The sequence below is a fragment of the Balaenoptera musculus genome, chromosome 1 (assembly GCF_009873245.2).
Source record: "Balaenoptera musculus isolate JJ_BM4_2016_0621 chromosome 1, mBalMus1.pri.v3, whole genome shotgun sequence".
Classification (NCBI taxonomy): Eukaryota; Metazoa; Chordata; class Mammalia; order Artiodactyla; family Balaenopteridae; genus Balaenoptera; species Balaenoptera musculus.
In genome coordinates, this window is record NC_045785.1 from 135,787,218 (window position 1) to 135,999,628 (window position 212,411).

Below are 212,411 nucleotides of genomic sequence, written 5' to 3' on the forward strand. Positions count from 1 at the left end.
TCATAGTCTGAGGCAAATTATTATTGACAATACAGTGAGGAGAGTGCACCAGGGGGATGCGGGAGCCAGAATGCGTAAGGGAGGTAAGGGGATGGGGACAGTTTCTTTGAGGCAGGGACATTTAGCTGCCTTAAAGGATATTCTGGTCAGACAACTTCTTGCCATTCTCTAACAGCCCTGAATTCTCTTTGCTTTTTGCCTTTGAGATCTTTGGAGGTGTCTTTCTCCCTGTCAGATAGTTGTTTAAGACTGTATTTGAGGACTTCCCTGGTGGCGCAGTGGTTCAGAATCTGCCTGCCAATGCAGGGGACACGGGTTCGAGCCCTGGTCTCGGAAGATCCCACATGCCGCAGAGCAGCTAGGCCCATGAGCCACAATTACTGAGCCTGCGCGTCTGGAGCCTGTGCTCCGCAACAAGAGAAGCCGTGATAGTGAGAGGCCCGCGCATTGCGATGAAGAGTGGCCCCACTTGCCGCAACTGGAGAAAGCCCTCGCACAGAAACGAAGACCCAGCACAGCCATATATAAATAAATAAATAAAAATAAATAATTAAAAAAAAAAAAAAAAAAGACTGTATTTGAAAGCCACTTTTTCTGGGATACCCTCCTTCCCTTCCTAGTCGACTGAATGTGTCCTTGTAGATACCTCAGTTACAGTGCACATCACATTGTAATCTAGATATTGGCCTATCTGCCTGTCTATCTGACTGGATTTTGATGTCCTCCAAGGAAAAGACAGAGTCTTATTTATTTATTTATTTTTATAAATTTCTTTATTTACTTATTTATTTTTGGCTGCGTTGGGTCTTCGTTCCTGCACGCGGGCTTTCTCTAGTTGCGGTGAGCAGGGGCTACTATTGGTTGTGGTGCGCAGGCTCAGTAGTTGTGGCTCACGGGCTTAGTTGCTCCGTGGCATGTGGGATCTTCCCGGACCAGGGCTCGAACCCGTGTCCCCTGCATTGGCTGGTGGATTCTTAACCACCGCGTCACCAGGGAAGCCCTATTTTTGAACTGTCCTTCATTCCCAAAGTGGCATGGCTGGCATATCATAGTGTTCAGTAAAATTTTGATGAAGAGTTATTTGCCTATTTACAAAAGAAAGTGTAAGAGTTACTTCTGATTCAGACTAAAACTGTTCAGATTATCATTCTTAGTACCTTAGCACAGTACTCTGTAGAAAGTAGGTTTTCAATAAATACTAAGTATTTGATTGTTCTGTCAGTGAACTATCTGAACTAATGCTAGGAATAGGAAACTTATTATTAAATTTAATTCTGTAGATAAACTAAGATTTTCAGGTCCAACTGAGTCTTGGGGCTCTGGATCCAGCATAAGAAAAATTAAGAATTACTGGTTATAGTATTGAGGATTTCCTGTCTTCTCTGGGTTGAGTCATGGTTCCAGAATCTTGGGCACAGTTAAGGTACCAAGGTATGGGAGCCGGATGCCACGGTCTACAGGAGTTGCTGCCAAGAGTCTACCATTCTTCCATCATCAAAAAGTCTACAAATAATAAATGCTGGAGAGGGTGTGGAGTAAAGAGAACCCTCCTACACTGTTGGTAGGAATGTAAATTGGTGCAGCCACTATGGAGAACAGTATGGAGGTTCCTTAAAAAACTAAAAATAGAGCTACCATATGATCCTGTTATCCCACTTCCCACTCCTGGGCATATATCTGGAGAAAACCATAATTTGAAAAGATACATGCACCCCAATGTTCCCAGCAGCATTATTTACAATAGTTGAGACATGGAAGCAACCTAAATGTCCATCAACAGATGAATAAAGATGTGGTGTGTGCGTATATATGTATATATATATATATATATATATATATATATATATATATATATATATATATATATATATATATATATATATATATAAAATGGAATATTACTCAGCCATAAAAAAGAATGAAATAATGCTATTTGCAGCAACATGGATGGAGCTAGAGATTATCATACGAAGTGAAGTAAGTCAGACACAGAAAGACAAATACCATATGATATCACTTATATGCAGAATCTAAAAAAATGATACAAAGGAACTTATTTACAAAACAGAAATAGACTCACAGACGTAGAAAACAAACTTATATAAGCAAAGGGGAAAGGGGGGGAGGGATAAATTAGGGATTTGGGATTAACAGATACACACTACTATACATAAAATAGATAAACAAGGACCTACTGTATAGCACAGGGAACTATATTCAATAGCTTACTATAACCTATAATGGAAAAGAATCTGAAAAAGAAGAGATATCTATCTATCTATCTATCTATCTGTCTATCTATATCTGAATCACTTTGCTGTACACTTGAAACATTGTGAATCAACTCTACTTCAATTAAAAAAAAAAGTCTACCATTCTAGTCTATACTTGGTAAAGGCCCAGCGATCTCTTTTGCAGCTGCTCCTGGTTCTGTCTTCCTAGGCACACCATGCAATTATTTCCTCTCTGTGGTTGTGCCTCCTTCCTGGGAGCATAGCCCTCTCTTACTGTCTTTTTTCTCCTGACAACATTTACCTCCAGTAGAGGGGAATTGTTATGGAGGGCAGCAGGGTATAGTGCTGAGCTGAGAGGAGTCCTCACTCCTTCTCCTATTCTTCTTCTTTTTTTGACCCTGATTACCCTTTCACCCAAGGTTGAGGCTTTTTTGTACAATAAAAGTCAGAAAGACTCATAGCCTATGCCTGTTTTCCATCATGCATCACCCCTGTCCTGAGGAAATAATTGCAGAATCCCTACTGGCATGAATTAAGAGGAAGGGAAAAGGGGAAAAAACACATGGAAAAAAAAAAAAAGCCAACAGTAGATGTTGATAACTAAGAATACTGTCTCGGTCATGGTAGTTCCCTAGTCTCTGGGCATCATCAAAATTGTGAGAATTAAAGGACAAGGTACTGTACGTGTAAGGGGTTTAGAATAGTGTTTGTTACATGGACAGTGAGTGCTTAACAAATGTTAGTTATTATTATCCAGGGCTCCTCTACTCAGGGAAGGACCTTGGTTACTGTCCAAAATCAGGTCCTCCAGGACAATCACTCTCACACTCAAAGCAGTGCCAAGCTGTGTGTGTGATCTATTCTCCATTCTCCTCGAGGACAGTCAGCCTGGATGCTGGATCCATGTCTGGTCTCCCTGAGGGTAGGGATCCAACCGTATCTCTAGAAGATTCTCTTTCCTCCCAACATTGGTTACCCTCTCAACCCCACTCCTAAACTCCAGGAAGCTCAGTCACAAGTCCAGCTGGTACCCACAGTCCTGGTTTGGGCCCAGGTGTTGTTGCTGGCCTTTCTGGTAGCCCCAGGACTAGATAATTACATTGAAATTCAGAAGCAGCATGCAATTCTTGGCACTGACGTCTTTAATTAAATTCAACAAGCATTTATTGAGCACCTAGAGCATGTAAAATAGGGTTCGTTTAAATACATGTGGCCCTTAACTATTTAGTCTGTTTTAGTTACTCAATTTGGATTAATGTTGATCCATCATTAAGGGTTTTATGAAGAACAAATATCAAAATGGAAAAACGTTTGCACAAATCTTTTTTTTTTTAAATAAAGTTATTTATTTTATTTATTTTTGGTTGCCTTGGGTCTTTGTTGCTGCGCGTGGGCTTTCTCTATTTGTGGCGAGCGGGTGCTACTCTTCGTTGTGGCGTGTGGGCTTCTCATTGTGGTGGCTTCTCTTGTTGCAGAGCACAGGCTGTAGGTGCGTAGGCTTCAGTAGTTGTGGCACGCGGGCTCAGTAGTTGTGGCACGCGGGCTCTAGAGCGCAGGCTCAGTAGTTGCCGCCCACGGGCTTAGTTGCTCTGAGGCTTGGGGAATCTTCCTGGCCCAGGGCTCGAACCTGTGTCTCCTGCATTGGCAGCCAGATTCTTAACCACTGCGCCACCACGGAAGCCCTGCACAAATCTTTGAAAATATAAACGTCTTGTGTGGATTATTGTTGCTACAGTATTAATATTAATTGCAATAACAACACTGTTGCTTCCCAGGCTGGCAGTAAAGAACAGCTGTAAGGCCCACAGGAGCCAGACGTAAGAGGTCATGGGAGGTGCCTTCAGCACGTCCGGCCCAGAAGGGGCGGAGCCTTAAGGAATGTACGCAAATCCCGCCCCTTACTCCGCCCCTTTCGTCGGTGCGCGTAGGCGGTTACCATGGCGATGACGTATAGAGGGCGGGGCGGGGCTATGGAGAGGAGGAGGAAGATGGCGGGAGGGCGGCTCTGAGGAGACCTCGGCGGCGGCGGAGGAGGAGAGAAGCGCATCGCCGCGCCGCGCCGGGGCCCATGTGGGGAGGAGTCGGAGTCGCTGTTGCCGCCGCCGCCGCCGCCGCCGCCGCCGCCGCCGCCGCCTGTAACTGCTGGATCCGAGTGGGAGTGAGGGGGAGACGGCAGGATGAAGTTCGCCGAGCACCTCTCCGCGCACATCACTCCCGAGTGGAGGAAGCAATACATCCAGTATGAGGTACCGGCAGCGGCCGGGTAGTGGGAGGACTCGGAGGGGCCACCATCTCGCCAGTCCCGACCTCCACCGCCGCCTTCCGCTCCTGCTGCTTCCCCGCGGCCGGGCGGACTTTGACCCGGTGCGGCGGGGAGCCACTGCGGCATCCCCGCCGCGGCCGGCCCCCTCCGGGCCCCGCTGACCTTCCCCTCCCCCGCAGCCCCGCTGCCGCCGGGGTAACGGATATGCGGGCGGCGGACCGGGAGGGACTGCACAGCCGGTCGGGGCTGGGGAATGGTGGTGGGAGGGCGAGCCGCAGGTGGGGGAGTCGGGGTGTGAGGGTAGCCCGGGGTCGCGGCGGTTCCGCGGTAATCCCCTCCTCCCGCTCACCCTGACCTCTGGTCCCCACCCTGGGCGAGCGCCCCCTCGCCAAGGTTAGGTCTTGTTTCTGTCTGCTCACCTCTCACCAAGGAATCCTTCTCTTCCCAGATAAGCCCCTCCAGTGATTTCCTTCATTCCACAGAGCCCTTCAGCTTTCCCCCACTTGCACACTGTTGACAAAGGCTTTGTAACAGGGTTGAAACTTGATTTAAATGTGTATCACACATGCGGTGGTTACAGTATGCAAACGTATCGTAATCAACTATCTTGTTTTGATAAAAAGACGGTGACTCGTTTTTTCACTAATTTAATGAAGTATATAAAGTAATCATATCTTTGGTTTTGGCTCTTCTGTTGTTTTGGAATGGAGTGAAGGGGAAGAGGAAGGAAGAAAGAGAAGGGAATTATTAAAATTTTCAGGTTTTCTTTCCTAAAATTTTGTTAGCTAGGGAGAAAAGTACTATCTTGTAAACAATGTACTTTGAAAACATACCTGTGTTATTACAGAAATCATGGCCCTCCTGACCCTTAATTTCTGTGATAACAGCTCCTGAAGGGTGTTTAATAGATAGTGATAAGGAACCTTACATTAATAAAAAGAAAAGTGAAGATAATGAGCTCATTTATATTTTCAGAAGCCAAGATACCTGAAGGGCTTTAAGCATTGCAATAGGTTATTCTCAGTGGCTGGCAGTTCAGCTCCTGGATAGAGAAAGACTTAATCTGTTAACCTCCAGGAATTCACGTCTATGTTATGTGCAGGAACAAAGAGTATAAAATCAATATGAACACAAATATTCTAGCTAGATTTTATAAATTGAGATATTTCGATTTTCTATTTAATTTCTGTTCTAAGTTCATTGATAGGATGTTTAGGCAACAGCGCGGGTTTATTTATTCGTATAACAGTTGTAATAATTGAAGAAAAGGAAAGGGATGTAAGTAGGTTAAACAACCTTGAAGATTGTAAAATAAATTCACCTTGTAACATACAGTATTTGAGTATTGCCAGAAATGAAAGGCCTAAAATTATGAATGCTTTCTTTTCACTTAATTTTCTTGTAGTGTTTTGTGGCTACGTTTTGTAAGAATGAAATAAGGGATTAGCTTTTCAGCCTGTAGAGTTTTTGATTTATTGTTTCTAATAACATTTGGTCAGTTTTAAAACCTTGGCTAGAGTCCAGATGATGGTTTTTATTGAAAGGAAGGTATTGGTCTTTCATCTTTCTAGTAGTAATTTTCAGCACCACTGCTAGTTCTTCATAGAACACAGCATGCTGAGGCAACATCTTATACTTGTTATATAGTATGGAATGCTTCATTTGGGGAGAAGTAATAGTGGCTGATTGTATGCTATGATTCATTTTAAGTATTACAGCACTTAACTGTTTCATAGAATTGTATTAATCTGAAATACAGTTTCTGGGGCTGGAAGGAGAAGCATAAGATTTAGTTGGAAGATGAAATTACCTCTTGATTTATAATGTCAGCTTTGTGGCTGGAGTCATTCTGGGACTCTTCATTCACATACTCCATTTGGACATTAGTCCTAAATGGTTACTTTAGGTTGGTCAGAGAGGAGAGGAACACATTTCATATGTGTGACTGCATTATCTTTCCTAGGCCAATTAGAAATTATTTTTTGAAAAATTCATTAATTGTTGAAATTTTATTCTGCAGAGGGTCCCTACTGTGTGACTCCTGTCGTGGAAAAGCTCATTGTTTGGTAGGCAAAATTAATAAGGAGCACTTTTCTTTGTGAATTGGAGCCATTAAAGACATTTTTTATAGGGTTGGGATCCGTGTGTTGTATACTATTTCTCAAGAGCTGGTGCTGTTCCTTTAAAAATAGTTAAAGGGGCATAAATAAGAGTCTTCAGAGTCTAGGAATTTTGGCAGCTTAAAACTTTGGGGGGTTCCCTGGTGGCGCAGTGGTTGAGAATCTGCCTGCCAATGCAGGGGACACGGGTTCGAGCCCTGGTCTGGGAGTATCCCACATGCCGCGGAGCAACTAGGCCCGTGAGCCACAACTACTGAGCCTGCGCGTCTGGAGCCTGTGCTCCGCAACAAGAGAGGCCGCGATAGTGAGGGGCCCGCGCACCGCGATGAAGAGTGACCTCCGCTTGCCGCAACTAGAGAAAGCCCTTGCACAGAAACGAAGAACCAGCACAGCCAAAAATAAATAAATAAATAAATTTAAAAAAAAAAAAAAAAAAAAAGAAACTTTGGGGAAAAAAGGACATCATAAAAGATGTTAGCATTTGCTAGAGAAAAGAACCTTCTCATAATGCAGTAACATGTAGTTTCTCATATATGAAGATGATGCTCTTGAAACACTTAGTAGAACAGACACTTGAATTTATTTTTCAAGTACTGGTGATGAAATTTGGGTGTATTACTCCTGATTTCTTGTGTAGGCTGCTTTCTAGTGCTGTGAACGACTATGAACTGTTCAGCTTCTTTGGTTTTATGTCATTTTGCTATATTAAATTTTACTTGAAATAAGCAGAGAATTAGATTGAAGCTACAAATGTTTTACATCTCTGATTATATGTATTATTGTGTACACACGGTCATACAATAAGTGCTAGTTCTTGTATATGTTCGTCATGAGGCCATGGGGACAGTCTTTTTGCCTTTCCAGGGTTCTTTCCTCTTTCATAAAATAAGAATATAGAGCCAGAGCTTTTCAAGTTCTGTTGTAGTTCATAGGTTTTTTATATTTTTAAAAATTAATTAATTAATTAATTGGCTGCGTTGGGTCTTCACCTCTGTGTGCGGGCTTTTTCTAGTTGCGAGGTGCAGGGGCCACTCTTCGTTGCGGTGCATGAGCCTTTCATTGTGGTGGCTTCTCTTGTTGCGGAGCACGGGCTCCAGGCACGTGGCCTCAGTAGTTGTGGCTTGCGGGCTCCAGAGAGCAGACTCCGCGGTTGCGGCGCACGGCCTCAGTTGTTCCGCGGCATGTGGGATCTTCCCAGACCAGGGCTCAAACCTGTGTCCCCTGCATTGGCAGGCGGATTCTTAACCACTGCACCACCAGGGAAGTACCAGTTCATAGGTTTTTGATTTAACTTGTAGTGGATTTCATTTTTTGGATTGTTAAAATTATTGTTAGTGGTCCATCAATATCCTGAAAATTATCAGTTTCTAATTTAAAAATGAATTGTGGCGTTCACAGACTTGGTCTTCAGAAGCAGAATAATAGAGCATAAAAGAATAGAGCAACATGGAGAAACCATATAAAGAAAATCAGTTTGATCCATTTGTGAATAGTTTTTACAAACAACAAACACAAATGGGAAGAGACTATCCCTGTTTCCAGTAATCTATTTGAGTGTAAATCTTGGCATATAATATAAAACATCAATAAAGCTTTATAAGAGTACTTTTTAAAATTTAGTATCAGTGATTGTATATTTTAGAGTTCTGTAATTGATTAATCAAAATTAATTTAGACCAGTTTCAACCAAATAGGCTAGTATGACCATGTTAATATTTTACAGAATATTAGCAAAAGAAGCAAATATATTTGGTGCCTTAGGCTGCTGACTTGTGTTTTCTTCCCTAGGGTCCTGTGCTGCTTTGGTTTCTCAGGAACCAGGAATGGTTTTTTCAGTGTACGCTGTAGTTTTGTAAGGTACTAAAATAATGAGGTATCTAAATTTCAGGACTTTAGAGTTAAAAGGGAATTGAGAGATTATCTGTCTCCTTGTTTTTTTTCAGGCAAGGGAACTAAGGTCCAGAAAGGTTAAGTTATTTATTTGTCCAGGATCATATATAGATAGCTAGTCTCTTGAGCACAGATGTGTAAGCATTGGGAGTCAGGTCACCCAGACTGTGTGACCCTGACGAAATCACTTCCTCTTTCTGGGCTTTAGGTTCTTCATCTGTAAAGTGAGAGAACTGGACTTGATGGTTTCTAAGCTCACAGCCCTCTATTTTCTAAGGACCCATATAGCTCCAAATTTCTGTACATTTTTATGGTTTCATTATGTTTTACATATGAAGAGGACAGAACTTAAAGCATTACTATTAATAGCATCCTTTTAAATTAATAGTCTCCTTTCAAATAATTTTAATGATATTTTAATCTGTGACTGGAAAGCTGACCCAGTGAAGCTTTTATTTAACTTAAGTAAAAAGTGATGGTCATAGTTTAATTTTTTGTTGCAAGATTTGGGAAGGGATTTTCCATAAACTGCATATCCCTTATTTTCAAGTGTAAGGAAACATTGCCATAACATTATTGTGATTTTCATTTATAGAACTCTCCCATGAGAACACTTTTGTTGCAGGCTTCAATTTCCCAAAGGTATTATGTTGATTAGTTACGGTTAACTTGCCTTGCTGGAACTTGTTTGAAATTTCCAGTTTGGCCACCCGATGGGGCACAAACCACACTTTTTCTTTTAGGCACTTCGGCAAATGAAAAGTACAGTATAACATATTTAAAATAACATTTGTAAATGAGTATGGCAGTAAGATGCCTGGCATTTACAAATGTTTCTTAAGTGAATGAATGAATGTTGTATAAAACAGGAAGTTATTACTGTTCTTTATTATCTTTGTATAATAAAGTGTGTTAGGTTAACTTGTCCTGGAAAGATTATACTTGTCCATCCATCCCTGAAGGTTGCTTTTGGATCAGTTTTTGAGTGAAGGTCCAGATCATAAGAACATAAGACTCTTATTTGACCCGAGGTGACCATGGAAAATCAGTCCTGGCTTCAAATCCAGTCCTAATCTGAAAAGCATTTGAGACTGATTGAGTTGTGCCGGCTAGGTGTTGCAAGTATATTTGCATCATAGCCCCCAAGGAGAGTACCCAACACTCCCATGGAGTAAGAGAAGGTAGTTTTAGAAGTCTTAATTATATTCATTTTTATGCATAAGACAGGAAGAAATGAAATTTTACTAATATTGAATAAATGGATTGATGCAATGACCTTGTTTAGGAGGTAGTCTGATGGAAAGAGAGACAAGAATTGCTAATAGTTTTCTCACTTGTTTGTTCACTTTCAGCAAATAGCAATTAATCCAGTTTATGGGTGCATAGTTAAGATGAGTTTATGGATATTATTTAGTTTTGACTAAACTAACCCTTATAAAATGGATGTGACTTAAAAAGACTCTTGTAAAGAAGCCTCAACAGCAGTACCAGCCTTAACAGCATAATGCAAACACATGTGAACAACAAGGAAATGGCAGAGCTGACAATTCTACTTCTAGTACTAGCTTTTTGTCAGCCAAATTGCAGAAAAAACAATGGTACTCTAATAGACCTGACAAGACGTTTGCCAAAAAGTTTCAAAATAATTAAGATAATTCTTTGAAATAAGATTTTACATCCGTTGTCATCCACAGTGAACACCCTAAATATATGTTATGTATTAGAGTATTCTGCCTTTGTGAGATCTGTTTTCCAGCTTATAGCCATCATAATCAAGTTTCAAAATTAACTGAATCCTGAACTTTGAACTAGGCCTTTGAAATACTAAAAACTAAGATTTTAAAAAGTAATGAACTTTTTCTGTTAGGTTGTTCTTTAGAAGTATTGCTATTGATAATTTCTTAAGAGCGATTAAAAATATTTTCACATTATTCACAAATGAAAGTTTAAATTGTTTATTTTATTATTGTCTCATCTTTTAAAACTTCCACTTAAAAAAATTCTGTGTTTTATAATGTACACAGTTGTAGAAGGAGATAATTTATAAACAAAGGTACATATATTGGAGGTGCATAGTAAACTTTTTTTTTTTAATAGTGATATGACATAAAAAAAGTTTGGAAGATTTTGCTCAAGTTGTGTAGCTTAACTGCAGGTGGTTTGTGGGTTGCTTGGTATTTAATTGGCCTTTGGGATTGAGAGATTGTCAGAATTCACTAGGATTCTTGCCCAGTTGTATTTTCCTTTTTCAGGTCTTCCCCTTACCTAGTAAATGCTAAAAGAAGCCAAGTAGGGCCTTCCCTTGCGGTCCAGTGGTTGAGACTTCACCTTCCAGTGCAGGGGGTGTGGGTTCCATCCCTGGTCAGGGAGCTAAGGTCCCACATGCCTCGCGGCCAAAAAACCAAAACATAAAACAGAAGCAATATTGTAACAAATTCAATAAAGACTTTTAAAAAAATGGTCCACATTAAAAAAAAAAATCTTTAAAAGAAGCCAAGTAGACAATGCTCATGAACAAATGCCTTAAAAAATTATTCATTCATTCAACAAATATTTATAGGGGCTCTATTATGTCCTATAGGCTGATAGATTCGTCATTAAATTCTAGCTCTTTTGTTATCTTAAAAATAGAAAAAAACAAAAAGCAGTATTTTATTTTTTATAAGTTTATTTATTTTTGGCTGCATTGGGTCTTCATTGCTGCACGCGATTTCTCTAGTTGCGGTGAGCGGGGGCTACTCTTCGTTGCGGTGTGCGGGCTTCTCATTGCGGTGGCTTCTCTTGTTGTGGAGCGTGGGCTCTAGGTGTGCGGGCTTCAGTAGTTGTGGCACACGGGCTCAGTAGTTGTGGCTTGCGGGCTCTAGAGTGCAGACTCAGTAGTTGTGGTGCACGGGCTTACTTGTTCCGTGGCATGTGGGATCTTCCTGGACCAGGGATCGAACTCGTGTCCCTTGCATTGGCAGGCAGATTCTTATCCACTGCGCCACCAGGGAAGTCCCAAAAAACAGTATTCCTGTGTGTGTGTGTGCGTGTGTGTGTTTGGTTTTATATTTTAGTCAGCATAGTGCTTTCAAAATTAAAAATGTTGTAGAAAGGGAAAATTGTAGATTGAGGACTTGGAACATGGTTATAAATTTGGATCACTTGTGTAAATAATATGGATGAATTCTCCCTGGCTTTTCAAACTTTTTATGTTATACGCCTTTAAATTTAATTTGTTTATAGGAAGAAATTTGGTTACCTGTTTCTTCCCATCACTAGGCAGGTGTGGTATCTATGGGGACTGATCAGAAAATCCTTAAAAAGTTGTTTATTTATTATAGGTCAGAGGAAAGTTTAATTAGCCTGCTGTAAGCATAACTTACAATTTTCATATTCTCTGTAACAAGAGGGACAGTATGTTGATTAAGAAAACATAGTCATTCCTTATTGAAGATGACCTGCAGTATTTGGAAAGACTGTAGACCATGAATAAGGAGATGTAAGTCCTTAGACCCAGTTCTTTCACTGAATAGTCATAAATTTAGTGAACAAGTGATTTTTTTGAAGATTGAAGGGTGAAATGTAATCATACAGGAAAATGAGAAGCTTTTAGATTATTGTGTGAATTACTTATTTAAGCTAAATTGGTAAAGTTGTAATTCACAGTAATCCAAGTGCTTTGTGAGCTTTTTCTATACCTAAGAGAAGTCCTTTAACTTTTTGGTCTTGGGACCATTTGAAACTCTTAAAAATTATTGAGGATTTCAATGTCTATTGATAATATGCTATATTAGAAATTAAAACTAAGAAATGTCTGAAACACAAGAGTATACAAGCACACCTCTACTAGCCATCAGAGACATGACATCACATTTCATCTAGCCTCTGGAAAACTCCACTGTGTACTCATGAAAGAATGAGAGTGAAAAAAGCACATGAAGTTGTAGTATTATTATGAAAATAGTTTTGACCTTTTGGGTTCCCTGAAAGGGTTTCTGAGAGTTGCTGCCTTAGAGCACAGGACTCCTTTCAGAACGTTTGGAGATGGCCTGAGAAAAAACTCTCTAGTCTTAGGAAGCACATAAGAGGATAAAGGAAATCCCATGAGTGAGGATTCTCTGGTATATCCCCCCTGCACAGGATGATAGAGAAAAGAAAGTTGTCTTTCCTGGGATTCCCACTTCCATTCTCTCTTCGTTGAATTGAGTTAGTGGAAATGTGGTCATTTTGTCATTAAAGAGAAAGGAATTAACATTTATTGACCAGTTAGGAACCAGGTGTCATCAGTATGTTACTTCATTTAATCTTCACAACAGTTTTGTGAGATAGATGATTTATTATCTCCATTTTACTGATGAGGAAACCCAGGCTTAGAGAGACTAGTCAGTTTGTTCATGCCACACATCTAGTAAGTAGTAGAGCCAGAATTTGAAATCAAATTTGTCACACTTTGGAACTCTTGCTTTTATATGCGAATTGTAAATAACAGTGGTGGCAGTAACAGTGCCAGTAACAGTAGCAGTAGCAGGAACAACAGCTGTTATTTTTTGAGTGCTTACTTTGTCAGTCACTGTGACATTACTTTAAAAACATTTTCTCTTTATAGCAAGCTGTTTAGGTAGGGTGTTATGTTAGTTCTGTTTGTAGATGGGGAACCTGAGTCTTAGAGCCATTAAGTAACTGATTATGTTGAAACTGCTAATTGTGGTTAGCAGAGATGAGACTGAAAGAGCCCCTGCTTTTAATTCCTACATCATACTGCTTTATGAAAAATAAATAAATCCATCCATTTATATATAAGTACATTTAGGCGTAGTCTGACCTGTTCTCCAGCACCTGCTGAAGTAATGGCTGGTCTATTTTTAGTCCCAGGTCTCAGTATGCATGGTTTGGAGGTAGTAGAGTATGGTCTGGAGGTCAGAGTTCACCTGGGTTAATTTATTTTTTCCTCAAGATTATCAGTGTAATTGTTATGAGGTAGGCAGCTGTTAAATAGAGGACCTTATAAAGATGAGCCATAAGAAAAAAATAATGAGATATAATGATAAGTGTAAGAAGAGGAAGATAAAGAACAGTGGATATAGCTGTTGCTATGCCACAGTCGTGGCTTTTGTCTTTTAGATCATTCCATAGATCATGGAACGTTAGACCTGTAAGGAATTTCAGATATTAATTAAGTCCAATTCCCTTTTTCACTTGAGTGGGAAATGAGGTCCAGAGAGGTTGTGATTCAAGGACACATGGCTTGGTTAGTGGCTGAGTGAACACAATCACCCTGATTCATTTTATTGTTTAACTATTTTGCATCATATGCTTATACGTCAATAACGCACACAGAGAACAATCTCTGAAGCCAGACTGCCTAGGTTCATATTCCATCTGGACAGTTTACTAGCTGAGTGACCTCAGGCAAGTCATTCTACCTCTCTGTGCTTCAGTTTCCTCATTTGTATAATCGGGACAGTAATAGTAGTTACAGGACTTTTTTTTAAACATCTTTATTGGAGTATAATTGCTTTACAATGGTGTGTTAGTTTCTGCTGTATAACAAAGTGAATCAGCTATACGTATACATATATCCCCATATCCCCTCCCTCTTGCGTCTCCCTCCCACCCTCCCTATCCCACCCCTCTAGGTGGTCACAAAGCACCAAGCTGATCTCCCTGTGCTATGCGGCTGCTTCCCACTAGCTATCTGTTTTACATTTGGTAGAGTATATATGTCCATGCCACTCTCTCACTTTGTCCCAGCTTCCCCTTCCCCCTCCCCGTGTCCTCAAGTCCATTCTCTGCATCTGCGTCTTTATTCCTGTCCTGCCCCTACGTTCTTCAGAACCATTTTTTTTAGATTCCATATATATGTGTTAGGATACGGTATTTGTTTTTCTCTTTCTGACTTACTTCACTCTAGTTACAGGACTTTTGTGAGGATTATATGAGTTAAAATATGAAAAGTGCTTAGACAATGCCTTTATTTGCTATTAAAATTATTTAGTTAATGCTAGGTTAACAGTATCTTTGTGAGGGAAACCGAGCCTCAAATTTTGTCCCTCTGGGCTTGTCCAGTTCAGATTTTCTTGGAAAATGGCTTTGTTGAGTTTAGGTATTACTCCTGTTATCTGTGATATTTTTATTAATAAATTGTCCTTTTTTATATACAGTAAGAAATTCAGGTGGGAACAATTATATGGTTTTGAAATAAATTAGTTCTCCTTGTTTACTTGTAACTTGCATTCATTTCAGTTATAGACTGTGCCTTCATATTCTTTTCTTTTTTTAAAAATTGGGGTGAAATTCACATGTGCATTCCTAAGTATGTCTGAATAGCTTAAGTGAATCCTTTGAGTTTTCAGAGACAATCTAGTTTTATTAGTTCTTTCCAATTCTGTAATGGAATTTTAATTTTTAATACTAGAATTAGTTTTAGAGTTGAAAAAGACCTTCTCAAGCCCTCTGTTTCACAGATGAATAAATCGAGGACAGAAAGGCCAAGATATGTGGTCAGTCTCACAACTAGCTGATAGGAGAGCCTGGAATAAAAGTATTGACCTCCTGCTCACTGCTATACCTTGCTGAGGCTTATCACTGCCATATAAACATTTCTTTACTTTTAATTTTAAGAATAAATTTTCTTTGTAAGAGCCCATATGAATTTAAATGTTCTTGTTAATGATTACTTAAATACTCAGTGTTAATAACATTTATCTGAACCTAATCTATTAGTTCACATTAACGACCTCAAATAGTTCATGTGTGTGTCAATTAAAAGACTACGTAAGTTAAGAGACTCAAACCTTAAAAATGTTGTTTACTCAACTACAGAAAATTAGCCATTGCCCCATCTAGGTAGAAACCTATTGTAGGTGAGGAGACAGGACTGAGGAATTATGGTAAGGCTTGAGTTAGGTAAGGATGAGAGCAAGACTCAGGAAAGTTGAAAAATCATTTGGGCATTTCTCTGTAACATATCTGTTTGAATGTTAACACAGGTTACATGTACATGAAGAGCACCTCCCCTGCCCCCCGCCCGCCATCTCTTATAACATGCTGCCAAGCCAAAGTCAGGGCACATCTGACTAGAGGAGATTAGAATATGTATTAAACCAATTCGTTAAGTATTCATGAGTGTCTCCTTCCTTTTTTTAAAAAAAATAATAAAACAATGATGATGATAATAACAGCTAATGTTTATTGAGTGTTTCCATTGTGCCAGGCATTTTACATTTAATCCTTACCCTCTAAGGTAGGTTTTGTTATCCCTGTTTTAAGAAATCGCTGAGTTTTAGATTGAGTAGATTGCCCAAGGTCACATAGCTAGTGAATGGTTAAAACCAGAATTCAGACACAGGTTTGTCTTATTTCAGAACCTGGATTCTTTTTTTTTTTTTTTTTTTAGTAAGTTTATTTATTTATTTTTGGCTGCGTTGGGTCTTCGTTGCTGCGTGCGGGCTTTCTCTAGTTTCAGTGAGCAGGGGCTACTCTTCGATGAGGTGCGCGGGGTTCTCATTGCAGCGGCTTCTCTTGTTGTGGAGCACGGGCTCTAGGTGTGTGGGCTTCCGTAGTTGTGGCTCGCGGGTTCTAGAGCGCAGGCTCAGTCGTTGTGGTGCACGGGCTTATTTGCTCCGCAGCATGTGGGATCTTCCAGACAAGGGCTCGAACCTTTGTCCCCTGCATTGGCAGGCAGATTCTTTTTTTTTTTTTTTAGAAGAAGGATATTTATTTTACTTTTTTTTTTTTTTAAAGGAATTCCTTTATTTTTATTATTTATTTATTTATTTATTTTTGGCTGTGTTGGGTCTTCGTTTCTGTGCGAGGGCTTTCTCTAGTTGCGGCAAGCGGGGGCCACTCTTCATCGCGGTGCGCGGGCCTCTCACTATCGCGGCCTCTCTTGTTGGGGAGCACAGGCTCCAGACGCGCAGGCTCAGTAGTTGTGGCTCATGGGCCTAGTTGCTCCGCGGCATGTGGGATCTTCCGAGACCAGGGCTCGAACCCGTGTCCCCTGCATTGGCAGGCAGATTCTCAACCACTGCGCCACCAGGGAAGCCCCAGAACCTGGATTCTTAACATGGTGTTACATGGTCAGGATCACGCAAGGGGCTGGTGAGGTAAAAATAGGTAAGCCCCTGTCCTAGAGGAGCTCATAACTTGGGTGGTCTCCTAATCGTAGTATATTGTGATTATGTTGCAGAGGAATGGCCAATTGATTTTGCTCTGGAGATCAAAGGTATTTATCTTAAAAACTTTCACAGAGGTAGTGTTTGTACTTAGAGATTGAGTAGGGTTTGATGACATGGTGAAGAGGGGACAGGGCACTGGCGTCATTCTAGGCAGATAGGATAATATTGAACAAAGGCATAGATGGGTGGAAGTATCCAAGCATATTAGTGAAATCTGGTTTAGTGGGTATGTTGGAGAGGTGATAGTGTGATTTGGAAAGGTGGACTGGGAGGGATCCAGGGGTGAAGGGCCTCAAATACCATGCTGAGGTGTTTAAATGTTTCTTGTTGTGAACCATTAAGGATTTTAAAGAAGAGACTGGGGAGAAGGATCAGTGCAAAGTGAGAGTGTAGTTTAGATCCTAGAGGATGCATTGGAGAGACCAAGACCAAAGACAGGAAAACCAAATAGTATAGCCAAAAATAGTGAGAGCTTGAATTAATACCTTACTTAATCAATTTTCCCACACTTTAATGTCTGAAATCAGGATATGTCTCATAATTAATTGTCATAGATTAATTGGCGGACTTTTTTTTCATTCTTAGAAGCACATAAAATAATGGTGTATATTACTGTTAGTGGCATCTTAGATTTGATTGATTGATCATCTTAGATTTATTGAAAGCCTACTGTGTGTCAGGCAGAGTCATAGATAACCTGTTAGTATCCAGCATCTGGCAGTGTCTGGCATATTTAGAAACTTTAAAAGCAAGAACAAAACAAAATGTAACTGAAAGGCTATGGGATCTGCCTGAGATGTCATTAAGGGTTAAAAAAGAGAGATTCAGAGGAGCATGATTGACGGCAGTGAACGGAGAAAATAAGAAAAGTTCATGTTTATCCCTTCAGAGTGTGGCTAAAGCTCTGGAAATGAATTACTTTGGTATCAGTTGAGAGAAGTTGGTCTTATTCTTTTAGTTTTGTTTATTCAGTGAATGCAGAGTTAGGCCTTTTACTTAGTTTTATGTAATACGCTCAAATGTGATCATTGATGACAAAATTGAGATGATATTCTTTCTCCTGTCTTTCCAGTATTTGTATAATAGCAGGTAACAAAACTGTTGATAAGCAAGTGAGTCACCATCTCTCATCACAGAGTTCAAACATTTTTTGATTAAGCCTTTCTTTTTGAGTAGAATAAGCTTGTTTGAAATATGAGTAATTTCAAATTATGCTGCCATTAGTTATTTGCTAAAAAGGATTGCAAAATCTTTTTTCTAAGATTTGTTTGCTTAGTATCATGGACTTTCAAAAATTCAGTTCCTGATAGATTCAGAAATTAGAAAATGGATTGATTCAGAGACCACTGAAATTGAAATTGTAATAATCCCGTGAGTTTGGGCAAGTCATTTAGCCTTTCTGTGCCACAATTCTCTTATCCTTAAACTGGGGATAATGATAATTTTTACTTTGGAGGATCATGTGAAATGAAATGAGTCCATCATTGGAAAACAGGACAGGAGGTGTAATAGTTACTACACATAGTAAGTATTATATAAGTATTAGCCATTATTACCTAGCTGTCCCTAGGGGTTTGAAACTAACAGTTGAGCAGCATCTTACTTGATTTATTTACTCTTGACACAGGTGGGGGGAAGGGGTCAGTGAAACTGTAACTAGGAAAGACAACTTAGACTATTTATTCAATTACTGGACAAATGGAAGTTGAAAGAATTTTACCTTTTTAAAAAAGGCTAGGGGCTTCCCTAGTGGCGCAGTGGTTGGGAATCCGCCTGCCAATGCAGGGCACACGGGTTCGTGCCCCGGTCCGGGAAGATCCCACATGCCGCGGAGCGGCTGGGCCCGTGAGCCACAACTACTGAGCCTGCGCGTCTGGAGCCTGTGCTCCGCAGCGGGAGAGGCCGCGACAGTGAGAGGCCCGCGCACTGCGATGAAGAGTGGCCCCCTCTCGCCACAACTAGAGAAAGCCCTCGCACAGAAACGAAGACCCAACACAGCCAAAAATAAATAAATAAATCTATAAAAAAAAAAAAAGGCTAGTATTTCATAGAACAGAAAGTTTATGTTACTACTTGTTAATGGTTATTGATGAAAGAAAAAAAAGTTAATGTATACATTTTTGAAAGTTTCTTTGGTTTTGGTAGAGATGAAAAACTGGGAAGAAAATTGGTAACTTTTTCCTTTTTCTTTTGCACTTTTGTTGTAGAGCCTTATTAGAATTTCTGAATTGATTTGTAAGCATAATGTATTAGAGAAGAAAATGTTTTAGGGAAAGAAATTACTATCAAATGCAGAAATTTGAAATTCCTCCTTGACCTTTCTTACTTCCATTTTAGAGACAATGTTATTTAATGTGATAGGTTTTATGTAAGGAAAATTTATTAAACCATTGTTTTTTGTTTTTTTTTAATAAATATATTTATTTTATTTATTTATTTTTGGCTGCACTGGGTCTTTGTTGCTGCGCGCGGGCTTTCTCTAGTTGTGGCGAGTGGGGGCTACTCTTCGTTGTGGTGTGTGGGCTTCTCATTGCGGTGGCTTCTCTTGTTGTGGAGCACGGGCTCTAGGCGTGCAGGCTTCAGTAGTTGTGGCACGCGGGCTCAGTAGTTGTGGCTCGTGAGCTCTAGAGTACAGGCTCAGTAGTTGTGGCGCATGGGCTTAGTTGCTCTGCGGCATGTGGGATCTTCCCGGACCAGGGCTCGAACCCGTGTCCCCTGCATTGCCAGGTGGATTCTTAACCACTGTGCCACCAGGGAAGCCCTAAACCATTGTTTAACCAACTTCATGTTTAAAAAATTTTAACAATGATATCAATAATTAATAATAATAATTTAATGCATATTTTGTGAACCTGCCCTGTTAAACACAAAGTATCCTATTAAAGTAACATCTCTCTTCTTGGAATTGACCTATATACACTAATATGTATAAAATGGATAACTAATAAGAACCTGCTGTATAAAAAAATCAATAAAATAAAATTCAAAAATTCAAAAAAAAAAGTAACACCTCCCTTCCAAGTTGTGTAATTGCAAGCATACACAATATTTTAGTAGTTAGATCTTTTTTTTTCTCATTAGTATTTGAAATTAAATAAAGATATTATTGGTAAAGGTAAAGTAATACCATTAAACTTTTTTTGTTGTTGTTGGCTGCGCTGTGCGGCATGTGGGATCTTAGTTCCCTGACCAGGGATCAAACCTGTGCCCCCTGCATTGGGAGTACGGAGTCTTAACCGCTGGACCACCAGGGAAGTCCCTATTAAACATGTTTTAACGTATCACTTTTTATTGCTTAGCACAGTGTTTTATGTAGGTGCTTTGATATTTATACTTTAAATAACAGAAGTTGGATGAATAGCCAGATATAGGGGTTGAAGGAGGGAAGAATTTAATATTGATATAATGGTTTAAACCTAGGGAAACTGGTAGAGGATAGCTACTTATGGGGATGGTAAATTCATGAAATTAGATCTTAAGTATGCTGATTTCATACACAAAATGTCTATATGTAGAGATAAGTACTAGCTGGAATTTGAAAAATTGTATCAAAGATAAGATTTATTATAATTGAGATAGTAATTAAAGAATTAATTCACTAAGGGAAAGTATGTAATGCAGAAAAATAGAGACATAGAGGAAATCTTGGAAAAAACGTTGTTATAGGAGTTAAGGGTCTTAAGGGTAAATGGAGTATCAGCAGTGACATACTTTGTAGACAGGTTCATGAGAATGAGGATTAAGTATAGGCCTTTGGATTTGACAAAAGTTGCTCATTAGTGAATTCTGAACATAAATTGTCTTCTGCTAACTTTATTCCAGGTTTTAAGAGGTTAAAGTCATTGAGACAACCTATGTGTACTTTTCATTTGAGAAATTTGTCTGTTAACAGAGTGAGGAAAATAGGATAGAACCTTTAGGAATGAGTAGGATAAAGTAAGATTCTTTGAAGGATATATGGGATCCATTCATCTTGAAGGCAGTAGAGGAAGTAGCTTTAATTTTATCTAAATTTTTTGCTTTAATTGCATTTCCCTCATTTATTGGCTGTGGACTTATAAACAGTTATTTTATTTCTCTGAACCTCAGTTTTCTTGCGTGCAAAATGGGGATAATATTTACCTTTCGAGATTATTATGAGTATTAGCTATAATAATATATGAAAGTGCCAGCAAGGGCCTGACCTATAGAAGATACTTTTCAATAAAGTATAGCTGTTAATTTTTGTCTTCATTAAAAATAAGCCATAGGAGTAACTTTTATTCATTTATTCAGCAGACATTTATTTTAGGGTGTTGGTACTCAATCTTTTAGTATAACAAGACTCTTTCAATGTCATGAAATTTCTTGGAAACCAAATGATGGTAGCTGGACTTCTAGAATCCATTGCTTGAGAAACTACATTTTGACCAAATGAACTACTGCATTTTATAGATTCTAAGATGCACATTCCTTGTTCCACATTCCTACACCTTTGAAATTGAGATTCATTTTACAGATGTCACATAGTTAATTGGTAATGTTTTTCTTTCTTAATGGTATGTAAAATAATGGTGCAGTGATACATAAATTAATGGTGTGTCTTAACAATGGATGGTATCTTAGACTCGATGAAATATGGTAGTATTTTATTAAGTACAAATACCTTCATATATTTTGACAAGTAGTAATATATTTGTGGGAAACATTATTTAGCCTACAGAGAATACCTAGTTCATAAGGTTTTACAGTATTGAAATTGGAGCTATGAAGTGGTCTGAGACTGATGGATTAGAAACCATTTTTGTAAGTGTATATGTGTATTGCAGAACCTTTGGGTTCCTTTTTTTGTTTTCTTTCAGATAAACGGACAAACTAAGAACAGAGTGAGAATTTTATGTTGCCATACTATTATATTTGGTCAAAATTCGACATGTTTTACCAACCTGTATAAACCTTATATATTAAAGAGGGCTGGAAGCGAAACACACTAAGAACTTTTCTTGTGGCTAGTAAATGAAAGAGGTTTGAATCTTGTGTAGAAATAAAAGATAATGAAAATTAGAAAAAATAAGAAATGACTTTGCATTTTGATATTTCATGAAACTGGAAATGCTATAAAATAATTCAATAAAAATAACATAGTTAACACTTAAAAAATTAACTGATGTGCTGATTTTGGATATTTAGGCTTTGTGTTACAAAGTCTGTGCAATTGACAAATGTATTTTGAACTTGTACTGTGCAAGATGCTGTGGCCCATAAGAATTGAAGTGAGACTGCTCTCTGCCCTCAGAGAATTTACAGTTATTACCACAGTAAATGTAAGAATGAGCCATACAGATATAATTAGTTATAAAAGAGCATTTGTTATCAGCTTTATTTTATTGTCAGAATAGGATCCTTAGACAAGGAGGATGCTGATTTAATCTGTCAGATTTATTCCGTCCCAGCTCAGAAGTGCAGCTATGTGACTTCTCAAGGGCATTCAAGGGTATAAGTTAAATTACAGTATTGGTGGCTGTGACTTATGGGGATGCAGTTTTGCTTATTATTGCTAAATAAATCACTTACTTGAAATTGTCATAGTTTTCCTTTCCATAGTTTTTGTATCTTTATAGGAATAAAAATTTTGGGTACTTTGATCAAGACAAGCCAAAGATGTTGGTTATGATCTAATAACATTACATTCTGTGATATAAAAATGTGTTTCAAATCTAGCTTCATATATTAATTCTCTATTGCTCTATAACAAGCTACCTAAAACTACTGAAACAATAAGAAACATTTATTGTCTTACAATCTTGCTGTGTGTAAAGAGTTTGGAAGCAGCTTAACTGGGTGATTCTGGCTAAGGATATTTTGTGAGGTTGTCATCAAGATGCCAGTCAAGGCTGCAGACATCTCAAGGCTTGCCTGGGGTTGGATCCGATTCTAGAATGGCACACTCGAGTGGTTGACAAATTTGTGCTGGCTTTTTTCAGGAGGCCTCAGTTCCTTACCACTTGGACCTCTCCATAGGGCTGCTTCAGTTTTTTCATGGCTGGCTTTCCCCAGAGTGGGGAATCCAAGAGAGAATAAGATGAAAACCACAGTGCCTTTTATGACCTAGCCTTGGAAGTGTAGTACTCTGTCATTTATGCAATATTCTATTGGTTATAGAGGTCAGTCCTATTTAGTATGGGAGGGGATTGCACAAGAGCATTACTACCAGGAGTTAAGAATCATTGGGGGTTATTTCAGAGGCTAGTTACCACACCTGATATAAAAATCTAATGGTTTAGAAAAGTTTTGGAAATGAAAGGAAGAGTATCAGAAAATTGAGAGGCCAAAATTAGAGGTAAATCTTAGAAAATAAGATTTCACTCCAAATAGTGGGCTATGTGTCTTTTTCTCAAAGAAGCGTGGATTACAGAATGAGCAATACTTGGGCAAGATAATACTTTAATAACCTTTCTGAATTTCAGATCTTCAGTGGTAAAATGAAAATCATATTTACATTAAAGAGTTGTGGGCCTCTGTTAAAGTAGTGTGTTTAAAATACTCAAAACGATATCTGATAGTAGGCATTCAGTAAAGGTAACTATAATTACTTTTATTATCGATCAGTATTTGTGGTCATCATATCCTCAGCTCTCGTGTACTCAAAGCAATCTAATCTAGTTTCTGCCCCATTACTCTACTGAAACCATTTTTTGAAGGTCACCAGAGAGCTCCTGATCCTCAGACCTAATTATATCTCTTCTTAGTCTCTTCCTTCTTCTTTTTTTTTTTTAATTAATTAATTAATTTATTTATTTATTTATTTTTGGCTGTGTTGGGTCTTCGTTTCTGTGTGAGGGCTTTCTCCAGTTGCGGCGAGCGGGGGCCTCTCTTCATCGCGGTGCGCGGGCCTCTCACTATCGCGGCCTCTCCCGTTGCGGAGCACAAGCTCCAGACGCGCAGGCTCAGTAGTTGTGGCTCACGGGCTTAGTTGCTCCGCGGCATGTGGGATCTTCCCAGACCAGGGCTCGAACCCGCGTCCTCTGCATTGGCAGGCAGATTCTTAACCACTGCGCCACCAGGGAAGCCCAGTCTCTTCCTTCTTGATCTCTAAGCAGCTTTTAATTTTTCTTTCCTTTAACTTAAAGATATATTTTATTAATCTTACATATGAATAGTTTAAGTTATAGGCTCTAAAGTCAGAGTCTAGGCATTCTAATGTTAGCTATTTTTCTTTCTTTATAATTCAGTTGCAGCATTCCAATTAGATAGATAGATAGATAGACAGACAGACAGACAGATAGGTAGGTAAATAGGCATCTGTATTCACCTTCCAGCTGAAGAAATAGAATGATTGTTAGTATACTGAACCCTTCCTTGATAGGTGTTTTATTTAACTCAAATGTTCTCAGTTTTCTTTAAAATTTTTCTTCCAGTTTTAGTGAGATATAATTGACATATGGTGTAAATTTAAGGTGTGCAGTGTGTTGATATGATACATTTATAGATTGCAGATGATTACCACTATAGCACTAGCTAACGCCTCCATTCCATCACATAATTACCATTTCATTTTTTTGGTGAAAACATTTAAGATCCATTGTCTTTGCAATTTTCAAGTATATAATACAGTATTATTAGCTATAATCACCATGCTGTACATTAGATGCTCAGAACTTGTTAATCTTATAACAGGAAGTTTGTACCCTTTTACCAGTATCTTCCCATTTCCCCCACCACCCCCAGCCCTGGGTAACCATCATTCTACTCTTTGTTTCTTTGAGTTGGGCATTTTTCAATTCCACATTTCAGTGATATCATATAGTATTTGTCTTTCTCTGACTTCACTTAGCATAATGCCCTCAAGGTTTATGCAAGTTATTGAAAATGGCTGGATTTCCTTCTTTCTCATGGCTGGATAATATTCCATTGTGTGTTTGTGTGTGTGTGTGTATCTCACATCTTCTTTACCCATTCATCTGTTGACAGACACTTAGGTTGTTTCCATGTCTTGGCTATTGTGAATAATGCTGCAGAAAACATGGAGGTGCAGATATGTCTTCTCTAAGCAGCTTTTGATAATTTTTAATATATCTTCCTTCTTGAAATGCCCCTTTAATTCCTGTGGCACTCTATACATCTGGTGTTTTCCTTATTGTCTTCTCTGTTGCTTTGTATTCCAAAAGATTCTGTCCTTGGTCCACTTACTTTCTGAAAAATTTCATTTACTTAGGGCATAGGCAGTTTCAAATCACCTTATACAGATAATTTCCAACTCTTAACCACTAGCTCTGACCTGTCTTCCAAATTGTAGATCTCTGTTTTCATCTGTCTGTTGACCATCTCAGTTGTCCTGTGGATACCTGAAGTGGTTTGTTAACCCAAACTCCTGTCTTTTCTTTGCCCAAGTTTTTTCTTTGGTGTTTTTACAGCTTGGTTAATAGTATCACTAAGCATCCTTCTCTTTACCTAGGCTCAAAATCTTAGAGATCTTTAATTCCCTTAGTTCGTGTTTAGTTGTTTGTCTAATCTTCCTATTTTGCTTCTTGGTATCCCCCCTCTTTCCCATATATCACCTCCTTTTTTTTAATTGCTACTATGTTAGGCCTTCAATATGCTTTGATCATTTTTTAAAGTATTTAACATATTGTATTAAAATGTATCTATTTATTTGACTGTCTTTTCCTTGCTTGATCCACCATTATTTCTTTAGAGCCTGGCATAGTGCACAGAGTAGGCATCCAGTAATGTTCATTTAATGACTAAAACTTAGTAACTTCTTTAACGATGATATTAAGTACTCTAGAAATATTTATGATGAGCCTTTCTTATATAAGTACAAGCAAGGTGGCTAAAACCCTGACTTTACAGTCAAATGGGGAACAAGTGGCACAGATAAATTATTTTATTTTATTTTATTTATTTTTTTTACAGATAAATAATTAAAACATAAGGTGGAAATATTAAGTGCTATAAATGGTTTCAAATAGAGTACTACAGGATTTCAGAGGAATGAGTAAAGACTTCCAGCTGGAGGAATCAGGACAAAACATAAAAGAGGTTAAATTTGATCTGGACCTTGAAGGATGGTTAAGATTTGGAAATTAGATTGAAAAGATGGGAGTAGGGGTAGGGGATTCCAGGTAGAGGTAATAGTTGTAAACAAAAGGCAAAGATGGAGGAAATATTGAAATAGGTAATTCATTTTGACTTGAGGGTCAGGTTGTGAAAATGAAATTGGCTTTCTTCAGTTTGGAAGATAAGCCTAGAAACATAGATTGGATCATTCTGGGTGCCTTATAGGCCAGCAGAGGAATATGGGCTTATTTTGTGGCCATTGGGAAATCCTTGTAAGTTTGTAAGAGGAGAGTCAGACTGGTGCTTTGGAAAGATTGATATGGCAGTTTGTGAGATGTGTTAGAGAGATGAAAACCTAAAGGTTGGTAAATCAGTGAAGAGGCCGTTGAAATAGTTCAGGTGAATGGATAGGAGACAATGAATGTAAAAGAGGTTGTGGTGGTGGCATTGACGAGTCAGATCACTAAACTTAGGAGTGGAAAGGAGGAGAATATAAGAATGTTAATTCAGCTAGGACAGGGATTTTTATTTTCCTTGTGATGTATCCCAGGTGCCTAGAACAGCCCTGGCACATAGCAGATACGCAAATATTTGTTGAATGAGTGAGACAATGGCTGAGATTGTGAATCTGTGTGATGTGGATACTGGCAGTGACATTAACAGAAATAAAGACATGAGAAGAGTAGGCTTTGGGAAGAAAATGAATTTTGGACATTTTGAGTATGTGTTAGCAGACGTGTGGCTGAGGACACAGATTTGGGAGATATCCACATAGAAATAGTAAAAGCCACGTCAGTGGATATCGAGTATGTTAGTGAGGAAATTTATAAATGTGAATATAACGGGACGTATTCCAATTTAGTTCTTCCTATTATAAATTATATACATTTTATACATTTAACAAATTCAATAATAATTTAATGTTGGAACAACTTCTGTATATTGAATTGCCTTTGCTGATGGGGTACATTTAAATTCTATGAAAATTTTGAGTCATGCATAATGCTTCTAATATACTACAGCCTTTGGATTGTTAAGTATGTACGAGAATACATTAATTTTAAATTTTAACATATTAGATTTTAAAAATTTGTATAAGAGTTTCTCTTTACAGATCATTTCTATCATCAAAAACAGAGCTAGGTTAGTTTATTTGGGGATAGAAATGAAGATTAATTAGATGGTCATTCTTTGTACAGGACACATGAGAATGCTCAGTGCCCTCTTTTGAGGTTTATAATTTGATTTACAGAACTGTTCTTAGCACTTTAGTATCAGGAAAACATGACTGATTTCTAGATGACGAGACAAAGAAACCAGGTCAGATATAACTCACTTGCACATTATTCACAGACTACTCAATATTTCTGATGAAAAAATTAAAAAGGGAATACAAAAAGAAGAAGAAAAGAGATAATTGGAGAATTGTCCCAAACAGTTGTCCCTGTTTCTGGGGTATGTAGATCAGGCATAGTGTACATATTTTTAAGTATATATCAAAATTATAATAGTACCATTTGGAAAAGCCTTCAGAATAAAAAAGTCTGATGTAAATCTTATCGAATTATTAAACACTGTTAACAGGGATTATGATTCCTTTAAAGGTTTATAATAAATATTCCTTGTCCTTCCTCTTCAAATGCCTGTGTTTATATTATTGTTCATTAATCCAATAATTAGATTGTAATATGCTGACTTTGAATGAATATTGAAGCAGATGAGAACAACATAGATTAGATATTTTGTTGATGGAGATGGTAATATTTATAGTATGTTATATGTGCGGCTAATAGTGAGTTGATAGGAAGTAGGAATCTTTCTAGCTTCTGATCCTTGTTCTGTGAAATGGTCTGTGAAACCCATGTGTTTGGAAAGGAGATTAGAGATGATCTACTGTGGGTTATTAAAAATTAACAGCATAAGAAATTTTTACTGGTGGTATTATTGAACATACATGTTAAGTTTGAACTATACCCTATTTTATACACTAGATATGTTGTAGAAAGTTTAAGTAATAAAATTAGGAGTCTTTGTTATTTAATGCGTACGCAGATTGGGACTGCCTATATTTTCTTGGGAATCTATAGGTTTCTTACAAGAATTAAAAACTGTGTGTGCTCATGTCAGCTATCATCAGAAAATATAATAGCATATTCTAAATCATCTAGTTGACCATCTTTTAAACTGGTAATACCAGGAGATTGCAGTGCCTCTATTTATGTTTGTTCGGTCATGTTGGCTCCAGGTAGTATTGTACTACTTTGTGAAGAGTTAGTTAAGAACTGAGGCATACCTAATGCATAAATGATGTATTCATGTCTAGTAGACCACCAAATGATGCTACAGCCCACTGCATGACTTAAGTTTTTTGGTAGTTCACATTCTATTAGCTAACATTCTTTGAGCATCTTCTATGTTCTAGGCACTGTTCAAAGTACTCTTCATGTATAATAATGAATCAATTAATATAAGGATTTGTGTTTTAAGTTTTTAATTCATACAGTAGACCTGTGAGGTATGTGTAATTACTATTCCTGTTTTACAGATGAAGGTACTGAAGTATAGAGAAGTTAATTTTCCTAAGGTTACACAGCTAATAAGTGGTAGAGTTGGTTTTCATACACGTTGTCTGACTCCATAGCTTCTAGCCACTGACTGTACTGCCTTACAGTAGATCCCATCTGAGGCAGAGTTATCTGGGCATTCCAAACTCAGAACAGGTAAATTGGCATTGTATTCGTGTTACCAATTGAGATTTTGTTTCAGCAAACATCTTGTTTTCTGTCATGTTAATGTTGATTGAATAATACTGGTTTTATGGTTGTATTTGGATTTAATTTGTAAGATTTTACTGTCATATGCATTGTTATAAACACTAAGAGTTTTGTCCTAGTTTATATATATTTCAATAACATTATAACAAAAATAACTTAATTTTTGTAACTCAGAGATTACAGTAGAGATGCTGATGTAAGAATTGCTTTGAATCTTTGTTTGTTTGTTTGGTTTTTGTTTTTTGCTTTTTTTGGCTGTGCCATGTGGCTTGTGGGATCTTAGTTCCCTGACCGGGGATTGAACCCTGGGCCCTTGGCAGTGATCAAAGAAATCTTTTGTAATGCACATGAATACATATTGATTTTATTTATTATACAAATTCAGAGTTTTATGTAGAGTATTGGATTTTCTTGAAGTAAAACAGCATGAATTGAGGAAACTTTGAATTTGTTGTTTTGTGCATTTGGAGGTACTGCTCCCAACCCAGGTGACTCCTATTACAGACAAACAATCCATAGGTATTAATATAGACAATACTTTGTAGAATTTTCCCCCACTGGTTCCCAGTTGGGGGCTATTCTCTAGTCACAGACAGGGAATGGCAGGTATCCTATAGAGTTCTTATAGAGCTCTCTAGGGTCTATTACTATCAAAAACATAGAGGTTCTCTTACTCAGAGGAAAACTGAAGTACTAAGAAGCAAAAAAAGAGTTGTCCCTGATTTTACTGAGAGTTATCTTGACTTAAATGAAATTATGATTTAGCTTTATAATCAAAATGAAGACTATCATAATTTTTCTCTTTATAAAATTTAAATCACTTTTTAAACCTTAATTTGATAAGCTTTCCTTTTGCAAATTTAATTCATTTTTATTATGTGCCAGAGATTCTACTTAGTGTGCTTTTTTCAGTGTGCTGAGAAACCCTTTTGAATTCAAGAACTATTTGTTGAGCTCCTACTGCATACAAGCTACTCTGCTAGTCATTGGTGGTTTATTTGGTTACTGATAACTTCATTTGATTTTGGTACACATGCCTATCATACTTCAGAAGTAGAAAAACTTCATTCAGATGTTTGAGTCTCTGATATTACCTGCTTCCATGATAGCTTTATTTCCTTAAGTATTCTCTGGCTGGATTTTTTTGTTCCTTTCTTCTTATATTTTTCTATTTCTAGAGATTTACTCTGCTCTAAGCAATCTATCCATTTACCCTCTTAAAATATTCTGTGGAAGAACCATAACATAACTACTACTCGGCACTTGTTTTTTTTTAATTTATGTATGTATGTATGTATGTATGTATGTATGTATGTATTGGCTGCGTTGGGTCTTCATTGCTGCCCATGGGCTTTCTCTAGTTTCGGACACCGGGGGCTACTCTTCGTTGCGGTGCGCGGGCTTGTCAGAGCGCAGGCTCAGTAGTTGTGGCACACGGGCCCAGTTGCTCCGTGGCATGTGGGATCTTTCTGGACCAGGGATTGAACCTGTGTCCCCTGCATTGGCAGGCGGATTCTTAACCACTGTGCCACCAGGGAAGCCCCCCTACTCTGCACTTGTATAGGACTTTAATATAAAATTCCAGTCTGTGAACTGAAATAAAGACTTTATGATGTTTGATAAGATCTGAGCTAATTTCTTTTTTTAGACTGGACGTTAGTGGTTCCTGAGACGTCTGAAATTGTAAAGAAAATAGTGAGCGTATATATATTTTTTCTTAAAAGAAGTTCTAGATCTTTGTCTTATTCACTTAGGGCTTTTGTATATTATCAGACTGGTTAGGGTTAGTCATAGAACTGACAGGTTGGTCACTAATTTAAAGTAAATGGTAAATTCATTTGGGAAGAATATAATTTACTAGACTTGAATACACAGTGGGTTACCTTGTAGGTTTATTTCTTCTTTTTTGGTTTTTATATGCTTGAATGACTCTAGGCCGGTGGTTCTGGGGAGGGGTGATTTTTGTTCTCTAGGGGCATTTGGTAGTGTCTGGAGACATTTTTGGTTGGTTGCTGCTGGTATCTAGTGAATCTCTAGATACCAGGGATAGTGCCAAAAATCCTAATATGCACAGAACAGCCCCCCACAACAAAGAATTATCTGGCCCCAAATGTCAGTTGTACCGAGGCTGAGGAATGCTGGAGGCCAATTTGGGAATCACCAATGGTTGGTTAGATGGTATTTGAAGCTATGGGATAGGTAAAGTCACCTAAGCTTATGACCAGCTCTTCTGCTCTGGAGCTTATCCACTTAATTGATTCTACCATTTTGGTAGGTATGAAGAAATACTTTTCATTCCTGTCCCAAAACCACTTATCAAGAGACCAAACTGCAACCATCTAAATTACCTAAATATGATTGTTAGTTAACTTAGTGGTTTGGAAAAAATAATAAAACCTCTACTATCTTTATAGTCCTGAACTCTTTTAACGGAGGACTTTCCAGACCTCCACTGAAAAGTATTTGTATCCAAGGTGAAAAGAATTCTGGAGATTGTCTACACAACAGTGTAACTTTACTTAACACTATGAACTGTACACTTAAAACTGATTAAGATAGTGAATTTTATGTTCAGGTATATGATACCACGATTTAAAAAAATTTGTATCCAGCGTTTTATATCTTCTTATGCAGTGTTCCATTGTATTCCTCTAGGACTGTTCTCAGTTTCTATCACTATTTTTTTTTTTTTTAGTCAAGAGATTTTATGATCTCTCAGGTGATTTTTCATTCTTTTCCAAATGCCCCTTAATTTTTAAAGTATACACATTAGCCCTCATCTTAAAGATGGGACAATACTGGGTTGATAGGAAAGTATAGTATTTGGGTTTTAGCTTATTAAAGTATTTCACTAAATTCTCAATTTAGGGAACCATATGTAGTCATTGTCTGGATATTGAAAAAGAAGTAATTGTTTAGCTCAAAATGCTTTTAATGTAAAGATTACTCATGATTCCATGTATGTCTTTTCTTTCTTTCTAATAGGCTTTTAAGGATATGCTGTACTCAGCTCAGGACCAGGCACCTTCTGTGGAAGGTAAGATGCATTAATCTCTACATTTAGCCATATAAAACTTTTTAAGAAAAGATATTTTAAACTGAACAGTATAAAACTAATATAACCTGCCCTACTATATAAATCTTTTTTGTTTTTTGTAATATATATTATGATTACTTTATGTTTCAATGAAACTTTTTTTGTTGTTTAGCTCACATTTACTTTATGATGGATCTCTTATAATGTCCTCAAATCACCTTAGCATTGTGAATCACAGATACTGGTTTAGGGTTAAAGTTCTTATCTGTGTCATGCTCCCTCCCCCAAACAATGTATTTTTATATTTGTCTCTATTGTCTATTCATCCATCCATCCATCATTCAGTGAATCCTTAGTTCATAATTAGTCTGGGCAACACAGCTTTTTCTTTCTATTTATGTCATGTCTTTAGACTGGGACTAGTAAAACAACGAAACATATTTGTGTGTGTGTGTGTGTGTGTTTACAAGCATGTATATGTATGCCTGTGCACAGTTTGGCAGTCATAAAATGACTGACCTAAGGGTAGTGGTTATCTTTCCAATTATCTTTATTGATCCTTTCTTTTCTGTTACCTCAGCTTCTACTCACCAGCTCATTCTTTATGGGTTTAACCTTTGATAGGTTTGGAGAGTTGTAAGTTAAAGTTGTAGTTCTTGTGTCAGTAAATAATTAGCTAATTCAACAACTATTTCTTGAGGGAGTGTTCCTTCTGAGGCTGGATAGTCTTTTAAAATTTTGCATCACATATTTTCAGGAGAGATGAATATGAAGTTGTTTATTAAAACTACAGATCTGTAATTAAAAATCTCATTGTCTTTAATGACACAGAAGTGTATATCTTTCACCTCTAACTGTTCTGAGTTCAAAATGTGTTTCCTTCAGCATCTCAAAATCTTTGCTAGGGTATTGGCACCTGGGTATTAGTTTTATAATATGTCACTAAATTTTGGATTATATTTAATATATTATATTTAATATAGTTAATATAATTCTCTAATATTTAACTTAAGACAAATCTTTAGTTCTTTATTAGGTTATTATCTCTTATTTTATGTGTCTTAAAGAGTACCTCCTCAAAATATTTTAAGAATGTAAGAAAAATGAAATTACATGGAAGTTAAGCTGATTTCCTCACCCTGTGTAACTTGCTTTAATATTGGTTCTTTTAATTTTATTCTCAAAGTTGGACTGCTTATCCTTACCTTTTTTTTAAAGTTTTACCATCTGGTTTGTAACAAAGATATTCTGAGATATGTTGAAAGTTATGATCTTTATTCTTCCCTCCATGCTGGATCATGTTGCTAGTAATTCTCATATACTTTTAGCTGTTATGGGAGAAAAACTGAATTCTGTCAAAGTATGCTAAAATGACAAATATTTATAGTTAATAACTTTTTCTTTATCTCACTGCCCAGAGACATTAACTTCTTTGGACCCTGTTATAAAGGGAGTACTCTAGGCTGATCATGCAGATATATGTGCTGCTTTCATAAGGGAAATATTCTGCACTTGTTCATTCTTTCCATTCTCAGATAAACAAACTAAACCCACCTAGTTTTTGTCTTCTTAAAATGAATTTTTCTCTTTAGAGACACTGGGGAATTGAAGGTATCGGAAAGTAGATTAAGGAAACGTTATTCTGTGTAGTATTGAGGTTAGAAAAAGTTATTTAAAGGGACTATAATTTTGTGTCTCATTTGCACTGTGATACTATATTAATTTACTCTCTTTTATATGGTTTTAAATTTATATGATAATCATTTCTGTCATTCCTTTATTCTTGCTATTGGGTTTGTATTTCTAGATTTTTATTTAGCAGTTATCTATAAAATAATGCAACGTCAGCAGATTTATCACAAAGTCCAAGATAGGACTTTCAACTTTTAACAATTTTTTAAAAAAATATAAATTTATTTATTTTTTTATTTATTGCTGCATTGGGTGTTCGTTGCTGTGCACGGGCTTTCTCTAGTTGCGGCGAGCGGGGGCCACTCCTCGTTGCGGTGCATGGGCCTCTCATTGCGGTGGCTTCTCCTGCCGTGGAGCAGGGCTCTAGGCGCGTGGGCTTCCGTAGTTGTGGCACGTGGGCTCAGTAGTTGTGGCGCACAGGCCCAGCTGCTCTGTGGCATGTGGGATCTTCCCAGACCAGGGCTCGAACCCGTGTTCCCTGCATTGGCAGGCAGACTCACAACCACTGCACCACCAGGGAAGTCCCAACTTTTAACATTTTTAAAGGAAAAAAATGTTTGATTGGCCTTGATTATTTTTTTGAATATTGTCTTTCTCTCTTTTCTTCATTCTCCTCTTTTTCTATACCTTAAGTTTTAGTAGACTTAAGACTTTTGGTGCCAGTAAGCAAGTTTTTTTTTTTTAATCTTAAAACTGGAGTATACCATAAATTGGTGATTTTCAAATCTGTTGCACAATTAACTCAATTTACTTGTGTTTTGTTTGTATGTTTGTTTTACAAATACTGATACTTAGTACCCTTCTCAGGCCAATTAAAATAGGATATGGGGAGTGGAGCCCAGGCATTGATAGTTTTATAGTCTCTCTAGGTGATTCTAATAAATAGCCAAAGTTGAGAACCCTTGCCATAAATAATCTTTTTTAAATTTTATTTATTTATTTATTTATGGCTGCGTTGGGTCTTTTGCAGTCAAATGCTCTACCACTGAGCTATACCCCCCTGCGTTGGGTCTTTTGTTGCTGCATGCGGGCTTTCTCTAGTTGGCGGTGAGCAGGGGCCACTCTTCGTAGCGGTGCACGGGCTTCTCATTGCGGTGGCTTCTCTTGTTGCAGAGCACGGCTCTAGGTGCACAGGCTTCAGTAGTTGTGGCACACGGGCTCAGTAGTTGTGGCTTGCGGGCTCTAGAGTGCACGCTCAGTAGTTGTCGCACACGGGCTTAGTTGCTCCGTGGCATGTGGCATTTTCCCGGACCAGGGCTCGGACCTGTGTCCCCTGCGTTGGCAGGCGGATTCTTAACCACTGCGCCACTAGGGAAGTCCCCAGCCATAAATAATCTTAAAGAATTTTAGACCAGTATTGTTAATGCTAAGGTTTTTAGGCAATAACTAGCCAGTAGGTTTATAGGCTTCTTAAGTTCATCTATAGTCTGATTATTCTATTAGCATTTATAGGATGTTTTTTTTTTTAATGTTTATTGCATTGAATTGAATATAAGTAATAGCTGTACTGATTATTTACATATATTAAATGGTTATAACTTAACATTGTTGTTAGAATTAAAAAACATTTTTGTTGAATTATTACTTAAGATTAGTTATAGTAAAATAAGTAGCTTCGTATTTTCACAGTACTTTTATTTAAGATGGAATGGATTTCTGATTATAGTGAAAGAAAGGTAACTTGAAATGGATTCTTAAAGAGTGAAGTGGTTTATTTGATAAAAGTATATTAGATGAAAAAGCACAGTATATGAAAGTTTTTATTGATAAGAAGTTGACTACTATTTTTTACACTAGTGGATTATTTTCTTCTAATTTCAAGATAGTGCCTTTATTCTTCATATATAAGGTGGCTTTTTTTCCCATTTAAAAGTAAGCCAACCAAACAAAATAATTTCAGTGTATTAAGATATCAAGGAGCATTTACTTAAAGTTGCTTTTATTATTCAAATAAATAAACATTCAGATTCTTGGTTATTTTGCTTGGTTATTTTGCTTCATTCATCCTTTGAGAGTGAATTTCATGAATCATTCATACATTGATTCATGAAAAATAAAGGGTCTCTACTTTTATTTAAAATAAATGTCTTATGGTTATAACTAGGAAATGCTCATATTCTGAAGTGATATATTTAAAATGCTAACACGCATTCCTTATCAGTTTATATCTAATCTCCTTTGATATATATCATTGCCTACTCTTCTGTGTAATCTTTGTTATTTTTGGTAGGCATTTACATTTAGAAATATGACTGAGAAGGTGACTTAAAATTCTATGTTAAAACTAACATAATGCATTGATTTTTAAATAATGGCATAGATAATTAAGAATTTTACTGTTTATTTTATCTTTTTCTGCAGAAAGAATTGTAGAGCATATGTGACAGTAGAATAAGGGTATTAAAGTGACTAAAATTGTGGATATATATTTTTTTATGTGGAGGAGCAGACACACTTAGGACCCTTAGAGTCAGTCTTTAATGGAATAATGTTTTGAGGAATTTTTGGAAATAGATGCTAAAAACCTTTAAACTATATTGTGTTTTTACAATTCCTACTGTCAATGTGGTATTTGGTATTTGGGTATTTGGGGCAGATTAAATTAAGCTGCAAACTGAAAGTCCCAGCATCAGTGAATCAGTCACATCTTGACAATCAGAATTGTTTCGAGGCAAGACAATTTATTATAGATATGACAACAGAACTCCTAACTGTGGTACCCATTTGACGTAGTCAAATTCTGTCAAATTTACTTGGGTAAATATTCACACCTGTTTTTGGGGAAACTTCCTCCTTCCTCAGGATACTTTTGATACATATGATTTTCATATATATATATATATATATATATATATATATATATATGTATATATAAACTTATACACTTCATATAATTTATATACTAAATTTATTTTAGTTTGTACTCTGAATTATTTTCAAGTAAAACTTAAAACTTTATTTTGCCATCTTCTTTTTAAAATGTAGTATCTTTTGTTTAGAAGCATTAATGTTTTCCACTCTTGTGATAGAAAAATATGAGAATCTGACAGTCAGCCTAGGTCACAGAATTAAGAAATCGACACGTCTAATTGAAAGGGACATTAAAAGATCATTTTGCTTCACCCTTGTACAGTCAGAGACCATGTTAAGGTTGCATGGATCAGTAAGAACAATCAGGATTACTAATGCTATATGTGACAACAAAAGGAGAGAGAATTCGAGAGATTAGACTAATACTGAAACATAAAAATACTTTTTTTATATTGACTTTATATTTTTATCCAAACGATATCTTTGAGTAACATTTTTAATTGGACATTTCCTTGAGTCTCTGTATTTTTAAAAGATTTATAAAGCATTACCTACTTTGAATAATTCTGAACTATTTGATTTGTTGGGCAAAAGCTAATTGTGTCTTTCTAGAAATCTCTTTCTACTAATTTTTTTATTACTCCACATAATTCCTAGAAGTTTTGGGAAAGGTTTATAGAATTAGATAAAATAATTAGATAACAGTAGTTATAGAGGTTAGAATAAGGGGAAAATAAAGATAAAATAGTGATATAAAGCTCCAGTAAATTTAATATATAGAATAGATACCATAAAGATCCTGGAAGAAAAAGCACATCAGGTAAAAATTAAGGAAATCTGAGTAAAATATGGACTTTAGTTAATAATAATGTATCATTATTGGCTCATTAATTGTGAAAAATATACCATACTCATCATGTAAGATGTTAATGACAGAGGAAACCGGGGGGTCGGGGGGAGTATATGGGAATCCTCTGTACTACTTTTGTAACTTTTCTGTAAATATAAAACTATTCTAAAATAAAAAGTTTATTAAAAAAATAGATGCCATAAGATTTATACAGTTGCCAGAAGCTAATTGTAAATTCAACCCTGACTTTGCTGGAGTTCAGAGGATAGAGGAGAGCATGATTAATTTCAGAATTCACATAAGGTAAATGTATACCAGTTACTCAGAAAAAGATCAGCTCTTACTGAACATGAGATTTGAGAGAAATTCTTCCTTTGCACCTTTGTGAAGAGTATTTTGTTTGGTGTGGTGGATAGTATCCCCAACAGCTATTTTACAAAAAGCATGACAGTAAGTTTCATGAGGCTGCTTCTTACAGTCCAAGGGTATAATGTAAAAATTTATTACTCTGACCTACAAGGCCCTAAATAATCTGGTCCTATGTCTGTGACCTCACCTTCTGCCATTTTCCCCCTTCTTTACTAGACTCCAGTCACATTGCCTTTTTTTTTTTTTTTTAACGTCTTTATTGGAGTATAATTGCTTTACAATGGTGTGTTAGTTTCTGCTTTATAACAAAGTGAATCAGTTATACATATACATGTGTTCCCATATCTCTTCCCTCTTGCGTCTCCCTCCCTCCCACCCTCCCTAAATCAGCCCAAGCTTGCTGTTACAATAGGGCCTAAGCTCTTGCCTTTTGTTTCGTTAGATCGTTCTATAGTTGTGTCCTTCAAGAGGCCTTCTGAATACCCAATCTTGTGTAGCCATGCAGTCACTTTGTATTACATCACCCTGTTTTATTTATTTATTTTTGCATACAGTTTTTTGATATCTTGTGTTTTTCATTGATTTATTAATTTTGAGATGATGTAAGTCCCTTGAGACCAGAGATTTTGTCTTTTTTTTAACCATTTTATACTTAGTATCTAAAATAGGCACATACCTTACATATTTACTGAGCACATCAATGAGTAGGAATAAAAATGAATCCTTTCTCTCAATCTTCCTTAAAGCCAAAGTACCATTTATTTTAAAATTCACCTAGTTTGCTCCTTTGTTTTTATTTTTGTTTTTTAATTTTAACTTCTCTTGATTTTTAGATGCAGAATTTTACCTGCTGGTTAGATGGCTAAGCATACTGTTTGTTGTCTTATAATGCTGACTGTAATTTCATAAGATATAGTCTGAGGTGACGCACATAGCATTTCTTTAAAACCGGGCGAGAAGCAGATGATATAAGATCTTAGTTTATAAAGATTTTTTGGCATTGAGTTGTCTTGATGCCAAGCGTAGAGTTTCCTTTGATTGCTGAGAAATCATATTTTATAAGTTACTGGGTGACTGTATATTTTTTGTAAGACACTAAACCACTTCTTTTTGTTTTGGTATGTTTCCTTTCAAAGGTACATGAAATAGGCATAGATTTGAAAAATACATATATGAATTGTTGGAGAATTTTTTCCATATGTCTCCTTAGTGGAATATATGTTTTAGATTATTTGAATTAAAATGGAAAGACCTAGAGGTGCTTTGGTTGTTTTCCTTTCACATTTTGCCTCTTTTGTTATTTTATAAAGTATTCCTTTTGATGGGGAGTATATAGCTAATGTTAGCCTAATAAAGCTCTCTGATTCAGTTAGCTTAATACAGCTATCTGACTTTCTAAAATGGAATGAATAAGATATAGTTAAGGATATAAGTCACTGACCACTGCTGCATTAGTCTCTGGTTTTCTGCCAGTTCTTTTTAGTCCCCCATCCCCTTCCCCAATCTTATTAACAGGTTTGTTGGATCATTTTTGCTTAGGTCTCCTCTGCATATTCAACTTGGTTCGCAGATGTGGTACAGTCTCCCTAAGCTCCTTAGAATTCAGCTCTTAGTGGCACTGAAGATGAAAGTATGCTTGTAAATTATTCATTCTGATTATACGCTTGAATGGACCGAGTCCACTTCAGGCATCTTCTTCCACCTCACCTCTCTCCACAGGTCTTTGTTGTTTTAACAGATGTGAGCTTCAAGAGGATGGAAGACCAAATTGCATTTCTAAAATACATGAAGTAGTTTTTGCATGTATAGGATTACTGTTAAATCTATGCATTCATAATGCATTACTTTTCTTATGTTGTTTTTAATCTTGTGTCTCCCCTCCCCCCAAGTTTTCCTTTTTGCTATCCTGTATCACTGTCTCTTTAAAAAAATTTTTTCTGACCTAGAAATAAAACCTTTTGATATTTGTAATAGGGAGAACTATATCTAATTTGTTACATTTTCAGCTGGGCAGTGGCAGGAGAGTATCTTTTCTAAGTTCCAGTTTTCTATTAGTGTTGTTTTGTTTAGTCATTTATTGTCAACTTTCAGAAGTCCTTCTGCTAGTAGTAGGTTTATATTGCATGAGAAGACTATAGATGAGTAGAGAGTTTAACCTCCAGAATGAAATGCTGGATTCATTTGTAGCCACTGCAACCTTGTTTTGAAATAAAGAAATACAGATGGCTAAGGAGTGGAAGTTGAGACAGGAGCCAAGCCAAAAAAATAATTGTCATCTCTTTAAGAATGATATATTTTCTATTCCCCATTAACTTCTTTTAGAAAGGATCAAAAGACCTGATTGATATTCAGAGACATATAATGGAGTTTTTGCTTCTGAAGGATGTGCTTATTTCATGTTTACATTGGAAAAGGATTGCATATTCATTTGTACTGTGGAAATGACAACTTCTAGGTAAAAAATATTATCACCTTCAAAAATATACTTGTGTATTCTTTAAAGATGTCCCTAACCTCAAACTAGCTCATGCATAGGAAAGATGTGCTTCTGGATAATAAATAGCATTACTATTCGAGTTGACAAAATATCTACTTCTCTTTCACAGAGAATTAAACATAATTTAATGCTCACTGTTAGGATATAAGATGACGATATAAATAGGTAGTAAATTATGTGATTAAAAATATGTATCAACTTTGAGTAGCATATAGGTAGGAAGCTAGAAGAAATGAAGAAGTGCTTTGAACAGGCTTTTAATCCTTTCTTTGTGACACTGCAGAGTATTTAAAATATTTTCAGTGTTTAAAATTTTCCTTTGCGTATAAAAGTCAATAACACATAAGGGCACTGTGTCATTTGTCACATAGTGCTATTTCTTTTTTTATTGGTAAGTTTGAGGGAAGGTCATAAAGTAGAGAAGGAATAAATATAAAACATTAAGTCATGAAACAGAAATGTTCTGGGAATTATTGGTGTATACTCTACATTGTATATGAAAGGGTACTATAACACAGGAGTATTGAATATGATGATTTCAGATAGAATTTTCTAAACTAGTGTTAGAAAACTGGAACAATTGTTAAGGCTTAAAGTTGGCAGAATTTAAAGTTAAGGGAAGTTTTTCTTTATGCTCTTTTTTCTTTAGGTAGGACCACCTTAGGTGTTCAGTGAAAGAACACCAATGAGAAAGGTAGAAAGAAGCATAAAATGTTATGATCAGAGAGTAGTTTTCCAGCACTAGGTTACATCATTGAATAAAAGAAACAAAAATTCTTGACCTCAAAATGGAAAAGATGCTCTAAAAATCATTTAGATTCTCAATAATATTTAATTATTGAGGCAATATGAAGAAGGAATAAGGTATTCAATGGTTGAGAGAGTAGATAATCCCCTTTGTTAGTTTTCTGTGTCTGCTGTAACAATTTATCACAATCTTGGTGGCTTAAAGTAAGAGAAATTTGTTCTCTCACAGTTCTGGAGGCCACACTGTGAATCAAGGTATTGGCAGGGCTGCACTTCTGGAATTTTGGGGGGATAATCTACCTTTTCCAGCCTCTGGTGGTTGCTGGCTTCCTTGGCTTGTGGCCACTTCAGTCCAATCTCTGCCTCGTCACTTTGTTTTCTCCTCCATCTATTCTCTGTGTATCTAAGGACATTTCTCATTGGATTTAAGGCCATCTAGGTAATTCAGGATGATTTCATCTCATGATCCTTAATTACATTGCAAAGACCCTTTTTCCAAATAAGATAACATCACAGGTTCCAGAGGTTTGACAAGGATAGCTTTTGCCTCCGGTGGGGGTGGTTGTGGTCAGTTTTGGCCTACCATATCCCTAATCCAAATTGAAAAAAAAATACATTGTAATTAATGTTCTTCCTTCAAATTTTGTGCTAGAGCTAGAGCTACAACTGAGGCATTTGCGTTCACATTCTGATCTACCCATGTTGAAAGGAGCAGTCAAATGATGTCAAAGAAGAATTGAAGTATGGTACCCAAAAAGTGAAAAGCTGTCCAATAGATAGTCAGGCTTGAGTGTATAAAATATAGTATAGGACAGTTTATCTGCCTTAACCAAACTATCTTTCTTAAGAATTTCTTTTATATTTCTGGTATCCTCTCCTGGGGGAAACAAAAAGGCAAACCACTTCCTAGCATGCAGGTTAAGTGTCCTCTCCTCCCCCCAAAATTTTTATTATGGAAAATTTCAAAGATATACAAAAGCAGAGAGAATGTATACAGAATCCCATTTATCCATCACCCAGCTTCAGTCCTTATCAATTCAATGCCTAGTCTTGTTTTATCCCTCTTGATTATTTTGAAGCAAATTCCAGAAATTATATCATTTCTCTGTAAATATTTCTTTCTTTTTTTAAGGTACATTTAAAAAAATTGAAGTATAGTTGATTTACAATCTTGTGTTTCAGGTGTACAGCAAAGTGATTCAGATATACATATATGTATGTACATATATATATATTCTTTTTCAGATTCTTTTCCCTTATAGGTTATTACAAAATATTGAGTATAGTTCCCTGTGCTCTACAGTAGGTCCTTCTTAGTTATCTATTTTATACATAGTTGTGTGTATATGTTAATCCCAAACTCCTAATTTATCCCCCCGCTTCCCTGTTGGTAATCATCAGTTTGTTTTCTATGTCTGTGGGTCTATCTTTGTTTTGTGTGTAAGTTCATTTGTATCATTTTTTTTTTTAGATTCCACATATAAGTGATATCTGACTTATTTCACTCAGTATATTAATCTCTAGGTCCATCCATGTTGCTGCAAATGGCCTTGTTTCATTCTTTTTTATGGCTGAGTAATATTCCATTGTGCATATATGTGTGTGTGTATGTACGTATGTATGTGTGTGTGTGAATATACACACACACACACACACACACACACACATATACACAGCACCTCTTCATCTATTCATCTGTTGATGAACATTTAGGTTGCCTCCATGTCTTGGCTATTGTAAATAGTGCTGCTATGAACATTGGAGTGCGTGTATCTTTTCAAATTATGGTTTTCTCTGGTGTAAATATTTCTAAAGGATAGTTTCTGCCCTAATTACCAAAATACAGTTATCACATAAAAAATATTAATAGTAATTTCTTAGTATTATTAAGAATATCAGGCAGATATTTAATACTATTAAGAAATTTCTATTAATATATATTTTAAAAGATTTATTACTTTGACTAGAGACACAAATAAGATCAATCATATGATATACTGTGATTGATTAATAAGTCTCTTAATTCTCCATTGATCAATAGTGGTACCATCCAATATGGTAGCCACTAGTCACAAGTAGCTATTTAAATTTAAATTAATTACAATTAAAATGAAATAGTCTGATCTTCAGTCACACTGCCTACATATCAAGTGCTCAGGAGCCACATGAGGTTAGGGGCTACCATACTGGACAGCATAGAGCAATTCACTCATTGAAGAATGTTTTATTGGTTAGAGCTGATCTATAGGTTTCCCCTCCAACTCTTTTATTTTTCTTGTGTTTTCTGTTTTCTTTAAAAAATGTTTATTGTCATTATTACTTGATGGAACAAACTGGCTTGCTTGGTTTTTTTGGTCTCCCAGAGTCTGGATTTTACTGATTGTTCTGTGGTATACCTTAACATGGTGTCTGTTCTCTGTATTTCCTGTAAATTTGTAGTTAAATCTAGAGACTTGATCTAAATCAGGTTAAATATTATGTATATATACTTTTTCCCAAGAACACTTTATAGGTGCTGGTGTGTACCTCTTTTAGGAGGGATATATAATACCAGATTGTTTCTCTTTGTAATCTTATTAGCTATTGATGATCATTGCCTAGCCCTAGATCCATGAATTTGTTAAGATTTACAAAATGGTGATATATATATTTTTAAATTTTATTATTATTTATTTTATTTATGTATTTTTGTCTGCATTGGGTCTTTGTTGCTGTGCGCAGGCTTTCTCTAGTTGCTGTGAGCGGGGACTACTCTTCGTTGTGGTGCACGGGCTTCTCATTACGGTGGCTTCTCTTGTTGCAGAGCATGGGCTCCAGGAGTTGTGGCTCGCAGGCTCTGGAGCGCAGGCTCAGTAGTTGTGGCGCACGGGCTTAGTTGCTCCGCGGCATGTGGGATCTTCCCGGACCAGGGCTCAAACCCGTGTCCCCTGCATTGGCAGGCGGATTCTTAACCGCTGGCCACCAGGGAAGCCCAGTGGTGATATTTTAATGCTCTTGTGTTTATTAGCCAGCCTTCTATAAAGAGAAACTTACCTTTGTTAATTCTTTGCATAGGAAAGGTAGGATGATGGCCTAATTCTTTTATTTTATAGTTTGCAAAATAATATTGCTGCTCTAACATTTTCCAAAGATGACCAATGAAATGTTTTTAAGTGTTTTAATGAATTAATATGTTTAAACCTGTTTAGTATGTTTTGGTCCATTGTAGTTTTTATCCATATTAATGATCTGATTTTTAACTTTGACCCAGTAGGAGCCTTTTCAAGTGGCTTCCTCCTTCCTTTTGATATGACCCTCATAGTCTTTGATAGCTTCCTTTCTGTCTGATATGACAAAACTTTCCAGAGTCATCTAACATATTTCCAGCCTGGGAGCTGGAATCAGCCATTTTGCCAAGGAGTCTTGATTCTTTTCGTGATAACCAAGGAGTCTTAATTCCTTTAGAAGCCACATACTAGCACTTCTTTCAAAGTATCATTGCTACTGAGTTATTCATTGTTTTAGACTTTGTTTTTCAGTGGGGAGAAATATATACATACATACCCACATATGCATAAATACATACATGTATGTATATATTTATATTTTAAGATAAAATACCTCATTCATTAAAGCTTAGATTCTTAGTATACTTTAGACTTGAAAGTGTCTGCTACAGCTGAAAAGGTGAACTGTGATGAATTTTAGGATTGAGTAATACTCTTTAGGCATGGTAACCACAAGTACACTTCTTTGGGATTAGAGTGTTGGGGGTAGGGAATCTGCCTATACAGATTAAATTTTCATTTTCTTTATTGAAGTTTGAGAGGGAAAACATAGTTTATCACTACGAGACTGAGTGCCAATTTGTGGTTCCTGATGAGAAATTGATCAGCTATGTTCTTGTTACAAAAGGTGCAATCAGTGAGATTGGAAAAGGAAATTGAATTTATATTGGTGTGTTATCACATGCAATTAACTTTGCATATACTCCCGAGGCACATGAATCTTGAGGTTGAAATATCTATACTTTGAATCAGGGCATTGCAAATCTAGTGTGATTAAATATATTTAAGAGTTTCTATTGTTCCACAATTGGTGTGCAATTCTAAAATATGTTCTTATTAGGCTATTCAAAAAGGAATCTTTTGGTCATTATAATGGGAAAGTGAAATAGCTGAATTTGTGCATTTCTTTTATAAAGGATGGAACAGAATAACGTAATTTATATTGTAAGATTTATTATTTTTATACTCTTATTTTTTCTATATGACATCTGTGTCATCTTAGTAGAACGAGGTTGTTATCCTTTTAGAAGACTACGACTAGTCTTTCTACTTAAGGAAAAATATGATCCCACTCACTCATGACGTGGTAAATAAGTTGGGGTATTTATAGCAGAGAGGAACTTTAAACAATACAAGAATAGCACAGCATATTAGGTAGATATCCTCAGGACCAGTTTACCTACAATGTACACAAAATAATCTTCATAAATGAAGTAGTAAGAGAATGATTAATGGAGGAGTTGAGATTTGATTTGGGTCTTGAAGCATAGTTATAAGCTGTAGGAGAGGGCTTTCTAGGCACAGAGAAGCAACAGGACAAAACCGAAGGGGTGCAAGTATATAAGACATTCAGGGGGATTCAGTAGAACACTTTAAATGAAGCTGAGGGTTATTACAGGAGAATAGTGAACTCTAAGGATGAGGCCAAATTTCCAAGGGGCTTAAATTTTTTAAAAAGTTGGACTTTATTTGGGAGACCAGTATACCTTAACATTTGGGGCTGTTAGTCTAATGCAGATGAAAATTTAGAGATCATTGTGAATGCTTTGTTCTAGTTTAGCAGTATCCAAAAATAGATAGTTAGAAGTCCAGAGGAATGCAGGCTTTAGGTATGGTACCATCCAGTCTTCAGCTCTGCTAAATAATTTTATGATTCCTGTAATTGTGTCCTCTTCCATGTTGGGAGTCTTCCAGCTGTCTGCCATCAACAATTAGGGTCAGGCTTCCCTGATGGCTCAGTGGTTAGGAATCCGCCTGCCAATGCAGGGGACACAGGTTCGAGCCCTAGTCCAGGAAGATCCCACATGCCGCGGAGCAACTAAGCCCATGCACCACAACTGCTGAGCCCACGTGCCACAACTACTGAAGCCCGCATGCCTAGAGCCCGTGCTCTGCAACAAGAGAAGCCATGGCAATGAGAAGCCTGTGCACCGCAATGAAGAGTAGCCCCCCCTCACCACAACTAGAGAAAGCCCACGTGCAGCAGTGAAGACCCAAGGCGGCCAAAAATAAGTAATAAAATAAAATAAATAAATTTATAAAAACAAAAACAAAAAACAGTTAGGGTCACATGCTCCCTTCAAGATATTGGAAAAAGCAGATTCATAATTTAAAAAAAATTATTATTGAAATATAGTGGTTTACAATATTGTTAGTTTCAGGTGTACAGCATAGTGATTCAGTATTTTTGCAGATTATATTCTGTTATACATTATTACAAGGTAATGGGTATAATTCCCCATGCTATATAGTATATCCTTGTTGCTTGTCTATTTTGTATATAGTAGTTTGTATCTGTTAATCCCATACCCTAATTTGTCCCTCCCCGTTCCCTCTCCCCTTTGGTAACCACAGGTTTGTTTTCTATAGCAGATTCATAATTTTTAATTAGCTACATGACCCAGAATATGCACAGAAGCATTCTTTTTTTCCTGAGATAAATTGACATAAGATAAAATTAACCATTTTAAAGTGTACTGTCATCCAGTGGCATTTAATACGTTCACAGTGTTGTTCAACCATCACCTTTATCAAGACACAGAGCATTTTTTTTTTTTTAATATTTTATTTATTTATTTATTTATTTATGGCTGTGTTGGGTCTTCGTTTCTGTGTGAGGGCTTTCTCCAGTTGCGGCAAGTGGGGGCCATTCTTCATCGCGGTGCGCGGGCCTCTCACTATCGCGGCCTCTCTTGTTGCGGAGCACAGGCTCCAGACGCGCAGGCTCAGTAGTTGTGGCTCACGGGCTTAGTTGCTCCGCGGCATGTGGGATCTTCCCAGACCAGGGCTCGAACCCGTGTCCCTTGCATTGGCAGGCAGATTCTCAACCACTGCGCCACGAGGGAAGCCCCACAGAGCATTTTAAAATGGAATTTACTTAAACTGAAAACGAGGTTTACTACAAAGTAATTTTTGGCATATGTTTTTGCTTGCTAGTTCTTCAGTCAGTCTATATTACTTGTAGAAATATATTTCTTTTTAAATTCTCCCTTGCATTCATATTTAAGATTATAATTTGGGGGAATCAAAGAATTAACTGTAAGGATAGAATTTTTCTTGTTTTGAGAGTAGTTGGAAAATAAAGAAGGTCAGAAAACCTGAATAGAATTTTTGTTCACTTTTGAATAGAACGAAGTAGTTTAACTTAGACTTGTTTTTTCAAATTAGAACTATGCAGAGAGGCATTTAGAACATCCCAGTAGAAGCAGTGTGTTGATTGTTGCAAACATAAATTCTGGGCATTTATGCAAAATATTTTAGATTTTAACTTTTATTTCTTAGAAGAGATCTTTCGGGGTTCTCATTTTGCTCATGAATGTCTTTAATCTGTATACTAATTTTTTCTCATGGTCACTTGTTCCTTCTGTGGAGGTGGTAGTGTTGGTGCTAAAGCAGTAACATGAGGAGGATGGCAGTGATATTTCTAATTAGTGTTTCTTAGTTAGTTCTTTTAGAACCCCTAGTGAGAAACAATTAGGTCAAATTAATTTAGAAAAGCTAAGAAGACTATTTAAGGCACTATATTCAGTCAATATGATACTATGCAGCTTAATTGAACATGTATTACAAATATGAATTTTCAGAATTATCAGATGGGTTTAATAATTAGCCAATAGTTTTTGCCTGCTGTTCCTATAAACAGTAGCATCTCAGTTGCACATCTTTTATGATTTAAAAGACTGAGTCTAAAGAAGTATCTTTAATTTCCTGCTTTTGTTTCACTTAACAAACACTTAGTGATTATGTACTGTGTTCATTTGAGGTAGTGCAAAGGATTGGAAATAGATATCGGTGATGGTTGCACAACATTGTAAATATACTTAATACCACTGAATTGTACACTTAATATTGGTTAGAATGGTAAATTTTATGTTACCATATAAAGAAAAGAAAGAAAAATCTCATCAGTAAATATATATTTCTGGAATGATTTCTTTGTAGTTATGAAATTTTTTAGTGAAGATTTTGTTACAAGATTATTTTTAATCCTATACTCCTGGTGTAACTGATTCCTACTTTTAGCCATAAATATTTAGAAGAAGAACAGGAAAATATAACCTCGTTATGACTTTTCTTAGTTTTGAAAGTCCTAGCCATGGCAATCAGAGAAGAAAAAGAAAGAAAAGGAATCCAAATTGGAAAGAAGAAGTAAAACTGTCACTGTTTGCAGATGACATGATACTATACGTAGAAAACCCTAAAGATGCCACCAGAAAACTACTACAGCTAATCAATGAATTTAGTAAAGTCACAGTATACAAAATTAATACACAGAAATCTCTTGCATTCCTATACACTAACAATGAAAAATCAGAAAGAGAAATTAAGGAAACAATCCCATTTACCACTGCAACAAAAAAAATAAAATACCTAGGAATAAACCTACCTAAGGAGGCAAAAGACACTGATGAAAGAAATCAAAGATGACACAAACAGATGGAGAGATATACCATGTTCTTGGATTGGAAGAATCAACATTGTGAAAATGATGATACTACCCAAAGCAATCTACAGATTCAATGCAATCCCTATCAAACTACCACAGGCATTTTTCACAGCACTAGAACAAAAAGTTTTACAATTTGTATGGAAACACAAAAGACCCCAAAGAACCAAAACAATCTTGAGAAAGAAAAATGGAGCTGGAGGAATCAGGCTCCCAGACTTCAGACTATTTTACAAAGCTACAGTAATCAAGGCAGAATGGTACTGGCACAAAAACAGAACTATAGATCAGTGGAACAGGATAGAAAGCCTAGAGATAAACCCACACACCTACGGTCACCTTATCTTTGACAAAGGAGGCAAGAATATACAATGGAGAAAAGACAGCCTCTTCAGTAAGTGGTGCTGGGAAAACTGGACAGCTACACGTAAAAGAATGAAATTAGAACACTTCCTAACACCATACACAAAAACAAACTCAAAATGGATTAAAGACCTAAATGTAAGGCCAGACACTATAAAACTCTTAGAAGAAAACATAGGCAGAACACTCTTTGACATAAATCACAGCAAGATCCTATTTGACCCACCTCCTAGAGTAATGAAAATAAAAATAAATAAATGGGACCTAATGAAACTTAAAAGCTTTTGCACAGCAAAGGAAACCATAAACAAGACAAAAAGACAACCCTCAGAATGGGAGAAAATATTTGCAAAGGAAGCAACTGATAAAGGATTAATCCCCCAAATATACAAGCAGCTCATGCAGCTCAATATCAAAGAAAACAAACAACCCAATCAAAAAATGGGTGGAAGACCTAAATAGACATTTCTCCAGGGAAGACACACAGATTGGCAACAAACACATGAAAAGATGCTCAGCATCACTAATTATTAGAGAAAAGGAAATCAAAACCACAATGAGGTATCACCTCACACCAGTCAGAATGGCCATCATCAAAAAATCTACAAACAATAAATGCTGGAGAGGGCATGGAGAAAAGGGAACCCTTTTGCCCTGTTGGGAATGTAAATTGATACAGCCACTATGGAGAACAATATGGAGGTTCCTTAAAAAACAAAAAATAGAACTACCATATGACCCAGCAGTCCCACTACTGGGCATATACCCTGAGAAAAACATAGTTCAAAAAGATACATGTACCCCCCAGTGTTCATTGCAGCACTATTTACAATAGCCAGGACATGGAAGCAACCTCAGTGTTTGACAGATGAATGGATAAAGAAGATGTGGTACATATATACAGTGGAATATTAGCCATAAAAAGGAACGAAATTGGGTCATTTGTAGTGATGTGGATGAACCTAGAGTCTGTCATACAGAGTGAAGTAAGTCAGAAAGAGAACAACAAATATTGTACATTAACGCGTATATATGGAATCTAGAAAAATGGTACTGATGAACTTATTTGCAGGGCAGGAAAAGAGACACAGAAGTAGAGAACGGACTTGTGGACACAGGGTGGGAAGGGGAGGGTGGGACGAATTGAGAGAGTAGCATTGACATATATACACTACCATGTGTAAAACAGATAGCTAGTGGGTAGCTTCTGTATAGCACAGGGAGCTCAGCTCCGTGCTCTGTGATGATCTAGAGGGGTGGGATGGGGGCTGGGAAGGAGGCTCAAGAGGGAGGGGATATATGTATACATACAGCTGATTCACTTTGTTCTACAGCAGAAACTAACACAACATTGTAAAGCAATTATACTCCAATAAAGAAAAAAAGATTATTGAGAAGTATAAAAAATTTTTTTAAATGAATGTATTATTTAAAATATCATGCCATTAAAAATTACAAACTATTTCATAAAGATAACATTTAATTTTCTAAGCGTAAAATTAAACATTTTGATTTTATACAAAAAGTTTCCCCCCAAATGAAATGAAGTCTAATTTGCATTTACAAGAAATCTTCAAATACCTGTAGTCTTACCAGCATGTAAAGTGACAAGAAAAGCAGTTTTTCTCTTTTTTTCCCCCTGGTTAATATATGTTTTTAAAAGCTTTATTGTGGTATAATTGATATTCAAGAAACTGTACATATTTAAAGTGTAGAGTTGATGTAATGATATTTGTATACACTGATGAAACCACCACTTAATCAAGATAGTGAACTATTACTCCCAAAAGTTTCCTCATACCTTTTTATAATCCCTCTTTCCCACTCCACCCCATCCTACCCCTCCTCAATCAGTGATCTGCTTTTTTCCACTATCAATCATTTGCATTTTCTAAAGTTTAATGTAATTGTATTTATTTATATAGCATGTACCCTTGTTTGGCTTTTTTCATTCAGCCTAATTATTTTGAGATCTACAGTGATTGTTCCATCTTACATTCCCTCTTACAGTGTATAAACATTCTGTTTTTCCTGTGTCCTCACCAATACTTGGTATAGTCAGTCTAATGTTAACTATTTTAATAGGAACATAGCGGTATTTCATTGCAGTTTAATTTACATTTCTCTAATGACTAACGATATTGAACATTTTCCTTGTGCTTATTTGCCATTTGTATATCTTCTTTGATGAAGTGTCTGTTCAAATCTTTTGCCCATTTTTAAAATTAGGTTGTTCGTTTTCTTATTCGTTAGTTTTGAGAATTCTTTTTATATTCTGGATACCAGATCTTTATCAGATGTAACCTTTGCAGAGGTTATCTCCCAGTCTGTAGCTTGTCTTTTCATTCTCTTAAAAGTGTCTTCTCCAGAGTGGAAGTTTTAAAATTTTGATGTAGTCTAATTCATCAGCTTGTTCTTATATGGATCAGGCTTTTGGTCAACTCTAAGAATTCTTTGTTTAATTCAAGGTACTGTGGACCGAATGTTTGTATTCCTCCCAATTCTTATGTTTAAGCCTAATCCTTAGTGTGATGACATTTGGGGTGAGGCCTTTGGGAGGTAATAGGTCTTGAGAGAAGAGCCCTCATGAGTTAGATTATTGCCTTTATAAGAAGAGACATGAGAGAGCTTGCTTCCTTTCTCTACTCTCTGCTTTGTGAAGATGCAACAAGAAGGCACCCTACTGCAAGCCAGAAATAGTCTCACCAGAATCTGAGCATGCTGGCACCAAGATCTGAGACTTCCCAGCTTCCAGAACTGTAAGAAATAAATTTCTGCTGTTTAAGCCACCCATTCTATGGCACTTTGTTATAGTAGTCCAAACTGAGACACAAGGTCACAAATATTTTCTTCTATCTTTTCATAACTAAAAGCGTTATAATTTTAGGCTTTGCATTTAGGTCTGTGGTCCATTTTGAATTAATATTTTGTATATGATATGATTTATGGGAAAAAAATTAACTTTTGCATACTGCTGTCAATTATTCCAATACCATTTGTTGAAAAAGCTATCCTTTTCTTCAGTATATTGTCTTTGCATGTTTGTCAGAAATGTGTGGGTCCATTTCTTGATTACCAAAGCTTTAATAAGTCTTGAAATCAGATCGTGTTAGTCCTCCAGTTTGTTCTTTTCCAAAGTTGTTTTGGTTATTCTAGGTCTTTTGCAATTCCATGTGAATTTTATAACAAGGTGTACATTTCTATTAAAAAAAAAAAGCCTGCTGGGATTTGTGAATATGTTGAATCTTTAAATTTGGGGAAAATTGACATCTTAACTATATGCTGTCAATTCTGTTTAATCTTCCATATGATGAATAAAGTATATCTCTTCATTTAGGTGTTCTTTAATTTCTTCCAGCAGTGTTTTGTAGTTTTCAGTGCACAGGTTTTTTACATCTTCAGTCAGATTTATCCCTAAGTATTTAACATTTTTTGATGCTACTGTAATGCTTTCGTCTTTCCATTTCAGTTTCTAATTATTTGCTTTTAGTATACAGAAGTACAGTTGATTTGTATATATTGATCTTGTATCCTGCAACTTGGCTAAACCCACTTCTTAGTTCTGGTAGCTTTTTTGTAGATTCCATCAGATTTTCTATACAGACCATCATGCCATCTGCTAGTAAAAACAGTTTTACCTCTACCTTGCCAATCTGGATGTCTTTTGTTTCTTTTTCTTGACTGATTACACCGGGCAGAATCACTAATATAATGTTGGATAGAAGTGGTGAGATTGGACATCTCTTCTACTGCTGATTTGCTGAGAGTTTTTATCAAGAGTAAGTAATGTTACTATTGGTGGGAATGTAAGTTGGTGCAGCCACTATGGAAAACAGTATGGAAGTTCCTCAAAAAAAATAAAAATAGAGTTGCCATATGATCCAACAATCCCACCCCTGGGCATATATCCAGACAGAACTATAATTCAAAAAGATACATGCACCCGTATGTTCATAGTAACACTATTCACAATAGCCAAGTCATGGAAACAACCTAAAGGTCCATCGACAGATGAATGGATAAAGAAGTTGTGGTACATATATACAATGGAATACTACTCAGCCATAAAAAAGAATGAGGGGCTTCCCTGGTGGCGCAGTGGTTAAGAATCCGCCTGCCAATGCAGGGAACACAGGTTCAAGCCCTGGTCTGGGAAGATCCCACATGCCACGGAGCAACTAAGCCTGTGCGCCACAACTACTGAGCCTGCACTCTAGAGCCCGTGAGCCACAACTACTGAGCCCACATGCCACAACTACTGAAGCCTATGTGCCTGGAGCCCATGCTCTGCAACAAGAGAAACCACTGCAATGAGAAGCCTGCGCACTGCAACGAAGAGTAACCCCCGCTCGCCACAGCTAGAGAAAGCCTGCACACAGCAACAAAGACCCAACACGGCCAAAAATAAAAACAAGTAAAAAAAAAAAAAAAAAGAACGAAACAATGTCTTTTGCAGCAACATGGATGGAACTAGAGATTATCATACTAGGTGGAGAAAGTCAGACAGAAAGACAAATGCCATGATATCACTTATATCTGGAATCTAAAATATGACACAAATGAACTTATCTATGAAATGGAAACAGATTCACAGACATAGAGAACAGACTTGTGGTTGCCAAGCGGGAGGGGAAATGGGGGAGAGATGGACTGGGAGTTTGGGATTAGCAGATGCAAACTATTATATATAGAATGGATAAACAACAAGGTCCTACTATATAGCACAGGGAACATATTCAATATCCAGTGATAAACCATAACGGAAAAAGAATATAAAAAAGAATATGTATATGTATAACTGGAACACTTTTCTGTACAGCAGAAATTAACACAACATTGTAAATCAACTATACTTCAATAAAACTTTTTAAAAGAGAGTAAGTAGTGTTAGACTTCATCAAGTGCTTTTTCCACATCTGTTGAGATGATCATATAACTTTTGTTTTTTTAGTTTGTTAATATGGTGAATTAAATTGCTTGATTTTCAAATGTTAAATCAACCACTCATTCCCAGGATAAACCCCATGTCTTAGTCTGTTTAGGCTGCTGTACCAAAATATTATAAACTGAGTGGCTTCTAAACAACAATTTTTCACAGTTCTGGGGCCTGGGAAGTCCAAAATCAGTGAGCTGACAGATTTGGTGTCTGTTGAAGACCCACTTCCTCTTTGACAGTCATTTTCTTACCATAACCTCATGTGGTGGAAGGGATGAGGGATCTCTGTGGGATCTCTTTTATAAGAGCACTGATCCCATTCATGAGGGCTCAACCGTTAGGACCTAAGCACTCCCCAAAGACCCCACCTCCTAATATCATCACATTGGGCATTAGGAATCATATGAATTTGGGGGGGGACACAAATATTCAGTCTATAGCACCCCACTTTGTCACCACATACCTTTTTTATATATTGCTGAATTAGATTCACTAAAATTTCATTTGAACTGTTACATCTGGGACTTCCCTGGTGGTCCAGTAGTAAAGAATCTGCCTTCCAATGCAGGGAACGCAGTTTTGATCCCCGGTCTGGGAACTAAGATCCCACATGCCGCGGGGCAGCTAAGCCCACGTGCCACAACTACTGAGCTTGCGTGCCTCAACAGAGAGCCCACGTGCTGCAAACTACAGAGCCCATGCATCCTGGACCCCACACGCTGCAACTAGGGAGAGAAAATCCACGCATCACAGCGGAGAGCCCCGCACGCCGCAACAAAGAAAAACATCTCGCATGCCTCAACGAAGATCCCACGTGCTGCAACTAAGACCTGACTCAGCCAAAAATAAATAAATAAATAAATAAATAAATAAATAAATAAATAAAAGTAGAATTTTTACATCTATATTCATATAGGATATTTGTCTATAGATATCTTTTCTGGTAATGTCTTTGTCATGTTTTGGCATCAGGGTAATGTTGGCATCATAGAATGAGTTGGGAAAAATTCTTTCCTCTTTAATTTTCTGGAAGGGTTTGTATTGAATTGGGATTATTCTTCCTTAAATGTTTGATAAAATTCAGCAATGAAGTCATTTGGGCCTGCAGTTTTCTCTGTGCAAAGGTTTAAATAAGGATATTTAGATTATCCATTCTTCTTGAGTGAACTTTGGTAGTTGATGTCTTTTAAGGAATTAGCATATTTAAATTGTTGAACTTATAGGTATGAAGTTACTCATAATATTTCCATATTATTATTTTACTAGCTGTAGAATCTGTAGCTGTGTTACCTTGTTCATTCCTGTTATTGGCAATTTGTGTCCTCTTTTTTATTAACTTAACAGTCTGGCTAGAGGTTTATCAATTTTATTGTTCTCCTCAAAGAACCAGCCTTCGGTTTCATTGATTTTTCTCGCTCTGTTTTGTTTTGGTTTTTTTTTTTTGGTTTTCTATTTCATTGCTTTCCTCGTTGATCTTTATTATTTCCTTTTTTTCTGTTTACTTTGAGTTTAATTTGCTCTTCTTTTTCTAGTTTTTTAAGGTGGAAGCTTTATTTCCAGTGTTACCCTTTTCTGTTGATCAGCCCTTCTAATCAGCATTTTAATCAGTGTCTCTGTTGATAATGCTGGTAATAGTATTTCAACCACTTCTTGAGTTGGAAAGAATAGCTAATATTCTGAAGTATCAATCTGAACCCATCTTAGGCTAAGATGGTGGCCTAAACAAATCAAGATGCAGGCTAATTAAGAAAAATCTCAAATCTTATATTCAGTGCCAAAAAATCAATTTGGAAAGTATGGGATAAGGGAGATCAACTTTATGCAGTATTGGTTAAGCATAGTCAGTAGGATCACAGTGCTGGATAACCAGGTATAGTTATCTGAATGTAATGTGGCCACAGAAAATCTAATTTGATCAAAGTCTTTATTAATGTAAATACAGTGTTAGGAAAAAGAAGGTAATAAACCCACTCTTCTTTACTGAATTGACCATTTCTAGAATCTCGTATTTAATTCTGAGCACCACACTAAAGGATTTAGACACATTAGAACTCTTGGCCAGAGTAAGCAGATTTGTAAGTGGACAAACCATGCCATAATGAGTCTTGGAATCATAAGATGTTAAGAGTGTTTATGGATCTTGGAGACTGCTTTATTTTTCAGTTTAAGAAATCAAAGCTAGGAGCTGTCTTTTGGTTAACTCAATGTCACACACATAATCAGTACCAAGTGTTGGATTTTCAGTTTCCAGAGATCATTTCAGCATTCTTTCCACTGACCCATCTTGTCATCAAAATATGGTCAGAAGAGGTGTGTGGGAGGTTTTGAAATGAGGAAAGATCAATGATCAACAATAAAATGTTGTAATAAAATTGTTTTAATCTTAACAAAAAAGATTGAGCTATCTGTGTGGTTCCCGGTTCCTGTAGGTAGTCAGTGGGAGACTGGACTGGGCATCCCTAGTGTGAAATATTGTAGATGGATTCATGTGTCAGGTAAACTATAGGCCATATCAGCTGCAGAATTCTTTCTGAGTCCATTTCTTCTTTTGGTAGCTGCCATAGTCACTCTTTTTTTTTTTTTTTTTTAATTTTTTTATAGCTACTTTATTTATTTATTTATTATTTATTTTTGGCTGTGTTGGGTCTTCGGTTCGTGCGAGGGCTTTCTCTAGTTGCGGCAAGCGGGGGCCACTCTTCATCGCGGTGCGGGGACCGCTCTTCATCGCGGTGCGCGGGCCTTTCACTATCGCGGCCCCTCCCGTTGCGGGGCACAGACTCCAGACGCGCAGGCTCAGTAGTTGTGGCTCACGGGCCCAGCCGCTCCGCGGCATGTGGGATCTTCCCAGACCAGGACTCGAACCCGTGTCCCCTGCATTAACAGGCAGACTCTCAACCACTGTGCCACCAGGGAAGCCCCATAGTCACTCTTATGAGCATTCTCATACTGCTGCCATTTCCCCCAATACTAAAGTAGTGCTGCCACCAGCTTGGAATTCCTACGGGTGACTTGTGAAAGACAGGCACTTTTTTCAGTTCTAAGGCAGGCTTATCTCTTCCTGTCCATATTAGGGCCATTTTCTTTTCCTTTTTTTTTTTTTTTGGATGTCAGGCATGATCTTTGGGAAGTTTCGTTACTTCTACTTTATACGAAGAAACAGGTTTTTCTCTCTGCTTTGTTCAGAAGATGACTTCCTTTCTTCCAGAGCATTTGTGCTTCTACCCTAGCCCTGTTTCCCAAGTTGGAGTCTCAATTTCATTGCTCTTTATATGTATTTGAGTGCTAAAATCAGTACTTTCTAATAGTGACATTTAGCGGCATATATGATAAATATAAACCAACTCATAGATGTAAGTAATGACATTTTAGATGTTTCATAAAGAGTGTTCTCTGATCTGTTGAATTATTTTACGACTTATGAGCAGAAAGTGTTTTGTGGCCAAATAAGGTTGTAAAACATTTAATAAAACAAAAATAGAATTTTCTACTATTCTTTATTAATATTATTATTATTTTTAATTCTAGGGCATTTTAGGGCTTTTCTTACTTACTATTTAGTTTACATTGTGACCATCAAAGAGGAAGAGATATAGTATTTAATGTTTCACAAATTTATTTGACCATGAAACCCTTTTTTCTTTTTAGGGACTAAAGTTCTGTGAGGCACTTTGGGAAAAGTTGACCTTGTCTGTTCCCCTTAATTTAGAAGATGAGGTTACTAGGACCTAGAGAGATGAACCAAATTTCAAATTTCCAGGGTCACTAGTTAGTGATTAAGAAATTACAGTTCTTCTGATCAATTTTAGGACTCTTGCAACTAAAAGGTAATGTACCATCTTTTTATATTTGATATATTTCTCATTGTTATTTTTTCCACTACCTCTTACCTATTCTTTTTCCTTCTTCCTTACTTTTTTGCTCTCTTGTCAGTCCTCTCTCATTCCCTTACATGGTCAAGACATTTGAAATTGTGGTTTTATATGGCTTTGCAAATCATTCTTTTTCTCTTAGAATTAAGCTTTCCTTTTTGTTGGTTGAAACCTAAATATATTGTTTTTCAAAAGCAACCTCCATTGTGCAATTTTTAAAAAGTATCCTCAGAATTGTAGAAATCTTCAAATGTATATGAATAATTTTAATTTCTGTAACTTCTAACTGTGCAAAGTGTGACTCTAAGGTTACTTTCATTCTAACATTTAATGTAGGGGCTAAATATGGAAGTTTTCATTGGTTGCTAAGGTAAGTAGGTATATGAAGTAATTTGGGAGCATGAGTTGCTTTGAGGAGTGTAAGTCTGAGTGAAGGGTGGATCTTATTGACATTTAAAATTAGTTAACTTACTTACTTACTTACTTACTGTCTTTTCTCCTTGCCATTTACAATGAGAAAAATGAAATAAAATGTACTTTGTTTTACGAAAATAGTAATGCTGATGTATGTAAAAATATTTTTAATGTGAATAATTTTTATTTTCTGGGTATTATAAATTACACTTGTTTAGTTTTTTTATGGTGAAATATAAGTATCTATATACCTCCTCAAGGTACAGTTCCAACTTTATAACTGTGGAACACTGAGTAGGCTCAAATGCTTATTGTGGTTACTTTTTAATTTAATGAAGTCTTTGACAAGTAATTAAAATTCGGGGTGCACTGGATGTTGCTTGTCAATACTTGTTTCTTGGTATCTTTGGCCTGTAGACACTGTCCAACTTGTCGGTTTTTATGAGAATTTAAGTTACAGTAAACATGAGTTAGTTAATTTAGTGGATGGTGACAAATTCATAGGATATTGGGGAATAGTGAGCCAGTGTTTGGAAGAAAACGAGTTGAGATTAATTTCAGTTCAGAGGCACAATTGTTAGTGCCATTAATGGGTTAAAAACTATTAAAGAGGGGCTTCCCTGGTGGCGCAGTGGTTGAGAATCTGCCTGCTAATGCAGGGGACACGGGTTCGAGCCCTGGTCTGGGAAGATCCCACATGCCGTGGAGCAACTAGGCCCGTGAGCCACAACTACTGAGCCTGCGCGTCTGGAGCCTGTGCTCCGCAATAAGAGAGGCCGCGATAGTGAGAGGCCCGCGCACCGCGATGAAGAGTGGCCTCCGCTTGCCACAACTAGAGAAAGCCCTCGCACAGAAACGAAGACCCAACACAGCCAAAAATAAATAAATAAATTAATTAATTTTAAAAAATTTTAAAAAGTCATGTATTAAAAAAAATTTTTTTAAAACTATTAAAGAATAAAATACTTTGTTCCATAGGTATAAATAAAAGCTGTCTATTGATAAATGTAATGAAGTGAATTTGTAACTTTTTGCAGAACTTGTTAACTTGTTTTGTTACCTTACAAATTCAGTTCTGTGAGTTGTGCTTTTTTATACCTTGTTAAAGTATGTTTGTGTTTATTTAATAATAATTGCACAGGGAGCTCAGCTCAGTGCTCTGTGATGACCTAGATGAGCAGGATGGGGCGGGGGGGGTGGTGTCGGAGGGAGGTTCAAGAGCGAGGGAATATATGTATGCATATAGCTGATTCACTTCGTGTACATCAGAAACTAACACAACATTGTAAAGCGATTATAGTCCAATTAAAAAAAAATGTATAGGACAACCTAAAAAAAAAAAAATTGTGCTTTTAGCATAGTTACTCCAATCCTTGGCTTCTATTCTGCTGTCGTATAGATTGTGAATGTAGTCGACACTTTAAAGATTATAGAGTAGGATTCCAGATTATTTTAGGTGAATTGATAAAGTACTTATCGTGAATATTTCTCAAATTTTATTTCTGTTATGGTCAATAGTTACAGATGTTAATCATATAAACTGAGCTTTGTGTGGGTCTTTAATAATTTTGAAGAGTGTGTAAGAGATTGTGAGACTAAAACAGTTTTTAAATTATTGGTCTAGGCCACTGTTTGATTTAGGAATGAGCTTGTGACCATTTTGCCAAATAAAACCTGAGGTGAGGATTTCTACAATATGGATTTTGTGTAGGTTTCCTTGCTTTTATAAAAAGAGATAGAAGAGAAGTAGTAAATTCTTTTCCACCTAGATATTTGTTGTGTGGTGATATTATGCCTGAAACTGCTGCAGCCATCTTCTGTTTATGAGGGGAACAGCTGACATGCTGAGGGTGGCTGAGCAAAAAGATGGAAAGAATCTGAATCCTTGATGATGTGATGATGTTGACCTGAAATTAATCCTGGAATTGCCCTACTTCCAGACTTCTTGTTATGTGAGATAATGAATTTCTTTCTTGTTTAAGCCATTTCTTCTTTAAGTCTTATTTGCAGTTAAAAGCATTTATCTGAAATAGCTTCATTCTGACCCAACAAATTCACTAGTATTTCTGTTTATAGCATGTATGTTTTTACCTGAGACATATTTCTGTGTCAGAAACTTTATTTTCAGAGAGAGGAATAGGGATGCGGATATCTGGACAACCAGTTACTTTTGCCTTTTTGATTTTGTGCATCCTAGTTCTATGGTTTTGGAATGCCTTTTGTCTTGAAATGTAACCAAAAAACTCCTACTCCCAGCTAAATGTCATGTCTTTTTCTGATCTTTCTTCATTTGTCTTCTCATGAAACTTTTATGCATAATTTTCTTATAGTACTGATAATATCATTATAATTATTTTTGTACTTTCTTCTAATAATTCAAGAATTCCTCAAAGGTAGGGCTTTATTTTATTCAGCTTCATATTATGGTTTCCGATACATAGTAGATAGACCATTATAGAAAATGTTTTAATAAAATTGTGGGGTACTGTTGGGCAACTGGCTTGGCCACATCTCACTGAACCAATTAGATTAATCCTTAAATAAAGTGACAAAGGCCAGAGAGTTTGAAACCATTGCCTGAATTTTTGTATTGGATTATCTCAGAAAAATCCTGAGGGATATACTCACATGTATGTCCTTAAACACGTAGAAGGAGATATGAGTGGTCAGTCATGGGTAGACAAACATTATAGAGGAAGATGTAGGGAGATTTGAGCATATGTGAGAATACAGAATTTATAAACATAATCAACATTACGAAAAAGGGTAAAATAATAGTATGGAGAAAATTTGTAGACTGGTAGATAAGAGAGTAGGAGGCATCGAGTGATATAGGCTGTGTGGTATAAGCAATTTTGTCTAAGAAATAGGAATAAAGAGAGTGAGCCATGTTTGAAATAAGTCAAATAATAAATTTGGCTTTGTGTAACACGTATGTAACTGATTAAGATGAACTTTTGATAGTTCTTTATTTGTTGTTAAAGTTTAAAATAGTTTAAAGTTTAAAACCTCATGTTTATGTAAATGTTTATATTTGTCTCTCTAAATAGATTATTAGCTTATTGAGACTGGCAGCATTGCAACTTAAACTTCATTATGTCTCCTTTGCTTTGCTTTGAGGATTTAGTGAATGCCAACTGATTAATTTTGTTGATCAGCAAAACACCTGATAGATTTAGAAGACCTTTCACTCAGAGGCTAATAAGTACGCTTGGCCTCCCAAACATCTTGTTAAGAGTGGAATCAGACTCAGTTTAGTTTCAGAATCTCAGAACGTTTTTAAAAAGAGGTGTGAGCCAATAAGAAGGAAAAGAAGAAATTTATGAGGAGGCTTACCTGTTATCAAGCCCTTATAATGAGCTTGCTCCACAAGTAAGGTAATGATACAGTTTGCAAAGTAAAACAGTATAATTCTAATTTATTGTTATAGTTACTACTGTTGCTGTTACACCCATTTTTAGATCTGTTGTAAACCTCCTGAATATCACTCTGAAGAAGTAATTCTTTTCTTTTTTTTTTTTTCCAGAAAATCTTGAATTATTTTGTGTGTGTCCTCATGAAATGTGTAATACTTTGCTGTATGTTTTTTATAATTGAATTTATTTTATTTTTTTATTATTGGGGTATAGTTGTTTTACAATGTTGTGTTAGTTTCTACTGTACAGCGAAGTGGAGTTCCCTGTGCTATACAGCAGGTTCTTATTAATTATCTGTTTTATACATATTAGTGTATATATGTCAATCCCAACCTCCCAATTCATCCCACTGACACCCCCCCCACCCCCAGCTTTCAATAAGTTTTCTTTTCTTTTCAATAAGTTTTAGAAGTAAGTATGGAGACAGTGGTGGAATGGGTTGCTGTAGATGTTTGTTGATATTCTAGTGTACTGAGAAAGTAGCCTTCCATTCCTAATTTACTGAGTGATTTTTATCAGCAATGAGTGTTGGAGTTTGTCAAATTTTTTTTCTGCATCAATTGAGATAATTGTACTTTTTTTCTTTTTTCTTTTGTTAATATGGTGAACTACATTGATTTATTTTTAAATGTTAAACCCAACCTTGCATTCCTGGGATAATCCTACTTTGTCATGGCATTATTTTTTAATATATTGCTGAATTAGATTTGCTAATATTTAGTGAAAGATTTTTGTGTCTGTGTTCATGAGGTATGTTGGTCTATAGTTTTCTTTTTTTGTAATATCTTTGGTTTGGGGATCAGATAATGTTGGCCTCATAGAATGAATTGAGACTTGTTTCCTCCTCTTTTATGTTGTAGAAGAGTTTGTATAGAATTGTTTTTTGTTGTTTTTTTTTTTTTCCTTAAATGTTTGGTAAAATTTACCAATGAAACTATCTAGCCCTATAGTGTTCTGTATGAGAAAATTTTTTCTTTTTTACTATAAGTTCAATTTTTTGCATAGGTATTATAGATATATTTCTTCTTGAGTGAGCTTTGGTAGTTTTTGTCTTTCAAGGAATTTGATCATTGCCTCTAAGTGGTCAGATTTATTTACAAAAGGTGTTCACAGTATTCCCCTTAGTAACATTTTAATGTTTCCAGGATCTGTAGTTACAACTCCTCTTTAATTTTGATATTGGAAATTTGTATATTATCTTTTTTCCTGATCAGTATGAATAAAGGTTTATCAATTTTATTGATGTCTTCAAAGTAACACATTTTGGTTTTCATTGATTGTCTTTATTGTTTGCCTGATTGTATTTTGTTGATTTCTGCTCTTTATTTTCTTCCTTCTTCCCTGTTTGGGTTTAATGTATTCTTCTTTTCTTAGTTTCTTGAAGTGTAAGCTTTTGTCTGCTAAAAACTTTGTTGCTTTATTTGGCTCCCAGAAGCAGTCCTCTGCATGTGTGAAGTCCAGGTTCTTGGCTTCATGCATGGAACATCAAATAACAAATGTACAAGGCTCAGCGGCTACAGAAGGTAAACTCACCTCTCTAAGGTTCTTCCCTCTCTGGAATTAGGTCCTTTTCCTTTAGTTTTTGCTTTTTCAGCAGCTGTTTTCTCCCTTGATAGTGATTACTTATGTATATTATTCAGTTTACCAGTTTAATGTGAGGGTGCTAGTTGGCCTCCAGCTACTCTTCCAGCCCAGAAGTGGACCTTCCTTAAGTGGATTATGTTTGAGTGTTCAGTAATTTGGTCATCTTCTAGGAGTGCATATTGGTTCACAAAAGCAAGTTATTCCAAGCTCACCTAATTTTCTTTTGAAGTTAGTTCTCATAATTGAATAGCAGAATGCCATAGGCATACAATCTCAGGAAGACAGTTTTTTAAACCTTTTATGCTATGCCTGTGGACAGGATGGAAAAATATAAGATGAATGATAATATATTTAGGGGGATTTGTAGCTGATTGAAATACTTATAATAAAGAGTATTGGCAGATTTGTGCCAGTTGTAAGGGAAAGTTTTAGTTTAATATTTTTAGTAATTATTTTAATGAAAACAAGGCATGGTTTAAAATTTTTGTTTTGTGAAGGAATTAAAAAAGTCTGTTTCTCTTGATGGAAGACACCTAAAAAAAGATCTTGATGAGTTAAAAAGATCTTGATTGTTTTTACCTGACTGTGTACTTCAGAACTACCTGAAGATTGTTTAAAACAGGGGTCCCCAACCCCCGGGCCGCGGACCGGTACCAGTCCACACAGCAGGAGGTGAGTGGCTGGTGAGTGAGTGAAGCTTCATCTGCCTTTCCGCATGGCTCGCATTACCGCCTGCACCATCCACCCCACCTCCACCCCCACCCCCCCCCGTGGAAAAAATGTCTTCCAAGAAACTGACGAAACTGGTCCCTGGTGCCAAAAAGGTTGGGGACCGCTGGTTTAAAATATAGAAATACCTGGATTCCAGTCTGTATACATACTGCATCAAAATGTTAAGGATGGACTGGGTTGGGAAAAAGTTTTTCAAAACAGGATTCTAAAGATTGTGATGGAGGGACTTCCCTGGTGGTCCAGTGGTTAAGAATCCTCCTTCCAATGCAGGGGACGCGGGTTCAATCCCTGGTCTGGGAACTAAGATCCCACATGCTGTGGGGCAACTAAGCCCGTGTGCCACAACTGCAGAGCCCATGCACTCTGGACCTGAGTGCCACAACTAGAGAGAAGACTGCGTGCCACAACAAGAGATCCTGTGTGCCACAACTAAGACCCGATGCAGCCATAAATAAATAAATATTTAAAAATGAACAAAAAATAATATTGTTTTTCCATTGTTACTTTTAATAATTTTTCTTTGTCTTTAATTTTTGTCAATTTGATTACTATGTGTCTTGGCGTGTTTCTCCTTGGGTTTATCCTGCCTGGGACTCTCTGTGCTTCCTGGACTTGGGTGGCTATTTCCTTTCCCATGTTAGGAAAGTTTTTGACTGTTATAATCTCTTCAAACATTTTCTTGGGTCCTTTCTCTCTCTCTTCTCCTTCTGGGACCCCTATAATGTGAATGTTTTTGCGTTTAGTGTTGTCCCAGAGGTCTCTTAGGCTGTCTTCATTTATTTTCATTCTTTTTTCTTTATTTTGTTCCACGGCAGTGAAATCATTCTGTCTTCCAGGTCACTTATCCGTTCTTCTGCCTCAGTTATTCTGCTATTGATTCCTTCTCGTGTATTTTTCATTTCAGTTATTGTATTGTTCATCTCTGATTGTTCTTTTATTCTCCTAGGTGTTTGTTCTTTAATTCTTCTAGGTCTTTGTCAGACATTTCTTGCATCTTCTTGATCTTTCCCCCCATTCTTTTTCCGAGGTCCTGGATCATCTTCACTATCATTATTCTGAATTCTTCTTCTGGAAGGTTGTCTGTCTTCACTTCATTTAGTTGTTTTTCTGGGGTTTTATCTTGTTCCTTCATCTGGTATATAGTCCTCTGCCTTTTCATTTTGTCTATCTTTCTGTGAATGTGGTTTTTGTTCCACAGGCTGCAGGATTGTAGTTCTTCTTGCTTCTGCTGTCTGCCCTCTGGTGGATGAGGCTATCTCAAAAAAATAATAAAGATTGTGATGGAAACTTCCAGTTAAGAATTATGAGTTATATTTAGTGGTATGCTGAAGCTGTCTCACATAGGCTTGTGACGATTATCTGCATCTCTTCCCAATCCTGTGTTCAGTGTTGGTAGCTTGAAATTGGCCATGATGGGAGTATTTACATTATAGAAATTGGCAAATGCTACAGATTAGTCCCATCAAATTGGAGAACATTTACCAACACACTACTAGTTAAATGTAATAGAATGGGTTAGATGTGAAGTTTAAAAAACCTGTAGGATGGAAGAATGGGAGCATAATTACAGTTAATATAAAAAAAAAAACCCTAGGGATTTACCTGTTTCTTTGATTTGAGCCAGGAGTAAGATATAACTTTCAAAAAACGTTAATGCTCTGTATTAAGTTGTGTAGAACAAAAAAAAGTGATAATACTACTATGCAAAGCCCTAATCAGATCATCCTTTTCCTGGAGTATGAGGAATGATTATAGGTGCTATGTTTTTAAAAGGATATTGAACTTTTCTAGAAATGAACCACTAGTATATGGAAATGAGTTTGAAAACTGTTGTAGGGGTAAGTGAATGAAGAAAAGTTGAGCATAGAGTACTTAGAGTAGCTCTGATGATGAACAAGAATAAGAGTTATTTTATATGACCTAGATAAGTTAGAACTTGGATTGGTGGGTATGGAGTGGCATATTTTGCTTGTTAGAACTTTCAGATAATTAAAATTACCCTAAAGTTAAACTGATTGAGATATAGTGGGTTGGGAATTGGTTGTCAGGTGGTTACTACACACAGTTATTGGAGGGAATTTTTGCATTTGGTAGGAAGCTGGACTAGATCAGTAATTTTTAACCATGGTTGCATATTAGAATCACCTGGGGAACATTAAAAACAGAACAAAAAAACCCTCAGTATACAGGCTATATCCCAAATTGACTAAATCAGAATCTTGGGACTTGGGCATCTGTATATTTTAAAGCTCTTCAGGTCATTATGATGTGAAGCCAAGTGTGAGAATCCCTGGATTAGGCAAACTGTAATATATTTTCCAACTTAATTTTCCAACATAATTTTGACCAGTGGATGGTAACACTTTGTTTTCCTGGACTAGATTGTGAATAATCTACGTTTATAAAATACTTAGAAGACCTGGGATATATAGGTATCCGGGAAATGTGTAGACATAGACTTATTGAATCTAAGAACAGAGGGTCTAATTCTGGAAACACTAGTGAAACATTTGTATGATAATTTCATAATGATTAGTATTAAAATAATTGATTTAAAGTCCAACATGTTTAAGTCAAAATGCATTTAAAAATTATGGAACAATAAAGAAAAAAGTTGAATATATCTAGAGTTTTATTTCCTATTTCACATTTTTAAATGTGAAGACAATATTAGCAAGATGTTAATCATTGTTGAAGCTGGGCTTTGGGCATGTTGGGGCTTATATTATTCTCTACTTTCTGCTTTATTAATTTTGAAATTTCAATAAATAGTTTTTAAAAACCCAGACTAATGCTAGTCTTATAATACATTGAAAGAGTATGCATAGCTGGTTTGTCCTGAAAACATAACACATTAGAATTCAGTAGTTTCCTCTTTTAAAATTGCTTCCTATGTAATTTTATGCTGTTACAGTCTTTCTAGGAAAAACGAATTATTGGTACATTAGATTGGTTGATTGGAGCAGAGACCCTTGGAAGCTCACAAAGCTCCATGAAATTCTGTCAATGAGAATATTAATATCTGAAGTAAGAGAGTGTAGATTATATTAGCTAATAATATGCAGAGAGAGAATGTTTCCCCTATGGCCAGAAAAACCTCTGGAGTGCAGAGCTCAGCGTTAAGAATGGTTGTGCTAATTCCTGCTTCTTTTTTATGCACTAGTAGACTGTAGGGATCATGCTTAAAGTAATGAATGAACTGATGAATAAAATCCCTGTTCCCCTGGGTGGGGGTGGTGTGAGAGGAAGCCTCTTTTTCCTTCCCCTTCCACCCTCTCTGAGTTCCTTTCTTGGTTTCCTTTTTCCTCTACTTCTGTGGCCACTGCCTCTCTGTATCTCTCTTTCTTAGTCTTTTTCCCTTTTACCTGCTCCTTCTCTGTCCTGATATCTGGGTCTATCCTTGCCTGTCTTTCTCTTTCTTCCTGACAGTTTCTCCTTGTCTCTCTGACTCACTCTTTCCTCCTTTCTCTCTCCCTTTCTTTCTAATGCTGTCGTACCCTTTCTGATCCTCTCTTCTGTGTTTACCCCCATCTGTCCATCTATTTCTGTCTGTTTCTCTCTCCCTCCATCAGTATCTCCCTGTCCTTGACTGTTCATCAGTCTGTTTCTCTGTCTGTCTGCCTTTTGTTCTTTCTCTTCATTTGACAGTTTGTCTCTTGTTCATCATTTTGTCTCTCCTTATTTGTCTTTCTCTCTTTGTGCATCTGTCTTCCTCTCACCATCTGTCTCTGTCTCTTCCTGTCTTTGTGGTTTTCTTTTTATTGTTCTCTCTGCTGTGTTCTGTTCTAAGCTCTCCTTGTTGCTCATGCTCGCTCTCCCAAACCTCCTGTCTGTACCTCACTCTCTTTCTCTCCATTGCTCATTATCTGTTACTTGTTCACTCTCTATTAATAACTTTTTACTCATTCTTTTATAGAGTAGTCATTGTTAATATTTTATGTACCTGGGGTGCCCAAACTGTGCACAGAGATATTTTACATTTCTGAGGGAAATACAGCATTACTTGACATCTTTTGGAAACTGCTCAAACTACTAGCACTAAGTAGTTCACAATTTCATTGTTAGATCTCACTGCCTTCCTTTTGATGTTATATATGTGTGAAGATGAATTTTCAGTGGCTTCTGAGATAAAATGCAAGTACTGTACGAAAACTACTGAAATCAGGGAATGAAGATGGTGGTGTCCAATGTGATATCAGTGTTTGAGAAGGTAGGTAGTGCCCAACACGACACAAATACTTATTAACTTATTTTGACCTAACTATTTAGTAAATGGAAAGTATTAGGTGTTTTCCTGGGTCTGAGGTCACCACGATAAAATTACTGGGACAGATTCTGGTGTGATTCAAGTAGATTCTGAAACTGTTTCCAAAGTGGATACAAACCGAGGTATATTATGTGACCCATGGTTATAATGGGGGACTTGATAAAAGCACAGATTCCTTGTATGGAACACACTTCAAGTTAGAGGTGAGTGTAATTCCTGAATATAGTTCCTGAGTAGGAAAAACTCACTTCTCCTGTGTGTCTCTCCTTTACTACTTACCCAGAACACTTCATTTCTGACGCTTCTGGTCACCAAATGTATGCCCCCCACCCCCCAGCAGTTCTCTGTGATACCAGCTAGTTGTCCTATAATTCCATTCAATTCTGGCACTACCTATTTGGAGTTAGTGTCAGATCCCACAAGTTAAGGACTCAGTCCCATGAGACTGGCCCAACATTCCCCCCACTTCAGACGCCAATCCCAGTTTGTCATCTGTACTTCTGACTGAATGGCTATAAATCAGGGTTCCCACAACCCCCTCCTTGGGTGCTATAATTTGCTAGAGTAGCTCACAGAACTCAGGGAAACACTTACTTAATGTTTACTGTTTATTATAAAAGGATATGATAAAGGATACAGATGAACATCTAGATGGAAGAGATACATAGGGCAAGGTATGTGAGGAGTGCAGAGCTTCCATGCCCTCTCCAAGCACACCAGTCTCCTAGCAACCTGGAAGCTTTCTGAACCTTGTACCTTTGGGATTTTTATACAGACTTCATATCATGTAGTCATGATCCATCACTGACTCAATTTCCAGCACTTCTCCCTTTCCTGAAGGGGAGGGAATGGGGCTGAAAATTCCAAGCTTCTAATCACAGCTTGGTCTTTCTGGTGATCAGTTGCCATCCAGGAGCCCACAAAACATTTCATCATCGGCAGAAAAGATGTTCCCATCACCCAGGAAATTCCAAGGGATTTAGGAGCTCTGTGTCAGGAACCAGGATCAAAGACCAAACATTAGAACAGAAGATGCTCCTAATGCTCTTATCACTTAAGAGATTGCAAGGGTTTTAGGAGCTCTGTGCTAAGAACCAGGGAAAGATCTGTGTGTGTGTGTGTGTATGTATGTATGTATATATATTTTTTCTATTATTTCACAGTTCCCAAAATGTATCATCTTAAAATTTTCCTATTGACTTAGAGTAGAACTTTGGTAATTCTGTGACTCTAATCACTCTTAGTTCTTAGAGTACATCTCTTTTTTTGGTTCTGTGTGCAATTTACTACCCTCTATGCCCAAAGACTTACAGCCACTTTTCTCCAGTAATTGTCCTGGTATACTAACCATCAGCTGTAGGTCTCCTTGGATCAGCTGTAATCAGAGACCAAATTTAGGGATGTCACAGTGCCTGTGTGACTGTGGAATAAATATGTCTTACCACCATCCTTTCCTCTTGATTATAGTGTTAGACTGTCTTTGTTCAGGTGACCCTGCCAATTTATGTTCTATCTTTTTATGGCTGTCAGCCTGAGTACATCTATGTTGTATTTATAGCAGTTCTTTAGTTTTACATCTGAAATCTTTCTCTCAGGATAAAAGGTTTCTACTGGACTTTTACTCCATCAAATTTTGTTAATTTTTGCAAGTTCACACCAACAATCATTTGTTTGGCTTTGAGATTATGCCTTATGTATTATAATTAACTCTGAGATGCTTTCCAGTTATATAATTTATGGTTTTATGAAGGCAGATCTATAACGTTTGCATTTTTCTAGAAACTGATGCATATTCTTTTAACACTGGCAATTATAAAATGCATTCTTGAATTATTAACGCTATTACAAAGTATTACTTTTATTCCCCAGTAGAACCTTAGGACCTTTATCTTTCACCCTCCACTTTTTATATGGTTGTTGCACATTTTGGTTCTACACATATTTTATAAATTTATTTATTTATTTATTTATTATTTTTGGCTGCATTGGGTCTTCTTTGCTGTGCACGGGCTTTCTCTAGTTACGGTGAGTGGGGGCTACTCTTGGTTGTGGTGCGTGAGCTTCTCATTGTGGTGGCTTCTCTTGTTGCGGAGCATGGGCTCTAGGCACACGGGCTTCAGTAGTTGTGGCTCGTGGGCTCTAGAGCGCAGACTCAGTAGTTGTGGCGCACGGGCTTACTTGCTCCACGGCATGTGGGATCATCCCGGACCAGGGCTCGAACCTGTGTCCCCTGCATTGGCAGGCGGATTCTTAACCACTATGCCACCAGGGAACTCCCACCTTGATATTCTTAAAACGGTATTTAAAAGTCAAAATAATCCTTCTGAATACTTACTGTTTCATTTTCAATTCAAAAATGAAAGGATCTTTAAAATAGATTATAAAGTCCTTGACTTATAAATCCAATATCTGAATGATCAGTGAGTCTGCTTTATGGTTTGTTTTTTTTCTCTTGGTTATCATGTTTTCTTGCCTATTTCATTATATGCAGAACATTGTATTGATATATATAAAAGAAGCTTAGAGAATTCAGATGATATCATCCTTGACTAGAGAGGATTCTCCCTTTTCTCTGTTAGGCAGATAGGTGAGTGGCTGAGTACCTCAATCCAGTCGGGATTGAGCCAGGTTTGGGCTTCGGTGCACTTTTCATAGTTTCACTAAAACTATAGTTGGTCTTTTTCCTAAGCCCTGGTGATTTTGATTGAGAACGTGGCTTATCTCTGTCCCCTCGGCCCTGAAATGCTGTAGGAAGTCAGCTCTGCTTTTCAGAGATTCTCAGCCCTCCTGCCACCCATGTACCTTTAAAACCTGGCAGTTGTCTTGAGGAGCAAGCGTACTGATGAGTTATGTACTTGAGGCAAGACCCCTCCCTCTGTCAGGCTTTTGCGTCCTAAACTACTATACCCTCAAGTTTTATGATCCCATATAACTACTGGAAGCTTTGTGAGTTTCTTTTTCCCCCATCACAGATTCCCTGTCTGGGTCAAACCCAATCCATAGCCCATGCCTAAGTCAGAAATTAGTGAGTTTGGAAACAAAAAGCAACTGGTGATCATCAGCTCTACTCTGAACAGTTCTCCTTGGTCTATAAGTCTTTATGGCTCCCACAGCTCTCTGTTACTTCTACAAATAAGATTTTAAAACTTATCCAGCCTTTTCTAGTTGTTGCATTGTAAGTGTTTGTTTTGACCTACTACATTCTTATTGAAAGTAGGAGTTTGTAATTATTTTTTTGAATTAAAAGGATGCTATAGTGAGTCATTTTTTAAAATGTGAGCTTATTTCTCACATATAATATGATTTAGATGAATCATTTATCTGTCCTCACATACATTTTTTGACCTTTACTCTAGTAAAATCAGTCATTTTTGTTCCTCAAGATACAGAATATATTAATGATGGCAGAGGTGACTTCGGTAGGGAAAGGTAGCAGCAGATGTAACATAAATTTTGCAAAGGAGCTGTTGGACAGATATGATGAGAAAAGACAAGTAAGAGGGAATTGAAGATTGTGGTCACTGTAAAGTAAGCATTTTTGAAGGTTTTTGAAGTCAGAATATTCTAAAGAATCAAAAGTTCCAGTAAGGCATAGTTTCTCTCCTCCAGATGCTTTATTCTAATTGGGAGATTTGAGTTTAGGACTGAGTATATTTTAAGTGCCATTTGAAAAAAGAACATGCAACAGGTAAGTTTATTGATAAGAAGATGGTAGGGAGAAACAGTATATATAATTGGTCTGGCTGAAAGGTCAAAAAATTATATTTTCTTACACTAGTTCTTTCTTAGTAGTTAAATCATTTTATTAGTCTTTCATTCTTTTAGCAGTATTTATTGAGTACTTGTCCTATGCGAGGAGATAAAATTGTAAGCAAGACAGATACCATCCCTGTAATTGTGGAGTTTATAGTCTAGTAGAGAAGCATCAGACTGGTACTCAACTTTGTTTGTAATAAGGAATCTGAGAAAGTACAGGGTTCTTTGTGAGTGTATGGTGGGAAATTTGATGAATTGGGGGGTGGATAATTTGAGAGGGTTTCTTTGAGGAAGTGGCCTTTGAATTGAGGGATGTAGAGGAATTAACTGGCAAGGGGTATAATTAAGGAGTTTTTATACATTGTAGGACTGGGTTCAAAGATATATCCCAAATGTGAGAATACCTAAAAATGCAGTCTAAACTAATAAGAACCTGCTGTATAAAAAAAAAAAAAAAATGCAGTCTAGACATCTCTCACAAAAGTCTCTGCTATGGAATTTAATCAAATAATTGATTTACATTATTCTTGCATACTACAAAAATGTATACATTTCTTAAGTAGAGTATGTCACATGATTTTCATTGCAGCAGGCAATCTTGTGGGACATACACCTCTTTTTAGGTGTTTAACAAATTTCTTAGTAACTGGAAAAACAATGTAAAAATTTGACTTTAGCAATTTACTCATTTATCAAATACATAATGCATATTATAAATTTGATACCATCTATTGCAAAAGTTAAAATTTATTAGTATCTACACAGGTAGGCCTTAATATTGGCAGCCATCAGTTAATTAGTCATCAAAATAAACATAGATTCCACTGGAGTTTTGGAAATTTATTTTGGTTCTAGCTCTACCTTGTAGAAACTTTCCCATATTAGGAAAAGTTTAGATTGTTAAATTTACTTTTTTTTGGTTTTGTTTTATTTGGCTCAGCAAAGGAAGCAGCTATAAACTTTTCTGCAGAAATAATTAAATAAACCTTTAGAAATCAAGATTAACCTGTTCAGTAGGCATTCTAGTACAAATTCTGTTGACTTTTATACCAACTTTGTTTCTGCCACCCTTGTAAATCACCTCGAATTGTATCCTGTTGGAGGTCGTGGGTTCCTTTGTTTTTTTAGTTGATATTGGCTACGTGTAAGCTTAATAGCATTGATGCTCTATGTGATTTTTATGACTGCTTAAGAATTGTATAATGAATTGATATTTTATAGATAGTCAACTAATATGCCCAGAAGAGACAAGAGAAATATACAAATGATAGACATAAGATTAACTGATGTACAGTAGAAGCCTTATGCATCATTAACAGATAGATGGTACTGTTTAAATATTAATCAAAAATATTTGTTGAGTGCCAGACATTTGGATGTTAGTTCTCCCTTCAAGGATCTGTTTATTTCTTCAGAGAGATAAGGCTGTGTAATTAGATGATTACTTGGGCACTCCATGTTTTTGTAGTTCTCTGCCCCGAATGACCTATCAACATGGATATACAAATAGTAGTATTAAATCAGATTGAATACAGTGACTTATTTTCTTGAACTCTAATTTTTCCTTTTTATTCTGCTACATTCTTTCATTGTGCAGAAAAATTTGAAATATTCCTCGTTTCATAACTTGACTCTTCCCCTCTGTGAGCACCCCAGAATTTATCTTCTAATTGCCATGTCTACCTTTACCACAACATTGTATTATAATTAGGTTTGATCATGTAAGATAATTCTATAAGATATCTCTGTGTAAGATAATTTTGGATGTATTTTGCTTCTTTTATCTATAACACAATAATATAATATTAATGATCGATTAATTTGATCAGATGCCTTTTCAGTATCTATTATTATCATATGGGTTTTCTATTTTAATTTGTTAGTATAATTGATTATTGATAGATTTATTGATGTTTTACTTGCCCCCCTTTACATTTCTAGAATAAACCATGCCTGGTAACAGTATATTAATTACTCTTTTGAACGTCTCTAGTTTTATTTTATGTGGGTTTTTCTACCTATATATGTACGCAGCACACACGTTACTTAGGCTCTCTGTGCCTCAGTTTCTTCACCTATAAAATATAGATTATAGTAGTTACTATTTCTAGTTTTGTATGAAGATTAATTGAGGTAACACATGAAAGTCCTTAGAACAGTGCCATGCCGATAACATGCTCAGATAAGTTTCAGCTATCATAACTATCATTTTTTCCCTAAGTGGGGGGTGAATGAGATGGTGAAGCCATCTGATCTTGAATGGTAACTTTCCAGAGTCATCTTTTCAATCATTTCTATAGTAATTTGACGATTCAAATTTACTACTTATTATTGAATCATTTTGGTGATTCATATTTTGTTGGAAAATTATTCATATGGTTTAAGTTGACAAATAATGCCATACAGTCACTTGGGGTATATGTTTTATGTCTTTTAAACTCTCCTCTATCTGTGCTTATGTGTCCTTTCTCCTTCTTCGTCTGTTTTGCTATCCCTGTTTTCCTAATAAGTCTTTTGGATCTATTTAACACACCCTACACCTTTTTTTTGTTTTTTTACTGGATTAATTTTACCTTTTATCTTTATTGTTTAGGCTTAATAGGTTTTGGTCCAAATTAGTCTCTTTTGCTTTTTATTGCTTTCTACATTCTTTGAAATTTCCTTTTGATACCTTCTTTTAACCAGGGGTTACCCAAGAGTATGTTTCTTTTTTTTAAAAAAGATTTAATTTTATTTATTTTTGGCTTTGTTGGGTCTTTGTTGCTGCACACGGGCTTTCTCTGGTTGCGGCGAGCGGGGGCTACTCTTTGTTGTGGTGCGCCAGCTTCTCACTGCGGTGGCTTCTCTTGTTGTGAAGCATGGGCTCTAGATGTGCGGGCTTCAGTAGTTGTGGTGCCAGGGCTCAGTAGTTGTGGCACGCGGGCTCTAGAGCGCAGGCTCAGTAGTTGTGGTGCACGGGCTTAGTTGCTCTGTGGCATGTGGGGTCTTCCCAGACCAGGGATTGAACCCATGTCCCCTGCATTGACAGGCGGATGCTTAACCACTGTGCCATCAGGGAAGTCCGAAGAGTATGTTTCTTAATTTCTAAGTAGTTAGGATTTTTAAAAAAATCACTTTGCTTTCAAGTATGTTTTTTATTTCTTTTAAGCCTTTTTTTTTGTCTATTTCTTTTATTTGTTTGTCTTTTGCTCTATTAGCTCCTGATGTAGAGAGCAGGAATTTTACAGGATATGTTCATGTGTGGGATTTTTTTCTCGTTAATAGTGAGTCCTTTCAGTCTGGACATCTAGGTCTTTATATAATTTGTTTAAATTTGTTTATATATATATGTGTGTGTGTATATATATATATATATACACATATATATGTGTTTAGATCTGTTTAAATTGTCTCTCCCTTTAGACACCTACCATTTGCATTTTAGGTTTCCTGGATATGTCCTTAAAGTGTCATGTTTTTACTCATGTTTTCTGCTTCAAACTTTTTGTTCTGGGCTTAGAGATATTTTTTCCACTGTCTCTTCCAGGATACAAGTTTGGGTTTGAGTGGTGAACATCAACTGAATCATTAATTAGGAAATCATGGGTTTTTTTTTTTTTACAGATTGAAAGAATTTATTATTCCTTATACAGAATTTAGTTGTCTAATTGTGTTATTCATTGTTTTATCTTTCTCCTCCAGCATTTTATTTCACTGAGTCTTCTTATTATTCTATATGCTGATTATTCTACTTGTTATTTGCTCTACTGGATCCCTTTGTCTTTGTTGGACCTTTTGAATTTGGGTCTAGTGGTTAGACAGTATGAATTGGTGGGAATCCTGTGGGTGGTTGAAAGCAAATGAGTTCCTACCCCCATGGATCTATAGAGGTATAGACAGGCAAGTTATTGTCAGTTTTCTTCTGATGCAACTAGAGGAATACTTCTATTTGCTGTTCTCTCTGTATTCTCTGTAGGGATACTCAATCCACCCATTTATTTTTATGAGGTTAAGGAGGTGTGGACCACTAATACTAGGCTGATGTTGATCTTCTCTTAGGTTTCCACAGTGTTCTAAATGCTGAGGGCCTCCCAGAGCGGCCTAATTTTTCTTCCTCTTCCTAAACTCCAGTGCTCTTCAACAATTGCATATCCAGCCCATGAGGGAGAAGACCACACCAGTTATCTCTGCAAGGATCTCAACAGTTATCAAGTCCTCAGTTACACTCAATTGCCCATGGGTGACAACAGTCATATGTTTCAGGAAGGTCAAATTACTTGGAGTTAGTAGGGAGCAGAAGGAAGCCTGCATTCAGGTTATCCCTGTTCCCAGAATCAAATTGGCTAAAGTCTTGATTGCTGAAATCATCACTATCCATTCAGCTTCCCCACTCCCCACCTACCAAGGAGAAAATGACTTAACAGTGACCATAATACAAGTTTGGAAAGTTGAAAGTATCTTTCTTGAAAAGTATTTTATGTTTTCCAAAAGGTATGGCCTTGGATTGTCCAACTTACAAATACTTTTTTGATGTTCTTCCATCTTACTTAAAGTACCGATATATTGATAGTTACCATATTTTCTCAGTGACAGGCCTACATATATGTAGTTATGTGTATGTTTTTACTCACAGGAACTGACAGGCAGACTATGGCCTGTCTGTTAAATGTTTAATGTCTTTAACATTAAACATACTTTAAAGTATCCACCATACTTTAATAGACATTTTCTCAAAAATGAACAGAGTATCACTTCAAGAAAAGCAACTGACAATATTAGTTACCAATAAAAAATTTTGAGCTTTTAAGTGAAAATTAGAATTTGGAAAAACTTTTATCTGCCAGTGTAAGCTTGACAGCTTCCCACTACTTAACACTTTTCTTTTGAGACCAGATGTAATATTAACTGATGTCATTTTAAAATGAAATGTGTCAACTTTTGGAAGATCTGTATAACTCAGTGAACTAATATTTTCCAAATGACCAGTGCATGTTATTATACAATTATGATTGGATATAAGATCTATTCAAAGTATAGGGTAGATAAATGGATTTTAATGTTAACAGTATGAAAAAAGATACTTACACATTGCAACTAACCTTTAAGACAAGTTACTACTTGCTGACTTTTGGTGTGGTGTCAAAAAAGAATATACACAATTATCTGAAAAGGATATTAAGATACTTTTCCAACTACATATGTGAGAGACTTAATTTTCTTTAATCATAACATATTGCAACAGACTGCATGCAGAAGCAGATAGGAGCATCCAGCTCTCTTATATTAAGCCAGGCATTGCCTTTATTTTCTTGTCCTTAACCTCTTAAATCACGAGTTTAACATTATCTGTCTCAGCTTTGAGACTTATAAGTCACGTTATATGTGACTTTAACGTGCAACAGAAAAAATAAAACCAGCACATCATGAATTCATCAAGAGTTGTGTATTTTTTTTACAAACATGTTCCAGAAATTATTAATAGTTTTAATCTGGCTTATCCTTTTTTGGCATAATGAGGCTAAAGAAATTATGGCAAACAAATAAGTATTTTATGATTATCATATTTTCCTTAGCATATCAGACACTTTAAAAAGTATAATGCATTGATATGAAATAATGCAAACAAGGAAGAAATATTACCCTTTGTTTTAAAATGCTTGCTTATTATTATCATTATCATCCCTCTTTTATAGATCAGGGAAACTGAAGGCAAAAAATGACATACTTCTCACAGTTTTACTCTTTCTTACCTGTATCAAGTACTTTGCTCTGTAAAACTCATTTCAACTTTTATTACCAAAGTATCAAATAGGACAGACATGGTTTTTTTTCAGCTCAGTGACTACAACACTTTCTTTATGATGTGTAATGCATTCAGTAACATACCAGAAATTGTTTCTTTAGTTTCTTTAATTCTTTACTAATGTGATTTAATTATCACTTTTTGCTCCATGAGTTACAGACAATGTTCCTATATGGACTACAGGGAACAGGTTAAACTTGTATCAGAAATAAGTGTATTAGCTCTGTTTTGTAACTTGATGCATTCCCATGTTCATTCTCTGGTCTTAATAGGTGACGGGAGTTTTACTCTCACCTCCTAAATGTCGTAAAAACTTAAGTATGTATCAGCTATTACTCTTACTAGCTTTTCATGTTGAAGATGCTGTCATTCTTCTTTTATTTTGTAAGGGGTTTTGTAACTAAAGGGGTTTAGTTAGGTTTAGCTAGTTTGAAGACAATAAATCAAGAATTACATTATGGTCAAAAAGAATCCTTAGTTTAATCTCAGCTTTGCCTTGAACTAGCTATATGATTATCCGTGGGCCTCAGTTGCTTCATCTGTAAAATGAGAGAAATGGATTCGATGCTTGATAAAGTCCATTCTAGATTCAAAATCTTATGTTTTGACTGTTCCACCAGAAGAGTTGTGAGGGTTGTGAATGTGTAGTTCTAGACGTAAGCCTTGAAACTCTCAATCCGTAATAATTATAATGAGGACCCTTATTAAGACTGATTAGCTGTCTGCTAGCAGTGCACTGGCAAATACACACGTGGGCATAACATCTTATAATGGCCCGTATAAATTAGCCATAATTTAAAGAAAATGATAAGATAATAATAGTAGTAATCCTAGCTTATATATTTAGTCATTCCATCACTTTGAGTTATTATAAATATTCTTCTCTGATGAGATAAAATAGGAGGTTTATAAAAGACTGACAGGTCTATAAAAATTTGTTAAAGTTATTGTTTTTTATCCCCTTCCCATATACATATTTTTTTTGAATTTTAGAATTGTATTTATTTTTTTATATAGCAGGTTCTTATTAGTTATCCATTTTATACATATTAGTGCATATACATATTTCTTTCTCCTAAATTTATTTTAAAAATAGTTTTCTCTTAGCCCTTAGATGACTTATCTGCCATGTACACCCTTAAATCAGTCATCCAAAATTAACTGAAGTACAGTATCACAAATTTTGCTCTAAGGCTATTTCTTAGGTTTTAGTTAGCCACTAGATGGTAGGACTTAACAAGTTTCCTGAATACATTCTGGATTTCTTCACCAACACTAATGTAATGGTTTTCATTAAAGTCTTTAACCATTATTTTCACTATTAGTATTAACTAACTGTTATGTAATAGATTATGGGGGTAAAAGTTTTGGGGAGATGAAGCCCATTTTGAGACATGCTCTACCTATTTAATAGAGCTTTATAGTTTTCTTTGCAGTAGGAAGTGACCTGTTAATTTTTAATTTCTTTACCTTCAGAAAGGCACATTTTGTTAGGAACATTTTATCTTGGTGATAACATTTATAAGGCCAGGCAGCTAATAAAACTGAGGGCTGTAACAAAAAAGGAAAGACACAAAAGTAGGGAAAAATTTTTTTCTTTTAAATTAAAAAATAGATGCACTCACTGAGCAGAAAGTAACACAGGGAAAAATTTGGACTTTACATAAGATGCTGTGTTAGGATATCTTCCTGGTTTCCTTGCTGATACTTATACATCTTAAATAGTGTTTTAATTTTTTTACTCCAGGTAGTTTGTATATTTGAAAGTATTTTCCCTTTGGGGGAAGTTTTTTTTTAAACCAAGAGATTAAATAATTTTGATGGTTTGAATTAGAATTCAATTGGAATTGTTCTTAGTTCAGTTTTTCTGTTATCTGTAACAAATGGTATGTATGTGTGTTTGTGTGTGTGTGTTAGTGTAATATAATTTTCAACAGTGGTACTCAGATGACTATTAAAGTGTTTTGACTATTACTTTATTTTGGATCAGGATAGTATGATGGAACATGGTGACACAGGTAAATGTGGCTTAAAAGTTAAGACTTGTTCTCTGCTAAATGGAATCAACCTATTCTGGTCACAGTATTAGTTGTTTTTGTCACTTTTATAATTGAAAAATTTACTTTGTCTGCATAGATCTTAAAAGTAAAGCCCTCATGAGGGGTTCAGATATAGTGTAGTTCTGTTTCTAAGATGAATGAAATATTGTAAGTGCTCTCTCTAGTAATAAATATTGTGTAAGAAATGATTTCCAAATAAATTTTAAATGTCACAACATATCATCTACTTCGTTATACTGTACATATCTACTGTAATATTGAATATAGTGAAGGAACATTGATGAATGAATAAAGGCTATTAATACTTTCATGTTGTACTTAGGACAATGTACAGTTTAGTTAAATTGCTGGGAAATTGTAAAAAAGGATTTCTTTAATTTCCTAAACATTATTGTCCATGTTAATATCAGTAGTGCTAGTTTTGTATCAAATCAGTCCAAATTTCAGTATAACATAATGAAGGTTAATTCTCATTCACACAAAATCTAATGTGGGTATGCCTGATCAGGACATTCTCCTAGATAAGTTTTTTCCAAAAAGTGATTTAAGGATCCAGGCTTCTTCATACGTATTTCTACCATTTTCAGTCTATGATTTCAGATGTCACCACAGAAACAGAGAGTGTAGGATATTGTGTGGGAGATTTTAATTGCCCAGGCCTAGAGGTAGAATATATCACTCTCACCTGCATTCTGCTGACCAGAACTCTGTTAAGTGGCCCTACCTAATTGCAGAGGAACTCAAAAATATTGTTTATTTGTGTGCCAGGCAGAAGAGAAGATAGTTTATTGGGAAGCACTAACATTCTCTTCCACACTGATATTTAGTAAACTTGTTTATTTGTCAAAGTTGTGGTATTTAGTAAGCATTTATTGCATGCCATCTTATATGGAATATAGTTTTCTTTAAATGAAGGAATCAAAAGAAATCAAAGAACTTCACAGTTTTTTGGGAACAAGAAAATACACACTGAATGATTAGAAAAAGCAGTTTTTTGAAAGGCACAAAACAATATAGTTCAAACATAATGTGTGTTTGCCGATCAAAAATGATTAGAATGAATTGAATGCAGTCAGGGAAAAATGAATTAATACCTGATTCACACTGGTTTTAAAGGTGATGTGAATTGAAAGAGGAGAACATAGAGCTTTACAGTTGAGAAGGATGAAATCTGGTGGAAAGTTAACAGATAGACTTGCAAAAACAGGGATTGTGTAAGAGAATCTGAGTTGGAGAGGTATGTTAGGGTCTTGTCTAGTGGATCACAATGTTTGATTTTGATATTTAATAAATATTGATGTGTTTTAGCATCTTTCTAACAGTTTTATTTCTTAGAAGTCAATAGAGCCAATGTATGGTTTATGAAATGATAAGTGGTTCTGACAGAGAGGAGAGAGTGCTAGGAGATAGGAGAGAGGCTGCTTTTTTATATGGTAATAAAGTTTATTAGATTATCTTTCAAGAAATATTAAAAGGAAAACAAATTTAGTTATCTAAAGCAAACCAAAGCATAGTGTCTTAGAGAATAAACCTGATTAATGACGAATGGCAAATATAATTATGCAGTGACATAGGACAGAATTTCTGAAGCCTTTCAAGTTCCATTGTATTAAAGCAGTAGGTAGTACGATAGCCCTTTAGCCTTCTTGGAAGCTTTTCTTTTTTGATAGATGTAAAACATAAAAAAGACTTGAGGAAATAGGCCACCATGGTGATTATTTATCATCTAATAAAAGAAATTTGAAAACTGTTCACATAAAGTAACTTTTAAAAATTAATGAATTAGAGCAATCTGAGGTATGATTTTGTGTGTAGGATATGAAAATGCATATTATAATTTAACATTATTAGATCAGTGATTTTCAAGTGTGGTTCCTGGGCTAATAGCATCAGTATCACCTAGGCACTTGTTAGAAATGTATATTCTTGGACCTCACCTCAGACCTATTGAATCAGGAGGTGGGGCCTGGCCATCTGTGTTTTAATAAGCTCTTCATGGGATTCTGATGCATGCTAAAGTTTAAAAACCACACACTTAGAATGTTATTGTCCTTTTTTGTACTAGCCAGTGAGCAAAATTGTATACATGTTATTCTGTTCAAGAGTTGTACCCTTCTAGAGTGCCTTATTAATCAGTTATACTATCCATTTCAGAATATTTGAAAGGTGGAATTGATCAGAGAGTAAAACCAGAGCATGTGGTAGTTGGATGTCATTAGAATTTAGAAGGAAATTACTCCATTTCAGTGCTGACACTGGAGAAATCTAGGTTGTAAGATTTCTTTGTTTTCTGTGTTTTTTCTTTTTGGTACCATTTGTTGACATTTAACCAACAAGTATGAGAGTGTTGAGTTTGCCAGACTGAGGGTAGACTTAGGTAGTTGTTAGTAATTGGTCTGGAATGTTACTTAGGACAGTATCAAAGTGGGTCTTTGAGAAGTTAGGAAAGAAGTTGTGCCTGTCTTGAGTTTGAGCAGGGATTGGAACAGTCATTTTGCTATTGGTTATGTATGTCATAGTTTGAAAGTCATTGTCTTAATAAATTATGTCTTTCTAAGACACATTATTAGGGCTTAGGTTTTTTTTTTTTGTTTTTTTGTTTTATTTTTTTTAATATACAATGAGCATTTGAATAGAAACATTTAGAGAAGAGAGTTAAGCCTTAAACTAGAAACATTTAAATTAAATTTATACATTCAGTTATATGTTTCAAATTATTTTAGAACTCTCATTGTAAGAAAGGACTAAAAAAAATTGTAGAAATTAGTTGGGAAATTGGCCAATGGTGAAAATGATCTGATGTATAATGTAACTTAATTGAACAAAAATGTAATTTTATTGTTTCTGACTGATAAATTCATTTATGCTTATTAATCTGGGATTTAACTGTTCTTTGAAAAATCCTGCCTGAGAAAGCAAAAAGTTTGACCATCAGAACACTGGTCCCAAAATAGAGTTCAGACTGTTTTTCAACTTGACACAGTTGTCTCTCTTGCTTTGCTTTCCTCCTGAAATGATGTTTCCATTTTGGGGATGGGAAGAGCTATGATTATTTATAGACTAGTGTGTTTTGGACAGGTGGTGTGCTTACACACATCAGTGGAATTATCAAGTATCCCCCAAGGCCTTTAATGTGAATACCTTTCATTTTATCATCACTCTTTGTATTTTTAAGAACAAAATAATTATGTTGGGTGGGGAGAACATTCTCTTAATTTTATATTTTAACACAGCAGTTGTCCTCTATATATTAGGGATTTTTCAGTTTTGGAATGATAAAGTTTCTGGTAAACCATAAAGCTTTGTCATTGAAAAATTTTAAAGGCTGCTTTGTATTTTCTTAAAGAGCATATAAATTATAAACATCTTTCCCCCTTTTCCAGTTTCTGCTATTTGACAGGAGTTTTTTAGGGAGTCAGACCCTGTAGGAACCTAAAGCATTAATAAATTATTGAAGCTTTTCATATCATGTAATTCCAAAATTATAATAAAGTATCTGTTGGCAATACTACATAACAAAAATGTTACAACTTAAAAAACTGAAGTTTAGCATGTGGACATATTTTTCATCTCTAAAACCATCGTTATATCAATTAAGTAACCGTAGAGTCAATATTCCAATTATTGTACTAGGGCTATTTTGCCACAAAAGCACCAAAGAAAATTCTTTCAGTCAATGTGTATATGATAGCTGTCTTCTCTAGTAAGAGTGCACATAAGGAACTGCTTTCACTTCCTCCTTGTAGTAGGCCAGGACTACTTTCATTTTATTCCTTTTTGAGAGTCCCTGCCTCTTGAGAACCTACTCCTATCTGCTTAGGGACTGGATGGTATAATATAGTCCCGTTCAGAAAACTACTGATAGTAAAATAGTCTCCTCTTTTCTTCCCCTTACCTGTCTTCAGCTCCTTTCTGGAATCTCTTTGTTCTCTATCCTTTAAGCCCTGGTCATTTAAAACCATGTTTAAATGCAGTTTTCTGCATTCTTCATTATACTGAATTAACAACTCATTGTAGGATCATCCAGATACTTTGACTAGAGGTATTTAGCATGCCTCATGAGACATTTGGCTATTTCATGATTTGCATCACATGGTTAAAAACCTCTTTCTATCTGGATATTGTATGTGACCATAGTGTTTAACAGTCTTTTCTGTTCTTACAGTTCCTATTTTACCCTTCTTTCTACAAACAAAAGTGGAAAGAAGAGTGGATTCTTTCCTGAGTATGTTAACACTTAGTTTAATAAAAAACCAGAATTGTCTGCTAAATTTGGTGGTGTGGAGTGGTGGTGAAAAAAAATGAGTAAGCCATGGTAGGTGAGAAGATTCTTAAATGTCTAATTTAATAAGATAAATATTATAAGAGAAAAGAGAACCAAGTGCTGTGAGAGTAAGAAGGTGACATTCTGCCTTGAGCCAAGTTTGAGAGGAGATCAAAGAATATCTAGAAGAGGTGACGTTGGAGCAGGGCCTTGAAACAAGGCTGATTTATCCATTAAGCACTGTAAGTACAGTGCCTAGGGCCCACAGTTCTCTTAGGAGCCCACAAAAAAGTGTTTCCATTTTAATTTACTTTAAAATCAGAAGAAAAAACAGTATAAGAATAATGAGGAACTTCCCTGGTGGCTCAGGGGTTAAGAATCCACCTGCCAATGCAGGGGACACAGGTTCGAGCCCTGGTCCGGGAAGATCCCACATGCCGTGGAGCAGCTAAGCCTGTGCGCCACAACTACTGAGCCTACGCTCTAGAGCCCGCGAGCCACAACTGCTGAAGCCTGCATGCCCTAGAGCCCGCACGCTGCAACTACTGAGCCCACGCGCCATGACTACTGAGCCCACATGCTGCAACTACTGAAGGCCACGTGCATAGAGCCCATGCTCCACAACTAGAGAAGCCACCGCAATGAGAAGCCCGCACACTGCAACAGAGTAGCCCCCACTCACTGCAACTAGAGAAAGCCCGTTCGCAGCAACGAAGACCCAATGCAGACAAAAATAAACTAAAAAAAAAAGAATAATGAATATGTAATAATAAATCCAGCCTGGATTATATTCCTCTTTATACTAATGCAATTGTAAAATATAATTTTCAATATTTTTTTAAATAGAGGTAGTGGCTTACCAAGGCAGAAGTGCCTGGGTGGGATTTGGAAAAATTAAAATGCGGCCTGCCTTGAAGGATAAGTAAGGGTTTGTGGGTGCTAGAGGCTGAGATTAGCAAAATCCTGAGTAAGAAGTTGAATTAGCCACAGATTCACTTTAAGGAACTTTAATAAATATGGTATCTCTTACACATGCTGCTACTAGTTGAAGTGCAGTGATGACTAGAGAAATAAACAGTACTTAGCTAGAATAAACACCACTTGGTATGCTAAACCCCAAATAAAGATGCCATTAATTAGTCAAAGAAATAATCATTATGTTGAGGGCAATATCTGCTTTAATATTTCCTTAGTTATCAATTTAATGTCAGTTTTTCAAAAAAAATATTTTAAGATGTACACATCATTGGTAACAGAAATGTGGTTAAAATGTGGTGGTATGGAAAATACATCTTTGATTCTAAGAAGCACTGTAGTTTTTTGGTTTCACAAACACATTGTCATGAAACTCACATCTCAACATAACATGAACCTCCATGGTGAAACAAGGATTGACCGTTTCAGACCTTGATTTTATTCACTGTCATAAACTATAACCTGTCGGTGTGGGATAGTTTTAATTATTATTTCTATTTTACAGATGAGAGAAACAGTCAAAGAAAGATTGGAGTATCTTTTCCAGGGTCAGACATTTAATAAGAAAGAGGCAGGGCCAGGATTTCAACCCAGGTAGTCTTCATTCCAGAACATTTGGCTCCTAACCATTATACTTCCAAGTTGCTAAATTCAGTTTTGGACATGTTGAGTTCAAGGTGTTTGTGGGAGGGCCAATGGCAGATATTCAGTATGGTGTATAAGTTTGGAGCTCAATAAGTAGTGAAATTGTTGTCGAACCCAAGTTCGTGTGCCCAACCCACAGTGAGGCCAAACAAACCAAAACGTGGAATTGGGAGCGGAGAAAGGTTTATTGCAAGGGCCATGCAAGGAGAACAGGGCAGCTCGTGCTCAAAAGACCTGAACTCCCCAAAGGGTCTCAGGGAAGAGTTTTTAAGGGGAAGGTGAAGGAGGGGAGTTGCAGGGTGTGTGATCAGCTTGTGCACAGTTCTCTGATTGGTTGATGGTGAGGTAACAGGGCAGCGTCACAGGGGTTAACATTATTAATTCTCAGACTCCAGTAGGTCTGCTGTGTGCTCATGGTCATCAAGTAGTTAACTTCTTCCATTTGGTGGAGGTTTTAGCATCTGTAAAACAACAGTTCTCCTGGCCCAACTGCTATTTTTTGTCACTACATGTTCATATCCTTTCAATCAATTCTTGAGCCAGGCTTATGTGACTCAGGGAAGGCCTGAGAGACTACAGCTTTTCTACAAACAAGAGGCAGGCAGAGGATATGCGAGACAGGGGTCTGTTGCAGGAAGGCCCCACAGGGTCCTGCTGGGTGACAATATGGGCCAGAGATGAAGATTTTGGTGTCTTAATCACATAGGTGGTGGACTTTTAGTAGGAAGAACCAACCATGAAGATTAGTATCTTGGAAACCAAGATGGAGGGATAGGGTGTCAAGAACTATGAGTGGTCAGTATTGTGAAATGCAGTGGAGGGGGTCTCATAAGATAAGGACTGAAAAGTCTATTGCCTTAGCAGCAACAAGGATATCATTGGTGTCTGTGGAAAAAGTTAACATTTTATTTAATCAGCACTACCTCTTTCATATTAGAGGGGAAGTTGGAGCACAAAAAGATTAACTTCAGAGTGTGACCTTATTTGAAAATAGGGTCTTTGCAGATGTAATTAGTTAAGGATCTCGAGAATCTTGTCTATAGTGAGCCAGTGAGGAATGACAGAGATGCAGCTTAGTTCCCTTGACTACTCATAAGGGAGAGCTGATCTTTAATGTGTTTTTATTGTGGCTTCATTGAATAATGCCTGTTGAAGTGCAGAAACACACTTAAATTTGGAAGTACATGTTGTCAGACAGAATGTGTCTGTTCTGTATTTAATAGTCCAAGTCTGTTTGAAAACTAATCAAATAGTGTCTTTTTAAATGGTTTTAAACAGATTTCGGTATTGCATTATGGCTCTCTCTAGACATTAACTTGTTGAAACTTAAGAAAAATTGATTTCCAATTAACACCAGATTTCATAAGAAAGAAAATATTAGCTAAATAATTAATTCCATGAAATGACATGTATTCCAAACAAAAACAGGCAACATCTGTTAATTCAGTTGGGAGGACAAGATTGAGTTTGGTCCTTTAATTTTTAAGTTAAGTATTGTTCAGAATTTTTATTTCAAGCATCTTTTCAGGACATTTAGTGATCAATACTGTGTCACACCAGAACTTGAATAGTATAGAATAGATTATGCTCAGAATAGTTCAATTGTATTCTAATTATTTGAAATTTTGTAATTCACAAATATTTCAGAGGATTTTGAAGGTCCTCTAGTTTCAACTCCCATCCTTTGTGTGAATCTCTTTTACATTATTACTGAGAGGGTCCTATAACCTTCTTTCTACACCTCCAGGGATAGGGAGATTATTACCTCTGAGAGGCATACAGCAACCAGTCATGTGTGTCTACCATATACTAGACGCCAGAGATATGATATGGCAGTGAACAAAATAGACACTTGCCCTGTCTTCATGGAGTCTGTAACCTAGCAGTGATTTCAAATAAGTCATTAGAAGTACATAAGCGCTGCAAAGAAGAAATACAGAGTGCTAGAAGAATTTAACATAATCTGGGAGGGTCAGAGGATGTTGCCTTAAGTTATTAATGTTTTAGCTGACACTTGTAGGATGAATTAGCTAGGAAAAAGTTGGGGAAGTTTTTCAAGTTGAGGAAACAGCATGCACCAAGATCTTGAGTTGAGAACATGGCACAGTCAAGGAACCTGAAATAATTACGAGAGGGCATTCTCCTCATCTCTGCAAGAACCTAGCATGCCTCTTATGTGTTGAGGACTAAAGGAATTCTTTAAGGATTTGCAGCTTTGGAAGGTCAGCATGAGCAATGGTGAAGCGCTTCTGTTAAATGAATTTGTAAGAGTCAGACCTCAACAAAATAGAGACAGGATGTGGAGAACATAAGAACACCTGTGAGACATCTGTGGCCTCCCATAAATAACTGGGGTTGGGGATGGGGTGGGGAGTGGAGGCCAAAAGGAGATATGAGACATTATGCAAGTGAGGGCAACAAGCAGTAAATAGTGGAGTTAACACTAATACACTTCAAGCTGGTAAGGCTGGAGAAAATTTAGGTTATATATTACCTAACATAGCATTTTCTAAAACAAACGATTTGATTTAAGCTATTTTCTTTGTCTTTGTTTCATTTCCCTCTTGCAGTAGTGATAATATAAATTGATATTATTTGATTGCTTAACATTTTTTTTAAAAAATTTATTTATTTATTTATTTATTTTGGACCGTGTCAGGTCTTTGCTGCTGTGCACGGGCTTCTCGTTGTGGTGGCTTCTCTTGTTGCAGAGCACAGGCTCTAGGCGCGCGGGCTTTAGTAGTTGTGGCGCACGGGCTTAGTTGCTCTGTGGCATGTGGGATCTTCCTGGACCAGGGATCGATCCCGTGTCCCCTGCATTGGCAGGCGGATTCTTAACCACTGCGCCACCAGGGAAGCCCTGATTGCTTAACATTTTAAATTTATTTTTTAAGTTAACATACATAAGGGTGTATGTATGTTTTGGGGGTGTACAGTTCTATGAATTTTAACACATGTATAAATCCATGTAACTACCACCACAATCAGGGTACAGAACAGCTCCATCACCCCTAAAAAACTCCTTGAGCTATACCTTTGTAGTCACACTCTCCTCCTACACATTACCCTCATCAACCACTGATCTGTTTCCATCACTATATTTTTGTCTTTTTGAGGATGTCATATAAATAGAATAATACAGTATATAATTTTTGATACTGGCTCCTTTCATACAGCGTAATTCCTTTGAGATTCATGCAAGTTGTCACTTGTATCAACAATTCATTCCTTTTTATTGCTGAATAGTATTCCACTGTAATGGATATACTACAGCTTGTTTCCATTCACCTGCTGAAGGAAGTTAGGGTTGTTTCCAGTTTTTGGTGACTATGGAAAAAAGCTGCTTTAAACATTTGTGTACAGGTTTTTGTGTGGATGTAAGTTTTTATTTCTCTAGATACTCAGGAGTGGGTTTGCTGGGTCATTTGGTAAGTCTGCATTTAATTTTATAAGAAACTGTGAAGCTGTTTTCCAGAGTGGCTGCACCATTCTACATTCCTGCCAGCAGCACATGAGGTCGAATTGTTCTGCATCGTCACCAACGCTTGACATTGTTAGTATTTTTTATTTTTACATTTGAATACGTATGTAAATGGTATCTCGTGGTTTTATTTTTTAGTGTCTTTATTATAATTTATATAACATAAAATTTACTCATGTAAAGTGTATAATTTAGTGGTTTTTAGTATATTCATAGAGTTGTGCAACCATTACCGTAGTCTTAAGTTTAGAACATTTTCATCACTGTGGTTTTATTTTGCATTTCTCTAATGGCTAATGGTGTTGAACATCTTTTTATGTGTTGTTTGCCATCTTTTCCTAGTCTTTTGCCCATTTTTTATTTGTATTGTTTATATTCTTACTATTGAGTTTTGAGAGTTCCTTATACGTGTATTCTGGATACAAGTCCTTTGTTGATTATGTGACTTGCAAATATTCTCTCCCAGTCTATAGCTTGTCTCTTTTTTAAATTCTCTTAACAGTATCCTTTGCACGGTAAAAGTTTTTAATTTTGTTGAAGTTCATTTTATCAGTTTTTTCATTTTTGGTATCGTGCCTAATATCTTTTTGCCAAACCTCTGGTCACAAATATTTCCTCCTTTGTTTTCTTCTGAAAGATTTATACTTTTATATTTAGTTCTGTTATCCTTTTGAGTTTATTTTTGTAGAAAGTGTGAGGTTTAGGCCAGTTCATTTTCTTATGTATGGATGTCCAATTGTTCTAATATGATTTGTTGGAAAGACTCTCTTTTCTCTTTCGAATTGCCTTTGTACCTTTGTCAAGAAATCAATTGGCCATATTTGTTTGGGTCAATTTCTGGACTCTATTCTGTTTCCTTGTTCTGTGTGTGTATCCTTTTGCCAGTACCACACTGTCAACATTGTATTGATTATGTCGTAAAATTAGATAATGTGATTTCTCTGACTTTGTTATTCTTTTTCAAAAATTTAATGCTTGTTTCAATCCTTTGACCTTTCCATATAAATTTTAGACTCAATTTATCTGTATTTATCTATCTACCAAGAAAGTCTCCTGGCATATTGATTGGAAGTGTGTTAAATCTATGGGTCAATTTAGGGAGAGTTGACATCTTTACTGTTTAGTCTTTCAATCCATGATCAATGGTAAGTCTCTCCATTTAGGTCTTCTTTTACATATTTTATCAGTGGTTTATAGTTGTCAGGATACAGATCCTATACATACTTTGTTATGTTTATGCCTAATTATTTCCTTTTGTTAAAGCTATTGTAAATGGTATTGGTTTTTTAATTTAATTTTACAGTTCATTGCTGGTGTATAAAGATATGCTTGATTTTTAAAAAGTGTTGACCTTGTATCTTGTGTCCTTGAAAACTCATTCTCTAGGGGTTTTGGTAGATTCTTTGGCATTGTCTATATAAGCAGTTATGTTATCTGAGAAGTAGTAGTAGTAGGGGTAGTTTTATGTCTTCCTTTCCAATTTGTATGCCTCTTTTTTTTTTTTTTTTTTTTTTACATTATTACATTGATCAGGACTTCTAATATGATGTCAAATAAGTGTGAGAGTGACCATCCTTTTTCCTTGTTCCCATCTTAGTCTTCACCATTAAGTATACTGGTATAATGTTAGCTGCAGTTCACCTCTGCTCCACACCCCTCTGCCCCCCAGATGCCTTTTATTAGGTTGTGGAAGTTCCCTTCCATTTCTAGTTTGCTAGGAATTTTATTGTTGAAGGACATGAAATTTTGTCAGTTGCTTCTTCTGAATAAAATTATATGATCGTGTGGTTTTTATTTTTTATATTGTTAATATGGTGGACTACATTGCTTGATTTTCAGATGTTGAGCTAGTTTTGCATTCTTGGTATCTACCCTACTTGGTCATGGTCTTTCTGTATATTGCTAGATTCAATTATCTAATATTTTGTTGAGGGTTTTTTATATCTCTATCCAATAGAGAGATTGATCTGTAGTTTTCTTTGCTAAATGTTTTGTAGAATCCACCATTGAAACTATTTGGGTATAGAGATTTCTTTTTTGGAAGGTTTTTAGTGATGATTCAATTTCTTTAGACGTTAGAAGAGTCTTTAGGTTATCTAATTCCTTTAGGGTGAATTTTGGTAGTTTGTGATTTTTCAGGAATTGGTCCATTTCATATAAGTTGTTGAATTTACGTGCATGTAGTTATTTGTATTATTCCTCTGTTAGCTTTTTAATGTTTGGGGTCTTTAGTTATATCCTCCATTTTATTTTAAATCTTGGTAATTTATCTTCTTTTTTCTGTTAGTCTTGCTTGAGGTGTTTTTGTTTTTTAATCGGTTTTATTACTCTTTACAAAGAGCTAGCTTTTGATTTTACTCAGTATTTCTGTTGAGTTTTTTGTTTTCAGTTTCAGTGACTTCTGCTTTTCTTTTTTCTGATTGCTTTGGGTTTATTTTGTTCATTTTTAAAGTTACTTAATGTGGAAGTTTAGATTATTGATTTGAGACCTTTCTTCTTTTCTCATATAAACATTTTATACCATAAATTTCCCTCTAAGCACTACTTTGCTGTATCCCAGAAACTTTGATATGTTGTATTTTCATTTTCATTCACTTCAAAATATTTTCTAATTTCCCTTGATACTCCTTTTAGACCTGTGAGTTATCTAGAAATATGTTTAATTTCTAAGTGTTTGGAGATTTTACTGTTATCTTTTTATTATTGATTTCTAATTCTTTTACAGTTTAGAGGAACATATGTCATATAATTTCATTTCTTTTAAATTTGCTAAGGCTTATTTTATAACCCAGGATATGATCTATCTTGGTGAATGTTCCATGTGCATTTTGAAAAGAATAAAAATGTATATTTTGATGTTGTTGGGTAGAGTGTTCTTTAAATTTCAAAGACCCAGTTGGTTGATGCTATTGTTCATTTCTTCCATATTCTTTTTTTTTTTTTTTATAAATTTATTTATTTTATGTATTTTTATTTTTGGCTGCATTGGGTCTTCGTTGCTGTGTGTGGGCTTTCTCTGGTTGCAGCGAGCGGGGGCTACTCTTCGTTGCAGCGTGCGGGCTTTTCATTGCAGTGGCTTCTGTTATTGCGGAGCACAGGCTCTAGGCGCGCAGGCTTCAGTAGTTGTGGCGCGCGGGCTCAGTAGTTGTGGCACACAGGCTTAGTTGCTCTGTGGCATGTGAGATCTTCCCAGGCCAGGGCTCGAACCCATGTCCCCTGCATTGGCAGGTGGATTCTCAACCACTGTGCCACCAGGGAAGCCCAGTTCTTCCATATTCTTGCTGATTTTCTATCTGCTTATTTTATTGATTACTGAAAGAGATCTGTTGAAGCCTCCAACTATAATTGTGGATTTGTCTATTTCTCCTTTCAGTTCTGTAAGTGTTTGCTTCATGTATTTTGAAGCTCTCTTGTTAGGTGTGTACACATTTAGGAATTGATGAATTGACTCATTTTTCTTTATATGGTGTCTCTTTTTGTCCCTGGTAATTTTCTTTGCTCTGAATTTTACTTTGATATGGAAACTTAATCTTCCTTTTGATTAGTGTTTGCATGGTGTATCTTTTTCTATCCTTTTACTTTAAAACTATATCATTATATTTAAGGTGAGTTTCTTGTAGACAGCATATAGTTGGGTCACTTTTCAAAACCCATTTTGACAATCTGTCTTTTTAACTGATGTGTTTTAGATAGGTCATTTACACTTAATGGGATCATTGTTATGTTTGGATTTTGATCTCCCATTTTATTGTTTGATTTTTGGTTTTTCCCTATGCTTTTCATTCATTTTCCCTTTGCTGTTTTTTTTGGGGGGGGGTGGTGGGTAAGGGGCAGGTTATTTGAATATTTTTAGTATTTTATTTTAATTTATCTATTGTATTTTGTACTATATATTTCTACAGTTTTGGTTTTTTAAAAATGATTGCTCTATGAATTACAATATATAAACTTCACTTTTCACAGTCTACTTAGAATCAGTATTTTATAATTTTATTTGGAATGTAGAAACCTCAACACCAAATAAGTCTCTTTCCCTTTTCCCCTTTATGCTGTAGTTGTTTTATTTATTACATCAACATGCATTGAAAACTCCTTCTGACAAGGTTATAATTTTTTCTTTCAACTATCAAACATTTTAAGGAACTCAAGAGAAGAATAGTTCATTACGTGTATCCAGATACTTATCACGTCTGTCCCTTTTTCTACATTCCTGAGTTTCCCATTTTCCTGATGGTATTATTTATCTTCTATCCAAAGAACTCTCTTTAGCAATTTTTTTAAGAGTAGTCTGCTGCTGACAAATTCTCTTAGGTTTTCTCCTGTTGATATTACTTTTATTCCACCTTCATTCCTAAAGGATATATTTGCTAGATATATTTTCTGAGTTGACAGATCTCTTCTTGGTGTATTTGAAAATATTACTCCCTCTCCATGGCTGGTCTCTCTGATTTCTGATAAGAAATCTGCAGTCATTAAAATTATTGTTACACTCTAAGTAATAAGTTGTTTTTTCTCTTGCTACTTTCAGGAGTTTATTTTAATCTTTAGTTTTCTGCAGTTTGATTATGGTCTGTCTGGGCATGAATTTGTTTGGATTTATCCCATTTGGGGTTAAAGGAAAACTTTTTCTACTCATAACTCTTCTGACACCAAATGTTTGGGTTTTCCACATCAAGCAATTTTCTAATTCTTTGTGAACACCAACTGGTTTCCTACAGTTGAATTAAGTTCTAACACTACCTTCGTGGAGTTAGCACAAAACCCATACATTGGTTAAGGCCTTAGTCCCACAAGACTGTCCCACTTTAGATATCAATAGCAAGTAGTGGGTCCCCAGGTTACCCACACTTCTGTCTGATTTGACTACAAATCAGGGGTCTCCACAATCCCCTCCTCAAGTTCAATTATTTGCTATAACAGCTTACAGAACTCAGGGAAACACTACTTACTACCACCAGTTTATTATAAAGGGTACAGATGAACAGCCAGATGAAGTGGTATATATAAGCAAGGTCTGGAAGCATCCTGAGCACAGGAATTCCCATGGGATAGGGGTGCACCACTCTCTTGGCATGTGGATGCACTCACCAATCTGAAGCTTGCTGAACCCCTTCATTTGGGTTTTTTTAAGGAGGTTCCATTATGATGACATGTTTAATTAAATCATTGGCCGTTGGTGATGAGTACCCAGTCTCTTCCCATCTTGGGGGTTGGGGGTGGGGTGGAGTGTGACTGAAAGTTATAACCCTCTAATCACATGGTTGGTTCCTTTGGCAACCAGCCCTAATCCTTAAGCTATCTGGGGTCTTCCAGCCACCAGTCATTTAAAGTGGTTTGTTATATATATACACTAATATGTTTAAAATAGATAGCTAATAAGAACCTGCTGTATAGCACAGGGACCTCTACTTCACTTTGCTGTACAGTAGAAACTAACACAACATTGTAAAACAAGTATACCCCAATTAAAAAAAAATAAATTAAAAGAGAGATGGGGGACATGGTGGGGAGCTGGGGGTGTGTTCCCAGGAAGGCCCCACAGGGTTCTGCTCAGTTTCAATATCACCCCTCTCTAGCCATGGGACTCTCCTTACTGATGCTTCTTTCATTAACCACAACATAAAGGAAAACTTACAATCCTTATTGTCAAGAAAAACTCAATTCATCTGGACTCTTGATATTATTTTAATATGTCTGTGGTGTTATTTTATAATGATTTCTGAAGATATTTTCTCTTGATTATATATTTTTGTTTTGTTATCCAACTTTATTAGTTTATCTACACAGTTTTACCATTGAATGAGAAAATAAGCTGACATTGTTAAATGCACACCCAGGGAAATTCTCTATGCTAGATGTTCATATTGTATTCCTTTTAATCCTCTAAACAACCCTGTGAGGTCAATATTATTATCTCTGAATTGTATCTGAAGAAACTTATATCTATAGATTAATAAATTGCCTAGGTTCACACAGGGAATGTACTGTGGCACTGAAATTTTATATAGACCTATATGACTTCATAGTCTGAAGTGGAAAAGACAAAGAATTCACCTTGGATATCAGGAGAAATGATGGGACAAGGTCAATATTGGATTTTATAGGGGTAAAAGACTTATTTGGGCAGCAAAAATGGAGGCACTGAGGCAAGATATATATTACCAAATCTATAGGAAAAGTGGGTCATGACTATATCACAAAAAACATTTAATTTCACATACAATATTAACACTAGACTACTTACTAAAATAGGAAAGTGACTACATAGGGGATAGACAACAAAAGTAATAACACTGTGGCAAAGAAAATAAGATGTAGCTATCCATTCCCCCCCAACCCCGGCCCCCCGCGCCCCAAGTATCCTACCCCAGAGGCTTACGTGGACAAAGAGAAGAGGTTGGGGCTATCAAAAAATAAAGTGGTTTGTTATAAATTACAAAAGATGCTCCTCTCACCCCTATCACTCAGGAAATTACAAGGGTTTTAGGAGCTCTGTGCCAGGAACGAGGAAGGAAGACTAAATATATTTTTCTTAGTTATATCACAACATCATATATTTGTTTTTGTAACATAATTTCAACATCTGTGTCATCTTGGAGTTGATGTCTGTTGTCTTTCTTATGAGTATTGAGATTTTCCTGGTTATTTATATGCAAGGTAATTTTGGATTGTTTCTTCGGCATTTTGAATATTATGTTATAAGATGCAGGATCATGCTTACATCCTGTGTGCGTGCGTGTGTGTGTGTGTATTTTTAAGATTACTCGTCATCTTAACAATTTATTCTCATGGGGTTATTGTTGTAGCCTATAAAGAGCTTTTATCTTAGTTTTTGTCTTCACTGACTATTAGGATATGCACTGATTTTTACGAGATGTTAAGAGTATAGGGAAAAAAAGGAAACTGATTTTAAGGCTCTTATTGTTCAAAGCTCTTATCTGTTAATTTGTTAATGAATTGCTTTTTTGTACTTTTTAGCCCATAAAAGTTCACAGGTGAATCCACTGTTTAGTTTGTAATTTACTTTGCTTTAATTGTTGTATTTTTAATGTTCTTAAATATAGGGATTATTTGCTGTTTCTTCAGTATTGATACATACTATTTCACACTCAGTAAATACTCAGTGAATAAGTTATCTAGAATTTGGGTAGTGAAGGGGTTTTTTTAAAAGGTAATAGGGGAAGCTTTATTACTAATTAAATATGATGCAATACAGAAATACTCTGATTTTAATTGAACTCTACAAGGCAGAAACAATGAGCAGATGTACCCAGAAAAATAAAGACCATATAGCCATAAGAGATAAGAAAACTGGCCAGTCCCTCAGTTGCCATGACTTTCCAATTCCCATGAGGCACACCTCTATCAAGATTTTTATGGGTGGGTCCCTAGCTTTTCAACCCAAATCCTTATGTCCATGCAGCAAACCTTCCCTTATTTAAAGTTATGAGACTCTCTGTTCTTTCAAATCAGAAGAGCATACCAAAACCAGGTTTCCACTTAAAATTTGCAAAGAAAAACATCCTTGTTTGAATTTTAATATTAAAGTTTGATATAAAGTGTATCTCTGATAACCTAGTATAATAGAGCACAGGTTTAGAGTCAGTCATACCCCAGCTTGGAACACAGTATTACCATTTACCAACTGTGGGATCTTTTTTTTTTTTTTAATTTTTTTCAAATTTGTTTATTTTCTTTTTGGCTGCATCAGGTCTTAGTTGCGGCATGTGAGATCTTTCGTTGCGGCACAGGGGCTCCTCTCTAGTTGTGGTGCATGGGCTCCAGAGTGCGTGGGCTCTGTAGTTTGCAGCATGTGAGCTCTCTAGTTGAGGCGCACGTGCTCAGTAGTTGTGGCACGTGGGCTTAGTTGCCCCACAGCATGTGAAATATTAGTTCACTGACCAGGGATTGAACCCACATCCCCTGCATTGGAAGGCGGATTCCCAACCACTGGACCACCAGGGAAGTCCCTAACTGTGGGATCTTGAATGAACCACTGCTGAATTTCAGTTCCTTTGTCTGTGAAACATTTATATGGTGTCCAGCCAATACTCTACTGGAGCTGGCTTGTACCAGCTCATAAGAGCTGATTAAGTTTTTAAAAATCTTATGAGCTGATTGTTAAATACAATCATCATTGAAAATTAAATTATGTAAACTTATAATTAAATAACTTATGTTAAAAGCAATGTCATATAAATGTTCAAAACTCATCACTTCCTAATTATTTTGCTACACTGTGCTATTATTTATGTCTGCTGTATCGGTATGGTGAAATATATAATGATGTGCTATTGCATATCTCTTCCCAGCTTTGTGTTTGGTGCTTTCACATTGGTAGCTTGACAGAAATCTGTCACGGTAGTATTTATACCATGGAAATTGGTAAATACTATAAATCAGAGCTTGGTTTATTGTTTTGTTGATTGTCTGGATTTAAGAAAGTGACAGAGAAAATGCCAGTAAAGCAGATTAAACTTAAACAGTCTGTTGCCTGTTGTTGTGAGTAGCACAAAAAGAAATTAAGGAAATATTCTAAATTACTATCTAATTCAGCAAAGAAGTTGCTCATTTCATTGATGAACAAGTGTGAGGTTATGACATACGTCTTTGTTGTTTTACTTTCCTCTTATTCTTTCACATAAATGAAAATATGAAACAACATTAAGGTTGGAACTACACTCATTCATAAGTTGCAACCCTAGGTTGGCTTCTCATGACATTTGCAAAAATCAACAAGAGCATTTTGTCAGAATCACTTGGCTCCATGGAATTTATAATAAAGAGTATTACATATTTTATTGATATTATAATTGTAAATTGTGTCCTATACATCCTTTATATTGGTTAAGTTTATAGTAAACACATATACATTTCACACACATACACGCACACATTGAGAACTGATTATTAGACATTTATTAGTGAAACGCTGTGTCTGGCACAGAGCAGACATTCATAAAATACTTTCCCCTTTCCTTTTCTCCCCTTTGGCCTTTTCAAACAAAATACCTGCCATAATTAGAGTAAACAGGGTTGGTGAAAGAAAATCTTAACACTGGCTTTAACTTCAAGGTTAGTATATCCTCCGGTATTTTCACTTTCACCATTATTAAAAACATACTTTAGTTTGAAGGAAAAATGAGGGGTGAGGGAGTATGGTTTTCTTTTGAATTCCATATCCTGGGAGCTTTCAGGTCTAAAAATAGCAATACTTCATTTTATTTCAAAGAGGGACATTAGAAGCTTAAAGAATGTAATATTTACTGAATATTGAAAAACAACTATGAATTGTAGCACTTATCAACATTTGCTTGAAAATGTTTTCCCAAGAAATGGGAATAATTTAAATTTTGGTTTTAATTTTGAAACTTTTCATTCTTTTTCATCCTTTGTCCCCCTTCCAGTATTAATAAGGAAATGATTTTATAAAAAGCATTTCAGCATTGGGTACAGCACAGACTGATTCTCATTTTCAATCACTCCAAAGATATATTATGGATTCTTTGACAACATTACATTTTCCATCATTATGATGGCTTTTCTTCCCATTTTTAATCTGGAATAAAACATTTTTTTAAGGCTCCTTTTTTTTTTTTTTTTGTATGCATTCAGAATATATTCTAAGAGTCATGTAATCAGTGTTCTCACTTCTGTCACTTCATCTAGTTTAAATAAGAGAAAAGCAGCTGTATTTCTGTAGTGCATAGCTGATTGTGTTCCAGCTCCCAAAGGAGAGGAACTAATTGCTGAACATAGAGAAGATAAAACATTGAGATACCTTTCTGTGTGTATTTAATATGCTACTAATCAGGGAAAAGTAAGCTTTTACACCTTTTAATCCCATTATTTCCAAAAGAATAACATGGAGTAATAGTGTTTCCTCCTCACGTATGTTTGAAAATATATACAGGAAGGGTTGAATTATATTGGTATCTTTATGGAAAACCAATTAACCATGCATATGTGGGTCTGTTTCTGGGCTCTCTATTGTATTCCATAGGGTTTATCCTTATGCCAGTGTAACACTTGTTTTCATGATTATAGCTTCATAGTAAGTCCTCAGAAGTGGACAGTATAGGGCTTCCCTGGTGGTGCAGTGGTTAAGAATCTGCCTGCCAATGCAGGGGACACAGGTTTGATCCCTGGTCCGGGAAGATCCCACATGCCACGGAGCAACTAAGCCCGAGTGCCACAGCTACTGAGCCTGCGCTCTAAAGCCTGTGAGCCACAACTACTGAAGCCCGTGTGCCTAGAGCCTGTGCTCCGCAATAAGAGAAGCCACCACAATGAGAAGCCCGCACACCGCAACAAAGAGTAGCCCCTGCTCGCCACAACTAGAGAAAGCCCACGCACAGCAACAAAGACCCAACACAGCCAAAAATAAATAAATGAATAAATAAATAAAAATTTTAAAAATTAAAAAAAAATTGGACAGTATAAATCTTCCAGCTTTTTTCTTCATTTTCAAAATTGTTTGGCTATTCTAGGTTTTTTGGCACTCCCAAATAAATTTTAAAACCTACTTGTCAAGTTTTGCAAAACAGCCTGCAGGGATTTTGTTTGGGATTGCATTGAATCTGTAAGTCATTTTGGTGAGAATTGACATATTAACAGTGTTGAATATTGTAATCAATGAACATGATACAGTTCTCCACTTACTTAGGTCTTCTTAGTCTTTGCGGTGTTTTTAGTTTTCCATGTAGTTTTAGTTTTCCATATTTGTATGTGCAGGTCTTGCACGTATTTCACTAAATTTATCCCTAAGTATTTCATGTTTTTGATGCTATCATAGAGAGTAATGTTTTAAAATTTTATTTTCTAATCATTTGTTGCTAGTATATAGAGATATAGTTAAATTTTGTATATTGTCCTTATAATCTGAAACCTAGTTCAGTGCAGTTATTAGTTCTAGCAGTGCTTTTGTAGATTTCTTAGGATGTGGTACATACACATTGTGTTGTCTGTGAATAAGAACAGTTTTAAGTTTTTTCATTTCTGATCCATATGCTTTATATTTTTAAATTGTTAACCCACAGTTACAAGGCATATCTTACTCATTTATGTATCTTTTGTCTAATCATTGGTAACTTCCTTAATTTGAAAGCATATGACCAAATTTTCTTGATGTTAGTAACTAGAGGAACTCTGGTATAGCTTTTCTAATGAGACCAATCATTCAAAACATGCCTTTCATATCAGTACCTAATAAATAATACTTGGAATGAATTTATTAGAAAATGAGAGTTTCTAATTTTTACAGAAAACTGAGGCTCTTTTAAGCTATATCTTTTACCTGCTACTGTTTAAAAAATTAAGACATTTTATATTAGATTTACTTTGTGAGCATTAACATTAGTTTTATATATAAAATAGCAATAAAAGGGAAGCCAAATCTGCTGATAGCATTTAAAAATTTTGTGTGTTCTTCCATGGTATTATAGTTGTCAGAATGCATTACATTTTATACATTCCCTAGAAATTTAAATATAGGTCACTTTCAGAGGTAGAATAATTTAAATGAACCAGTAGTTCAATTTGTAGTGGCAGACCCTCTTTCCTGTAGAATAGAAAGAGCAGATGGCAATAATCATTGAAATAAATCTCACCAACATGTCTATAATTTTAAGTGTGTAAGGGATGGTGAGCTCATCTTTCACATAGACCGTTGAAAATTGTTTCCATCAAGAGGAAGAAGAAAGGAAGAGTTAATGGCTAAAGGGAATAAATGTGTCGCCCATAAGTCTGGGGATATGAGCTTGGACGCTTATAAATACAGAAAGCAATGTAATGATAGCATCATCTATGACACTTAGTAATGGAAAAAGAGGAAGGAGATAGTATGAGTGAAAATAAAATTGAAGCTTCAAGTGAAAGTTGAATGTTTATGACATTAATTAATATTTACTTGCAGATTCAATTGCTAACTGTGGATGGCAGAAGATACAATGGATTGGAAAAGGAACTTTGGTTATAAATAAGAACAGAATAAATGTGACAAAATAAAGGGTAGTAGTTAGCTTAGAAGATGACAAAATTTTTTAAAGGATTATTTATTCTTTTCTCTTTGGAATTATATGGCTAAATTTGTTGTTCTCTTTGGTATACTTCTATTGTAGATGCTAAAATTATTTGGATATTGAAACTTTACCATAAAACATTAGACGATATTGGTATTTCCCTATTCTTACCTTGATCTTTTCGGAGGGTTTTAGAAATAACAGTTTTTACCAAAGTCTTATGTGCTTGATTTTTGGCATTTGAAACTTGCCTGATTTTCATCTTCTGTAGTAACTATTACTGTCATTTTTCTTTGAAGACTTTAGGAATTTCCCCATTGCTTGACCATACACCTTGGTTAAACAACTAGATTGTGGTGAAGACGCTTGATTGACTATAATTTTAACTGAAGATTAACCAATTTTGATTTAACAGATCCCAGAGGAAGAGTGTTCTTCCACAGACTGCCTCTGAAATGTCTGATTGTGTAGGAGAATTGAACATTCAGTAATTAAATTTTTTAGAAATATAACAATTTCCAAATCACAGATCTTCTGGCTTGTCACTGGATCATCATAGACAGTATCAATGTACTTTTAAAGAGTACTCGAATATGTAAAGATAAGGTTACTGATAATGATCTTAAATAGGCACAGTGAATCATATAACTAAAAATTAGTTCTCCAATTTGGTATTGAAACACTAAGTTTTAGAAGTTGATAGACGTACCTCATAGAAAAGAAGTAGCAGGTATCTAAACGTTGCTTTTAATGATTTAAAAAACAAAAGTAGGAGATAGTTTAGCTGTGCCTTACTTAGAAAGAATACTGTGGTTAGCAGCAGAATCTGAGTTTGAATCCAAACTCTGCTACTTAGTTGACTTTTGGCAGATCTCTTTGAACCTAACTTTGCTCTGTACAAAATAGTAATTGGAGTTCTGACAGTTCAAGATTGCTGTGTGCACAGGACCTAGCAAATTGTAGACACTGGAAAATTATAGTTGAGTCTCTCCTGAAAAAAAGTAGAACAATTAGAAAGAACATGTAAAGGTAATCAACTTTAAAGAGGCAGTACTGAAAATGTTAGAACTGTCACTTCAGTTGTACTACTAATAAATAAGCTCAGAGGAAAACTAATTTTCTTCTTTATTTTGTAGTAACGTAGTATTCATTTCATCACTTAATTTTTTTTTTTCATCACTTAATTTTATATCATCTTGTATTGTTATCAATTTGATACATCTATAAAATCAACATAACCGTATTTTGGCTGAGAGAAAGTAATGTCTTCTTCTTTTAGTTTAGTTCTAGCTAGCACAGTCCTAAGTGTATGTTCATATGTGTGGTTAACAAATGGGTGAATATGTATTTGAAATTGCACTATTATTTCCTCAAATTGCACGTTATTTCCTCAACTTTTATTGTGGTTCCTGTAGATGTCTTACAGTACTATTTCCCACCACTGAAATCTGTCTGTCCTCAAATCTGTCTGCCACTCTTGCTTTAGAGCCTTTGTCTTTTCTATTCCCTTTGTTCTCACATCTTTGCAAGGTTAACTCCTTTTGTCATTCAGGTCTCAACTCAAATGCCACCTCTTCAGAAAGGTATTCTCTCACCATCCATTGTAAAGTCATTCTCCCTGCATGTGTTACACTATCATATTACTCAGTTTCATTTTCCTCATAACCATTATAGTATTCTGAAAGTATCTTTTTAAATTTAATTACTTATTTATCCTTTGTATAGAATATGAGTTCCATAAGAGCAGGGCCGTAGTATGTCTTACACTATGTCAGTGACCCCTTGTGGAAAAGTTAATATCATTTATTTTGACTATTAGTTTCTTTATGTCCAATATACTTGTATTCCTGTTAATTGATAGGTCTATAAGGGCTTGTTTTATATACTGTTCTCTCTTGTTTTGTATACATTTGTTTTGTATACAGTATAAAGTGTTATAAAGGATCAAGCATATTTATATTACAGAAAAATACTTAATGTTATGGAACCCAAGTTTGTCCTTTACTCTTCTCCTTTCTTAATATTTTAAAATAACTTTGTAAGAGTAGGCTCTTCTCCCTCAAAATTTTTCAGGGCTCTTTTTTCTTTAAAAAGTCTTTTGTTTTCTCCTCCTCTCCCATACTCCCCGTCTCCCCAATATTTTAGTCCAAAAGTCCAGTGCCTGGTATTGGAGCCTGAATGGGATGAGGAGGACACCTGCATGGACAGGAGTGGATTGCTGTAGCCGTAGAATACTGGTTACACACAGGGGATTGATCAGATAATATGTTGAAGGTAATAGGAGCCAGGTATCTAACTTATAGGGAAGGAAATTTCAGATATGGAGAAGAATGAAACTAGAATGAACCTTATGGTTTTGGGTTGGCGTTGGCGATATTATGATGAACTCATGGTTTTCAGCATATATAGATAGACATGGTATGTGGATGTGTATACATATATACCTTAGTTCTGTCTACTGAGAGGGCCTGGAAATCAATCAACACCCCAATAACAATGAGCACACTGAGCATCCAGATGTTATTTTCCAAGTATAATTAGTTCTACTCTAACACTTGTTTTGAAATTATGCATTTGTTCCAATGCAGTTAATGTATTAGGGAACAGGTAGAAAACAAAGTGAATTTTGTGTTTATTTATGTATGATTTTGCCTTAGGTGAACTCAGAATACTACACACAGCTGAACCAAGCTGTGTAGAGATACACAAGATGCACGCATGTTGCACACCTCAAACATTTACCAGCTATCTCATTTTACCACTTGTGTTATCCACCACACCAGTCCACATCTGTTATAAACTTTCCCTGATTTCATGCAGCTAGCCCTCTTCACCAGTTCACAATAATTCAAAAACTATAGCCCTTCAGACAACCACTTCCACGAGCAAATTTGAGATCTTTTTTTCTAGGTAAAATGCCACGTTTACTGCGGCATTTATGTATTTCTTAGCCATTTAACATATATAAAACTGTGATACTACTTTTATTAGGTTCCTGTTTTTTAAATGTGCCCTGATGAAGGTTTTCAGTTTTGTGCTCCTAATCCCACTTTATCCATCAGCCTTGTGGTTGTTACTGAACAACTTTGCATAGTGTAGTGATTTTGGGGAACTTGTATATCACCCTGCAGAAGTGACTGAACCTTTCTTCACTAAGACAAACCAGAATTCCTTGGAGAAGTGGTTGATTCCAAGGCTGGGAGAGAGAGTGTACAAGATGAGCCTAGAATACCTTGTTGTGCCAGAAAGTAAGGAAGTGCTTGAAGAATGATGGGGACATGTCAAAGTGACAGAGAAGCCTGGTCCAAGAGGTTTCCACTGGCCAAATCTAGGACATTTTAGGCATCAAAGTGAATAACGATAGTAACAAATAGAGATCCATAAGTGCATACTGATATAAATTTTAGATTGAATACATTTAATTCTGATGAAGAATAGGATATTTACACGGTCTCAAACTACCACTCTATAAAATACTTATTGATTACAAAGGGGGAAAATGAAAATAAATCAGTAAATTTAAATTTTGATTAGGAATAGGATATTAATATAGTCTCAAAGTACGTGCTTCACAAAATGCTTATTAATTACAAAGGGGAAAAAGAATTCATTTACAATGGAGAAGCCTACCACTTAAGGCACCACCTTAAGTAATCAACATTACCCGTAATTGGACAAACCTAAGTCATGTGCCATCTGATCAAATGCAATAAGAAGAACACAGCATCAGTTCTGTGAGGTTCCTGCTGAAGATGCATAACTTGAATCTAATCATGAGGAATTACCAGATAAACCCAAATTGAGAGACATTTTATAAAATAACTGCCTGCAATCTTCTAAAATGTAAAGGTCATTGAAGTCCAGGAAAGAGTGAAGAGTTGTTTCAGATCAAAGGAATCTTAAGAGACATGGCAACTAAATGTAATTCTGGACTGGATCTTTGGAGAAACTTGAATAGGATCTGAGGATTAAATGGTAGTATGTATCAGTATTAACTTTCTGATTTTGTTGTTTACATTGTGGTTATGCAGGCAATGGTATTGTTAATAGAAATACATTCTAAATTATTTGAGGATGATATCATCATTTTGAAACTTATTCTCAGATGGTTCAGGGAAATAAATCATTTTTCTATTTGTTTGTTTTTTTTAGTATATTCACAGAGTTGTACAGCCAGCACCATAGTCAATTTTGGAACATTTTCATCACTCCCCCCAAATCCCTGTACCATTAGCAGTCACTCTTCCCTCCTCTTCATCTCTGTCAATCCTAGATAACACTAATCTGCTTTCTGTCTCTGGATTTGCCCGTTCTGGACATTTAATATAAATGCAGTCATACACTATGTGGTCTTTTGTGACTAGCTTCTTTCACTTAGCAAAACGTTTTCCTACTTCATCCATGTTGTAGCATGTATCAATACTTCATTCCTTTTAATTGCCAAATAATATTCTATCAGTTGATGGACATTTGGGTTGCTTCCACCTTTTGACCATTATAAATAATGCTGCTATGAACATTTGCATACAAATTTTTGTATGCCTTTAAGTTTTCAGTTCTCTTGCATATATGCCTAGATGTGGAATATTTCTGGGTCATAAGGTAACTCTGTGTTTAAGCAGCTGTAACATTCTACATTCCCATCAGCAGCATATGAGGGTTCCAATTTCTCATATCCTTGCCACTTGTTGTTTTCCAAATTTTTGATTATCACCATCCTAGAGATGTGAAGTAGTATATGTCATTGTGGGGTGTTTTCTGTACAGGTCGGTGCTGATGGGAAGGATTGAAATTTAAATTAGCAAGAATGAGATAGTTTTGGTAAATCACATTACTTTTCTGATACACACAGTATAATATGATATCATTAAGGAAAGGAACACTGAACCTGGTGTGTAATAAACATGCACTAGTTGGGTATGTTTAGTTGTCAAATATAATTCTAAGTAGGAGATAAACTTTTGTGCTTCTGGTCCAGGTTTGGGACGTAAACTTAAACGAAATGAAATATACTTAAAAAAAATTTTTTTAAAGAAATTACACTCAGAAGTGAGTTGTTGTAAAGTATTTCCAGCAGTTAAAAAAAAAACTTTAGTGAAATTGTTATCTGAAAATAAGTTGTGGTAAATAGGTTTACAGTGCTGGTGGCTTAAAACTAAGAACACATTTGTTCTGGAGGGAGGAAGTGATTTCAGGGGGAAAAATGTAAGTAAAAATTACCAGTAAGTTTTCATTTTGTATCCCCAAATTAACATGTTTATATCTTATGCCTTTTATTTCTTATTTTGGGGTGAAAAAATGAAGGAATGAACAATGATCTACAAATTTATTGGCTACTTTTATTTCCTGATAGACTTTAACAAAAGTTTTATTTGTAGCCCTGTTCAATATAGGTTTTATTTGTTATCAAATAAATTTGTCCCCTATACATGGTGGCCCAAGAGTCATGACGCTCTATATAGTTTCTAATAGTTTCTATGTTCTAAGGAAATTGTGTATATTATCTCCCTTAACATTTACAAACACAGGGCAGGTCATATTTTTATTCCCAGTTTAAAAATGGGGAAACAAGCCTAAAGAAGTTAGGAAATTTGTACGTGGGCACAAGGCTAACAAGGGGCAGAGCTAGGATTAGAGCCTAGGTCTTGAGCCCAAACTTTTAACTGCTACAATAACCTGTTTCTCAGTGTTCTTAATGAGTTGATGAATGTAAAAGCATTTTTTATCACAAGAAACTTAAAAAAATTTTTTTTCATCTAAACTGAGTGTGTAGAGGTTTGGCCTAAGACTCAGGTTTACCTATGAAGTTTTATTTAATTTGAGTACTGCATAAACACTAGAGATTGTACATTATGTTTTGTTCATAGCTTTCTAGGAGGATCTGCTTCATTCATAGAAGATTCATAGGTCTGTTTCTGGATTCTATGTGCCAAAAATAAATGGTCAGAATTGATGTTTCTTTATGAAACCCTCAAGCCCTATAATTCTGTTACAACCTTCTTTTGGGGAATGCCACCTGAGTTTAGATTGGAAACATGACCAAGATTATATTTGTGCAATTCCTTGTGACTCTGAGGACAAAAGATGAAGAGGATATTGCACAATTAAATCATAATCAGGTATTTACCTCTGCAGGATTTATGCACATTACCCTTTAACAGAATTAAACAGAAAATATTAAATGTAAGTCTGAAGCGCATATAAACTTTGCTACAAGAATTAAAGGCTTCTCATTTCACTGAATATATTCCAGCCTATTAGACATTTCAGATTCCTTCCTTTAGTAACTAGAGCCATTTCTCACTGTCCTTAAGGCTCTACGCTGTTATTGTTCATAATGATTCTCAGAATATTGCCCAGTAAAAGAACTTTATTTCCCTCTGTGTGAATAAAAATTCTATGACTAAAGATTTCAGTAAGTTCAGAAAAAAGCAGTGCTTTTCACTGTCTAACATTCAGTAAGCTCAGTCAACTGCAGTCTACTTGGACTAATTTGTTCCAAGCATCCTGGGACAGGGACGAATTGCTGCTGTATTCTCTTCTCTTCTTTATAAAATGTTAGTGTATACATGTCAATCCCAATCTCCCAGTTCATCCCACCACCCCACCCCCCGCCACTTTCCCCGCTTGGCATCCATACGTTTGTTCTTTACATCTGTATCTCTGTTTCTGCCCTGCAAACCGGATACACAACATTTAAATTTGCTGCCTTATATGGGTGCGGTTCATAGTGCCCCAAAACAATTACAACAGTAGCATCAAACATCACAGATCACCATAACAAATATAATAATACTGAAAAAGTTTGAAATATTGTGAGAATTACCAAAATGTGACACAGAAACATGAAGTGAGCAAATGCTGTTGGAAAAATGGCGCCAATAGACTTGCTCAATGCAAGGTTGCCACAAACTTTCAATCTGTAAAAATGAACTATCTGCAAAGTGCAGTAAAGCTAAAATGAGGTATGCCTGTATTCTGCTGCTGTTGGATGGGATGTTCTGTAAGTCTGGTTTGACTTGTTCAAATCCAGTGTTTCCTTCTTGATGTTGTCTGGATGACCTGTGCATTGTTGGAAGTGAGTTATTGAAGTACCCTACTGTTATTGTATTGCTTTCTAGTTCTCCCTTAGATGTGGGGTCCAACCCCTTCTCTCCTCTGGGTGAAGCTGGGAATTGGAGTTGGGAGTTCCCTCCCCATTGTCTGGTGCTTGACCAGGGGTGGGGTTTATGGCAAGAGTGTGTCTCAGCCTTTCCTAACGATTTCAAGTGGGTGATGTGGGCGTTTTCTCCTTCACTTGGTATGTAAGAGTCACTCAACTAGTTTCTGGATTTCTTTCAGAGGAAATTGCTCTGTGAGTAGCTATAGATTCAGTGTGTCTGTGGGAGGAGGTGAATTCAAGAGTTGCCTATGTTGCCGTCTTGGACTAGAACCCTCAATCCATGTTTTCTTTTAAGACAGATGCAGCTATAAAGTATGCTTTAGTTGTTTAGGTGGTAAATTTGTCTATATGTAATTAAGAGCCCAAACTGTGATTTTTGGATCACAAATTAGTTAAGCGATGTTTCTTTAATTGAATTGAATATGTTCTTTTCTCCTCAAGAAAATAGAAACTTTACCACCTTCTATTACCAAGTCTTCTATGTAAACATATAAAATCACTAAGCTTTTTAAAAAATTGATTTTAGTAGCCAGTTTATTTCCTTAATTTATTGCTTTATATACTTTTCCTTTGTTATCTCATCTTTCTCAGTGTGATTCTGGGGTGCATTTTAAAAAAATTTTCTATCAGTCATTGGAAGAGTCTTTATCAGTGGCTATTTTTCTGTTCTAATTTGAAGAATACTAAACAGTCTCAGAATATAGAGGAGGAGGGAAGCATATAAAATTCTGGCTTTGAGTTAATTGGAGCTAAGAATTTAATTTTTTTTAGTTGATATGTTGCTATGAAATCAGAATAAAATTTGGGAATATTAGGGAAGTTTTTCAACAAAGATGTAGTTTACGGATCTTAAAAAATTAACAAAGAGTACAACATACTTGATTTTTCAATAATTTTTTGTTAGAAAGCTGTGTGGCCTAGCTTTTTATATCTGACTGGAATATTGATGTTATGTCATTATAAATGCATTCTATCTTTAGCTACCTGCCTGCCACTTCAGAGAGAAATGAGATAGCTACATAACTGTCATTCTTTGAAAGCTTTATTCTTGGAATAAGTAACCAGAGTGGTTATAACTCTTATGGTTCATTCTTGTATTCATCTTTGCAAAAAAAAAAAAGAAGACTGAAAATTCAGTTAAACTAATACTTCTCAGGTAATCATCAATCATCAGATATCTTGTATTTGGTTTGTTTATAGTAAACCCAGTCTTAATAATATATATGACCTGTTGCTTTACAGAAGTGAAAAAACTATGATTAGTAATAATTCAGCTAAAGGTAGATTTAAACTCCATAGATTTGATTAACAAAGTGGCTTTAAATAATGGCATATACTTTCTAGTTATGTGAAATAATTAGGCTAACAGAATTAGCAAATGGAAGTCCTTCAGTAAAGAATAGATAATTCTCTTAAAAATATCATCTGTATACAAATTAGCATTTTGTCTTGTTGGTTAAATGAAGGAACAGTGCTGGAAAAAAGTTATTTTTTATAGTCTTTTAGGGGAATCCATTTCCAGATCTTCCATATATACTAATTCCTGAAATTGATTTGCCTAGTAATTGCCAAGCAATTGTCCAGGATTTCCCTTTCAAATGGTCTTTCTCTGATTTTATAAAAGAAAGGCTTGTTTATTATTAAATCTGAATAGCCTCTCTGGCCCCCAAACAAAGGAATAGTCTGAAATACTCAAATGGTGTAGATGTTGAGAAAGTGAGTGATTAACAGGGAAACAAATCTTTTTGAACTCAAATTGTTTTCATTGAAATTGAAGAATGACTTATTTGTTACCTTATATATTATTAAAACTAATTTTTAACAATAGATCCCTGTGCAGTTTTTGGAAAACACTTGGAAGGAGTTCAAGAATTGACATTGCTACAACATACTTTTATTCCAGTCTACTTATTTATGTGAACAAGATTTCTCAGAACTTATATCTGTAAGATGAAGAATAAGGATAGCAATGCCTCTTAATTGTCTCACTCTACAATATTCTTAATATTCTAGCAAATAATGTAATATTCATCATTTTAGCAATTAATGTAATATTTATCTTTCTAGCAATGAAGTAACATTTATCAATGGATATGTGAACTAATTGGGAGAAAAGCTTCATCCAATTAAAGATGAAATTTATTTTGAAATTGCCAGTAACGTTTTACTTTTTATATCTAATGTTTACCAAGCTTATTACATGTTTATGTTGTATTGATGTAGTATGTTCTAATAATAGTAATAATAGCCCAATCCAGAAGAAATTTTAATATTTGAGCTTTATGGTTCAGAAAGTTTTTGTATTTAAATTTTCATTTATATACATTTAATGGCTAGGAACTATAATAAGATAATCAATAAATGACTTTCAAATCCAAAAATATATTAGAATAAATTTTGTAATCTAAATAGAATGGAAATACAAGTTCAAGAAGAAAACGAAATGGTATAAAATTTCCAAATGTTAAAGAAGAGCTTATTTATGTTTTTGATAATGAATGGATGATAGTTATCATATTGCTATGGCATTTAAATTCTATTAGCTATATTTAAAACAATGTCATGTTAATTTAAAATGCAAATAATTATAATGCATCAGAAATTTCATTGTTTATAACTATTTAAATGTGTTCAAAATCTTTCATCGTTACTTTAAAATATTCAAGGCAGTTTTTCAAAAAAGTTTTGCTTTACCACTGAATTATGCTCTTGTTGGAATTATTTATTGCTATTTCATATATTGGTGTTTTTTGACTAGCAGACATTAGGTAAGCATTCATTGGGGGTGATAAATAGTTCCAATTATATCAAAGCTAGTGCTAATGAGATTAATTTCATCTCAATTATATGTCACTAATGTGAATTAAAAGAATTTTTTGTTGTTGTTCTACCAGGACTATTTAAAGAGTATATTTAGTTAGATCTTATATGATGAAATGTCAAGGTAGCTCAGAAAATCTTGTTTAGGACCACTTCAGCTTAGTGGGATTCAGAATCATTTTGCAGAAATTAACAGCTTTAATTGCAGAATATGAAATTTGGAACTTGAGGATGACTTAGAGATTTCCTATTGAAATGCCCTCATTTGTCAAAGAGAAAACACAGAGCCAGAGAGTCACTTACTCAAGCTAATACAGGGAGTACGCAACAGAACCATATCCAATCTGTCAGTAAAACCTATAGATTTTATCTCCAGTATCTCTACTGAGCTTCTGTACTTCTTCTCAGGCTCCAGTGCCCTCACCCTTGTTCAGGCAATCATGATCTCCCATTTGATACCTACTGTACTAGATCTGATTAGTCTCCCCACATCACCTCATTTACAAAACATATCTGATCACAGTTATTCCTCTGCTTAAAATCCTTCAAAGATGTCTCATTGGTCGTAGGAGGAAGACTAGTCCTTTGTTCTGCAAGGCCTGGCTGATCAGGCCCCTGCTTGCCTGTCTAGCCTTAACTGCCACCACTGTCCCCTTTGCTCCCTGGATTCCAGTCACACAGGTCTCTTCAGTTTCTCAAAGGTACCATGCTCGTTTCTTTTTACAGTATCATGTTATATGCTGTTCCTGCTGCTTGGAGTGCTTCTACTGCTGTAGCGAATGCTTACTTATCTGTCACATTTCATCTCAAGTGACACTTTCAGAGACTCCCACACTGCCCCTCCCCAAGTCCTTGCAGACTAGATTGGTCCCACTGCTGTTTTTTTCTCATCTTTACTTTTTTCTTCAAAACCCATATTACACTTTGTATATTTGTGTGAGTATTTGATTAAAGTCTGTTTCCTTGGGTAGAGTGAGGGCAGAGTTTATGTGTATTTTGCTTATCATTATATCCCTAGCACCTGCCTCATTGCCTGGTGCATGCGAGGAACTTAATGCTTGTTGAATGAATGATGCCCGATTAGTTCTATTTCTACTTCACCAATGATTTTAGAGTAACATTTTAATGTTTGAAATCTTCTTTGCCGTATGCTTTATATAACTTACCCATCTGTTGATGAAGTAGCATTTGGGAAAAAATAGAATTTCAAGTTATTTATTCCTAATTTGTAAATCACACTTTAAAAAAAGAACTCAGAACACCTTTTTTTTTTCTTAAAAGCATGAAACCAATAGTGCTAAATGTTCTTCCTATATTTGATGGAACCTAGTCACATGTTAATTTTTATTTATCAGCTGTCTTCATTTATGTGTAGTTTTTGAGAAACTAAGAAGCCATAGAAACTATTGCATATGGAGTGTAATAAAAATGCAAAGAGATGGTGGTAATATTAAAGTTCATGCCTCTCAACCACAGAATCATATTACTGGAAATTGTAATAGATATTCTTCACCCCCTTCCCCATCCTCCCCCAGCCATTCCCCCTCCACCCCCAAGAAGGGTTGTGTTCTTGTAAATAACTTTAGAAACACAGTATACTACTTCTCCTTCTTGAAGAATAATAACAATGTTTGTTAGCATAGTAAAGCTTCTTTTGCCTTAAAGCAAAGTTTCTCAACTTTGGTGGCGGTGACATTTTGGGTTGGATAATTCTTTGTTGAGGAAAAGGGGAGAGAGAAGATGATATACTGAGCATTATAGGGTGTTTAGCAGCATCCATGGCCTCTATCCACTAGACTCCAGTAACACCCTCTCAGTTTTGACAACCAAAAATGCCTCCAGACATTGCCAGATGACCCCCAGGAGATAAAATCATCCCCAGTTGAGAACTACTACATTAAAGGGATCAGTTTAACTCTAGACTCATATTTCCCAAACTTATTTGAATTCCTTGAAATTCTTCTCCTTCTTTTCCTTCATCTACATACCTAATGTCCTGGAAAATGCTATTTTAAATTATCGTTTAGTAAAGCTAAACTAATTCTACCTTTTTCTTCTACTTTTTAGACTCCCCCTTAAAACTCTTCAGAACTTTCCATTGCACTTTGAATAAAATTCAAACTCCTTAACGTGGCCTCCTGCATGTAAAGGCCTTTGTCTACTTCCCTAACCTTACTTCCTATCACATCATGCTGTCAGTCCCATTGTGACCTGCTTTCAGGTCCTCAGGCACCCGAGTTTCCTTCCTGAGGTGCTGTTCCTTTTGTTGATAATCATTTTGCCCTTGCTCTTCCTTATCTTTCAGGTTCAGGTTTCAGATTAAATGTCATCTCCTATGGAGAAGTCTTTTCTGACCATCTCTTACCCTGCCAAAAAGGATAGTCATCCATCCCAATACCTACCTTCTATCTCAATACCCTGTTTGTTGCCTTCACAATACTTTACAGTTTGTAATTATTTGTTTATTTGTGTGGATTATTTTTTTCTGCCTTAGTCATTAGAATGCAAACTCTGTGAGGGCAGGAACCACATCTATCTTGTTCATCATTATATCTCCAGCATTTAGCACAGAGCCTGTCATCTAACAGGCACAATAATTATTTGTTGAATAAATAAATAAATATGCTTTCATTTATCAGTGTGTTTCTTTTATAGGGTTAAACTTGGAGTTAAATTATTTTTATTGAGATATAATTCAGATACCATAAAATTTCACCCTTCGAAAGTGTATAATTTAGTGGTTTCTAATGTATTCTAATATATTCACAAGGTTGCACAACCATCACCACTATCTAATTCCAAGGCATTTTCATCACTCCCCATCCCCCCTTCCCCCAGCCCCTGCCAACCACTAGTCTACTTTCTGTCTTTATGGATTTGCCTGTTCTGGACATACCATATAAGTGGAATTTTATAATATGTGGTCTTTAGTGTCTAGCTTCTTTTCCTTTACATAATATTTTCAAGGTTCATCCATGCTGTAGCATGTAATACTGCTACATTCTATCTTACGGCTGAATAATATTTTATTATATGGATATGCCATGTTTTGTTTATCCGTTCATCAGTTGCTAGACACTTGGATTGTTTCCACTTTTTGGCTATTATGAATAATGCTGCCATGGGCATTCATGTATAAGTTTTTGTTTTCACTTCTCTTGAGTATATACCTAGAAGCGGAATTGCTGGATCATATGGTAGCTCTATATTTAATTTTATGAGGAACTCCCAGATTGTTTTCCCAAGTGCCTGCACCATTTTACATTCCTACCAGCAGTATATGAGGGTTCCAATTTCTCTTCACCCTTGCCAACACATATTATTGTCTTTTATTATAGCCATCCTACTGGGTATGAAGTGGCATTTTGGTTTTGATTTGCATTTCCCCAATGACTGATGATGTTGAAATGTGCTATTGGTCATTTGTATACCTTTTTTTGAGAAATGTCTATTCAGATCCTTTGCCTATTTTTTAATTGGGTTCTTTGTCTTTTAACTGTTGAGTTCTAAGAGTTCTTTATATATTCTGGGTATTAGATTCTTATCTGACATATGGTTTGCACATATTTTCTCCCATTCTGTGGTTGTCTTTTCACTTTCTTGATAGTGCCCTTTTATACACAAAAGTTTTTAATTCTGATGAACTCCAATTTAATCAATATTTTCTTTTATCACTTATGCTTTAGGTGTTTTATCTAAGAAACCATTGCCTCATCTAAGGACATGAAGATTTATGCCTGTTTTCCTTTGAGAGTTTTAATACTTTTCAATTTTATATTTAAATCTTTGATCCATTCAGACAGTTTTTGTATATGATGTGAGGTAGGGGTGCAACTTCATTCTTTTGTGTACAAATATTTAATTGTTGGAGTTTTGTCTTTTTAAACTTTAATAAAGAATCATAATTTTCTCAAAATTATTATGAAACAAATATGTTTCATTTTTACAATTAAAAAAAGTAATGTATGGAGCACATACTGTGTACCAGACATTATGTTGGGCATAGGATCTGTAAAGATAAAAAAGATAATTCTTACCTTCAGTCTCTCACAGATCTGGAAATTAAGAAACTTGAAAGTATTGATAGTAATAAAAATTTGAATGGAACATATAAGATATTTGAAGAAGTTACTAGTGGTTTTAAAGAATTGGTTTTTGAGAGATTGCATGTGAAAATAAGATGACATGGTAAAAAAATAAAAATATTCCTGAAAATTGCTGTAAAAAGCACTTGATGGTGGTTGCTATGCAGTAGGAATATTTTACCTTGATTAGTACTCTTAGAGTCATTTGCTATTAACTTAGTAATTTGGGGGGTGGTCGATGAGAAAGAAATTGTCTGTCATCCATAAATGCAAGGTAAAGATAAGACCATAACAGAAATGACAAAGAAATCTCTCACTCATTCTCTCTCTCCCTCCTCTCTCTCTCTCTTTAGTATAACTGAGTGAATTAATATTTATTTAACTAAGAGCAAAGGGTTCTTTACAGCAGTGCTCTCTAAGTTATTCTTTGCCAATTCTGGGGTTTTTTTCACCCCTTTGTCTTCCTTTTTTTCCCTCTTGATGCTAATCTTATATTTGTTGATATATCTTGCTAAGATTTACACTTATTTACAACAGCTTTCTTTGAACTGAGTTTAGTCTTTTGTGACTAATTATTGAGTTAATAGTTTTGTGACTAATTGACATTAGGACATGTTAGATTCATTGTATTAGTCTGCACGGGCTACCATAACAGAATACCAAAGACTGGGGGCTTTAAACAACAGAAAGTTATGTTCTTAAAGTTCTAGAGGCTTGAAATGCAAGATCAAGGTTCCAGCTCTTCTGGTAAGGCCCTTCCTGGCTTGCAGAGGGCCTTTTCGCTGTTTCTCACATGGCCTTTACTCAGTGTGCACGTGCAGGGGAGAGAGGTGGGGAGGGAGGGAGAGGGACATCTCTGATGTCTCTTCCTCTTCTTATAAGGACACGAGTCCTTTTGGAATAAAGCCCCACTCTTATGACCTCATTTAACCTTAATTACCTCCTCAGTGTCCTATCTCCATATCCAGTCATATTGGGATAATTTGGGTAGAGAGCACAATTCAGTTCATAACACCCATGTAACACATTGTAGTCACTTTGATATTCTTTATTTTACAATAAGAAAGTACAGTTAGTCTCTGTAAAACTTACATTGTTGCTGGAGGGGGTGAAAAAAACCCCTTACATTATCTAGGCTCTCTACACCTATATTTCCTCACCTATACAACAAGAAACTTGGACTAGTTGATTTCTGAATGCTGAAATTCTCTGTTCCTTCCATTTAGTTACTGATTTCTCATATTATTCAGCAGATAGGTTTTAGGAAGCATCTTATAATAGAAGTTCATGTTCTGTAAATCAGCATTCTACCAACTCATTACTGAAGTGAAAGTCTTAGTCATTCTATGTACCTCTAAATTCTGACATAGATATTTTTTTCAACAAGCTATGCTGGTTAGGTTTTTACTATGTTCTTTTAAACTAGCTATGCTGGTTAGGTATAATTTAAAGAATTGGATGCGACATGTTTCTTTTTTCTTCCAGTTAATAATACCTTTTATTTATACAATAAAGTTTATCCTTCATAAATACATTTCATTGTAATGGATACAATAAATACAACATAATAAGTGTAGACAGCAAAATGTGAGAATCCTTCTCATACTTACTCCTCTTTCAAAGGAGTTAACCACAATTAACAGCTTGGTATGCATCCTTCTAATCTTCTTTCTATGAATGTACATATGAATATTAATTTATATTTTTTCATAAATGAGATCATGCTGTATATATTCTGTTATTTAAATTTTTTCCTCAGCATTGTGTCTTGGGATTTTCATAAATACCAAGGTATATGCATATCATTTTTAAAATGGCTGCATGGTGTTATATAATGTTATTGTAATTTATGTAACTATTCCCCTTTTGTTGGATATCACTTTGTTTTCTTTATCACTATTAAAAGTAATGTGCAGAGATTCCTTTAGAATACTTCCTACATGTGGGATTAAACACATTGAAAATTTTGATAGTTACTATTTGTCTTCCTAAAAGGCTTTACAGATTTACATTCCACCAACAGGGAGTGACAGTGTTCATTTACTTTCACCACTGCCAAAATAATACCACTATTTTAAAATTGCTTCCAATCCAATGGTTGAAAAATTATATTTCATTGTTTTAAAGTTGCATTTATCTGATATCTGGGATGTTGAACATCCTTTCACTTGTACACTGTGTATTTTTCTATAAATTGCTCTAGTTTACCCATTTTTCTTATGGAGTATCTTTTTAATATTGATTTGTAAGAGTTTTGTAAAATATATTTTGCATGTGAATTCTTTATTTTAAATGTTGCAGATATGTTTTCCCTGTCTGTTGCTCATCTTTTAACTTTGCTTGTGGTATCTTTTGGAGTGGAGATTTTTCATTTTGTGAGAATGTCAGTCATTCTCTTTATCGTCTCTGTTTTGTGTACTGTGTAGGAAGGCCTTCTTCATGTAGAGTTATTTAATTTTTTGTAGTATTTTATAATGTTTCTTTAACTCCATTTGGAGTTTAAGTGGGTAGCCAATTCACCCAACCTTACTTGCTATGTAGTCCATTTTTACTGATTTGATACCATTTTATCTCAATCTAAATTTCTGTGTTATGCAGATCTATTTCTGGACTCTCTGTTCTCTTCTTTTTGTTGTGTTTTTCTAATTTCTTTACCAATAGTGTACTTCTAATTACAGTAGATTACTGTGTCTTTTGAAATCTGAGATGACAAGAACATTTTCCTTCATTTAATTTATTTTACACAGCTATTCTTGCTACTTTTATCTATGGTTTTTTCCTCTTCTCTCTCTGTTTGCTATTACTTCTTAGTGTTGCTGTAATCTTACGCTACCCTCTTCTGATTTGTGGCTATTAAGTTATATGCGAACTAGAAAACTAGATAACAGACTGCTGGTATTTTAGATAAAACAGTCTCTAGATCGAGGAAATAAAGAATTCATATGACATTGATTCGTGGGTAGAATGTTCATGCTTTAATACATAAAGTTTATTGCATGCGTTTTAGTTTCTCAGAGGCTTAGATTTTTTGTTGTTTCTAGGTTCTTAGTAATATTTTGAATAGTTGATGTTGCTGAATATGCAACCTATATAAAAACATTCATATATGTTAAAATTATTTTTTTAATTGAAGTATATAGTTGATTTACAATACTGTGTTACTTTCAGGGATACAGCAAAGTAATTTAGTTATATATACGTATATTCTTTTTCAGATTCTTTTCCATTATAGGTTATTACAAGATATTGAATATAGTTCCCTGTGCTATACAGTAAATCTTTGTTGTTTATCTATTTTATATATAGTAGTGTGTATCTGTTAAGCCCATACTCCTAATTTATTCCTTGCCTGCAAAATTATTTTTTAAACAGAAACTACATTTAAATCACGTTGAGGGACAGCTTTCTTTATTTCCATCATTTTATGGTAATCAAAGTTGTCTGTTAATAGGGAAACAAAGTAAATATGACCAAGCCCACTTTTTGCTTTGGGGTTTTCTTCTCTAACAACACAATAGAGAATAAAATTAAAATTAAAAAAAAAGAGTAGGTAAAGTAGAGTAAGATTTACTCTTATTCTATATCAGCTATAACCAGATGTATTATAAGAGCAGCATCTGGAGAATTCCCTGGCTCTCCAGTTGTTAGGACTCAGTGCTTTCTCTATGGGGGCCCGAGTTCAATCCCTGGTCTGGGAACGAAGATCCTGCAAGCCACACAGCGTGGTCCCCCAGCCCCACCCTGCCACCAAAAAACAAGAGCAGCATATGTTACCATGGAGCATCTTTAACTCAAGGTCAGCTTTAAAAAAAGCTTTGACCTGCTTTATGGTTTGGAAAAATAATTCTCACTGGCCTTGGGCAATTATAGCCTTTATTGTACCTAAATTGCTAAGCTTACATGAGGTACTTAAAAGTAGCTGTCCCTTCTTTACTTCACAATCAGTAGAATCCTGCATTAGCTGTTCAGTTCTAAAGCATAAGAAATAGAGAAGTAGTAGTGCTATTTTTTTTTTACATTTGTATATTCAAATTAAATGAATAGATTCAACATGCTTTTTTAAACTTCGTTTTAAGCTTTTGTTTTCTTTAAAATATCTCTGGTATTATGAGTTTGTGTGTGTGTGTGTGTTACATATTACTTAGGGAAATACTGTTTCTCTTATTACTGGACAGGTGAATTATTTAAGGGTTTCCAGGATTGCACTAAGATTAGGAGCATCTGAGGGTCGTAAAAGAACCTGTACTTTTTCTAGACGTTTCAAGCTTAGAGTGCCCCAGAGATCCAGAAATAGGGTAGTTCTAAATTATGATTAGCATCTGGAGTCTAGTCAGAGCTCACTTGGGCAAGAAACATACCCTTTTAAGGCTTGGGGTTCCTGAAGCTATATGTATCTATACTACGAAATTCAGTAAATCAATATGCTATATGACAGCTCACAAAGTGGATCCTGCCTGCAAAGACATATATTGATTGGCCCACACAGTGTTTTTAAAATACCTAGATTTATGGCTTCTGACTGAAAAATTGGAAGATCTGACAACCTTGGGGCAGCAACTAGCTAGATGGACTTGTGCTCTCCAGTTCACCAGAATCCATACCACTACTTATCCTGAATGTGTCAGTTGCCGCTTATCACCATACTTGCACAATTACCCACTTACTTAACTCATTTATGTTCCTACCCAGCAACTGAAGGTTTGGAATATCTAATTTATAACCATCAGTCTACATCTCTTTCTCTGTGTCTGGTGCAGCTAAGGTAAAAATGAGTAGATAGCAATTTAATATAGTTAGAACAATCAACTCATTTTTTCCAGAAACACATTACATATTTATGTCTTCATTATCTGTTGCATTTTGTGAATGCAGTACTTAATCCTGAGATACTTAATTTACTCTCTGTTGAATCCTACTCACTTCACCTCCCAGCACCTAGTCTGCCTTGATCACCTCTGCAGTAGTGGCTTCTGAAGTCTTATGAACACATATTTTGTCCACCACTATAAGTTTATTATAGTAGAGATTTAGAAAACTTCATTCAATTAAAAACTAATTGTGTTCCTGTGAAGAAGCCTTTGATTAGCCTTTTCTTAATATAGTTCACAGTTCATTTTTTTCAAAGAAATACATATATTGTTGTCATTCGAAGACTAAGAAAGTAGTAATTTAAATTTTTATTTCCCTAGTTTTCCTAGTTGGCCTTTGGACACTAAATTTTAATATTGTTTTCCTTGCTTTCAGTTACAGATGAGGACACAGTAAAGAGATATTTTGCCAAGTTTGAAGAAAAATTTTTCCAAACCTGTGAAAAAGAACTTGCCAAAATCAACACATTTTATTCAGGTAAGTAGTTGTTTGGTACAATATACAAGAGACAATTTCTGCTGCTAAGGAAGTAGGAACTCTACCATGTCATTGTTGAAACTTCTGATCATTTTAAAATTGGGGCTTTTCTTACTATATTGCAATTAAAGGATATTTTCTTTAGCTGAGGTAGGAATGCATCTGGTACTTCACTGTTTGAGCCTTATATGGTCATTGCAGTTGCAAGGATTTGCAACTGCAATTTCTCTTGCAGTTGCAAGGATTTCAGGACCTCATTATGACTCAATACCTTGAGCTTCACTGTGGCCCAGTCCAAAGCATTAAAGAGTCAGAAACTTGGTTTTATCATTTCTCTCAGAGCTGAATGACACAGTTGCAGCTTATTAATTATGTCACTTTTATGCCTTGCCGTTGTGTGGAACACTCATATCTGTCTCTCTAGGGCATGGTCTCCAGAGTAGCATCTACAAGAAGCTCTTAAGAAGAAAAGAAAATATTAGAACTTCTATTTATTTATGTCTGACCCTTTAAATTGTTGTTTTTTATATGTTTACTCCCCTACTCCTTTAACATCTGTTTTTTCATTTCATAGAACTCAAATTTTTTGACTACCTCATTCTGTTCCATTTGACCAGGCCCCTCCCAGAATTACTTTCATTTCCATCAGTCCTTGAGCTTTTAATCCCTTTACCCTCATTGCCTTGTATTGATTGCCTCTGCCTGACAAAACTCCAACCGTGGACCAATCCAGCCTTTTACCTTCTTCATGCCTACCCCCAGGCTGCTTAGGACAGCCGGGGAAAAAAAAATCACAGCAGAACAAATTTGAACCACTGTAAATTCATTGTTGCATTCTTAACTATGTTCTCAAAGCTGCCTGTGGATACTGATCAGTGCCCTTTTTCATATTCCAAAGTGCTTTTCTAAACCCTATGCCATTCTCTTGAATTCTCTGACCCAAGCATCTTCCCCATCATGTTCATTATACCTCCTACTTTACAAATAAATATAAAGGCCTTCAATTCCTGTTGGTGTGTAATACTTATGCAGATCTGTGCCACTCCCCTCCTCCCAAATACCTATAGATATTCTTACCCTTATTTATTTTCCTCCAATATTTGTAGAAAAGATATACCTCTTCAGTCTATGGCAAATTCTATAACTACTGACTGAATTTCAGCTCCTGGAGACCTTGTTCCAGAAATTATTTCCTCTAAGAAAATAACTTTCCTCTAACTTCCCTTTTCACTGGTTTAGTTTCCTTAGCAAGTCACTCCCTTTAAACAGAAAATAAATAAATAAATAAGGAAGCAGGGACTTCCCTGGTGGTGCAGTGGTTAAGAATCCGCCTGCCAATGCAGGGGGACATGGGTTCGAGCCCTGGTCCAGGAAGGTCCCACATGGCGTGGAGCAGCTAAGCCCGTGCGCCTCACCTACTGAGCCTGCACTCTAGAGCCCGCAAGCCACAACTACTGAGCCCGCATGCCACAACTACCAAAGCCTGCGCACCTAGAGCCTGTGCTCCGCAACAAGAAAAGTCACCACAGTGAAGAGTAACCCCTGCTCGCCACAACTAGAGAAAGCCCGCACGCAGCACCAAAGACCCAACGTGGCCAAAAATAAATAAATAAATAAATTTTTAAAAAATAAAAAAAATAAATGGGATCACCTCATCTTGAAAAAAAGGGGGAAGCAAATATCTTAACTCTGTGCTCTCCTTCTCATCTTTCATTTATGGCTGGATTTCTTCCTAGGCAGAGGAAGTAGTTTATGCAAAGGCACAGAGCTGTGAAAGGGCATAGCATATATGCACGTCCTTTTCACTATGTTACAAACACCTAGAAGGCAGAGACAAAACAGAAATACTATTCGAAACCATGCAAATGCATAGATTTTCAGCAAGGGAAAAATGTACAGAAGGAATTACAGTGTTCAAGGACAAAAGTAATTTCGACAATTAGGAGGTAAGAGGATGAAGAGGAACCAGCAATGTAGACAGAGGAGAGGGCAGCCATATAATGTAGAATGAGGAAGAGGAGACTGAAAGAGGAAGGCATTTGCAGTGGAAAGAGTATTTCGACTGAGAAAAGTCTATTGGGTATGATCTAAGGTTGTAAATGAGAAATATGAAGGTCAAGTTTATTAGCATTTTTCTTTTACTATGATTGTTCTGGGAAGGATCTCTGAACCCAACTCTAATTGGATAAATTAGATTACAAAAAGTAGATAAAGCTTCTTGATTTACAAAGAAAAATAAATATCTGCTCTTAACAATAGATACATACTTTATATATTTTCAGTTAACAGTAAAAAATACATACAAATTATGACCTCATTACACAGACAGATGTGTGTGTTTTATGTGTTTGCATGCATCTGTATATGTGTGTATGTGCAATATATTTGATTAAAAATATTTTCTCATGAAACAATACTTATTCTTACTACTTATAATATATTCTATATTCTCTAATTGTTTCTATTTGATTTTTTAAATGCTGATATATGATACACTAAATTGCTTTCATGATCTCATATTGGGTTACAACCCTCAGTTTGCAAAATGGTATTTTAGACTTGGTTACTTTTCAAAGATAATTTTAGGCTTTCTACTATTAAAAATTTGGGGGCTATGATTTAATGATTTCCTTTCTCTGTGTGTATTGGCAGAGCCATTAGGGCATGTCTCTTGATGTCATCAAGGAGTAGGTACAAATTGATAGTCTTCAGACTGACTTTTTGCCAGGTCAGGAAATGATGGGTAATATGAAGACATGATTGACAGAAGTAGAATTGGTGCTTGTCCTAGATAGTGTCATTTTTCTCCTTATTTAGCCACCTTCTCCATGGCAGATTGTCTTGTATACTACAATCCTCAGATACTAGGGCACATGAAGAACTATAAATAATATAGAGGTGAGTTCATCTTACAAACCCTGCCTCCACCCAGTTACATCTCACAAATTATTTAATGGTCAGTTAAAAATGGTTATTTTTTAGGTGAGATATAGTATTGCCTGAAACCTTGAAGTACCCCCTGCCCAAATGCTATAAAAGCTAAACCAACAAAACAGAATGAATACTACTAAAATATGGATGTATTTATTTTCATAAAAGTCTATTACCTATCAATTACATTTTGGATTTTTGAACCTTATTATTTTTTTTGAAGACATTTACCATGTAACCTTCCTTGGCTTCTATGTACTTACTTGTAAAATGAGCAAATTGATTCCCAACCCTCTGGGATTTCACATGTAAGGAGTCAGAAGCTATTTTCAATATTTCACAAAACCTAATGTAAGTTATTTTATTCTTTTTTTATTACATATTTTTTGGCTAATAAGATATGGGTATTTATTTAGATTTATAGATAAAATCTTCAAACATTTGAAGACCATGGGAAGAGAGGGAAATTTTTTAAAGGAGGTATCCTTTTGGTGATAACATTGCTGATCACTGACCTAGAGTTCTCCCAGGTGTCTTCTCGCACTGAAAATGGTATCAGTCAATACAAACTGAAGGTTGTAGTGCTAGAAACTTTTTTTTATGATGACCAGTAATGTCCTTTTCCATTGGGAGTATAAATTACTTCATGTCACATCTTTCTCTTTTCTTGAACCAGTTTGCTTTCTCCCTCCATTCAAAATACTTGGCTTCTAAGCAGTATTTCTAGGCACCTACATTTTAAAAAAATCTTAGACTACATCTGTTGCTTTTAATATTCCACAATTAAAACAGGCAAGCCCTTTTGATTGGTTGGAGTATTTTAAATATCTAAATGCTTTTTCCTTTGTTTCTAAAGGAAACAATTTCAGGGTTTTTATCTGGCTTGTCCTAATTTTTGACTTCAGTTTTTATGTTAGGAACTCACAACACTGTTATGTGCTTTTCCTTTCTTTACCAAAAAGGAGGGAGGAAAGGAAGGAAATCACAGTAGTGTTATTTATAAGTAGGAAAATAATGGTAATAGAAACAGATTTATTTCTTGGCTGTAAAATATTTTCAGTCTCCATGTAAATGTAAGACCAATTGGATAATAGTTACTCAAAACTATTCTTATTATACAGTTATTCCTATAATCCTATTATACAGTATCTTGCTATATGTTTACTTTTCTTTATTCTTATTGAATTTGAGGCACTGTACAACCACTGAGTATGTGTAATGAAACATAAGAAACTCTCTCACTGAAATACTAAATGTTCATTTCACAAGTGATTATATGTATCTAGTACCCACAACTGTGGCTTAATGGCTAGTTTTGTTCTTTGCTTATTCATGTGTTAAAATGTGGATTAAATATATCTAGTTAAGTAGGGTGACCATAGGTTTGTAATATTGTTTAAAATTCTGTTGTCTTAGCGTTTCTTCCTACATCATTACAACAGAATCAGTTACATTTTTTTTTTTTAAGTATTTATTTATTTATTTGGCTGCATCGGGTCTTAGTTGCGGCGTGTGGAATCTTCATTGCGGCATATGGGATCCTCTGCTGTGGTGCCTGGGCTCCTCTCTAGTTGTGGCGCGTGGGCTGCAGAGTGTGCGGGCTCAGTAGTTGTGGCGCACAGGCACTCTAGTTGTGGCATGCGGGCAGCTTGTAGGATCTTAGTTCCCCAACCAGGGATCGAACCCACGTCCCCTGCATTGGAAGGTGGATTCCCAGCCACTGGACCATCAGGGAAGTCCCCAGAATAAGTTACTTAAAAGCTCTTAAAGGATGGGAGGTTAGGGGAAGTTGGGGAAGTGAATTAAAGCAGCTAGAGTGGCTTGCTTTCTTCCTAACACATCTGATGAAAATTAAAATTACAATTATTTACATTCTATGCACAATAAGTGTTGCTTTCTTCATTTTCTTTAAAAAAGTGATTGATAGGCTTCTATTAAAAACAAGCCATGGGGAACCAACCTTTTCTTTGTCTTTTCTTCTTTCTTTCCTCCTCCTTCCCTCCTAGCTTTTCTTTTCGTTTCTTTCTTTCTAAGACTGAAAGCATGGGCAATGCCCATAGTAATGGGGTAACAGGTTTTTAGGATGGCATCTTCACAAAAAAGCAGACTATCATCTAAGTTAGTGTTCTTTTAAACAATTGTAGGTTGCAACCCAATAAATGACCCACAGGGGTCAGCACATTTTTTAAAGATATGAATAAAATATAGTAGAATAGAAAATATCAGAGTACATCTAATATATTTCTTTACTAATTATATCTTTAAAAAAAATTATGATATTATTGTAGAGTTGTACAACGTACTGTGGAAGCGAACATGAAGAAGCATAAATGGAAACTTTTAAATTTGCCAGATCCTCTTGGAGCAGTGTGTTCAGGAATGGCTGTGTGGGGAGCGGGGAGAGCTGGAGTACGGTGTTCTAGGGCAAGGGGAAACCTATCCAGATGTGTAATGCATTAACGTCCATGACATATTTGGGGGTGAGGAGGATAACGAATAGTCAGCTGAGGCTGGAGTTGTAAGAGAATAAGGAGTGTTATTGATTAGAGAGAAAAGTGGAATGGAAGAATAGGATGCTATTTTCACACATGGAGGTTTTAGACTTAAGTATTTGAGGTTGTCAGAATTTCAGGTAGTAAGAACTCCAGATAAAAGCAGTGCAAAAATTGGACGTAATGCAACAAGATTAACTATCCTGAATCACCTATAATGGGTCAGCATTCTTATAAACTTACTTTGTATTTCAGGTAACAGTGAAATCCATAAATTGAATCAGCAAGATGATAACATTGAAAGACAAACAATAAAAGTATTCTAAGGCATTAACTTTATCAAGAAATATTCTTCAGTTGCATAAACATAATAGCTTTGCTACTTTGAAGATACCTTGTATTTCTAAAATAACTTTTCTCAAAGTAAAAATATGTATACAAATCTCGTTAAAACTAAAAAAGATCTTGATAATCCTTTTTTAGCTCTTTGAGGGACACATAGGTACTTTGAAAGTTCTTGAACGGTTATTGGAAATTTTTATCAAATATTTTATTATCAATGTATGAGAGCTTATGGCATTAAGCAAATATTATTAAGATAATAATCTGTTCATATTTAGAGTGACTTGATTCACTGGCATGAATAGAAATTGGAATTTATTGCCAAAATAGGTTGTTTTCATCAGTGTTTATAAAATTGCTTAGGAATATTCATTTTTATTTTTTATAACTGTATTTGTAGATTTTCATTCATAGACCAAAATATGTTTTATATACACATTTAATACCTCTTTTTAGGTTCTGTGCTGTTCCATGTATTTGAGCTTTTTGGAGATCTAACTTTAGAAAGCTGAGGTATCATTGCAAAATAGACTTGGACACTTGGTGTCAAAAGCAGTGTTTCTCATCCTTTTTATACCTATGCCCCTTTGATAAGTTAAAAAATCTCACATCATAACTGTAGTAATATTGAATTTTTTTTTCAAGTAACATATGCTTTATCCTCAACACTCCCATGTAAGGATTCTCTCTCATTATGCTCTTCTAGACAGTCGTGCCTTTAAGGAAGAGAATCACTAGTTTAAAGAAAGTAGCAAAATACCCTTGAAATTTTTATTTTTCCTTATTTCTACATAGGAACTTGGATTACTAGAGAGAACTCTTTTCCTACATATCCATTCATTCATTCATTCAACAAACATGGATTGAACCTGCTATTGCAAAGATGAAAATGATAGTCCACACAAAAAAAGTGTATGTGAATGTTAATAGCAGCATAATTTGGGCTTCCCTGGTGGCACAGTGGTTGAGAATCTGCCTGCCAATGCAGGGGACACGGGTTCGAGCCCTGGTCTGGGAAGATCCCACGTGCCACGGAGCAACTAGGCCCGTGAGCCACAATTACTGAGCCTGCGCGTCTGCAGCCTGTGCTCCGCAACAAGAGAGGCCGCGATAGTGAGAGGCCCGCGCACCGCGATGAAGAGTGGCTCCCGCTCGCCGCAACTGGAGAAAGCCCTCGCACAGAAACGAAGACCCAACACAGCCAAAAAAAAATTAAATAAATAAATAAATAAATAAATAAGTGGATACATGTATTTAAAAAAAAAAAAGTCTTCCCACGAGGTCACATTTGAAAAAAAAAAATAGCAGCATAATTTATATAGTAAAAAGACTAAAAACAATCCAAATGTCCATGAACTGATGAATATTTAAACAAAATGTGGTGTATCCATACAGTGAAATACAGTTCATCAGTGAAAGGAACAAACTACCGATACATGCTACAAAATGTATGAACCTCAAAATCATGCTAAGTTAAAGAAGCCAGAGAGACACATAAGACTACATATTGTATGATTCCTTTATATAAGGTGTCCAGAAAAGGCAAATCTGTAGACACAGAAAGCAGATCAGTGGTTACCTGGGGGTGGGAGTGAGGATCAACAGCCAGCAGCCATGACAGAAGTGTACGAGGTAATGGAAATGTTCCAAAATTGGATTGTGGTGATGACTGTACAACTCTACAAATTTACTAAAAAATCAGCAAACTTTATGCTTACAGTGGGTGAATTTTATGGTATGTAAAACATACCTGAAAAAAAGATATTAAAAAAAATTGTTCATCATAAAAGATGAGGATTATAGAACCATTGCCCTCAGAGAGCTCACAGTTAGTAAATAAAGGAAACATATAAACAAAGAATTATATGCAGTGTTCTATGTATGCATATATGTAGTCCCATGAGAGCCTTAAGGAGGGAGCTTCAAATTGTGACTGAGAGTTGTTAGACAAGAAGAATTTTACATAGAAAATGATATATATTATTAGCCGTGTAAAATGAGTAAGGAGTTTGCCAGATGGAGAAGCTGTTTGTTGACTTATTGCTGGCATACAGGTTCTTTTTCTATCCATTTTTTGGGACTTCTTACGTTTTTAATATCCTTGTACTGAAAGATGTAAATAATTACAAAATTTGTGTATTGACAACTCTGGCTAAGGAAGCTAAACAAATAGCAAACTCATGTATTAATGTTTTAACAACAAAAGTTGATCATTCATGCTACTTAGGATATTCTGGCTTTTGGATCTTACTAATTACCTGAAGCTTTTAATTAGCATAGTAATTTCTAGTGGACTTTGGATAAATCTTCACATTCTTTCATTATATATGTGTTTGTATTTGTGTATAATATTTTTTCAAATAGCTATTAAGTGGTTGGGACATAAATACTTAAGTTGTTTGAACTTAACTACTTACTAAAAGTGTCTGGTCTATTTTTTGGCCTAGGAGCATCATGAAAAAATTGCTGAGACGTAAAGTGCACTGTGAACCAAGAAGTTCTATACTGTTTTTGATCATGAGGATAATAAGACGAACACATATGCAATAGAAATGCTTAACTTGTATTTTAAAAAAACCCTAGATTCATTTTCCCTTTGATTTAAATGTGAAATTTGAATATAGGTGAATAGTTCCATTTCTTACAATATGGAAGACTACAAAACACTTAAAAGCTGTATAGCAGTGGTCCCCAACCTTTTTGGCACCAGGGACTGGTTTCACAGAAGACAATTTTTCCGTGGCGCTGGGGTGCAGGGGATGGTTTGGGGATGTTTCAAGCATATTACATTTATTGTGCATTTTATTTCATTATATATTACAACATAATAATAATAGAAATAATTATACAACTCACCATAATGCAGAATCAGTGGGAGCCCTGAGCTTGTTTTCACTTGCCACTCACTGATAGGGTTTTGATATGAGTCTGCAAGCAGTGGATTTATTATGGTCTCTGTTTAGTCAAACCTCTCTGCTAATGATAATCTGTATTTGCAGTCACTCCGCAACGCTAGCATCACCGCCTCAGCTCCACCTCAGATCGTCAGGCATTAGATTCTCATAAGGAGCTTGCAACCTAGATCCCTCGCGTGTGTAGTTCACAGTAGGGTTCGCACTCCTATGAGAATCTAATGCCACCGCTGGTCTGACAGGAGGTGCAGCTCAGGCAGTAATGCGAGCGATGGGGAGCAGCTGTAAATACAGATGAAGCTTCGCTGGCTCCCTCGCTGCTCACCTCCTGCTGTGTGGCCCAGTTCCCCGGGGGTTGGAGACTCCTGCTGTATAGGATATGCAAATTTTCAGGTGCAAAATAAAACATATACTTAATATGGCTATAGACATAAAAGAAAGTATCAAAACCATGAGCAAAGAATAAGAGACTATCAAAATTGACTTTTAAAAATAACCAATTAGAAATTTTAAATGACAATATAATTACTTAAATTAATATCTTAATCAATTAAACTGTAAATTAGTTAGACCTTAAGAGAGAATTTATAAACTAGTAGAGTTGAAATAGTTACTCAGCATGCAGCACAGAGATAGAGAGGAAAATATAAGGTATGTAAAAGACAGAATAAGAAGGTCAAGAAGTGATAGTTGATATCTATGATTTGCTTTTTCCACTACCCATTCCATATTTCCTTTGCCCTCAGCCAGTACCTTAGCTGGTGAGGGTTCTTTACTGGATGGCATAACCGAAACTTTAATTCCTGAAGGGGCTGAATCCTTAGTAATTCTGTCTTTTTTTGATTGCTTTAGTTTTCCATTAACTTCTGTTATTGGTCATGGAAGTACTAGGATGTGTTCCAGGGAGTCTCCTGGATGGCAGACACAATCCTCCTTGCTACTGTTGTGTTATCTATTCCCCTTGGTAATCAGAATCACTTTAACAAGTAAACACCTTCTTTGCCTACTGGTTCAATGGTATGATGAGTCCAAAAAAGGCCAGGTGGCAGTCTCATCTTCCAATTCAACAGAACCATTGTTGTATTCCTATGAAAGAAGCATTTCCCCTTGAGGACTAACCAATAGGCAGAGCTCAAGTTGCAGGTTGAGTGGATTATTAGATATAATAGTGAAAGGAGCCACTCCTACTTCCACCCCTTCTTTCCTAGACTGAATTTTGGCTGTGGTTAGGATAGAACCAGATAATGGTCTCAGTACTGCATTCTGAAAGACAGAACCCCAGCCTGTGAGAGTTTTGTCTCCCAACTCATTTCAGTAAGCCTTTATGTTAGGCCAGCTATTTCTAGGTATGTGATAAAACCATTTTATTCCATAGATATGCTCATTGCTTTACCACCATGAAAATGGATAAGGCATTCCAGTTGATAGTGGTGCTAGCAGAAGCATTATAAGCAGGGAAGGCATATCCATATCAAGAAAGCACTTGTTCCAAAGAGGACAAATCTCTGCCCCCTGCATCTAGTGCATGCAACCTGCCACTAGGTGGTTGGTCAGTTCCAATGAGGAATGGTGTCATTTCTGGGGCTCATTGCTAGTCTCTGCTGCCAGGTAAGTAGCTGCATTATTCGATGCATAGTTTCATACCAGGTGCTAGAGGCTGTGTTGATTTGCACCAGTGATAGTACCACATCTAGAATAGCAGCTGCCTTCAGGGTGACCACTTGATTAAGTTTAACAATAATCCACACTCATTCTTCAAGATTCGTCCAACTTCTGCACAGACTAACCAGATGAAGTAAATGGAGATGTGATAGATAACATCATCCCTGGTGGTGGCACTAACCTCTGAAGTTCCCCTAGGGATATGTTTGTGCTTCTGGCTTACTATCTTGATAGGGAGAAATTCCAGAACTTCCACGAGCCCTTCCTCCCCTGGGTCAGAGTCAATGTTGAGATTCCACCAGTAGCCCAGTATTTCTATGCCAGTTATACATTCCAGAACTGGAAATATAATCATAGTATGAGCCTGTGAACCAGCTGGGTCCACTGAGTTAAACCTGGGCTAATATTCCATCTATCACTTGAACAACTGTAAATCTCCATTTTGACTGCAGGACCAAATGGCATTTGGAGTCTTCAGAAATTTGCATCAGTTCAAAGTATGTGGTAGGCATAATTCTAAGGTGCCCTCCAAAATCCCTTCCCCCTGCTATACACATACTTTCTCTCAGTTATTCAATCAAACACTAACCTAGGTGCTGCTATAAAGGATTTTGCAGGTATAATTAAGGTCTCAAATCAGTTGACTTTAAGAAAGTGAGATTATTCCAGGTAAGCCTGATTTATTCATGTGAGCCCTTAAAAGGGAATGAGCTATTCATGAGGAGAGAGATTCAAAGCATAAATACTCACAAGGTTGTACAACCATCACCACTATCTAATTCCAGAACATTCATCACCCCAAAAAGACCCTGTACCCATTAGCAGTCACTCCCCATTCCTCCCTCCCCCCAGGCCCTGCCAACCACTAATCTACTTTCTTTCTCTGTGGACTTGTCTGTTCTAGACATTTCATATAAATGGAATCACACAATTTTGTGGCATTTTATGTCTGGCGTCTTTCACTTAGAGCATTATATCTTCAATATTTATCCATGTTGTAGCATGTATCAATACTTCATTCTTTTTTTATGGCTGAACAATATTCCATTGTACATATATACCATATTTTGCTTATCCATTCATCAGTTAATGGACGTTGGGTTTGTTTCCACTTTTTTGACTATTATGAGTCCCAGTTTGTGTATGTGTACAAGTTTTTGTGTGCATGTATATTTTCAGTTTTCTTGGTTTTATATACCTAGGAGTGGAATTGCTGGATCGTAAGGTAACTCTATGTTTAACTTTTTGAGAACTGCCAGACTGTTTTCCAAATTACAGTGCGGCTGTACCATTTTGTATTCTCACTCTTCACGGCTTTTAAATTCTGTGTCTTCAATCTTCATCTGTAAAAAGAAAGGGTACGCTTGAGGTTTTGCTAGGGGGAAGTGTGGGGTAGAATGAAACGAGGGTATTACACTGAAACATGTTTTTCCTATCTAGTTCTAAATATTAAATGTAGCATTTTTTTCCCTAGAAATTTTAGGGAAACAGACTAATTAGTAAAAATTCAGACTTCAGTGAGAACTTTTACCAGCTTTTTTATCTTGATGATTTGACAGTTCTGTTTTACTTCTTATAGAAAAGCTCGCAGAGGCTCAGCGCAGGTTTGCTACACTTCAGAATGAACTTCAGTCATCACTGGATGCGCAGAAAGAAAGCACTGGTGTTACTACACTGCGACAACGCAGAAAGCCAGTCTTCCACCTGTCCCATGAGGAACGTGTCCAACATAGGAATCTTAAAGACCTTAAACTGGCCTTCAGCGAGTTCTACCTCAGTCTTATCCTGCTGCAGAACTATCAGGTACTTCAGTTCTTACCGTGGAGGATAGAACCTTTAAATGATTGAGAAATTATAATAAATGGAATTACCTTGAGCTTAATACTAATGGGTCAATCCAAAAAGGGAAATTCTTAGCATGTCATTATTGTTTCTGTTCTTATTGGGATTTCAAATGTTCTTATTGGCTAAAAATCAGGTTATCAGAGATGGTAAAATAATGTTAACAAGACTTCTGTTTTTGAAGATCAGTTTTCCAAAACCTTTTTGTACAGTATTCAGGAGTAGCCCTTGACTCAAAGAGTAATAGTTTGCTTCCTATTTTTAGAGGCATCTCTAAGCAATGAGTAGAAATAAGAAATAATATATGTCTACCCAACCACTGCTGGCTGTGTAAGAACTTTTATATTCCACCTACAGCAAAATTTCCGTGAAAGCAGCTGTATAGTTAACTTTCCTGCAACTAACACTAATAGTGTAAAAGATACTGACTTTTCAACTTTCTACTTTCAGTTTTATTATCCACAGGCTGCAGTATGACTGTATTTAAAACAAAAACAAAAAAAAACTTGCGAAAGAAAAGAAATTTTAAAACCCAACCTAAGAAGTTGAACTACCATGTATGCTAAATTATGGAAATGCTTGGCATTTATTCATTTGTAATTCTTTATAGATTTGTTCACATAGTTAAATCTATAAAGAATATATTGAAAAACAGATTATTCGTTAAATAATAAACATTTAAATAGGCAAAAGCATCTCCCTAATCTTTAAAGAGACCTTATGTGCTATTATTTTTTCCATTTTATTCTTTTGATTATTACTTCTAATCTGGTTAAGATCATCACAGGATCATACACTATATAAAAACTAGAGGTTATACAGTACAAGTATTACCATGGGTAAATATTGGAATTTTAAAATAAAAAGTAATTATAGTGTCGTATCTGTAGTAATCTAAGTTTAATGCATGTACTTATTTCCATTTTTCCCTTTCATAATTCTGCTTTCTTTTTTGGTGATTTAATATTTTAACATTCAAAGAAGAACTCAGAAAATAATTTTAGAAGAATAGGAAAGTAATTATATAAGGTATATATGATGGGAAATTCCTTTCCTTTGAAATTTATCCATAGCTTTATAAATTATCTTTAAAAAGAAACAAAAATGTGTTTCTTCTTGCTTATAGTGATATAAAATATTAACATTTCATATTTTATTAATTATGCTTATGCATTACAGGGAAATACCCTTGTTAAATTTTACTTTATTAACTTTGCCAGAAGTTTTTGTTTTGGGTCATTATAAAAAGCTTCTTGAAAATAATTGTTAATTATAAAAGTTCTGATCTGTCCTTTATCCTTTGAGACTTTCTATCCAGTAAGAACACATTTATTTTGCAAATGATGAGAAAGGAAAATGAATTGAAAGCAGTCTCCAAATCATGGTGTATACACCCAAGGAGAGTTTAAGATGATCCATTAAAGTATGAAAAAAAATGTTAACAAACAGGCAAGCAAGCAAAACCTAATTTGGAGTGACTGCTCAATTTTTTTTTTTTTTACTGATGGGGATATATGATCAGCAAATTTGGGAGACCTCTGATTTAAAGAACCTTGCAAATCCACAATTTCGTGCTTTTTTGTCTGTTGATTAAAGAACAACAGGATTTGAGAATATAGAAAAGTATAGTATTTTGATATTGTAGAAATGGAGGAAAAGTACAAGCTCCTACCCGTTATCAGCAAAACCCTGTAAGTATGATCACTTCTTCTTTTCCACTGACTCTTTGCACACCCATCCCCAAACAGAATGGATGGAAACAAAATAAAAGTTAAGAAAAATAGATGAGTATCCATTTTCTGTGCTTGTTCGTACATGCTTGCATAGCAGGGGGAAATACATAGCTATACCAGGCCTGCAAAAAGCAAAGAACTAATAAATGTATTCAGTTCATGATAAATCCAGAGTATTTTCTGAATATATTCTTTTGATCAAAGAAGCAAAATAACGTAAATTAGCTATTTTGAAAACAGTTGTACATAGGAAAATGGAAATAAAAATGTTTTGAGTTTAGGACTTCCATTAATTCACATGAAATAGAAATAATAGGGTTCATAATCCAGAGTTTCTTTGTATTACTGATAGCATACTACCTTGAAATGAATAAATGAAATAAGAAAGAAGAGTCTTATCTTTTTATAGTACATGCTTTTATGAAAGCATTGCCATTTCCCTTGGTACTCAATCTTCAGTGAACTCAGTCAACACAAAGTGCTTGTTATTTTTCATCTTCTCTCATGGTGGTGGAAATTATAGTAGTGTTTCTCATTTCTTTCTGTAGAATCTGAATTTTACAGGGTTCCGAAAAATCCTTAAAAAGCATGACAAGATCCTGGAAACATCTCGTGGAGCAGATTGGCGAGTGGCTCATGTAGAAGTAGCCCCATTTTATACATGCAAGAAAATCAACCAGCTCATCTCTGAAACTGAGGTATGGGAATCTCACTTATATACCACATATTTTCAATAACGTTAATGTCTTATTTTTAATGAAATAATTCCTCATTTTTATTCTCCTTTTGTTATTAGTTGCTTGCTTTAAATACATATATTCTTACTCATGATTTTTTCTTTTGTTTTATTCAGTATATATTCACCAGAGGGTTATCAGAATACCATATGTATAAATGGTTCAGAATTATTTATGCAATACTCAAGTTCAGTATAACCTGCGTCAAAAGTTAACAATGTGTCTTTTAGGCTGTAGTGACCAATGAACTTGAAGATGGTGACAGACAAAAAGCTATGAAGCGTTTACGTGTTCCCCCTTTGGGAGCTGCTCAGGTTCGTATTTGTTTCCAGTTGTTTGGTTGGTTCGTTTTACCTGTTTAATAATCAACATGATCTGTTAGCTGATAAAATATACTAGTTTCATTACTTTAAAAAATGTTTCAGCCAAAGTTTATAAGTATTTATTACTATTGCTATTTTCACTTTAAAAAATTAGTTGCCAGACAGATCTCACTTCATAATAAATTGTAATGTCTTCCCACCTTTCTCTTCTTATCTTGTACTACTTCTCTTGTTTATTCTTACTGACATGCTAACTTGGTCAGACCAAATGATTAAGATGAGATATTTATCTGATGATATGGGAGTGGGAGGGCTTCAGATAGTCTGGGCTACTACATACTTTCCTCTAAAATGCAATAGTTGTGCCTAAAAAAGCATTTATTAAATGATATCTACATAGTAGTTATACCAAAAGACATTTAAGTGATATCTTCTGCGTCATAAACTAAACCTCAGTAAATTTAAAAGGATTTAAATCATAGAAAATATGTTCTGTGACCAGAATGGAATGGAAATCAATAACAGAAAGATCTTCCTCATCCCAATAAAAGGTATTTATGAAAAACCTAAAACTAATATCATACTTAATGATGAAACACTGAATGCTTTCTCCCTAACTAGGGACAAAAAAGTGTATTCACTCTTACCACTTCTATTCAGCATTGTACTGGAGATTATGGCCAGTGTAGTAAGGTAAGAAAAAGAAATAAAAGGCATTTAGATTAGAAACAAAGAAGTAAAACTGGTGGGGTTTGTTTCGTTTGTTTTGTTTTTTTTTTTTGCTGATGACATGATGACCTATTTAGAAAATCCAGTGACTCTATAGAATAGCTACTAGAGCTAATTAGTGAGTTTATTAGCAAGGTTGCAGAATACAAGATCAATACATAGATATTTAGGGTTAAATCTGACAAAAGATGTGCAATACTTTTACATTGAAAACTATAAAACATTATTGAGAGAAATTAAAGAAGACAGATACATGAGAGAAGTTAGAAAACCCAGTATTTTTAAAATGTCATTTCTTCCTAAATGGATTCATAGATACAACACAAACTAACTCAAAATCTCAACAGGGCTTTTAAAAAATAATTATTAAGCATATTTTTAAATTTATATGAAAGTACAAAGGACCAAGAATAGCCAGAACAACTTTGGAACAACTAAGTTGAAGGATTAACACTGTGTGGTATCAATCTTATTAAAACTACAGTAATCAAGACAGTGTGTTATTAGTGTCAGGATAGGCAGATAGATTAATGGAACAGAATAGAGAATCCAAAAATAGACCAATAAATATGTGAACAATTAATTTGCAATAAATATGCAAAGGCAGTTCACTGGAGAAAGGATAGTCTTTTCAACAAATGGGGCTGGAGCAATTGGCTTTCATATGCCAAAAAAAAAAACAAACCCACAACTTCCATACATTCTTCATACCATGTACAGAAATTAATTTTACATTTACCATTGACCTAAATGAAAACCTAAAACGACAAATTTTTGAAGAAAATATAGGAGAAAGTCCTGGTGACTTTGGGTTATGCAAAGATTTTTTAGAAATGACACCAAAAGCACTTCACCAAGATTAAAAACTCCTGCTCTTCAAAAGACAATGTTAAGAGAATGAAAAGCAACAGACTAGGAGAAAATATTTTAAAAATATATCTGATAAAAGACTTGTACCCAGAACATATAAAGAACTCTAGTACTCAATAATAAGAAAACAAACAACCCAACTTAAAAATGGGCAAAAGATCTTAATCAAAGATGTCTGGGTGGTAGATAAGCATGTGAACAGATGCTTAGTATCATTAGTAGGGAAATGCAAATTAAAACCGCAATGGGATAACACACACCTATTAGGATGACTGAAATTAAAAAGATTGACGTGCTAAACCTTGAAGGACCAAGAACTCTGATATTGTATATGCTGCTGGTGGAGTATAAAATGATATAACCACATTGGAAAATAATTCGGCAGTTTCTTAAAAAGTTAAACCTTCACCTGCAATAAGATCTAGCCATTACACTCCTTGGTATTTACCCAAGACAAATGAAGCATATGTTCATATAAAGACAAACGTTCATAGCAGCTTTATTCATAATAGCCTAGAACTGGTAACAACCCAAATGTCTATCAGTAGGTAAATAGGTAAACAATGTGGTATATCCATACAATGGAATACTACTCAGCAATAAAAAGAATAAACCTTGATATATGGAACAACATGATGCATCTCGAAATAATTATTCTGAAAAAATAAGCCAGACCAAAAAAGAATATATACATTATGGTTTTGTTTACCTAAAACTCTGGAAAATGCCAACTAACATATAGCAGCAGAAAGCAGGTTTTTTGTTTTGTTTTTTTTTTTAAGAAATTCACGTTCTTTTATTTATTTATTTATTTATTTATTTATTTATTTATTTATTTATTTATTTATGACTGTGTTGGGTCTTCGTTTCTGTGCAAGGGCTTTCTCTAGTTGCAGCAAGTGGGGACCACTCTTCATCGCGGTGCGCGGGCCTCTCACCATCGCGGCCTCTCTTGTTGCGGAGCACAGGCTCCAGACGCGCAGGCTCAGTAATTGTGGCTCATGGGCCCAGTTGCTCTGTGGCATGTGGGATCTTCCCAGACCAGGGCTCGAACCTGTGTCCCCTGCATTGGCAGGCAGATTCTCAACCACTGAGCCACCAGGGAAGCCCAGAAAGCAGGTTTGCAGTTGCCTGGAGGTGGGATGGGATGTGGTAAGAGGAAAAGAATTACAGAAGGGCAAGAGGAAACTCTTGGGGATGATAGACAATGTTCATTGCCTTGGTTATGGTGATAGTTTCATAGGCGTTTACATATGTCAAAATATCAGATCTTGTACACCTTAAATATGTACAGTTTATCGTATGTCAATTTAGTCAAAAAAACAGTTAAAAAAAAAACACAGGCATATTATAGTCACACTGCTTGAAAATTAAAGAAAAATCTTAAAAGCGTCCAGAGAGGAAAGACACAAATTGTATACTTTAAATATGTGCAGTTCATTGTATGTCAGTTATATTTCAATAAAGCTGTTAAAAATAAGGAAATTAATTTTGAAAAATTAAGTCTTTAGGACTGCATGTAGAAGGGATAGAGCCAAAGAAACATGGAAATGGGTATCTCTGGTGAGGAGGGAAGGATTTTGGATCTGGAAAGGATAAGGATTTCAAAGTAATGGAAATGTGCTCTCCTAAAGATGGGTGATAGGTTTAGGTACCTTTTATTATTGTCTCTAATAGTCCAAATACATTATTTATATGTATATGTGTGTGTGTATGTACACACACACATCCTTTTGTAAATATGATAAATTACACTATTTAAAACTTTGTTTTGGGACTTCCCTGGTGGCGCAGTGGTTGAGAGTCTGCCTGCTGATGCAGGGGACACGGGTTCGAGCCCTGGTCTGGGAGGATTCCACATGCCGCGGAGCAACTGGGCCCGTGAGCCACAACTACTGAGCCTGCGCGTCTGGAGCCGTGCTCCGCAACGAGAGGCCGCAACAGTGAGAGGCCCGCGCAACGCAATGAAGAGTGGCCCCCGCTCGCCACAACTGGAGAAAGCCCTTTCACAGAAACGAAGACCCAACACAGCCAAAAATAAATAAATAAATTTATTAAAAAAAAAAATTTGTTTTGAAAAAGACGGATGACCATCTTCCTTCTGAATGCTTTCAGTCCTAAACTAACATACAGTTATCTATTACTGATGAATAATAAGTAAGTCAGAGGAAGTCTCAGTGTTTTTTTTCATTTAAAGGTTTTTAGAAAACATTTGAAGAATCTCAAATGTAATATCACCTCTAACAATTTCTTTTATAACATTCATAGCAAATATTTAAATCGATAAGATCATCTCTCCATGTTTCTTATCTATTTATGTTTAAAGTATCAGGCACTTTATTTTAGAAAGCAGTAGATTTCTTTTATTTTCTAAATTTAAAATTACATTTATAATAGAGAAAAATAATTTTTGCATGTGCACATCCTGGAGATTCTTTTTTTTTTTTTTTTTTTTTTTTGGCTGCATTGGGTCTTTGTTGCTGCATGTGGGCTTTCTCCAGTTGGGGCGATCAGGGGCTATTCTTCATTGCGGTGTGTGGGCTTCTTATTATGGTGGTTTCTCTTGTTGCGGAACACGGGCTCTAAGCGTGTGGGCTTCAGTAGTTGCAGCACGTGGGCTCAGTAGTTGGGGCATGCAGGCCCTAGGGGGTGTGGGCTTCAGTAGTTGTGGTGTGAGGGCTCTAGAGCACAGGCTCAGTAGTTGTGGCGCATGGGCTTAGTTGCTCCACGGCACGTGGATTCTTCCCAGACCAGGACTCAAACCCGTGTCCCCTGCATTGGCAGGCGGATTCTTAACACTGTGCCACCAGGAAAGCCCCCATCCTGGAGATTCTGACATGAGTGTATGTTTAAAAATTCACTTTAAGTTACTCCAATATAATACTGTAAGTACTCAAAAAATGAGTATTCTTATTTTTATCGTTGTCTCTAATTATATAGTACCAAATATGTGAACTCTAATTGAGTAATACTGACTTACAAAATTTAAATATGTACACACTGTAAAAGTGAAATTGCACTTAAATCTCTCCTATAAGAAAACTCAGTATATATGTAATTTGATGCCTGAGATTGTAATTCTCTTTATTTAGTGACTCAGATTTCTATAAAATAATTAGAATAAACTGGCAACTCAATTCTAGTATTATTGGATAATGAAGGATGATTCTCTGGTCCAGATTTATAAAAATTCAGATCATAAAATATGTTTGTTTTCATGGTAGAACTTTGAGGCTTATAGTGCTAATTTATTACACTGTATACTAAATGTATTCAATATTTTGCCCTTTACTCAAAATGCTGTTTTTCTGTCCACAGCCTGCACCAGCATGGACTACTTTTAGAGTTGGCCTATTTTGTGGAATATTCATTGTACTGAATATTACCCTTGTGCTTGCCGGTGAGTAGTTTAAATTTTGAATTAAATTATTACTAATCTGCTTATGTCATATTCTGTCCCTCTCCCAAAGTTACTACCAAACTACCAAAGCTACTGAAAGAGAAATCTGTCAGGGCTAAGTTTTTTGTTTTTATAAATGATGGGAGGGTGGGTGTTGGTTATTTTGGTTTGTTTTCCCCTTTGGATATAATTATCCCTTTAAACATTGCTAGACTGTGACTCCTTATTCTCTATCATTTTCAGCGTTTAGTTATCAATAACCTCAGCTCCCTTGATCAGAGATGAGAGTAAATAAGATTTTACAAAATTTGTGCACTAAGCTCATTTACTTTGCTTTTTGGAGACTCTCTCACATCCTTTCCAGAACCTATTTACAATTACTTTGCATATAATTTAAAGAAAATTAGTTATATAATATTCTATTCTATAGCAGTTAAAAATTATAAAGAGGTAGGAGGAATTGCTGGAAACAAGTGCATTGCCAACATCAAGAAATGATGTAAGAACAAGGGAGGCATAATCTTACTAAACCTCCCAACAGAATTTGACTTACCTCTCAGCAGCATTTTGACATTGTGGATCATTCCTTCTTGAAACTCTTCAGTTGATTTTGCTGGGAAAACTACACTCTGCTGGTTTTCTTATTAAACTTGGCTGGTAGTTTTTTCCCAGACTCCTTTCTAGCTATTCTTTTCTTTTGGCATCTAAATGTTGGGGAGTACCACTGGGTACAGTCCGCAGATCTTTCTCTGTCTACATTCATTTCCTAGCTAGGCAGTCTTATTGAAGCCTACGGCTATAAATATCATCTATATGCTAATAACTCCCAAATTATATACTGTTTCCTCTGAATGATATCTAATTGGATACTTATATGTCTAATAGGCATCTTAAACTTATGTGGACAAATTTTTTTTATCACTAAATATGCTTTCTCTTCTGTATAGCTTCACCTCTCATCAGTTTCTCAGGCCAGAAACCTTTAGCCTCTCTTTTCCCTCATACCTCATCTCCAGTCCATCAGCAAGTCCTGTTGCTCTGTCTTCAAAATATGCTCTGAATCTGACCACCTCCACCAGTGCCATCCTTGTCTAAGCAACCATTTCTTGCTTAGTACACTGCAGCAGCCTCCTGAATTTGTCTCCATACAACCACTCTTGCCTCTCTACAGTCACCAGTGTCTTTTTGATGCAAGTTAGATCATGTCACTCTCCTCTTCAAAATCCATTAAATGGCTTCTCTTACAATAAAATGGAAAATTCCTACCATGGTGTGCAAGATCTCGTCCCTTTGGGCCTTTCTAACTTCATATTCTGTCATCCCCCCCCACACTCAGTTTCACTTGGTTTCACTGTTTCCATCCACATTTGTTTTGTTACTATTTCTTGAACACACCAAGCTCATTTCCATCTATGAGCCCTTTCAATTGCCTAAAAGGCCCTTCCCCAAGATGTCTACATAGCTTACTCCCTCACTTCATGTAGTCTCTACTCAAATGCCACCTCCTTAGTAAGGCCTTCCCTGATCAGCCTACCCTAAAATAGCCTGTTCTATCCCTTTAGCCTACATTAGTTTTCTTTGGAGCACTTGTGACATATTTTGTTTCTTATTATCTGCTTTCCCATTGGAATATAAATTCCTTAATGCCTTGGCTTTTGTCTCTCCTGTTCACCATTGTATCTCCAGCACCTAAAACATTGCCTGGGATATAGCAGGGTTCAAAAAATGTTGGTTGAAGTTTGAATGGATGGAAGAGAAGGACAGAGATGAAATTAAATGATATACAGAAAGCACAGAAACAGCAAAAAAACACAAATCTCAAAGATTCTTGAATTTGAGGACTTTTACTTTAAGGGCAGATAATCCTGGTATACCTCAAGAGTCTGTGTACTTGGGGCTTCCCTGGTGGTGCAGTGGTTCAGAATTTGCCTGCCAATATAGGGGACACGGGTTCGAGCCCTGGTCCGGGAGGATCCCACATGCCGCGGAGCATCTAAGCCCGTGCGCCACAACTACTGAGCCTGCACTCTAGAGCCCGCGAGCCACAACTGCTGAGCCCACGTGCCACAACTACTGAAACCCGCATGCCTACAGCACGTGCTCCACAAGAGAAGCCACCGCAATGAGAAGCCCTTGCACCTCAACAAAGAGTAGACCCCGCTCGCTGCAACTAGAGAAAGCCTGCACGCAGCAATGAAGACCCAATGCAGCCAAAAATAAATAAAAATAAAAATAAATAAATTCATTAAAAAAAAAAAGAGTCTGTGTACTTGTGCTTATAATAACTGTGAGTCATTAATAAAGGATTAAATTCTGTTCAGTGAAGTCTGCACAGAAAATGACTTAGAAATAGATGTTATTGTATAAATATCCATTATAATCTGTTTTGGACTTTTAGTAATTATAATGCTGCCTGAACAAGGAAGGTTTATATCACTGTCACACTTAAACTATTCTCGATTCCAGGGTCTATGTGTTTTTCATTTTTGTATTTCAAGTTCCTAATGCAGTGCCAGACACATAGATGTTCAAGAAATAATTTACTGAATTCATTATTCCTCATAAACATTCTTCTTAATTAAGATTGTCAAATTGCATATTACGAAATTATAGCCCAAGTTGTAATGGCTTTTAGATAGTGTGTGAACTTTACCTATTAACAGTGTGTTGTTTTCATTTGTATGTTTAGAGTTCTCCTTCCCACCAATTTTACTAAAAATTAACTCTATTATTGTCTACTGTAAGCTCATGTTTTAATATTGGTATAATTTATGTTCATGTTTAAATCTAGCTCTGTGTCTTCAGGGATGAATGCAGTTTACTTATATAGAATGCATGGATATACTACAATAAAAAGCCTAGCCCTAGATTATCCAGCTAGCTGTTATGGAAAGAACACTGACTTACCTCCAAAAGGCCTTGCCTGGTTGCAGTCCCAGCTCAACTGTTTCTTAATTGTTTTGGCTTTAAAGACATGACTTAACTTCTCTGAAACAATTTCCTCATTTGTTAAATGAGCTTAATACCTTAAAAGAACAGGGTTGTATTAGAATTCATTCAACAAGTAAATTTTATGTATCTGTGATTATGCTTGATAATCTTGAGTCTTAAGATAGATAAGAGAATTCCTTTCCTTATGAAGCTTATTGTTACACGAAGGAGATTAAGACATATTAAAACAATAATAATACACTACAAAATAGAAGTGTTTTCTAAGCAGGTCAAGAGAACAAGTGATTACTTTCAAATGAGAGCATCAGGGAAGACCTTACTCATCTGTGTGTGAAATTTTTTTCTTTTCTTTCCAAGATGAGCATGGTGTTATCATCATCACCATCATTAAGTAACACATAAGAATAGATAAATAAACTTCATTCTTTTTATGTGAATGAATTGAAGTTTTCTTAAATTCAGGGGCAAGTTGGGGTTTTGTTTTCTTTCGTATGTATAGCCTACGTTTTTGTGAGACGGTCTGATTTATTTTCCAATGTGGGTGCTTTATACATTTAGTGTTGTGCATTTATGTTCTCTCACCTCAGAACCCGTCTTTGTTTAATCTTTGTGTGTCTACGGGGGAGGCAGGGTAAATACAGTTAAAGCCAGCTGTCTATCCTTATTTATCTCCCAGTGGTTGCGTTAACAATAAGAGTTGAAAATTGAGAGAGAAACACAGCAGTAGTAACGCATGTACAAGCATGATTCTTTTTTTCAAACATTCACATAAAAAAATAATGTACATAATTGCTATGGTTTCTCAAGGGGACATGACCTGATATTTAATAATTTGTCTGAAATTCACGTATTCCAGATATTTAGTGTTATGAAGATGAAAAGCTACCTGTTCAGATTTTTTAAAACTTGTTCTTATAGTTTCCTAGTAACCTGTACTTAATTGATATAATAATAATATATCATATTTCACTTCCTGGTTTGACAAAGACAAGAGTTTGACCATTTAAACTGCGTATAAGGGAACCCGTCTACATTGTTGGTGGGAATGTAAATTGGTACAGCCACTATGGAGAACAGTATGGAGGTTCCTTAAAAACTGAAAATAGAGCTACCATATGATCCAGCAATCCCACTCCTGGGCATATACACAGAGAAAACCATAATTAGAAAAGATACATGCACCCCAGTGTTCATTGCAGCACTGTTTACAATAGCCAGGGCATGGAAGCAACCTAATGTCCATCAACAGAGGAATAGATAAAGAAGATGTGGTACATATATATACAATGGAATATTACTCAGCCATAAAAAAGAATGAAATAATGCCATTTGCAATAACATGGATGGACCTAGAGATTGTCGTACTGAGTGAAGTAAGTCAGACAGAGAAGGACAAATATCGTATGATATTGCTTATATGTGAAATCTAAAAAATTGGTACAAATGAACTTATTTACAGAACAGAAATAGAGTTACAGATGTAGAAAACAATCTTATGGTTACCGGGGGGATTGACATGTACACACTACTATATATAAAATAGATAGCTAATAAGTACCTACTGTAGAGAACAGGAAACTCCACTCAGTACTCTGTAATGACCTATATGGGAAAAGAATCTAAAAAAGAGTGGATATGTGTATATGTATAACTGATTCACTTTGCTGTACAGCAGAAAGTAACACAACATTGTAAATCAACTATACTCCATTAAAAATTTTTTTAAAAAGTGCGTATAAGAGTGTGAAATAACAAGCACTCATACACTAGTGGTAAAGTGTTAATTGTTGCAGTCTCTTTAGAGGATAATTTGGCAGCATATGTAAAAAATTTTTAATACAATCACTTTGATTAAGCAATTTTATTTCTAGAAGTTTATCATATAAACATACTTGTACATGGGTGCAAAGACATATATGAAAGGGGGGTATTCACCGCTATTTTGTTTATAATAGCAAAATCCTAGGAACGGCTCAAATGTCTATCAGTTAGGAACTGTTTTAAGAAAATAAATGCTATTACCCCTATACAATGGCATATCATGAAGATATGAAAGTGAATGAGTGGAAATGGGTATAGTACTTTGGAGAACTGTTTGGTAGTATCTACCAAAACTGAATGTAACTATGCTGTGTTGTTTCTACCTTTTGGCTAATGTGAGTTTTGCTGCTGTGAACATGCATATACATGGATTTGTTTGGGTACCCGTTTTCAGTTTTTTCAGATATATACCTAGGAGTGGAATTGCTTAATTATATGATAATGCTTTTTAACCTTCTGAAGTTCCACAAAATTGTTTTCCACAGAGGCTCCACCATTTTCTGTTTCCACCAGCAATTTATGAGGGTTCCGTTTTCTCCACATTCTCATCAACACTTGTGATTTCCCTTTTTTTTTTTCTTAATTATAGCCATCCTAGTGGGTTTGAAGTAGTATCTTGTTATGGTTTTGATTTGCATTTTTCTAATGACATTGAGTATCTTTTCATGTGCTTATTGGCTATTTGTATATTTTCTTTGGAAAAATGTCTATCCAAGTCTCTGCCCATTTTTAAATTGAGTTGTCTTCTTATTGCTAAGTTACTAGAGTTCTTTGTATATTCTGGATACTAGACCCTTATCAGATATATAATTTGCAAATATTTTCTCCCATTCTGTAGATTGTCATTTTACTTTCTTGATAATGTCCTTTGATGCACAAAATTTTTTAACTTGGTGAAATCCAGTTTATCTGTTTTTGTTGTTGTGTTATTCATGCTTTTGGTGTCATATCTAAGACTTCCATTGCCAAATCCAAGGTCCTGAAGGTTTACCCTTATATTTTCTTCTAAGAGTTTTATGGTTTTAGCTCTTATATTTAGCTCATTGATCCATTTTGAACTACTTTTTGTACATGCTGTGAAGTATGGATTCAGCTTCATTCTTTTGCATGTGAGTATCCAAATGTCTCAGCACCATTTGTTGAAGAGAATATTCCTTTTCATTGAATAGTCTTGGTTCTCTTATTGAAAATCAATCAGCCATAGATGTATAAATTTATTTCTGAGCTCTCAATCTATTCCATTTGTCTATATGTCTTTTTTTATGCCAGTACCACACTATTTTGTAGTACAATTTGAAATCATGAATTGTGAGTTCTCCAACTTTGTTCTTTTTTCAATATTGTTTTGGCTATCTGGGGCCTCTTACAATTCCATATGAATTTGAGTATCGATTTGACATTTCTGCAAAAAAAGGCCATTAGAATTTTTATATGGATTGTATTGAATCTGTAGAATACTTTGGGTAACATTGCCATTTGAACAAGTCTTCCAATCCATGAACATGGGATTTCTTTCAGCAGTGTTTTGTAGTTTTCAATGTACAAGTCTTTCACCTCCTTGGTTAGATTTATTCCTTGGTGTTCTATTCTTTTGTTTGCTATTGTAATTGGAATTGTTTTCTTAATTTCATTTCAGATTGTTCATTGGTGGTTTATATAAGGACAGCTGAATCTTGTGTGTTGATCTTTTTTTTTTTTGGCTGCGTTGGGTCTTCATTGCTACGTGCGGGCTTTCTCTAGTTGCGGCGAGCGGGGGCTACTCTTTGAGTGGGGGCTACTCTTCGTTGCAATGCTCGGGCTTCTCATTGTGGTGGCTTCTCTTATTGCGGAGCACAGGCTCTAGGCGTGCGGGCTTCAATAGTTGTGGCACATGGGCTCAGTAGTTGTGGCTCACAGGCTCTAGAGCACCGGCTCAGTAGGTGTGGCACACAGGCTTAGTTGCTCCATGGCATGTGGGATCTTCCTGGACCAGGGCTCGAACGCGTGTCCCCTGCATTGGCAGACAGATTCTTAACCACTGCACCACCAGGGAAGTCCCTGTGTGTTGATCTTGTACTCTGCAACTTTGTTGACTTTATAAGCTCTAGTAGTTTAATTGTGTATTCTTTGGGATTTATACTTATTATTTTTGTTTCCTGACTGTTGTAATATATATGTAGTCTTTGGTTGGGAATCAGGATGTAAAACCATGTATATATATTTTTATTTTCAACCTCCTAACTAATCTTTTTGCTACCGTACTTGTTCCTTTGCAGTCTGTTCTTCACATGACAGCTAGAGTAGTCCTTTAAAATTATTAATCTGGTCATACCAATTATGTGAAAAACCTTTCATTGGCTTTATACATCTGAGTAAAAGCTTAAGTCTTGACAAAGTCCTACCTGATCTGCCTCTAGGTAACTTTTTGCCACTTTACCTCTCATTCATTCCAGTCATAGTGGCCTGGCCTTCTTCCTGTTCCTGGACTACACAAGGCTTATACCTATCTTAAGGCCCTTTGTACTTTCCCTCTACTTGGAGCCCTGTTCCTCCAGATAGTCACATGATTAAGTCTCTATTTCCTTAAGGTTCCTGCAAATGTCATCTTCTGAGAGGTTTTCTTGACCACCCTACCTAAAATAGCACCTAACATTCTTTATCTCTTTACTCTACTTTTTTTCCTTCGAAATACTTATCTCACTATCTGACATTATACAGAATAGAAGTTGCCTGAAGACAGGTATTTTGTTTGTTGTTCATTACTGAATCTCCAGCTTTTAGAATGGTGTCAAACATAATGGGCACCCAATAAATATTTGTCAAATTAATGAAAAAATGAATTTTCATAAAGTAAAAGGAAAAAGAAACTGATATATACTGAATATTCAAAAATGGACCAAACGTACTGTTTTAGCCATTTAATATATGTTGTTCAGATTTAATCTTCTTAACAAACTTATGAGAATAGATATTCTCCCCATTGACCAACAAGGAAAGTGAGACTTAGAAAAATTTAATAATTTGCCCTAGTAAAGCTAGGATTTGAAATCTGGTCTGTAGTATTTGGCTCCAAAGCAAAGGCTTTCTGTACCCTGTTATTTTTAAATTATTAAATGTGCTATGTGCTATAGAGAATACAAAGATAAATAATAAATGGTTATTTAAGTATATAAGATGTATATAATTAAATTTCAAATGAGTAGTGCTAACAGTAAATTTTATAGTTATTTGGCAAATTGAGAAATTGGTAGCCAAATTGAAATGTTTGGCACAGAATAGGCTCAAAATGAAACATATTGATTCAATAAATTTATGAACAGATGAGAATCTGACTCTTAAGTAATAAGTACAAATAGAATTTGTCAAAAGAAAGAGCAAGGCCATTTTAGGTACAGGGGACAACATAAGCAAAAAAGTGAATTTGTTAAAAGGATAATAAAATTTATCAGGAGATAAGAATTTAGGGGCACTATGAGATAAGTTTGGGAAATTTAATTGGAGATCAGATTGTGAAGAACATGAATTGCAAGGCTGAAACGTTTGAATGTTATAATTATTGGAGATCTATAGGATAGTAGTGATACTGAACGGTTGTATGGGCATATGAGCAATTGAATGTAGTAATTAAGAGTATGGGCTTTGGAGCAAAACTGTCTGAGTTAAAATCCTGGCTCTGCTTTATCCTAGCTTGGTAAACCTGAGCAAATTACTTAACTTCTCTGCTGTAGTTTTCTCATCAATCAAATAGAGATAATAGTTTTTAATTCACAGAGCCATTGTGAAGATTAGATGAATTGTTATATGTAAAAATACAATCCTTAGCACATAGTAAGCATTCTATAAATACTAATTGTTGTCATTTATATGACATTTCAATTTTCACATTGCTTTCATATATACTCTTTCTTATAATTTTCATCGTAACGCTGTGAGCTAGGCATCACTATATCCAGTTCAGTGATGGACAAAACAGCCAAAGAAGTTGTGTCATGACAGAAATCCCCAGCTGACAGAACTGATCTGATCGTTCTAAACTATTTCACCATGGACTAATATGCTGAAAGTCAAATTTTAGGAAAATTTTTCTGGTGGAATTTTGCAGAGTGAAATGAAGAAGAGAAAGAACCTCGAAGCAAGTTTATCAGGCTCTTGAGATAACCTAGGTTTACGTTTTATTTATTAAAAATTCTTATGCCAGGGTTATATCCTTGAGAATTAAGAGAAAAGACAATTAAAGGAGACATTATAAATTTTCTAACTAACCAATTAGTTGATATTCTTTCAGCTGTATTTAAACTTGAAACAGATAGAAGTATTTGGCCCTTGATAAGAATCTATCGCGGTGGCTTTCTTCTGATTGAATTCCTTTTTCTACTGGGCATCAACACGTATGGTTGGAGACAGGCTGGAGTAAATCATGTGCTCATCTTTGAACTTAATCCAAGAAGCAATTTATCTCATCAGCATCTCTTTGAGGTAATCAAAGCAAGACATAAAATCCCATAAATATAGTTTACATTAGCTATATAGATGGTTTAGTGGGTACTAAAATCTATTTTCTATTTGAAGAGGATTGTTGATGTAATAATTAAACATTTTTCTTACCTCTGTTTTATTAAAGATTTTTTAAGTAATGGTAGAAATAAAAATAATTTTCTTTCTTTTTGTCTTTCCCATCCTTTATCAGATTGCTGGATTCCTCGGGATATTGTGGTGCCTGAGCCTTCTGGCATGCTTCTTTGCTCCAGTTAGTGTCATCCCCACATATGTGTACCCACTTGTCCTTTATGGGTTTATGGTTTTCTTTCTCATCAACCCCACCAAAACTTTCTATTATAAATCCCGGTTTTGGCTGCTTAAACTGCTGGTAAGTCCAGAAATTTGTGTATCATTTTTAGAGTGGTATATTGGTCATTGGCTTCCTCCAGAATGAAAACAAAACTCCTGTATTGCACAACTTCAGAAAGCATGTTCACATTGTAGTCTAAATGAGTAGTACCCCAGCTCCAGGGGCAAAGAACACAGTATGACTGGTACACCTGATGTTGTGCAGTAAGAGTGGCCCTGGGAAAAGCACTCATGCATTTTTTCCTCCAAAATGGAATATGAAGTGTCAAGATACTGAAATGACTTTAAAAATTAATAATAATTCATAATTAATTACTTTACAGATTATTTAATCAACTGTGATAACATGTAGAATTTTCCTTTTTTTTAAGTGGTGCAACTATTACTTTCCTGTTAAATTGCTATAAGTAGTCAATCAAACATTTTTTTTTTTTTTTCAAACATTTTTATTTTATGAAGTATTGGTTCTCTAAAAGCAGTAGGAATATCTTGTCAGATCACCAAGTTTAACTTGAGAAATTGACTTTATAAATTCCATTTCTTCTTCCACTTTACCTATTTCTTAATGATCTCAAAATCAAGCAGTCTCAGCATTAGGGTATAGAATTTCCTGCAAAAATGGTAGCTGTATTTTTTGGGATATTGTAGACTGCTCTGGAAGGGAACTTCTGCTTACTCCCAGATTTAACCAGCTCTATTTTGAAAATCAATTGGGAATGCTTTCATATAATTATTTCTTAGATTACAAATTACAACTAACAGTAGAGTGAAGGTTAGTAATTAAATTGACCAATCTCCACAGACTTCCAGAATTCTCATAATTATCGTCTCACTTTTTTTTTCACCTTATAAAGTATATTGCCTTGAAAACTATAGTTTTTATTTCTTTTTCCTTTTGTATGCCCCTTAGGTTTAGGAGAATTTTTGTTGTTGTTCTTAGCAATATGCTCTCTTTAGCATTCACTAAATTTTTAAAATCTGAAGAAATAAAATATGACCTTCCAATTAAAAAAACATAGTAAGCAGTCAACAAATAAAAGCAGGCTATGTTCCAATATAGGCAGGTATTTATAGCAATCTGAAAAAGAAAATGGCCCAAATCTTGACTTTTTTTCCCCCCCAAAGTTAATTGTTCATTTATTTGTATTTCTTCTTTCTTCCACTAGGATTTTTATCACAAACTGAGAATCTCCCTCTTTTCCACCAACTTCATTAAATATAAATAAATAAATAAGCAAGCAAGCAAGCAAGGAAGCAAATCATTCCCTTAAAGTATAGCACCACTAGGCCTAATTTTGAGTTTGAATTCTGAGTGTGGAACTTAGATGTTCAAGCATATTTTAATAAGTCATAAGTTATACCATCACCTTTAATGTGTTTTGTCATCATCTAGAAAACATGCTTTTTAGAAGATTTTTTTAAAAATATAAGACAAAAGAAAAATTTGAACCATTTTTCTCTCGAAATTTATACTAAAAATAAATCATTTCCAGTTAGTACAACAATATTAGATTACCTTTCTTATTTTGAGATTGTCATTTTATTTCTAGATTTTATGGAGTTTTTAAACTGTGTTATTTGCATAAAAAATATAATATTCTTCTGGTTACAAGGAAATAACTACAAGATTATAAGCACCTATTTTTCCTTCCTAAATTATTGTGAAATCTCTATAAAGTTATTTTCAAATGAGATTTGAAAGACTTAGAAAACTCAGGTGTTAATATGATTGCATCATTACAATAATAAAGTAATACAGTTGTGTACATTATGTGCTAAGTGAACATTTCCCCAGTGCATCCTTCTTTGTTTAAATGGGAAGCTGGTATGATTCATGAATGACGAGTTATTCTTATTAGCAGAACGATTCCCCATTGAGTAGACATTTATCTGTGCATCTGTTGTGTGTTAATAAATGAGGACTGTTGATGGTATGGGTTGGCAGGGGTGTAATAAGAAATAAGAGAATAGTAAAATATACTCTCAGAAGCAGTGAAATACGGAAGGAAGCATTGTGATTTGGTATCTTTGTAATAATTGTAAATAGTAAAAATGTTATTTTTAGATTATTTTAACATTAATTGACCTATTGACTTATTTTAATTCAAATCTCATTGAGAAAATTTACCCTTAGAGTTATTTCTAGTGATTTAACAAGAATGTTTCTACCCTATTTATGTTTCTCTGATACAGCTTTTTTTAAAGCTTCATCCTAAAGTAAACTACATTTCCCTTTTTCTTTTTTACTTTAATTTTTAGTGGAAAAAGAACGTGTGTCACTTGGCCATAGTGGTAGGCACTGGGCACCACTTATATTCATATTTAAATTTGAATCTATGGAATTGATATGTTACTCCTCTCCCCAAAAGAAGCTAAAAAAATTTTTTTAAGAAATTGATTTGTTTTGATATTAGTATTATATATCAAATTAATACAGTTTATTTACATTCATTAGGTCATATATCCTCTCTCCAGATCTGTATTTGTCCTACTTGGAAATCCAGTTAGGAAGCATAAACAATGCCTCAGATTTTCTGAACAAAAGTATCAAGTTATTCTTATAGAAGGCTGCATAAAGTTTTTAAATTAGAGTCTTTTGCTATATTATTTTGGAATTGGTTTTTCCAATATTTTCTTTAGTTGTATAATAAAATTTTTACACGTGTCTATTATAAGAATAGATTAGAGAAATATTCTCATTTAATAATGTACTATTCTGGACATTTTATATGTGTCAATTTATTTAATCCTTTTAATAAACCATGAGGTTGGAGCTACTATTAATCCACAGTTTATAAATGAGGAAACCTAGGTTCAGGGGAATTAAATAAGGTCACAAAGCCAGGATGTAATGGAGATGGGATATGAGCTCAGGCATTCTGGCTCCATAATCTGTGTTCTTAAACACTACCATTTAACAGTTAGACCTGGTGGTCACTTTATCTACATGTTTAACTTTGAGTAGTGGATCAACTAACGGAATCTTAAAATCAGATTTGGAAAGAATGTGATTATCCACAAGTAGAAATTAAGACTTCATCTCCTTAACTGTTTATCTCCTTAACTTCATCATCTTAACTTAGAAGATGATAACATATATTCTTTGTAATAACTTGTTAGTGGCCTTTTTGTGTATGTGGGTAAAACATCAGATATCCAGGTTGTCTGTAGCTTTCTTAATACAGTTACTCAGTGAATTGTTATCATTTTAATTTAAATCACAGCAAAGTAGAAGTTGAAAGACCTTCGCCAGAATAAGAAAGGAAGGAGAATTCTCACTCCAAAAGGGGAATTCAGATAAATCTAAGATGAATTTGACTATGTGTTAATGTCAGGGAGTTAAGTATGATCTGTTTATTTTCATTTCCACTCACCCTACCTCTGACCAAACTACTTGTTCCTTTCTTTGTATTTCCAGGGTATTTTGTATGCCTATCTGTAATAGCAGTTACCACATGGTGCTGTCATTATTTCTTTAGGTACTTATTATTTGCCCAAAGGGATTGTGGGTCTTTGAGTGTACAGGCCATGTTTTATTTATTTAGTACCTCCACAATGCCTGACATATAGTAAATACTTAATAAATCTTTGTTAAATGCATGAATGACTATAATTATGTTCTTTCCTTCATTAGTTGTCTTATACCAATATTTACCACTCCCTTCTTTCTTTCTTTTTTCATCTTCTCTCTTCTGTCAATTTTCCCTTCCTTCCAATTTTTATTTTATGTCACTCCTTTCCTTTTCTAGTGCATCCCTCTATCTCTTTGTTTCTTATTTAATACACTGTCTTCCCCTTCTGCTCTTACAGAGGTTTTCTGTAATAGCCAGGTTTTGAGGCTGGATGTGGCAGGTTGTGACAGTAATGGTAGTCTGTCTAATGTCAGTGAGAAATGAGAAATTTGCCCTAGGCTGCCAGTTTCACAAAAGTCCATGACTAGAGACTGAGTAAGACTTCCTGATCCTTTGTTGTTATATCCTAAATTATTCTCTTGTTTCTGTCTCTTTGAATCTTTTAAATCCATTCTGTATCTAGAGTTTCTTAAAATATTATATAAACTGGTACCAGAACCTCTTTGTGCATAAATGATTAACATCTCAATCCCTAATACCTCCTACCCCACCCTACCCTGCCAAAAAAAAAAAAAAGTTTACTGTATCTGGAGCTTATGGTTGCAAATGATAATATCTCATCTGGCTTACTGAACAACTTTCTGAAAGAGTAAGCGAGTGATCAGAGATTGAACCGTGGACACAAAATATATCAGCTCCAGAAAGTAATGTCTTAAAGCCTGTATTGTATCCTGCAGACCCCTGGTCTAAATTCCAAAGCTCCAAGACAATACCTGTCATAGATAGTTGACACCCAGGATTGATTTGTAATATAGTCATTTATTATTTCCCTGAAATAATCAAGGGAATTATTTAGAGAAAGAATAGAAAGAACCAGCCAAGTCTGAGAGAAGAGAGCCATAGTCTCCCAGGCTGGATATGTCCATTAAATGAATATACCTACATGGCAGGAGAGCTATAGCTTTAGACTCATTTTCTCAAAACGGTTGCTTATGGGCTTCCCTGGTGGCGCAGTGGTTGAGAATCTGCCTGCCAATGCAGGGGACACGAGTTCGAGCCCTGGTCCGGGAAGATCCCACATGCCACGGAGCAACTAAGCCCGTGAGCCACAACTACTGAGCCTGCGCGTCTGGAGCCTGTGCTCCGCAACAAGAGAGGCCACGATAGTGAGAGGCCCGCGCACCGCGATGAAGAGTGGCCCCCGCTCGTCGCAACTAGAGAAAGCCCTCGCACAGAAACGAAGACCCAACACAGCCAAAAATAAATAAATAAATTTTAAAAAAATGTCTTTGAAATCAATAAAAAGAGGCCCTGTCAATAGACAATAAACCAAGAAAGAATAGTCAACATTTCTAACAATCAAATGCAAATTAAAGCAACATACTGTTTTTTTAAAATAACTGTTGCTTAGTCAGAATTCCTTGTTTTAGGAGTCCATTTTCACCTGTGTAAGATAGAAAGGGTCTAACAGGGTGAGGAGGAAAGCTGCCTTCATCCCATCTTCACTTCACTCAAGGCCTTTCAAGGCAGTCTGTACAATTTGAGCTTATTTCTGGTGATTAGTGTCTAATTCTTTCTCTCTCTGCAATGCCAGGATTTTCCTTTGCAGTGGTAAACAGGCTTCCACAGAACAGAGTTAGGAGGAGTTATTGTTATAGGTCTTCTGTAAAATGGGGATATGGATAACACCTAGCTCATAGAATTGTTATAATTAATGGATTATAAGAAATGCATTATGAGAAAAATACACAGAGTGGATTAATGCTCAAGGCATATAACCTGAATTTATTTATCATTGTTTTTGTAACAGTGGGATGTGGGCTGATTTTTGTGGCATAATTTGAAGACAAATGCAATTATCACCAAGGCATTAGTGAAATGAAAGTGACTTTGGTTAGAGAATAATACATACTTCAGACGAGGTGCTATCCTCCCCTTCCTATCCTGTGTAGGCAAAGAAGAGCTTTGTATTCAGTTAGCTAAGATGGGAAAATATTCCAGAAACTATCATAGCACATGGGTCTCCAGCAAAATTTAATTTAGACCCTAACGCTAAATGTCCTCTCGATGCATTTGTGCCATTCTCTCTGCTTTCCACTTCAGCTCTTCCCACCTCTCTGCTTTCTGTTTTCTGACTGTAGCTATTCCTGCCTTCCCCCTGCCCCACCCTTTTAATTCCTTTCTTAGTTATCCATTCAATCCCTTCATTACTAATTCTCAACCTAGCCACTGTTGCCAGGTCCCTGTGTTTGTGATTGGTTCATTGATTTCCGTTTTATCAACTAAAGTAATCATGCTGCAGGGTCAGACATGAATTAGAGAAATTTAATATGAATTTTCTTGTTTCTGTGTTTTCTGATTTTTTTCTTTCTCCCAGTTTCGAGTATTTACAGCCCCCTTCCATAAGGTAGGCTTTGCTGATTTCTGGCTGGCCGATCAGCTGAACAGCCTGTCAGTGATACTGATGGACCTGGAATATATGATCTGCTTCTACAGTTTTGAGCTCAAATGGGATGAAAGCGGGGGCCTGTTGCCAAATGATTCAGAAGGTAGGGTATGAATGTGCATCCACACTACTGAACTGCCAATGTAAACCAAGAAATACTGGGAATGATAACTGAGGAATTTAAGATCATCCAATAATATTACAAATTTAATTAAATGTACTTGGCACTCCTTTAGCAATCTCTTTATCTGATATAATTTGGCTCTTAAATTATATATTATAATTTTAGCCATTTATTTGCCAGGAGATTTACAACTTAAAGAATTCTAAAACTAAAAAACTTCTAATACATTGGTAATTAAATCACAGATGCTTTAGTGTCAACAATTGCCATCACAGTATTGCTTTACTATGATCAAAAATACTGATAATTTAGAAATTAGATCAAGTGCTTTGAGAAAGTCATTATAGATGTTTTTAAATTCTTCTTGGGTACCTTATTTTTCTTTTGGCTCTTTTTATCACTCTTTGTTTATGCCAGGTGTTCAAGTTACTAAGGAATTTTGCCTTAATGACAAAGACCAACTTTAGACAGATTATGTAACATCTGACTAACAAAAGTTAATGAAGCCAGTGCCAACACATTTTCATTGATTGCCAGCAGATCACAATTCTGTTGTATGTTGAACCACTCTGATACATTTCCAGAATTTGAAGAAAACTGATTTACGAACTCTGTTCTTCTCATTTTAAAAGTATAAACTCTGCTGTTTGTTTTCTTTGTTCGTTTTATTTTTTTTTAAAGAACAAGAGTGTGAACAACCTATAGTGGGTATATTGTAGTGGTTTGGAGTTCATGAAATTGACTGGAGTCACCAGTGATATATATAGGTTTTCCAGATGTTTCAGAGCTAATTTTTTTCTCTTTGATTAAGGTATTCATCTTCTAATTGTCTTATAGTTTTACCACACTCCAAAGAAGGTGATTCCAGAATAGATAGTCAGAAATTTGAGCCGGCAGATTTTTCTAAGTTCCCACTGTGTATTTTACCTTCTCTCCGCAGCTTATCAACCACTAAAAAGTTTAAGAATATAATAGTTGCAAAGAAAAAAGTGATTCTGAAACCCAGGGTCCTTGCTTTCATGGACTTCCTAGTGGTTATGATATATGACTCTAAATGATGTGAACAAGTTATTTTTTTTTAATTGTAGTCTTTTCTTCTTTGAAATCTTCACAGAACCAGAAATTTGCCACAAATACTCATATGGTGTGCGGGCTGTTGTTCAGTGCATTCCTGCTTGGCTTCGCTTTATCCAGTGCCTGCGCCGATACCGAGACACAAAAAGGGCCTTTCCTCATTTAGTTAATGCTGGGAAATACTCCACGACTTTCTTCACGGTGACGTTTGCAGCCCTTTACAGCACTCACAAAGGTATTCATTGATTGTGAAAAGATTTTTCAAAATCTGGATTTTCACCACTTGAATCTATTTCTTACTCTGGTTACCTTTCCATTTGTCATGCTTCTTTTTTTTCCATTGAAGCTCCAGTCCCCTCAGGTATACTACTTTGTTTTTGAACACAATTTTAGTCTCATTCCAGTATTTACTAACAAGTACCATTAAAAAGAATCAAAGTCATCTGGAAGAGAAAGGATTTGTGATAATGTTTGAAATCCTGAATTATGTTTAATGGGTTCAATCCAAGACACCTTGGGTTTTCATTTGGTTTTTTAGACTTCTTGTTCATTAATGAGGTTAGGAAATGCTAGGTGAAAAAGATTCCCTCTGGCAATCATGTATATTTTTAATCGCTTTCCTTCACCAAGTAGTAAGGATTGTTTCCAGCCTATTTAACTGCAAATTGAGTTCTCTGATCTCTCTAGTTTCTTATCTCCATGGCAACCAGTTATTACTTGAGACTGTTCTTCTGTTGGGAGGAGAAAAAGGCTTTTAGGTTCTGAGCCACATACAGGCACTCCTTTTGAATTTTTAACCTTCTCCTAAGAACTGTCAATCAAAGATCTCACTTCCTTTTACTAAAATGCCTTCCTTCTTTGTCTATTTAAATCAGTATCAGCCTACACCTTAGAGGCTACACTCTCATCTGTGAGTGGTAAAGAAATGTTACCAATTGAAATTATTACAATTATTTTTAGATACTTTGATAAAAAGTTCTTTTTCTGTGATTTTTTTTTTTTAATTGAGATGCTGTATTTAGGAGCCTTAGCTAGTGCTCCAGAACTGCTGCTGTGTGTCTGATGGTCTTGAAAGATTAGGGTGGTTGTTTTTTGTAAAGCTTGTGATTTGGTCCAGCAGAACACTTTATAATGTACTTCCACTTTTTGCAGTAGATTCTGTGATTGCAGTAATATTAATAATGCAGTCAATAATTTTACCACTATGGAGGCACTCTTGTTAAATTATATAACTTAACTAGGTACCTCAGTGAAAGAAATACATCCTGAAGCTCCCTTAATTTTTTTTTTTTAACTGCTCTCTCATGTGCACCTACTGTTTGGCTAGCTCCTCAGACTCTCCATTGTACATGCTTACCCGTTGGTCAGCCTGGGATACTGGTAGATTTTGTACTCAGATTTTGCATTTTACCCTTTCTGCAGGTCTTTCCCTTCAAGGATTACCCCTCTAAATTTCTAGCTGTTCCATCAACCCTGACTCTGTCCTGGAGCAAGTAAGACTGATTTTTCTGTGACTGGAGTAGAAAGAGGGTATTGGGAGCACCCTCAGGCAAAAAGCCACAAACTCATAATTCTTACTCTTTATGCCAACATCTTTTCAAAGTAAGCTCAGGCTTTTTGCCTGCTTTTGGTGGCTTTCCAGTGCCTTCTAATAGTTATTCTTTTTTTTTTTTTTTTTTTAGTATAATTGACTTAACAATATTATATTAGTTTCAGGTGTACAACATAGTGACTCAATATTTTTATATAATACAAAGTGATCATGATAAGTCTAGTTACTGTCTGTCACCATAAGAAGTTATCACAATATTATTAACTATAATTACTATGCTGTACATTAGATCCCCATGACTTATTTATTTTATAACTAGAATTTTATGCCTCTTAATCTCCCTCACCTATTTCACTCATCCCCTAACCTGCCTCCCTTCTGGCAACCACCAGTTTGTTCTCTGTATGTATGTCTGCTTCTGTTTTGTTATGTTTGTTCTTTTTTTGGTTTGTTTTTTAGATTCCACTTATAAGTGAAATCATACACTATTTGTCTTTCTCTGTCTGGCTTATTTCACTTAGCATAATACCCTCTAGGTCCATTCATGTTGTGGCAAATAGCAAGATTTCATTCTTTTTTATGGCTGAGTAATATTCCATTGTGTGTGTGTGTGTGTGTGTGTGTGTGTGTGTGTGTGTGTGTGTGTGTGTACCCCCCAAATCTTTATCCATTCATCTATCAATGGACACTTAGATTGCTTTCATACCTTGGCTGTTATAAATAATGCTGCAGTAAACACAGTGGTGCATATGTCTTTTCAAATTAGTGCTTTTATTTTCTTCAGAAAAATTCCCAGAAGTGGAATTGCTAGATTGTGTGGTAGTCCTATTTTTAATTTTTTGAGGAATCTCCATACTGTTTTCCAAGGTGGCTGCACCAATTTAAATTCCCACCTACAGTGCACAAGGGCTCCCTTTTCTCCACACCTTCTCCAACACTTGTTTTTTGTTGTCTTTTTGATAATAGTCATTCTGACAGGTGTGAGGTGATATATCATTGTGGTTTTGATTTGCATTTCCATGACGATTAGTGATGTTGAGCATCTTTTCATGTGCCTGATATCCATCTGAATGTCTTCTTTGGAAAAATTTCTATTCAGGTCCTCTGCCCATTTTTTAATCAGGTTGGGTTTTTCTGCATGTTGAGGTGTATGAGTTACTTGTAGATTTTGGATATTAACCCCTTACCTCATATATCCTTTGCAAATATCTTGTCCCATTCAATAGGCAGCCCTTTCGTTTTGTTGATAGTTTCCTTCCCTGTGCAAATGCTTTTTAGTTTGATTAGGTCCCATTTGTTTATTATTGCATTTGTCTCCCTTTCTAAGGAGACATATCCAAAAAAATATTGCTAAGACTGATGTCAAGAGCATACTGCCTATGTTTTCTTTTAGGAGTTTTAATGTTTCGGGTTTTACATTTAAGTCTTTAATTCATTTGGGGTGTATTTTTGTATATGATGTGAAAAGGTAGTACAGTTTGATTCTTTTGCCTGTAGCTGTCCAGTTTTCCCAGCACCATTTACTGAAGAGGCTTTCTTTTCCCCATTGTATATTCTTGCCTCCTTTGTCATAGTTTAATTGATCATAAGTATTGGGTTGGCCAAAAAGTTCGTTCAGGTTTTTCATAAGCTGTTATGGAAAACCCGAACGAACTTTTTGGCCAAACCAATACATGGGTTTATTTCTGGGCTCTCTGTTCTACTAATCATGTGTCTGTTTTTGTGCCAGTACCATATTGTTTTGATTATTGTAGCTTTATAGTATAGTTTGAAATCAGGGAGCGTGTTACCTCCAGCTTTGCTCTTTCTCAAGATTGTTTTGGCTCTTTGAGGGGGGGTCTTTTGTGTTTCCATACAAATTTGGGGGTTTTTTTTTTCTAGCTTTGCAGAAAATGCCATTGGTATTTTGTTAGGGATTGCATCGAATCTGTAGATTGCCTTGGGTAGTATGGTCATTTTAACAATATTAATTCTTCCTATCCATGAAAGCTCCCCAAATTTTAACTCTTGGTGAAGAATGCTATTTTTCAGTCCAGGCATGCATCATGATTAAGAAGGTTGTTAATAGAGAATTTCTAAATCAGGCAATTAATTTGATACATGCTACCCTGTGGCTTAATAACCCTTTACTTTTCTCCCATCCTGGGTAAAATTGAGTACTGGTTTTTCTTTTCTTTTTTTTTGGTTGAATATTTTAGGATATAACATATCTTTAACTATACTGATGCCATTCAGTAAGAAGCTGAAAATCTGAATTCCTCGAATCTGCAAACACTCCAAATCTGAATACCTAAAACTAGAAGCAGTGGTTTGGATAGTATTGTCTTTAGATTTTTTTTGTTGTTGTTCATGTACCCATTAAAATAACCTTTTAAACTATTGATATATTATTACTTTATTATCTTTATTTTATTATTTTAAACTATATTACTTCTCAGACATTTTTAAGTTTATGTCTGAAATTTTTTGTCTTAAATTTAAATAATTACAAAAAAGTCTTTTCCCTTAAATTTTAAATATTCACATTTTAAAACAAAGCTGCTAAGTATTTCTACTAAGTGTACCCAGGTAATCTAAATATAAAGGCATGGTACCATGATTTAATTTTTTTTAATGAAGCAATTCTACAATAGTCAGAAATTTTACATCTCTGTCCCATTGAACTTTATTTTAGTATAATATACTTTTGTTTTAATGACTTTTGTCTGATACAGAATATGTAAATTGAAATTAAATTATTAATTTCCTATTAGTAGGAAAATTAGTTACTAGGAAGATAAATTCCCATTATTAGGAAAAATACTTGTTAGAATAATTTTTTTCTTTCTGTGTTGTAATTATCATTACTCTGATTTTATCTATAGTTGTCAAAATAACATTACAAATTTTAATAATTATTACACATAAATATTTCTTTTTTTAAAAAATAAATTTATTTATTTATTTATTTTTGGCTGTGTTGGGTCTTCATTGCTGCGCACAGGCTTTCTCTAGTTGCGGCGAGTGGGGGCTACTCTTCGTTGCGGTGCGCGGGCTTCTCATTGCAGTGGCTTCTCTTATTGCAGAGCACAAGCTCTAGGTGCACGGGCTTCAGTAGTTGCGGCTCACGGTCTCTACAGCGCAGGCTCAGTAGTTGTGGTGCACAGGCTCTACAGCACAGGCTCAGTAGCTGTGGTGCATGGGCTTAGGTCGCTCCGCGGCATGTGGGATCTTCCTGGACCAGGGCTCGAACCTGTGTCCCCTGCATTGGCAGGCGGATTCTTAACCACTGTGCCACCAGGGAATTCCCAATATTTCTTAATGAGATAAATTTATATTACTTATTACTCTTCCATTTTTCAGTTTTTATATAAGTAAATCCTGAGAAACTTTGTTAGCATTGCTATATACGTAAGAATGGAAGTTTTGTTGTTGCATTGTCCCTCAGTTTTTTGGACAAATCCTGAATTATATGCCCCCCAAAATTGCATAGTAATCTATTATTAATAATTATTTTTAGTGATCTATCAAGTTTTCTTTGTTGAAAGCAAAGAGTTGAAAATAAACTGAGTAAAGAATTGAACATGAACTGAATGAAAAATGATTTGTTAACTAGTCACTAGAGTCATTCACTTTCTCTGTTTCTGGACAGTATACCAAAAAGCTTGAGTAGGACCAATCATATATTTAGTTTTAAAGGCTCCTTGTTTAGTTCAACATACTCAAGAAACAATTAGGAAAATTAAAATATTGTTAATTTTAATACATTTTTCAATGCAGTGTTTTTGATGAAATGCTTTAACACATTTTTTAAATGTATTTTTGAAAAAAAACTTTGGAACTGCAGATTACACTCATCCAATTTATAGAGAATATCTGCTATATACCCTAATTAGAAAACCAGTCAGCCAAATCAGAAAAAGTTCTGACTTTACATACCTTAATTTAAAATACTTTACTGTTAGGGGATATCTGTATGTGTATGGCTGATTCATTTTGTTGTGCAGTGGAGGCTAACACAACATTGTAAAGCAACCGTACTCCAATAAAAATAAAAAAAATAATAATAATAAAAAATAAAATAAAATACGTTACTGTTAAAAATGCTAACCATCATCTGAGACTTCAGTGAGTCTTCTCATGCTTTTGCATTAGAAACATCAAAGATCACTGATCATCATAACAATTATTATAATAATGAAAAAGTTTGAAATATTGCAAGAATTAACAAAATTTGACAGAAATACGAAGCGAGCAAAAGAAAAATAGCACCTGTAGACTTGCTCAACACAATTTGTAAAAAACACTGTGTCTGCAAAGCGCAATAAATCGATACATGACAACAGCAAAGTTTTGACTGAAATTAGTATACTTATGTATACCCCTGTGTAAACACCTTACTTTTTAGTTTTAATTCTGAATTAGGTAGGGAGGTGAGTGGTTAAGTAGATGCATAGATAGATTAAGAATTATTGAGAATATTCTATGTATCAGGCTGTGCCAGGCAGTAAAAAAAAGAGCAACAAACAAGACACGATTCTTGCCCTTAAGAATTTATAATCTAGTAGGGGAAATAGGTAAAAAGGCATTCACTGTTTGCACAACAATGTGAATATAATTAAAACTTCTGAACTGTACACTGAGAAATGGTTAAGGTGGTAAATTTTATGCTGTGCTTTTTAGCACAATTTAAAAAAGAGAGACGTTAAAATAGAGGGTAAAGAGATAGCAGGGTTACCAGAACAGCCTACATACAGCTTAAGTTCCTCACCCAGCCTCTAGGCCTCAGGAAGGGAAGCGTAGAGAAGACTTCCCAGAGGTGATGGTTAAGCTATATCTTATTGTCTATATTAAGTTAGGGAGGATTCCACTTATACCATTATGTGTCAAAACACAAGTCCGTGGAATTTATGAGTGATAGAAGTGTTACAAGTGTTACTCTTTCCCAGTTTTGTTCATCTTTATCCCTAGGGCGTTCCCCCACCCCCACCCCAGATAAAACCCTACCTTCAAAACGGAGATCATAGTATCTGTTCTGTTTATGTCACAGATTTGTTGTAAGGATCAAATAAGGCAGCGCACATGAAATCAAGAAATTCTAACTTGCTGTACAAGTGGAATTTATCTTTAAATGAAATATAATTCTCTTTACTGTCTAGAGCTAGTATATGTGTGTCTTCCTTTATGGAAAGTCTTTTCACAAGGAACACTTACGATCACCTTGAGTGTGTGTGTGTGGATGAGGGTGTTGTACTGGGTAAGTATCAATTAGGAATGTGTTTGGTTTTTTATTCAAGTAACACAACTGTTTACTGACTGAACTTGATTCATGTGCCCACAGTCAAATTTTTAAAAACACAAGCATTTTTTAGAGGGACCATTGGTTGTATAGTTTAACGATATCCCTAAAATTTAAAAAAACCCCACTTTTTGTAGTTGCTACATATTAAATATTTATATCACTAAATTTTTTTACCAAAAAAGACAAAGGAACCCATGACAGAAAATTTGACATTGAATGGTGATCAAAAGCAGAATTTGATTTCTATTGTTTTCTTGGACAATATTCCAAGAGGAAAGGTATCAGAAAACATAGACTAGAAATGATCATTGAGTTAAAAGAATAGATTCTGCATGGTTAATGAGGTTGATCTTTTTCTATTGAATGTGTATGTGCTATTGCAAAGGATAAATTTTCTCTGGGGAGAAGTGTAGAAAATGGTGAGGTAACTTTGTTCAGACTCAGGAATCTGAGTCTTTTCAGAGAACTAGCCTACAAGGTTACCATGGTAACAGCATTATTGGGGCATTTTCAAGATTGTTTCAGAGGTTATGTCTTATGCCTCATGATTTGTAAAAATGGAAGTGCAAGGGTTAACTCTATACTTAGAATCACTTTTTAAAAGGTGAGGGAGGGGGGTTAGGCCCATTATTGGGAGAATAAGTATGATAATATTGCAGCTAGTCCTTACTTGTAGTAAGAAGGAAACACTTTAAACATTTCAGTATATTTTATTTTCTATCTTTGATTTTAGAAACAAAGGATTTAGCTCTCAGCCAATCTTATTTTAAGAATTTGCATTTCGTTACAAGCCTAAATTAGAAGCCAATTCCTACAAGTTTTTTGTTGGAATTGCGAGTGGAGGAGACAGGAAAGTACTTTAAATGGTTTTTGTGTGTCCTTGAGGTTTCTTGGCCTTGGCAAGGAAAAGCCTGTGGGAGGTACAATAATAAAAAAGCCATTGTGTTATTATTTCTAATCCATTGATGGGGAGAGAGTACTTCATTAGATTTTCTGTTTTTCATTTACAGTTTCTAACATTCTAAAATATTTATAAATTCTTAATGGATTTTGCTCTTTGCTGTTCTCTGAATACATAGAAGAAAAAAAACTTCTCTTAAAAAATACTTCATGTTTTACTTTAGACTCCTTTGTTAGCATTTGTTAGCATTTACTATTAGACATTTTTAAATACTTGGAAAAAAAGAGATACTCTCTACTCACTTAAAAGCCGAGTTCATTTGTATTTCTTTGCTTGGTTGTTTTCCAGTGCCCAGATCTCCTATATCTTCTAGATCCCTCCTTGTTTAACATTCTGTAAGGGGTGCTGTGTCCCCTAATGAGGATTCCTCAGCAGTAGTTCAGTGCCTTCAGTGCAAATAGGCATTTCATTGTTTTGGGTGAGCACACATAGTCCTGAAGTGCTTCCTCTCTGGGGGTATGGCCAGTTTGTTACGCTGTTTCTACCCTGAATAATGAGCTTCTATGCCAGAATTTCCAAATTTTAGTCTTATTATACTATAGTAGAAATGCTTTTTTTTTTTTTTTTAATCTCTAGGGAAACGTTTGTTCCATTAACTTTTTAAAGACATATGCAAAATTTTTTTAAACAACTTATTTGAATAAATACTTTCATTTTGGACTTAGTATTGAAAGTAGCTCTAATCTTTAACCCTTTTGAAATTTGATACATTTTGCTGTACTTCCTCTAGCCTAACTAATAATGCAGACAAGAGATAGATTATTTTAGAATTCACCATTTGTCAGTATTGGCTTAAATACTGCTGATGCTATAAAATCAAATGTGAGGTATTGTTTCTTTCTGATTATTAAGTTGACTTTAATAGTATTTCTTGAGTAACTTGTATCTACTTGGCATTGTGCTGATTTTAAATGGTTTTATAAATATTACACTAACAATCCCATTTATATTTCACCTTAAGTTGCTTTTAAAACATTAATTATAGCTTTGAATAAATTATATTTTTGTATCATCTTTGTCATATAAAAGAAAAAGCTTTTTAAAAAAACACTTGTCCTTATACCCTGAAGCTGTTTTTGTTGACTTTTCTCTAATCACCTTTGTTTTCTTAATTGCTCTTATAACTGACAGATGTAATTTGTTAACATTTCTATGTAAATTGTGTTGCTTTTGAAACACTCATGCACAAAAATTTAAAGTTTAAAAACAATCTCTATTATTGTTTAGATACTGCTGGAGAATCTGTGATGTTTAAAAGAACAAGGTCAAAATTATTTATGAATTCAACTTATGGAGCAATTTGTCTAATTGAAAAAGAATTTAAAGACAAGTACTTGCAAATAAAATTTTTAATTTTAATTTATATATTATTTTATATATAATTTTACATGAGACTCTTATTGGTGAAAAGTATAAACATCAAGAAAAGGTATAGTATCTAGGTGTTTTCAGCAAAAAGAAAAGAAAAAAAGAGAAAAACTGAACAGGCGAATGAATTATGAGGCCTTAAGTTCCCGCTAGGTATATGTTACTCCAGGGAATATAAGTAGTAGATTATATATGAATCTCTTTCTTTCACAGTTTCATAATATAATACAATAAGCGTACTAATCAGATATTGCTACATAATAAACCACCCCAAAACTCAGCAGCTTAAAACAGCAGTAATTTATTCTCCTTTATATATGTGTATATATTTATTCTCCTTTATGTTTGTGGGTCAGCTGGGAATTGGTGGAACTAGGCTGGGGTCAGCTGAATAGCACGGCTTTAGGCCGCTGTTCCCATTGGGTTTTTGGCTCTTTCCTGAAAGTTGGGTTTGAGTTTGTTACATGTTTGTTCGTTTTGGGGTCCCAGACGAAGGGGCAGCAGTTATCCAAGGAAAAACTCTTTATGTGGTACTAGCAGAAACAATTACTATTGCACAAACACTTTTTAAGTCTGCTTGTCTCACATCTGCTAACCTCTCACTGGCCAAAAGAAGTCATATAGCCGAGCCTAAAGGACGTCTGCCTATCCTGAACAGCCAAAGCAAATTATTAAACCCAACATGAATGGAGTAAGAGTCACGGAAGAAAGGAGTGGATATTTTTAAACTGTAATCTAATCACCACAAAACAAATTAATTTTAACTGATTTTTTTTAATTGGAAAAGGATATAAACATAATATTGTAGAATAAACATGGCTAATAAACATGAAAAATGTTCTACTTTACTAGTAGCAAAAGAAATGCAAATTAAAATCATATTTAATTGAGGAAGTGATGATACAAATTGCTGGCAAGGATGTAGAGAGATGAACACTCATTCTGTTGATTGAGTATAAATTGGTAAGCAATTTGGTAATTCTGTCAAGAGTATTAAAATCATTCATACCTTTTAACTTAGTAACTCCCTTTCCATAACTTTTTCCTAAGGAAGTGATTAGAGAAGTGGGTATAAATGAATATATGTTCACAGCACTATATAGTAAAAAATGAAAATAATCTTATGAATGTCCAGCAGTAGGAGAGTAATTTAATTACAGTGAGTTTATGGTACATGGAATATTATACAGTGGCTGGTCAAAAATGACCCAAAGCACCTGCAAATAGTAGATGAAGAATAATGATATTATTTAAAGCTAATAATTATTGAATACTTCTATGAGCTAACATTCTTTTAAGCATTTAACATGTATTAACTCATTTAATCTTTGCAGCAACATTATGAGGTATTAGAATCAGAGCTGAATGGTAGTTAAAGTGGCAAAAGCAAATTTTATTCAGGAACTGTTGCAATAGAGGAAAAGTGATCTCAGTACAGAACTGGGCTCAATTCTGAATATAGAATGGACCAGTGGGGATTTATAGCCAAGGAGCAGGGTGGTGGTCAATGAGTGGAAAATTGCTAAAAGGAAACATCAAGGGTAAGGGAGGATTTTGGCTAAACTGACTTGGCAGGATTTTGGCTGAAATCAGATGAGGGTGATCAGATGCCAAAGGTGGAAGGAGAAGAATTTGATGAGAGATTGAGGGTGATCAGATATCGAGGGTAAAGGGTTCTCTCTAAACTGACTTAGCAAGATTCTTGCTACAACTGGGTGATGCATGCTTGACAAGGATGGACACCAAGTTTAGGTCTAGGGAACTTAGAGGAGCCTGACTATAGTTAGGTCAAGGAGAGTCTTTATCCATCCATCACTTCTGCTGGGTGCTACCGACTGACCCTGGAATAATATGGGAGGGAATTACGGAGAGATGTGAATACCAAGGGGCAAGGAACATTGGATGCCATTTTAGAGAATGGCTACCACACTTTGTGTCTTGCCATTATTATTCTCCATTATTCACTTGCTGTGGAAATACACATGTACTAAATGGCACTTTCGGAGAGGAGAGAGAAATCCGAGTCCTCAGTCTCCAAGATGGTTTCTAAAACTACAGGGTTTTTGCCTTCCAATAACCCCCTATGCCCAAGATTCATATCACAACCACCAGAAACCCTCTGGTTATTTTAAGAAAGATTTATTTAAAGGATGTTGAGTAGCTTACAGAAATCCCAACAGGCAGTGAAGACATCACAGCTTGTATGCCCAACACTACCAATGCTGGACACCAGTGTTATCTCTAGAACTGCAACTGTGAGTACCTCTAGAATGAGGATGTGGCTGCTTCTCTTTGCCAGAATAAATTCTGTATGGTCCAAAAAAAAACAAGGGAGAGTCTTTGTTGGAGGTAATCACTTGATCGTCATTTTTTAGGCGAGGAAATTGAAAACAGAGAGGTTAAGTTACTTGCCAAAGTCGTACAGCTATGAAGTGGAAGAAAGTAGGTTGTGAATCTGAATACAAACAATATAGCTCCAAAGTCAAGTAGCAAGTAGGTGACAATGCTAGAATTCACACCCAGGTCTTGTGATTATTTTTCTCTACCATACTGCCTTCTAATGTTATAGAATGACCTGAGCTCTTCCCAAAGGTGAAATGTTAAACTCGTAGTAAGCAAAGGAAGATCAGATAGGGTAGTGTGCTATCCCTCCAAGTGCCAAATAAATTTGTGTTTGGGGAAGCACAAAGGTACATTGGGAGAGAATAATTAGACTTTAACCTTTATATGGTTAATTAGACTGTACCTTTATATGGTTAAGCCCACTTTGTGATCCCTTTGTCCTAATGGCCACATTCGTGGAAAACCAAAGACATTGCCAGGAACTAGCTATCTCACATTAACAGTCACACGCTTTTATTAGTAAGAGCAATGTGGAGTCAGCTCAACTATATAAATAATTTCTCTCTGGAAGAAAATTGAAAGTCTTTCTTGAAGGGAAACAAACACTAACATATTGATGTTGTTGCAAGTGATGGGAGAATGGATTGACATGAATAATTTGCTTAGAGTTTTATTCTTTGTTAGGGTCATGAAATTCACTTCCTAAGAAATACCAGAGGTAATTAGGTATTTGTTAAAGCTGGCTGGCTATTTCCTTAATATATATTGTTAATAAACATTCTAGCATGCTTCCTAGAATGTAGCGAGTAAAATACGGAAACAAAGACCAGTAAGCTAATACTTAGTTTCATTGGTAGTATTTTGAATGAGGTATAAGATGTGATTTTAATTGAAATGTTTAGAGTGAAATTTTTCTTATATTAAAAGTATTTTCTTCACATATTAAAAAAAATAGTGCTGCTACTTAATAGGAGGGAGAATAAAGCATCTACCTACTGCTTAAATATCACATTGATGTGTTGCATTTCTTTTGTTTCCTCATGTGGGATTCTCAGGGCTCTGTAAATACTTTTTGGTTGCCTCTGAATAATACCCTAGAGCATATTTCTTTTAAAAGTAGAATTGTACTGCTTGCAGCTGTTTTAACTTTACCAGGAAGTCTTTTCAAAAGAAATGAACATCCACCAAAGTGGAATATTGAAGCTTACACAACGTTTCATAGCTGGTGTAGAAAAGACTGAATCACTGAAGAAGGATGAACTGAAAGTCAAGGATCCGTTGTATAATCTTCCTCTTCCTTCTCAGTTATGAATATATGACCAACTATGTTTCCTTCCTCAACTAAAAAAAATTTGATATTTGAAATCAATGTATAAAATTAATCCTTCGTTTAACCTTCTGTTGCAGAAAGTGGAATGTCTTTGCCTAGAAAGCCAGGTCCATCTCTCTGCTCAATTTAATCAAATCCTCTGCCAATAAGGATTTTAAAAGCACCATCTTAATGAAAGGCACTATTTCATGTTGAGAGAAAGAACATGGGCTTTGGAGTTACCATGACTAATATAATTTAGGAATATTTTACCATATCACTAGACAGAAGGAGAAAAGCTATGTGATTGATCATCTAGATAGATGCCAGAGACATTCATTAATTAAAAATATACATAAGGATACTTCTTAAATATAGCAAGTACTGTGTATACATATAGGATTAGTATATACACACATATATACATATATATGTATACACACACACACACAATCTATCGATCAGCGTCCCAGACCAACCACTAGAATCATGACTAGAGGGGAAATGTTAGAGACATTCTCATTAAAATCTGGACTAACATGAGGATATCTGCAATCATCACTATTATTTAACATTCTTCTGATTATAATTATTATATAAGAAAATGAAAAGTAAGAATATTAAAATTTTAAATGAATAAAATAACATTTATAGGTAATATGATTGCCCAGTGCTCTCACTTTGTTTGCCCTTTTATGAACTTTTTATGGTGAATGTACAGTTCTTTTATAAACAGGAAAATAATTATTTTCATTAAAAAAAATTAAAAGGGAGTTGGCCTAGACTATCTTTCTAAGGCTCCTTCAGCTCTTTATATTCTATTATTCTAATAGAGCTATTTGCCAATATGTAGCATCTTGGCACACATTATTTCATTTTGAACCTGATATTAACCCTGAGAGAAAGTAGATGTTATTATCATTTTAATATATCAGGAAGGTTAAATTGCCTGCCCTTGGTCACATGGCAGTAAGTAGCAAAACCATAATTGTCAGTCTCTGAATCCATTCCCTTTTCTACTTTAAAAAGTTATTTCCAACAAGGCAGCATGATGTAATGCTGGGATCCTCAAACTTTGGTATATGTGTGAATCACCATGGATTATTACTTTAAAATGCATAATATTGGGCCCACCTTCAGTCTAATTCACTAGGATTAGGGTGATGATCCAGAAATTTATACATTTTTAACATGCACCTCATGGTGCTTCTACTAAATATGACTCATTGGCCACACTTAAGTAAACATTAGTGGACCATAAGTTTGTTTTCTACATCTGTAACTCTATTTCTGTTTTGTAGATAAGTTCATTTGTACCCTTTTTTTAGATTCCACATATAACGATATCATTACGATATTTGTCTTTCTCTGTCTGACTTACTTCACTCAATGTGACAGTCTCTAGGTCCATCCATGTTGCTGCAAATGACATTATTTCATTCTTTTCTATGGCTGAGTAATATTGCATTGTATATATGTACCACATCTTCTTTATCCATTCCTCTGTCGATTGACATTTAGGTTGCTTCCATGTCCTGGCTATTGTAAATAGTGCTGCAGTGAACATTGGAGTGCATGTATGTTTTTGAATTATGGTTTTCTCCAGATATATGCCCAGGAGTGGGATTGCTGGATCATATGGTAGGTCTATTTTTGGTTTTTTAAGGAACCTCCGTACTGTTCTCCATAGTGGCTGTACCAGTTTACATTCCCACCAACAGTGTAGGAGTGTTCCCTTTTCTTCACACCCTCTCCAGCATTTATTGTTTGTAGATTTTTTGATGATGGCCATTCTGGATGGTGGAGGTGATACCTCATGGTAGTTTTGATTTGCATTTCTCTAATAATTCGTGATGTTGAACATCTTTTCATGTGCTTTGCCATCTGTATGTCTTCTTTGGAGAAATGTCTATTTAGATCTTACACCCATTTTTTGATTGGGTTGTTTGTTTTTTTGATACTGAGCTTCATGAGCTGTTTGTATATTTTGGAGATTAATCCCTTGTCGGTTGCTTTGTTTGCAGATATTTTCTCCCCTTCTGAGGGTTGTCTTTTCGTTTTGTTATTTTTAATTAAATCTCAAAGTGAATTGATACCATGATTGATGAGATGGTTCCTAGGTTAAATATTTGAATAGATGTTTCAGAAATCCTGGTAAAGTTTGGGATAATTTAACTTTTACTCTATTTCTGATACCCAGTTTGAAAGAAAAGGCGTCAAATGAAGGTTTCTATAAAAAGGCATCACAGTCTTGGACTCTGAGATTAAGAATTGTTTCAGATGGCTTTTTTAGATCTGATGTGTTATACTAGTTTAGAGTATTGGCAGGTTGTGTGGAAAATGGTGGAAGAGATTTTGGCATTCCATCTTTCTCTGTGCATACCTCCTATTATATATACTCTCACTTCCTTCTTAGATCTGTTAATTAATCATAATGTAGAATATATATTGTCATTTTTTGCTAACATTTTTTTAATCTATATTTTTATTCAACTCTTATTGCTGTATACTGCTATTATGACTACTTAAATGTTATACAGTCTTTTTTGTTTGTTTTTGTTAATATTGATATTCTTTAATAGACTCATTTGTTTTTTAAGTAAATAAAATAAATACTTCAACATTAGTAACAAATTACAATTGATCACAATGCACAAATGTATAGCAACACTGTGTTTGACAACACTTACTTAGAAGAGCTTAGGATGCCAGGAAGGGGGAAAAAAGAAAAAAACACATGGTTATCTAAAGAACAAAATCAGATCAATTGATTTTTTTTTTTTTTTTTTTACTTTCTTTGATTTAAGCGGTAGGCTGTAGGCATGGGGGATGTAGAAGTTCTTATCTACTTTGTTTTAAGTAAATTTTGAACTATTTCACAGTTCATTCTTTTTTTTTTGTTTTTAACATCTTTATTGGAGTATAATTGCTTTACAATGTTGTGTTGGTTTCTGCTTTATAACAAAGTGAATCAGCTATACATATACATATATCCCCATATCTCCTCACTCTTGCGTCTCCCTCCCACCCTCCCTATCCCACCCCTCTAGGTGGTCACAAAGCACTAAGCTGATCTCCCTTGCTATGGGCTGCTTCCCACTAGCTATCTGTTTTACATTTGGTAGTATATATAAGTCCATGACACTCTCTCACTTCGTCCCAGCTTACCCTTCCCCCTCCCCATTCCCTCAAATCCATTCTCTACGTCTGTGTCTTTATTCGTGTCCTGCCCCTAGGTTCTTTATAACCTTTTTTTTAGATTCCATATATGTGTGTTAGCATACTGTGTTTGTTTTTCTCTTTCTGGCTTACTTCACTCTGTATGACAGACTCTAGGTCCATCCTCTACTACAAATAATTCAATTTTGTTTCTTTTCATGGCTGAGTAATATTCCATTGTATATATGTGCCACATCTTCTTTATCCATTCATCTGTCGATGGACACTTAGGTTGCTTCCATGTCCTGGCTATTGTACATAGAGCTGCAATGAACATTGTGGTACGTGACTCTTTTTGAATTATGGTTTTCTCAGGGTATATGCCCAGTAGTGGGATTGCTGGGTCGTATGGTAGTTCTATTTTTAGTTTTTTAAGGAAGCTCCACACTGTTCTCCATAGTGGCTGTATCAATTTACATTCCCACCAACAGTGCAAGAGGGTTCCCTTTTCTCCACACCCTCTCCAGCATTTATTGTTTCTAGATTTTTTGATGATGGCCATTCTGACTGGAGTGAGGTGATACCTCATTGTAGTTTTGATTTGCATTTCTCTAATGATTAGTGATGTTGAGCATCCTTTCATGTGTTTGTTGGCAATCTGTATATCTTCTTTGGAGAAATGTCTGTTTAGGTCTTCTGCCCATTTTTGGATTGGGTTGTTTGTTTTTTTGATATTGAGCTGCATGAGCTGCTTGTAAATTTTGGAGATTAATCCTTTGTCAGTTGCTTCATTTGCAAATGTTTTCTCCCATTCTGAGGGTTGTCTTTTCGTCTTGTTTATGGTTTCCTTTGCTGTGCAAAAGCTTTTAAGTTTCATTAGGACCCATTTGTTTATTTTAGTTTTTATTTCCATTTTTCTAGGAGGTGGGTCAAAAAGGATCTTGCTGTGTTAAATCTTACACAATCTTATTTCCATTTTTAATTGGCTATAATTTTAGCTTGTGTCTGTGGCTTAATTTTTTTCAGTTTAACTAAGAAAAAAGTTTCTATCCTTATGAATGTAGTGCCTGAAGCATTTTTACAGCTTCATAAAGTAAGCACTTGAAACGGTGTCAAAAACTTTTAGGATCCTTGTATTTCTTTGTAAAATAATTATGGTCAATAGCATTCCGTTTAGTTAAAGAAATGACGCTGTGTCTTTTTGCAGGAGAGGAGGCAAAAACACATAATTTTATCCATTCCAGAATTATTATTATTTAGTTATATTACTAAAGGAGTGAGGAAGGGCAGAAGTCAATCTTTAATAAAAATCACTGAAGAGATCATTTTGTTATTGAAGAGCCAGTAAATAAGGATCTAAACAGATGATAAGTTGAATATAAGTACAATTTAATAATTGAATTGCCTTGTTCATTACATCTGTCACATCTATTTTATTCAACAAACATTTACAAAACATCTGAAGTGTGTCAGGCTGTGCAAGATGCTAGGCATGCATAGATGAACACCACATATCTTTTTTTTTTTTTATTGAAGTATAGTTGATTTACAATGTTTCAGGTATACAGCATTGGATAATCCCATCATACATTCCTTGTGATTATCCACATAGGCCATAGTGTCATCTGCAAAAAGGGATGGTTTTATTTCTTCCTTTCCAATCTCTGTACCTTTTGCTTCTTTTCATTTTTTTTTTTTTTCCTTTACCTTACTGCACTGGCTTGAGCTTCCAGTATTATGTTGAGTAAGAATGGTAAGAGCAGATATCCTTGCCTTCTTTGTAATCTTCGGGAGGAAGCATTCAGTTTTTTACCATTAAGTATAATAAATAAAACTTCCTCACCTAATGCTGTAGGGTTTTTGCTGAGGAAGCTTTATCAAGTTGAAGAAGTTCCTCTCTATTCCTATTTTTCTGAGAGATTTTGTTTTTAATCATGATTGAGTGTTGGATTTTTGTCAGATGATTTACCTAGATCTTTTGATATGATCCTGTCATTTTTTCTCTAAGTTTTAACCCATTAAAATGGTGAATTACATTATTGAGTTTTGAATATTGAAATAGGGTAGCATATCTGGAATAAACCCCACTTGGTCATGGTGTATAATTCTTCTTATATGTTGCTGAATTCTATTTGCCGATATCTTGTTAAGTATTTTTGTGTCTGTGTTCATAAGGGATATTGGTCTGTACTTCTCGTTTTGTGTACTATCTTTGGTTTTGGCATAGGTGTAAAACTTATTTCATAAAATAAGTTGGGATGTTTTATTTCTTCTTCTAATTTGTGGAAGTTTTCTTTAACAGCTTGGTAGAATTCTGCAGTGAAACAGTCTGGGCCTGGAGATGTATTTTGGGGTAGTTTTAAAATACAAATTCAATTTCCTTATTAATTATAAGGCTATTCAAATTATATATTTCATGTTCAGTGAGTTGTAATAGTCTTTGTTTTTTGAGGAATTTGGTCCTTGTCATCTAAGTTGTGAAAAATTGTGGGTGTAGAGTTAAATATAGTATTCCCTTATTATCCTTTTGATGTCTCTAGAGTTGGTAGTGATAATCCCGTTTCATTCCTGATACTGGTAATTTGTGTTTTCTCTCTTTTCTCTTTTCTTTCTCAGCTGTACTAGAGGTTTGTCATTTTATTGATCTTTTCAAGGAATCGGCTTTTTGTTTCATTGACTGTTTTTCCTCTATTTTTCATTTCAATTTCATTGATTTCTGTGTTTATCTTGATTATTTCCTTCCTTCTGCTTGCTTTGGATTTATTTTGCTTTTCGTTTTCTAGGTTCTTGAGGTGGGTTCTTAGACTATTTATTAGATATTTTTTCTCTTTTTCTAATGTACACAGTTGTATGTATAATTATATGTATAATGCTATGCATTTTCCTCTCAGCACTGCTTTAGCCAAGTCCCACAAATATTGATATGTTACGTTTTCATTTTCATTTAGTTCAGTGTATTCTTTAAATTTCCCTTGAGAGTTTGTCTTTGATCCATGAATTATTTAGTATTGTGTTGTTTAGTTTCCAAGTGTTTGAAGATTTTTCTGTTATTAATTTTTTTGGCCTATCTTGCTATATGTTCATTGGGCACTTGAAAAGAATGTATGTTCTGCTATTGTAGGGTGGAGTGATTATTAAATCCTATTAGTTAATGATGTTGTTGAATTCTATATTGTTGCTTATTTTCTGTCTACTTCTTCCATTAGTTGTTGAGAAGGAGAGTTGAAATCTGTATAATTGTGGATTTGTCTATTTTTCTTTTCAATTCTATCAGCTTTTGCTTCACGTATTTTGCTACTCTGGTTGTTTGATGTAGACACAGTGAGGATTGATACATCTTCTTGGTGGATCGACTGTAATATACTTATATAATGGCCCTGTCTGTTTACACTAATTTTCTTTGCTCTGAAATCTACTTTATTTGATAGTAAAATAGCCACCCTACTTTCCTTTGATTATTGTTTACATGATGCATATCTTTCCATACTTTTACTTTCAACATAGTTATATTATTATATTTGAAGTGAGTCCTTGTAGACAGGATGTAATTGGGTCATAGTTTTTAATCCCCTCTGCCAATCTCTTTTAAGTGATGTATTTACACCATTGACATTTAACGTAATTATTGATATGTTAGAACTTAAATTAAGTATGCCATTTTCTTTTTTGGTTTTCTGCTCTCTCTGCTTTTTATTTCTCTGTATTTACTTGAATATTTTTCAAGTTCCATTTTGATTTATCTATAACATTTTTGAGTGTCTCTCTTTGTATAGGTTTTTTAGTAGTTCTCAGTATTACATTGTATATACATAACTTATCACAGTGTCCTAGAGTCATCATTTTACCAGTTTGAGTGACTTATAGAAACCTTACCTCCCTTTACATCTCTTTACTCTACCCCATTTATAATGTAATGGTCTTAAATATTTCCTCCATACATTTAGCACCATATCAGACGGTGTTATAATTTTTGCTTCAGCTATCAAGCATACTTTGGAAAACTCAAGAGGAAAAGTACAGCCTATCATATTTACCCATATTTTTGCTTACTTGGTTCTTTCTTCCTTCTTGAAGTTCTAAGGTTCCTTCTTTTATTATTTTCTTCCTTTTTAGGGAATTCAACAATTCTTTCAGGGTAGATCTGCTAATATATTCTGTTAGTTTTCATTTATCTGAGAATGTCTTGATTTCCCCTTCATTTCCTGAAGGATATTGAGTATAAGAATTTGTATACATTGAGTATAAAAATCTGGGTTTACAGTTCTTTTTTTTCCAGCTCTTGATAAATTTTGTGCTACTTTCTTCTGGCCTCCAGAAGATTTCTGATGAGAAATCCACTGTCAATCATACTGTTTTAACCCTGGCCGTTAAGGTATTGGATTTTTCTTGACTGCTTTCAAGGTTTTTATCTTTGTCTTTAGTTTTGAAAAGTTTAATTTTAATGTGTTTTGGCTTTAGATTTATTTTATTTGAGGTTTGCTCAACTTCTTGAATCTGTAGGTTTATGTATCTTACCAAATTTGAGGAGTTGTCAGCCATTATTTCTTTAAGTACTTTTTCAGCCCCTCCCTATTCTTTCCTTCTGGGCTCCGATGACACAAATGTTAGATCATTTTTATGGTTCCACAGGTCCCTGAATCTCTTTTCTTTTCTTTCTTTTTCTTTTTCTTTTTTAAAATATATTTTCATTCCACTGTTCAGCTTTGCTAGTTTCTATTCTCCTGTTTTCCAGTTTGTGGACTATTTCCTCTGTCTTCTCTATTCTGCTGTTAACACCATTCACTGAGTTTTTTAGTTTCGTTATTATATTTTTCAGTTCTAATATTTCCATGTGGTTTTTCTTTATGTCTTCTATTTCTTTGCTGAGACTTCCTATTTTTTCATTGTTTCAAGCATTTCATAATTGTTCATAAAAGCATTTTCATCAAATAATTCCAGCAGCTCTCATCTCATTTTTGGCATCTACTGATGGACTTTTTTCACTCAGTTTGAGATCTTCCTGGTTCTTGGTATGACTAGTGATTTTCAGTTGAAAGCTGGACATTTTGGGTATTATGTTATAAGACTTTGCAGATACTCACACACACCTTAGTTATCCTTTGGATTCAGAATGTTTCCTGCTTTCACATGGTAGCACTAGCTGCCAACTAACAGCTTTGGCAGCATCACCTTCTTTGTCACAAATACTAGTGTATTTGTGTGATTATTTGAATATTTTGTTCTGTTTTGTACGTTTTTATTAAAATGAGTGGGAATTATATGTGATAGTACACTTCATTATTGAAAAGAAATGTCTCAAATTTAATACCGTTAAAGCAAAGATGGAAATCATCAGGCATACTGAAAGCAGCAACGTTTAGACGTCATTGCCAACACTCATTCGATTTGAAGAGATTATCTGTGTTCTGTTGTAAAGAGTAAAAACGAAAAATGTCTGTAAGATGTTGGAAATAATGTCATTAAATATTATGTCTAAAAGACAAGGAAGATATAATAATGGGTTTTATTTTCTTATTTTTAGTTATCAGGAAACAAAATCCTCATATAACATGTACATCTGTTACTTGTCTTTTTCATATTCAGCTATATACAAGTTTTTAGGGACACATTGTATGTGTAGGCTACCAGAAACCATGTTGCCTTCCCCAAGTATTTGCTGGAATGTAAGGCATTGTACACAAAGTTTAAAAATGAGTGAAACACAGGGCTTGCCCTCAATTCAATTTGGCAAAAATTAATTGAGTTCCTGCTGTGTGGAGTGGAGTACATAGGCCTTGGAAAAATGCTGGCATGAGATCCTTCCCTAAAAGACATTACAATTTAATGGAAAATACAAACACATATACAGTTTACTCCATTGTAAAGTTAAATTCTTTTTAAAATGTTAGATAGGGTACAGTCTTGTAGGAAAGAGAGAAAAAGTATGTTTATATCATAATAAAAGACAGTATAAGCACAAACAAAATGTTTTATAAAAAGAATATCATAGGAAGGAGAGATTACCCTCTTTCTAAACTTACATGTGTTAATTTGTCCTTTGCTAACTTTTATTATTAAATTTTTGTCATCTCAGAAAAGGGTATTAACTTGAAAAGGGTTTTTATGATAACTCTCATTGCTTTTCTCAAAACCTCCAACTCAGTCTTTCCCTCTTTACTTTTACAGACTACCTTTGTCTCCTATACCCTGAAAAACTTGAACCTATCAGGAGTCATTTTCCTGCAGCTGTCTTCTACCTATATACATATTTATTTAATCCAAATCCATTCTCACCGTATTTTTCCCAGACTTGGGAACAAGGTTTCCCACCTTAGTGCTCTGACCTCATTTCCTCTTGTCTCTTTCATGATCTTGCTCTGGCAGTCACCCCTTTTTGTTCCTAAATCTTCAATCTCTTCGTCACTACTGGCCCCTTCCCTTCAACCTATATATACGCTCAGCAGTCTCTCACCCTAAAAAGGCTTTCCTTATCTCAGTAAGCCACCTGGTCTAATCTGTTTCCTTTTCTCATTCCTGTATCTCAAAACAGTACTCTGCCTTTACTCACTGTCTCTATTCTGATAGCCACAATGACTTTATATAATAATTTATTATATACATTAATTATACATTAAAGTAACATTTTAGATATATTAGATTAACAAAATATATTATTAAAATTAATTTTACCTCTTTCTTTTTACCTTTTAAATTATGGTTACTAGAAAATGTAATATTATATATGTAAGTCTTCCTCCAGCTTTTCATGTAGCTGGCTCCTTCTCATTACTCAGATATCAACTTAGAGACCTTCTCTGCCTGAACACTATCTAAAGGAATTCTTCCAGTCTCAATCATGTCACCATGTCCTGTTTTCTTTTCTTTTTTTAATTAATTTATTTATTTATTTTTGGCTGCACTGGGTCTTTGTTGCTGCTTGCATGCTTTCTCTAGTTGTGGCGAGCAGGGGCTACTCTTCATTGCGGTGTGCGGTGTCTTCTCTTGTTGCAGAGCACAGGCTACAGGCACACAGGCTTCAGTAGTTGTGGCTCGCGGGCTCTAGAGCACAGACTCAGTAGTTGTGGTGCACGGACTTAGCTGCTCCATGGCATGTGGGATCTTCCCAGACCAGGGCTCAAACCCATGTCCCCTGCATTGGCAGGTGGATTCTTAACCACTGCGCCACCAGGGAAGTCCCCATGTTCTGTTTCCTTCTTGACACTTTTCACTGTCTGAAATTGTCTTGTTTACTTGTATATCTGATAATTGTTTACCCCAACTAAGTAGTAAGCTTCATTAGGGTAGGAAATTTGCCCATTGGTGAATAAGATTCACTACTGTGTACCTGGTATCTAGAATAATATCTGGTATATAGTAAGTAGGTGTTCATTTGCTGAATGAATGGTTTCTGTTCTTTGATATGGCTCTCTCTGCCTCACAAACCTGGTTAACTCAAGACTGTTAACTTTCAAGACTCAGCTCAAGTAGCACCCCCTCCAGGGAGCCTTTCCTGGGTGTTCCCATCCTGAAAGCCTAACGTATTGATTCCTCCTCTATGCACAGTTCCACAGTTGCACTTTCACATTGTGCTTTTGTTTATTTTACATCTCTCCTCTTTCACACTTAGTCCTTAATAGTTCTTCAGTACCTTTCTGTTCTCTAAAATATACCTGGTTACCTGGTAGACATTCAGCACATGTTTGTTGAATGTAGAAGTAAACAGATTTTTCTTTGCAGCTGATCTTAAGTATTATAGCTATATAATAAATAACACAGCTTATAGTAGTAGACACTCAGTAAGCATTTGTTGAATGAATAAAAGAACTCCTGTGTACTTTTTTATTATAAAAACAATATAGCAACATTAAACTCTTGTTTAAATCATTTATAAAATATCATCACCCTGATGGTAACTGTTTTCTTTAGCCCACTTTCTTCCTTTTTCTTTTAGTTTAATTATACAAATAAAACATGGATATGTATATATCACTGTAAAAACAAAATTCAAATAATACATAAATACATAAAGTTAAAATGAATCCCTTTAATAATCTTACTTTCCTCATCAGGGTTAGCTACCTCTGTATTTCTATAAACATAAAGTTATATACAGTCTGAAACAATAATATATGTATACTTTTTAAATTCTGTTTTCCACATACCTTAGAAATATTTTTAATGTTACTTAATAGTTTTATGGAACTATTATTTCAAGTTGAGATGGACTTAGAGAAACAGAGCTGTCTAGTACAAAAAAAGTTCCTTGGTTAAAGATTCCTATCACTAGTTTCCTCATTTATCCTTAGACCTAATGATTTCCATTTTTGTCTCAATCATTTTAAGATTATGAATTTTCTATAATCACAGAGTTGGAAAGAGGCAGAGTCTGGATTCAAACCCAGATCTTGTGACTTCAAATCCAGTTATCTTTCCACTTACTCACTGTCTCGCTGAACTTCAGCTTCCTTAACTGTAAAATGGGAATATAATGTTTGTCTTGCCTGTCCTAGGATAAATTGATAGCCAAACTCACTCATAACTCCGCTTACCTATATAGGTTTGGGCTTTGAAAACAGTGTCCCCAGTCTATTTTATTTGTTTCCTTATTTAATTTCAGATTAAAACCTGGTAAACTCTTACCAGAGTAGAAAGATTTTGGTTGAAAGAAAACTGTTCGCTTTATTTTTACACAGTGCCACTTTTTCATATTTAAAATATCCTTCCTGAAATATGACTTGCAATGATGTACATATGTAATTTTTCTGGTTTCTCTCTCAGCACTTTTCCCAACATATTTTTTTGCTTTATCCTTCCTATGATGGTTAATATGTACAAAACTCTAGGAAGCTTATTTTATTTGTTTTAGATTCACTAGATACCAATTACCATACATTTGTCCGGTATTAATTACGCTTCTAACATGGCCGGTGTGTAATAGAAGCTTTGTGTAGAATACCAATGACTTGATTTTCTGTTACTCTGAACATTACTAAAGTGGGCTACCAGAGTTAGCCAACAGAGAATTAGATGTAATTGCTTGCCTAAAGTGATAATATCTTCCCGATACAACCTCTGAATACCAATGAAGGCGGATGATTTCAGGGAGAAGCACTCCTCATTTGGGAGGTGGAAATGATCAAGTAGGGTAATAATTTTAAAAATACCAAAATGTAGCATATGTAGACCAGGTGCTTATTAATCATTGTTTGAAGAAGTTCATAAGATAAAAATTACTTATTATAAAATATTCTGTTAAAATATTTTTTTTAAGTCAGTAAGTCCTTGTGTATGTTTCATAGCAATTTCATAGAAATAATATGGGCTTAGAGGAAGGCAGTTTAGCCCATTGTCCCATTTTAAGAATTATATTCTGAGGATAGAACTTGTATTTAAAATCTAGAAGAAATAACAAAATTTACACATTACTTTTAGTTTCATTATCAATTCCTTTTAGGTCTTTATCTCTGTGTTGATCTTGTTTTGAAAATACGACAAGAGTGAATATTATTACTTTGCTAAATTTGCTTTATTCTTTGCAAACCTTAGTAGATGAGTTACGGAATTTTTTTGAATGCAACCATGATGCTAATTATTGAACAGTACAACTCGGCTAGATTCTATATCTGTGTATAGAATGAAGTGAACAGGTATGTTAGAACACATCCAACTAAACCTAGATAATAAGTAAATATTTTGTTAGACCTTTTAAATGATAATTCATATGGCACAATATTATAGTATAAATATTAACCCAATTTGCTCTTGATGAAGAAGTTTTTGTGAAAATAGTTTAAACCTGAAAATGTGTTTATATCCAAGCTTGACTGTTCATTAGAATCAATTGTGGACCATTTTTAAAACTTTTGTTTCTGTTCCCTACCACCGACTTTCCAGGAGAAGAAGGTGAACAGTGGTGTACTGGTATATATTTAAAAACTAGCTCTCGGGTGGGAGTGGGGATGGGAGCACTGATTTGCAGTGTTTGATGATTTCCATGGTATAAATACGGACTGCTACCATAGCCAATTTCAAGCTACTAAGATGATTAACATGGAATGCTGGAAAAAGATGTATAGTATTTCCATTATATAGATACAATAAACATATATACCTAAAAGAATAAATAATATCAAAATTTAGTAAAGTAATTAGGAAGTGATGAATTTGAGTTTTCATTACCTTTGTTTTTAATATAGCTAATTATAAGTTTATGTAATTTAATTTTAAATAATGACTATGTTTAACAACCAGTTTGCAAAGTTTTTGAAAATTTGACAGTCGGTTTATAAAGCTGGTACAGACTCATGCTAACACAACACTGGAGCTCAGAGATATCTGTATTTTTTTAACCAACTAAGTAATTCTGATGAAAGCAACCTGCCAACCCATTATTTTTCTGAAATACAGATCTAATCCTAAGGCCCAAGAAGGCATTCCACAGTCAGACCCAAAATGTCTTTTCCAGCTTCATTTCAGATCATACCCCCTCCCTCACATCCTCTGTGTTTCACCCACACTAGACTTAGATTACTAGCAGCTTCTCAAAAATACCTTGCAGTTTCCCACCCTCATGCCTTTTCATTATCTTCTTTTAGCCTTGAATAGCCTTGCCTCATCTGCCTGACTTTTGCAACACTATTTATCCTTCTAGAAATAACTCAAATGCTGCTTCCTCTTATTTCCTACTACTGGAAACAGTTCCATTCTCCTTGATGTTCTCATAGTCCTTTGTTTATTTTATTTTGAGCTCAAATTTATCATCAATAACAAATGGCTGTTTCAACTTACTAGATTATAAATGTCTAAAGGGTGCCTTTGAATAATACTGTACTTAACATTTTACTATCTAAAAATGATTAGTAAGCACTTGCTTTTTTGTTTGTTTGTTTGGCCGCACCGCATGGCTTGCGGGATCTTAGTTCCCCGACCAGAGGTTGAGCCCAAGCCCCAGCAGTGAAAGCACCGAGTTCTAACCACTGGACCACCAGGAAATTCCCAGCACTTGTTTATTTTAATAAGAAGGATTATGGATAATGCATGATACATCCTTTACTTTCTAAGCCTTTGGGAAGCTAACCACAATTTAAACTTTTTTTGAATTAGATGACACCTTTTTTTCCTGATGATTGAGGACCATATTAGTAGTAGTTATATACTTATATCCTACACCCAGAGAATACAAAGAACATCACGATGACTTTCAAACTTGTCAAAGAAAAGCTTCATAGAGAATATACAGAGCACTTGAGAGTGAAAAAGACTAGGTTGTGTAACTACCTTTGCAAATTATTTTTATTCTGATTTAGTGCACTTTATAGTGTTCTCAGCATGAAGCCCAAAGTTACATTATAGTGTTCCCAGCATAAAGTCACATTAAGCCTTTGTATCATTAAATAACATCCAAAAGAAGCAAACATATCATTCTTTGCTTTGTGATTTGAGAGAAATTTGCTTTCATATATGTTCTTAAGGATACATTCCTCATCAATCTGTTGCTTTCTGGCATTTTACCTAGAATTAAAATTATCCGATTGCTTTTGCAATAAGTATTAAGATCTACATATATGAAGGAAATGTTGTTCTAAAGTAAAAACAATCCAAGAATTTCTTAAAGCAAATGCAGCACATTCCTTGTTAGTGGCGTTTCATAAATTTTTTTCATCTTTGACCCTAAGCTGCCACCTGATGGCAAAAACTAAAATGACAACTTTTGTAATATTCAAAACCTCCATTGCAGTTATTTGAAATTTTATGTTTTCAGCATAAAGCCTCTAAACTCTAAATGCACATTTGTACAGATTTTGTGTATTTGATGAATGTTTGATAATTATTTGAACTTCAGAAGAATCAGATTTATTATTTAACTTTTGTTAGACAATGATCCTACTAAGGAGATTTCTTTTAAAATCTTATTTCCTTTATGGAGCTGGAGAAAGAATCTGTTTTTAAATTAGTTTTATTTAATGAAGAATTTTACCTGAATCTAGTAATTTTCTCTTTCCCTTTTCTTTCTTCAGAACGAGGTCACTCAGACACCATAGTGTTCTTTTACCTGTGGATCGTCTTTTGTATCATCAGTTCCTGTTACACCCTCATCTGGGATCTGAAGATGGACTGGGGTCTTTTTGATAAGAATGCAGGAGAAAACACTTTCCTCCGGGAAGAGATTGTATACCCCCAAAAAGTATGTACAAAGAGTCCTTGGGTTTATTTAAAAAAGAAAAACAAAACAACAACTCAGGTGTACCTATTACAATATATACCCAATCCCAACCTAATATAATTAGAGAAAATACTTACCAAAAAATACTAATCCATTCAGTCAGCAAAAATGTATCAGATGTTTACTATATGCTAGATGCTATAGGAAATAAAAACAAAGTAAAATTCTGGTTCTCAAGGAGGCCTTAATCTATATTCTAAACAGATAAGTAAACAGATTGCAATACAATGTGATAAAGACTAGAATAGAGGAATAAATAACTTACTATCGTTTATGATTTATTTTGACCATGCAATTCCCTCCGTCTCAAATGCCCTCTTTCCCCTTTGTTTACCTTGCAAACTCTTGTTCCTTCTTTTTAAGTCAGTTTTTTACTTTCTCTAAGAAGCCTTTCTTATCTCTCCAAGCATAATTAGCCATTCGTACTAATCCCATTTTACCCTATACAAACTTCCATTATGGCAGTCGTCACACTGTATTTTAATTACCTGTTTAGGTATCTATATCCCTCACTCTCCAGCATAGTCCCTGGCATACAGGGACTTAATGTTTGTGGAATGAATGAATAAATACTTGACTGAATGAGCAGCGCTATGAAAGCACGAAGGAAAGGGGAGTGCCTGACTTTGCTTGGGTGCATCAAGAAGGCTTCTCCTTTCATTTATTTCAATCAGTTTTCCTAAAGTTCCAATTTAATCCAAAAACATATGGATAATTACGTGGGAATTATTCTAGCATCTTATATATATATATATATATATATGAATAAAAGGATGAGAGAGGCTGAGTTAAAAAGTCAAAAGGCCAAGAGTATCTTTACTCAGATATTGAAAGAAATTAAACAATGAACTGGGAATCCTTATAAGTGAATTCTAATCCCAGCTGTCTCACTAACTAGCTGTATAACTTCAGGCAACCAGACTATAGTGTATTCTTTTCTATAAGGTAGGGTGTTATACTAGATTATCTCTTGATCCTTTCCCAGTCCTAAGATTCTGTGATGTGTGGAGGAGATTATAAATTGGGTCACTAATACTTTATACTGTGTCAGAATGTCACCAGTACCTCAAAATTGCACTTTGAAAATGCGTGAATGTGTAATATTTAATTGGTGATTAGGGAAGGCTGTTTTCAAGTGTGAGGATTAAAAATAAATGATAGGAGAGTGAATACGAAGAATAGTATATTAGGGTAACTTTGTATAAACAAATGAAGGCAGAAAAGGAGATGTTTACTGACAGTGATTTTTTTTTTAACATAAGCTGTAGCGATAATCCCAATGTGCGAATTTAGAATGTATGACCAAGATACTAGATATATCTTTATAAGTCTCATTTGAAAAGAAAATCAAAAAAAGTAATAGTAAGCACAAGTCAGACAGCAGACATGCATTCAAGTAAAGATGGCCTTTTGTGTTCACCAAATGTATGTGCCTTATTGCTCTTTGAACTGTTCTTGCCTTACTGAGAGAGATAATACATTTATTTCTTATTACAATGGTTGCTTTGATAAACTGTTTATATCTTTATATAAATATTCATTCCTCCGTTTAAATAGTTCTAACTTTTTGATTTCTATGTAATAAAACTAGTTAATAGAATCAGTTTTTTTGTTATTATATATTTTCATGACCCTAGAAAATAAAGTATATGCTTTTGTACATTATGCTTTGCAAATGTATAAGAAAAATGTTCTAGGGGATCACCATACCCCTTTCAATTTTAAAAAGGCAAATATTGGAATAAAATTTATTCTTCTTAAAAAGGGAAGAAGCTATTTGCTGAGTCCAGTGGTACTTCATTTAAAAATTAACACAGCTATATGTACCTTAAAATCAGTTCCTCGGCATTAACAATGCATACTATTGAGCACCATACCCAGGTCCAGGAAGCATTTTTGTTATCTCCATATTAAAACTTAACTTTTCTGCGTCTCTAGACCTCAAGTTAAGTGTATTCCTCCCAAAAGACCTTCAATTTTTGGTAACATCAGCTCCCACATCAGTGAAATGTGGATCCACTTGACTGGCTCTTAAAGACACATGAAATTGCAGCTCTTCACTGAGAGGCCTAATAATGAGTTCACTGCATGTGGATTTATCCAAACATTACATTATCGCTCTATTGGATTGATGGGGGAGGGAACAGGGAGATATGTTAATGTGTTAAAAATCTTCATAAAATTCATCATAGTAAGCAGTGGATAATGTCTAAAATTGATTAATCAAGATATAGCAATATACACACATTATTTAGAAATGTGGAAGATAAATAATAGAAGAAATAGCTACAAATTTTGAAAATGTTTGTCTCTAGAGAATGGGACAAGAAGGGGACTGCTATTTCTTTTGTTTAATAGACTTCTGACATGACTAGTATTCCTTTGTTAAATTTTTTTAAATAAAATAAGTGCTATGGCTTAATACATATCAGTTCTAGTTCCCATAAGATGTCATAACCTTTAAATACATATTTTTAAAGAGCTAGATATCCAGAGATTAATAGTGAGAAAATCCGTGAATTACAGTTCTGGTCTATTGGCAGTTTGTTTACTTAAGACTTTTGTGTAGGTAAGCGTGGACTCTCAAATACTGGGTACTAGTACCTGGAAAGATTAGCTGAGTGCTGTCTTCCTCATGTGAAAATGGAACATTCCTTAAATTTAACTATGTATGTGAAATCCAAGCTTAATTTTATTTACTGACATCAAAAAGCAAGGCAAAATTTTTTCAGATGGAGGGTAAAGCAATTTGAGAATAAAAGTGCAAATAACAGGGTTAATAAATCTGCTAATATTTTCTAATATTAACTATTGAGTCATTAGTGTGTCACATACATATTAGAGTATAATTTCAATCAGATCAAGGATTTCATCTGGTTTGTATTTCTGGGGTCTAGAAGAGAGCCTGGTATACATTATGGGAATGAAGTTTATTTGTTAAATGATTACTGAAATTCAGTAAAACTTCATTTTAAATATTGTACCATTTAAGAAAAAAAAACTAAATTGGTGAAATCTTTCTAAAATATAAAACTCTTTAACCTGTGCTTGTCAGTAGGATATGTGACTCTTGTTACTGTGCTAGGTGTGCTTATTTGTAAGAAACATGATGGTAAGTGTACTCAATTTGCTTATTATTCCTCAGGCCTATTATTACTGTGCCATCATAGAGGATGTGATCCTGCGCTTTGCTTGGACTATCCAAATCTCAATTACCTCCATGACTTTGTTGCCTCATTCTGGGGACATCATTGCTACTGTCTTTGCTCCCCTTGAGGTTTTCCGGTAAGCAAACTACTGAAAAGTTTATCGAAGATTGTTTTTACCTAAGAAGTTGCTCAATACTTATAAATCAGAATTTATTAAAACTTATACTTGAAAAGCTTAAATTTTCCAACTTTTCTCAGACTTCTCATCAGCCTCAGAGTTGGAAAATCCTGGTTGAAGGACTAAGAGATTAATTCTTACAAAGTTAAAGTAACTGCTGATGATGACTTAGAAGCTTTTTTAGAATTGGGCTCCATTTGAACATCCAAATGGCTAATGAACATACGAAAAGGTTCTTAACATGCTTAGTCACCAGGGAAATACAAATTAAACCTACATTTGGGATATAGCTACTCACCTATGAGGGCTAAAATGAAAAATACAGACACACCAAGTATTGATGAGCATGTAGAACGATGGGAACAATTGGAATTCTCATACACTGCAGGTAGGAGGAAACTAGTACAACAGCCACTTTGGAAAACTCTTTGTCAGTATCTGCCAAAGCTGTGCATGAACACCTGGGTATATAGTAAACAGGAGTGCTAACCTAAGGCCACCAAGACCCACATACAAGAATGTTCACAATAATACTATTTATAACAGACCAAAATGGAGACTACCCAAGTGCCCAGCAATATAGAGTGGATAGATAAATTGTGGTATTTGCACACATGCAAATCTATCCAGTAATGAGAACAAAGGACTAAATAACAACATGAATGAATCTCACAAAGCAAAATATTGAGCAAAAGAAGTTAGACACAAGAGTATGTCCCTGTATGATTCCAAATTTATAAAGTTCAAAAGCAGGCTAAACTCATCTATGGTATTAGAAGTCAAAATAGTATTTGCCCTTGTGGGACAGTGACTGGAAGTGGCACCAGGAGAACCTCCTTGGGTGGGGGGTGGAGTAATGTTCTGTTTTTTGATCTGTGTGCTGGTTACATGATGGGTTCACTTTGTTAAAATTCATCATGCTGTGCCCATCAGATTTGTTCACTTCTCTGAATGTGTGTTATACTTAATAAAAGGTTTTTAAATCAAAAAAAAAAAAAAAGGAAAGAAAGAATTGGGCTCCATTGGAAGGGTCATGAGTGGAAATAAGGAGGTAAAAAGTCAGAACAGGAATTAGAATTAAAATCTTTTGAGAATCATTTTTTGCAATTTAGCAGTCTGGGTTATTCAGCCCAACCTTCTCAGTGGAAACAATAAAAATACCAGATAAAATGTTTTTTTAATCTTCCTAAAAACATTAGTGATCTGACAAGATAGCCCAAACACTAAGTGAAGGCAGATATCCCAGGATAAGCAGAACACTAAAGTCAATTTTGCGCTAAAGAAATTTGCCAGACCTAGAGACTTTGAGATTCATTTGTGATAGCCAATTCAAATTTGTATGCACCTAATAACATAGCTTGAAAATATGTAAAGCAAAAGTTGACACTGCTAAAAAAGTAAAAATAGATAAATTTACAATTTTAGAGAAAGCTTTTAACATACTTTTCTCAGTAATAAACAAGTAGTCAATTAACCAACTTGACCTAATTGACATATTTAGAGGACTGCATACAACAAGTACTAAATACAAATGCTACACATGGAACATTTACCAAAATTAACCATATTCTGGGCTGTAAAGGAAGTCTTAACAAACTTCAGAGGAGTAAAATCACAAAAAGATATCTGAAAATTCACAAATGTTTAGAAATTAAGCAGCACATGTATAAATAACCCATGATTGAAGTTGAAATTGCAATGAAAATTTTAAAATATTTTGAATAGAATGAAATTGAAAATGTAACAAAAGAAAAGGTGAAATATAGCTAAAGCCATGCTTAGAGGGAAGTGTATAGCCTTAAATGTACATATTAGAAAAGTATACAGCTCAAGATATTAGAAAAAAGATTTAAATAGCAAATCAAACCTCAAAAAAAGTAGAAGGAAGAAAATATAAAGAACAGAAATTAATGGAATAGAAAACAGACATAGAGAAAATTAACAAAGCTAGTTAGTTCTTTTAAAAGACTAATAAAATTGTTAAAATGTCTAAATAGTACTGATAGAGGAAAAAAGGAAAGAAGGCACAAATTACAAATATCAAAAATCCTAAAGATGTTTTTTAAAAGAGCATGACAATATTATGAGCAACTTTGTGCCAATAAATTTAGAAATTTAAGTGAAGTGAACAAATTCCTCAAAAAAGCACAATTTACCAAAACCAATAAAGAGGAAATAAAAAATCTGATAGGTTTATATGTAGTAAAGAAATTAAATCCATATTAAAATTCTTCCTACAAAGAAAACTGCAGGGAATTCTTCCACATATATGAGGAGGAAATATTATCAGTTTTACACAAAACTCTTTTAGGGAAATGAGACAATGAAAGGAACACCTCCCAGTTCATTTTGTGCAGCCAGTATGACTTTGATGTCTGAACCTACAAGGATATTTCTTATGTCCAGGGATGCAAAAATCCAAAACAAAATATTGGGTAATGAATCCAACAATATATAAAAAGGATAATACATCACAACCAAGTTAGGTTCATTCCCAGAATGTAAGATGTAATATTCAAAAATCATTTAACATTTAAAAATCAATCTGTGTAACTCACCACATTAATGAATAAAGGGGAAAACAACCCTCAACAAATATAGAAAATGCCATTGAGAAAAGTCAATACCTGTTTATGAAAAAAATAAACACTACAAAAAAAATAAACAAGATCATATTTAATGGTAAAACACTGTAAGTTCTCCCTTGAGATCAGGAATGAGATAAGTATGCATGCTGTCACCACTTCTGTTTAACATCATACTGCAGGTATAGCTAGTGCAATAAGGAGAGAAAAAGCATAAGGATTAGAAAGGAAGAAATAAAACTATGATCATTCATTGGTGACATGACTGTATATGCAGAAAATTCAAAAGAATTTCCAAATAAGCTATTAGAATTAATGTAGCTTTGTCCCTGAGTATAAGGTTGACATAAATTAATGTTCTAAAAAACTCATGAACAACTAGAAAATGAAATTTTAAAAAAACATACCGTTTTGAATAACCCTGCAACGTATCAAATACCTAAAGGAATAAATTTAATGAAAGATGTATGTATGTGAAAATTGACAAGCCAGTTCTAGAATTTATATGGTAACAGTAAGGATCAAGAATATCCAAGACTATCCTGAAAAAAACGAAGTAAAGGACTTATACTCTCAAATATCAAAACCTATTATATAACTACCATAATTAAGACAGTGTCTGACGAGACAAGGAAGAGACAAATAGGCCACTGCAATAGAATAGGGAGTCCAGAAACAGATCCACACATTCATTGACACTACCTGATTTATGACAAAGGTGGCTATATAACAGTGGAGAAAAAAAGCTTCTTTAATAAATGATATTGAGTCAACTGGATATCCATATGGGCGAAAAAATAAATCTCAACTTCCACTGCATAATGTATGCAAAATCAATTCCAGGTGGATTGCAGAGCTAAATATGAAAGGTAAATCAATAAACTCTCTAGAAGATAACATAGGGGGGCCATAAAGGCAGCTTTAAGTATACGGTAATTTTTTATTTCTTGTTTCTGAGTGATAATTACACATTGTGATCACTTTATAATAATTAACCAACCTGCACACTTAAAATTTGCACACTTTTATATATTTATGTTGTGCTTTAGTTAAAATGCTTATTTAAAAAAAAAAAAAAAGGCAGCCCAAAAGAAAGGATTATCTTTAAAGAAATGGCTGTTAGATTGACAGCTGACTTCTCAACAGTTAACAATGAAAGTCAGAAGTCATTAAAATGGTATCTTAAGTGTGCTGAACAAAAATAACTGCCTACCTAGAACTCTTTACCCAGTAAAAATATCTTTCACAAATGAAGATGAAATAAAGATATTTTTAGACAGGTGTATAGCTTTCCTCCGAGTCAGGATGGGCACATATATCAGGATGGCCTGATAAAATAAGATTGAATCTGGAAACAGTATACTTGTCGCTGTCAGTGCTCTCTCCAAACCATTTGTCAACCCTCCTTCCCCGCTTCACTTTCTCAGATGTCTAGGTTTGGGACCTGAAATTCTCCATCACCAATAACGCCTCCCCCCAAATACTTCTTTCTCTTTCATGTATGCTGCTTTATACATTAAAAAAAATTTGTTTTCTAGTGAAAAGAGGGAGCTCAATTACTTTTTTATTCTTGATTTTTTTCTCTTTCAAAAATTATCTGCTTAATAATAGAATCAGATGTTCTATCACCCATTTAAAGCAAAAGCAAAAAATCTCCTTTGAATCTTCCTTCCTCCAACTACTGCCCATTTTTCTGCTCTCCTTTACAGCAAAACTCTTCAAGAGATGTCTGTACTTGCTGTCTCTGCTCTCTGACTCCTCCCCCATTCTCCCTTTAATTCAACTCAAGTCTTCTTTTCCCAATACTCAAACTAAATTGCTTTTGTTAATAATCAATAATAATAATAGCAAACACTTATGTATTGCCTTCTATGTACCTGGCACTGTTCTAAGCCCTTTACATGTATTAACTTAGTGAATCCTCACAACAGTCTTGTGAGGTAGGTACTGTTACGGTCTCATTTTACTAATGAAGCATAGGTTAAGTAAATCATCCAGGGTTATTACACCTAGTAAGTGGCAGCATCCATGATTTGAATCTAGACAGTCTCCCAGAATCTGTACTCTTAGATCATACTGCCTCTTTATCCTCTTTATCTAAATCCAGTGGTTAGTTCTCTGTACTTATCTTACTTTACCTCTCAGCAAAGCACTTTCTTCACTTGATTTCTCAGAAACTACACTCTTCTGTCTCACTATCTATTCCATCTCAGTTCCTTTACTGGTTCTTCTTCCTCTTCCCAAATTGTAAATATTGGAGTGCTCCAGGGCTTAATCCTCTTTAATCTTCTCTCCTCCACTTATATTATTCCTAAGCCCATGACTTGAAATACTGTTCTTATGCTGTCTATAGTCCTAGACTCTCTTGAACTGCAAACTCATGTCCATGTAGCTACTGAATTTTCCTCTTGGATATCTAATGGCTCTGGCCTAATAGGAACAACCCAGATCTCTAGTAAATGGTGTCACCATTCAATGAGAACAAAAACCTGAGACCACTCACATCCCATGTCAGTAAGTCCTGTCGGCTTCATCTTCATAAATAAATCCCTAGTCTGTCTGCTTCTCATCACCTCTGTTATCCCCAGCTGTATCTAAGTCTCCATCATCTCTTTCCTGGACTACTGCAGCAGCTTCTAATTGGTCTTCCTTCAGGTGTTCTCGTCTTCCTTTGATCTGTTCACAGTTCAGCAGATAGAATGATCTTTTTAAAACAAATCACATCATTCTCCAGCTCAGAACTCTCCTTGTTTTCTATCACACTTAAAAATCTAAACTCTTTACTATGGCTTATAAGGCCCTCTGTGGATCAGGCCCCTTTCTTTTCTACCTCTCCATCTTCATCTGCCATTTTAACCTTCCTGTTCCTCTCCAGCCCCACTGACCTTGCTGTTGTTTTAACACACCAAAGTCCTGTCCAGCTTGGGAGCTTTTGTACTTGCTGTTTCCTCTGCCTGGGATACTTTTCTGTAGGATTTTACCTGACTTGCTCTCTTGCTAGATGCCATCTCTTCAAAGAAACACGTTCTATACCCTTGCCCTGCTTTATTTTCTTCAGAGCACTTACCGTTAGCTAATTGTTTACTTGTTTATTATCTGTCTCTGTCATTAGAAATTACACTTATACAGGCAGAGGCTTTGTCTCATTCAGTGCCTTCTGTCATATTGTAGGCATTCAATAAATATTTGTTCAATAAAGGGAAAGAATGAGCACTCTGAAACTGCACATTCCATGAGTCCCTTTCCTTTGCCTACTCCTTTCTTGTCCCCTTCCCCCCCCCACCACACCATCTTTCTATTTTATTTTAGTATTCTAGTCCTTAATTCCTTTTTTTGTTTCCATGAGTGAAAACTTGTTATACTGGGAGGTCTACAGGTGATAGTAGTAGTATGTTCAAATTTTATAAGTAATTTGCCTATTCTACCCCATTTTGCTAAGGCGATTTGTGTGGAACTTCTTCCGCCTGGAGAATGAACATCTGAATAACTGTGGTGAATTCCGTGCTGTGAGGGACATCTCTGTGGCCCCTCTGAATGCAGATGATCAGACGCTTCTAGAGCAGATGATGGACCAGGAAGATGGGGTACGAAACCGCCAGAAGAATCGGCCATGGAAGTACAGCCAGAGCATATCCCTGCGCCGGCCTCGCCTCGCTTCTCAGTATGTATAGCTTCCACTTCTGTGAGATGAAGTCCCTTCAGGTTTTAGTACTGGATAACGTTTAAGTTAAGAAGCTATCAGGTTGAACCAGGTGAAATTGCTGGCGTTCAACCATCTCTCACCACAAAAACCAGCAATAACAGCAATTCCATATGATCCAACCTTTATATAGAATGTCTTAATGAACACATAGTGTAAAATGTCATTAATATGTTAATTAATATATTAATTAATGCTTACTAATTTGGCATTAAAAGTACACTGGGGAAAATTTGTTGGAAAATAATTTACTTAACTCTTCAGTGTATCTTGTATAAAAATCATTTCCAAGTTATAAACTTTAGGAATCCTGGTTCTGCCACTTGCCATCTATGTCATCTTGGCCAAATCACTTAATTTCTCTGTATTATCCCTCATTTCTCAATTGGGATTAATATGGTCCTGCACATAGGGTGGCTGGTTAGATTAAATTTGTTATGACATGGGATTTAGACCAGTTTCCTCACAGAAAGAGCTCGATAAGTGTAAGCTATTATTATTTTTACTTTTTTACTAAATACCTACAACAGTATTTTTATCAGTCATTTACTTTGTATATTCCTAAAAGTAACAATAAATGTAGGGTATATTGTGGCTGCATTTGAAATTTAGAGACAGTGGATAGCACAGTGGATTGGAGTGAAGGAGGAGACAGGTTGAGCATGAGCAGTTTTCTAAAGGATAAGGGAGTGTTTGAATAGGCTAGAGGCACAGCAACGACATGAAGGTGGAAATGAGGGGCAGAAAGAAAAGCCATGTGACTAAAACTAGTAACAAATAGTAAGAAAATTTAGCTGAATAAATGAAGTATGATTGTAAAATGCTGAAAAGTACAAGCTTGATCTTGTAAGCAGGAAGGAGTCACAGAATTTTTTCATAGAATGACATTATGAAAGTAATATTTTCCTAAGTTTTAATGGCACTGTGCAACATATATTGGGAAAGGGAAAACTCAAGGCCAGCTCAACTAAAAGACCATTGGTATTCTTAAGTATGGAACATTAAAGACTTGAATTAGGATGCTTACAATAGGACTAAAAAGAAAATAAGGAAACATTTTAAAGGAAGTAAAAAAAAAAAAATAGGAGGTGGTAATAACCCACAGGGGCGCAGAGTAGAAATTGCCTGAGCTTTAGATAGAATTTAGAAGTTCTCTGAAGAGGAGAAGGTAGAGAAAAGAAAAGCAGAGCAAGGAACTGAGTCTTAGGGAACAAACACAGGCAAGGGAAAAAAAGAACCAACAAAAGGGGCAGGAAAGGAATGGTCAGGGAGGTCAGCAGGAAGAACATCAAAACAAAGCATCATATTATTATATATAGCAGGAAGCAGAGTTTGAAGAAGCAAGAGGAGGGGATGTGGCGGCTGGTGGAGTCAGCAAGATAAGGGCCATAAAGGGCTAGAAGGCAGTGCTGTGGGTGGTCGTCTCATTGAGCTCCTAAATTGGAAAGTCTAATCCTTGTTAGTTACCAGCAGAGGGCAAGCTAAACATACACTCTTTTTGCTTCAGAAACAAGGAAGCTCTTTGGCAATAGATCTTTATGTTCAATTTCAGGTGTTCAGTGGAAGAATGCTGGGATACTAGATTGCCACCAGAGGAAGACATTTAGAACAATGGAGCAGGTTATATGTAACGGAGAGAGCAGGGAATCTAAAATAAGAAGATCTGAGATTGAGTACTGACTTTGTGACTCATGCAACCTTTAGCACATCCTTAACCTTTTGAATGTCTGTTTCCACCTCTGTCGAGTAATAATAATAATATCCACTTCACCTCATGGGGCTTGTGAGTTGCAGAACATTTTGACATTATCTAATCCCATTTTTTCATCCCATGCAGGAATGTCTTTTACAACATCCTGAATAGTTGGTCATCTTATGCTGATTGACAGTCATCGGTGACAGTGAAGTTTATAACTATACGAGGCACCTGCTTTTATTGTTGGATAGTTATTGTGGTAGATAGCTTATGTTGAAATATGCTTCACTATAATTTCAACCAGTTGATCGTGATTGGGCTTTCTAACATAACTTAGTTTTCTGCCTCTTCTATGTATACTTTGTTAACTGTTTGAAGACAACTGTCATGTCTCTCCTTAGGTCGTATCACCTGCTGGCCAACTCTCCTGGTTTTTCATGTGTACCTCAAATGATTCTTCTATCATCCTCATCGTAATTCCTTATATTTGTTTAATGCTTTACTGATGTTTTTTATATCCATTTTCTCACTTGATATTCATACTATCGCCATGAGGTGAAAGCGGTATTTTGTAAAATAGGTATTATTATTCCTGCTTTACAGAGATGAAAATTGTCACTCAAAGAGGTTAAAGAGATACATCATAAAATCAAAGTCCCTCCATTGCACATGACCTGGCTTTGTTTTTGTTTCCTTCCTCTGGTTGCAATCTAGTTTCTTAGTGTTTTTCCAGTAATACCTGCAATTGAATACGAAACTACAGGAACAGTCCATCTTGTATCCAACAGTGTATGGTGCCTGTGCCTGGTATTTTTAATGGTAGTAAGATTGGAAATGTACCTAATACTTTGGATGTGTTTGTATTTTAGTAACAGACTAAGTATTTTTTTTCCTCTTATTACCACTAGATCCAAGGCTCGTGACACTAAGGTATTGATAGAAGACACAGATGATGAAGCTAACACTTGAATCCTCTGAAGTCTAGATTAACATCCTTGGTTTTCCTACTCTACAGTTCTTTCCTCGACCAACGCAACCTCTAGTACCTTTCCAGCCGAAAACAGGAGAAGACATATAACACATTTTCCGAGCTCTTCCAGATCGGATCCTATGGACTCCAAACAAGCTCACTGTGTTTCTTTTCTTTTCTTCTGGTTTAATTTTCATTTTCTACTTTTAAAACAAATATTTACTTCATTTTGCCAATCGGAGGACATTTTAAGGAACAAAAACATAGTATCTTATGGATTGTTTACAATCACAAGGACACAGATACCTGTCAGGATGAAGAACAAGCATTGCAAGGACCCTCTGATGGGACGGTACTGAGATATCTCGGCTTCCGCTTGGCCCGGTTTTGACTGGTTGAAACCGGACATTGGTTTTTAAATTTTTTGTCTGTTTATGTGGAGAATTTTTTCCTTTCCTTCATACCCAGCGCAAAAGCACTGGCCGCACTTGCAGGGAAAGTGCAACTTCGAGCAGTACCTTCATTCACGAAGCTACTTTTTAATTTGATGTAACTTTTCTTATTTTGGGAGGGTTGCTGGGTGGGTGGGGAATATGATGTATTTGTTACATATGGTTTTCTCATTATTTATGAAACTTAACCATAAAAGAATGATACAACTCCTGTACAATGAAGGTGATAACAGTGAAAGAAGACAGGGGAAACTAATGTTGGACAGCATTTATGAGGGTTTAGTCCACAATACCTCTTTCATGAGACAACTTGCACCAGTTTGACTTTTTCTTTCCTTTCTTTTTAATTTTAAGCCAAAGTTTTATTACTCATTTTTTAAGTTGCTGCTGCTTTAGAATCCTGAGCATGTCTCTCATAACAAAGCATCCACACACTTCCACACAACCAGTTGAAATTTCTTTAAGAGCTCTGATACTTTTTTCTTTAAAGGAACAGATGTGGAATACATTTGCCCATATTCCAACCATAACAACTGAAGTTATGCCTTATTAAGCTTCAGCATGTAGGGTAGTTGAAGCACAGCCTTTACTAACTCAGAATTAGAAGACAAAGCTATTTCAGAGACTCTCTGCATCCTCATTGGATAGTTTTTCTTCTGGGCCCTCTTACTTTAGCCAGAATTTGATCAAATTAAAAGCCTGTCTTGGGGAAACCATGCTTTTGAGAGCATAGAACAAATTATCCTTCCTCTTTTACATTACAGTGATAAAACAGACCTTGGCAGCCATTTCTCCCAGCAGTTTTAAAGGATGAACATTGGATTTCATGCCCCTCCTATGATAGAAAAACTGCTTTTAAAATTTGGGGGGCTTAAACTTGGTTATACACAAAAAGTATTTCTTAGAAATTTCAGACTATCATGGTCTGTACATAATGCTCATTTTCACTTCTTTGTCTAATTTCTTTCCTCTTTCCTAAGTCATCCAGATAAGCCCAAAAGCCATAAGGGATTTTACTTTCTTGAATGTGGTTGGCATTAAATTTAGTATTATCACTTACTTAGTATTAAAAACATATGGTTACTACACCTTAGTATACCCTTTTGTCATCAGCTCCTCTCCCATGTATCACAAGTCTTTACTCATCCCTGTCGTAATTCCAGTAGATTAATTAAAGTTCCTGTTACTACCAAAATTCTTCCAATTAACTGACAAATAGTTTCTTTTTAAAGGAGGTTTTTTTTTCATCTTTATTCTGACAAGTTCCCAAAATCTGTTCCCTTCCTGAATCGAGATTTTTTTTTTTTTCTGAAAAAATCATAAAACTTTGTGGCCTTTATTGCTTTTTTTGTTTTACCAAGCATGTTCCTTGGCCCAAAACTGAAGAAGAGAAGTTTAATTTTGGGTTTTTTTTTTTTTAGTTTAAATAAATTGAATCATTTATAATAATCAGTGGTAACAATTTAGTGACCCTTAATAGTTTAAAGGTTGCATTATTTATACTTGGGATTTTTTTCTAACTATTCTGGTTTTGTACTTTAAAACTATGGGGGAAATATCACTGGTCTGTCAAAAAGTAGCAGTAATTATTCCTGAGTTACATAGATAAGTCCAGTGGACCAGTCATTTCCTGTACAAATAAAATTGGTGGTACTAATGTGTATCCAGAGCAATTTGAGTTGTCAACTTCATTCTTATTAGTAAACCTATATAGTGACACACATAAAATCTTACAGTTGACTTCTGGTATTTGAATTCTCCAGTGTTTTTACTTCAGTGTATCCTATGACCAATTTGGTCTTTCTTCAACTGTTATGATTCTAGGCCCTAATCAGTTATTTTTTCATAGGTAATACAATGTTAGAATGTATTCTTTTTCTGATGTTAATCCTATCAGCATAGTCTATTCAAGAATGATAAGGCTTATGTAACTTTCAGCTTACTATGACAGTTACTCAAATATGTATTTAAACACAACAGCTTTATGTTCCTCCTAAAGCTGTAAAGCGAAAAGAGGGCTTTTCCTCATCAGGAGAAAATGGTTTGGGCGACAGAATGTATATTTAATTTTTTTCCTCCAAAAAAGACATTGTGCATTTTTCTCTCCTAAGTTCTATATGCCCTAGCCGTTGTGAATGCTATATCCTACCTAAAATTTTATTGGAGCTTCTTGTACACTGAAACTCTCATTAGAACTCTTAGGAAATGAATATCACAGAGTCATTTTAAAGGAGCAGCAATCTAACCAAAGGTAAAACTTCATCTGATTTTAGGTTTAGAAATTCTAGTTTTATTTTATTTGAGAATCACTCAATTTGATAGTTAAAATACTCCCCAAATGAATGAAAAGGAAGTATAAAAAAAGAATAAAATTCCTTTTTCATTTTATGAAAGAAAGTATGGAAAGCATTGATTTGTGTAGAGAAAGTAAAAGACAAAAGTGGCTTATTTTCTATGCACAAATATGCACCTATTATTAAGGCTGCCTATACTATTAAAATGGAGTAATTGAGGAGGATTTCATACCAATACAGAGAGACAATAAAATGATCAAACATTAAGTCATCATTAATTAGGTTATAATAGTTATTTCTAAGATTGGAAAGAAGTTGAAAATCTATGTGCAACTTTCTTTTCCAGCATCAGCCATTTTTCTCCTTAAGAAACCTGCTTAACTTCAGATTCAGAAGCAATGATGTGAGAGGAGAATGCCAGTCACCTTAGCAGTAACATGTATGAACCCTTAAAGAAGGAAAATGGAGCCCAGCCCCTAGGATTTGTGACATCCCAATATTCTCAACATAAGAGTTCTAAGATTTTTAACGGATTTTACTAGAAGTAATTGTTGCTATATGGTATCCTTCTACCATGATTTGACCAAAGTACATTCATGATAACTAGAGAAAGCAGTTCATCATTTCTTAACTAAGGCAAGTTAAGAATAGAAAAAAGTAGCCTATTACTGAGCATACAAGCATCAGATTAACAGACATTTAGTTGAAGAGAAATAAAATAATTGTGGAGATAGCAGAGAAGAGCAAAAGGATGTTGGACCTTGGCAGCAGGGCAGTTAGGAAAGTATATGAGCTTGATGGCATGGAGGTGATGATGCCTTGCTGTCTCTCCTTTCAGTGGTTATACAGCTGGTAAGAGACCTGCCTTTGTTTTCCTACCATCTTTCTCCACTACTTTGCTTTATTCAGGAAATAGTTCTTTATGCCCAAGTGCAATTTTCTAAGCAATGACTAGAAAAATTTCTTAGTCTAAGAAAAGTAATTTAGAAAATAACTCTATCCATGGCATTATTTTATTCAAAAACTTAGGTTTCTCTGAAGTGATTGCACTTTATTTGGTAAACGAATTTCAGATTATTGTTTTCTGTAATAGTTTGCATGAAATTTTCTAGCTCGCTCAAAAAAATAAGTACTTCTTGCTATACAACATTGAAATTTTTAAAATTAAGATAGCTTCTCAGATTGAAAAAGGTTATGTTGAATCTAAGGCTTTCTCAACTACAAAATCACCATACTTTTAACAAATCTAATTTTAAAAGCCAACAATAAATAAGATCAATGTCACTAGGTTAAGACAGTAAAAGTTCTAGTAGAACTTCAGGAAAAGTTATGTAAAGAGGAGTAAATCAAATTTATGAGCTTAATTCATTTTATGACGCATCTGACTTTTATTTCTTGCTTTGGATGATTAGCTGAAGCAAGGAAAATTAAAGAGATTTTGTAAATTACTTAAACACACTTCATTTCTGCATTTCAGGTATCAGTCTTGATAGTAAATCTTAAAAGCTAACTCTCTGCATTGTATTTTCAGTCTATACAATGTCAGAGCACAGTGGTAATGTGGGATAGAGTTGATTATATTAGAGCATAAGAAATTTGTGCTGGCCAATGCTACAAACCATTAATTCAACCAGCATTAAGCCACACTACTCACCAAATATGGAAAAGTAAAAGCATTTCATTAGATTTGGAAGAGCTTAGTTTAAATGACAAAAGAAGTTTGCCTGGGAATGGAGAGGAGCCTGCTGATGGGAATGGCTCATAATGCCTTTCTGGTATGAATTAGCAAAACTCTGATATTGAGTTGCCCCTTAAAAACAACCTTCCAGGATGAATTTGCTTACTGTGGAAGAGGAAGTCAGAGGGACAAGATGAGAGTTTCCTCTGAAGAGAAGAAAATCATTATTCTGCTTTTCATCTAAAGCATCTAAAGCATGTTTCCTTGTAGCAGACCTTTGGTTTATTTTATTATTAAATCAAAGCCACCTTCAGTTTTGTTTGTTTTTGTTTTTGTTTTTTTTATGGTGCCATCAACCTAAGGAGGACAATCAAATAACAAGCTGTTTGCCTTGGATTCAGTGTGTCTGCTAATTACACAGTCTCAACTTGTATACCTTGTATACCTTCAAACCAGTTACTTCTACCATATTACCTTAGTTCTTCCTATGCCCTTTCCTCTGTACCACCACACATCAGAGGGAAGACTTACTACCAGAAAGATGTGGACTTCTAAAAAAGAACAAGGATTCCATCTCACTATCCCTTTATCATTATCTCTGAAGTCCCTACCCACACTTCCCTGATTGTCCTGTAGCAACACCAGCGTGATGGGAATAGGGAGGAAGATTGTGGGGAATCCTGAATGATCATGATGTTGTTATTCTTTTGAACTGTAAAGTGAAATTGTGAGCCACTCACGTTTGCAAAAAGAGCAGAACTCTTAAGCTTTATCACATTGTGAAGATTAATATCTTGCTGTTTTCCAGATTAACACAGAAGCTTGTATCCATGAAGAGTATTTAGGAGGGCAATAGGGTGTAAAAGGTACCTGTCTTTTTTAATCCTCTCCCTCTACTCATGTTTCCTTCACCCCCCCCCCCACCATGTTGTGTTGGTCAAATGATAGTATTCTATGAAACTCTGAACTATAGTTGTCAAAAGTAACTATGGAATGTGATTAGTCCTCTGTGGGTGCTGCTTCCCCTCTTTTTTCTCCCTTGCTTTCTTTCTTACTCTCTCCACTCTGGTAAATGGAAAAGGTGACGTCAAAGAATTGATGCTTGCTTGGACTCATGTTGTATCTGTGACTATGCTATTACCTGTCTCCTTTTTCCTTCTTTCTTACATGGGTAGAATTCTTACGAAGTGTGGAGTTCCCTTCTCGAAAGTAGGTTAAATGCACAATGTGGTACTGTTTTATAGTTTGTAGATGGTTGTATAAAACAAAAAGTTAATGTGGTTATGTGTTTTTAAAAGAAAATAAGTGATTGGTTTAAAAAACTCTGTCCTTTTTTCAGTATTACAAGCTTTCTCTGTTTTCCAACAGTTTGCTGACTCCTTTGTCACTGGCTTGTGTGACTGTCTGTTTTTCTCTCTGGGTTTCTTGGATCCTGAACATGATTCCTCTTAGGACTAACTTGTATAAGCATTTAGGGCAAACAGACTTCAAGGGTGAACATTTTTTTTAACTCTTTTACTAAATGGAAAAATAATCTTAAATGGCCTTTTTTCTTTACGTAATATATGAAGTGTGACTCTAAAGCAATGGATTGATGCAACAGGTCTTTTTTTTTTAACTCACACAAAGAATCTCAAATACCAGGTGAAGTGACCTGTTCAGTTGTATCTTGGCGATCCGGACACCTGTTATCACTGCATACCCAGACCCTGTATGGGAACATAGAATTTTCTGTGGAATTCCTGGATCAGTTATTACTCCTTATATCTGTCTAGGAAAAGTTATGAAATTAACTGACCCTAGGATGAGTATACTCAAAATGGAAAGAGAAAAATATTTTATTGACTAAGCCAAAAAGCCTTTTCATTTTATTTTAATATCACAAGTTCTATTCTTACTATGTTTCTATCTAGGCTAATATGATAATGTGCAGTTACCAGGTTAAAGTCAAGATAAGCTGTGAGGGACTTCCCTGGTGGTGCAGTGGTTAAGAATACACCTGCCAATGCAGGGGACATGGGTTCGATCCCTGGTCCGGGAAGATCCCACATGCCGCGGAGCAACTAAGCCCATGCGCCACAGCTACTGATCCTGCGCTCTAGAGCCCACGAGCCACAACTACTGAGCCCACGTGCTGCAACTACTGAAGCCCACGTGCCTAGAGCCCTGCTCCGCAACAAAAGAAGCCACCGCAATGAGAAGCCCATGCACCGCAACTAAGAGCAGCCCCACCTGCTGCAACTAGAGAAACCCAGCGCACAGCAACGAAGACCCAATGCAGACAAAAAAAAATTTTTCTTAGTAATTAAATTTTTTTTAAAAAGGTAAGCTGTGAATATATATGAATCACTGGATACTCAACACCCTTTTCTATAATCTGATGATAATAATACATGCTTAACATTTGTATGCCTATAGGCATATAAATACACTATAGTATTTTACATTTTCCAAACATGTATTCAGTAGCATCTCAGATATGTGGGTTAACAAGTCATCTGAGTTTGTAAATGAAGAGACAAAGACCTAGAGCAGCTGGGTCTGTAATCCCAGATGATTCGAGGAGGCCGCTCTCTTCTATCCATCTTAGACACATCCAGAATCCTTGGACTTTGTTTAGTGACCTATAGCTGTATATGGACAATTTTGGTTAGATTTTTTTCTCAGTTTATGAGAATAATGATTAATTTTATACTTTTTTGTTTTGCTTTTACTTAAATACATAAATTTTATTAAATATTCATGAAGTTATTTTTCAAAAACTGATTTGAGGAATTTCTATAATTTTACAGTTTCTGACTCACTTCTTTTTCGACTTTCCCACCATTTCCCTAAGGAAATTAAGGAATTTTTGAATTCTTAAAAAATTAACTTAGTATGTGTTTATTGAGTTCCTATCATATACTAGGCATTACTTTGATACTTAATTTTAGTTAAAATTGGTTTAATAACTATTATAGTTTTATGGAGACAAGCAGGGAAAGGTGATAAAATTACTTCTAAACTACTTATCTGAAACCACTGCCGAAAAAACCAGACTGTCATGTTACTAGGTATCAGCACCCCAGGATAAGCTGAATTTTCTATCACCAAGTTAGAGATTCTTTTTTACCGCTTCCCAGGCAGACATCAAATCCTATTATTTTGGGGTTTTTTTTAACTCATCCTTTTAAAAATAAAAGTATTAGAACTGTCAAGATTTGTTTCTTCAGAACTTTCTATTGCCAAAAAACTGTCCTTATAATTCATCTTATAATTCACTTAGGAATGTCTTATCTGAACGGATGTAGTTCTTTTTTAACAACTGGGAGCAGCTTCCCACACAGGAAACAAATTTAAGTGATGCCATTAAGTAACACATTAACATCAAAGTCCGGTGTTTACCTTTATGAAATGAAGTTTTTCCCCAAATATTAATATATTTTTTATAGACTGCATAGCTGAATGAGAATGAGGATGATAAAAGCATTCTGCCTTGCTCCAACTAGGGCAGCCCTGTGGCTTCTTTTCTGCATAAATAAGTGAATAGAATAACCAAAATCAAATGATTTTTGGCAGTAGATTTACTATGCTACTCTTCTTAAGGTAAGTTTCTAGGGTAAGGAGAAAACCAAGCAACTCAAGAGAAACAGCAAAAGAATCAAGGAAAAGCATATTAATAATGTTAACTCCCAAATACATTGCCACTTTACTAAATTTCAAAATTGCTATATTTGTGGTTTCTCAAACACTACCCTCTGACCTGATGAGCCAATAAAACTTAAAATTTTAGTCAATCAGGGCTCCTGTAGCACTTCTACAAGGAAGTATCAAAGATAGCTTAGAAACTTCAGTTTGCCAAAGATTGTTCCTGTCAACTATTGAATTTAGACATTTTTTTCTGCAGTTCCATAGATTCCTTAGAAAACATTAAGCCCCTCCCTGGCAGCCTTCGTCAAAAGACTTGCTGGATAGGGTATGTGCCCTGCTTCCAGCTATTGTCAGTGTCCATGAGGACATACGCTGATTTCCTTCTGTGGCCATGCCCCAATCTTGACTAGTCTGGGGCTCTAGCAGTAATACAATTCAGGGGAGAGGAGACATTCTTTTTCCAAATGTGCTCTGTTGTCACCAGGAAGTCACACAAAATCATATTTACTGAAATGTGTCAAGTACCTAGTAGAGGCTTAATAAATATTTGTTAAACTGAAAGGTAACTTCTAGTTACAACGGACACTGCAGAAATACAAAGCATCATAAGAGACTACTACAAGCAACTCTATGCCAATAAAATGGACAACCTGGAAGAAATAGACAAATTCTTAGAAAGGTATAACCTTCCAAGACTGAACCAGGAAGAAATGGAAAACATGAACAGACCAATCACAAGTAATGAAATTGAAACTGTGATTAAAAATCTTCCAACAAAAAGTCCAGGACCAGATGGCTTCACAGGCGAATTCTATCAAACATTTAGAGAAGAGCTAACAGCCAACCTTCTCAGAGGAAGCAGAGGAAGGAACACTCCCAAACTCATTCTATGAGGCCACCATCACTCTAACACCAAAACCAGACAAAGATACTATAAAAAAAGAAAATTACAGACCAATACCACTGATGAATATATATGCAAAAATCCTCAACAAAATACTAGCAAACAGAATCCAACAACACATTAAAAGGATCATACACCATGATCAAGTGGGATTTATCCCAGAGATGCAAGGATTCGTCAATATACACAAATCAATCAATGTGATACACCATATTAACAAATTGAAGGATAAAAACCATATGATCATCTCAATAGATGCAGAAAATAGATGCACAAAATTCAACACCCATTTATGATAAAAACGCTCCAGAAGGTGGGCATAGAGGGAACCTACCTCAACATAATAAAGGCCATGTATGACAAACCCACAGCAAACATCATTGTCAATGGTGAGAAACTGAAAGCATTTCCTCTAAGATCAGGAACAAGACAAGGATGTCCACTCTGTCCACTATTATTCAACATACTTTTGGAAGTCCAAGCCATGGCAATCAGAGAAGAAAAAGAAATAAAAGGAATCCAAATTGGAAAAGAAGAAGCAAAACTGTCACTCTTTGCAGATGACATGATACTATACATAGAGAATCCTAAAGATGACACCAGAAAACTACTAGAGCTAATCAATGAATTTGGTAAAGTTGCAGGATACACAATTAATGCACAGAAATCTGTTGCATTCCTATACACTAACAATGAAAGACCAGAAAGAGAAATTAAGGAAACAACCCCATTCACCATTGCAATGAAGAATAAAATACCTAGGAATAAACCTACCTAAGGAGGTAAAAGACCTGTACTCAGAAAACTATAAGACAGTGATGAAAGAAATCAGAGATGACACAAACAGATGGAGAGATATACCATGTTCTTGGATTGGAAGAATCAATATTGTGAAAATGACTATACTACCCAAAGCAATCTACAGATTCAATGCAATCCCTATCAAATCACCAATGTCATTTTTTACAGAACTAGAACAAAAAATCTTAAAATTTGTATGGAGACAAAAAAGACCCTGAATAGCCAAAGCAATCTTGAGGGGAAAAAAATGAAGCTGGAGGTATCAGGCTCCCTGACTTCAGACTATACTACAAAGCTACAGTGATCAAGACAATGTGGTACTGGCACAAAAACAAATATTTATCCATGGAACAGGATAGAAAGCCCAGAGATAAACCCACACACCTATAGTCAACTAATCTATAACAAAGGAGGCAAGGATATACAATGGAGAAAAGACAGTCTCTTCAATAAGTGGTGCTGGGAAAACTGGGCAGCTACATGTAAAAGAATGAAATTAGAACACTCCCTAACACCATACACAAAAATAAACTCAAAATGGATTAAAGACCTAAATGCAAGACCAGACACTATAAAACTCTTAGAAGAAAACATAGGAAGAACACTCTTTGACATAAATCATGGCAAAATCTTTTTTGACCCACCTCCTAGAGTAATGGAAATAAAAACAAAAATAAACAAGTGGGACTTAATGAAACTTCAAAGCTTTTGCACAGCAAAGGAAATTATAAACAAGACGAAAAGACAACCCTCAGAATGGGAGAAAATATTTGCAAACAAATCAATGGACAAAGGATTTATCTCCAAAATATATAAACAGCTCATGCAGCTCAATATTAAAAAAACAAACAACCCAATCCAAAAATGGGCAGAAGACCTAAATAGACGTTTCTCCAAAGAAGACATACAGATGGCCAAGAGGCACATGAAAAGCTGCTCAACATCACTAATTATTAGAGAAATGCAAATCAAAACTACAATGAGGTATCACCTCACACCAGTTAGAATGGGCATCATCAGAAAATCTACAAACAACAAATGCTGGAGAGGGTGTGGAGAAAAGGGAACCCTCTTGCACTGTTGGTGGGAATGTAAATTGATACAGCCACTCTGGAGAACAGTATGGAGGTTCCTTGAAAAACTAAAAATAGAATTACCGTATGACCCAGCAATCCCACTACTGGCCATATACCCAGAGAAAACCATAATTCAAAAAGGCACATGCACCCCAATGTTCATTGCAGCACTATTTACAGTAGCCAGGTGATGGAAGCACCCTAAATGCCCATCGACAGACGAATGGATAAAGAAGATGTGGTACATATATACAATGGGATATTACTCAGCCATAAAAGGGACCGAAATTGGGTCATTTGTAGAGACCCGGATGGATCTAGAGACTGTTATACAGAGTGAAGTAAGTCAGAAAGAGAAAAACAAATATTGTATATTAACGCATATATGTGGAATCTAGAAAAATGGTACAGATGAACAGGTTTGCAAGGCAGAAATAGAGACACAGATGTAGAGAACAAACGTATGGACACCACGGGGGAAAGCGGCAGGGGGGGTGGGGGGGTGTGATGAATTGGGCGATTGGGATTGTCATATATACACTGATGTGTATAAAATTGATGACTAATCAGAATCTGCTGTATAAAAAAAAAATTAAATTAAAAAAAAAACACACCAAAAACTGAAAGGTAACTTCTACAGCCTATTAGTAGATAAGCTAGTGAGTACGTTTAGGAGGTAACTGGCTTTTTTTTAATCGATTGCTACAGAGGCTGTGCCTCTTAGGAATGCTTGCTTACTGGCAAACTGGTCAGTGTTCTCACTTTGATCCTGTGCTGAGAAGTTGTGTGAAAACTTGATCCCGATGCTCCCTCACTGATAATTAGCAGATGCTTCTTCATCCTGTGGACTTTCTATTCCACCCCACAGAGAACAGACCAGGTCCCTCAAGGGCAGAGTAGTCACTGCTGACCCTCATTGCCCGCCACAGGAAAGGCCCATCTCACATCAGTGTACATCGAGTAGTGTTAGCACCATTTATAGAGGAGAAAGTGTTCAGTGACTGGCTGTGGACACTGCAGTAATTACTGAACCTGGGATTAGGTCTCCGATCTGACTGGCTCGATAACCCACATTCTCTCTGTTTCTCAGAGGAAAAGAAAGAAGAAGAAAAAAAACTTTCCTGCTTGGCAGGAGCTAGGAAGTGGCTTGTGAATTACTGCTTCTTTGCAAAGCTCTGCCTGATCAGATAACAACATAACCATTTTAAAGAAGATCAGAGAACACTCTCCTCCCTCCCACAAAGCACACACACACAACTATAGGTTCTTCAACAAGCTGGGTTCCCCTGGTTGTTGCTGAGAATTTGTCCTCTGCCCCTCCACGGACGACAACTTTTGGGACTGTTTTTTAACTAAATAGTAACAACAAATGAGCTCCCTAATCAACTGCTTTTCACAGGAGTCCTCTCCCTTGAGCCAGCCACCTTCCTTCCCTCCCTTCCCTGCCTTCCAATTTTTAAAAGTTTTATCCATGGTGAATTGGGATGGTACACTGCAGAAGGCATGAACTTGCAATGTATGAGGCACTGGAGATGTAGAGAGAGTAGCTATAGCACAGTGAGATTGGATGGCTATTGCTAAGTGCCATTGATGTCTACAGAAGGATCATGAACAGCTGAGGACAAGTACCAGGCAATTGAAAGCCAGATGTGGAACCAGAGGGCCTCTTTGTTTGCATACAAAGAAGCTCTCATCTCCTACAGTAAGAGGGAAGAGGAAGGTCCAAGCCCAGGACTTAATAGAGTAGCAGACCTTCAAAGACAGTTAAACACCCAACAAAGGCAGGTCTGTTATGCTAGGTCAGGGCCCCTATTGGGAAAACCTGACACATCAGATGCAACGTCTGGTTATTTTGACTCCTCAAACCCCTGAGAACAGTCTGAGCCTATAGACATACCTCCCTATAATCCTCACTAGCCCTCCCCATCCCCATTCCATGATTCCATAGGAGCTGGAGGAGATCCTGAGGGTGCTGGAAGAAAGGGACCAAATATAAGATTGAATAGAGAAGAATTTTTGACTTGGAAGTGCTCCCCAGGATACAGAATTTAATTCGCTAGCAAGAATTCCAGGAGTCAGTACAAACTTGCTACTAGCATGGCTCCTAGAAACATGGAAAAAGTGATAGTCTATGTTGAGCAAAGTAAAAATTCCAGAATTGCTACAGTGGACAGTGAAGGCAGTGGCTACAAGGCTCAGGGAAGTGGGCATGCTGGATACACAGTGTCTGAAAGCCCAAGAGGACATACCATGGACAAAGGTCATGAAGAATGTACTGGTCAGAGCTACACCAGCCTCACTAAAAGTTCAAGGTGACTCTCTGCTATGAAGACACCATTACAGAGCTGTGTAAACTGATAGCAATAGGGATGATAGGACTCTGAAACAACAGAGGCCAGGTGGCAGCACAAAACAATCCAAAGTCGGTCATGATTACTGTAATGACTGGCAAGATCAGACAGAGTGGCAGCCAAGAAGGTCAGAACCACGGAAAGTTATAAGAATGGTTACTAGAATAGTGTCCCTGGAGAAGAAATAGATGGGCAGTTACCCAAATTGTACTACTCAGCTTACTAGTGGAAGAAATGAAAGATGGACGACTGGGAAGCTGAGGGCAGTTGCGTGATAAAAAGGCACATCGCTTGCCCAATTTCTGAACCTGAGCCAGTTTTCAAACCCAGAACTATTGACGGAAGTGGCTGGGTCCACAGGAGGAAAAACACTGCAATATCATGGCACATATACACAGCACTGATTCCCCTAGGTCTTCCCCACAGGCACCTATGGCTATTTACTCAGGTAACTGTGCACTAGGGAAAAGGGAATAATATCCAGACATTCTGAAGACTGTTGGACATAGGACCTGAGTTATCACTGATGCGCAAAGACCTGATTCATCATGGCCCCCCCGTTAGCGTGGGTCCTATGGGTGGGGGCCAGATAGTAACTGTAGTCCTGACCGATGTCCAGCTTACAGAGATCCACAGCATCCCTGGGCCCACCCAGTGGTCCATTACCCAGTCCTCAAATATATAATTGGGGTGACCTATTTAGCAGCTGGGCCAACACCCACATTGCATGGTTGGTCTGCAGAATAAGAGCTATCATATGGGGAAAGGCCAAATGAAGTCTCAAATTAACCCTCTCCCCAGGCATAAATAAATAGATAAATTTAAAGTCATATTGTGGGAGACAGGGGAATGGAGATTATTGCCACATTCTATCCCTCTGCTCTTCCTCTCCATCCTTGTTTGTTTGACCAAGCTGGTCCCTGAAGAAACTGGATGAATTAGGAAGGGTCATTGTAGACCATCACCAGCTCAATCAAATATAACGACAGACACAGGCACAGTGCCAGATGTGGTATCTTCATTAGATCAACTCAATACCACCTCAAGTATATGGTATATAGCTAGTGACTTGGTGAAGGCATTCTTTTCTCTTCCAATAAAAACAGAGGATCAAAACAATTCACATTTCTGAGAAAATGACAGTATACATTAACAGTTTTGTTCCAAGGCCATATGAAGTCCAAAGAGATCCAGATGTGCTGGACAACCACAGTACATCACATTGATCCACTGCATCGATTACATTATATTGATTGGGTCAGATGAGCAAGAGGTGGCTAGCACACTGGAGACCTTTGTAAGATGTGTGTTCCAGAGGGTTGGAGCTAAACCCTGAGAAGGTTCAGGAGCCTGCCACATCTGTAACATTTTTAGGAGTCCAGTCATCAGGTCCAGTAACCAGGACCTCTTCTCCAAAGTAAAAGACAAATTATTGCATCTTGTACCTCCTACCATGAAGAAGGAAACATTCCAGGTAAACCTCTTCAAGTTCTTGAGTCAGCATATTCTACACCCAGAGATACTGCTCTGACTCATGTACCAGGTGATGTGAAAGGCTGCGAACTTTGAATGAGTCCCGGAGCAGCAAAGCGCTCTGCAGCCAGCCCAGGATGCCATGCAAGCAATCCTGCTGCTTGAGCCTTATGACCTGATAGACCCTATGGTGTTGTTGGAGATATCAGTGGTGAGGAAAGATACCATGTGGAGTTTGTGGCAAACTCCAATGCGAGCCCCAGGCTCTGGAGTAAGACCATACCTTCTGCAGTGAGGAATTATATGCCTTTGAAAAACAAGTTCTAACCTGCTAGTGG

The 212,411-nt window shown here is 35.6% G+C and overlaps 1 protein-coding gene across 1 annotated transcript; it reads left to right on the plus strand.

Moving 5' to 3' along the window:
* The first annotated feature begins 4,212 nt into the window (after positions 1-4,212).
* Positions 4,213-197,978, plus strand: XPR1 (xenotropic and polytropic retrovirus receptor 1). The gene is made up of 16 exons (XM_036824076.1): positions 4,213-4,480; positions 31,465-31,516; positions 120,071-120,172; positions 132,091-132,314; positions 134,635-134,784; positions 135,054-135,137; positions 140,064-140,145; positions 149,183-149,373; positions 149,585-149,764; positions 155,695-155,866; positions 157,002-157,196; positions 184,931-185,097; positions 188,282-188,421; positions 194,488-194,709; positions 197,353-197,374; positions 197,460-197,978. The coding sequence occupies exons 1-16, from the start codon at positions 4,412-4,414 to the stop codon at positions 197,520-197,522; spliced, it is 2,115 nt and encodes a 704-aa protein (XP_036679971.1). The 5' UTR covers positions 4,213-4,411; the 3' UTR covers positions 197,523-197,978.
* Positions 197,979-212,411: the final 14,433 nt, after the last annotated feature.

Coding starts and splice junctions, on each gene's coding strand:
- XPR1 (XM_036824076.1), top strand. CDS start 4,412: ATGAAGTTCGCCGAGCACCTCTCCGCGCACATCACTCCCGAGTGGAGG. Junction 132,315..134,634: donor TCCTGCTGCAGAACTATCAG/GTACTTCAGTTC, acceptor TTCTTTCTGTAG/AATCTGAATTTTACAGGGTT. Junction 155,867..157,001: donor GTTGCCAAATGATTCAGAAG/GTAGGGTATGAA, acceptor AAATCTTCACAG/AACCAGAAATTTGCCACAAA.